Here is a 242,896-nt window from a genome sequence, read left to right on the forward strand (position 1 = left end):
TTCTTTATTAGCCTTTTGATTTGTAAGTCTGCAATAAAAGGGTTGGCTTTTCAAATACTTTCAAAGTATTTTTGTATTTAATACGGTAACGAAGCCATGTTATGTCTTTTTTGTTGAATATTCCTCTAGAACTTTTGCTGCGGAGAAAAATGTTTGAGAGAAATTGATACGCTGTTTGCTTGTATAAAAGGCCCATTAAAAAGGAACGTTTTTTTTTTGTTTTTATGTATACCATTATCATTTTACAAACTTGTACTAAAGAAAATTAAGTGAAACGTGATCGTTTACATATATTTAATTACCAATGAAAGTATAAAACAAAAGAAAAATATTGGCTTCGTTTTGATATTAATGAAATGACTTTCTACTTCGTTAATCAAGCAAACTTCGTGACAATACAGTTCAAACAAAACCAACAATACAATTGAACTATAAATGGCAGTTAAACAGAACCCGTATCTGCTACAGACAAAGCTTGAATTTAGAAGGCTTAGTTGCAAACTAAAGCGTGATTTAATTTTAAAGCCAAGTTCTCCCCGCCGGCATTTAGGAATAGCCTCTTAATAAATCTGCTACTTACCCGACGTCCGGAGTTCGATTCCCGACGGGGCTACGCCACGAATTAACTAGTTGGCCTTTCGAGTACTGACCAACGGAAGTTGAGCTAACTTTGTAATTGGCGGGAATTTATTACTGATATCTTGAGAATACCCTCATATTTTGACGGCGGAGTGGCTTTATTATTTTGAAAGGGATTTATGGCCTGAAAGGGAATCGTATATGTTATAAAGTTTAGTCTGGGGAGGATTCATATTGCAGCGAAGTAATTTTTTTACTCATTCATTTGATAGCATAAATGCGATTATAAGTATTTGCTTCTTCAATTTTCGATTGTTAAATGCTATTGAAATGATCGATTAAATCGGCGTGCGGCACCGTAGACAAATGTTAAAATAATAATTTACAGACATAATATTTGGCAAAGTTACAATAATTACTGTAAGTTATCGAAAAGCTGTTACACAAGACAGTCACGTCTGGTCCGCAGGTCGTCAAAGGGGAACTAATCCCAACTATGATTAATTGAATTTAGAAGTGGCTCGTGCAATACCAACATAACCAACTCGAATCTGTTACTTCAGTCAACGTCTGCGATACAGTTCGGTTGGTTCAGTTGTCTAACTTGGAAATCTGTTGGACTTCACATCACTACTTTGACAGGCCAAGAATTTGTACGTGCAGTACCGTACTGCAGGATTTCGAAGCTTAATTCTGGTACTCCGAAATTTGTTACTGTGTTTTCGCAGAAGTATCAACAACATGTTGTATTGTCTTTTGATTTCGATAAGATTTTGACATATTCAGTAAAATTAAATAAAGTTCTGAATAAAATGTAAAAGTTTTTCTTTACTTTCCCTATTTTGATGTCAGTTTTTCCCGATACGTTGTTATTTTTCATATTTACGTCATTAAAATAAATATGATGTAAAAACAAAGAGGAATAATTTATCAGTTTCGTTTCGCGTAACGTAACAAAAAAAGGGAAATGAATGAAAATTTGTTGATCATGATTATTTCGTTTATTCAAAATAAGATTTAACGAATGTATTGATTAATTTAATAAATTTCAATTTATAAAACTGTGTATTCACTGACGACTGTCTATTTATTTATCAAGTCATTACTTGTACATTTTTTAAGTTAAGAATATAATTATTGGGTGTCGATGAGATTGTATTACATCCAGTGGTTTCGGTTCATGAAACTTATATAATATACCAATTTATTATGAACATTAACGTACCTTAATAAGTTAACAAGTAAGGGTAAGTAAGTTTAGTTTAAACAACAGTTGGTCACACAAGTGGGAATAGTGTCGCAAGTTTTTGATAGTTTGTGCAGCTTCGGTATTTACTGGTTAAGTTTAGGGTCAGTCCGGTCAACTTGCGCCGATCTCAGGGGAACCGGCGTGTGTTTGACGGTCCACTTTTTCCTTTGTTTACTTAATCATTTGGTGATTTATTAAGCTGTTTGTTTCTAGTTACGTAAACTGTGAGAAATATGTTTGTATAATAATAAAGGTCACAACAAGAGTTTTGCTACGCTTCTCACATTTGTAGTGTTGAAGTGGTCGGCTTGTGAATAAACGGAAACAAAATTTAAACTTTTTTTTTGATCATGAAAATCCTCGACTCTATTTGCTATCTTATTGCGGTATGTTAAATATCATTAGAACTACTTATTCTGCAACGGCACTTACGTGGTTAGTTCGATATTTTTGATTGAGTTTACACTATAGGACTATTTATGGCTATTGTTTTAGATTTAATTCCACCCATACCCTTACCCAACCCAAGTTTACATAAAACAGAATATTTTCCAGTAGTAAACAGTAGCTGAGGTTGCTTTTAGGCACGTGCAGACAATCAGTCATTCGGTGCGCGTCTCGTCGCAGCATGCGGAGCGTTGCGGAGCGGAGCGAGGTCGAGCGGTGCCCGCCGGCTACCTCGCTGCATCCTAAATGAACGTACGATATTGTTTTCTGAATTCTGATATTGCAGTTTCGATAATCTTTGGTGACATGATGCATCGTTTGGTTTGTTCGTGAGAATTTTGACTTGTAAGACGTGCGCGAAATAAGATACTTTTCATATGACAACGGTGTGACGCAACTTTTCCTTTTCTTTTCTTCGTTTCTTTTCCGCTCAGCGAAACTGATTTTGAATAATCGTGATATTATTATAGAATATGAATTTATATTTTATCATCTCTAAAAATATTATAATAATATGTGAAATATGTGACAAAGAATTAATTATTAACATAGTTAAGAAACAACATTCAATACCCTAACCAATTTTCAGTTGCTTAGTCTGAAAAAATTCCTACGAGTAAGTCTCATCATAGTCCTGCAATTTACTGGGACCGCCGAAATCGGAACAATTCAGGCAAGTTGACGTGAAATTCGCATAAAGCGCGATTATTACAAATGACCGCTAATGCCCAAACAGCAAACAGTGATAGGCCACGCATGACGTGATACGATCCGATGTAATTGTTGAGGGCGGCGATCACGTGCGATCACGTGCGATCGTCGGACGGCGTCGGGAGTAATGACTGTTTGTTTAGGCCGTGTCCACGCTTCTAACAAACAATATGTTGACATGACGCGCTTCACCTAAAATCGACTAGCGCTTTGAATCCCAAGTTTTGCGTGTTTCGCGTTCAAATGCGTGTTTAGATATTGTCTCTGATGTAAATTACCAATTTATCGGTCACATTTGTTGTTTCAAGCCCCATGTTTAAAGTCAAACAATCATTACAATGTTTTGAGTTAGGCCCGTGGGAAATAGTTATCTAATTGATGACACATAATTAATAACGCTAAAAATATATTTGCATTTGGTAATTAGGTAAATAATTTAATTTTAATCAAAGCTTTATTTGTGCAAAGTATAACTACTTATATATAATATCATAATAAAAATAATTAATTTTGCCATTCAATTATATTTAATGGCAACATTGAGCTCTGTTAGATCAATAATGTATTTTTAAAATGTTAAACATAAAAAAATAATTATCACACACCAATTGCAAAAAAAATAAAATGTGGTCCTATTAAAATAAACATAGGCAGAGATTAACATCTCCTAAAATAATATCTTTATACGAATAAAATTATTACGTTGGAATTAATTGTCAAATAAAATATTATTTTAAATAAAAAGTATTTCAGCTTTTCGTTCTGTTTAAGCTTAGTCACGTACCGTACAGCCGTAGTGAAAAGTGTTACGAAGTTATGAAAATAAAATTCGTTTAAACGGTGAATATTTTTTTTAAACCTACACACCTTCAAATTTTTGCTCATATAATATCTTATTTTAAAAAAACTATATTAATATAATAAATACGTGGTACTATCTGTAGTCCTGTATCTTACCTTACTCAATTTAATAACAGGCACTACAACTGCGTTAAACGCCTGTATCGGTGCTATTCTTAGCTCCAAAGAGTGATATGAACTAGAAGCGCTGGCTCATTTTTCTTTACTATTTTCCGTAAACTTTTTGTACATACCTGTACAATCGCGAACACTGAGTCAGCGAGTGACCGGCAGTAACAAATTTAGTCAGTGGTCGCAAACGCATGTTGTTTTAGGCCGTAGTCAAACAAGGTGCAGCGTGACCGTTGCTAATACCGTGTTTGCGTTTAATATTTATGGTACTGCCGCCCGACGTGCTCACACGCCCGAATAATTAGCTCGTTATAAAATATATGATAAGTTATCTTGTTTGTGACGCCTGTGGACGTGACTGCTTCTTGCTGTTTCAAGATTTCAGCGCCTTTTTACGACTTGTTGAATTTGAGCTTGCATTTGGGATTATTATGAAAGCATCTTTTAGCAATTCAGCAGATCAGTAGCGCGATTCTCTACAGTCGGTACTGTCAAGTATCGGAAGTTTGACGTTTAAAATGTACTGCCAAAATAGTACCTACGACGCCCGTTAGAGGCGCTGATCAGACTTTCATAAAACATTTATCTATGGTTGCCGGTAGTCGATAAAGGTGGAGAATCGAGCTACTTATGAGTGAATGCAGCGGTTTGAGAGTGTGGTAGTTAACTTTCAAACGTTGCCTTTATGCTATTGACAAAACATTAATTGTTTAAAAAGACTAAAAGAGAGACTAACAAAAACATATCGCAGGAAAACGCAAAGTATAAAACAAAGTATTCGTAAGGATAAATTAAACAGATAATACTTTATTTGCGTCTACAGTTTCTTGTTCCCTATATTTCACAACTTCGCTTCCGTATAACTCGATATTGGTTAAAGTGGTAGCCGTATCGACGAGAACGTGACGGCGAGAGTCGATTAAACGTTATAACCGGATTATAGTGACCGCCGGCTAAGTGCCAGTCGGCCTGCCACTAAACTGGACACTCGCTAATCTACCGCATGCATATACAGACGGGATCACTGCACATTTCAATATATTAACTATATTTATGTACATTTAATATTCAGGGATAACATAAGTTTTAAGTTTGTTCTAAGTTGTGAACATAACTTTTTCATCCCCTTCTTATCAAGTATGTTTGCCTCTTAAATGTTGCTTTTATAATATAATATAAAAAAAGTTAAAATTGGAAACCAAAACGAACTCTATTTATAAAGAAAATTTGTTTTGTGTCATTTCATATTTAAATTGTGGGTGCATACATACGTAAAGTGCCATTGCTATATGAATAATATTACCAAACCACTTACGACACAACGTTACCATTCAAATAGCCGTCTGGAGGCATTAAATTTCATAGTCAATACCCACATAATCTGAGGGGCGCATATATTCGCAGTTCGTCTCTGTAACGGGCAGATGTAATTAACTAAGGGTTTAATGACCTCCCTTCTAATTGGAGCCTAAGATTTGAAAGCCATTGTCTTACATATTCATAGAGATGGCTGAGGTACCTCGGGGCAGGTGCTTCTAATTTATTCAAAGAGGCAACGGACATGCAAATTGGTAGCAGAATATCGGTCATGTTTACGTCAGATTTGAGTGAAAATTATTGCGGATTGGCTTCCTCGGGAATCCTGTTAGTGTGGCGTGCTTTGAATTATAACTGACTTGCTTCTATTAGAATACATTCCGACGTTCAATTTACAACATATTCGACTTTGATGTGTTTTCATAGACAAATGTAATATAGAAATACCGACGTCGGAGCTAATTCCTCCAATTAAAATTATTTCGATACTGTACTGTAAGTTCTTAAAACAAGAAGCGAAGAATTTAGGTGATCAAAACGCGGTAACGTCAGCACGGAAAATGTTACAGTGACGACGATACAACTTCAGCAAATCCCATGCAGAAAAAACATATTTTATACCTATATAGCAAGTGAGCTAATATTATATAATACGTAGGTACCTATTTTACAGTTTATTTTTTACTTTAACACATACGGTGTAAATGGTATCATAGTTTTATGTAGTGATTAATACAATCAAGAATATACGCATCGCAACACAAGTAATTCGTACCAAATAGTTATACGTACATTATCAACAAGGCACTAAACGCGAGAGATGTTAATCTACTGTTATCTTATGCCAAAGCAGATTCGCTTGAACAACAAACTACCCTTATCTGTAGGAGTTTCACGAAAGGGCAACATGGCTAGAGGGCTAGAGATCCCACTTAAGCAATTATCTGCAAGACAAGATTGTGACGTCATACCGACCGATACTGACAGAAGTCTGAAATTTTCTTAATGAGCTCTATTTTTTATTTTGTGATGTTACGTTTGCAATGCTTCACGTGTATACATATTCGAATCTACAGTAAATGAAATGGGTTTTCAAGTACCTTTTTACAATCTATATACAATTTCAGTGAGTGAACTAAGTACTATAGCTACTAATTAACTTTTTTTACGTTTACTACTAGAAGTTTGGTAACGAGTCAGTCAAATTATATTGTTAGTTTATGCGTACTGCAACTCGTTTTTTTATGTCTCAAATAGCAATATAATAAAATAGATAAAAAGTAATCAACAGCAATGTAAAAAGTGTTGTAAATCATTGCGCTATGTCCGCTAAAACTAAGCAATTAAAAGTATCTACCCAATTCAGTTCAATAAGTATATTTTAAGTTCTCCACATTTCCTAACCCGTCTCTAAAACAAAAGCCTTCAATGTGGTTTGAAACATTACCAAGTGCAATAGGCGATCCTCTAAACGGTCGGTATGGCACGCTTTGTACCGAGTTGAGTAAACTCTGGACAGGTGAACAAGAGCCACTCCACGCAGGAATGTGCGCTTCGACAGCGGATACTGGGCGCTGGTTTGTCTGTCAAAGGTTTAGTGGCTACCAGGAATTCTGTAAGATGTGTGTTGTGTACTTATTACTACGAATTGTATGTATTTGACCTCTAGTTTACCTGTGAGTAAAATTTTCTGGATATATCCTATCTTGCAACTATTTAAGTACTCAAAATAAAAGCAGTCGCGTATAAATTTCTGAACATTTTCGTCCAACAAACTTGAAATATCGTAAGCTATTTATATGAAAGTAAAGGGCCTCCGAAAGATTAAATACTTATTCTACCTGTAAGTTTTCAGATATACTTGAGGGCTGCTTAATAACAAAAAAAAAGAAAAACAAGACCTACCTAAATCCAGAAGTGCCTTAAAATATTAAAGCACTTTAAACAAAACTTTTGATACAACATTTCCTGATATTCTTATTTTCCAATTCCACAATTACGGGAACATTAATCGACACAAACGATTGTATCGCCGCCACTTGAAAGTTTTCCTTTGACGTGAGCCGTGGGCCCGCACTCCTCGGTACCTCGCGAATCTAAACAATTGCGGCGCAAAGTTACAGCTTCCTAACTTCCACAGACTTGTTCGGTTTCACTTGCACGATAAATATGTGCTGCAGATTGAAACTGATGTTATAAACTCCACTTACTGTGGAACTTTGATATTTTATTGAATTTTAAGTGATTTGGCGGCTCTTTTTGCTGTTATTTATTTTATTTTAAGTTTGCTTATTGGCTTTGTTGGTTTTAAATATTTTTATGGGACGTAAGAGGATCACGATTATTGTGTTGTTACTGGTTTTGTGGTTTGTCAGTTTTTTTTATTAAGTATGTTGACTGAAACTAACAGACAGACTAACTGAACAGCTCTTGAAATTATATAAAAAAACTTTTGACTGTAACCACCATCGACATGAAACACAAAACGAGCTCATAAACAGTAACATTAGTATCAACATCCCTATTAGCAGTACGTAATAAGCCTCAGTTGCATAAACCTTTCATCCGCACTAAAAAGTAATACGATATGCAGCATTGAGTTTACAAGTAGGAATCAACTCCACTAGACTCGAAGGGGCCGCAATTAATTCCTGATTGATTCACAAAGCTAGTTGGAATTTCACTAGTTCAACCCCCCTCACCCTCCTCTTCTGTGATCACCCCTCGCCCACCTGCCTCCACGTGAGGATCAGACAAAGATACGAAGTTAACGTCAGCTAAGGTTTGTTGTACAAAATTTATATCAAACTTTGCTTCCGAACTGTAAAGCGTGCGGGCTTAGTGTGGCGAATCTTGGTAACGTGAAAATATTACGGAGGTAAAGATAGAGGTGGGTTTAGTCACTTTAAATCTACTTTTCGGGATATAAACTGCTGAGATGTTGTGTTTAGTAAGTATTTTGTTACATAAACTTTTCTGAAAGATTTATGCAAGATGTATTTTGTCAAGTGTAGCTTTTAAAAATTGATTTCAAAAGATAACCAAACTTATTTAGTTTGCTTTTCCTTTTAAAGAAGAGCAATAATAACTACATAATAAGATTTTGTATAATACGTTTTTATTTAAAGCATGTAACTGTAATGTGGCATTGATTCGTTACCAAAATTACAAAGTTCATATTACCAAACCCGCAGTTGTCTTGGATTGACGTGATAGCAGAACAACTGCTAAGATATTCCGAGACGCAGAGTTCGCGGCCGCCGCTCCATTATGTACGAACCGCTCCCTTTTTGTTCCTGTATCCTTTTCTCACACCCTCTGACGTGTGCTCAAAGAGTAATTATCTCACAAAATTATTAATAAGTAACAAGACGTGTAAAGAAAGTGATAAGTTGTAGATGTATGCAATTTGAAAGTGATTGTGAAAGTTTAATGAGATGAAAACGTGGTAATTAACTTCCATTATCTTTGCATATTTGACGACTTTAGGAGGCAATATTTTAGGGTATTGTTTAAGCCCTTTACACGTGATTCAAATCGTTACAGGAAAATATGAAAAAATATAAAAGTCAAAAAATCTAAATAAATATCTTATGCTTATCTATATTTCTAAAAGAGCCGCAATCTGTCGGTATAACATGTAATACACATAATAGAGCAAGATAGGAATACAAAGTTACCCAATATTTTCTGCTCAAGTTAACCAGCCAGTACCTTCATAATCAAGTTGTGATTTCGGCATCAAAATTCGTTCACCGCCTCATAATCTAAGCTCATAACCTCATAGCGGTTGAACCCTTCACGGTTTAACTTTTGAGCGCCTTTTCACCCGGTCCACCAATATTTTATTAACGTAAACGTGTTAACTTCGTTACTTCGCCAGAGTCGTGCATGGCGGACTTTTTAATAACATCCAATTTTAATTATTACGTACATCGTTCCCTGTTTTACTTTACATTTTGGATAATTTTGCGGGAATTTTAAATTACTTTTTGTACAATCTTTAATGTACGAAGAGGTTAACTTTCTGCTAATTCGGAACGGCAGACTTATTATGGTAAAAACATATTTACAGCCTCGATTTTTATTCAAAGACATTAAAAATAAGAGTCAAAGTATTCACGCGACCGCTTAACAGCAAAAAGTCGACATCCGCTTCGTCATTCGTGTAACACAGGTGCTTGAAAAAGTCGAGTTTTGTGTAAATGAGCGGGAGGGTAGTACGACCACGCATATGGCGGGAGGAAGCGGCGGGCATAAATCTGTGCGACGGTGGCGCCGCGGCCGGAACAGGAAGCGCCGTCGTCGTTTGCCGCATTGTGATATGGGCCGGCGGGCCGCACGGACGTCTCTTTGTGAATGCCACTTTATGGAGGCTATTCGAGAGATACGCCGTCACCCTGGCGTGTTCTCAAACGCTATTGTCATGCCACCTTTATGGTGATAGCCTGCTTCAATACAAGTACTTTTGTGTTGATCGAAGAGGCACTTACATAAAATAGAATAAAGTATTCCAGAGATAAGGCATACTTTGCAATGTTTTGATCGAAAGAATGTACCTGCAATACTCGATTTTCAGTTGAAAACTTAATTTTTGATTGGGTTACTGTTAACTCACATTTAAAAATTGTAACAAACTATCTCTAAAGAACCGTGATTGTAAACATACGATTCTCAAGTAATTATTTACAATTAGAGTTGTAATGTCTAATTTAAAAAGGTCTTGTCAGTTAGACAAACTTAGTATTTAGTGGTTTTTTATTACTTCACAACCGAGGAGTTATATATCTTTCATGTCTTTGTACAATATTGCTTCTATCTTAACCATGGTCAGGAAAACTTTCGCTGCCTAATAGTTTTCCTCTAAAATAAACAACATCCAAACATATTAAAACAAACAATTCACTGTTATGAAGCACAGATAGAGAGCAAGGTCTAATCGCGCAACCATTTCGAAGGGAGCATCCGTTCGCCCGCAGTTATTGTGGTCGGCTGAATTTTAAAAAGGGAAATAAACGTTGCGTGTGCTCTGCGGCTGTCCAACCATTTTGTATATGTCCGAACAATATCTGGGATTTTGTGGAAATATTATTGGTTTCGAATACGATTGCGGTTAAGTAAAATTTTCAATTCCATTGAACTGAAGGAAATCCTGTCAATCTGATGACTGCAGATTGAACAGAATTACAGGCTTAATTGTTACTTTTAACGGTCTAGTGATGGAGCTAATTATTTCGCGACTCTACCAGCATACATACATAGATAGTGTTTACGGAACAACTATTTGTTTGAATAACAATAACAAATTATTGTTCCACCGTGTTGGTGGAACAATAACACATTATTGTTCCATCGTGCTCTCAGAATTCGTTTCATATGATAATATTTATCTTTACATAACTTAATTGTCTCACGTAATACCTAATTAAGTACCTAGTCAAGTTAATTATTCTTCTTTTGTCTGTGGCATAGTCTACAGACTTTTTAACAAAAGCAGTAGCGACAGCAGTTATGTTAATCACATTGTCCGGTACACAGACATCGTCCGCGAGGCGCATTTCCTGCTGATCAACCCGATAACTGAATATTTGTGGCCTTTAAACACGATTCTTCTATTTGCATGATTTTCTTGGAACAGTAGGTAGGTAGAGTATTAAATTAGAGACATTTTTTCAGAAAAGTTATCGCTTAAAGTGTATCTAATTAAGAGAGAATCGAAAATACACATTTAGATTTCTAAAGAGTTCATATTTTCTTATCACAATAGCCGTCAATTGAAAATCTAAATGGCTTTAAAAGAATGCAACAAAAACTTTCAAAATACAATAATACATTCTCACAAAGCTAAACCGTATCCAAATAAACCAGACAACAGAACTACGAAACGCTAGCAAAAGATTCTTGCAAAACTATTTCGCAGCGTGAGTTCTCTCAATATTTATGAAGCTAACTTCTCAGCCGTCATCAATCACAAAGTTATAAATAAAACAATAAAAGGTAAAAACTTACCGAGAGGGTCGGCCACTTCACTCCCGGGCGCAATATTGCCCGAGGAAAACCCACTTATTGGAATAATATGTAGATTACAATGATATTAGAAATATTGCGAGGGACCTGTCGATACTTTATTACGTGTTTTCGAACTCTTTCGGGTATTGTTGTTGAATGTTTATGATGCATATACAAACAAATGAATTCTTACCATGCAATTAGTAATAATAACTTTTTAAACAACAAAATACGTAAATCAAACTTGTCTTTTGTGCAACTGTAGTGTGTACAAAAATCTCATATCCGCCGTATATTAAACAGGGTGGCATCAACAATAGTTTTCCAAATGGAATCTGTATAACTTATTTATGATAAATCGTATAAATCATTTTCGCTAACGCGCCTCCAGTGTTCGCGATAAAAGCGAACGAATAAACTTGTGTGTGATTCGTAAACGTGATACTACTGCGGTGAACTTTGTTGCCAAAACTATACAGAAAGAATACAGTGGCTGTGTTTATTTTTTGAAACTGTAGGCCGGCAAATATCGGCTACAAAAATGAGACTCTATTTTTGTATAAAGCTTTTTAAAATCTAGGTTTAGTTCGAATGGAATGAATTTTAATCTAAGCATAAAAAAAAAACTTAACATATTATAGACACGATAGAGAAGTTTTATTTACGTAGACACCACCTGTAATATAATAATATCACTGTAGTAATTATTACACCTTTATTAAAGAATTATTACATGTACATACATGATTAATAAAATGGGAACACAATTTAACAAATTAAACTGCCTTAAAATATATATAGGAAACACAGCTCCATATTCAAAACTACTTCCAATAAAGTCAAAAACATAAAAACCTAATAATTCTAAAAAAATCTACTGAGAAAAGGGTAATTTTTTACCACAGCCAAATCCATACAAAACTCACATCAAAAAGCACAAATGAAAACGAACGTTTTTTCTTACCTCATCTTCCGGCCTATATGCCACTTGTAATGCGTTTAATATTTCATGATATCGCCGGCTCTATCTGTATCTTGCGCGCCATAAATAACGAACAAAAAGGCTGGGGGCGCCAAATCAAACCTATCAATATAATATTAGGTTTATACTGTCTCTGCTACCAGTCAAGTGTTGGAATGAAGTCAAAACTTGTTTAGATAAGTTTGGAGTGTTTGTTAGTTGGTGTTTTATGAGTGATATCGAAGTTTTGTTTTGAGATATGATGTCTTTTCCACTTATTTTACCGTGGTGGTGACGGACATGTTTTGATAACAATGGGTACATAATTTTGAATTAAAGTCGTATTCAATACCATACTGCCCTTGTAACCGTGTTAATTGAATTATAATTTCAGGTGCGAGGATAAATGCTCTTTACTTTGAAGGTTAACTTTTCTCCATAAAGAGTATTCTTATATAAATAAAACTTAGATAACTTAAGTTGCAGTAAAACTCATGTTTAGTGATACTAAGACTGATTTGCCCCCGGTTTCTGATGTACGTTTTTTATATGAGCTTTAAAACTATTGAATAGATAAACTACCGTTAAATGTACTCAGAAACCGGGGGTTAGACAAGTACTTCCAGCTTCGAATCGAGTCGAATAGCACACTACAAACAATACTTACAATTGGCTTTGGTAATTCAAATTCAAAAGGGCTAAATGGTAAATTTATCGCGTGTTTCCGATTTAAATCGGCGAATTAACGACATTGCAGTGCGACACGGGCGCCTATTTGGCGAAATTATTCGTGGGGAGCAAACACCGCGATCGCGACCGCTTGCAAATTATAACGCTTCGTTCTCACTGTTTAATGGCGGAGGAAAAGTTTTGTTTGAGTTTGTAATAAAGCTTTTTGAATTGTTACTATTAGTTTTAATGCACGTGGAAAACTGTATTAGTCATACGGCAAAATTGTACATGCATTTAATTGTGCAGGTTGTGGTGCAATTATTGAGCTTTTATTGTTGAGTCGGAAATCCAGAACAAATATTCGCGACAGTCGTTACAGGGTATGAGTTATTAGGAGTACGTGAATTTTTTGGTAGTAGTTATAGAGTTCCATGAGACAACATTGATTATTCATGTAGCAGAGTAGGCATAAAGTTACAAAAACTCTGCTATTAGAAATCCTATGCAGCTTTTTTTATTATCACACTCAACAAGCACATTAAAACATGGTACTTGGTAATGAAAGTTGTATAACTGCGTGTATTCACAATACGTTGAATTGCTGAAACGTTATCGCGCTTACACATTAGTAGTTCTGAATGGCGTATGCCGGCTGCGGAGCAAGTTTCACCGTGTTTTGTACTGAATTAAGCTGCTAATTAAACTTCATACTTGCTGATTACTATGTTCCGCAAGAAAACACTACTGCTGACGTGTAGTTTGTTAAGATTCATGCTACTTCTTTGCCTGGGAATTAAGTTAAAAGAATCTTTATGATATTTTTTTATTTTTCATTAAATTGAGTGGTGATTTTTCTGATTTAAGTAGTCCAAAAAGGTAGACCTATTTATCGAATTAAGTAATTAACGATGTACAAAACTGTCGTAAATAAATGAAAATATTATTTACCAAAAAATCGTCTAATTCCGTTTACATACTTCGGTATCCTGCTTTAAGGATTTAAGGATATCCCAAAAACAAAAAGTATCAGCTGTGTGGATGACAGCGTTCATCTCGATTTACGAGCACAAATCAAACATTTAGCCGGAGCGGTAAATCAGAATAGCGCTGGATTTATGGCGAGCCTCCACATCGGTGCTAAGCACGTGCCCTCGGAAAATATCCAGATAAACATACGATTCTCGTAATAAGCAATTGCTCTCAATTCATACCGTTTTTATTAATGAGCATTAACTTCTTGACTTCAGACATATTTTCTACATTGTAAGTTCGAAAATGTTTCAAGTAAGGATGACTGTGGCTTATTGACTCTTCGAATTCAGGGTCGTGGCAAAAATATTGTTCTTTGAATTCTGAGGACGGTCCGTTTCTTTTGGTGATTGAATTAATTTTTGACTAGAAGTTCATTATATAGCTCCCATGGAAACTGACCGACATTGTTGCCAAATGTCGACATGATTGATCCGAGGTATAGAAAAAGCTGTAATAATTGAATATTGGTACATGGTTTAGATATAGAATATAATTATAAGCTCAGCTGCAAGATAATTGAAACATGTGTATGTAAAAAACACGAGTCGTATAAAATTGAAACGTCTATCAAAATGTATGTCTATTTAACATTAGTACACATGCTAATTCAATTAGCTATTCAAACAGGCGAACATCTGAGCATACTAGCCCGCTACTGTTCATACCGTTTCTCTATACAAAAGCGTGCAGTTAATGGTTTTTTAAATATCGCCGAGTGCGGCGCGGCTTCCACACGTCGGTGAACAATGGCACGAAAAAGGGGGAAAATATAATTTATTTTGGAGTTAAATCTTTTGTGGAAATAATATGACATTTCTATTTGAAGTTGGCGTGTGATTTATCGGTTGCCTTGTTGCGGTCTCGCTTTTGAGCGGCCCGTTCAATGGAGGTGTGTCGGCCACAATCGGCTCGCCTGTTTCCATGTAAAGACCGATGGGGTTGAATTTAAACGGTTTTTATAACATTATTTAATTTTGTTACTGGTTAGAGGAATTTCATACAGAAATTGTTCAAAACGAATATGAGAGTATAACACTACCGGTGTAGTTTTCACCTAAATAATAAAAGTATTAGATTAAAAATATTTTCGAGAGTACACCGTCGAAGCGTAACATTTATTAAAAATTGTATCGCTGCATTCTAACTCCGCTCGGCTAAACAAAACAAATACGGCATAAACACGAGGAATGATTTCAAAACGAGTTTTTAAATTCAACTGTAACCATAGAGGACTTATTTTCAATACAAAAGCGGGTGGAGGAAAACTCCATCGAATGTTACGTACGTTAATTCAAAAAGTTTTCATTAGTCGAGTCGCGGCTGAGCGTGTGCGAACAACTCGCATAAAGCATCACGAGTGAGGGAAAGAATTTAAAGTATAGTAAAGCAAATAAAAGGGGAAGCGACAGTCGCGGGATAAAGCCAGCGGCAACAATTGCTACATTCCAGCGTCGAAACGGTTCGCGACGGCTCTGTCCTGCACTTGAGCTGGTGCTACAATCACCGCATTACTGACTATTTCCTCAAACATTGGTTTTATTAGCTGATACTTTTCTGAATAAGTATCAAATTTTTCGTGACACGCTTATTATATTAAGATAAATAACGCGTGATCATCTTGAATCGTTTATTTTATGACTTTCGCTGTAACTCTACCATTATACCCAAATTCCAATCTGGGCCTATATTACTAATTTCAACAGTTTAATCATAATAATCCTAGTACTAAATAAATAATTAAGTAAATTATTTTTGTATTCAATGTGGAACAATCCTTTTAGTTGGCAACGCTTTGGACAACTAACTCATAGTATTTCTTTTGTGAAACAAGTTCAGTCGCCCTAGAGCAGTGTCGACAAAAAATGAAACTTTGCAGGATTGTTACGATGCTAATATATTACACTATTGTCAACAGAAATGTTTTACTCGCAAAAATAAAATATGAATTCTCTTTTTGGTTGAAATCGCATTCAAAAGCATGCGTACACAGTCGTTTCAAACAAATGTTTCACAGACATTGTTTTGACAATAAAATAAAATATTAAAATCCGGTAAACATTTCATGGTATAAGCATGGAATATGAAAACATTTTTTCTCAAAGCGCCCCAAACAGTGCAAGCGGACAGTGGGCGAACCGTCACGCAGCCGTGCCGAAAATTAAAGGATTCCGTCCGTCCAAAACAAATACGAGAATATTTTTATATTTTATTTTTGTTTAAAATAAAAAAGCGGCGGCAAATGGTGAGTAGGACTCGCAGGTGGGAATTTAAATAATCTGACAGGGATTAAAAGGAGAAATATCAGCTTTTGACCGTCGCGTCGCCACGAGCCTCCGCCGGATTATCCACGTAATGTTATGTTGCATTTATATGTATTCCAGGATTTAAATGAGCGCCAGAGGGTGCTTAAATTTCTGGAACGCTTCTATTGTTTTTGTTGTTTCATGTGGTTTTTCTAAATGGCTACATTAAAATATGGAATTGTATACATATTTAAAATGTTAAACAAAACTCTTCCATCATTTCATATATGTAGATACTTACTATAGTTACAAAAGGACTTAAGCGGGCTTCAAGCAAGATAATGATAGTTGAATACGAATTTTAATTCACTGTTGCCACAAGAATCACAACCCCTTACCAATTTCTGTTTGCAATCAACATTTTAACGAACACGCCATAAGACCCGAGATCCTAGAGTGTAGACCTTTTGAAAACCAATGCATAAATTGCGAATACCACTGAGGTTAGTTACGTCGGGGATCTGGCTAAACGTCAACTTGATTAATCACTGTTTCCCCCATGTTATTAACATGGTAATGGTCCGCGAATCGCTTTCTTAGCGATACTTAATGATACGGGATTTGCGGGATGATTGCGCGCTATACTGGCAACTCTGACTAGTGGGAGAGCCCGCGGTTATCTTTTGACTACAGAAGGGTACAGGTGACGGGGTATTAGCTTAAGCTGTCCGGTTTTAGTGCGCCGCGGGTTCATGCAAAAAATTTCATGACTCGGATTTGGATGTACCTAATGCTGTTTAATCTGATGAGTATGCTATTCAAGTTAGTATTTTTATATAGACTTGAAAGAAATTTTAAGTTTTTATTCTAAAAAAATAGTTTTGTTTTATAACCTCTCATATTCCGTTCTGAAGTAGTCTTTCTGAACATCAATTTTATAGCCGTGATTGCTTGATGGTTCTCTAATTATGAATATAGATTTGATTGGTTTATTTACAGAGTCTTAGATTCCCTTAGTTCTGATTTTTACAGTAAATCGAACGTGAGAAATATGCCAATTCAACCACTATTTTAAATAAAATACGGGTACAATAGAGTCGTCATTCACAAACACACACCACAACGAATTGGCGTCACCCGCTATTCACTAAAAGGTACTCGACGAGTTAAAATATTTGTTCACCTATCCTCCGTCCCGAAGGACTGTTGTTTCTATGAATAAAATAACAATTATAAGTGATCCCAGTCCCCGCGGCGCGTGCTTAATTCCGTTTGAAATAATATTCATCTGGCTATTTACTCTACTGACACATTGTTAGTTTAAATGTCTAACTAAAACTGCGTTAAACTATATTTTTTGTTCGCTCTACTGTAATTGTATAGAAGCGTTGTGCAATGTGCATGTTTGTGTTTTTACTTTTATTATTGAGTTAAGTTCAAACACAGAAATCAGAATGTTTCTGACTTTATGGGTAGAAAATAACGTTGAAACTTGTTAAAATTTAATGTGGCTGATGTGGCTTTAATGAAATACTGAGTATAAACTAAATGTAAAAAGACATACTTAGGCATTCATTTAATATTACTAGTTATAATCCTTGGTTAAAATACTCTTGTACTAATCAACATATTCCTCTACAAAATGCCAACTTGTCAGCCGACATGTTGGCATTTAAAAACGACAGTATGTTTTAATAGTCTATGGGGATGTGTGAAGTTTGTTCTGTTCGTCATTCCTCCCATTATTTGATGTGGGATTGTGAGTCGTTGCCCAAATTTAGTTTTGATGACGCTCACGACTATAAGTGGCGGGTGTTGCCTAACACTTGGCTGGAAGCTTCAAATTAGTTATGCTTTTATGTTTTAAGTTGTGTAATTACGCGGTTTCTAATGCGTTAAATGGAATGTAATTTAATTTATGTAAATGTTATAGAATTGTTTTGGTATTGATCTGTTTTGGCTTGGTTATAGGTTTTTAGAAATGTCTGGTATCTACAACAACGGATAAGTCTTTGATAGTCCACTTTTCCGCAGCTTGCACTTAAATGAGATTTATTTTCTCTGAAAAGTATGATAAGTATTTTTATGCCTTATAATAAAGGCACACACAGTGCCTCAACCAGATATTATTTTATGTAACGTCTAATGCATTCACCATTAAGTTATCAAGGCTTAATACCATTACATTAAGTAGATACTTTGCTTTTATACCAATACACGACCAACCTCCATATTCCAAGTTTCAGTACTAATAAACCGAAGATGTTAGATAAAACAATTACGTTACTTATGATGATCGGTAATAGCAGTAAAAATAACCGCGCTACATAAAAGATCGCATAAAACGATGGTTGTAAAGTTGTTTTTACTTAAAGTTCCCTTTATAGGCGAATAACCATAAAGAACGAAGTTTCCCGAACGATAGCCGATATCTGTCGAACGATATGAACGTACACATCTGCCTTTATCTGCGAGGGAGTTAACTGCCAATCAACCGATGCCGACGGCAACGCAAAAATGTTACCAAAATGCTGTTAGAATTTTTAGTTCGATAAATTGTTGTCGTATTGGCTATTAAATGTAATTACTTTGTGTTTTCGTGTGGGATTAAATAATGGAAGGGAAATCTCTGTAAATAATAAAAAATGTCTAGCAATGAAAATAATGATTTTTAAATCGGGTTGTAATATATATATTAGACTTCAAGACTGTGCAAGAACTATGCAGTACACTTCTTCTGCAGCGCTAATTTCTAAAATACTTACTTATTGTACTAACGGTTTAATTCTCATAGAAAGATAGTCCCCAAAAAGTTATTATATTTATGTGAATGTATACCACCAAACATTAATGACCACGAGATTACACACATGATCATCAACAGAAAAATGAAAATCCGGCCGCAACACGACCTTATTCAATTCCCGCATTCCCATCATCGATAAGGGGGCTATCAAAAGGCTCGAATTCTTTTTTCTCGTCAGTCTCCCCTCGCAAATGATCGAGGCGCTTATTATTTGGCGTGTGCGCAAACATTTAGCGCCCTTATCGCGGCTATTAAAGATACGGCTTCATTACACGGAGAAGGTTGCTTTCGCTCCGCTATTGTGATGTTTTTCTTTTTATGCACTCGTTTTTCCTTGTTCTGTGTTGTGGTGTATAATTACGTTTAGTTAATTACGTTTCTTAGGTTTTGAAAGAACTTTTTTGATGAGTCTTTCGAAACCTCGAAAGTTTTGTTTTTCTTGTGTGGAAAATATATTACTAATTAATGTCCATTTAATTTTGAAATTGTTGCATGCCTTCTCCTTGGACGACTTTTCTTATTTTATATCTAACGTTTATTATTAGGAAATTATATCTAGTCCAGTCTTCTGTGGAATTGATTCATTATCGTGCTCCATATAATTTTATACGACTCCAAACATAACATTTTATTTCATTATTTATTGTTGAACGTTTTACGTCATTTTTACGTCCCCATACTATCATTTAGATAAAACAGCTGACTCTCATTTCCTAAACGAGGGCCGTCGGCGTTTTCATGCAAATGTTTGAATTTTCATAACACATTAAATATTTTACCTCAAAATTTGAACAAAAATATTCTACTTATGTAAGCGTTTTAAGTATATAGCATAATTTATGGAACACATAATATAGTAGCATGTGACGTCATGCGCGGGTCGAGGGAAATGAAGTGGAATCTTTCAGATAACGCACACATGTACACGTGTATGTACACACATATAACAGTCACACATGCATGGTCGTAAATAGCCGCGGTAGGGTTGAGTTCACAATGTAATGTAGGTGACATCGATAATTTGTTGTAATGTAAGTGTTAAATTGAATGAGCTGTAATACAAGTGAAGGCGTAATGAGATGCGATGTGGCCTAGAAATGCTTTAGTCTTATGTCGATATGAGTTGAGATGTTAGGAGCGAGTTTATTGGTATAAAATTTTATACATATGTATGTCGTTACCTGAGCTTTCTTTATCCCTGATATTGCACTTTTTATGTCATAATACTACTAAACAAAGTATAACTTAACGATTAACCCTATTTTTTGCATTACCATATATGCCCACATGAGGAAGAGTGTTAAGAGGAAGTTATGACTCTTTCGTTGAATATATAACTGATATCACGTATGCTCATAAAGATTTTTACTTTAGTCCTAAAGTCACAACCTAACCTAACTTAATTTTAAATGCAAACAATAATTATTGTTGTACTATTAGCTTGTTTCACATGTTAAAAATTTTACCCATATCTTTAAATGAAAATAGTAAGTTAGTACTCATAGTTTTTAAGCACTCAAAATATTTAGCGATTCATCCAGCGGTTTAGTTATAACTCCAGTCATCATTAACTCGTGGTAGGTAGGGTAGGTGTTCATTTTCCTGCTCGCACAATTGCGCGTCAAAGGAAGTGGCAGGAGATAAGGCCCACTGGCTCCCGTTGTTTTCCACTTGTAAACACATGACTGTGTGTATGTGGGCAGGAATTGATTTTAGGAGAATGACCTAGTATCAGTTTCATACGTTTTGGCTTATTAAAGAACTCTCTATTACGTGGTTTGTTAAGGGGAATTTTTACCATGTAAGTTATAAGACTTAATGGTAAATTAGAATTGAGCCTCCGATGTTTTAGTCGTTGAAAGACTCAAAGGTTAATCATTTACCTTGACTCATTCATCAATGCATGATAACTTTTTGAACATATTTAGAACACAATCAACAATCAGTGATTTTATAGTATGAGATCTTCTACGACGTAAAGTGCCTCGCGAATGTTTATTATACGCACAAACATATTATAGGCGATCCAATCGTCAAATCTTATACGGTTTTCTATATATTATAAGAGTGAATGAATCAAGAACAATCACGGTATCAACCTACTGATCAGTAAAGATTCGATCCATCAAGCATAACGTCAGTATTCCGTCGTCGCTATTATTTCTACTGAGTTCTACTGAAGATAAGCCTCGCGTTATGATAGGCTATCAATCTTACTAGCGCCGCTTTTATGAAAATATATTGGTCAATTCTAACTGGTTGGTGAACTGTGATATTAAATCATGGTACGTTATACGACAAGGTGGTAAGTTTTAATAAAGATTAATACCATTGTACTACTTTCAATACAATTAAGATTAAATCCTTTTTCATAATAAATAAAATAAACCCCTATTCGATATATGAGCATATTAATTTTGATGCAAAACCCATCTAGCACCAAAGTTTCAAGTTAATTTCAGTCTTTTACAATATATTCAATTTTAAATATATGAAGTTCTTTTCTCAAAGACGCTTGTAAAATTCTTTAGATACTTATCATTTTATATCACTCAGTAATATTTATCTACTGCAAACAAAAAGCATCTAGACAAAAAGAAATAAAAATTTATCTCAAGCAAAACACCCCATAAAACTGAATTGTCTCGAGAACTTTATAAACGCGATAACGACTAAAGTTGTTCGGAGCTTTGTTTCTCCGCTTACATAAACACGACCAGACAACCGAGGCCTGCCGTGACCCACACTGTGTTCAAAATGCACCAAGAAGAACCGCATTAGATGAAGTGTCAGGGGTCTCGTTAGATTGGACGTCGCTTGCCTAGATACCAAGCGAAGCTACAAAAAAGAGGATTTCAAGGAGTGTCCGTCTCAGGCTCCGCCCACACCACGGCACGCCCACAAAGATCCTCTCTTGAAAGGACCAGAGTGAGACATTTCTTCAGTTTCAGTATAACATAAATGAAGCTGTGAGTATACGCGTCGTATACGCCGGCGTGGCTGTGTGTGCCGGTGCTTATTATAAGTGGCCAGACAGGGACTATTCACACACACTACTACAAACTTCTACTGTAACATTTAGAAAGTTTTCAGCTTGCTTATGTATGTGTATATTTCTGTACACACACTTACTAAGGCTGCCATTTACTGGGTTATGTATACATAGAGGTAAATGAGAGATAAGCGTGGGAGGTAAAATCGTGCTCGCGATCAATAATGCGACCTCTGAAGGTAGGCGGTATGTTTGCTGAATATGTAATTTATACGACCAATATGTTTATAAGCTAGCGAGTAAATCATATAGATGAGGGTTTATAGATATTACTCGAGTTACGAGGTTTGCGCTAATGGACTTCATTATTATCTAAGAATATACCTGCATTACTATAATAGGTCTGATTTTAAGAATGGTTATCATTTGATTATAACTGAAAGAAGCCACTGGAAACCATATACCATCAACGTGTCCGGCGCTTTGAGAGATAGATTGAGAATTAGTAAGCCTACATTTTGTCAACTGCATCGAAGGTCATTGACGATAGTAGAAGTCAGGTTCAGTATAAGTTATCAACTCTATCAGCATATAATTTGGTACGTCATTTGCTTCTGCAATACACAATAACGAGTAACTCATGAACGCTAGAAAATTTTGAAACATAGAGTATTCACTATGATTCAAAATTTTCCGTTATTATGAAAATAGCTTTTACTAGAGTATTTAATTATATGCCAATTATGATTTATTTATCCATTTTATTATTGCATTTAATTACCATCGGGCATTAATAATCAAATTCCGTTATACGCTGCATATTTATGCGGCTCAATAAACTGACATTCCTCATATTACTATTAATTTGACTATAGGCACCACATTTTGTTAAAAATGATTTAATATTTTTTTATACCGGTCACTTGTACATAAACAGTTTTTAAAGAGCTATTTTTACTTACACAATGATTTCTCACCACTAGATACGGTTTTTTTCTCAAAATCTGAAGGAGGCTAAAATTCATAATGCTGCTGAGGCTTTCTGCATTAGGTATTACAAAAACTCTCAGGAAATCAATGATCATTAGCCTTAATCCATGATTGAAATCTAACGTTAATGTATAATATTGAATGACTTCTTAAGTACCATTCAATGAATGAAATGAACGTAAGAATTTACTGTTATTTCATTGTTTCCATTTAATGTCAACCAAGTTAAAACCTATAGAATGCTTTAACAGAAGCATAATATGTCACGTTTACATTCCTTGCACTAAACACTTTTGAAAGACTCGAAAGTAGAATAAATTTAAAGATTCATCTACCACAGCATAAAGATATTTTTATTTAAATCTAACGCAAACCAACAGTTTGTCATAACATTAAAAAAGCAAAGCAAACGTCACGATATCCGGAAACGGATCCTCGTTTAATTTTTAATTCGGTCGGCGGGCGACGCGGCGCTGTCGTCGGCGTCTTCCTGCCCGTCGGTTCCGGTTGCACTCCTTTTTTTAAAGGTTGTATTTCCGTTTTGGCGCAGAAGCCGATGTCACGCGGAATTGGACATGACTAGAACGAAACGCTTTTAATCTTCGTTGTTTTGAAAAATCCCCGAGGATTTATAGATAAACCGCCGGCAACTTGGCTTCCCGTGGATTTTGTACGAATATAGTTTAAAAATTCTACGGTCGTCATAGTTTGTAAATACTCACTCGGCATTCGGTCCCTGGAAAGTTTTAATAATTTTATCCTAGACCATTCACTCCTTGACAGATCCGACGTACGTTAACGTTTAATAAAATGCATGTATGTATATTACTCTACATACATACATTGGGGATGATTTTATTATTACGTTTTACAAAATATATACAAGTATTTATTTAAAATATCTTTCAAAAGATATGCACTGTTAATTTTTTTGTTATTCACTCTCAAACCGGCATCATAAATGAGTACGGACTTACGTTTATTTTTCCGGCAAGCGGATTTTTTTCTCATCGCATGAAAAATCCGCATCTGTCGGATATTATCATTAATTATGAATCAGGAGGTTTCACGGTAGTCAACGCTTTGACGTTTATAAATTGTGCGAGACAACTTTAGACCATCAGGGCTTTAATTTATGAATAGATTCTGTTAAAATATGCATGTCTTTGTCCTGTCAAGTCACTGTAGAAATAGTAAACTCTTTATTATCAGCTATTATACTATTCTATGATCATGATTTGATCATAGAATAGTGATGACAATCATAACAGGATGTTGTTATTTAATAAAAAAAATTTACTCATCTACATCTGAAGGAGAGGTTATCTTTACACCACTTCAAATAGTTTCTGTTTATACTTTAGAGAGCAAAAGGAAATAAATAACGAAAGCCCAAACATCTTATATCTGCCCTCAAGCGATTGATCTCTTTTGCGGCACGTAAATCAAAGTGGCAAAGACAAGGGCCGGCTAATGTCCGCCAAGGGCCAGTTGTTGGGCGGACGATGGATGGCCGGAGTCTCTGCGGCCGCGGGATATATGGGACTATCCCTCCGAGAGACTACACACCTGGTTGAACGCCGTAAATCTTCAGGTAACCTCTGTAAGGAGGCGAGGTTAATTACTATTGAATAGATTATGTTGTGCAAACGGTACAAGGAATTTGTATTGTTTATCACGAGAAGATTTTATTAGCGATTCTGGGATAGAAACATTTTTAGTTATAGGTAGATGGTATAAAAAAAAATGGATTATTTGTATTCTATGGATAATAATAACACGCGAGAATATTGTTATTTCAAATAGAAGCCTGTCGAAATAAGACTTACCATTTTCGAGTGAAAGATTTAGCTATATCGATTTAAAAAATGCGTATTTACTTAATTTTTAAACAGCTCAATATTTTAGTAGAATGTTTAGTAGACTCCATCTGTACTCGACTGTATTAAATCATCCATATCCAAACACTTTATCACTATTAAGTTATCGATAATAGTCACCATATAATTTATCCTTTGTGGAATGATTTAGTGCTAATCATCTTAATGAATCGTTTGCAGCTAATAATATATTATTATCTTAGTGATATTATACTAATACTATCAAGACTGTTCATGTGTAGGTATAAAGCCACTAAGACACGTATAAAATAGTCAGCTTGTTTAAATTTTTGTGATTACTAAAGTATAATTTTCTAAATATTATTACTTGAATAAATTAACCAATATTTCATGTACTGGTACAGATACTTACGAATCAAATACCTGTGCATCAAATTAAGTCGAAGCTAATCGGGTGAAAAGGTATGAAGAGCATGTTGTCCACCTATGCAGGTGTAGATATAGAGTAAAGTGTAGGCAAGAGTTTAAAACGTTCCTGCATTTGGTGTGAACGTTATTTTCTAACGATATTGTAATGAAACTTACATAGGTGAAAGAATACGAATGGTATTATTACAATACCAAAATCTTGCCTCAACCTATTTACATGTTTGTAACTGTAAATTAACTAATATGTAACATCTTAACTAAAGTTCCGTTGTCTGTACGAGATTGTCATCCCGGAGTAGGGTTGTGTCTCAAGTAGCGGGCATGATGTATGTGCGCTGTGGTCCCCCGGGCAACCTTCGTGTTTAGGCACGGATCTTCGCGATTTATGCACTTCAAACAAACACGCTGTTTAAACATAGAGTAGTTGCGATGGGAATAAGAATTTGTTTAGTTTAATAATCTTTATGGTATTTTAAAACTGAGGGGTCAGCACTTTTGTGGAGTAGTTTTACAAAGTTTTAGAGAAGTAAGCCTTACAAACTTGCAAAGTTTTAAGATATGGAAATTATTATTCAGTTAATAAGCTATATTTTATTAACTTTGTTCTTTTTTGTTCATGTTCATTCGCCGTCGGGCAAAATTTGCCAATATGTAAACATAACATCGTCACACTAAAATTACTCAATCCCTCAATTACTCGAAAAATATGTATGGTATGGCGATCTTAGTTTAACTAAAACGTCTTACTAACGCGATTATGATGTCTCACTAAAACAAATATACAACGTTTCACTTATAACTCATAATAACACTGCTCAAACAACATCCCATATATCTGAACAGAACTACGAACAAACACGAACGCTCAATGAGATGTGATCATTTATATCCGTGATCGCAGTCATTAGTTGCGCTGAGCGGCACAAAAGTTGTGATCGTATGAATCGCACCGACACCCGCTCGCTCCCATCGATATGATTAATATACCCTCGTGGACTATTCCTACTAATAGATTGGTTATCCTTCACTGTTTTGTGCAAGAAAGTCGTAAAGATACTTATTTTAACTCTGTCTTATGCTCTTCTTCCATTGGATTAATATTTTCTTACTGGATATATTGTATATCCGAAGTCATAACAGCGTAATTCACGCTATATTAATTTGGACCTTCTTATGCAAACAGGTACCAATCCACATTTGAAGTCATTGCGTTTTTACATAATGCATTCTGCATCATTTGAACGTACTCATATGTATGTAAAAACTCAATCTGCTCAGAAAAAAATCGACTCTATTTTTCTATTGCTAAACACACATTCAACATTGTAATTTGCGGAATCAGTACATTTTTGTCAATAAGTCTTGTTTTCTCGATTTGATGAGGGTTGGTTCTTCTTTACATAAGGTGGTCCATTTTATCTTCTGTCTTTTTTTTTCACTGAAAGCATACAATAATTTCAGTTTAATTATTTGGAACAGTATAATGGTATTCTTACGGTATCCTTGAGAAACGGATTTCTTAATCAAGGAAAAAGTATTAATAATTTGCTGAAAGAAAACAAGTTCAAAAATAGCCTTGACTTTGCAACTCGATGTTGTGACAAAACAATCCGGTGACTTCAAAAAGTTAAAAATGTACTGTTTACTCGTCTCGTACACGTGAGTAAGAACACGTGAATAGGCCGATGTTAAAAATAAATGATACGAAATTTTCTTTGACACAATCTCAAAAGTGATCATTTTCCTTATGAATGTGTACTGCTTATTGTTGTATAGATTTTTCGTCTCTTTATAATTAAAATATTTTTCGAATATCTCCATACTCAGTACTTGTGATTAATGATGATTTGTTTGATATCTAAATAAGAAATGGAAACTATACTTTGACAGTTCAGCTTAGTTCTGTCGTCATTAGATTTAAAGCGTCAACCAATTTCAATACACAAAGAGCAAGTACGTGTAAATTATCGCCACCATAATACCCAACACCATTAAATATAATTGTATAATAACTTGAATTAAATTCATAGTTAATTTAACGATGATTGTAATATAAGCACGTAAATGGTCCGTTGCGTTCCGGATACTGGTTCACCATAATGTATAGGGCTATAGGCGCATCGACATTATCGCTCAACAACCTATAAATAAATATGGCGGCAAAAATGGCGCCCGTTTATCAGCCACCGGAAGTGGACACTGGGGACCGGAAGCCGAGTAATAAATGTTATTAGATAGCCCCTGGGCTTAGTTGCTCCGGGATTATGTGTGTTTTTTTTCGTACTTCATTCGTCCGACGGTTTTTGTTAATGCGTCTGGCTTTAAAATAAATTGCCTTGGACAATTATGGAGTCGTTCAGAAATACAGGTAGAGAATTTCATGTTAATTTTTCCTTTGTTTGGATTTTGATTTAAATAAATTTGCGTCGCTTTGTAGAAAGTCTAGTTTAATGTGTGTTGAAGCTTCGAACATATGTACATAACATTAGGTAGCAAAACTTTACATTTAAGAAGTCGGCTTAGATGAAATCTTGTATATCAACTTCAAAAGTTTCCTATCATCGGTTCAAAAAGTTTAACTAGCCAATACAATCTCTGATACTTGATTCACTTATACCATTTTAATTCCCAGGTATGAGCGACGAAGCATAAATTGGCAATAATTCCAATAAATCACGTTCCACGAATAAAAAAAGAGGCGGGAATAAAAACAGTTCGCGTACAAATAGTGGATATTTGCGCAATACTTCTGGCTGTCAAAAGCATCGGCAAACGATGCGCGTCGGTTATTTACCTACGACATGCAGCCAGCTACAAATTGGCAGATGCTACCGTTACCGGGCCTATTTTTAGCTCCCTTTCAACTTTATTACAAGCGAATAAGGTTCAGTTTTCTACGTCAACACCGTGATTGAGTTGGATTAGGTCAAACGCTCGATTTGATTCGCCATGATCGGGTTATAACAGTTGCTTACACGACGTTTTATGGGATTTTGCTTGTGCAATACTGATTTTTTTGTGTTTCAAATTCGATTTGTGTATCGTTGTGATTTGGTTTTGAGCGAATGCTGGCATGTTCATCTGATTACTTTTAGTATTAGTACTTATTGCATTGGGTTTATGTGGTAGTGACATTGATTCAATAAGGTTCTAAAATCATCAAGTGCAGAATACTAGAATAGAGAAAAATACAGTTGGAGACGTAATAAAATCTTACAAATAAATACCTAGAGTTGACAAATTGTTAATTAACTACAGTCACAATAAAAAAACAAAACGGCACATAAAAATAAATACCTCATAATGATAAGTGATAACATAACAATAAACGCTACGTATAGATATTTGCTACGACACGTAGCAGTCGTAGCAGAGGCCCGTAGCACGCGCGATAGCCGATAGTGTCAATACTGGCAAGCCTCCAGCCATGAACTTGGTTATAGCCGCTATTTACATATGAACTCGCCATCTGATAGCCTATCATGAATAAAATAACGTAGTGATGTTTAAGAGGTAGGTAGTCGAAAACTATTATGTTTAAAGCAATATCAACTTTATATGTGTTCCTTTCCTTAGCATATTCTGTAATAATGTGCTGTAAATGTTGTGCAATAGTCTCAGCCTATTTCGTTGGTCAGTTTGAAGCCTCGCTAAGAGTGTTGTGCCCAGTTTATAATGATGTCCCCTCAGGTTAACTGCTCGTCGGCAAAAACTCAAGTCCAAAATCAAAAATTCACACTTCAGTAACCAAGACCCTAAGCTCGTTACGTCCGCCACTAATTACACCCACATTTCTGTAGCTTAAAATTTCAAATTGCAATCCTCTCATATGTTCCATCCCTTTCTAGCACGTTTAAAACAATGCCAACTGTTGCGAACGGGGGCTGGTGTGCGTGTGTGAGTGTGTGTGCGTGGGTAAACACCGGTTTAAGCCTAACTGGCCTTAATGAATCGTAATGGCCCCTATAATTCGCGGCGTAACTAACTGGCCATGTGGGGACGTCGTCCCCCGCCCGCCTCACTTCACCCCCTCGCACCCCGGTATTTGGAAGCGAGCCATATCGCGTCTATGACAGCAGCGATTCTCTTTTTAAAATTTTCAGGGCGGCCGGGTTTGGCGCTACAATTTGCGGTTACGTGTTTAGATTGCAACGCCAAAATATTGTTTGTCGCTAGGTAAACATGACGCGATATTTATTCCGATCGCATGGTCGCTCTTTTTTGTTTGAATAAACACGGAATTGCTCTGATAGTGTTATTAAAATATACGTGCATTTTTAAATAAATAGCGTGGCAATTATTTATGTCATAATCGTATTTTGCTGAGAAAAATAGGGTTGAGCAAATATTCAAGTAAAATGTCTGACCGCTCATACAATGAAGGTAATTGGTGTATTGCACCGTGTTCTACATGAGGCAGACAAATTAGCAACCACCGCGTGTCGCTAAACGCTCTCTGTGTGTTTCATTACCTGGAGCACCGCGTTACCGAGGATATATCCTAGAGCATTGCTAACTTCAATTAATGGCTTGTTTGTTCACGATACTAAAATATCGGTGAACTTTGTACGGATCTACTTTATTTTCAAGGAGAATGTATTGCTATTACAGATTTTTATTTGAGAATACCTTAGTCATAAATTAATCTTTATTTTACTTTTAAATACATGACTATGGAACATACTCTTTAACTTATTATGGTCATGTTAGAAGTTGCAGAATATCTTGACTCCTAAGAATTCATTTACAAAAATGGGACGTCAAAAATTATCACGTGATTTTTTCGCACGGGCAGTGTGTGTGACAAAAGTCGCACACATATAATTGAAATATCTTCAACATTAAAACATTAATGTAAGTAAGTAAGCAGAAAAACAAGACAATGGTGTTACTTCAAAACAAATGACAGCAGTTAGAATTGTTAACGATACAGTTCCGTCCACCCGGTTATCTGATGATGCATTATGAAATAAAATGTGAGTTAAGACTCAAGTTTGCACAATAAATAATTGTTTCCAGAGACGTAATTGCCGTAATTTCATGAATAATTACCGCCACAGAGCAATTAAATAAATTACAGAAGGAATAACGACCTCCTTCGGGCTTTAGTTTAAAGTTGGGGAGCGGATGTTGCACTTTACGTTTGTAACTCTTTCGCTAAATATTAAAATAAAATGCCAACAATAAATTTAGTTTGTAAACTAAATTAATTTTTTTACTTTAAATGGCCACGTTGATTTCTTTAAAAAATTAAAGCTCTTTTTATACTATCGCTTATTAGTATATCGCTAATAAAACTGGCGCTCTATTTAATGTTATGTTAATATTTGTCATTTTGTCTATAATTTGGTACATATCTAAAATGCAAGTAAAATTTCGGAATTTCCTTAACAAACTGTAGGAAAACAACGTCGTGTTTCATTCAGCGTGGTTCGACAGTGTCCATCGTGCATATTAATCACAGGAAGGCAACATCTGCCGCCGGCCTTACTGGACTCTGCTTAAATTAAAATATCCCGAGTCGCCTCTTCGGACCGACAAACACGTAACATTTGGTGCTAATAGACGTCCAGGATTCCTTGTGGTCGCTCTAATTTTCATATATATCTTAAATTTCATATTTGGGTTTATGTAGGGTTAGTAATTAATACAATTTAATATATTCCTTGCCATAACGTGTAGCAAAAGATATGTGGCTGGCTGATTTAAACAAAATATATTATTTTTTCTTTGTTGAGATTTACTGATAGGAGCTCGACAACTGATAGTTTTCTATGTATTGTTTGCAGTTGAGTCTATAGAACATAGCAAAGCGTTTCAAGATAAGGAGTTTAGTTAATTGAATAAGTACCGGCTGTATAATTTCAAAACAAGATTAACAAACACCTGACGCTAACAACTATTCCTACAAATTGGTATACGTTTACAAACACATAAAACTGTCAGACATAATCGATAGTACACACATAAATATTGACTAAAACTGGCTACCATGATAATAAAATTGTCGATACAGGCACGCAGCACCCGTATTGTTCAAACAAGAGGTACAAATGGATAGTAAGGCGAGCCGTCCAACCAACCTACGTGATAAATTCATTTTTGGGCGAAGCTGCGAAGGTTTAATTTGTTTGCCGCTCCGCTATTTGGAAAACGCCATTTCTCATTGAACAGATTACGGAGATTACGAATTCATTAGGGATGCTATATCTTTTGTTCGTGGTGTCGGGACCCGGCTAATTGATATTTTGCGCACACATGTAGTTCTGTGTAATAATTGGTTCGGCAATTAATTTTCAAAAGAGTCGGGTGTTCGAATAATTGCTATTTTGCGGAATTTAAACGATTCTAATCCGGGATGGCATTCATACAATAATTATAGCATTGATAGCATAACTTTGCATTTATAGGAATAGGTCAGTAAGCGTATTTAAATGTTACCAGTCATCAGTTGTAACATTTTCCTTATAACCAAGAAGTCAATGTAATATTGAATAAAAGTCTAGTAACGAAAAGTAGCGCAGTAACACTTTCGATAGAAAAAAGAGTGAAGATCATCTTCCGTTGAAATGATTTCTCAAGTAAGTCTTGATTAATTTCATATAAGATAAGATCAATAACAATCCTTTATCAATAAGACATAGCTAAGCAACATAACATATCTCGTGTCGTAGCCGGGCATTCCTGCCGGCGCCGGACAGCGCACACCGCAGCCGTCGCGCGACTCAATTAATTGCGGCGCGCGTCTGAGGTGCACCGTAATTATCGTGCCTGTGGACGCTTAGCCGATATTCATGTCCGCACCGTTATGCTCGCCAACTGATTTTGTAGTACCCTTTGATATAGACTGATATGAGTGTTACTATCAATAATAATCTTTGATATTTCATTGTTCACAGTTTCCTTGGAATATGAGAGCGGGAATTGAATGGTAGATAAATAGGGCTACCTGTTTCTAAAAATATGTTAGTTACACAATTTAGTTGCTTCGGTATTTCCTTAATAAATAATTAATTAATTATTACAACATAACATTTTGTACTTTGCTAGTCTGAGGTATCCGGGTAAATAAGTGAAAAGTCAGTTACAGAATTTATATTTTCCAACTTATGGAAACTTAGCACATATTTAGGATCTCGTGTCTAATTATTATAAATGTTTATCAAAAATAACCCAACTACAACATCCAATTATAATATTACCTTAAAGCTACATAATCTATTAATTATATCAAAGTAAGTCGTAACAAGATGCGTTGGGGCAAGTGCGACACGCGGCAAAGACAGGGGTCGTCGCGCGGGCATCGAACCGCAACCGACCTGCGCCCGACGCCGCGACGGAATTAATTGCTCAACCCAGTGCCGAGTACTTGCTTCACCTCGAATTACCGAGCAGGGAATTTCACTGTTGATATTGTAATTACGGGGAATTAAAGCAAAATTTTACGCAGGATAAAGAAATCTTCTCTGATTTCTTAATTAGCTTTAATTTAAGTTACGGAATGGATATTACATGGGTAATTATTATTTCTTAAGTTATTATTGATAATATATTTTACTTGCACTTGAAGTCTAGTTGTAAACAGCGCAGTTCCTAAAAGTGTTAGATTTCGACTTCCTAAATGCATTGTAATGTTTTACATTCCCATAGTTTGTGTGCTGTTCCCAATAAACAATATGCAAATCTAAAACCACAAGTATTCAATGCAGTATTTTAAAATAAAAATATTTCAACTTTAACTTACAGAATACCCTCTTACCTTATCGCTATTTTACAATCTTAAACAATATACCTTCAGAGTAACATTAATACACAATTTGGATATTTCTGCGCCTCACCTGAATACTTAATACGACACGAGACGATCAGTATTCGAAGGCTGTTCTTACTAGAGATAAGCCCGGGATCGCGTCGCCTCTGAATCCCGCGATACTTGTGACTAATCGCCGGGATTCACCTCGCCGTCTCACGATAATCCCGGACAAATTATAGGGGTGCTTATTACTGTGTGGGGTTTCAGGATCATTATTTAACAGTCAGTTGAGGTAAAGCCTTACTGCAGATAACAGTTGGGTTTATAGAAATATAAATAAGAATAAATGTTTGGATATATTTTGGATTTGTTACAATTTGTGCCTGCATACATATGCCTGGTGGCTTGTTTAAATTAATACACGGTGACTACTTATACCATAATAAGATTCTGTCATTGGTTTGTAGTCAAAATGGAGGAATTATATGATTTGTATCATGTATTAGGATAACTTAGTTACGCGAGAAAATGGCGTGTAAAATAATACAAAAGAATTTAAATTAAAAACAAAGGTAATACTGATTCCTGTGCTTCCTGAATAACAATGAGATAAATATAGTTCCGCGTATAAAAAAGCGAAACTACAAGTACTTTATTTACAGATACAGAATCCAAATAGCCAATGAAACCGGATCTATAAAATAAAAGACCGGCGACTCATAAATAAATACACTGAAAAATGCAAAGGGAAAAATAAAAAGAGGAATAATGGAGGGTATAAAAGAGGACAGTTTGCGTCACAAAGCCGCATGCGGGCTTCAGATATTGACAGTAAATTTCATTCATACGGCATTAGTGCCGCGCCATCAGATCCAGGGATATCTCCCGCAAACAATCCACCCACCAACGAATAGACAAGCTTTTACATCCACGGACACAATGTTGCTACTGTTTAAACTTTCCTTTTTTGTATAGTTAAATTTATGCAAAGTTTGTATAGTACAAAAATGTTATTTAATTGTTTCACGAAACAATACTATGATCGTAATAATAAAAAAGAATAAAATAAAAAAATACTGATACCACTTGTAAACTACATATAAATCTATGGAATATAAATAAATACAACACAACATTGTTGTGTTATTTTACAGTTATATGAGTTCTTGAAAATAATACTCTCTAAATATCGTTTTGACCAACTCCTAGTTTAATTTTGTTATTTAATAATTATAATTCCGTGCACTTTTTATCACAAAATACCATTTTCAGATTTTTTAAATATAAAAGTAACGAAATTCTGCCCTTAGTATGAATTTTGTAGCTCTACGTAAATGCTGTGGATGGCGTAGCGGTGTCTACGCCAAACCGCTACGCGGCCGTACACGCGCCGACCAATTTAGCGGAGAATTCTACAAAGAAAAAGAACTTTGTAAAATATTCATAAAACAAACATGAAAATCGACAGTAAAATATTTATTCTCATACAAATTGAATGTAGATTAGAGCCTACATTATGAGTGCACATCTATGTGTATATTATTATTTTAAATTTAGAAATATTTAGTATCAGATTTTTATTGCATCTAGTGTATGTGTGTGTTAATAAAATTTACTGTGGTATTTTATAAAGCTCAGTTATTTCGGTAATGTATTACAATACTCATAGTTATGTCCGTCCTCATTTTTTCCGCTCTTTAGCCACTTATCTCGATAACAACTTAAATATAAAAAGATAACATTTATATCGTTGTTTATCTGAGATCGCAAATAAAATGTAATTCGTATCAAATCCGGGTGTATGTAACATCCCATTCTTCAAGTTAAGCCAATATTTGGCGAGGCCGGGACAACTTCCGCGAATGTGACCGGGTAATTTATCGGCGGACAAAGTGAAGTTTATCGAAAGAACGAGAATAACTTTATTATATAGTGACCGGAAGTGGAGGGTGAACGTCCACCCGTCCCCGACGATACTGTACACTCCACTACACAACTCTTAATGGAAGCATAAAATATTTTCTTAAATTATTCTTACATTATTTACAATTGTAACGACCGAATAAATAAGATCTGTTTTTATTCATAGTTCGTTTAACTGATCCTGTATGTAATAGTATTTTTTAATGGAATCGCTTTTTCGTAATCGGCAGAAAAAAATCTATACCTTTGTTAATAATAAATCGTTATCCTAGTAAAATATTTCTCCAATCCTTCCAAAATGACTCACGGTTTCTACACTTGTTCGTACCTATTTTATGTACAGACTTGCGTATAACTTTTGTGATCGACTGTACAGTTTTACGTCGTTCCATTTTTATGAAGTAACTCGGCATTTCTTTGCAATAATGAAATATGTCGCGAGCGCCCAACGTCCAGCGTTCAACGTCCGTTCCTCATTGTAAACACATTTCGGAAATCGTCCTCATGTTCCTCATGTGGACGAACACGGAAATGGCTCACGTTTTACTCATTTTATTTGGTACGACTTGCATTCCCCTTTTGTCGTAAATATGTGACGTATGAAGGGAATGTACTGAGACTAATGTAGAGCTGAAATGTTAAATGTGTATTATGACGTCGAATATTTTTATTTTGTTTTTTAAAAATATTGCATTATTCAAAAATGTTGCCAATTGCTTAAATTGCAGCGATTTGTAGGCGTTGCAAATTATGCGGTCCGGGTTTCATTTAACAAGTTAACTTTTTTTATAATTAATTTTACTACACTTTCGGTTCATTGTTATAGTAGTAACGAGCCCGAAAATACAGATCTAGAAAATATCTCTAACACCAGAAAAGTAACTTAGCGAGCTACATATAAAATATTTGAAAGCGTTTGAAGAAAGAAAATTAAGTTACTTTTCGCAGCAAAAAATACTTTCGATATATAGCGATAACAATACACGAATATATCAATAGAGGCCTTTGTTACATTTCTCCCATACATACAATTTTGGAAAAGCTATCGAGATAAATGAAAAATGTCCAATAAAGTTTCATTTGGCGTCCAGTGGCTCGGCCAACATTCTACAGGGTGCTTCAGATATGATACTGTCAAGTTGTTTACGCTCCGTTACACTCATTCAGAGAAAACGTCTTCACTTATACTTGGCGGTTTAAGACGTAAATGCGCACGTTTTTAATAAAATATTTTTTTTACATTGTGAAATATAATATTACTTATGTTTTTTTTATGATAACATTAACAATTATTTAGACACACGTAGAAAAGAATTTTGGATTGTACGCATAATGTTTTATTCTTAAAATGAATATTAGTATCCGTCTTAAATTCATATACTAGAGGAACAATTAGATAAGTATAAAACCATTTTTATTTTAAAATGAAATCACCCTTTTCATTCCTCTTTATTTCAGTTTAACAAAACAATATTCAATAGTTATTATTATCATTTGTCAAGTTACATTCTAGTGTCGTACCCTTGTCCGGTGCGCAGTGAGTCTGAGTCCTGTTTCGATAAAGGTCCGTTTTACAAAGTAATCTGAAGCAGAGACGTGTCGCCCCGAGCGACGCTTTACCCCGCCTCTTATGAAAATTCAAACTAAACTCTTTGATATATTTATATGTCGTAATTGAAAAAGGACAGGTAGGTATCATGTAAATAGCTAGAGAAAATAATGTTAGAAGAATTTTACTTTTTATATATATAATATATTTTTATTTGTGTAGGTTTTACAATGGTTGTTAAGGCTTAAGGCTTGTTGAAATCTGAATAAAATACTTGGAAATAATATTGAAAGCAGAAATAAAAAGATATTGTTGAAAACAGCATTACGTTGCATAATTGATGATTGTACTGAATCTTTTCAAGAAATCTTTTTGTTTCCCTTCCTCGTATCGTCAATATATTGTTATGGTTAATACGCAGAATATTGTTTAACCATAATTATACGGTATAAATAATGAATACGAATGAACCAGTGATCAATAAAACAACGAAAACGTCAGATTACTTTGAAACATTACAAATACACCTTATTGGTAAAATAAATACAAATTCGTTTCTCAGGAACAAAAATATTTTAATTCTTAAAATCTTTTTCGTTACTACATAAATTTATCTGCTGGTAACAGATAGTCATTAATTAAGCCATTGTCGTCCAATCTGTAGAGGTCCATTTGTTTAGACTTTGTCCTGTGTTCCCGTGTGTGCTGTTCATAAGATATATAGCCACCAAAATATCTAGAGATCCGCACACAAGGCAGCAGATATCACAAGTTCTTGAAAAACAAACTTTTTGGTTTCTTGTGGTCAAGTCATAATGAAAAAAATATACCAAGTGAAGTTATTTAAACAGTGAAATATACGCAACCGATTATATCGAATGTAATCAGCATTTTGGATGAAGTAAGACATCGTACAGAATCGAAAGTTATTCGAATATGTCTCGAAAAGCCAAGCACATGCCGAAAAGATTATAAATCTAGGCTTATTAAAAAAATACGCACGAGCAATTACCGTACTGCGAAAAACTAAAATTTTCTTTACAACTTACACAAAGAAAAACAAGTCTTTCACGTCAAGCATAAAACGACAAGGTATTCCGGACAACTGAACGCACGGGAATAAATCCTTTAAAGTTGACCTCTTATCGTCTCTTTGCAATCAATAAAAGGCATTTTTCGCACGGAACCAACGACGGGAAACCATAAGTTTTTTTTCTTTTAACTCCCGTAAATACGTTTTGGCTCGTTTCCGAGCTCACCGGAAAATATTGGCTACCTTTTTTACTTTTTTTAATGATGACGGAGATTACATGGGAGGAATAAGAAAAAGGAGAGACATAAAACTATCACAGCATTCTCTTAGATTTTTCAGAAAATATTTATGGTTACGGGATTAATTAATCTCATTAATAGAATATTGGTTATATAGATTTTTTGTGCAATTTTAAATACATTATTAGTATTATTTGAAATAAATAAATAAAAAGATAAATATGTTACATTGAGTTTAACTTCCATTGTCGTATTTCATCAAAAGCAGTTTCATTCCTTCCAACATTTAAGAAAATGAGTTACGATCACCTTCGTAAGTTTTTCGCGCCATTTTTTCTTAGCCAATGATTTAGTTGTATGAGTTCCACAAACAATATAGAGCGAACACGTGTTAACAGCGCCATAACCGTGTGAGTTAACTGCCTAACTTAGGGCACTTTGTGAAATATGACGCAGTGCGAAACGGCCCTTATCGCCTTGTTGATTTTGTTTTATGTTGTACCGAAGTTTTAGTGATGATAGATCTTGTAAAACATGTAGTAAAGTCACCTATTTCCAGCACTTTTTACGTTTATATATATTTTGATTAATGTTTCGCTTTACCGAAGTGTTGTTTACTATAATGCTTTAATTAAAAGTATCATTCAAAGTACTATACTGTAATACTGTCAATACTGTCTATAAATTTTATTACTAATTTAATAACACGAGTTACAGGAACATTAAAATTTAGTATTTTATTTTTTGATGCCAAATATTTTTGTAAAGGAAAAAAAATATCTCAAATTTTTTCTTAGGTTTTTTTGTAAGTGCACCTATATTTTCCTATATTTTATAGCTACACAGGTGTTTCCAACTTTATCAGTTTATCATAGACTTTTATTGAAAAAGGGCTCGACAAGACGTTAAACTACGTTCGGCTATAACCATCGACAAAAAAGCGTTACCGTTCATATGCCAATAACATTAGATTGACTGCCTGATACGAGGGATGTTGAATTTTTTATTCAATCCATAATACGTTCGTATTCAGGCTATATTGGCACCTAATTGAATGAAACCATACGCCTCATTAATTACTTAATTTCCAACATCATTTATAAAATACACAAATAAACCAATTAAGTAATTTAATTGAGCAACTCAATTCCATCGAATCATTTTCAAACAATACCGCTTAAAAACAACTTTTTTATATTAAACATAGAACGTATTGAATTTCTGTTTGTTTTTTTTTCCACTTGCAGTAATTAGCCCTCGGCCACACCTGCGAGGCTTCTTTCGAACTCTGACCAGGGAATCCCAAGTAATGCTTATTGTGTAATGCGATCGTTTCTCCTTGCCTAGTTATCGTAAACAAGCCAACTATTTGTGAGAGGTTTCCTACGGCAAACAGATCGTTCAATAGTTTAATAATCTTAGCTTAAGGGGCGCAGTTGTGTTATGTACCGAACCAATAATAACTTTGTCGGCTCACATAAATCGCGGCATTAATTTTACAACTCAAATGTAACAATTTAGTTGTAGGCAAGTAAGCACTTAGTTATACGCCAGCGGCGCTGCCTCGCAACTTAAGCGGGCCTCCCTCACCGCTAAACAAATTTGACAGCTCCAAGTTAGCCTAAGTTTGGGTACACGTGTGCAAAGATACTTTTGCGAATCCGTGTAGACATCATGACTCTTATTACGGAAGTCATAAATTACAATTTCGCCTGGCATTTAGTTTTGTGTTAGTAAATGTTGTTGGTGTTTCGTTAAAGTTGCGTCTGACTAGTTAGCATTGTGCCCACGTTGAAACAAGTTGTCATGATTATTAAGGTGTTTAGCGCTGAGTTAGAGTTGGCGCATGATTACTTTGTGAACTTATCTGCATGGAACACGTACGCATAATTTTGTACTCATGCCTAACATTTACGGAACATTCAACACAATTATAGTTAACTAAACTGTTGTAAGTTATAATTGCGAATAATTCAATTCCATAATTACACTATATAGGTACTTGTTTATAAGTATATGACACTCTAAAATGTCCTATTTTATGATCATTTTAATTTGTTAAGCCCTATTAAGAATTAAATGATATGGCATGCGGCCCGCAGTCACGTTTGTTCTTTTCCCAAATCTCTCACTTGTACAAATTTCGTGCTTTATTACAACCTAATTAAATATGTATCTAAGCTTGTAAAAACGATAAAATATAATTTACAGAATAAATGGAGCGCAACCCCAGAGAACACATAATCGTATGCAGCTAAGTTGTAAAAGATTGTTGGAAAGTTTCGCGCACCGCTCCTCGCTCTCCGCGAAGCGAGAGTTAACTCTCAGTCTTACTGGCTGATGGTAATCGCCTTACGCTATGAACGTGCCAACTTTTACATACAGTTTTTATGGCCTGGAAGATATTTTGTTTAGGAGTTGTTAACTGTTTTGTTCCATTTTTTTATATTTCGACTATAGCACTGTAGCGTAGTGCTTATAGACACTAAGCTTAATAAAAGACCGTGAAATTGCAATGATCAAAAAAATAAACTATTTCTGTTTCAATCTAATCTGCAACCAACGCGCGCTCCTAAACACGAGGCGATGAGTGTTAGTTTCTCCGTACTCAGATCATTGCTGAAGCAGAAAAAAGTAATACCTGCATAAAAATTACCACCCATACGTATAAACCTCATCCATAAAACAATTACATTAGCAGAATCACGACTATTACATTCACTAACACACACACTCAAACATACTTTCAATCCAACACACACATTCACGTTTACATTAAACGCGTGCATCGCGCAGTCTAAAATGTATTCCAAATTGATTATTAAATAACGACCATTAAATTTTCGACAGGGGTGATCAAAAAACGCGGGATTAATTCAGATTTAAGCTCCACGAGTCGGAAGCTTTTAAATTCGCATAAATACAACATGTCATGGGCGGTGGCCGTCTGCCTTTATCAATTACAAAGAGGAGCCGCTTCAAAAAATGTAAAGCGAAAAACGTTATATGGACAACCATTTAATATTTAGTGAAGCATTTAACGGTGTAGAGGCTGTAAGTGCTTATGGAAAGTGCTCAATGGTTGATATTTTCCATAGCAACCAAATAAAATAGAATGAATTAAAGATGCATTGCAGACGTAACTAATGTTATCTAGTTTTAAAAAAACTACAGGTTTCTTCGCACTTCGCCGCAATAACGCTAAAGTAGCGCCACGTCTGATGGGTTCAAATCCCATAAGGAACAAATATTTGTACGATAAGTACGAGTATCTGTTCTGAGTCTAGTTGTTAATTTATCTATATAAGTATGTATTTAGAAGTATTTAAGTATGTTTTTAATTATTTGGTTACCATAATACAAGCTCTGTTTAGTTTCGATTCAAGTGTAAGTTGTTGAATTATATTTATTTGTTATCGATCTTATCATGAATTGATAGTCATCTAAATAACAGAGACTATTTAAAATGTTAAAAAAAGTTTTGAATACCTTGACATTTCATATCACCGGTTTTATATTTTTCTCAAATTTCTGCTAAATTCTTAAACAGTAAATACAAAGAGAGTTTTATTTACCATTTAATATGTTTGTGCGTGCATTTTTATTTGGCCACGATCAATACACAGTACAATTTAATACAAAGCGACGGATATACACATCAAATAGTGAGTTTCATTCGAAATAGTGAACGACACTTGAGCCCTGATGTTCACAAGTGGAAAAACAGTGTAGTGGCACACTTTATTAAATGTTTTACTGCACAGAGCTGCGACGCTTTGCTGAACAATTCCCCTTGCGAGTTGCGATACAAAATAAGTACGAGAATAACTTTGCTAGAGAATTTTTGGTTTTAGCTTACAAATATATTTTATTAATTTTACAAAGGTCGTTAATACGAGATTAGTTGACAACTTGGTTGGAAGTAGTTACCTAAACAATTGAGGCTATATAGGAACTATTCATAATCAGAGTAATAGTTACTTAGGCGCGATAAAAAACCTAAAATGACATGATGAATGTATAAGCTCCACGGCTGTTTTAGAAGTTTGTGCACACTTCTTTGTAACGCAATTGGATACATGTTATTAACATGTATGCCACTCAATAGTATGTAATTACAATTAATTACATGTTGTGTTACAATGACATTATGTAATACATATTACAAGCATGAGCTCAGTAAATATACCTACACGTTTCAGATATACTTGCACCAATATTTCCCCACCTGGTTCAGGTTATCTGCGTGATTACCTCGCTCGACGCGGTCGATAATCAAATACACCACACAAACACTACCAATAACTATTAATTAATAAAAGCAAAACTTTTACCGTTATTAAACAAACCGCTGTTTAATAAAATTTTTCATATATTAATTACAAGTGACTTAACAAACGAAAAATATTTGCTCATTTGCAAGCCAACATGATAAATTGTATATTACTTGGAAATGTGCGCTTTGGAGGGCCGACCGGCTTACATTTTAAAATGGTGAAACAACAGTGAAATGAAATTCACAGGCAAATAATGAGGGGCGAATTAAAAATGCAAAAATTGATTAATGGACCGTTGTTCGCCAAATATGTACTCACTAGGTACGTGTGAGTACTGGGTACACTCGTTACCTGCTGTGTTATATTTGCTGCCTCATTTTTATTCAAGTGAAAGTCACTAAATGACAAGCATTATGTTTTAAGATGTTTTTGTTATAGACTAATAACTAGGTAATTTTGTGGTGAAATGTCTGACTACGGTGTAATATACTTAGCTAAAATGGTTTACTCGTTTTTTTTAATGCTTAAAAGATACAAACACGTTAATACATTCAAAATCGTAGATCGCGCGTAGCTCTAATTCTACGCCGTAGACAAACACCTACGAATAACACAAAATTTACATTTTGGTTGCTCGGTTTCATGTCATAGAATTACCATTTAAATATTATTTGTGTTTCAAAACGTCCAATAATGCATTTTACAGTCCCACAACATATGTTCCCGCAAATATATTTATGTATTGTCGTAATTACAGTCAGCTTTTAATGAAATGTTTGTTATATTCGTCGGCCGCCTGCCCTACGGGAGTCTGGTGGACGAAATTAACAACTTTTGAATTGTCACGAACTGTAAACTAATTAACACTTGGTACATTTATTGCTTGTGGATACAGATTGCGGTGTAATTTACTACAGCCATCGTTTTACAAGCTTTAGTGCTTCTAGATTGTATTTCAGCTCGCGTGGATTTTGTTCAAATATGGCACGAAAACCCTATTTTGGAATTATATTCCTTCTACACTTTTAAAAGATGTTATAATTAGCACACTGCTGCATAGAAAAATGCGTTCAAGTGCAAGTTAGCAAAGTTCAAAATTGCATTTCAATAAATTGTTTGTTGAACTATGACTATTAGCGCAATAAAAACTCACTTTTCGGATTTTTAATGACGTGTATCGCCGTTCACTGTAAATTGCTGTCGATTCGGTTTGTTTGTGCGCATATCATTAGCAAACAATTATATTTTCGCCTGGAAATTCCCAATGTTTCGTGATCATAAACTTAATAGCCCCTTAACAAGCTGTTCGCCATAAAATTGTGAAAGCCTTAGTGTACTCGACACTAATAGTGTATGTTTTTATTATTATAAAGGTATTTTATGGACTTATTACACCAATATATGAATATGAAAATCTTACTTAACATATTAATCGTGCAGTGTTAAGTTTAACAACCTTTTTCATGTTGAATTTCGGTTATAATGTGACCTAAGTGACCTTAAAAATATTGAGATTGATTAAAACTTTTAACGTTACCGATGCAGTTTTTGTAAAGCGGTTTTGAATTACGTACATATGTACATTCTTATGTTTTTTTTTTTCATTCTGAGGCGTTCTGTGGCCTTCCACAGGATGTCGCTTGCTACGATCCCTACAAAATATCTTTAGCTTCAATCATATCCATAGATCTCGTCATACACGACCGATGGTTTATTTAATTTTGAATTTATTTAACATTTTTACTATCCGAAGCAGAAACCGTAACTAAACAATACTCTACAATTGAGATGTACTATCAGTTGATACAGAACAGTGAATAGAATAATTAGACTAACACCGTCCTACTTAACAAGTAAGTAAAACCCACAATAAAAAGCGTGCAATTGCTTACATTTTCCCTTAGATTAATAGCATCAATCGCAAATCGGCCATTCAACACGCTCAACCGTTTCAGCAGACCATTAAACAACGGTGAAGGGAACTGGATCGCGTGCTCAACGTATATTAGGTGTCATAACATTGTAGCCGGCTGCAACCTTCAACCTCACGCTTGGACTGTGATAAGCTGGATAAGACTTGGTGTTTGAGGTGTTCATGTTTATGATATCGATGGTACTGTTGACTGTTACTACTTTAGGGTACTGTACGGTATTGCTTGTATTTCTTCCTAATAGTGCCACATGCAATTTAGTAGTAAAACGTTGCACTAAGGTTTAACCTATGTCTAAAGTGAGTTAAATACAGATTGCCTCTTGCATGCGTAAATCATTCCCCTAAGTTTAGAATAGTTAAATGTTTTTGGAGATTGTTTTATATAGACGGGCTACTTAATTAAAACAAAGTTTTTAATATTTCAAGCTTACTCCGTATTCATTAATAGTTGTTAGAAACCACAACATATTGTAAAACATAGTCTGGTCACCCGTAAATAGTGCTTATCCTACATTTCCACATTCAAGTCGTAGATGCATTTTCCAGGGTGCCATTTCGCTGCGAGATCGCAACGATAACGCGCCGCCATGCAACAAAGCCTCACTAAACACCGTAAACTTGTGAATTATTAATCTCCTTATCGAGTACTAAACATGGCCAGCTTCATGAAAAATTTAATAAATCGCCCTTTAGATTTATTGCGGTACATTTCATGCAATAGCCGAGCTATGGGCTAATGTTGATAAAGCTCGAATGCGAATGCTTTACGTTCCTTTAATAGTTGATAAACGAACTTGACGGTAGTGATTAATTTTGGATTCGTCCGCTTTCGGTTTGTTGAGTGGTTAGTGTTTATAGTTTATTTTAGTTTATGATTGGGAGGATGATACTTTCAGTGAAAGTACACAGTGATGTGATCGGACCTGACTTTGTTTTGAATAGATTTGATTTTTATTGTTAAAGAATTTATAATTGAGTTGTACATAAAATAATTACACGCTTTAATCATTTTAGAAACTTGGATTTAAATGTATTTAGTTTCAGTTTTATTTATCCCTTTTTTAAAGAATAATACTCGTATAATAACACATTAAATACTCTTTTTCGTAAACCCCAAAAGTCTTTATTCAGTAAACAAATTAAAACTGACTGCATTTCCCGACATAAATCTTGGCAAAAAGTATTATCTGCAACCCTTTACCCGAAGCGAACAGCGCAAGGAGTGGAGTAGCGAACAAATTCGCTAATTTTATCTGAATAAAGATATATTAGTGGTCCGAACAAAGATAAAGGAATAAATTGTGGACGCGATAAATCAGTAAAGGATGGTTTTAATTACACGTCCGGCGGAACCACTCCGCGTTGAGCTCGTTACACAATGGAAGATTGTTCGCGCTGAAGTACGAGTTGGCGTTACACAATGGAATATTCATGATAGTTTTTAAACTGTGTAAGTTGGTATTTTATTCATTTGGAAATTATTTTCCGTGCACCTGAATGTCGTTTTGTTGAAACAAGAATTTTGTTTTCTTTCCTTCTCTCTGACAATTGTGTAGTTTGAATTTATTGACCGTACAACTACTGCACCTATTGTACTTTAAAGAGACTTAGAAAGCAACAAGGTATTTTAAATAGCGATTTTCGAAAAAAACTATTATGAAATTATTTTAAAAGTTTTTATGTGTTAGTAATGTGATCCAGTCCAAAAGCCTTTTCATTGATACCGATTGTATTAACTTTAACACTCTATTGTGGTTGTTATTTTTATTTTTTTCTTTCATACTGGTTGTGCCACCAGCTTTATGTGGGGCTGCAATCGCTAGAAGGCAAAATGTAAATAAAGTTAATTATTGCTAGTTAAGTGATTTCAAACTCACTTGAATACATTTTGGTTAAGACTTTATTTTATTTGTACGGATTACTTGAAAATTCAACGCCCATCGTGAATTCAAGAAAATGAAAAGGTTTACTACAGATATAAATGGTATTCTAATAAATTGTATTAATAGAAAAATAAGTAATAACAATTTGTGATGTCAAATACATATATATGTGCATACGTAGTTATTTAAATATGAAAAGCTCAGTCTATAAAAACGTAGGCAAAATGCGGGAGCATGCACCTACACTTAATTTTACTTAAAAGCTTAAAAAAAAGTCCAATGTAATTTTGAAAACCTTCAAAATATGTTTGTTCTTTGGGAATTTAAACAGCAAATATCAGTAGTATCGCCCAAGCATAGATACCGTAGATTAGTCCGAGCATCAGCGCGGCGTGTGTTAATTAGCATCCTCACATTACAGCACCACTTCCACTTTACAACGCGATTGTACGTCCGTTCTCATTAGATCGCGATTCGTTTCACCTCTGTGTAGATTTCGGTTGCCCTTTGGCATTTCATTTGAGCCGTTGATGGTCGGCGCAATTGTGGGATTGTTGTGTTCATCATCTGGCTAATGTGAAGCCTAATTGACGCTGTTACAGCCTCTGTGAAGGAAAGTTTTGCGAAACGAGAGTTGAAGTAAATGATCTATTACGCACAATGTTGAATTGACTGATATTTTACAAGATTACTGTAACAGTTTAATTAAACTGCGAGGTATAATAAAAGCATTCCAATTCTAATGTTTCTTATTTCTGTATCAAATATTCCTTCTCATTGTTACTGGTAACTGTGTACATAAAATTATTCATACATTTTTTGCATATCACCAACACGTTTTAACTTTACGTAGACACATATAGAGCTAATTAAAATGTGCAACTTTGTCTTAATTCTTCCAGCCAATAAAGAGAGCATAAAACCCCTACCGCAAAGCAAAGAAGACACGAGCGCACATAAAAAATCAACCACAAGGCGAAGTGGTCGCATTACACGCGTCGCCTGCTCGAAATCTCGCTTTGATTCGTTGAGAGACGAGTGTTATTTTAATTATAAACATTATTTACCTTAATTAGAGTTTTTGCGCACTCGGAGCTCAACCGGCGGCAAATTGGCGGCCCACTTTGAATGCGCCATAATTAGGATGCAGTTTTAGCACACAGGCTCTCGAGAGCTCACGTGTTTGCTAAACTGTATGTCGATGGGGCTGCAGCTGAAAGCCCTTGCTCTGGCAATTAATTCGTTGGGATATAAATGAAACTCACTGCGACTATGAATTGATGTCGAAAGTTTACGATTTGTGGGGACGATGTCTTTGTTTGTGCTTAGAGTTCGTTGATGAGTAAGCTAATATAAATGAATACTTAAAATTACGACCAATTAATTGACTCGAAGTAGAAAATATTTTAATAAAATTTCTTTATTTGTATTACTGTCTTAATTTAAAATGTCAATGTTTTATTATTGAGCGCATATGATTTTCCTTATGTCAATCAAGAATGATACCCTGATATCAATTTCTTATACAATCAGAATGCAATCTTCTAACAATACTCATCAGCCTCCAAACCAAATACATATTGTTATACCTATTACCTCACGTATCAGTAAACTTTAATGACCAAAGACAAACGCCCAATAAACCATTCGAAGCAAGAGTATCACGTACCTGGTGTTTACGATCCGTTCAATAATGATGTCGACGTGGACTCAGGCCGTCGGTATTTGTTGACTAATTAATTGGTGCCAAATTAGCGTTTTCAATGATGATTACATAGCGTCGGGCTGACCTCGATGGACTCAGGTTTACTCTGTACCTGAGCTCTATAAATCAACCCAACGTAGCTGTGATTACAGCGCGGCCTGCGGTGAATTACCTTCGATAATTCCGACGGGATATTCGATATCTGAGTGCCTGTACTGAAGCTGAAATTAGCTGGAACGTAATTGTGCTGTTTAACTGTTAATACGTGGAGTATTATGATCATAGGCTTTTATTGTTATTAATATGTATATAATATTTATAAGATGTTTTACATATGCATCTTGTCTCTTATTTTTACTGCCGCAACCAGTGTTGTGTTGATAAGTTTTAAAAGACAGAGTCTAGGTATTTTTACTCGACTGCGAAACACAAAGGAGGCATATGTGACTATTTTTTACTGCGTTTAGCAACTACTATAGACTTAAAAAAGAAAAAAATTACTAAATTTTTTGGTGACTTTGGCAAATTTTATATCAGAATAGTCTATCAAAGTCCTTATAAGCACAAACTACTTAAAATTATAATCATTTAGATACTTAGGAATACTTTTCACAAACTTAGTAAAAAGTTGTCAAATCAAACTGCCGGAGATAGGTTACATTGCAGCATTGGAAAGCTATGGGGGAGGCCTTTGCACAGCATGGGACAGTACAGGCTCGTAATAATAATAATAAAGTAAAAAGTTATGAATATAAAAATAAATCAATTGTCAATACTGTTGAGATAGGAAAGATAAACACAAATGTTGGAGTACAAAAGCCTTAAAGCGTACAAAAGCCGTGATCTTGTGAACAAGCGATCTTACTGCGATAACGATGAAGGAGATGGGTCCTGCCCGACCTTATATCGGCACCATTAACTCACCGGAACTACCCGTTTTACTGTTTATAGATTCAGGTTATCTCTAACCGATTGAACTGTTGATTTAGGATGTTTTTACAAAAAAATGCATGTGGTAATAACATATACTTTAACTTTTGCTTTGTTATTTGTTTTTTTTTTATTTATATTGATAGCATCGAAGAAAGAGAGTTCAATACGTATAATTCGGCGAGTCTCACCAATTCTGAATAAGTATAAGTTAGGTAAGCAAGTGGTATATTAACTGATTACACATTATCTGTCAAATACGCGGAAGAACAATTATCTATGAGTCGTTAAAGAAAGCCCTATTAAGTCCTGCTACATTAAAAAAATTACGTGCTGAGGTTTTTCAAATGTGTCTAAATAATAGCCCAGATTTTTTTCCAAGATCAACCAGCTTTAACAAAATCTGAATAATTAACATAAAAAATAACTCAAAACGAAGTCACATAATTATCCACATCAATTAACTGTAGTACATTTTAATTAAGGTGTTAAAAAAGGCCCATTATCTCGGTTTATTTGCGTACCGTCGACTTGGCTGGTATAAATCAAGCGCAGACAATGGTAATGCGGCGGAATTAAAAAATACTCGCCAGCAAGCCCGCACTGAAATAAAGGACTTAGCGCAATCTTTGCGAATGGTTAATGAATTACTTTTGCTAATTTCTCACAGGGGAACGCATTTAGTAAAGTTTTTTGTAAAGAATTTGACAATTTGGAGAAAAGAAGTTGTCTTTTGAGGACGTGAGAAGAATTTTAATAATAATAAGTCTCGTTTTTTTTAACTTTGCGTCTCTGGTGTGGACTAAATTTTTTCTACGTATATTTCTTTACGGTAATTTTATAAGTTAACATTGCTGCATAACTTATTATATAAGATAGCCTGATGATTTTTTCCTCTAAAGTTAGATTCAGTGTATCGGTTAATGTTCATTGGATCCCAATTTAAATTATTTTTCTACCTTCCTGGTTCTTTTCCTAATATTCGACTACATGCACTTGGGAATTGGTATAAGTAAAATAAAAATAATTTTGTGACTATGATATCAACAAAACAACCACCTTGACTTAATCCAGAAAGCCTTGTGTTTTTTTGTATACAAATCATGTTTACGAACTTAAGCCGAATATTAAATTTCTTGTTTCGTCTTTAAGTCCATCCCTGTATTAAAATAAAGTATCTAAGACAATATTATGATGTATACAGCGGCGGTGCGCCCTCTGCTGACATTTTAATTAATCATTGCAGATTAAACGTGAAATACGGGCCTGATAACCACTCGCAAAGAAATCGCGACCAACTGCATTAATAAGAGACATTCATTTTGTTTTAGACATGCTTTTTAAATGTTAATTAAAGTAGGTTTTGTCTTGTACTTAGAAAATTAATTATTTTTGCGAAAATTGTTTGAACTGTGATTTTAGTTGGTTGATTTAAAATGAAAATTATATTTTTACTAATTGGTAAAATCAAAAGTATAATTTAAAAACGCTGCACAAAACATTATGACAAATATAATGTATTATTAATTTAAAATGTGCTGGACTAAAATCTTTAATAAGTGTTTTAAATACCTACATTGTTGTGTCTCTATTTTCGTATGTGGCTAAGAGAGGCAAGTGATTCGTGATTGCCCATGCCATATGTTCATCAAATATAATCAATTATGTTTATAGCTATATACTTATATCTCTACATCCTAGGTTAATTACTACACATACTATGCGCTGTATTTAAGCGATCAAAGAAGACTGAAGCTGAAAATGTATACTACGAGACAGTGGTACTAAAGCGGCAGGTACGACCAGATACACAATAATTGTATAATATAACTTTAATATCAGTTAACTGTAAATACTAATTACCTAATTAATCATCAATACTATCTACAGCTTCTATTCGATATGACTATCGTGACAGCTGACTATCTATATGATAGTCGGTATTCTATGAACAAGTCCCCAGTTCTCAGAGACATGTCAGCCGTCAGCAGTATCATCGCGGACGACGCTTCGCTGGCAACTGAAGTGTCAGCCGGTGGGCGGGGCGCTCGAGTGGGCGTCCAACCGCCCACACAACGCCCCGCCCACCCGACGAACCGCCCCCAATGAACTAAAAACCGTGACAGGTGGGCGGGGTAAGCTAAAGTATCGTCGTTAAGGATACTTTATCAAGTAATTTGTTACTTTCGATGCGAATTTAAAATTTATTTGTCTAGGCTACCGTTTTTTGGGCGGATAAATTCTCGGGTTAATTCTACCGAGCCGAGTTTAATTTACACTTGTATATTTATTACTTTATACAAGCATTGGGCTGGGTTAATATAAATTTATTTTCAAGCTCCGATAAATCCATTTGGAATAATTCACAGCCAAAATAGTTATACTAAATCTCTTACAATCTTTCTCTACAGCATAGTGATACAAATAATTTAGGCATTTTAAGGTAAAATGCGTGTTCGCGTTAATTCCCGTCTTCTATTATACATTAAGCACTAAACTGTACATAGAGTATTGTAATAAAATACGGATCGAGTCATGTCTGTATTTTAGTGACTGTTCTAAGGTGCCGTAAACACTGGGACAAAGATATTCAAAATACCTTTTCCAAATATAATAAAAGTTTGTCGCAATAAAAGTTATGACGGTGTAGGAACGATATGTAGATAATAAATATTTGCTTTCAAACAAAAATCAAATAATGATTGACTTTTCATCCAAAATATTCGTGGCTCTAAATATAGCTGTTACACAATCCCTCCAATTTTCAACGGCTTCTGCTGTTACTCAGGGTAACAACGAAAATAGATTTGGTCTTACATATTTGCAATACTTTCTTTTTACTTTCATTTGAAGACGTTTTCGTCAGACCGCTTTATCGGCACATTCTAACTTACCTAAGACGTTTTATAGAGGTTGCATTTAAAACTGATTAATACCTATTCGTTTTGGTAAAGTTTAATGTTTTATTTTTATAGAAGAGCATAAAATAAAAACTTTAAAGTAGTAAAGAAACACATCTGATAGAAAAAATAATAGTTTGTAGAATTAAAACATTCAAGATAACTTAGGAATTTTATCATCTTAAATATTTAATGAAGACATTCGACTATAAACACAGGGAAAATACATAACAGGAAAACTCTCAACACCAGCTCAAAATTTCAAATTTTCAATCTTCAGCATTTACGAATTTGCTAAATATTTTCTTGCGAGAATTCTTTAAGCGCGCCAAAGAGATAATTTGCGAAATTTGTATTATCTTAAAGAGTTAACAAACCGTTACAGGCGATTATTTCAGGAATGTCTTTGTTGAACATTGACGTGCCAGTGCGAATAACTTCTTCACTATAATTCGAAAATTTTGAGAACGTCACCCTCTGACAAGCGTCGTGGAAATTTGGGGCATCTACCGCAAGAGATGCAAGCGTGTCTTATGTGATCAATTATGTTAGCGTCGTGTGCCTTTATTTACTTGATATATCTGTGAGCCGAACATTTAACCTCACTTTGGTATCGAGGTAGATAGCGCACCTAAAAAAAAAGAAAATCATTACATATGTGAGGATTTTGAATTTTGTGTGTAAATAAAAAATAATTAAAAAGGTCATCAGTCGTCAGTCATCGAGTGTATTGATATTTAGCTGCCAAAGCTAAATATCAATACACTCGATGACTGACGACTGATGACCTTTTTAATTATTTTTTATCATTAAAGACACTGCAAATGCTTTTATTAAATTAGGTTGATTGTTATACCGTGTTACGTCATACCATTATTAAATAATTACACTTACCTACGGTCTTAGGTATACAGTCATATAGTTTCATTCGTATTTTGTTTATGGAGACTGGACAACACCCAGTTGAACAACGAAATTAACCGACGCCGACGACTAGTTTATACACTCCAGTGAAAATATTCTATCATCAGAAAAAAATCTTCAATGTATAATTACGGAATTTCAAGTTATTTTCCATATCTTGTTGATAAAAAAACTGATTATTAATTGAAAACTCCGTTAAATGAGATATACAACCTAACAATGCTTTTATTTGAAATAACCAAAATACCCAAACTCAAGTACACACTCACTTGTTTAATTACATCCACTTACGACATTACTGGTGTCTGCTTCAACGACATTCCAACCCTTTGTAAGAACTACAGCCTCAACCCCTACATCTTTGATGTAGGTGATATCACGACAGATATTTGATAAGCTATGTTAATATATCCCCTTAACAATAATGTTTAACTAAGCAAGAATTAGGAATGCAAATGATGCTTAAGATGTACCTTCTAGGGAATTCTGCATTTTATTTTGGTGCAATAATAGTAGGTCGAGAAAATTAAATGTTATTACTGAAACAATATCTGTTTAAAGCTATAGTTAGTTCCATATACCAAGTGTAATTTTTTAGACATTTTGGGCTGTATTTAAAGAAAACAACCAAAACTAACGGACTGAAATTTCGATCTTAAGGCATTACAATTCAATTAGATTTGGCATTAGAATTTCTTAAAACTTAATACAATAGTAGAGTCGGCGGTTTCACACTGTTTTACAAAATGCATTCAATGTTCATTTAACTTTAACTATTATTCAATTATTAATTTTCTAGCTGGTGTTTTACTAGTCCACTATTTTTTGGGACAACAATAACCTTTTTTATTAATGGCTGGCCTAAAATTGAGCAACGGCCTTTCTCTCGTAGCGTGATTCTAACCACGACCGAAAATCAAAACACAACAGCGTCTAAATACATAACACAGTCCATACATGTCAATAATGAGGCTTAGGCCGTGAATACCGGCTATATTTTCTCCCAGTACTCGCAGGCCGTCGCAACAATTAGCTAAACTGACAGCGGCTGATATATGAGGCTGCATGGGCTTATCCTTGCACCTTTTCCTACCTCAGTCACGTTAGCATGCCTAATAAATAAATCTACTTTTAGATGAATAGACATGCTACGTAGTCGGTGAGTAACAGTACTTACAACTAACACGCACAAACCTAAGAGACTCAAATCTAACTATTTTTTTATTGCCCGTAATTATTCTGGCTTGAAGTTAATCTAGTGTCAAAGTTGACATGGCTTAACGACTGTTATCTAAACAGTCGTTAAGCCATTGACCAAGCCAATTGACAGCAACCGGGACTGACTTTTTACGTGCCGAGACGCTCAGTTAAAATACCACTATGCGGTCACCCATCTATAGAATAACCGCGCCAACAGTTGCTTAACCTACAGATGGTTTACCGACCGGTACAACTTGATATGAGCGCCTGACTTGAGATAAGATGAATCAATTGACCGAGCAATTTAAAATTATTTTTAATACATTCTTTTTTTATTCAATTCAAAGAACTCAGTTGAATCACATTACATTCTACATCCAATATCAATCCCACCTACGAAAAACTGTAAGTAAAGTAAGAAGTTGAAACAAAATCGTGTCTCATACTAGGTTACAAAACGATAGTTTCGCCTGCATTGTTAAGTTATTACAACGCACCGTGTCTATAGATAAAATATTTATAATTACCATCATCATCATCATTATATCAGCCAAAAGATGTCTGCTGCTGTATTTAATATGATTTTAATGCAAGTATTCGTGAAATTCAATAGTTAAGCTGCCTGCTGGTCAATGGATATGGAATTAATATGACGGGGTGAATTTAATCAAAATAATGTGCCGTAATTACCTTCAGTAGGTACGGTACGTTTAAAATACCTCGGAGGATATGCGTAGTTACGTTTAATTCAATTTAATTTATAGAATCGAATAGGAAACTAGCCTAATGTTATTCTTTTGCGTCTAATCCTACAAATATCGAGTAAGACCAAAACATTTTTCTTTTGACATTTTGTATGTATCATCAAGGTAATAAGCTACCTTATTATCATTTAGCTTAGTTATGAAACGGTCAAATGTACGAGGACTTAATTTCCAAAAATAGATCAATAGAGAGGTTCTTTAAATACCTGACATTAAGATTGAAGGCGCAAAATAAATACCAAAGATTTCTGTTAAGTAACTTCTGCAAGTAAACTCACGATTTTCAGCTTTGTTTCAAAATAATTAAATATTGTAAACAAACATAAGTACACTAATTCATACAATTGAAGAAGTGAGAGTGCTCGGCGACCCGTGTGACGACATTAGCTCTGCGCCGTGCGATAAACAAATTCAAACGGCTCTTCTCCAGCCGTAATCCATCTGTTGTCATGAAATTAATTAATGCCCATTTTGTACCGAACACAATACAGACGAGGATAATTATCCAACGCATTCATATAAATTCAATTTTACTGGCATATTTTGAGTACTACTGAAATATATTTTATTAAAGCAGCGCATGAAAACATGTGTAAAATTTATTAATTAACGAATCAAATTCTTTATTTCTTTGTTAAAAAGGTTTTTGGTGGATAAAGGAATATTTCACGAAACTTGTATTATGTACAGTAAATTTATTATCCACATTAAAAAGCGCTGAGTATTCTCAGAAAAAAACAGACACAATAAAGATCAATGTATTTACAAAGAATGTATAATTATTGTTTGCTTGAAATATAAATACATGAAATTCAGTTTTTCCTGTCAAAATTATGAAAATAACAACTTATGTTTGCACATTGCTAACATTTCGTACGTACATATTGCTGTTATACTGAAGAATCGCAATTATACAAAGGTGAAATTAGTTTATTTACATTTCTAACTACTTATAAACATACCTTTACCCTTAATAGAAAGTACACAAGCATCCAAAAAAATTGGCCACGTACAGTCGTACACTATTCAAAAGTATTAAGATAACACTAAATTAAGCAACGGCACATACTTACATATTTTAAATGCGAAAGTAACTCTGTCTGTTACTCAATCACGCCTAAACTACTGAACCAATTGCATGTTTGGTATGGAGATATTTTGACACTCGATAAAGGACATAGGTTACTCTTTACCCCGGGAAAATGACGCATACCCATTAAGTCTCGGGTATAAGCTAGTTTTACTTTAGTTAAGTATCATACATATTCATACAATACATAAGATTGTCCACTTTTATCTAGTCCACAAAGTAAAAAAATCCCTTATAAAGTAATCATAATACCTGCATATTTAATACTAAACTTCGACAGCGATACCTACTTAGTGCATCTCCAGTCATCTCTTAAGTCCCGCCAGCATCTGTTATCATTGATCAGTGGGCTAATTGTGCGTTAATCAGTCGTTAATGACCGGTTGTGTGGGCCGAGGTCATTATGCGACCACCGTCCGTGCAATCAATAATCTACTGTCATGTGCAACTTGATCTAATTTGTCGCACGTCTAATTACAAGTGATGTGCCGTTGTCTTTACTCGGACTTTAGTGGAATTGATTTAGTTCTATGCTGAAAGTAGTTTAGGTTCAGAAGGTAGACTTACCGTGTAACAGTTTTTAAGTTTATAAAGAACCGTAAATTCAAAACGAAACAAAAAATATAAACAATTAATGGCATACGTAGTTCAAAAGGATTTAGAAATATGTACTTTAAATATGTTTTAAAAAAGGGATAGCGAATAAAAATAAAATTTTCACTCTATTAATTTTTGTTGTTGACTTATCTTCAAAACCTCTGGCCATATTTTTGAATCATAACATAGAGGATTACTTCCTAGCGCATCTTAAGCTAGATTCAGCAGCTAGGCTGACTTATCCTTTCATTACAATTTTACTCCCAAACAGGCAGAACATTTAGCCTGTACCTCCAAACGCCAATGACTCGTCTCAAAAAAACAAATCAAATAAAGGTGTTATAATTTTACAGCAGTCATTCAGGTACATTTAAACAATAACACAAAGCCAGCCATTAAATCCGTTCGTTACAGTCCAGTTCGGTGTCCATGGCAATTCATTAGCGTTGCCCGTGTCACATCATCCGATATTCGTGTCATTGCCGCCACCCGTCATTTGACGTCAATCGCAGTCAATCGCGGTACACGCGGCCGTCAATCGCGCCTGATTACCGATGTGATTGCGCATTGATCGCTCGGTAACGACTGTTTGCATGTGAAATGCACAAGCAACAGTGTTACGGCCAGTTCTATTTGAGTTCTGTGTTGGTGAATTGAATATTGGTTGCACTAAGTAGACGTCTCTTATTAAGAATGCATAGACTGATTATGGAAGTACACGTGACATAAAATTCACGGTTAATGTACAGTCATAATCCTTTAAAATGGGCAGTTGTTTATTTTTACTTGGGTAAACAAACAGCGAAAAACGTAAAGCGCTTTAAGCCTGGCTATAGCGTATTAATCTCCACTTCTTTAATCCCTTAACACTACCGAAAATATGAACTAGTGGAGCTATAAAAAATTGTAATAAAGCCATAACGGAGCGAAACGTGCGAATAAACGGAGCTTTGGTCGTAAAACTGTCGAATTGAATGGACGATGCAGTTGGCCGCGCCGCGTTCACACGTGAAACAAACAAGACAACAGATTTTCTTTTCACTGTGATCAATTCGAACGTAAAATAAAGTACAAGTAGATGTACCATGCTGTCCGGTTGAAGGGGATGCGTATTTTTATAGGCTCCCAGTTCTATTCCTTTTATATGTAACGTACCATAAATAGAGAAAAATCTGATTTTTACGATTAATACTTTATTTTTTCTAAACCCTTTTCGAAATGTTAAATTTTCATGCCTTTTAATACCACTTTACCTGTCATTACCATTCTTTAGCTCAAACAGTTACCAATTAGGTCTTTATTAGACGATACCGTATGCTTTATTCAAATTAGGAGGCTGAAATACACGATTCGCTTTAACGATCACTCATAGAAGCCAAACATTCGCGATCACAGTCGATGTTATATGAACGCAGCGTAAAATCAGGTGCGGCCAGGGATCACGTTCGCATTAATAATGATAAATTCACGTCATTAATTCGGGAGGATTAGTCGCGGGGGGCGAGTGCGCGCCACCGATAACCAAATATTAACTCAATTAGTACGGAGACGCGGGCCGTGCATTCAAATGTCTGCTAATCCTACCCCTTTGATATCCTAGGACTGACGGTATTACGTGTGGACGGTCCGGAATGAAAGGCCTTTTGTAAATAGTCAGTTTGCTTTTAGTGCTCCGAACCAAAAGTGGAAGCGGAACACTTATCGAATCACAGTTCAGTCTGTTAGTGTGATACAATCATAGATTATGTTCTCGGTTTCCAATAGACTTTTAAAGTCGAGTGTCATTACTAGTTAACTTATTTATTTCATGCAGGCAGAATGGAAACTAAAGATAAGAATCCATTTATAAGTTTACTGTTACGTAGCGACAAGATGTTTATTTAAATACTAATCATATTAGTTACTTTTCCGAAAAAAAGAACATATCACAGGTACGTGATTTAGGTGTCAATCTCACTCCGGACCTCACGTTTCGTGAACATATTGTTACGGTTTGTAAAAAAGCGTATAGAAACCTTGGTTTTGTCCTTAGGCAGTCGCAAGGGTTCTCAAATATTACCACCGTTAGGGTGTTATATGATGCTTTGGTTAGAAGTCATTTGGAACACAGTGCTATCATATGGGCTCCTCATGAAACAAAGTATAGCGGCATGTTAGAGCGCATACAAAACAAGTTTACACGCCACTTGTATTTTAAACTATACGGAGTTTATCCATTCTACCCGTTAATGTATCCAACATTATTTGTACTAGGTATGGTTGGGTACAACGAGCTTAGGGTGCGAAGGGACTTTGTCCTTGCTATATACTTAGTAAAGTTATTGCGTGGGGTAGCGCATAACCCAGGAGTGCTCCAACACTTAAATCTGAGCGTACCAGACCGGTACGTGTGGAGGCGGCGCCGCCCGCCACTGCTTGCAGTACCGGTGGCCAGGACCAACTTGCTGGCAAAAGCGCCGCTCACGCGAACGATCCGAGTGCTCAATGAAGTCCATGAGCGACTTGACATTTTTTCGTCAGACTTGGGTGGACTCACTAAAGTTTTATTAAATATTGTTACATATTAAGTATAACTTTATAATAATTATAAGTATATAAGTAAGTATTGATATGTGTGTATAATATAGGTATAAGTGTTATAGTTATGTATTAGACGTGGTAGTCTAATTTAATTTATGTTAAAATATTTCAGTTTAGTATGGTAAGAACAGTCATATTAAAAAGTTAATTATATTATGTTAATTTAGACTAAGTTACATTATGAATATGCCACACTGTCGCATTGGGTACAAACCTGTAAAGATAGTTGTAAGGAAGATAAATAAATAAATAAATAAATAAATAACTTTAAAAAACACCAAATAATATTCTAGCCGATTCGAAATTAGTCACTTATGAATTTTAATTAGCAAGTGCATTTACCTGTTATACTATAGCACATACACGTGTGTTAATCGCATAATTACGTGTTGCGTATCATTTACATATCTCAGTAAGAGTGAAGGGCGAGCTAATGACGTTAATCCAATTAATGTTGCCCGATCGTAATGACAAATGCATGGTTAGCAATGACAGATTGCTAATACGCAGCTGACGATGCAGAGGCGAGCGATGTGACGTCACGACGCTGTGACGTGCCACATTCATCATGACACGTTTGGACACTATTTACATAGATACATGCGACGTCAGAGAAATTGTTGATAGGATATGTTTCATACCTTACAGCTTTGGCTCTATGGTTTTGCTTAAGTATTTTTCTTTTCTGACTGGTATTAACAAAGTAATGGTTATCGTTGATGATTCAAACAAAACTGCATTTTTTAGCTGAGCCCAATAAAAAAAAATATTACGCGTTTGGAAATGTCGGGAAAGTCTTGTGTGTTTGTAGGTACACCAGTTAATATTTCTGGAAGACTTTTTAAATTCGGCAAAAATGGGGTTGTGCAAACAACGCAAAATGATTTCCTAGCAACTTAGAATCCAAATAAATTTTGAATAAAACATAATTAATAATTAATAAATTTCGATTTTATTAATTATAACGGTCTATTTATAACTCGAAGATTTAACTCTTCAAACAAAACCAAATACCGCTTAATACAAATCAAATCGCGATTCGCAACAATCATTTCTTTGAACGTCCCCAGCTTTTCTTCTAAAGCAAACGTAGTGAGCCATGAGCAAACTTAATCCAATCCGCGTCTCAAACCGAGTAAGACGTCGGCTCAAACAAATTATTTGACATAATATCGTTAATTAGAAACCCTCCTTTGTAACCGAGGGTAGGGTAATTAGGTTCGGATGCTATGAATGGGCCCTTTTTCTGCTCGTTACGGCTGAAACAAAGGGGCCAAAGAAGTAAACAGACTGTATTCAGACGCGGATTTGCATTAGTACTGACAATGAAAGAGTTTGACTTTAATTCTGTTACAATGTTGGTTTTGGTTTGTCTACAGTTTTATTGTTAAACGTCTCGAGTATTGAGTACTTAGTATGTAAGTTGCTATTGTTTCCCACCATGGAGGTTTGGCGCAATTATTTGCTTTCACTAAAATCATGGCAGCTTATTGCGGAGTAATTAATAAAAAAAATAAAGGCAGTGTTATCTTACGACAGTCTCTTTGGTTAATAATGTTTATTTATTTATTTAAAGGAGAATGGGCAAAATAGTATGGAGCCTGGGCGATCCGCGGCCAAACTTGATTTTTTGGTTTTTTAATGTAGTTTAGTCCTATAATTACCGTGTAGAAGTTTTATTGCCGCGACGCACTTATATGACGAACAAAATACATTTTTGTTTTTGAGCACTTTTAATAGTATAAAAACATATTTTTGGCTTATATTTGGAGATTAAATAAAAAGTACTGTTTATATTATTGCATACAAATGTAGACATTATTAATATTCGAACAATCATAACATGTAAATATATAAATATCGTAACAAGTAAACATCTTGCTCTTCTATAATATATTCACTGAGACGACTTATCTGTCTTGAATGCTCAGCTTAAAAACGAGGCGTTCATAGCCAGTTGCGCTCACTGGTCGGTAAACGATCTGTTGGTTAAGCAACCGTTGGCGCGGTCATTCTATAGATGGGTGACCGCATTGTGGTATTTGAACTGAGCTTCTCCGTGCTTCCGAGGGCACGTAAAAAGTCGGTCCCGGTTGTTGTCAACTAAGATAACATTCGGGCGGCTTGAACAACTTTGAAACTAGGTCAACCATATGATAGATAGATACGAGTTACGATTATTGTTCATTTTGATGGCATTGCAATCGTTATAAGAAGATGTAACGTTATTACACAGCATTAAATGCATTACAGACACGAAATAATTGTATTTGTTCTATTAAATTCCATTATATTTACATGTCAATATATTGTTTCCTGAAAGGATTGCAGCGAAACGTTCTTAGTAAAAGTTGTTCCTAGTTATCATTACTTTAATTTGACACTACTTTCATTAATGGCCGCCGACCGCCCAGGAGTGCCCATTCTCCTTTAGTGTAGTAGTGGTACATAGGCGGACCATTGGATTAAATGAACAAGTTTGTGGTAGGTGTACTATAATTAATATTAGTTTATACTATCGAACCAAGAATTATGTAAAGAGACACTTTTCACATCAATGAAATTCTGACAGACGTGGATACTAGATCTTGGCTAACTCTATAAATGTATTTAAAAACTAAGAGGAAAATAAATCCTTATATAAAAAAACAAAATTTTAAAATCACTGCAGTTAGTTTTGTTTTTTCACCTATTTATAAGGTATTTTTTTTGTTGTTAATATAGCTCGTGGTGCACAGGCCACTCGGCTGTAAGACGTTTCCCCTCGCGGGTTTAATTGCGCCACCATTGTTCCGACTGATTTGATTCTGTATCTCTCTATAGGGCACAATCATAATAACGAGCTTAGCGGCCGCTACACACAATTTTTATACACTCGTAAATGCACATTTTTAGATGCTTTATTTACGGCTTTTTAAAATAATAATAAAATTTACTGACTATGCAGGCTTGCAATAAGATTTTTTCGCTGTAACATTTCGAAACATAAATTAAATGTTAATGAAGATAGAGAAAATGCCGGTTTAACTCTTTTACACTCAATGAATAAATTGTAGGAATCAACATTTATAAATTAAATAAATATTATTATAAGATACATCAAAAATATTTCATTCTTAACACAACGTAAACTAAATACTTACGAAACATCTGTCAATGCAGTAAATGTGTTTTCTATTACCAATATTGTGTAAATATCAGTAACGTATCTATGCAATTTGAGCCACGTGTCATGCACACTCTTTCCCTGACAATTTCAACAAACAACAACTTGCTCCTAATTGTGTTTGCGATTCCTTTAGAAAGCTCTTTTGATTCGCCTCCAATTGTGAAAACTCGTTTTGAAACGACGTTAAATACGACGGAATTTCAGATAATTAACTCAGATTACGGTCTTTGAGCAAATAATTCGCTTTTATTGTATTACATTTCAAGAAATATAAACGTCAGTTTCAAAATTGATTATATGTGTATAACTGCATGTACTTTTTTGCATGGAAGAAATGGTTTGACACGTCTAAACCCCTAATCTTTATATATGTTACTGTAAAAGCCCGAACTGTGGCAAATCCTAAGATTTTCCGGTAAAACCTAAGATTTACCAACTCTCAATGGTAAAAGTCCGAACAAACCAGAGTTTAAAAACTATGTTACGATATATAAAAAAATCCTCCTTCATAATTATGTTTATAACTATTTCACAGTATAATTATATACTGTGACATAGTTATAAAGAAGGAGTTTTGGGCAAAGCGACATGGGTAGGTTAGGTTAGAAGGCTAAGGTGGGAGCGAGCGAAGCGAAGCTCCCACCTTAGCCTTCGTGGTTATTTTTTTTTAACCACCCAGAAGGAGGAGCCCCGCGAAGCGGGGCTTCGGTGACAGCTCGACATCATCAAGTGAATATAGGTAAAAGTTCGAAATAAAATAATTGTTCGGACTTTTACCATTGCGAGTTGGTAAATCTTAGGTTACACCGGAAAATCTTAGGATTTACCACCGTTCGGGCTTTTACAGTAACATATATATAATTCTTCTGTTCTGTTCTGTTGACTGCCTCTGTGGCGCGGTCGGTAGTGTATGCGACTGCGGTGCGAGAGGTCTCAGGTTCGAATCCTGGGTCGGGCCAAAAAGTCTTTTCTGAGATTTTCTGTTAAGAATTTCTTAGAGATTGCCCGGAGTTAGGAAGTTGAGGTCGAAGACCTCCGTGCCTCGGAGAGCACGTAAAGCCGTCGGTCCTGCGCCTGACCTCTCACTGGTCGTGTCGGTTATCCGTCCCACCAAACTATGAGAGTGATGGAATAGAGAGTGTACCTGTGTATTGTGCACACACTTGGAACACTATAAACAAAGTCCTGCACAGATGGCCAGTTTCAATGAAACTGACCGCCGTAGCCGTATATCGGCTAGGAGGACTTATCTTATAATTCTTCTGTAAGTGTGTATGTCACTGAACTTCTCTTAAACGACTGAACCGATTTTGATTAAATTTTTTGTGTGTGTTCAAGGGGATCTGAGAATGGTTTAGATTCACAATTTTGTCCGCTGGACAATGTTTTTTAAATTAATTTTTAATTTATTAGTAACGTGTAGACAGGACAACGTCTGACGGGTCCGCTAGTACTTTATAAAAACTTGCTTACTAAATAATATAATAGTACTTTAATTGCATATTGTTACGTTAAAATGACCCGTGTTTTAGTAACACCGGACAAACCATGTCACCTAATTATATTTGGTTTCAAACAAACACAGAACCAATACAATAGTTCAACCGCGCCGTGAAAATATCGAATATCGAGTAACTTAAAACCCATGCAAATTCGGAAAAACCTATTATAATCTGCATCGCACACCGCTGGACGCTCTTTTCATTCGATACCTTTTGTTGGTGGATTCAATTAAGTTTACATCGGCACCGAGGTCAGTTAATAAAAACCGAAGCCTACAAAAATTGGCGCGTAAATCAAATTCAATAAAATGCAGTACAATAGAACGGGACGGGACATCGGAAAATGACGGCGTGGACAATGCCGGTCGCACTCACACTGGACCAATCAATTTATATTGTCAAGCACGCGAAACAGATACGCCACTATTATTAACGTTCACCGTTGCATGCCCTAGGAATAAAACAATGTCGTGTTCGTCACCACCGCTCTATTATATCTGCAATGACACTCGCAGTGTCGTTAGCGTTGTGGTCAAAACAGGTGGATGACTGAAGGACTCAAAGTTTGTCGAGTTGATTAGGTTTATTGGTGGCAATGTGTATTTTTTTTACAACCTTTTGGTATCATACTTTTGCGATTAAGTATTTATTGCAAAACGGAATCCTATTAACAAATATCAATCTCTATCTCATTTTGTATAAGTTAATACGTATTTTGAATTAGTAAGATACGACAGCTGCACTCAAAACAAAAGTTTCCAAATCTTCAAAATAATTTAAATACAAAAGGGTAACACTCCGTCAATTAGATGCACCGAGCGAGCACCTTCACCCTTCACATTACGAATTCGCGTCCACCTTTCCACGTTCCCGAATTAATCGCCCGAGAGCCTCTCTCTATTAAAGTTTCTTCACAAGTTGTTTAAGAGGCTCAAGTTCTTTAAAACTCCGCAGATAATGTTAAACATTCATTTAAGTGCGCGAAGAACGCCCAACTTCCGAATTGTCGTATAAATCTCCTAATTCTTGAACCGTTTAATATTCATATCACCGTTTGCAAGTCACAGTCGGTAAACCTTTGAAAACTTCGTCAGGCTACGATCGACGGTCGGACGATCGTCCATTGTAAGATATTATATTTTACTAGCAGACCCGCGCAACTTCGCTTGCGTCACATAAGAGAGAATGGGTAAAATTTTTCCCCGTTTTTGTAACATTTCTCGTTACTACTCCGCTCCTATCGGTTGTAGCGTGATGATATATAGCCTATAACCTTCCTCGATAAATGGGCTATCGAACACTGAAATAATTTTTCAAATCGGACCCGTAGTTCCTAAGATTAGCGCGTTCAAACAAACAAACAAACAAACAAACTCTTCAGCTTTATAATATTAAGTATAGATACTACTTTGTAAAATTATTGTACTTCGCAAGTAAGGAGTGATATCCGCTGTGTACAATCATATTATCTAAAAGGCTATTTGTATCAGTGAGGAGACCACACTATTCGATCATTTCGAGGTCTATTTTTATTCGTCTATAGTTAACAAAACAATTCATATTAACTTTTTTCTAAACATTGAATACTGGCAAACAAATTGTAAAAGGGTTCCGCGAAAAACTATGTTATTTAAAAATAAAACATTGATACTACCCGAACCAAACAATGAAACTGATACAGGTAAATTTTTATTCTCGTATAAAATTTATTTATTTTAGAACGTAACTTTTTTAATACCACCAAACGAGGAAGTGTAAAGCAATTGAGAGAAGCCGCCAAAACACGTAGCTCGTTCATTTAGACAGTTATAAAAAGACCAATATAAGTTGACACTGACTGTCTTTGCAGCTCGGTAACAATGAAGAACATGAAAGAGTTGACTAAGACATTAGAACGGGTCATCGTAAAATGGACTTGTAACAACAGTTTGAAAGTGCTATTGATGTGGCTGCATCAGCGGTTTGGATACGATATCTGCACAGTTAGACACAATGTCTATCCTCTAATCGTTAAAAGAAGGTATCAATTCTTACCTTCCTATATTTTACTTTTAACCAACAGAGAAAGATATCGTATTCATCAATAAATCAATGCTATTCCACAAAACTAACTTTCCTCTCTAAATGTTTTATACATTTATTCGATTTGAAATTAAACTGAAAAAGACGTACACAGCGCTCTCGTCGCTCCACGTAGCGCGGCGCCCGCCCAAGCCATGTTTCCGTCCACGGTATTTTAAATAAACTGCACCTTTTTATGTTCTTAGCATATTTTTCAAAAGTCGACGTCCCTCCAAGCGTATTAATACGCACTCTTAAACACCCCTAACATGAATAATTAGGTGTTCCACGGATTTATCCCTCAGCGTTATCTGTAAAACACGCGTTTTAAATTCGCGAAGTCATTCTTTTCGCTTTATTGGGGATAATACATCTTGACTCGGATGAGATTCTGATTAATGTCTTTAACTCGAGTCGGCGCAACTTTGTCAAAGATAGCGGAGAAAAATAAAGGGACGTGACTCGACTAATTCGATTTTTATGACAGAGAGAGTTAAAAATAATTAGAGCGTTTAGCAGAAAAATAAGGATCTGAATACGCACGCAGGTTTCATTCGTTAATTTTTATCTGGCAGTGTAATATTTCATTGAAAAGTAAATAATATATTCCTCTTTTGAATTCATGCTGTCAGAACAGCAATGTCTGTGACGGTAAAACGTCATTATAATTTAGTTTTCTTATAAATGTTTATGATTGTTTTCTACAAATATGAAAACTAAAATTCTAATTACATTATGTTTCGGTAATAATACACGATTTCATTGTTTAATTGTAAATGTTTTTATAAAATAGCTTGTTTCTAGGATTCAGCTAACCCTTTGATTATTTCCAGCATTATCGTTGTGTGTTGAAGTATACGCGGAGGGCGAACAGGAAGTGAAAAGAGGACTGTTCCCTTTTATGGTAAATATTCAAGTTTCGTTTATCGTCTTCAGTCGTGTCAAAATTATATTTCGTATATTCACCATCATCATAGCTCGAACTTTTTCGTCCCGTAGTTCTTGCCCGTGCCTCAATCCAGTGTATAAAATAATAAACAAATAAACTCAGCATAAAATATCTAGTCTGTACTTAATAAGATGTACTAAACTAGAAAATAATTAAAGATACAATAATTAAATATTCTAGATTTAAGAGTTTTAATTAGCACATCCAACTTAACTTTCCTTTTTGAGTGATGAATTACTGTATTATAAGTATGCACAGGTTTCCTTACAAAATGCAGCGCGCGACGCTACCTTGCTGACCAGGGGGGGATAATGACTTAACATCGAGAACTATAATGATTTGATTAATATGCTGACATAATTATTACTAGGCTTTCTTATACTACCCGGATGAGACAATTGTGGACGGTGCTGGTGCTCGGTTCCTTCGCGCTGCTGTGCTGATTCGTGCTGACTGGCTGGTCACCTCTGCCATCAGCCCTAGTGTCTCGGCGGATGGACCCAACGGCTTCCCACGTAAAACACTCCTAGCAAGAGCTGGTGCGGTTGTTATTGATAACAAATTCACACTGAATGAAGACGAAGATGAACAGGAGCGAGAGGTAACAAAATATTATTTTGTAATATTAAAAGTTCTGAGCCATTTCGTTAGAAACTCTTATAAGCCAGTTATACTCTTTTTATTTCTTGCTTCCCAGATTATTCAAATAGTCCGTCCCTACAACCACAGCGCCACACAATGGTGGCACACCGATATCTCCTTGATGAAGACTCTCTTGCCGTTCAATATGACGTCAGCTGTCGGCGTCATCCACCTGAATCCCAACCGCGAGTACGAAGTGAAAACTTGCACCATACTCATTTATACCGTAAGCGTCTATTTTATTGCCAACATTTTCATCTATATTTATTTCAGTAATAATAAGTATTTCATTATCTTTGTTTGACTATATTTCAATTGTTTCGATGATAGCTAACGTGAATGTTTATTTTTCAGAAATCTAGCAATTCATCCGATGAAAGAACCTTGATACAGCTGGGTGTGGAATTATTACCTCCGTCGGTCGAGAATTGCGGTAGTCACTTTGTCAGCAAAACGATGACATGTGCTTCTGACAGCGATGACAGCAAGCACGAGCTTGCTGATCCAAACTTCTGTCAAGTAAGATTCTGTTATTTATTACATCACACCAAAGCAGCCGTATTTTTTTATTATAATAACATCCCATTTATTTTTAATCAACTCAGGGCAACCGTGGTGGACCTTTAATATGTGAAGGAGAGGTGATGGCTCTTCAGACGTACATTGACAACGACTGCAAGCAGCCTCATTTGTATCAGCTATTGTCAGTTTGGGACAACTTCATAACTTGCGCCACTGAAAACACGTGTCGGGAAGAAAAGTGCACCAATATTTGTGATGTGACGAACAAAGATCCACCCGAAACGGATGCTGCCGAAGCATCGACTGATAAGGAAGTAATAGTGCAATCCACTGATTCTACCGTCACAGATGTCCAAGTTACTACTTATGCTACGTATGATACAACTGCTCAAGAAGTTGAAGGCGAGCAGACGCCATCTCCCACAGCTACGTCTGAAGAACTATCTACTGCAGATCAACTATCTACAGAAGCTACAACGTCCCAATCTTTAGCGAACCCCAGCTCGTCCGATAAAGAAGAAACCACGGAAACAGCAAATTGGCCGAAAGAAAAATACCCAGACGCTCGTAAATCAATGGATGACATTGACAGCTCAAATAGGAAACCAAGTGTGGAAGCTCAACAGCAAGTAAAGGCTAAAGTGCGCAGCGCTGGACAGACTATTGTATTAAACTATAGTATTTTCTTTGGATACTTCATTTTGGCATGTTTGATTTAATGTTCACTTAACGTCAACATTCTCTAAAACAATAAAGTCTTTCTTTTTTTCAATGGTGTTTTTGTTAAGATATATAAAAGACCGAGAAGATTATTAGATATTTGCTGCCACTCAATCATACATATTTTTCATATTCCCGGCCATATTTAAACTACGTTATGCCTGTAAAGTTTCACAGAAATAAGGCAGACTAATTCCAAAGGATGTACTAGCTCGACGATGACGATGGCAAAGTTTTCCGAATAAGTAGAATTAAGTAAGGTTGCAAGCTTAACGCCTCCGCAGCTTGCTCTAATAGCATTAACAAGTTTCCAGACCGTATTGAAGGAATTTATATAATGTGCACAATGCACATGAATATTTGATTATGAATGCCTCACTTTGTTTACTTTAAGGAAAATTAAGTTATGTTTCGATGTTGCCTATTAGTATACTAGCGGATCTCACGTACAGTTTTTCATACTAAGCTCATAATATCCCACTACAAAGTAGCCTATATAATTATGATACTAGTTGTTGGAGATCGAGTATATTCATGTAAAATTTCATTGCAATCGGTCCAAAATTCTATTTTAACAATATTAGTATCAAGATACTAGTTTTACTTAATCCTCATACCATCCTATCCTACCTATCCAACAAATCTGATTAGATTTGTTTCTTCTTTCACTACGGCTACGGTTTTGCAATAAAAATACATAACTGTAATATAAGAATATTACTTTAACAGTATATTTTCCACTAATTTACTTAACTATAACAACCCTAGAGCCAACTTTAGGTTAGTTAGGAATACGTTACGAGTACACATAAGTGTCACCTTAAACTAATTATCATATCGGGTAAGTCTTCGTCGCTAATTCCCTGGTCCCTTCGCGACTGGAGCTTCCTATTTGCATTTTCACAAGTCGTGGTTAAGTCCACTTAACTTCTAAGTCCACAACCCTTTTGCAATTTGTCTTTAATAAATTAAAGTATGGCTTACATAGTTTATAGTCTTAAATTTATTATTACCTATACCATGTGGCTTGTTATTTATTGGCTCTCTCACTGTCTGGTAGTCAAATACTTAATTTTAGTTTTCTATTTCACTGTGATCAATTCCGTTTTAAAAATGGTTGGCTTAATTATCGTTTGCTTATACTACTGATATTCTTTTATCGAAGTGATTATCACCACGTTGCAGAAAATTACCTACAATTATTGCATGCATTGCGGTTAAACATACCAATAAAGTTAGCAAAAACTTCAATTAATGTATACAGCGCAACTATAGTGCTTATAATTTCATAACACGTCTTAGAAATATGCAACAAAGAAACTAGTCCATAAAACATATCTGCTATCAAATACCAACCACCTTACAACTACGTGCTTACCAATAAAAAGTCGCAACTGCATCATCTTTAAACTGAATAGCATTTTCTTCCGAACTTCCCGAGTGCACTGAATCGAAATGTATCTTAATACGACTCGATGTGTTTAAATTCGAAAGGGGATCGCATCGGAAAACTGTTATGCATATTTTAAAGTTAAATTTACTTACATCGAACCCACGGCGCCGAATGAAGATTCCACTCCAATATCTCTTTGCGAACTTTAAAATGTTTTATGATATTCAGCGGACGTGATAACGGTAAATTTGTGAATAACCCACTCAATCGAAATGAATATAAAACATATTCATTTGAATTTATCGTCCGCGAAAGACGTGAACTTATTATAATACGTACTTTATGAGTCAAAGTTTAAATAACGTCGATTTTAATCTTACGAAACGCCTAAACGTTCTTCAATAGCAACCGTCTCGGCGAACAATGTTTGTGTAAAATGCATAATTACATTTTGCATATTAATTACAACAAAACAAACGCAACTTTTAGCATGGATAATACGAAGAGGGTAGTTAACAAACAAAAGGAATTAATTCAACAATCTCGTAAAAAGAAATAAGCAGTTCATAAAACTTTTAATAATTAAAACTCAAATAAAAATAGGAGCATCGGGGGCATAAAACGTCCATTTTATTTAGAGCTGCCCTGCCGCTCTCCTATTTACAACAAGGTGGAAAAATTGGCGTTTTTTAATTTCTGTCGAGGGGTCTTCCAAAATGGTTGTTGTGTAAGAACCATTTTCCTACATAAATCCCTAGCCGGAGGGTAAAAGAACTGACAACTGTCGTTAACTCATCCTGACCGGGCATTAAGGAGTGTAAACAGGGAATAGCTCATAAAAATAATAGCTTGCCTATTTATCATGATAAGACTAAAAATAGGGTAATTTTTCTTATATTCGCCCGACATAGTACGCAATGTAATGTAATTTTTAATTCTTACTTGGACTTATTTTACACATATAAATGGTCGTATTTTTATTTGTATTAAACGTTTGAATGAATTACCGTAATACTGAATCCTACAATGATCACCTTATCTAAACAATAGGAAGCCCTATTGTTTCCAATATAAGAACTCAAAATAGTTTGCTTACGCAAAGTTTGTATCAAGACAAGTGTCTGGATCACTTATGCCAACAACCTAATAAATCGTCCACCAGACTACTAATACCTCGCTCTAACGCTCCCTGTCCTTTAAAAAATACCTATTTTTATTCCCATAAATAACAAACGTCATTTTAAAATATATTTGCGATTCCTATCGTTAATTCAAATAAGAGGTTAATTTATTTTCCTTTGTAATTTCTAAAGATAAACGAGTTCATACGCTAGCTAGTCTTGTGGCACAATCATCAAATCAGGCAGCGTGCCCGTCGGCAATTTTCAATCTTTTTCCTATTTGTGACAGTAATAAAGCGGCCGGGAAAAGTCAACAATCAATTTTGTATTTCAATTTATTCCCAACCATCCTAGTTCGTGCGATGATAAGAAAAAGAAAACGCGTTCATTGAAAACGGAAATTATTGCAAGAAGCCATCAGTGGTGTGCGGCAGGCTTCCTACTCTGTTATACTGTGTTTTTATTTTCATTTTTCGCCAAACGGTTTCAGTTTTGATTTGTAGGCGCGTCGACCGGCGCCATTTTTCACGCACCTCATTGTGTCCTCGGCGCTCTAGGAAGCCGGCTGTGAAGGTTTGTTCGCCCGTGAGCAGTGTGACCACGTCACACCATACGCCTTTTTTGTAAACAAACTTTTCACTTTCGATTTATTGTCGTATCAATTCAAACATATCATTTTAAAAGGACTTGATAATTTTATAAAAGTTTGACAATCAAATTGCTCTTTAAACTTTTAAGCCTAATCCTCGCTACAACTTTTTAACAAACTTTTTCGCTAACTTGAAATGTAACGTAGGTAGATAGTTAAGGGATGCAGTATCGTGATTTGGTGGGTTGTTTACAGTGGTGAAATTAAAGATGGCATCGATAACAATTCTATCAGGGTTTGCTAGCCGACAATGAGGGCGGGGGTGTCGGGAAATTGGGGTGATTTTTCTTCTCTTTGCACGCTCACCGTTACGTACTGTCAGCAGAAAAATTGTTTGGTTGTTTATCAATGTTTTAACATTTTTACAGGTAACAGTTTTCTTTGTGAATTGTAGCGTGGTTTATTTAAAGCGCTACAATTTTTAGTTTTTATGTTAACAAATAACAAATTATTCTTGCGTTGCTTTGTTCGTTACTCACCACTTTTCAGCTACTTCTTAAGACCGCTTATTGTATCATTGTGTTCTCATTAAAGAAATTACAATCTTGTAATCTAAACTGGCCACAGTCTTTATGATATATAAATACAGCATTCGACAGATCACTTGATAGATTAAAGACTTTTGAGAATATCTTTTATATTTGTTGTTTCGTATAACTTTTTATTTGTAAATTTTACAATGTTAGAAGATTATATTATCTACTTGATTCAATCGATCATGGTTATTGACATGAATAAAGAATCAGAACAATTGATAGGCAAAAGTCTTGAAAATAACTACTACATTTTTTTTGCTATCGGTACAATCAATGTCGGTACTTCTCAGGTGTTATCAGTAAGTACTGGTGAACCACAATGACAGTACGGTCGACATTTTTACACCCCCGATATGAGACCGCTTTGCTCTCCATTCTCGCCCACTAAAAGACCACCTTACCTTCCGGAACCTCAACTGATAATATATTTTCTTTTTCATGGCTTGCTTTATTGTCCATTTGTTGGTGATCGACACAATGCGTAAATGTTTGTTAGTATTGATAGTTACTATAGCGAGAGGTCAAACTAATATCGTTTTGTAGTGATATAAATATAAAATGTACTTCTCTAAGTTGAAGCAAAAAAAACGTAATACCACTCATAATCAACATGTTCAAAGTTTATGACAAAATGAGTTTTGACTAAGTGATGGTTACTCTCGTAAGTTAAAAAGACATATTGACTCTTTCTCGCAAAAAGACACAATATATTGACCATGCAATAGGTAAATCTTATTTTAATCTAGGAAATTTATTTCAATTTTATTATTATCTATTAAAATTTTGAGTACCTGGGTATTTATTATTAGTCTTGTTTTAAAAATAGCATAGTAATAAAATAAAATAATATAAAAAATAAAATATAAAAAAAGATAATCCCGTTAGTAACGAATCATCTTTTACGTTAATCTTTTTTTCTTGGCGATTATAAAGGAGGCTTAAGTAATAAAAATAATAAGACAATGTTATTCTTGAACAAGGTTTTAATGAACTACATCTTTGGTCGTATCATTGGTTAAAAGAGAACCTGACACATTCGTATTTATACAAATGTCTACACAATTACGTGTCTCTTAACTAGAGGAATGCATGAGCTTGTACAGTCATCAACATAAACACTATATTGTTTACACATCAGAAAAGATTCGAAGTGATCGCAACTGTACTAGTTACAGCACGGGACAAAAACACTTGTTTTACAATAATTCATTAACATTGCACATGTACTTAAATGCTCGTAATATACGCATGATAAAGGCTATAATTTAAAATGTGAGACTGTACACAATTAAATGCAAACAGTTACAGAAATCATCCGCGGACGACACAAATATTCATTTAAATATCACTAAACAAACTAATTTGAACTATTCTGAATTATGTATTTCGAATCAACACATATATCCACATTTTACTAATTATTCAAATATTTTATATTTACCATTGTATAATAATAGATATACAATAATCTACTTACAGTAAGTGAGCTATTTACATAAATAATACAAACATCATAACAATGTCTATAGTAAACTTAACAGTTAATATACATACGTACAAAAGAAACAACAAATTATGTAGTCGAATTCAAGAGCCTATTATTATAAAATTTTACACAGCGGCTTAGCCAAATAAAAATAAAAAATACATCCAATTTATTAAGCATTTTGATCGTTCAATACAGGTAGCTAAGGAATTTGAGACTTGTTTGATTGTACTAAATACGTACATATAGAGATGATTATAATATTTACATTAACACTTATAATTTTATTCTACAATACGTTTCATCCCTCAAAGACGACAATTCGGCAGTCTTAAAACCCGCGCTCGTTAAGGTTTCAACTTTAGGCCGGTCGCACATTCAGCGGTTCAGCCGCGCATTAAACGCTTCAGCCATCGAGACTTCGAAACTTTTGTAGTAACACTTCCTGTGTGACTCACCTAATCCTAGTAACATAATATAGCTACTCTACACAGTCTGACTAGCAATTACGCCTGAACCGCTAAATATCCCGACTCTAAGATGAACCATTCGTACTCAACCCTCACAATATACGCTAAAGAGAAAAATACAGACATGATATATTGCAACTTTTAACAGTTTTATACAAAGAGGAGATTCAATGATCCTTTAATTCTATCCTAATTTAGCAAAACTGCGTCTGAGATCAAATTATGAGATTTTAACGAAATAAAACAATTCTCCTTTACACTTATTCTAATAACATAATATCATATTTTATTCGAGAAAAAATATGAAAACGAATATTTATTATGTGCCATATTATAAACAATTAGAAACTTTAACTAGAGTTTGGCATTTACTTTGCTTTTAGTTTTTACACTTAGTACGTCATGTCCAGTTAGAAGACAATAGATGTCTTTCCGTAAGCTGCGTTTAAACACTGAAAGTTTGTTAGAAACGTCAACCGCTCAATTTTGTTCAGTCCAGGTATAGCACGCGTATTCAATTTTGATACTTGGCGTAGGGGTGAGCCGCGTCTCACGCGCTATAATCTCAGCTGGACGCTGAAAGGCCCAGGGGCTTGAGGTGCGGTGGGGGAGCGAACGGCGCCGGCGACGAGCCCGACATGTTGTTGTTCAGATCACCGGAGCGGCTCGAGCCGTTCATCAAACTCATGGCGTTGCTTGTCTGTTGAACATTGATTTAATTAGGTTTCGAATACATCACACACACGAGATATTATACTAAACTTAAAATACATCTAATCTTGTTGTATACTTAAAGAAACCGTATATCTCCTTGATAGAGCTAATAAGTAGAGCCTATTATTTTATATAAAAAAATGCAAAATAAAACAACACTAATAAATAACGTGACGTAACTCATTAGAACCATGTTGCAATTTCCGCCGAGGCAATTGGAATGAAACGTTATAAATTTCTTTCTATAAGATCAAGCCATTACTTTATCATGTGGTATCTGAAGGGTTACTACGAACCTCCCACTATCCTGCCGCTATCGATTGCTGTTACATAAGCAACAAAGTTATTTACTTTTTTAATTCAAATGGTATCAAAATTTGGAGATAATTTCGTGCTATATAAATAAATATCAATTGTTTTAAAGAAGTATAGTTACCGGTGGGGGTGGCAGGTGAGTAGTCTGCCGCTTCAGGTGCGCAAGCGGCGGCGGGTTGTAAGCCATATTGGCGAACACCAGGCGCTCCTCGTAGTCATACTCGCACAGGATCTTGTTGTCGCACAAGTAGAAGCGATCGCCCACGCAGAACCTATGACAAAAAACATGCGGAATTATTACACGGTTTTTGTGATAATTATATATGACGGTTATTTCTTTCAATACTGCAGCCATTTCTTTGATCCTGACTGAAAGGATCAAAAAAATGTCTGCTTGTTCCTAGAAAGTACTATTGGAACAGGAGATTTTTCTAGGGTTCTGTAACTTTGATATAATCCCTAGTTCGAGTTTGTATCATACGTAGGTAGTTAGATATCTTAAAAATGCATCGCTAATAATTAACATCACTTACAAAATTCGACTTAAATGAATAAAAGCCTACATCAAACAACGGAAACAAACGTAGTTTAATCCAGTCATACTATTTCTATAAACGTTAGGACTATGAAATTGTTTCCATAAAATAATACACGTATTTCCGTTTAACATTAACGACTAACAGGAACCAGGCTTTAACAACAGGCCAACGTATGTTGATAAATAAACTTGGCGAATTCCGAGGAGAAAGATCCAATTAGTGCTGCTACCGGAACCTAGCGCTACCCACTGATGTTACTAAACCCGATCATAATTAGGGATACGCGGAACGAGCGATCGATGTGTATGTGCTACTGTTAGAATGCCTTTTAAAATAAATTACAAGAATAATATGAAATAATAACAAAATTAACATATGTACTTTGTTTTGATCTTGGAAGCCAAACGCAGAACCTAATATACATAATTAAATTTATTTTTAGTTAGAGATCTAATCGTAAAAATCGTTACTTTGATGAAAGGAAACCCGAAAGCAACCACCATAAAACGTCTAAGGAATAAAATTTACTATCATGAGTGGAAAGGTCAGCGCGAAGCAAGGAGGCGCGATAACGTCACGCAAGCGAGCATCCCTCAATGTGGCAAAACAAAAGGTATCGCCTTCGACTCGCCAGTGGCCGCCCGGAACCGCCGGTGATAACGCCGACCTTATCTCCCCTCGAGGCTCGCCCCCCGCGCGCCCGCGTCTCCGCCACCCTGCCAACTCTTTTGTTTCACTTGTCACAAAAATTAAGCGCAATAGCTCCGCTACAAATGTCTCTTTTTTAAGGGGCCAATTTCCACCGCAACTCAGTCGATTTCGCCGCTCTTAATTAACTTTATTTCCTGTTCTCTTCGTTCCCGACTTTTGTTTTGGGCTCGTCGTTTTTTATTTCGCTATTTTTTGTCTGCAGCTGCGTAATGGAAAAGATGGAAAACGAAATTTTAATGACTGTGTGCAAGTTAAGCTTTGTTCGACGCGCCATTGTGTCGCGACGGCATCCAAGCCAAGTTTGACGTTTTACGTTAAGCGGACGCGTTCAGTAGCTCCCCCACCAGAGAAACAATAGCGTCCAGGAGAATTCCAGATCGTACCAATCTAGCGATCTAAACGTCTCAACTGTCCGCTCCGGTAGCTATTTCTTACTCTCGCTAACTCTCAGATAAATAGAAACGCTTATTTTATTTTAACTTCATCTCTTAACCTGTAAAAGTAAGAGAGGAATACAAATATGTGTAGTCCTAAGTTCATAACAGCATGAAGATAGTTGAGTCACATGTGGCGGTGATGATAGGCGGGTCGGCGGCGACGGCGGCATGGAGCGTGCGATCCGCAGCACGCGGCTTCCGCCGCGGGCGCGCCACCGCCGCCGCTCGCCGCCAGATTGCTACTAAATTATTTAGCCGTTTAGCGATATTCGCCCGTGATATCTGCCGTCCGCTCCGATCGGACAGCCCGCAAATTGGATTCAGATTTCTGCCCGGCGTGGAAATTGATTTGTACGTGATATTTAATAGTTTGCACTACCCTACTCTTGTTGTTCAATGTTTATCAAGCTTAATAGGACTAATTAGTGAAATGCCTGCGTACGTTTTCACCGAGCATAGCTCATTAATGAATTACAGTGCAATGCGAGTTTACCGGCGCTACAGTATTTTCCAGATTTCGAGGCAAAACGCTTTTCATAATACGAAGCCAACTGTTGAATCTGAATTCTAAAAGCAGTCGAATGAATATATAATTCGTTGAGAATGTCGCGCGAGATCTACTAACACGGGAAAGGTTCACAAGTGACATATAAACCATTCAGAGCGGCTCCAATCTTCGCGACCTTTCTATTATTTAAACGGACGCAGTCCGGCGAAAATTGCCGTTTTCGCGCCTGCACCCCTACTCTGAACTTTACACGGTATTTTCGGGACTGAAAATAACAGTAGCGTGGGCTGATTTACATTTTTACCTTTATTTTATTATTTTTATTTTATAACAAGAAGCGACTCTAAAAAGAATCAACTAACGAGATAACTTGACACTAAACCGCAAGTTTACACTATCTTGAAATGTTTGTTGGAGCGAGACCAACAAAATAAATTCATCTCTTGGATTCCCGTAACGTGAGTGGATGTAGTGTAGTCGAGTCCAGAATACGGAGCGAGATATCTGAGGCGGCTGACAACATCGTGCACCGTACAATTGAATTGAATAAAACAGTCGAACAGTATTCATATGTTTTGATTAGTAAAGAAATCTCTTCGTTGGGACTAGATACGCTGCTTTGGAGAATTATTTAAGCGTCTCTTGTAATATATTCAAGTGCTGTGGGACGTTTCTAAGTTTGATCAAGTTAACTCTTTTACTTTACTGTTGTTTTGATATTTTTACTTTTAGGCTAGAGAGCTACCGTATTATTATTAGACGTTTATAAAACGATAATGTTTGGAATAATGATAATGTATTATTTCATATTTATATTTGCTGATATTTATTGTTGTAGTGGTTTCTAATAATACCACGAATTTTGTATATAAATAATTTGAACAACAGTTGTTGTTATCGTTCCAAAAATTTTAGATTCATTTTGCTATTAGAACGTACATCGTTATTGTGAACAATTACATGCATTTCAATAAATTTAACATGAAATCTGTTCGGTTAACAACTAAGCCTCAATTGAATCGAACCATTTCCAGTAATGAGGTACATAATAAACTAGTAGTTGTATTGTTACCATTTATTGCGGAGTTCAAGGGAATTCTAATGATTTTATGCGGTAACAATGCAAAATAATTATGTATTCCCTATTAATTTTAATAGATCAGTACGGCAGCAGTTAATGCAGCTAGGAATTTAGTTATTTGAAAATGTTTAGCTATTGAAAAAACAACTTTATTATAATCGGACTTCGCAATATGTATTTCCCGATCGTAGCCGGAAACGTAGACCTCAAACCGGGGAAACACTGATAATAAATGCGGATATCGTAATTAAATAATTACAATGGCTATGATATATATGTATGATAAGACTATTAAAATAAGTAACCAATAAACAAACTTCGTATTTACGATTCTGTCACCATAAAACAAGTCCAATCGATTGCATCAAATTCCCAACCTATTATTCTGCTCACACTGTAAAGTACGAAAGCGTGAAGATAAGTAAAATAAGCTTCGGAATTTATAGTCAGTAGATATTAAATGTTCACACAGGGGCGTATAGGATCGTTGTCTTTTTGCCTTTTGACTTTATTATGTAGCGGAAAATTTAATCGCGTTCTTTTCACGGTATCCGTGAGATGAATAAACAATCTAAACTGCTGTTACATTATATCTCTAGCCTGTTTATTCTTGCGAGTTAAAGGATTTTTGTCCTACTCGGAAATACGCGTAGTATGTGAGTCTGATCTTAGTTTTGTTTTGTTTATTTTCAAGTTGCTTTTACTCGCGACTCCGTCCGCATGGATAGATTTTTCGGAGTTAGAAACTTACTCCAAAATGTAAACTATCATTTTCATGTTACATATTATCATTATGCTAGAATGCATCAAACCCATTTAGAACTTTGCGTGAAAGAGTAACAAACATCCGTTCATCCATATTATTATTATTTCTGTAAAAGGAAAAGGAAGTAACTTTGATAGTAATTGAACATTACATAAAGAATAATTGAAATTGCGGGTGATAGGATTTGCAGTCGGTTTTAAAAAAAGTGTATTTGCTTTTTGTTGCATATAAAACTTGGTATCAGTAAACTACGTATATAAAAAGGGAAATGTTTCTGAGTATAGGTAAACCCAATTACCCACTAGAATGTCACCGGGATTACCAAGTGAGTATACCTGTAATGCTTTGCAGTGCATACTTTTCTCTGATAGTTTTTAAATAAATACGGATTGCATTTTGTTAATTTAATGTTCTCACTCATTTAACATTTTTAAACGTAACAACAAAATATTCGTGACTGATTTTCTATGCTTTATTATCTGGTTAAGATTGTATGATATTTTTTTATGATATAAAGTAGTTTTAGAAACTCCTACTACTCTTATAACTTTGAACCGCTATTTGACCTTTATTTTAGATTTGAGCATTATGGACCACATACTTTTGTAGAATCATCACTCTATTCTATCGTATGGTTAGTGGTCAACTTAGTGTCAAAGTCGTTCATGCCAATGTCAGAAGCCCGAAGCTTCTGACATGGCTTAACGACTGTTATCTTAACGTGACCTCTGAAGCACGGAGACGCTGAAATCAAATACCACTCTGCGGTCACCCATCTATAGAATTTCTGGGCCAATAGTTGCTTAACCCACCGATCGTGTACCAACCGGTGAACACAACTAGCTGTGAGCGTCATTGACTTAAAGACAGTATAACTACTGACCTATGATTGCACTGTTGACAAGCGAAGCACTCAAGATGGTAGACATTGCTGCGTGCGCGCATCACCATCTCAAACGCAGGGATCACCTTGTTGCAGGCGGCGCAGTAGCCCGTGTTGCCGAATAACCTGAGGTAAATATACTTAGTTAATATTTATACATCAAATATATGGGTAGGGGAATAAAAAAGATTTGTCTAAGGGTCTATTTAAACAATCTCTATTACAAAGGGGTAAGTAAACTTATTCTGCATATTATAATCTTTTCCCATAATAAAAAAATCTTTAGGGCATTATCAACGGTGACCAAGAAAGTAACACGGCAGCTGAACTATTGCTTGTAACTAATTTTAGAAAAAAATCTAGTAACCTGAGACCTCTTGTGTACAATGCATAATGGCTGTATAGGAAATTAAAGCAATTAAAGGTCTGCCTAGGCGTAAAGATACTTAAGACATGGTATTAATGTTATTAGCAGTACAAACCTCAAATAATCCCTCTTGCACAGAATTAGGTTGGCACGCGTGTACAGCGTGTGGCCGACCTCTCCGAGCCGGCAGTCACAGCATCCACACTTGAGACAATCCTCATGCCATAGCTGATCCAGAGCCTTCAGCAGGTACCGCTCTGTTATTACCTTGCTGCATCCAGCGCAAATCTGACAACAATAAGATAAGGTTAGAATCTTAGAATAATTTACTAATAGATTTTATTTATATTTTCTAACTTTCTTATGTAAGCTGAAAATTCAAGGAGGTTTCAATTCCCTTTCATTGCATGCAGAACGAGGAAAGTAATTAGAAAATTGTATATTATATGTATTACCTGTGGTTGTGGTGGTTGTTGCGCGGGCGCAGAAGCCGGTTGCTGCGCAGACGCAGGCAGCGGCGAGGCTCGCGCCTCCTTCGTGACATCCATGGCGAGCATGTGCGACCCCAGCGTGGGACTGCCGCCGCTCGCCTGTTGCGGCGTTCGCCTCTCGCACTACACGCAAACAAAAACAACATGAATTGTAACAACATAACTAATTTTACTATAGATCTAAGAGTAAATCATAACGTCCATCATATATCATGTGGAAAATAAAATAATAAATCCAGAACCAAACCCAAACACAAGAAAATAGTTTTCCTGTTTGAGTAATAGTCATAAGCTCCTTAGCAACAAATCAAGTTCGGTCAAATCGAAGTCCATTCACATTGAATCATAAGTCACGATACATAATCGACTCAGAGCTGGACAACTCATTCACCACATTTTATGTTACAGCATAAAGTCCAGAACCATGAAATTTATCGCCCGTAATATTTCTCGAAAAAATTAGCACAACTACTCAAGCGATTAATGAGAACGTGAAACACGACTCGACGTTTCTGAACTATAGCAAATTATGTGCCTTAAAATATCGAATAAATACAAATAAAAAAACTGTAATTGAGATCGTGTCGCCGAAAAAAGCGGCAATAAAGTCGGCGCACGGACCGCAGCGTCGTCACGGTTAATTAATATTTTAAATACAATTCAATTAAATTTGGCAACTGGTGCAGCCTCGCACTATTTTGTCGCGACAATCTCGCGCGGTTACGACTCTGCGACCTTTGTACTTTTTGTGGCCACGCACAAACTTGTTTTCTAGTACACTGAATTCGGGTATTATGAGCCAACGTGCCTGAAACAATGCTCGCTATTGTAAGGTCCGTGACGAATGGGCCGCGGCTCTTATTTTTGTGTGTTTTCGAGAGTGCGTCCGATCGCCAGCCATAAATAATAGTATTCGGATATCGACCGGAAGCATGCACACTACGACAAATAGTGTCAATGACTGTTTGTTTAATCTACAGAGGAAGTTAATCAACTTTGTTGTGAGTCGTTTGAACTTCGAGCACCGGTTAAATACGTATACCTAATCAAGTGTGTCGAATCGTTTAATTGCACATATATTATAACAATGGCTTATTGCTCTAGTGCCGATGCATTGAACATGAAATACGGCACCACTTATATTATGGCCACTTCAGCGCTCGAGTTTCATGCGCTGCGGTACACGTGCGAAACAACTAATTAGTGCTAATAACTATACTACCTACCCACTTGAAAAGAATGCAAACAAGTGCATTTCTCACTAATTACTGCCATTTATATTGTTTTTAGACAAAAACAAATAATTTTCCTGAGAAAGGATGGTTAACGAGCCATCGTAATAGCTAAAGCAATATTTACCGCCAATTAATTAATTGTTTCAACAGTAATTAAACGTAACACATTTTGATAAAGATTCGTTATATAATATAAAAATTAAGCGAGAGCTAAAAAAACACATATTTATTCGTCCTAGTTAACAGTGCACAATAATTCATTTAGTTTCACCTAGATATAAGTCAATCACCGCCTCCCAACAATAACACTCAAGTCAAATTCATTAAGCACGCTATAGTGGCGAAGTGTACAATAGAATGGTAATGCACGACCGAGGTATCGATGCGACATTTTTTGCCAAGTAGACAGGCCGTGAAGCGAGCCTTCGTGAATAATTACCGATCGGTGACAGCAACACGCTACGCCACTCGGAAAACAACCCGTGGCGAATGCAACCAGACGAGATTAGACGCAGCTGAAGCAAAAAAGCTCACGCCTTCCATTAACGGTGACTTTCGAAACGTCAATACGCACGGATTAGGATTTAACGAATGACAGCGTTGGAAAGGGAGGAAAAAACTATGCAAAAGTAAGTTCACCTGACAGTCAGCGGCTAATTGTTGAGTTATTAAAGGAAATAAAAGGTCGGTGCGTGACAGGAGCACGCTGGCCTGCAGCCGGGCAGAAATTGAAGGATGGCCGGCGCGGGCCGCGAGGGAGCCCGCATCCGGCGCACTGTACCGACGTTAATGATTAACACAGACGCGGTCCGAGACCAATTATGCGCTGCCACCACACTCCAAATTAGAAACTATTTTCGCCCATTAGTGGCCAACTTCATAATCAATTACACGTTAAAATTTCACAGCGCTGTTTCGGGAGCTCTCTGTTTGGATAATCGGAGTTTGTGGTCCCACGGCGAGCTATTACGTGGCTCTGTACGGGCCATAAAGGTTTTTGTTAGGCTTCCGGCGAATTTTAATGCACGTTTCGAATGCATTTCGGTCAGGTAACTGCATTAAGCTAAACAATTGTATCCCGCAATAATTCCCGGTGGTCCGCTGAATCATATTTTGCTACAGTCCGCTAAACGAATGTTTATTGTCGGTTTTAATTTTACCATTTGCAATATTAAATTTAAAAGACATAAGTTTAATTTTAGAAAAATGTCCAAAAAGGAACAAATCTTTCCAAAGATTATTCGAGACAGACAACACTAATAGGATTGAGTGCACTCCGCTAATCATAATTCATCAGCGAGATTAAAGAATAAGCGGCGCGATGAGGGGGATACAGGGCTACAGTAGTGGGCTCCCTCCTCCCCCGACACTCTGCCCGTCGTTCGGATGAGACGGAGAGACAATATGATTGCCACACCTGCGGAAACGACGCAAAGTAACGAGACGAGAAGCTAAATAATTCAACCAACTAGCACCGCTACGAACATTGCTCTACTCGTTTTTTTTCGTACACTAATGTGCGGAACATGAGTAATTTAATTGTTAATTAAGCCGAAATTATAAAAGAGATACAGGAACCGCGCGGTTTTATTTAAAAAAATAATTCCAAATGTAAATGTCATTTTCGTTCTGCTTTGATAATTTATGACGAGTAAAATATTAGAGCTAATTTTTAAACTTCATGAACTGTAGAAATTAAATAGACTGAAACTAACAAGATATTTTTAAAAAGAAAATATAGTATTTTGAACCAAAATTGCGAACAAAAAATTCTAAGTGGCTAACGTTACGAATTCGAAAAATGAAGTAGAGCATCCTTCGCTGCGTAGTAACAACTCTGGTACTTATTTAGCAGATTGCTTTCCTTTAAGTTGTTCTTTAATCTAGGTATGGCCGCTCGTCGGCCGCGGGAGCCGCGTCGCTTTACTTCACACCCTCCTACGTCACATCCGGTGATGGGTCTGCTCTACAAAGAGTATTCGCACGCACTTTGATATTAAACTCTTGCAACTGCAGGTGTCGTGTATTGCGCTAAGGATTCTTTTATCTCGCTTGAAAAACGTTAGCGAATTTAAGAAATAAGCAAAATCATCCTGTAATAAACAAATGAAGGTATACATACGATAGCTCTTAAAGCTTATGGTGAATCAGGACAATAAAGCGCATTAAAATAATCGGTACATTATTCCTTATCTTAGTAGCAATAAAAGACCGCGAACGAGGTGAACAGTAGACGATGGGCAATTAGAATGTGAATGTGAGGAGTATTATCAGTTGCGCGCCACAGAACGGTAACCGCGATCTCCACGCGGAATTTCGTTAATACCAACCCATATTGGATTAGCTGCGGCACCCGACCGCCGCAATAATATAACGAAATTCAAACATTAATAGGCTCAAACACAATCACGGATGGCCGCATAATCGAGTTAGCTGCTATTCGGTTAAACCCCTATCGCGTAATCTGCCCCATTGTCTGACAGTCGTTGTGCTGATCATGAGGGCCGATTATTGTGGCAATTTCGTGTTTATTGTTTTCAGGTGTCTCCTGTCACCTCAGCGTCCTACAGGAGGAGCACAATGCCGCCGAATTATCTCAATGGAGACAATCTCGTAAAATGTTACCGTGAGCGTCTGTAACATTTCCCAAACAAAGCGTCGTAATTGTTACTTGAACAAAATTACTTCAATATCTGCTCGTGACGCTATCTAATAACTGAATAGAGACGTTCCCGGAAAGCTAATCTGACCATCTAACAATAGAATAACAAAACGCAGTGGCGAATAATAAACAACGTCCCGTGGCAGTCGAAGTAAGTGATACTCAGGTGGAATATACGTCGGGGAAGTTAAAAGTTTCACCTCAGTTAGATGCAGCTGAAGGAACAAATAAGTAGATAGAAGCTGTGTCAAAACTGCCAAAAACAAAACTATAAAGTTTGCTTTATAACGGGTAGATATCGCTTTATCTATTTGAGATGTCGGACTCAATTTGGATCGGTGAACTTGTCTTTTATAACTTGCACTAGCTCCCACGCGATCTTTTGTTCATAACATCACATCTTATTACAGTTTCCGATTTCTAATCAGATCAAATTTGAATTTTAATGATTCTCTAATCGAGGCGATCGTATTAATTAAAAGCAAGTTAATAGATTAGCAATTACTTAAACATTCACTGACGTATTCATTGGAAGTTGTCTAATAGGTTTGACCAAGTTACAGTTTCAAATTAATGGTAAATAGATCGAGCGGAGCGGACCAGTTATGTCTACCTTGTATCCAGGTATTCGATGTTATAAAATTGAAAACATTTTATGAATACTTAAACGTACAAGGCGTGTAAAAGTAACTTTTGTAACGACGACGTTGTAACATCACCAATAGCAAATTCTGCTGATTTTTTATTAGATTATAAAACAAACGTCTCGTATTAATTATGAGTCGCGATGCAGTCACATCCTTATTGATCATAAAGAATCTTTGATGGCCGTTGTAAAATGTTCCAAATCGTTGTCATGATAATTTATGAAGCATGTTTATGGATGAATTTATGGCGATATCTGTCTGTTCGTCGTATACGTATTTAATACGGCGCATCCAATAGTATCCATCCCGTGATTAACGTCATGATTTCCAGCGCCGAAAATATATTTTTTCCGAGATGAGTTGTAAAGCTAAATTAGTAAACGACTCGCGCGACGAGGGGTAAAGTGAATTAAAGCAACTTGGAGCCTATTACGTGAAGTGAGTTATAAAATAAAGCCGCGGCGAGTAACTTCATACATTACAAGCCGATAACCAGACGAGACTTCTGAGACACAAACCAGTCCCTTTTAGTGAAATTGAAAACTTTTTCTGTTACTCATACCGCGGCCACGACACGGCTCCTTTTAAATCAATTGCCTTTTATAATTAACTTACTCCGTTATTGGAGTGCACTCGCTCGTTGACTCAATTAAAATTCAATCGAGATGTAAATCTATCTATTAAAGAACGAGTTTTTCTGGCAGATATAATTGAATAAAATTGTTTTCTAGATAAGTGTTGCTTACATACGGGCTTTAAGTGGAGATATCGCTTACTTAGCTATTCTTTATCTCGCCGATTAAATTATCAACACGTTCTGGTTCGCTTTATGACATCGCTGAGTTTCTTATCCTTATTTTCTACGAACACTAGGAGCATACAGCAAAAAATATTCATTATATTAGAGTAGTAGCCATTAATGAATATTAGTCGGACGACTATGCGACGGTGGGTGTTCAACAATAGAGTGTCAATTCTGACATTATGCAGCCCCCTCTAATGCAATGAAAATCCCCAATGCCTGCTAGGGAGTGCCACTTTTACCTAATTCTTATTAAACATTTATTAGATTAGACAAAAGCTATCGGAGGTAACGTTCTCGATGTTTTATTTATGATCTTTTATTCGATTGCTAGTTTCTCTCTGTTATGTTTTAAGCTGAGTGTCTGTGATATTATTGTCCGTGAGGAAATAGAACATTTCTCAGACAGAACATTTTCGCAGTTGTACACTTTTAGTTACAGCGCTCTGCATTTATAGCCTTAGATATACTCATTTCCTGTTATTTAGTGAGTTTTGTCGGCGTCGAATCGATTTAGATCAACAACTATTTTATTTATGACTGCCTTGGTTGATAATAAATATTGTTTAACTACAAGCAAATATTAAATGTACTGTTGATAAAAATTATAGATAAAAATCTTTATTTATTGAATCGAAGTCATTTATATTATTATCCAAAAACACTGCAATTTTATAAAACAATTTAAAGTTAGCAATAAGCGAAACTGATCGCATTTTCCCAACCCAGATATTATTTAATCAGAGTTATGCGACCCATTAATTAAATTACGTTAGCTAAGGGCTGGGCTGTAAGAAAATTGCTTTTATTTGTGGGGAGACATTCAATTAAACATTCATTCATTTGTGGCCATCGAGTGGCGTCCATTACCTTTAATTATAATTTGGACCGGCCGTTTAATAATTACTGGATGTGTTCCGTTCTGCGTATGCGCCGTTGCGTTCAACCGCTACTTACGAAACTATAAATGTGTGGAATTTCACTACTCATTATGATGGCTAAATTATGGTGTAGTAGGAATTGTTTCTTGCTATTATTGTTTAACCTTGCAGAATATTGATAGCATTTAATATGTTAAGGAGAGGCCTTTGAAGTCGCTTAAAAGAAACTTATTTCTATCGTTAAAGAAGTTTATAAATATCTAATACCTAAGTAAAAACAGGGCATTGTAAAAATACCAGTACCAATTTACAACTACACAGTAGTCCACGGTTGAGTTCCAAAATGTTCATTCTCGTATTATTTTCCATATAAGACAATGACGGTATCGAAGTTACAAAACTACAAGTTGACAAACATAACAAAAGAAAAGGTTTGTAGTTAGAAATAAAACAGTTTTCTATCGGCAACAAGTGGAGGATGTTGCTAATTGGAAATATAAGAACAACAGAACCTATTCTGTTATATTTCATAATTAACTAATTAAAGGTATATGCTTACATCTCTTTGCTCGTAAAATGTAGAGCTAGCTCATTAAAATAGTTTTACATCTAAATCATTGTCTATAGTAACAACATTTTTTTTAAAGTTTATCTGTGGTTGGAATTATATCGTTATTTAAATTATCTCAGTTTTTTCCCTACTGAATAGTTACCGTTCTTTTATCATGTACGCAACCGTCAATACAAATTCAACTCGCACTTGCCACTTTCGATGGCATTGCCTCTAATTTCGTAAATAAACAATTTATTACAATCCATTTCCCTTATTAACGTTTAAAAATTGCGTTTTCAAAGTAAGTATGACGTATAGTTGTGTATCCCCTTGTGATGTACACATAGGTTGTTATAATTAGTAGTAAATTCACTAAGTGAGTAGTCGACTACGCAACGTGGTGTGCGTAATTAAATCAGTCAATTAGGGTTATTAAAAAACTCAATCTAAATTAACTCACTTACAAACTAATTTAGTTTGCTTAATTAAATTATTATGTATTAATTTCAAGGAAGGCCACAATTTTCTTAATTTAATTTTATTAGTTTATGATTTTAATGAACGAATTACGCAGATACACCCATAAGGTGTAATTAATTGCAGAATACTCAAAAGAAATATTTTAACAAAGTTATTTTGATTAGAGATCTTGATTGGCTCTAAAGCCAGAATCGTTTGATAAATATTCTCTAATAAGAACATTTTATAAGAGCTAAGTAAAGTGAGGAGAACAAAATCTGATGGAAACTTCCAATAAGCTCCACATTAATTGGCATCAAAGCTTGTTGCAAGGAGCGTCTGCAGAACTTCACAACGCTCATTATACTTATTGCACTTAATTAAAAACTGTTGAGATGTTCCTAACATCGTAAACAATAGTACTTTCGTAACACCGCTAATAAACAGAATTCTGTAGCACTCACCGCACACCAAATCGTACTAATTAAAACACGAACATTCTTCACGTTGTAATTAGGGAGTAAGTAAGTTATAATATTAATGCGTTCATTATGATTAATGAGATGTTTTGGACGAAGCACGTGAGACCGAGTGAGACGGGACGCGTGTTTACAAAACGCATTCGTTTTTAAAACTGAATGAATGAGCGGCACTCTATCGGAGTGCTTCCTGCCGACTGTGATAACACCCCGCGCCGCTTAATGAGACGTCTGTTGCCTTTGTACACACTTTACCTAATTATTGCGAACATTTAATACCGACATAATAATATTGCGTATTTTAACAGCGGTATAGGTAAATGTTTCCGCCACACAACGTTAATTGCAAATAAAAAGTTCCGTTCCAAAAGTCTTGTAATTTTATATGCACTTTCACATAATTCGATCGCTCCGGAAATTATTTTGTGTCACATATTACATGTTAATGTCGTAAAACAAAAAACCCGGTTAAATATCACAAGTGGTGGGTTTTACATTAAGAATCAAATAACTGTGGTACATCGAAGTTGAAGAATCATAGTTTATTTTTGAGATTGCCCACGTGCAGTGGTAGAAAAAAGAGTAATATTATTTTTCAATTCCCATACAAAAGTGGTCGGTGCGCGGCGGCAAATTGGTTGTATTGTCAATTTGGGCAGTGCGTGCCGGGGCGCAGATGAAATGTTTATTTTCAATTTCCGCCATTTTCCCGCCGCGTCCGCCGCAGGATTAGGATGCGAAACAACTACACTATCAATGGATAACCTAGTTTTTTAAATATTTACACATACACACCTCGAATTACTTTCTATCGGAAAAATGTGCTATCAATAGAGCTTTTATGTTATATTAAATAGCTTACATAGTTAACTCGCTAGAATTTTAGTGTGGGTTGTTCATCGGCATTTTATAGCGTTTAGAAATAGAAAAACATAATAAAATACTGCAACAATATTGTTTTGAAATTAATTTGGGTAGTTATCATAATTTAGCTATTTATATGATAATTATATAAAAAAATAATAAGCTGCAAAATTTTAATGAAAAACATGAGTTAGTGCGGTTGTTAAATTATTTATAGTGCCTACTTATTTTGACTTTACATCTAAATAAATAGGCTTAATTTTATATTTTCAAAAAGATATTTAGAATATCCATCAGGATATTAGAGTGAGTTAAAGAGTGGTATATATGTAGTATATAAATAGCTCTACATAGAGACGCAAGGGACTGGTATACTAACGCGAGGCATGCATGTAAGTCTTTCAACACTTGTCTGTAGCTCGTCGTCAGTCTACGGCGGCTTTAACACGACCATTGATTCAACTATCTTGTAGAACGGTACCAACAGATTCCCGCACTAAAAATGAAAACTGTTACGGAAATACTTAGTACCAACTAATAAATTAATTTAACTAATTATCGTCCCACTGCTGGGCAAGAACTTCCTTCAGAAACAAAGCTATGCCTCAAGTACCAATAGATTATAAAAGAATCCATAATTTATTATATGAAAGTATAGACCTTGCTAGTAGTAGTATTAACAACATGATATAAAGTTGTATCACACACGACGACAACACAACCACTCACTTACGCAATATCAGAATTCCAAAGAAAAACAATGTTATTAAAACATTATCAAACATTTAATTAGTGTCACGTTGTCCCTTCGAAGTGAACGGATGTTTAGCTGAGGACAATTATGGGCTGATAATATGATATCATAATATTAGATCGTAGAGCATTGAATTTCCTACCCACTTGGGATGCTGTGTTGACATTCTTTGTAGCTGTATGTTGAATAAAGACAGTATATTATTTAACGTGTTTGATTTTAAATAAATAATAGACTCTACTCCTAAGTCTTCATTGTAAAGGTTTAAGAAGGCTTCATCGTAAAGTATAAGATTTATTAAATTACACCCTGGCATATTTTGTTAAACTATTTTTTTCCAACCTTTTTTAATTGCAAACAATAATCTATCTCTGTGGTGTAGCGCAATTCTGTACAGTCGATACTTCCGAGTATCGTGAGTTTGACATTTAAAATGTACTGCAAAAATTGTTTGCATGACGCCCGCTAGAGGCGCTGAACCGATTGTTAAACAACATTTTTCACTAGCTAGCCGATTTTCGGTAGCCGATAGTCGATTGTGGTATAAAATTGTGGTACAAATTGGTAGAGTTAAATCTGGATCAGGAAATTGCAGCAAAATTACAGTGAAATATGACTTCATCACTAGTTTTTGTACTTGAAATGAAGTTATAAAAGAAAATCGCTTATCGAATAGGCTAGGTAAAAACGCACAGCTATTAAAAAGTCGTGATGTTTATAATGAACTGTATCGATCTTCCAATAAATCACGACATAACAGTTCAGTTTGATAGCCATGAAATTCAAGTACAATTTATTCAACGATCAACAATATTTAAAGCTCAGTGTAAAGCATCGGTCGAGTCAACGGCAGTAGCGTGTAATTGTGAATGAGCGAGCGTGGAGCACGTTTCCAATAGTACATCTGACCTTTGTGAACTAAGAAGCCGATAATGTGCCGTTTTGTGAGAAAATCCTGAAAAACAAATAAAAAATCGTCTCTTACTCTCATATGAAAAGGATTAGCCAATTGAAAAGTGCTTCTTTTAAATATAATTTTCATATTTATACATATACAGCTAGCCACAAATTGTGTTTTAACATTTAACACAAACTATTACCTATGCACGAAACAGCAATATCAAAGAGTTTATCAAAGTACAATGTAATAACTAAGTCCACAATATGCATCGGAACCAAACTTAAATATTAGCACATTTTATTAGCCGACGTTTACTTAGAGCTTCCTTTGAGCTACTTTGACGTCGCCCGCGGCGTTTTCATAGATAAAGGGCATAAAGGGCTACCGGACGTCGCCACTAATATTGTACCTAAATGTGTACTTTACTTGTCTGTGATCTTTGCTTACACAGGACGTAGGGTTGTCGACAGTTAATACTCTTGTGTTCGTGCCTTTAAGTGACGGGTAATAGTGTTTTATATTTACTATTTGGTATATTTGAGAGTTAGTGCATTGTAATTATACTACGAAAACGAATTTCTTCAGCGTAATAAGAGAATTTGGAACAAGTTTGGTTTCAATATAAATATAATCTCAAAACTTAACACACATATTTTCATAGTAAAGTACTTATACCTATTAGTTAACATGTCTCACAAACAACTAGCACACGGAACATCCTTACCGTATAATGTGATGTTTACGTCGATTAAAGAGCAAAACTGTGTAATTTCCCCGACATTCAACATCAAAAGGGCTCCTAGACAATTGCATGTCATTTGTAGGAAAAGCCGCGGTCAATATTGCGCTGCTTACAATAACAACATGCAATTTGCTAAGCATAGTCAACCACGTACACACTGATTCACTATTAAACTATGATATCACATTATGACATGTGTTTTGCCTATTGTAGAGAAACAATGTTACTGTGTAATTTTCTTGCATTATCTAAGACTGGTTGAAGTACTGGTTTTAAAATAAACGGTTCTAATACTAATTTGTATGTTAAGTAACAATGACGTGAAACGCCTATTGGTATGTGCATTCAAGTAGCTGGTTGGCTTAGCAAAACACGTAAGTCTCTACATAAAATATTTTAATAATTTTGTCAACCCTACAACAATCACAAAAATAAAATGGTTGTATCATCATCCCTAAACGGCTACGTCATGATTTAACACTAGATTACAAAACATTTATCCTAACGTTTACCAGTCTTGCTAAAAATGAACATCTTTACTATTCAATTCAATGTATCCGAATTACCTTATCCAATAATTAGATATATCAATCGGTATGTCGCATGAAGAGGTGTGACATTTAGGCACACATAGTTGAAACAAATTGAATGTTGTAGGAGAGCGAGGACGTGTCGGTGAACATGCCGACGCGTTACAGGAATACCGACAGGATGGCCGCGGGCTTATTAACTCCCTCCATTAATTAAATTATTAGAAATCTCGAGCCGGACTAATTAATGAAGAATTCCAACATTTCGGTCCACCTATCGGGCTTTAATTAAAATTGACAAAGCCGCGGGCGAGCGCTCCCGCTCGCCAAATATCGCCTCTATTAATGAAATGATCACTCGAAACTAATTAAATTATGGAGGTAATGGTGCGTGCAAGTGATACCGGCCGCGGGACGACTCCGACAACTGGCTGTGTAATGTAACAACACCTCGCCGCGATACACCACTCCACTCACTACACTACACTCAGCTTTTAAACCCGATAAACTCCAATTATTGGATATGTAATTAAATTTTTTACTCAACTTTAATATTATAAAGGTTCACGTCAAAAACCACTTATTCGGCGAAAGCGTGACACGTGAAACGAACTCGATCAATATGTAGTAATTTTTTAACCGTTAACTTGATTGAGTTACCATTTTAGGTACCCGTATAATTTGAAGTGATTTCAATATCCTGTACCGAAATAAAATCATGGCGTAAGGGTACATTTAAGGTACTCGAGTATTTATTGTGAATATTAAAATAACATTTTATCAATACGGTGCCCAATTATTTTAAATCTACTTCACGTTGTAGCTAATGAGATGTCGAACAATAATAACGAGCAATTAAAACGAATCATACAAGAGAGTAATACGCACGCAGTACTACGAACTTTCGACCGTACAATAACAATTACCGTCCGTATATTATTAAACCTCTTAATGGATACCCGTTTTCCAATTAGCGTTTAATACTGTAATTGAGATCATTAATTGCTTTTAAAAGGTATTAGTTCTAGAATTTGAGTCTTGTAATGAACGAGTTACAAGAACGATTATAGGCCTCGTGTACACAGTTGATTTGAATGGAACTTTGTATGTGGCGGGCTCGGTCGTCGCCGGCGACGCGACGCTAGGCGCAGCGACATTAAAATGAGTAATTATAATAAAGCTGATATGTCCTCATAATTAACTAAGCCTGATGAAGAGTGCTTTGACGAGTGCCGCGACCGCTCAGCTGCTTAAGCGCTTTGTTTGTCTATTAAAATATTTATTTGCTCCAAAGGAAGTCGTTATATCTAAATGTAATGTAATTATTTTTACGGCTAACTGTGGCACTTAGTTGTAGATTGTTGATTGACTATAAGATAAAGTTTAATATAAAATGGATATGTAAAACTGAAAAAATACATATTTTTTTAGAAAGTTGGAGATACCTGCATTGGAAATAAAAAATTCTAAGTCAGTAACTCATTGATTAGGCGTACTAAAAATAACAATCATATTATAGACAAATAAAATACTGGCTACTGCACGATACATTCACCTTTCAGCAGGCCACGCGTTAACCGATTCCCACGCATGAAACCAGCAGCGCTTCACCGCTGAATCGCTTACAGCCGCACTAGCGCTAATTAGACGGAGTGACAACCCACTCCTGCCATAAAGCGCTGCAGATTTATCGCCACAGATTATTTATATTATGTTTATTAGGCCCCGCCCTCCGCGCCCTGCGCCCTGCTTTCCCGCTAATTGAATTGCCGGGATTTTTATACGTAACAACACCTGAGGAGTTTATTAAAGGTCATAACGTATGATGTAACCTTTAGAGTTAAGCACAGATTACACAAACTGCTTTTTTCCATCGAATAACGGTGTCGAATTAAACCTTATTTCATGAAGAAAATAAACATGTCGTTAGTATTTAAGCTGTCATGCGTCTATTTGCTGACTTGTTTAAAATTAATTAAAATCTATGTAATGAGTAGTTCGGAGAAGCAGTTAACAACACTAATTAAATCTGAGTGATAAATATCAATACCAATAGGAGTGACCTAAACACGACATAAGCAAGATCGTAATTAACATGAGACCATCATAAATCATCGTTCACAAGGAATACAAGTTATTTTGGCAATCGCACCAGTTATGATTAACAGCGTCTCCTCCCGCGCGGCACAATGATAAATTGACTACGAAAATAACTGTTATTTTATAACAGTTCCAATTCACATACTAGGCACATAAACATGACATTATTTTTTTATTTATCTGTCATGAAATTAACTTAGTTTATTAATTCGTTATTTGCTTGTTATGAGGCGTACTCAAACTGTAACGAACACTCAATAAACCATGACATAAATCTATGAGGACTAGATGTGTTAATTTTAACGCCTTGAGAAATAGCGAAGGATAAAAAATATTCCTTCTAGTTACAATAATATCCATGCGACAATTCGGAATTATTTTAACATGTGCATTGTTATCATACTACCTATTTTAGTTATTAATTAACTGAGTTATCTTGGACATAACAAACAGACAAAAACCTTGAACCGATCGCTATAATAAAGATTACAATTAACACAACATTAACTGCATATTTATATTAAAATAACGAATTGCTATTTTTGCACCTATTGTCAAGCTGTTGACCGGACAATAAAAATACACGATATAATTTTAGATGAAAAATATACACGTGGGCTTGAACTAATAAGAAGTGAAGTGAACCTTAAAATTAAGGTCTTATGGTATATTTTTGGATGATTTCTTTATTAGTAAGGTCCGCGTCCTTATCCATGAACACTGCTATCCGAAGTTGTATCTTTCGTTGATTTGTTGCTTTGGTCTGCACACAGTGTTCTGTACCTAATTAATTTTAATTGGACCGAATTGCAACACGTCTATTATATGCGACTTTTGGCCCCTTCGTTTCGTTTACATACGCTTCTTCATGTTGTTACAATCTGTGCCATTCATCTAGAAACATCTGCCAAAATCCGACACATAATTAAAAACAGTTGTTAATTAGGCGACAAATTACTTAGAGCCATTTAAATTTTATTGTATCTTTCACTGTGAAGTTCCCGCGTAACTTTAAAAAATATCCTTCGAAATAGTTTATTTTAGATGCATAAACTTTCAATGTAAACAATTGCCAGTTGAAAACTCAAGTAGGGTTAATAAATCAAGAGCTACAAAGCAATGAAATCAGTGTGTGTTCACAAAATAGTAATCCTCACATTGTTCGAAGGGCTACACACAATATTCTAACACTTGTAACAATCGCATTTAATTTTCCGCTCGTGCGCCTTTATTGGTAATCGCCTCTCTAAATTGAAACGTGAAGAAATCTCATTCGATCACGTTATGAATTAATTAGTGCATTTGTTCATTCGAAAGAAAGATTAAATAAACAGATGTACGAGATTGAAATTGCAACAAAGAACTAGACGTTATACTATTCCTAATTTATCGTCACTCACTTGCAGTTTCAACACAATGCATAGGCTGGCTATTCTATTAATACATTGTAATTATAATCCATGTCAGATTGGCATAATAGCACTGCTGCCAGCTACAAACATGGACTGACACTCGATCCCTTTACAGGAAGCCGATAATGCAAATACAGGCATGCGAAAAATCTATTATTGCTTAACCCACGCTTATTAAATCATTGTTCACATTAGTCATATGAACTGTTTACTCGTTACTCATGCTTGTCATATCTATCATAGTATTCAACAGAGCCAGCCATTTGCGTCTAACATGACAAGGGTACTGGGGGCGGTGCAAACCGGTTATAAAAAAAATCGAGCAAACACGCGCACTCTACTTGTTTAATCTCATGAGCAGGCTAATTGTCCACAGCAGTGACGATGACAGTTGGGGGTGGGGGGTGCGCGGGCGGCGGGGGCACGTGACCTGTCACTCGCAGGGAAATTAAAACATTCCGTTATTATTTTCATTTCGCGGGCTCCACGTAACGCATTGGACCCAACTGTGCGCGACTGTACTAAAAAATATTTGAACTAACAATAACAAATGTAGAGTCCATGATAGACCAACATTTTCTGTTTATTCATTGCTTGAAGCTTAACCGTTCAATTTGATTACTGATTGACTTTACCATCAGATTTTTTAATCGGAAAACAAAGCCAGTTTCCAATGAAAATTTGAATGCTGAAGTCTACTTTAATCTTTACGCAGATGAACTAACTAGTAAGAGTCCGTATCTCTGTATAATTGGAGAAGGTATTTAAAAAGTAGAGTTAATTTCCCAACTCAAACCAACGCAATTCGAAACACGATGCAAAAAAGCCACGCAACAATAATTGTTCGCAACTTGTATCCGTCTGTACTCCGCATCTCATTGAAAAAAGACGAGACTCGCAGTTATTTTGTTTTATGAGAATTTAATAAGAATCGTTTGTATTCACAATATAGGCTCGCGGCACACCGAAGGCGAAAGATGATAATAATAAAATTGTTAAACATTTTACGTACTTAAATAAACTTTTTTACTGCTGTTTGTACGGTCTTAACAACAAAGAAACAATCGAAATGCACAGTACTCTATTACAAATCAATTTTGTATCTATAGCAAAACATAACATTGGGCATATCAAATTACTTTTAACTACACGTTGCATGTTTTGTACATCTTTGACTCAGGTATAGAATATCAGACGCGTAGGTTGAGGATGCAATTAGTGCAAGTTAGTAATAAAACTTCAGAAATGCTACCTTAACGAGATCTGCACTGCTACACCTACTTGCTTGCACCCACACACTGTAATTATCTACAGTAAATACGCTATTCCTATAACAATGTTTCCTAATAACAGAGTACCAGCCAGCCACGTATTTCACAAATAAAATAAAGTAATTGATCAATCAGTGCGATGCATGCAAGTAATAGGCAGGACTACCTCGTCAGGGCCCATATCAAAGCAATATCGGCAGACGCCGGCGGCGTAGAATTTTAATAATTAAAAATCACCCCAACCATGAAGGGAGCCTACACACTGCACATTACACGTTATCATTTTTAATTAAAATTCTCGCGTCAACCACTAACTATAATGATGAAATATTTTAACATTGTTATCGCTATTTATGATTTATATTATCTACGCAATATAATTTTAATTTTAGACTGATATTGACAATACTATGCAAGTAATCGTTGTTATTTCGCGAAATTATTGTGTCAAAATATGTTTGTGAAAATATTAGCGCTCTGCAATAACAACGTAGTCAATTCATAACTTTTAACATTATCGGTACGTCAATTTTATAATCACAATCACTGTTAAAACAAATTTAATAATAAAAATATATACCAGAATAAAAAAGGATGATTAAATTGACTAAAGCACTTCAGTTGGTTTAGATAATGTCAGCTATTTCATAACTACTGCAAACAATTTTTAATTTCCATTCAGTTAAGCGCTCGTACATGCAATATAGAAAAAATAGCAAACATTCAGAGCGATTCCAATAGGCTAATCGTGAGTTATTAAACCCCTCGCGGCAACCCACCTGATCGCCTGCCAGCTATAATAGAAATACCAGGGACTTATTATTAAAATTGCTGCTAAATTGTTCCCCTCGCCCCTCGGATTTCGTGGCTCGAAGGTGACTTATTGACGTTATATTGTACTCGTAATAATATTAATTTGACATCGCACAACGCGTTACTAAAATTAATTTAATTAAATCCTATAATACGTACTATTTGTATGAGGGCCTGTATCGGAGAATGCACAAGATTAATCAATCAGCATTCGTGTGACCACAAATTTTGTAAAAGACCGGAACATTGTAAAATTATGGTATAAAAGCCAATGATGTGTAAATCCGGTTTCATTTTAATAAGCGAACGGAATAAAAGGAACAAACCGAAAACTCCACGCCAATTTTCGTTGTGAAGAAAGACTAATTAAATTGGACTAATGCCGCTCTACGGTTGAAATGTAAGCTTTGATTAGACTCCAAACGAAGCAAATTAAATTTGGTTCAGTGGAACTTTTTTTGTTGTCTACTTGATAGCACCCCTTCGAACACGTAAACACGAACGGGAAGCGAAGGAGGGTTCTTTAGTATTGCATTATTAAATATCGTCAATATGGTGATGTACTCTGGCGTAGCGGTGACACACATTGTGCGTCTCGATACAACAAAGTAGTTAGCTAATCAAAACGTATTGTGGTGGTATTAGAGCACATTGTTTATGTTAGGTAACTCAATCAGTGGCAGTTAGCGGTATTATAATAACAGGGGTATTGTTGGCTCGGTTCTGGGACATTAATTAGGTAAGTACGTGGAACACGTCAGTCTCTCGCTAATTAATTGAGCGTATTATTGGTGCAATGCCTAACCGATGCGGTTACAACGACTAGTGTTGTGCCGTAGATATCGGCGTGATTCATACCCGATACTAATTCATTTGCGTTTTCAATTATATTTTCCAATATTAGCGTGTTATTTCTTGGAATACGTTGTGTGAGTAATCGTTAAGTAGCTGGTGATTAAGATTGTTATGGCACCGAATTAATATTTTGTCGTTTAAAGCGCGATTCGTTTTAACTACTTCGTTCGTAGTAACCTAAATCGCCTTGTTTAAGTGTTTTTTTAAGAATGTATATTTTGTGCAATACAATATTCATCCTTATTTCCTTACTTGTAGTGCAATGAAATTAAATGAAGTTGTTAAATACAAATTGAATACTATTTAATTAAAAATCCAATTAGTTTGTAATAGGTATAACGCGTAGTAACCCGCTTACAATTTATAATCTTTGTTCTAAGAATAATAATTATTACGAAATTGCATTTCTAGAAGTAAATACTGAACTGCGAAGTTTGTTATGAAAATGACGTATAAGGAAAGCGAATCACGGACTTTCCATACAAGGTGTTAATTAAAGTAAATTTTACCTATAAGACATATTTCCTTAACGGGTTAATGAATGAGTTGTCATTCACGAAAACAAATTAATTTATTTATTGGAACATAAACAGAAAGTGTTGTGTCACCAATGCGCAATGGTGCAAAGTGCAGAAAAGTATTAAAGTATTTAAACCGTCAAAAAATTTATGCTTTCATATTTTTTAATGTTAAAGATCCTGGCAACTAAACTACTCAACTGATTGGGATGAAATTTTGAATTCTCTTAAAATATATCCCAATAGTACAATTTTACCGCCATTTATAACTTTTGATCGTCCAATTTGCAGACCCTCTGAGTGTCATGTATTTATAGGTAATATATTTTTGACAGCACTTTTAACGCATTGGTTGCTTATTGCAGAAAATACAAGCTAAAAGTTAGGTTGCTAACTAGCAAAAGTGCGCCGCATAAACTTTCTTCTTTGGTAATCAGGGTAAGATTAGCTTAACAAAAAGTAACTAATTCAATAAGTTTCGTTTTTCTAAACTGTAACTAGGAACGCATTTTTCTAAACTGTAAATAAGAATGCATTAAACAAACGTTTATAGTTCAAACAAATGATATCAATGCATAATCTGAGACTATCTGAGTAGGGGTTAATTCGTGTTGTGTACTAATTGAGTGCATAACACGCGTTACTGACACGGCTAATCAGTCAGTAATGCCAACCTACATACCTAATGTGACGCTTATTGATCGAACCGACTACATATTGTAAACTAACTCGCGACCGCGACTTCATTTGATAGTTCATTTATTGAAATTGATTGTAAATCTAGACTATGTTCAAAAATATAATGATTTGTAAAGTTTTGTATGTAAGAAAGGTAGCATTAGCCAATTTGTGTAATGGAAATAATGGAACAAGTTAAAGTTTACAAAAATATGTAACAGTTTGTTACCATAGATACAAATTTTTGATTAAACTTTCTCTTTACTTTTACAAATTACGAACATATCTATTCTATCTGATTCACAAACAAACAGATATGACTAAAGTTTGTTTCCTTCAAAGGTTTTTTTTTCAAAAGTTAAACATACAATCAAGTGCTATAAATACAGCGTTATTATAATGTCAGTAGTCAACATCAATATTATTTAAAGTAAACGTGACCTATAAATAATTAATAGATAAATATGTAAAGTCTATTTGTTGGGTTCTTAGAGGTTACTAGTGATTATACTGCGGTGACGAGTGGGTGACGTCAAATAATACATCTATTTATGTACTTAACATGAGTTTATGCACGAGGTTCCATAACACATGACTTCTACGCAAGACTATTTTTATAACTAGGAAACTGACGCAAAAACAATTTAACTGACTGAGAATTGAGCAAAATTCATTAGTGCTGGCACTTTTATTTTTTTATTTCCTTGACTTAAAATTAGAACGTTTTATTTTTAAAACAAATAATTAAATTCTATTTTCAACCAGCGTATTGTTCACTGCGAATAACATACACAACCTTTCTATAAAAATTCGATTCAGTGTCAAGAAAAATTAAGTAGTAAATATAATTACAAATATTTGACAGATTTGTTTTTATATGCTCCGTATTATCCGTGGGAGAAATATACTTAGTGCCTAAGAATAGAAAAAAAGACGTTCAGTAGCGCGATTCTGTGCAGTGGGTACCTACTACAAGTATGAGAGTTTGACATTTAAAATGTACTTCAAAATATTTTTAATGGCAACCGTTAGGGGCGCTGATCAGATAGATCTTCGTGCAAAATTCCTCGATAGCTAGCTGGTTGCCAATAATCGAAAGTGGTAGAGAATCGCATAGGATGGTTAAATAACTACTAAAAGAAAGTTATGGCTCTCGTACAGGCAATTAAGAGCCAAGAGACACGAGTGTTCCACCTCCGCCTAACCTTTCAAGGAAAGCTAAACTAACTAGTTGTATCATGACAATTGTTTACCAAAATCTTATACAAAAGAAAACAATATCAGCTAATTACATTTCCGTTAAGAAATGTCAAACTAATTAGCAAATGACATGTATAAATTAATTAGGGAGATGTATTAATAACGATACGTGTACATATGCTTCCAATAATTAATTTAATTATGTATTGGATGATAAACCGACGGTAATTATCGCTACATAGAGTGTGTAGACAGTGAAACGTGAGAAAACTCTGCTTTGCGTTTGTTTATAAAATTTTATTGGTTCCGAGAACTTGTTAAAGAAGACCTTTGTATTTTTAAATACTTAGGGTGTCTTTTAGATTATGCGTACCGCGTAAATTTTTATAATTGGCTTATTTATGCGAAAATTACTTTTTTCTATGATCGCTTCACAGAAAAAGTTCTTCATTGCAACTCTCTCATGAAACAGCGTTTATTTTTACCTATTTTATATTTTTTTCTTCGCCAAGTTATTAGTGATATTTTTTTAATACGATTTTATCACACCTATTTGTTTGCCAATGATCTCTTTTATTAGTCACTACCAACAATTCAATGAAAAACCCTCATTAAATCAAATAAACGTTCTATTGTAATACTGCCTATTATGTTTATTTTTTGCTAATAATACTCGTTCACGAGTATTCGATGTTTCACAGAAAATTGTAATGAAACCGCATACGTTTGTAATTAAATACATACAACACATCGCGGTAATATGTGCTTCATAGAATTATCCGGTCAATTATAATTAAAACACAATTTGCATCCGATATTGGACCAATGACGGACATTTGATTAAATCGATGCGTGCCGACTCACGAAGGTATGTTACTGCCCTGATTTGATCGCGCCAATTAGTTACTAAATTAATTTCATTTCCTATAATTAGTATACAGTTTCCGCGCATCGCTGTGCCGATACCGAATAACTGATAACCGCGCATATTTTATTTCGTAATTAGATTAATTTCGTTCTATGCTAGTTTGCTACAACCCAGTTATTTATAATTCTAAAGCTTCATAAATCATTGTATCCAATACATAATTAGTAATCATTAATAATAAAATCAATAACGCAATTTAGCTCTTCTATTACGCCTAATGACGAGCAAAAAATGTAAAGGCACCATCAATTCATCAGCGAGTATTCACCTAATTCGGAATTCTCAAAGATGAATGAACATAATCAGTTGATATTCAGGCGCGCCCCCAAACGGTTCGAACGCACTCAATACTCAAGTGTCGCAATAAAAAAATGGTCGTCGTATGTTTTTAATTAAACGCTTATTTTGAAGAGGGAATGACTCACACAATAGCTCATTGTGTGACAGTGCTATTGCATTATTGACATTTTATTATGTGAATGGTTCCGATCGGAGAGAACCACAATTACATTTTAAACCTTAGTACTATCCGAATACTGATCATGTTTCAACATTCCATGTTTCATTGTTCATACATATGAGAGAATTGCATTACAAAAGAAATTATGGCATAAAACGTAATGTGTGAATTGTTGAATAATATCGATTATATCGGAAGATCAAACCTCACAATTGATGTAAAGTAGAATCGATTGTTCAAGATCGACGACTCTAGAACTAAAATAAAACCATTGAATGAATATGAAATCGTGGTAAAAACGATGTATAAATGTATACGACATGACTGATTTGTCTACGTTAGTCGTGCTCATAACAAATGACATCATACCAATGTTATATTTACTCTACACTTATTTCGAGAAACCAACACAAAAAATGCGACTTCTTTGGAATAAGAAACTAGAGCATAGCGTTCAAAGAATTAATTAACAGCTTTACTTTATACTGTTAATCTTTATTCTTTTTCGTAAGTTGAAAGAAGCCAACCAAGGGAAGGGAAGTAACAGAGAAGTGAAGCAACTCAGGACCGAAGCACTGAGCAACTTGAGCATCCAGTTTCAAAGCGTCGACCCGCCGCGCGTGGGATCTTGCTAAGTGGATTAATTACGTGGATGATCTTCCACCTAAATTAGTCTAACAGCCGTATACCGTTACATGATCCCTCGCGAACTACGCTTTGTGTTCGTGTTGGAAAATGTATTCACGTGTTTTAGAATACAAGCACAACATTGCAAGCGTCGAGACAGTTTCAACCCTATTGCCGCCACGTTATGACGCACTCTTATTGAAATGGTTTAGTATGTTTCGTGGAATTTCAAGTATCGGAACACCTACCCTTCATTTAATAACCCCCTACAGCATCCAAGACGAGTAAGAAGAGTTTTAATAACACGAAAATCACACAAGTAAAGCCGGCGGCAAGAACTAATCAATTAAGTTCTTTTGTTTATAAATATGACGTAATTCGATATCCTTTAAATAACTTACTGCACGGGTACGTGGTCTAATTGACTGCTCAGTCGGGTAAATTACCTGAAACAAACATCAAAACATAAACATTAGCTATAATACACCTCTTCATTAATAAAGTAAATATTTTTATATCAAATACCCACATAATACCTTATCAAGCCAAGCGTAAATAATTTCTAACAAAACATTTTCCGAACCATCCCAAATTACATGAAAAAAGTTTTAAATACGCGCTATTAGATAAACGGACAAGCAAACATACAAGCAGCTGGCCAAACACCAGTGTACCCATCTGTACTTTTAATGTTCTAAGTAAATATTGAACGGCGGTACATTCGTGGTCAATTGGTCGGAAAACCACGAGGGTTATTGACTGACGAACTGGCAGTCGATCGAATATAACTGGTCTCCGATGAAAATAGGAAATTCTCACGAATATTTTACACGATGTTTAACCATGACACATCTTTCGTGCCACGCATGCCTGACAATTAGACGCATTTCTAGCGAAAACAATCGATTACTATCCACATACACGTTTATAAATTCATAGATTTATTTCGTTTCACTTAATTTATTACCATAGCAAAAAATCCACAAAAAATGAGCAAAACTGCATGTTTACATATTTGTTATTTGTCAAAAGAACATCAAATAGCTCGCATTTTGGTCTTACTATTTATACACATACGCGCCAAATATATTAGCAAAATATTTTACAATATTTTACGAATCGACAATATCACCGTATAAAAAATGTAAATGCTACTTACTAAGCTACTAACACAGTATTAATATTGCATTGTATTACAATCCCTATTTGCCTACTATAGAATTCCTGACCTATTCACTAAGACCACCGTACTAATACACTATACAAAATTCATTCTCCATATTAACATCATTCGCAAATCACAATACTAACACGATCTAAATTGGCTACTAAATATTCAAAACCAATAGTCCGTACGAAACATACACGGGTAATTCGACAATGGGCGGGTAATTCAATTTGAATCACACACAATATTCTATTAATCGTGACGGACAGGTGTAATCAATCCGTGTGCGAGCTCGGTCGCATTGTCCCTGGACTGCCAGTGATGCCCCACGCCGCGCAATGCCACTAACATACGCATTACGCATCATTATGCTGTTCAACATACAACCTGCCTTCTATATCAAAAACAGTCGCAAATACGGTACGGGATGACTTATCGACCGCTACAAGCTACTGACACATATCTTAATAAAGAGTCTATTCATAGACATGAAGAAGAAAAGACTTGATTACATTTTCCTTCGTTATTAAAGAATAAAGTCTGTTTACTTACATACATTTCAAAATGATATCAGAGAGATCTTTCTTAGGGAAACTGTTGAATCTACCACCTGTTGGGTTTAACGATTATACTACGGTATTTTATTCTTTTCATAATAAAAGAGAGAGAACACGAAAGTTTTGTATAGAAAACATAGACGTACAGAATAATTCTAATAGCCAATACGGATATTAGTGCATAATCCACAGTTTAGTTAAAATACACACGCTAATACAATCTGTCGTAATGGCGTCTGGCTCAGCAGCAGCTGTCACAAACACCACTAATGAATAAATAAACCAAACAAACAGATAACAAGAGATGCCAATTAAACAATACACTAATTAATTCCAAACATTGGTGTAGTGGACTTAATTAGAGTAGGCAACATTATCAAACGAGCAATACATACAGGTAGCTATATCTACATCGTGTAGAGATGAAACGCAATGTGAAAATTAATATTTGATCACTTATCGATCCAGTATCGTACCACATTTTTGACAGCTTGTTTCACCACTTCTAAATAAGTCATTATCTTAACGGGTGGGTCTTCGACAAATATTTTCATACATTTTTGGTGGCCTTATCTATATTTGTGTAGAATTATCTCTGGCATTCCTCCATAATTAGTGAAACACCCCTAAAACTAATAGCATAACTTCTCAAGATATTGACACACGCATTAGTTCTTAATAAGTCTATGTTATTACACTCAAGTTGATATGAACGAGAGAACAGCTCAAAGAGTCGTAATGTTATAAATGATAACACATATTAGGCGTAAGTCACACGAGCGCCCGCGAAACATAAACTACTTTACGACAATCTCATAAAAGAAGCCGCACAAAGTCGACAGTGGCTTTTTTAATATCGAAGGCGAGAGCTGGCCGCACTGTCCCACGAAACATTTTCCATTAATAAAACGCGAAAAAGGAATATTACATATGAAAAAGACATATATCCGTATCGCCGGACCCGCCGCTATCTCCTTGGAAGGTAATAACTTCTTTACAAGTCCAAAGTCCGAGGGATTGAAAAGCAATTTCAGCAGGACACCCCCGCCCTCACGCGGGGCCGGACTCGCCATATTTCTTTTTCGCCGCTACTGTAATTCGCCTTTGATTTAATCTAGAGAAACAAATCTTTGAATGTGAAAGTTTAGTGATAGGCATCAGTAGAACTAGTTTCGCTGATTGGATTCCATCCCCGGCTCGTGCGCGGAGCCCGATAGTTCCTACAATTTGAATTGGTCACTGCAGATATTCCGCTATTTGTCTGATTCTACTACAAGATTGCATTTCTTATTTTCTTAGCCGAATTTCGGTCGCCGTATTCGATTCTTTTTTACTATAACCGACTTTGTTTCAAACGAGTCGCGTTGAGAAATCCAAGTACAGAATCTATTAATACATGAGGCTTTTTATTCCACTCAACGTTATTAAAACACCATTTTAAATTTGCACTTATAGTTGCTTTATCTTAATAAAAAAAATGTTATTACGTAGCTTCTTGGTCAATTGACTTTGAAAAAGATGGTAATGATATGTATAAAGAAAAAGACGATACAATCTTCTAATTAATTACTGTATGTGTGTGATATGTGGTTATTAAGTAAATAAATAAATTGTGGTGTCATCGCATGGATTTGTAACGTATCACTGAACAGATGGAGTTGTAACGTGAACCAGTGTAGTGGTGGGCGGCGAGGCGTCTCGAGCTATCGACTTACCACCTCGTAGGCTAACCACATCGCAAAATATAACATTACAACCATCATAATCATATTTACAGAATTTATTTCTGTGTATCGAAAATGTTTCGAGTATATTTAGAAAACAATCTCTTTAGTGCTTCGTTCGAATCGAGAAAGAATTGGTATATTAATAGACTTACAAACTATTCTTAGCCGCTTCTGGTGGATGGAATGAAAGACTCAAAAAGTTTTGTTTTGATATTTTGATTGTATTTTTTTGGACTGTCTTAAAAAAAATATTCAATATCATTCTTTATGACAAAAGTAACATATTTAACTATCCTTTCAAAGTTTACGTAACATAATAAGATGAGTAAAGAAATCTACGTAAAACCCACTCAATTTGTGAGACGGTTTCGTCGAGGGCCGGCCGCAGATCGCTATCGGTCAAACTATTCCGACCGCCTTATTTATATAATCTAACTATTTGCAAGGGACAAACACCCCTTATGGTATTCCTTTAGGGTTAATTTTAACAAGTATTGTGAGTTTAAAGTGGTGAATTTCTTTAAGCTTTGTTTTTTGTTCGTGTAATAAAATTTGAAGAAAATAATAATACGTAACAGTGAAAAAAATCTTTCCAGAAAAATAACTTATTAAAAGGCATGTAAATATATTCTTTGATCAAAACCATAATCCTGTTACTCCCCCGATACACAAATCAAAATAGCAAACACAAAAAAAGTTATACAAACTCTACGTAATTATTTAGAGAGTAGCTTAGTTTTACGACATTGCTCACTTTGGGCATTTGTTTCAAGTGTATTACAGCTAATTCGTAAGCTGTTCTGTATCGCTAATATAATTCTGTGTAACGGAGGGTGCTCGGTAGGCACGAAGGGAGCCGACAGGGCCGCCACCACTCACGCGTCCCACAACCATTTTCTGCGCGAACGAAACTCTATATTGAATGCGATTCTAATAGAAAACACCTTCCACATTCTACACCTTGAACTTATAAATAAGTATCCGAAAGAAAAAGTAACTAATTCTGTCATTGTTTTATTTTTAGTAGATTTTATTTTTATGTTTTGACGTAGCAGTCGTTATTGGTATTGCGGGGTTTGATTCAATGTACTTTAAAATATAATGTTACATACATTATTTACATGTTTTTATTTTTACTTATTACTTTGAAATATAGTCATAGGAAAAAGTATAGCAGATAAAGAATGCTTTATACAGACGCTACTTTAAATTCAGTCATCAAGTTATCATTTTATGAGTCAATACTAAAAAATAAAAATATCGTAAAACTCGTCAGTTCATGATTTAATAAAATTTTCAATCAATTTTCAGAACCTCTTAATATTTTTCCTACTAAACAGTCTCTACCAACTGTGTTACGTGTTGACTAATTTCGGAGGATCCATTGGCGCTAGATTTATCACTTATGTAGTTACTATTGACCACATTAAATTAGTTATCAGCTTCATAAAAGTCAATTAATCGTTATTAGCGGAAATAATAAAGTAATATTGAATTAAATATTTAAATTACTGTAATTGATACACACTTTAGGAATATAATTATAAGTAAATAGTTCTGTTGGCTCTAACATAGGATACATTAATATCCAAACTTCATATTCTATCAAATCAGAACAAGCCCACGTTCTCACGATATCTAGTAGCTTTAGTGGGGCGAAGACAAGCAAACAGACAAACATGCACAGATTTGTTCAATTAAAAAAGAAATTGAATAAACACGGAGTGCGCCTATTGTGGAGCAGTGAGCGGGTCGCGATCGGGCCATTTGCTACAGTTTTCAATTTGTCCGTCGCCACCATACATCAGCCGCGGCACGCAGCGGTAACGGCCCCAACTTTAATACACTTACGCTTGACATTTTTCCGCCCATTATGCATTCTGCTATACCAATACTTTCTGTAAATACTTACCGGGAAATTCAATTTAGCAAACGTTATTCACAGTTTCTAAGAAATCCTTTCAAATTTGTTTTGTTTCATTTTTATGGAAACAAATCGTGACAATTTTAAATGTCAAACGTATTTCATAAACGTGGTTTCTGAGCTTTGAACTATAAAAAAGTAGTATCATTTGAAAAGTTTGATATATTTTTTTAATTGATACAGGAGGAAAGTTTGCTTTTTATTAATTTTATAGTATGTTCGATACCTGTATGCAGTAATAGGGCAGCACGTGGGTATTCGTCATAAAACCCATTTCGCAGCTGTCAGTTGATCCTCGCTAAAACGCCTGTAATTGATTCATGGAATTGTTACGCTTCTACGCAAACATGCAGTAGGATGTTTAAACTCAATTTGATGGGAGAATTCAGTCGAATGTTGTACATATGTATATGTAACAATTTTATAATAATTATTAACATCCATTGTGAGCCTTCGCAGAAGACTGACATTAATTTAATAATTTCATCATTTCTGAATGAATAGCTTTTCACTTTGTTACTCATTAATTCCTGCCTCAATAGTCCAAATGGTAGTACCGGTAGTATGTGACTGCAGATCACATGAATCGATTTAATGGTCGAACAAAGTCGTTGTATTTGCTAACTCTAAGATTAGAAGCCTCATCTCTACATTACACCTACCAGCCACCAAAGTGAAAACATGCGAATGTGTTGAAAACAACACTTATACATATATTCATAATCTCTATTTGCAGACATGAAATAATTAACTATCTAATAAATTCGATCAATCGAAAGATTGTTAATTCCACCCCACCAAAGCACGTGAAACGCCAACGCTAATATCTATCAAACAATTTCTACCCGTCAATGAGTGTATTAATAACTTGTATTTAATATGAATAACTTGAATTCTCGCTCGTTCAGACACTAATTAGGTACTTATTTTATATAATGTACATAAGTAGCTTACATTGCAATGTCGATAATAATAACGTACAGCGTGCATGTTAGAGAAATTCAGATGTACCCACGGTAAACTCAAGGGAATGAGCGTAGAGCTCGTATCAATAATAATTAGAGGTGCTTTTACTCGACGCAAGTTGGTAGTCAGCCACGCTCAGCTTAGCGTTCTAATTGGGCGCCCAGTCCACCTCCCGACGATGTTTGACGAATGGTCCAAACGTTGACAAACAACGTTCGTATTAGAGAACTCGGATATTACACGGAAACCAAGCTAGCTTCACTGGTGATTACTAACGTATTTGTGATACAAATAGAAGCTACCTTCAATATTCCAAGAAATAATTACGGTATGCACCACCTGAAAATACAGAATTGGTTCAAAGACAGTTTATATTGCACGGGATAGTACCGAGTTTGTTGTTTGTCACTGGAATAGAATTCCCAACATGTGTTGTTTATAAAATGTGCTGATTAAGTTGTGAGTAATAGGTACTTGTAGGGACGTATTTTCCGTGCAATCGGAGACTAATTAGTGCCAGCGAAAAGTTACGTTCACACGACAAAAATGTCGCGTCGATATGAAACATGTTAGGTGTCGTATGCACGTATGAATGATCACCTAGTCCCGTCTCTGCAGTTAGCAGTACACCAGTATTTGTGCTGTTATTAATTCCGCAAAATTGAAAGCCGATCCGAGTCGGCCGTTGCTGTCGCGTTGTTGACTCCGACGCCGATTTAGTCCAGTTTAAATTGCATACTGTGACGCTTTGAAATTCTACCACGTTAGGTAATAGATTCAACGCGTTTCTATATTGCGATTTTTATTGTTTTTTTAGTAAAGTTTGAGTGGAATATTCGAACTCTGTATGAGTAAAAAATGTTTTTAGGTGTGAAGTAATTTTCACCAAACCCAAATAAACAAACGTGCTTTACGAGCTTCGTACTTCGAACTGACCAATGGAAAATAAAAAGTCCTCTAAGGGATCTAAGTGACTTCTCCATGAATTGTTTAAATCTCAGTCTCTTAAATGGCGATGCTTCTTTTATAAAAAACCGACATTCTAATTAAATATGGTTGTACGTATCTCTTAAAAAAAAGTTTTTTTTACCGGGAATTCTAATTGAGACACTTAACGGTAACGCTATAACGACATTTCTTTTCTTAGAAGTTCGATTTCTATTACTCGAACCAATTTCGAAACCAAACATAGTACAATAAAAACTAACAGCCGTTACCTTTCACAATCAACAATGGCTTATTCAAATCATTTCCTGTGTAATCCTTAATCAAGTGGGCAATGAAAACAACTGGTGTAGGTACTAAGTATCGAGCTGTAGTCATTTCGAGGACTGTTGATATGCGCCGGCCCACTGAACGTTCAAATTGCCGTAGCGTGGTGCGCGTTCCTACCCGTTCGTTACCGCTTCGATGTTTGCTACTCCACGAATCAAGTGAACTACAACATCAGGAAATGAACGATTTCTATGAACGGCTGACGACTTTGTTGCATTACGTTTTACTACTGAGCACTGGTTCTGCACAATTGAGAATGATTTTCATTCGATTTCATGTTAAGTAGGCTAAGTACTACTTTTATTATTCTGATCAAGTTGCGTAATCTTCATTCTTTAGTAAGAAATTAAAGTAATTTGAATATTTAAATCGTAGTTGCTATTAGCATATGCCTTTTTCTTGAAAAGGATTTAAATGTGGTTAGTATGCAATATAACCATAAATGCAGTTGTTTTAGTCATTTACCATATAGGCAAAACCCCGATGAAGTCATAAATTTCGCCTGACGCAATTTATTTATAAAAGCCAAGCTGTCCTGCGTTCGGTCGACAAACAAAACGGCCTAATTGAGCACTTATGTCGTCACTACAACCATCGCACGACCAGCTAATGCTGACACCAGTTAGCAGCGGGAAACACTCTAATACTTGATGATTTTCATTCTAGCGAGGGGTCAACTAGACTGGTGATCTGCAGCTTTGAGACCTTTCGTGTTGATATATCCAGATGGATCGTGAAAGGGCCGTAATGGAACCTAAGCTGATGAAGTCGCTAATGATTGTTTACTTTTCGCCCACATGTAGCAAAATAGTGTGCTCTTAAAGCTCAAATTCTGTCAACCAGCAACTTTTTCGCTTACAACAGCGGACTTAAAAAAGAAGTAAAACGTGGACACAGTTTGTGACCCTACTTAATGTCATCATGCCCAAATTTGCATAAAATCTGTCGACCAAAGCCACAGTTACAAACTTTTGACTGTACTTAAAAAGCACTAAAATCGAAATGAGCTATAAACGGCCGACCCTTATTTTGGTACACTTGGCTTCCCGATCTTTACGTATAAATTAAGTTTTTTTTTACGAGTAAACGACGAAGTTCAATGCTTTTAAAGCTCAGCAATATTAAAACCTTTAATTTTTTACAAACGCTTGTCATCTCTTGTTCATTAAGGCAATACGGAGACATCCATTTATCTTTTAAGAGAATCAAAAAAGGTCAAACTTTTTTCATATCTGCGTTGGTACAAAAAGTCTGGAGAGTGCATTTCGAGGAGCACTTGAAAGTTGACATAGATGATTGGAATGTCATTGTAGGGGTTATCGTTGTGATTTATTTGGTTTTTACACCACTCACTTTACTCGTACTGTCATTATTACTTTCAATTTTATGACAAGAGTGCTTTTTATTTAGTTAAGTAGTTATAAGTATGAATATAAGCTGGACTTTTATTACCATTCTGCAATTTTTTGTATAGGTTTATTAATAGGTGAAAAGGCACTTCTTGCATATCTAAAGAGCAATTAAAAACAGATAAAAAATACAAAACGCATTAGTAAGCTTTTATTATTTCTACGTTCTATTCGTTATCTGCTAATAGAACGAATAAACAATGCGATTATATTTCCACAATATTTATATTTTACTTAAGTAAAATGCGTAAACATTATAATCAATTATTATTATAGTGAATGAACATTCGTTTCAATGATAACTAGAGATAATTAGAAACTACTTAAAGTGGCTGATAATTTTTTTACCCAAGTAGATCAAAGATTTGGGACTCAAATTCAATATGGTTGAGCTAAGTTTATCCTGAGGCCAGCCTTAAAACCGGCCGTTTCAACCATATTTTTAGCAGGAATGAAAGAACTGGAATTTAGCTTATATAATTCAACCTATGTACTAAAACAAGGGTTCATTACTGGTATAGTTGTTTAAAGTATCTTCTCAACACTAGTTTATTATTACTTAAGTTGATCTGTGCGAATCCGTCCGCGTGATATCGGAATAAAATAAGAAATGGTCTGATTTTTGAACAAAAATGTATGCTTTTTATGTGTTATTCTTATATCTAAAATGTACAACTGTAAAGACACACCTAACTCGTGAAAGAATAAAACATACAATTTACTTTTATAATATAAGTAAAATTGTACAGATTCGTTGAGAAGTTACTGTTATTGTAACTGATTACTACTAGTAAGTTGTATTCGCTTGTTCGATAATGACGCTTGTTGACGTCAACCAGCGTATTCTCAATTAACGATAACCCTCGGTCGCAACTTCCGATCGACTGTAGTCCGACAACTTAATAAAGAGCCTTGGCGAACATAATTTATATAGATTATAATTAAGAATTTAGTGTATTTTTAATATAAAATGACTGTATTAAAAAGGCCGCCGAGAGCTGCATATGCCTGCGGGTCACTTAGATTCTAAATTCTGATTTTTGTATAACTCAGCCTACCGCGGACTTTGCATCCAAGGCTCTCCACTAAGTTGCTGGGCTATAGTTGACTATTCTTCGCTTCATTCACGCGACGCTTTAACAAAAAGGTTTCGAGTCCCTAATGTTGACTAACCCTCAAGTGATAGAGATAACATAGTTATTTTTATCTAAGTGGCTGTTTGGTGTTTCATTTAGTGTATCATAGAGCTTCTTTTTATTCTTAGTCCAAATACCAACTTCAGTAATAAAAAACTAAATATGTTGGGAAGATACTTTAAACAACTATACCAATAATGAACACAAAGAACACGCGTTTTAAATTACGGGAATCGAACCCACGTCAGCTAACGACTAAAGACACGGCCAAAAGTAGATATGGGTATACGCAATAATTACCTGAACCATTGCGTTACAATAACGTGTTCTTTATAATTAAACTAATTTTACTGTTTATTTCCGCTAATGAATATAATTTTAAAAAGGGTTGAGCTTGGTTATATTTCACCTTCAGCTAATTCGACCTACATTTTTATAAAACGCCATTAACCTTATAAAATAAAATTATAACGAGCTCCATGTTTTTAAAAACACTTTTAAGATTAACAAAATATTTGTACGAAACAGCGTGACTACATAAAAAAAGTTTTTGTGCGTGTTAATATAATATACACATGTATTCTATGAAGTTTCTGACGTGAATAAATCTAATTGAGCTAATGAAGGAGGAATTTCTTAATTAGTAGTGTTTCGAACGAACCATAGGCACACGTAGTGTACCGAAACGGGTTAATTACGACCGATAACTCTTTAATTAACCTGCCTAATAACAGAGTATTTGCATTCGAGCCAATTAGGGAGTCGACAAGATCGATAGAAAATATAATTTAGTTGCGAACTCGCCGTTTGTTGAGAAACCAAAGAGTTTATGGTAACGTGTTCTAGAAACACTTGAGACGTTCAGTTTTTTACCGCGCATCTACTACCGATACTCGATTAATTCCATTGCACTACTTCTCCTTAGTGGAGGCCAACACCTACTTGAAGTATTCTAATGGAAATTCTGTACTCACTGAGCGTTAATTAAAGTGTCATTCAATGGGCAAAACATCCAATAAGTAGCAAGTATAATGAAACAGTTTCTATGCGATTCTGCTTATTAAAAACGAGTATAAAAATACTTCGTTGACTATACATGATTAGAAATAGTTTAACAACTTCTGTCTGTACTATTTGTATAATCAATTACATTTCTGAATAAAAGCCCATTGTAGTCAATTAACACGTGCAATTTTATAAAAAACTGAGCTATCTTGAGTCTTGGACAAAAAATCTTGCAGGAAAACCCGATAAGGGTGTTATTACAACCCACGCCATATTTAAGCAACTCTTTTCCGGCAAACAGAATTATAACGCAGACATCAAACATTTGCATTTGCTACCAATTAGGTCTCACCGATTATTTTTCAACTTGGAAACTGTAATTAAATAACCTATCAGCATGTATCTATCAAGAAATACAAATTAATTATATTAATTGCTAAGATAATACGGGAAAAATATTTGTAGTGTACAAATAGTATGTACGTAAGTAGAGTATGATGTTGTACGTCAAATGTTGGACATGCGTCACTCGTCACGCCACGCCGGGGTTATCTGGTGCCCACGGAGCTGCCTTAATGAGGGACAGGGGGTTAAGATGACTTTCTAATTACATACACACTTTATGAACATTCGTCTGTTAATGAGCGGACAACAACTGTATGATTGCTTGTTTCTATCTTTACAACTATGTAACGTATGAGTTATGCTCAATTTTGTTAGTTTCCTTAGTGTGTAGCCTTCTTGTCATATCCAGTAGTATTTGGTAATGAATTTCAGGTCCATAATTTTAGAGTAATGCCGATGATGTTTTGGAAATCATAACGTTTAGACCTAGCTAGTTTAGTAGATGTTTAAGCTTAAGTTACATGTGACTGCGAGTGTGTTAGTATAATGGAGCAAAGCTTTTTAACTGACTGCACATTTAATTGTCGCCTGTGAGTGGATGACACGACTATAATCCTTTAATGGAACAGAGTGCACCACGTGATTATTTTCATTTAGTTGGACTTTGATACAAGTTTAAAGCACGATAACAATATTAATGAACTTTGATCACTTCCTTATTCATAATAATATTTAGTCAATTTATCATATTAATTAAAGTTAGATTGGAATATGTATACAATAATACAAATATGACTGTTTAAAAAATAAGGCAATTAACTCAAGTACTTTAGCTGATATGAAAAGTTAAGAGGTAATTATAATGTAATCATGATACATAAAATGCCTACAGTTCAATTTGCATAATTGACAACAAGTAATAAATAAAAAAGTTGAAATGATATGCGAATAGCATAAATAAAATATCCATTTCGATTAACTAATGATAAATCTTTAAATTAATATTCAAAGTCGGTCTTTCTTTTTTATTCAACACCTAATTATATTCCAATGGATTCTATTAAGCTCTGTTTTGAGATAAGAAAAAATGTAGCTCGTTATAATATTATAATAACAAAACTTTTTTATGCAGTGAGAAAACAAGTTGAAATTAATATCATGCCTATATTTACCACCATGCTATAGCTGGTTGATCAGTGACAAAAATTGATTTAACCTTTGTCCTAAACAGGCCACACTCCCAAGTGAGAAGAATGAACTGAAGACACAAGACACACCCCGACAGATAACGGCAGGTCACATACCAATCATAAAGAACAAAATTTGTTTAAATTTACAGTCACCTCCCCGATTCTGTCGTAATGATCGATGGTAGTAGTGTAACGTAAGGAGCAACACTTAATGGTACATGGGGAACACGAGACAACAGTCGCAGCCCTAATTAAATAAGTAACAAGAGGAAGCACCGCCACCGTTGCTGAAAAACATAAGCCACACCAACAACCTAATTACTGGTGACCTTCCGATAGGGTTACCACCAACCATCCGTACAAAAACGTATCAATTTTTATACGATCGAAATAACATCATCAAAATTCAATAGATCTCACTGACAGGTACGTTATTGGATACAAATTGGATTTGCAAATTAAGCCGTACCGGTGAGTGAAACAGTTTAACGTTTTTTTGTCAATTACGTTATTGGTACGAGGCGTATTTTGTTGAGTGAGCCTCGTTCCGCGATTAGTTTTCCGGCTCAATAATCAATTTAATTATTTAATTCACCTGCAGTTACATCGATTCTCAAAACGAATGCATTTTTGTTTCAAATAAAATGATCGTGCAACCAATATCGAACATTCACGGATAGGCAATCAGTTCAATAACGTTTCGAGTATTGTTTTGTGATTTCTATTCTTTTTCCTCAACCTTCTAAACGATTCTTTGTTCTCTACAAAATTGCTAGTTCCCCTTTTATTCACTTTCTATTGACTAATATCTGTTAAAGAAGGGGGACTTAAAACTAGCCCACAATTATGAATTTATGCAGCACAATTTCATATTTTTTTACTTTTCGGTTTAGAAAACTCTTACTGATAATACAAAATATCAAATAAACAATCGTCATGTGAGGTAAAATATCTTGTCAGCACACGGAGACAGTTCTTCACAAAACTGTATCTGTCAGTGAAAGAGTGATGCAGAAAGAGGTAACCCTAGCACAGCGTCAACATCCGTTTCTCTAGCTAATTTGTTTGTAGTAGGGAGCGGAGGAGGCTGCAGCCAGACCAATTAGTGCGCGCGGTGACCCTGCGTCCCACGCCGAGGACCCGCTAATGACAGCCCCGACAACCCTAGCGCGAGGGTCACATGTCACTTTAATTATTTTTAATGAAACAAATAAAAAAATAAGTTACGAGCGTTATAAACGCGCGCTTTTAAAATATGTTTTTCGGTGCCATAACTAGTGGACTAATTAGTATTTAAAGCTGGGTTAACGCGAACGCGATTAGGTGCTTAAACTGAAATAAATAGGAGAGGCCAGTAGGGTGTAGCTCAAAATTTCAATTTTGATTTTACTGCGGCGCGGCGGTGTTATAAGACACAATGTATGCGCCTGAGTGTCTCATATTCTTAGTATTGTATTTTTCTTAGTTTTTTAGTAAAGTACGTCTCGTTTAGTCATTGCAATTTACCAGTGACAAAATCTGTTGTGATATCATTTTGTCTTAATGCATTATATTAAGTTTAATATGCAATTTCTATAATAATTGTGGGATTTAATATTCTTCTTAATGATAAAACGAAAAGAAAGCTTTAAAATGGACGTAGCTAATTTGTTGTAATTTAAATTCAATCAAAAGAGAAAATTTTACATAATAATGAAAATGTTGAGTAGCGTCCGTGCCGTTGATAGCATAGACCAATCAGCACTGATTAATTTATCCTAACACCCCCGTTAATTAAACCTGGTTTATTAATTAGCCAAAATTAATTAATGGATTGCACTATCCCATTGTGCTAAAATATAATTTTGACATAGCTAATTGAACATTAAAATGATTTTAATTTATTATGCGTCTCTCATTATATTAATTATTGTCGAAGCCAATTTAGTATTTTATAATGACGTAGCACGGTAATAACAGGCTTTTATTTTACTTTTTTCCTTTGAAAAGCCGCGGAACAATAGTTCATTATCTGTTAAACTAGTGCTCTCTATTACTCATTAACTCTGAAATTGTTTATAACAACGGACATTATCTTTCACGATCTTCGCGATTGATTTTAAAAGCTTAATACAATTAACAAAATCTTGCACACGTATTAACATTCAACTTAATTACACGTTATTAAGCTCACATTGCGGTTAATATACATTCCACATTATATTGCTAAAATATATTTTGAAAAATAACAAAAAAGCCGATAAACAAGTGGAGCGTCGTTAATCCATTTTATATAAACATTCATTATGGGTAAGATAAGCAATAAAATGTTGTCCATTAATTGTGCACGGTAATTATATGAACAGAAGGAGGCAGTGTTTATAATTAAAACGAATGAAGCATTGCTACACTGGCTGGTCTAGTGATGTAGCTCTAATGAGCAACTTGCTAATTAGAGAATAAACAAGCCGGATACGGGATTCTAATTGGCTTTTGGGACAAGCATGTCGCGCTCAGCGCCACAACCGCTCTGTCTTTTTATAGCAAAAAGATGCTTTCTTGTTTTTGGAGTTCCGTAACAAGGAATCTTTGTACTTGGGCCTGCGACAAGCTTCGGACTGCTTTGTTTTTATCGGTTCTAATTTACTTCGAATAATCGAGACCGGTAAAGTTCGAGATGTGTTGAAATGCGTTGGGAGAAATATGTTTCTTGCTTTCTTATTCTAAGTTGCGAAATATTTTCTTTTAGTACTATTTGTTAAAAGCTTTAGTGTTGCGACGTTACAATATGGTATAAGAATAATTAATATTATCAATTAATTATCCTAACGAAGATTTTCCTTGTTAATTGAGGACTAGTACTTTAACAGTAATTAGCTTTTGCGATAACGATGTTGCGCTGAAGGCTTTAGTCTTGTCGAGCTTTTTGTTTTGAAAGTATTTTATCTCTTAATACTTTGCGCGAGCAAGAATTTTATCCGATCGTTACTGGATTTATAAATCTGCAACCAATTAGCAGGTGCTTAAGAAGACATATTTTTATTTTATTTAGACTAAACTTATGAACTTCTAATATTCTTATTTTTGTATTAATTTGAATAACGTAATATAAAATTATGCAAATAAGTGCAAAAAAATAACATATCTTTTTTCGCAAAAATAAAAATCTTGTAATAATATTAAATGGCGCTTATCGATGTCATCTTTCCGTTCTCACAATTTTTGTTTTACTCCGCGTCCCTGTTTGTGTTTATTTTTTCCTCAAACTCAATTAGCTACCGGTTATCTTAATCAGAAAGTTTTATCGATTCGAATGCTTCTGTATATGTCAACTCGATTTATTCGAAACAAGTTAAATCATTTGATGTTGAATCCAATTAGTATCACTTTCAATCACAAATTAACTGATTGTGTCAGTTTCAATCGTTAAAAATAATTATCTAATTACGTATCTAACTGTATAGTTAACGAAAAACAGTTAATTATATAGGAAATAAATATATGTAAAAGTACCAATAAATACATATTATGGAAATAAATAAAGTTCATTTAATATTTCAGGGAATTAGTTATTAAGTAACTGAATTGACGCAATAACTTTGCGGAAAAAAAAATACATTTTCCTCAAATAACTTTAACTTTTTTGAATACTCAGAAAATTATGGGGTTATCTTTTTATGGAAATAATGACCTAGGCAACAGTTAGTCAATAGTTTTAAATATCTTCTATTGCTATTAAAACGTTTAAATAACTTTTTGCCGTTTTGTGACTCATAGAAAATACAATAAAGATGACTCTACATTGTTAACGTCAAAAATAATAAAATAATGTTATCTATTTCTCAATTTTAAGACCAATATCTTTATTTTATACTAAAAATATTAAAACATCCCTACATTTCTAAAAATACGTAGAGACACCCAAATATTAGAATCGTTGAATAAAGTTTCGGAGCACGGACTTACACCAGCTGTTATCTGTCTCTATTGACATTGCAGCCGACTCCGGAAGCGTAGAGTCGGTTACGAAATATGACAAGCGCGTTATCAAACCTCACTTAACTCTATGTGTATTGTATGTTATTATGTTTGGACATATTCATTGTTACTGTTAGATAGAGATGTCGATAACCTCAACAATGAAATAGTTAATACGAATAATAATTTGAAAAATAATTTTAAGTTAGAAATATGTTGTGTTTAAGTTTTTGTAAGACAGGTAATAAAAAATTACTTACATAATTATAATCTTGAATGGCTTTGTGTAAAGTTAAATAACTTTTTCTGAAAATAATATTTTCCTAAAAACATGGATCATACTTTTTCACTTAAAAAATTACTACACTAGGTGTTAAATTAAATTCTTAATATTAAATTTTGTCTCAAAAACATCGCAGAATTTAACGTTGCATTTTGATAAGCAGTTAAACTTTTATTCGTATAAAACTTTTAAAAACTTCATTACTTGCAAGTTATATTATTAATTGCACCTTACATTAAAAATAAAGAACAGCTCTATCAAGACTAATAATAGAAACATATGTGGAATTTATTAATTTTAAATTATTTTATAACTCACAGCGGAGGCAGTAAAGTTTAATACATTTAAAATTTAATTTCTATTGTTAAGCCAAAAGATGAATGATGATGATAAGCGTCGTAATCCATACAATAAACTAATTAGTAATTAGTTTAAAACGGTATAGTCGGTGCGTGCCGGCACTCTACTGACTTAATAGTTTTTCAAAGTGTACGAGTCCGGTGGTAGAGATCATTAAGCGACTCTTCAAACCTGTCGCCGCATTACACTAATTGACGCAATTAGAGGGATTGCCGAACGGAAATAAAAGTCGGCTCACCTTCATGAAACGCCGGCCCAGCCAATTAGCCTAGCAACTCGTAATTAGCCTCTTCAAAACACTCTTTCGCTCGATTAGTCTTTACACAGTTAGAAAAATTCACAACGCACAAATATCGTGTTCATTTTCGCGTGTTCGGAAAAAAATGTTTTTCACAGCACTGAAAAGTTTTCTCGCGAACGCGTGCGGTCGCTTTGACGGTGAGAACAACGACGTGCACTCTCGCCGGCCGTCACGGAGCGAATGCGCAGCTCGCCTCGTAGCGGGAGGAAGCCGCCACAGTCACACGTACAGCCAGTGCCGCCAGCCTGTGCGAGGCGGGGTGAGCTGCCCTTCCTTTTCCCGTACGAAAGCTCCGCACTTGTGGAGCTTTTCGCACAAAACTGGCGCGCCACTTGCGCCCTTTTACCTTTGGAACGACGCTTAACTCTGTAAGTGGGCAGATTTTGCGCGGTATCGCATTTAGGCCTAAATAAAAACGATACTGAATCAAATTACAATCGGTCCACTGCTCTACTATATCAAAAATAATATATTATGTTTAATAAAAATGTTTTTCATTCCCTAATTAGTCGATCACTAATTAGAGCGGCTTCTAAAAAATCCATTTCGTCATAATAAAAACATATTATGATCTATAAAAGATTAATAACAAGATTTTCCTTAATCTACATTGTGGGTTATTTGTTATTAATAAGAGTTATTACGTGTGTATTACTAGACTGCAAATTATTCATCGCAATAACAAGAACTGCAATGTAAGTGTTTACATTTACGTATAAATAAACGTAATTAGGCACAACTGGTTACGTGTTTTGTGTGAATTTCCTTAACATTGAACAAGCATTTCTAGTGAACTGACTAGCAATTATAGACTCAAAGGCTGAGGATGGTCATTCATCATTGATAAAACTGGTCGGTGACATCTCATTCATTGCATTGTGCAAGCCCTGTCCCCATCGCAAGACAACACAACCCTATATTTTAATCCGCTATTGAATAATGACTGCATTTGAAAGACTACTTTGAGTACCTTGTAATTAAATAAGTTTCATAAAAATACATGTTCTGTTTTGCTGAAAAATATATTTAGCTTCTAACGCTTGATCGCAGTAATTTAATTTATAAGCTTAACTTAGTCAATATTATTGTCATTAAATGATAAAAAATCTTATTGTTAATTTGCGCTCGATACCATAACAAATAGGTACCTACAGGGTTGCGGTTTTCCTCCTCAGGGTCAACTTATGATAACTGACTACATAATAAACATAATAATTATTATAATTTTGTTACATTTAAAAGGAATGCTCTACTAATTAAGAAATAATCAAGGCATTATGGCCTATTTCATTTAATTGCGGATTGATAGAAATGTAACTTGCATAAAGTATTATTTTAATATAACCTAGTAGTTGCATTCAAAAGATATTTGAATATGATAATTGCATCAAAGTTTATCACGAATTCTAAATACGCAATAAAATAAATCACGGTAACCTGACAATTAGAGCATATTCATGTTTTACTTGATCTAATCACGGGACAAAATAAATCGTTTGCACAAGTGGCGGTCCGGTCCGCACTAGATCCGATACAACACGGTCTCATGCGGTCTCACTAATAAATAATACAACGATGTACTCGATAAACGTGTGACTACGTATAAAAAGTAACATAAAATCAAAGCATTAACTTAGCTATTATAGACGGAGGCACGACCGTAAGCCGTAATATCACAAAAACGTTATAAATGCATTATTCTTCACTTAGACCGGTACCTAGCTTGTTATCATTTTATGGTGGCACTTCTCCATTGAATCAATTAAGCCAACGTAAAAGGGGTGCAATAAAGAATGATTTATAACGTAGGACCATAATAGTTTTTAATTATATTTCAAGAGGGTACATAAGTGTGTGGAAAAATGTTAATATCATGTCGTAAACATGCCTCAGAACAAACTCTTAGAAATATTAACTCAGCCGCGGTTTACCAAGATTTGTACTATTTTTACTCTAGTTGCTATTATCACAGCATGTGGTCAGTAAAGTAGGCAGTATTCATACCATCAAATGCTTGCTGTACGCGTGTTCAAACCCAGTAACAAGTTATGCTCAATAATAAGGCCTTAGAATTCGCAATTGATAATACAAGTTAACACTTAGGTGAATACGTTTAAATTGCGTACAAACAAATCAAAACGAACGCCTTGCGTTCTGTGTCAATTTGCGATCCATTCAGTGCACGTCCCGCAAAAATCAAGGGTGCGAAATGTAGCGACGGAACCCGTATCGATGTGCGCACCATTGTGTGGACGAATACAATTAACTTACGATGAATCCACTGATTTTGCATGTTGTCCATCCTTCATAAATATTGCATGCTGCTACTGCATCTGTTTTGTTTTAGATCTGTGTTTAGTCAGATTCACATGCCTAAAAGTATTTTCCATTTTATAAGAATAAATATTGTGCTAAAAGTCCATATTAATAATTATAGGCTGGAACTAAATTACACGAAAATGAGAAAGCTATTTTAATTTTCAACCATTAATTTAATTAGTTTTCTGGTGTAACTTTTTTTTATTTATCGCATCCATTAAAGAAATGTTTATAAACATGGTATTATGAAGAAATTTTAATTACGTACGTAGTTAACTTTTTATTTACGCTAACTGACGACGAAACGCATTTATCATTAGAGCTTAACAACGAACTACATGCGTACGTCAATTAAATCTTGTGAACGTCAAACTAACAAGTCGGAGAATATGAAACTTGTCTAATACAAAAGTCATCGATAAATCTTGCCAACATCACTACAAGCGACCCGAACAGGGTTGGGGGGAACGTATTGACGCATTCATTTTCTATACACATTTAATTTATTGCCGAGTAACTCGAGACATGTACGCTCACAAATCAACCGAGCTTTTACGCGTTTTCAGCGCCGTTTTGTGAGCCGCTCACTCGGAAGCACCCGCTCCACCAAGGAAGGGTTATTGTAAAGGACCTTTATGAATGAACAAAAAGTTAAATCTTGTATTGATGGTTCAAATCTCATAATGCCCTTTCATAAGGCCCAATTTCAATGACTTTTAGTTTCGACACGGCTTAGACGCCCCTATACCCAACCTGATTTGATGAATAGCGCGTAATTTTCATTTCTATTTAGTACCACTAGACAAAAGTAACCTGTTTCAGTGTGTGTTGTTTTTATTGTGCGCATTATTACATTTTATATGAAACAATAATTGTTTTGTTGAGGTCATCACATTAAAAGTAGAACGACGTAATCTACTTAGCGAACCTTACATTAATTGAAGCTAACATTATATATAAATGTGTAACAATTAATTGAATCGACTTCCTGATTTTTCTACGTCAAATACAAAACATTGAGACATATTACGTGCTAAAACTAAATTCCACGAGTGAAACAAACAATATTTCTTTCCAAATAGAATTATAACCTAAAGCTTAAGCTTATCCGGGGCACAAAAAACGTCGGTGTCGGCAGCTTTCATTGAATTCGACTTAAACCAATTAATCACTCTTATCAGGTTGTTTCCTTGGAGTTTTTCGACAAAGGGATCGACGGCTGACCATTGAGCTGTTGTTGGGGTAAACGGAGCTACCATTGTAGCGTTTTGTGAACCGATCTCGGCTATTGTTGTGAACTATTGTGATGGAAACTGATGACGCCTTCGACCGAGCCGTCTAAGATGACGATTAGTCTTCGGGCTTAAGAAGTTTAATGTTAGATAACGTGATATATCGCTTTTAATTTGCACTGCGCATTTGTCAAAGAATGTGTAACTAATATGTGACAACACAGAGCTACTGAATACTATGGTCTATTGACAGAAAGTTTTATGAAACATGATTTTATGTCCCCGCAACTCATTTGTTAAGCTATCCATAAATTCAAAACCAAACAGTTTCTCTCCTAAACATACTTATTTTGTACCATTATTAAAGTCTATAAGAACTCAACTGTTATAATTGCAGTCTAAATCACCATGGAAACAAGCATGGAGGCTTAAACACACACCGATCGCTTCTTAAGAGTTTAAGACAGAGACAAAAAGCTTTGCCTTCAAAAACATCACAAGCTTAGCAGTTTGGAAAGAAGCTCACATCCATTATGCGGCGCTTAGCGGGTCTTCGAGTCTTCGCTAAGAAAACAACGAAACTGGAATTTGCATAAATTAAACGAAAGCACCTTTCGCCAGTTTACTGAGTGCGCTAATGACTCGAGTCTCACGCGAACTGATTTCGTATCACGTGACGCGCTCTCGAATTAACTGTGACTGACACAATTGGTCTTTTTATTATTGTTTTAGAAGCCTATTTTATTATGTAAGAGGCTTAAGAAAAGTAATTTCGGTGTACGTGTAGTAATCAAGATAAGCCGGTAGAACGCAGCGGATAAGGCGACGGTCCCGCGGTTATTTATTACACGGAAGTTTATCTTCGTATACTTTATCAAATATAAGTCATAATACTTATCACTGACCTGCCTGTACAATATAAATCACGAGCGAATGAATGTTAATAAAAGATTAAAATATAATATAATAAGTTAAGCTAAGTTTAACGGTCTAATTCGTATACCTATTATTCCAGCACCGGTCAATCATGTGCGTCCTTGCTTCAAATATTGAATAAGAAACCTCCATGTTTTTTATATCTTTCATCATAATATAGTAGTAAACAAAAAATTGTTACAAAATTACGAAAAATACCAATTATCTACAAATTAAATTATCTATTGTGAAAGATAATCTAAAGAAACTACTGAGTCGCCGTGATCTCGATAGAGGCTGTAGTAAATATCTAATTACGTGTAAATAAAACAAAAAAAGCCGATGACAATTAAAAAATAAGGTCACTATGGACACAGATAACCTTAAGGTGATAAAACGGTGCATTTAAGTGTAAAATAAATGTTAATTTTTGTTAAGTGTTGCGGTAGTGGTACAAAAACAACAATGGCACGTCTAGTACGCGTGCAAGAGCCGTGAAGCTATGATTGTCAACAGCCTACTGATTACTGAAAAAAATAAAACGCTTACCGAATTAGGTACAGATATTTCGTTATAACCATTCTTACATACAATCTTATTGATAGTATTTGATAGATGAACGGTTGAACCGTTTCTATGTCGGTTTAAAAAAATGTTTTGAACATAAAGTGCACAGACACTGTATATTAAAGACTTTTTAACGTCTACTTACTCGTACTTACTTATACTAAAATACTTTTAATTTAAAATCTAGAAAAGTCAAAACGAAAGTTGAATCCTGTAATTATAAATTATCCCCTAGGCAAATTTTGGGGTTAACAATACAATTTCAAAAAATTGTACCACAAAAACTAAGTCTAAATGCATGAACAATAACGTTATGACAACCATTGATATAAAAGCAATAAAAAGTTTGAAAGCGTCCCTTAAAAATCGTGCGAATCGAATCTATGGTACCAACGTGACAAATCTAAAAATTATGTACGGGGATTTAAATAATGAGATCAATCTCGTAACCGGCGGGTGAGTCACGGATGCCATGGGAAATGTAAACAGTAGCGGGGGCTTACTTACGCTAATCCACAAATTACTTGATAAACAACCCACGTCGTTAAACTAAACCGCGATTATCAAGATTTAAGGCTAGATCTTACACTATTGAGTTGCTGTGATAAAGAACTACTGCCTCCGTTAACGGGATTTAAAGGATTTCTATTTATTACTTGTAAATATAAGAAGATTGAGAGGTGACGGGTATTACCCTGAACTATTGTTAAAAGGAAATATGTTATATAGAAAATTTTACAGTCACTGATTGGAAAAACCTGAATGAAGCCTTAATATATTGTATACAGACTAGATTACCCGGATAATGGAAGTGCCAAAAATCATTATTTTAAAATAACATAGACAAATCCAATAAACATTTAACATTAATCATACCTTTGTGCGGAAAATTACTGTTTACTTTTCAATGACAAACATTGTACCTATCAGTATCAATTTTCTAAACCGCAAACAATACACACCCATCAAAGCGTAATGAACTAAACAAATTCAATCAATATACTTACTGTGTAAATAAATAGAAAAACAGTTGGAAAAAAGAGCAAATGAAGTTGGTCCAGGGTCCGGCGTCACCGCTACCCAATCGTCCATTCAGCACGCGGCAAGGCCATAAAATTAAATAAATCCGTTATTTTTCAGAGTGAGAAATGTGCGGGTGGAGGCGCGCCGGTCAATCGGCCTGCACGATAACGGCCCACATTTGTAAAGATTTTGCCGGCCCACGCCGACCGACTATTCGCCGGAGTAGTGGCCATACGTTTACATAGAGCTATGCACGCGCGTAGATATGTAATTTAGTATTAAATCAGGTTAGTCTATTATATTCTTAAATATCGTTTTACTATTTTTTTAGAGAACTGTTTCCCGATATTTGGAGTAAATTATGTAAGAGTTTTAAAATTACATTATTAATTTAAGTTCAATCGTTCAGGATAGTAGTTTATAATGAAATTGCATCATTTACGAAACATACTAGTTCTGAGATTATTATGAATCATTCAAGGATTCCTTCCAAATATAAAGCAATGTTAAAACTATTATTAAGTGAGGAATAGCGGTATAATGATTGATTTCGTCACTGGTTTTTACCAGTCCATCAGTCGTATTATTAGTGTTTGTGTCATTGCGGTTGCAGATAACAACATTAATTAGTATGTTTTGTTTCATTCATAGTATAGACACTACATAGAGTAACAAGTATAATAGGTAAATATTTTAAATATTGGCTGCAGGTATTGGTAATATACCTACAAATAGCTGGCAGAATTTGAATTGTTTTAAAAACAATCTCTGGTTTTCAATGTTTCCTACTACTGAAACCTACTACAGCTTATACTAGCTACGCATACTAACAATGAAAGTTAATTTCTGATTCACATTTATAAAGTCAGACCAACCAAACTTGTTTTTTTAAATGCAAAGGGAAATATATGTATACGACGAGAAAAACTAACTTCCTTTATTAGTTCAATCGTCTAATATAAAGTTACGAACAACAAATAGCCCCCGGTTTCTGAGGTACATTTAACAGTAGTTTATCTATTCAATAGCGTCAAAACTTATACAAAAAACACTCTATTGAATAGATAAACTACCGCTAAATGTACTCAGAAACCGGGGGAAAGAAATGCAAACAACAAATACATGATATTTTATTTTGGTTTGTCTATGAGATACTCCGCTCTGTGTACATCATAAGGCGCACACCACGCTAGTGGAGCTAAGCTGCGAATAAATGAAAATTGATTTTAAGATTGCGCTGGTCCGCGTTGACAAATACACCGGCTTCGGCGGCCCACGTATTAGCTTAACTCCCTGTCGTATAACCGCACATTCCCACAAATGTAGTAATGTACTGCAAACATTCTATTACATTCGTTTGTTTAACATTTTAGTAAACGTCTGTTTTACTTTTCATTCTTTCTTTTATGTATTCTTAATATTTTAAAATAGTATGTAGACTAAGCTTTACTTTAATTTAGATTAAGATTTTAGATTTTCGTTTGTTCAGATTAATAATCTAATTGACATCTTATATGAACACTTAGGTGTATAGTTTCGTAAAGCGCGTTTTTTTTTCAGTAATTACTAGACGGATCTGCAGCTTTAATTCGCTAATACGTTTTCCATCCAGAATTTGTTTTATAGTATGACTGGTAGGTGTATGGGGACATAAAATAGATTTTTTATAATAATGTAAAGGTAAAAAATCGAAACATAGGTATAGTTGAATCGGAGCATTCAAAATCAGGAACCATCTTTAAATGTTTTAAAGAATGGGTAACAGAGAAGTGTTGAGCCTTTTCGCGACTGTCGTTTACTAAATAGCCCTTAGCTCGTAAGGAAATATAACACTTAGAACAACAGACAGAGAACACAGAACATGTGACGCCACTCATCTGCATCCAGCCGCCTCTGAAGGGAATTTAAATAGAGTTTAAAACACTTCTTTTTACGGACTTTTTCTCATTTGATATTTTCATAATTTTGTTTACAATAAGAATCTAAGTGGAATATTATGAGGAAGCTAGTATAAAAGCAATTAGTAAAATTATATATTGAATTAATAGAGTACAAGCATAGAAAAAGTCGTGACATCTAATTTTAAACTTTCAAAATTAATTTAAGAGAAGTTCATGAATTTATTTTCATTCTAAAATCATTGATAAGGCTTGATCAAATTGCCATAAATTGTGCAAAAACCATAACATTAAGATGATCATACTTGTCTACATAAAATTATCTGAAACACAAACAATGCTTTCCAAACACCCAATCAATGACGGTGCAATAATTTATTCGCAAAACATCTGTAGAACATGCTTAGAAAGCTGTCAATGAAAGATTTTACATTCCGTGAACCCCATTCATAATTCAGACGCACAGTGACTATTAAAATTATACCGAATTAAATGCACGTTTCTTTCATTGTATGCGTATTCATTTTAAAACCTTTGCGTAGAATTATGCAGCGTGATCGCATTACTTCACCGAACTAATTGTGACTATAATAAGGCGTATATGAAAAAAATCGTGGGAAATAGGCCGGTGTAATGAAACGAACAAAAAAACTGTCTGTTTCATATTGTAAAAGAGGGACGTGATTAAGTTTGGGGGTTTAATATCCGACGGGGATGCGCAAGACATAATGCACAAATAGACAAGGGTTGTCCTGTTCCGGCCTACTTTGAAACGCACTGTTTAGTTTTTTATAAGCTTTGGTTTAATTAATACTTTCTTAGAACGTTAATTTCAGGCTTATTGAATGCATTATACATATTGTTAAAATATTTTTTACAAGTTTTTATCTTCAAGTATCTTCGAGTATACAGACTATACAAGTCTGTATACTCGAAGATATTCGATATAGAGCTGTCTAGATTTTGATCAACAAATTATTTGTTGTATACAACTAAATACTAAATAGTATACAACTAAAAGTTACCTAAAAAATATAGCATAGATTTTCGATTAAGTTTAGAATCCAAACTGGCCTTCCTTAAAAGTAAGGAAGGTTTGGAAAGTATTAAACGGTTTACAATTTAATTTACTCCACTAATAACAAAACGAGGCAGCCCTACTAATTTGCCGTATCAACTGGCCAGTAGCGAATAGGACACGACCACCGAAACAGTAGGGACGCACGCCAGCTATTGAAACACTTATCATACTGTTTCACTTACAAATTGACACACAATTTTAAACCTTACCACACAGTAATAAGTATCTAAATAATATTTATTATAAATGGATACGAGAACATTTATTCTTGCGGCATTAGTTAGTAAGGGAGAGACGTGTGTATGACGTTATAAAATAAAATTGAAGCGGCAAGGGCACTCGACACGGATCTAATTAAATGATAAGTTCTAAGATATACATCATAATGTCCTTAAAGAGATCATGACTAAAATTCTTAATACACGGATGAATGCGAATCTAGGTCGAAATATCTTAATTAGATTTATTTGTCTAGATTCAGCTGCAATTTCAATGGAACTTTGAATAATAAACAAACTTTTAAATTATTTACCTATGTATTTTTTGACCTACTATTATGTACCAGTGCTGGACAAGGACATAATACTATTGCTACTCATATACCAGTGTCGCGAAGAATCCAATTTTTAGGTTCTTGATTGCTTGCTTTATGAAAATTGCTAACCACCTTTCCTTTTTACTTATACGTAGATATTTCTTTAATGCATTTTATTTTACCTTACTGTAAAGCCTTCATTCACTACTGGGTAGAAATCAGAAACAATAATGACCTGTTACGATGGTACTGTAGATGTAAAAAATAAATTAAACAATGGCTCTATTTTTCTGCAGACACACACCACAGAAAGGCTCGCTTTGAGGACTTCACTAGTAGGTATGTCACCTTTATAAAAATACACCGCCAACATGTATTGACAAAAACTGAAAACAAAGCTCTTTGATTCAACTCTCTACGTCAAAGCACAAAACCAAACATTTTTGTGTTTTACAAGGAATTTCGTTTCGGTACGAATATTTTGTTTGACTCGACTAACCTAACGTAAAGGAAATAATAATTATAGTTATCATTTGAAAGTTGTACAGCGAGTTTTGTGCAGAAGTTAAAGATATGATCTGTTATGCACCTGTTCAAGTTGTCATTTCAACAACAGCGTTCAAAAGTTGTCTAAACAAATTCGTAGACCATTTCCTTTACTTAAGCTGATTTGGCTACTTTATTTAGTTTTTTACTTGACAGAATTTTAAACTGACTTCAAAAAGAAGGAGGTTACCATTTTATGAATTTGAGTGTGTGCTTATTTTTGTATGTTTGTTACACAAATTCCGCGCCATTTCCGGAAGGTTTTTATATTATCTATCGTCATAGAAAGCTTGTACGTTTCCTGTAATACTATATAAATTTAATAAAGAGCACCTTTAAATAAAAAATACATACATTAGGAATTTCAATAATTATCATATTATTATTATATTTCCTAAAAAAATACTCTGCTCTCATACAATACTCGTAGTCGTCATCTTTACTAATCTTTACTAATCTTTACTAATCTTTACTAATCTTTACTAATCTTTACTAATATTATAAAGCTGAAGAGTTTGTTTGTTTGTTTGTTTGAACGCGCTAATCTCAGGAACTACTGGTCCGATTTGAAAAATTCTTTCAGTGTTAGATAGCCCATTTATCGAGGAAGGCTATAGGCTATATAACATCACGCTACAGTCATTAGGAGCGAAGTAGCAACGAAAAATGTTACAAAAACGGGGGAAAATTTGACTCATTCTCTTAGGTGACGCAAGCGAAGTTGCGCGGGTCAGCTAGTAAAAATATATAAACAACGGACATCCCCCTCACAATATAATTCGCACTGTTATTAAAAACCTTTCTCACGGCACTCATTCGACAGTTATATTAATCTTTATTTATTTAGCGACCGCGGACTCGAAGCCAAACTTAATGGTGTGTAATCCTGAACACATTAACACCAGAATAGAGATTAGGGGTCGATACGACCACGTCACGTATTAGTAACCACCATTAAATAAATCCCCAATACTCGCATTCGAAATCATCAGATTATATTTTAAATGATGCTATAAAACTTTATGCACTAAAAGTTGAAATGAGAATTTTATTATTAGACTTTAATGTATTTGATATTATTATGGAACAGATATCGCAAATAAATATAAACAGATGTAAGACTTTCAACTGGGACTTATAAAGAAAAAGTACTTAATAATATTACTGTTGAATTGAACCTGTCACTGTCCCACTGGGCAAGGATCTCCTGCCCGAATGAGGGATGGAAATGGGTCCACCGTGCTGGACATTTTCGGCATTGACTTTGCATTCCTTCAAGAACTCTTAGGCATGAGTATTTTCATCACGAGGTTTTCCTTTAGCATAGGAACGAGTGATGATTATTATTTTTAATACACAAATAACTTTGGAAGATCATTGGAGTGTTGCCTCAGGTTCGAACCATCGCCCTTTTACGGGGAAGGTGCAGGCTTAGTCTCAATTCAAAAATCAAATCAATTCAATTAGACATCAATGCATCAAAAGCATCTATTAGGCTGTACAGTACTTGTTTTCAAAAGCTGATGTCGCTCATGAGGTACATTATACGGGATTTGCGGCGGTTTGCGGCTGTTTGCGGCCCGATTGCGCCGCTGTGAGGCTGCGAGCTGTGCCCACAGATTGTAGATAACGCGACGCGTGCCAAATGATCGCGTTCCGACATTCGCGGCCACACCACTCATGACTATAGACCTATTGACACGTAGAATGTTCTAAATGTGTACGGCTGATACAGATGGTGTTAGAATATCAATGTAATATACTTGAAAGCTGGCTTTTGTGTTGCTCTTGGATCTCATGCACTACAAATTCATGATACTTATCACAATGTCAAATAAATGAAATTGTTAAGAATTCCTGTGAGTTGTTGTAAGTTTGATAAGGAAAGTAAAGTTTCATGTTTTATTTTTATTATAACAGATTTTTTCTTTATTTTACATAATATCATTAACTAGCTGACCCGCGCAACTTCGCTTGCGTCACATAAGGAGAATGGGTCTAAATTTTCCCCGTTTTTGTAACATTTTTCACTGGTACTCTGCTCCTATGAGTAGTAGCGTGATGATATATAGCCTATAACCTTCCTCGATAAATGGACTATCTAACACTTAAAGAATTTTTCAAATCGGACCAGTAGTTCCTGAGATTAGCGCGTTCAAACAAACAAACAAACAAACAATCAAACAAACAAACTCTTCAGCTTTATAATATTAGTATAGATAGATGAATTATCTTTGTTCCCAGTTTGCCATTATCCATAAGATTTTATAGATATAAACTCCAACCCTCGTTCAAGTTTATGAGAGACAATTCGTGTCCTCTTATTATTTTAAGACTTTATGCAGGTTATAATATAACGCTGTTTAACCTAAAATAAAATCATTTATTTTGATCTCATTCACAAAAACATATGTTTCAGTAATTTGTAGCACCTCTACGACCGAGTAAGTCTGTACTCTGTAACAAGTAGGAAATGGTCGCACGCGCCGCCACGCGACATCGAGATCATGGTTTATCTTCACTCCACGCGTGCGCATGACTCTTGCACTCACTCTTCAAGGGTCAGAATGACCCTGTTTCCTGTACGCAATTAATAGTAGACCATTATATATCAAAAAACTAACTAACAATAGGAGATAACAATGTAGGCTGCAAAGGGTCAGTCGTGAATGACTTGTCTCTGTCATCAAACTCAATGATTTTTTGCATTAATCAAAATTAAATAGAACTATCAAAACCCTTCTAACTATATGTCATTTGCATGAGATGAAATCTCTTCTGTACTAAGCTTTTGTAAAAAAAAACATCGAAGAATTTCCCAATCACAGTATGTAAAGTATGAGACTTTAACCTATTTTGTATCATAATATAACCATACTTCTGTTGGGTAACATTTTTAATGATATTCGACCTTCAACTATCTCCATGATAGATTTCATAAAAAGAAAACAAACAAGCTTACACGTTTATAAAATGAGTATGGAAGTATAAAATTTTAATATGAAACAATGAAGTACTTGAACAAGTACGAAGAGAAGAGAGACATCGTTACCGTCAGATCTCCAATAACCCGTACCGTAAATACCTGCATAGCTCGCGCGCCACACCGCTCATTTGTACAGCCGACATTTTAATAATCGCATATTTTTATACAAGCTGCAGGCAGTTGAATATATTCAGGATTTTTGACAAATTACTAAAGAAGCAAGTTTATGATACGACAAATTAACAAGTTATTTTCTTTTACTGACTAATATTGCCATAGCTGAATCGGAAGGTATTTAATTATGTTGACACGTGGTTTCGCATTTATCATTTAAAAGTTTTTTTTGTTGACAAAACGAGAAGCTAAAATACAGACGTTTATTTCATTATTAAATCTGTTTCTGCCTTCGTTCTAGAAAACAAATCAAATAATTTGCTTGCCCAAATATGGTGTGGTATTGATAGAAAACCAAGACCATACGCAATCTATATATATCTCTACCTATGCATTCATTATGACATCGACATCGTGCTCTCGTTCTTCGAACAAACTAAGAAAGTAATTGAATGACATACGGAAGTACTTATAATAAACTTGACTGACAGATATAATTGACTCTACGAATAAAATATTGTGTGAACCGGAAGTGTTAGTACATCTGTTCAGAAGTTTCAAGTAGGGATCAGACACTGATTTCACTTTTCAAAGTTACAAAGCAAATTACTAGGTAAATGAATACCGAAGTATCTATAACTTGATTTTCATATAAACACTCAAAAGAGGTTCAAGATCTTCATATGATTTTGTAACTTTTATTTTTGTGAGAGAAAATATTTTTTTCAAATCTTTCTTTACTAAGGACTTTTAAATCCATGAGCTTAAATCAGTTCCATAGTAATAAAACAAAATTATCTTCACAGTTACAGTTATTGTTTAAACTATGAGACACTTAACTTTATCTTTTGTGATTTACTTAGTCCCCAGTTTCTTAGTCTAAAATCAGGACATTTGCAAAATATCCTGTTTCCTACAGTTACTACAACGCACGTGTCGAGTCGCATCCCACGGGCCGTACGCTGTGTCTTTAGAATTTTAATTAAATTGTTCATTGGCTCAATTAAATCGATTATTAAAACTCGAGTCGAGGGGTGAATCGTAACGATTGTTACTCCATACTTGGGAAGCAACATGTCGTTGGCTACGGGAAATCTAATTGAATCTGTCGTTATTGTGCAAAGACTGGTTTATTAATTAACCATTGAAGTGAGTACAAAATGTTTGTGATGAATCCGTGGAATGAAGTAAATGGGAATGTGTTTGCGACGAGTTCACTTTAAATAATTAAGCTTATATTGTTGGTATAGAATAAAGTGATCTTGTCATTCTTGTTTAATGTAGTCTTTTAAAACTTAATTAAGATACATCCTTTTTAGTAACTTAGTGGGTATAGCAAGATGTTTTAGTACAAATTATGCAGTTCAGAAAACTTAGTGTTTAATGTAAACAATCTGGAGTAGATATTTTCTTAAGACAGACATTTCCATAGCTTTATCTTGGACCGGTTTATCAAAATTCTTTCAAAACTGACACGAGACGAATGGGATTACACATGGGCTTTTATGGAGTACAATAAATTAGTTCAACGTGTCATACAAACTAGTAACAGGAACTGTATGACAATTTAACTAGAATAAATTGCATTTGGCAGTGATTTGAAGCGCCTCCTCATAACGAAGTGGCAGAAATAGCGCAGAACTAAAGACGCTATGAGCTGACGTTGTGAGTATATCTGGCAACGAGCCTATTACTGGCATCCAATTATTTTACCGCATGCACCACTATTAATGGTTTGCTTAAAACAATTATAAATATATGACGCAATAGGATTTGGTCCTGTTACCCAAGCACGTTTACAGACATACAAGCATCGGACACAAAGTATAACCAGAATCTAGCTATCTCTGGAGTACACTCGAATAATTTATTGATCCGTGTGAGAATCTTACCTCCCGAAAATTTTGCATACAAATACACACTATGGTGGTACGGCTGTGGTAATTCTACATACGATTTTTCTATCATGAATCTTTATTTGACTAGCCAACTCGTACACTTCAGCTCACGAATTTTCTTCCATAAAAAAATTCTGCCTTTAAGATAATTTTACATAAACAATTAGTCGAATTGATTGCACTGTTCTTGAGTTTCGCGCTTAGCAACACATTTGACGATTAATTTATATAATAGCTACTATATCAACACGGAACATATACTCCAGTGGTATTATATAGGAAGTATAAATTGAGAACAATTAGTGTTGGCTATAAATTGCCTGTAACATCACCACTGGCTCCCGGGGGCGTCATCGACGTTTAATTTATTGTTTCTTCACATCAACTCATTTACTTCTATTACTCTTATTAAGATAATAAAACGTTTTATAACCATTTACTTTGGCAATTAAAAATATTTCCTATACTGTATTTTCTACAGTCGACATTATAGAATTTCGAGAATTTGCCATTTAAAATGTACTTATTCATGTGGTTTCTACGGTACCCGCCAGAAGCACTGATCAGGTTTTCATACCAAATCTGTCGATAGCTAGCCCGTTATCGGTTGTGGTAGATAATCGAGCAACTGATTATATACTACATGAACATCGATATTTGTTAAACTTTCTCGATAGTTTAATGGAGCAAACTACAGCAATTTGAACTATCCCTATAAAGAACGATATCCCAGTGAGACATCTTAAAATTTTCTACAAATCTGGTTTATAACAAACAACTTACACATCGTCGTTACAAATTATTAGGTGTGACTCCTTGATCAATCTCAATTAGCCTCATACCCAATATTACACATTACACAAACTATTGCTTTAGTTCGATTGATATTGCAATTGCTTCTCACCGAGGTTCGCAAATCCATTAAGATTGGACGTAGCTACAGCCAAAACAAGCAAACATGTAATGTTCGTGCACGTTACAACATAGCATCAATTTCACGTTTCCATATTATCAAATCACATTCAAATAAACGACAAATTAAACTCCCAAATCCGAATATATTAGCGTCGATATGTTGTCGAAACTTCAGTAACACATGTTCTTGAGCGTTTTGAAAGTTTAAGTATAGGAAAGGCGCGATCAATCACTAACAATGGTGGAAAGGAGGTGCACCCTCAAGGGAAAAAAACTTCAACGGGGTGTAGGTGATTTATCGGTGTAGTTAGAATTATAGCCATTTGCAATTGTTGGCGTGGCGGGCTTAGCAAACAACTTGAAGATAACGACTTGTGGGAAACGGGACTGCTCAACTTCACGCATTTTTTTACTAACATATATGTAGATCAAATGGTTTGATTAAACGCCATCCACATTCCACGCCAAAAAAAGGGCCATCAAAGGTGTTAGTAGGTACTTATTTAGTTTTTTTAAAGGAATAGTCATTATTGTTGTCGAATAATTCCGCAAGGAAAAATAATCAATTAATAAACGGATTTATTACCTGGAACCAAATCATCTTCTTAAAGCAGGATTTGAGAAATCATTTACGAGCAGGATTTCAAACAATAATAGATTTTTCTTACCTTTAAAATACTTCTTTGCTTTGCAGTTCTCCGCTTGGTTTGAGATCGTTCACTAAAGGAGTCGACAGACGACACCCACGGGACGCTTCGACGACTTCCCCCAAACTTTACTGAAATGTACGTCTACGAGACTTTTTCCAATCTTCTTAAACTTACTTAGGTACTATTTGACAGTTCTAGAGATGTGTAAATATTTGATTAAATAACAAAAGTAAGTTATCGCGTTCCTGTAACTAGAAAATATTTGGTTGAGGAAAACGTTCACTGAAAATCTAATGAGTTATTATACTAACTTCGTATATTCCAGTTCCTACTTACATATATAGGAAATGGAAGTGTTTCTAATACAAATAAGCTAAACTTGATCATAGATTTTTTTTTTGCCCAGCAGACAAGCTAAGTGTAAGGTGTATAAATTTTAATAGATGTTAATAATATAGATACTGTTACTTCGTAATACTGCAGTTCGCATATATAAAGCGTTGATTAGATGTGAGTGACGACCATGAGAGTCCTTTCGGCAATAGTAAATACCGCAATACTCCTCCCCACACTAGCATCCGCACTTAAATTCTATTCGTAATCGAAATACAACCCAATCCGGCGATAACCGAGCCAATCACGACCACGAATGACATTACAACAACCGTAATATAAGGCAAAACGTTAATGTGGTACACACGCAATCAGAAACAGTGTAGTGACAATAAATGCTCCTTACTGAGTTGTAATCACCGGTCTGCCGACCCTTAACCCTCGCTCAAGTTAACACCGACAGACGCGGGGGTCGTCAAGACCGAAAGACATTAAACTCAATGTAACGCCGCGGCGGACCCGTATGGCCGCTCAGCGATTATCTTAAAGTTAACCCTGTCGTTACGATCCTTATTTGCGGTTGCACCGAGCTGAGAACGCTCCCCGCCTGTTAAGTTAGGATCACATGAAATTATATTGGGAGGTAAATTCGACTTTAGAACACGTGGTAACTGCAGCTTTTCAATGAACCTTGTTTCACACCCGGTGATCCTTACTTGTAATTCGCATTTATTACTATCACTTTTTCTACAAAAGTTACCGCAGGATCCCCGTGATCCAACGTTCAGTAATGGATAATCATACCAAATTAATACATCAATAAGTCTCAGTAGTTAGAGAAACTAAATCGATGTTAGTATCTTTGATTTCCACAAGAGGCGCTGTGCAATCTTAGTTACAAAAAATGTTCGAGCTGTTGTTCATTAAAACTGATTTATTCGCTGAATTAAACAGCATGTAAGTATCCCACAAGTTCACAAGCATTATTCACAAGCTTATAACGTGCTAACAAGTATCCCTGTAACTATTAAATCATAAAATGAATACAGCAGCTTCTTGTTAACGTGTGAACTCATTACATTTTACATATCATTATTTTACCGTATTGATGATAGGCTATTAAAGTCTCGCTAGCTAATCAGTTCAGTTCATTAGACAGTTACTTGATGCAATGATTATACAGTACTATTGAATAAATTAATAAATTACTGGATACGAACATGATCTGCTACAATTAGAATATTAGTGCAAATCTAGCTCTATTAACTTTATGAAGAGGGGTACTAACGCCAGTCGTTAGAGCCAGCTCGCGACCAAGTCTCGTACCTATGCCAAAACGGCGAACATTAAACTGTAAAATGCGCATACACTTACTGTAATTCGCTGAGATCTAAAGATTTCTATACTTAGACAAAGTTCCGAAACTGACGGGTGATTTTCTATTGAATTTTGTACGAAAATCTCCTCCAAAACGCCTCTAGTGCCCACCAGAGGAACTATTTTTGGAGTTCGTTTAAAATGTCATACTCTCGATACTCAAAAGTACCGTCTGTACAGCTTCGGGCTACAGTTAAATAAATTATTTGCACCTGTGTTTTAAATACGTATTTCAAAATTAAATGCGAATGTCCATTGTGAACGCGGTCCAAGTAGTTCAGTAGTAAGAGGAACAAGTCGCCACAGCAGTTACAATGTTCACCGAATGAGATGCGACTCGGATGGCCGCTTTGCGTCTCCACCTAGCCATTTGTTCGATATTGGACCGTTACAACCGAACGATGCACACGTCAGCTTCGATTACCGCTCGCTATTCTTATAGCTTTGTTTTCAATGCCCTATAAAAGCGTATTTACCCAGCGATTACTGAGCACATTTTAACTGTACTTTACTACGAACAACACTGTTGGTTTTCGTGGATGTTTTAAATGTGAATAGAATCGTTTTATTATTACAAATAATGAAATAAGTACATTCGTAGGCATGAAAAAAATATCATTTCATTTTAAACAACAATCTTGGTAGGGTCAGAGACTTATGGCATGTGACCAACTCTACATTATCACCGCTTCGCATATTTGTAGATACGAACCACCCAGTTGGCCAGCTGAGGGTTGAAGGAAGGGAATGATTTTCAAAGATGAATAAATGAGTCAACAAATAAAATGTTACTATTTTTTTATTTTCTCTAAAATGGGACAAAACTGAATGAATTTAATATTTTTCCATCATTTCAATATACTTGACGTATTCCTCTCCCAGTCCCACATCTCGATTAATGAGGGGCACTGCGGTATTTAAAAGAAATGATTCAAAGTCACTTAGCTGAAAACTATGACATGCTTGCGTTATTCCGTACGGTCCAACTTTTGTTGCTCCAGAAAAAAATCTAGTTCCAAAGTTTGGGTTTGCAGTAAAACAGTTGACTATAACTTCTTGTCCACGAATTGCGTCTATCATTAAGTTGATGAATTCGTTAATAGCCCACGCCATAGCTAAAGTTGCGCACTCTTTGCCATGTTTTTGAAAGACGACTTCAGTCCCTGCTTTCCTCACGAGACGAGTCAAAGTATCTGCTTTATAAGGATCCACAACAGTTGCACACGGTGCCATGTTCGAGAACAAAGGTATAATTGTGTCATCGGAATGCCCTCCTATAACAGGCACGGTCAGGTCTAACGGATTTATCTGAAGGGCTCTCGCAGTAAGCATGCGAGCTCGTGCTGTGTCTATATGAGTTATGCCGAACATTTTGAAAGGATTGTAGCACCCATACTTATACATAAGAGCGCTAGCAAAAGGTACCACGGAATTTAAGGGATTCGTTGCGATGGCTAGAAATGCATTGGGGTTCTCGTTCGCTATGGCTCGGCAAAGTTTTTGCACAGCAGGTGCGTTAGCTGACAACATTTGTTCTCTAGTATAACCAGGCTTGCGAGGTACTCTATAAACCATGACAACCAGGTCAGAGTTGCGAATAGAGTTCTGTAAGGAACTGTCTCCGGCCCACGTGCGTACTTCTGGTCCGCCGGGAATGTGATTCAGTTCCATCCCTATTCCTTTAACCTTGCAATCGTCATCGTATAAATTCAGTTGATCGAACTTATTGCTTTGTTTCAGTAAGATTGCTAGATTTGATCCTACGTCGTTAGTTGTACCGACTAGAGATACCTGAATGTTTCGCTGCGGTGAATAGTTTGTACACACACAAGACTTTAGTGTGTAAGATAAAAGATTTTTTATTACTTTGCGGCCTAACATCTTCTTTTCCCGGTACTATTAATAGTTGAAATTATTGTATAGAATGTATTTTGATTACATTGTAAATAAATATTGTTGTAATGTGACTGGTTGTGACGGAGTTTGACACTGAAAGTAGCATAATGTATCATATAATTTTCTTGAAAAACCTTCTCAACAAAGAGAACGGTATGAATAAGAGGAGACGAACTTAGTAATGCTCCACACATTTATTTAACGGTATGAATATGTACAAATTGTCAACATCTCTACTGCCATGTAGTTGGCATGCAAGTAAGGTGCCCAATTTTTCATATTAAGCTTCATACTTAGATACCCTATAGAAAGACAGTGCATCTACAGGTTTTAACATTCTTTTTGCTAACCTATTTTGACAATACTGTATCAACGACAAAAGAATAACTGTGACTATAATAGACAAAATACAAAATAACTGTCACATGGAATTACAAAACACGTTTTCTGTCCCTTTGGTTTCGGCCTCAAATCTCAAAAATAATGCAAAATTCATCATAACAAACCGTAAACACATCCAACGCAATGTCCAGCAAAGCTTTATTAGTGAGAAAGATTGCCACACCTCTGTGTGCAAGTATCAGGCATCATCAGGTGACTGTGCTGGGAGCTGCGACCGACATCGGACAAACAATCTGTCTGCTGCTGCGCTCGCAGCCTAATATAACAAGACTGATAGCGCACGACTCACTAGTACAAACACAGGGCGTTACGCTGGACCTCTCGCACATTCCGACCAATGCTACTGTCAAAGGATACGTAGGAAATGACACCTTGGAAACAGCCATGAAAAATTCCCAAATTGTTATAGGAGCTGGTGGAACTACACGAAAACCTGGAATAACTGAAAAACTCTGGTTCGCTACGAACACAGAATTCATAAAGACGGCAGCCAGAGAAATATCTCGATTAAAACCCATGCCTTTTGTGGGAATAGTTACGGATCCGATAAACAGTCTTGTGCCAATGGCTGCCGAAGTAATAAGAAATCATGGTCATTTTAATCCCAAGAAATTATTCGGTATTACTAACATTGACGTGTTACGAGCACAATCATTGTATGCAGCCGACCACAATTTGAATCCTAGTCAAGTTTATGTGCCCGTTATCGGTGGACATTCAGAGAAGACGTCTATACCTCTACTATCACAGGCAAATCCATGTTCAAATCTCAAACTAGGTGTAGCAGAACAGTTTACTACAAGATTTCAGAAGTCCAGCGATAGCGTAACGAAAGCTAAAAGAGGGTTCGCACCGGCGCTGTCGATCGCATACAGTGCATTTTTGTTCACGCGCAGTATACTTGACGCTTTAGACGGTAAACCTGCCTCCGTGAACTCTTTCGTCGAGAATAACGACTTTGGCACTGAATATTTCTCTGGGCTGGTACATTTAAACCAAGGCGGTGTTAAAGAAATGCAAATATACACTAAATTATCACACTACGAATGTTATCTTTTAGAACATAGCATCAAACAGCTACGCAAAGATATATTAAAGGGAAAGAAAATACTGGAATACGCATAAGTTTATCCTCAAATTCGTCGCAGCTACTTATTTTACGAATAAATGAATTCTCACCCATTACATAATGTAACACTAAACTGTGTAAATTATAACCAAAAAAATTGAAAAATAATAAAACAATTGTTACCAATTTACGAATATTTATTTACATAAGATTCTTACAATCACGTTTTTACAATGTACTGCTCAACAACCTAAGGAAAAATAATCATATCACAGAGAATAATTAAGATACATTAAAGTTAAGGACAGCGTCCTTTCTTACATAAAAACGTTGTTTGGTTAATGCTAAATTGTTGTCTTCTCTTTTCAATATTTAAAAAATCCTGAATTAGAAAAGGACGGACAATAGATTCTCCGTAAAACAACTTGTTAACAACCCTTATATTTATGTTAGTCGGAACAAAATTCATTTTATTGACATTAACTACATCTAACCTATATTAGGAATCAAATACTGAACACTTCACTTTTGGCTAATCAGTTGATTTAATTTAATAGATTTGATTTAGGTACTCCATCTAAACAAATCAATGTAGAAACTTTTGCAATACAAATTTTCCATTAAAATGAACAAAAATATTACATTCGCAACATTTATTCAGAAATTAATTTTAACCGACCAATATTTCCTAAAATATACAACTTGATCAAGATAAACGACAAAACTAATAAATTTAGAATTCTTTTCGCTTTATCATCAAAAATATTCACTAAGACTAAATTTTGAGCTACTGAAACTTCACGTCGAAACTTTCAATCTATCAACCTATATCAACAATTCATAAATCACTTCACACCGACCACAAAATATGTAAAACATCAATGTACGCCATCACACGCTACCTGAAACAATAGAAAAGCTAGTTAGACCTAAATTATCTATTCTATGTCCTTCACAGTCCTTCCCTAATAATACAATCTCTAATTTTGTCAAAAGACATTTATAACTGATCACTACTGATCAGCTGCTTCGAAGTGAGAGAAGGACAAGTAAGTACAAGTAAAATCTATAATATCAGTATCTTTGAATTAAAATATGGCAAAGGCCCCTATTACATAGAACTAACATTTTTAATGGCGAAACGTGAGTGTTTTACACCATTGGCTACATCTTCCGGTTTAACAGGCGTGATATTAATATGATTGAACTTACCACCCTCATTCTTCATTACTTTTACTAATTTCGCTGCCAGACTCGCTAACAGAGGTCGATCTAATACTTATCGACGTCTCCTTGAACTGACTGATAAAGTCTAGAAGCTTTTGCAAATTTCTCTGCGTCTTTATCTGATCGGCCAATAGCTGTCGTTTTTCTGCATTGTGTTCGTCCAAGTTCTCCTTTAGCGTGGCCGCCCTTGCCTCCAGTTTACGCAGTTCCACACAAAGCTTTATGTTCTTTTCCTGAAGACTTTTTCTCTCGGCGAGCTTATCTGGAAACGTAAAAATATCTACGTAATAATATTTCTCCGTCTTTATAAGTTACACTTTCTTTAAGATACATTTAGGAGATGGTCAATTCACACATAAGGGGTCACTACAAACGGGTGCATCAATAAGTACAGAATAAAATATAACTTTTCTCAATCCCAGATAGCTTAGTACGTCGGTCATAGAATAGAGAATTTTAATCACAGGTTATATTGGAATCCCAATGGTGTTCCATTTCAGCAATATAAAATCCAGCCAATTAGGTGTCACCTTTTTCTTATGCACAAACGGGACACCGACACAGACACCTTTATACGGGAAAAAAATACTGCTTAATACTCTTACCACTATAAATTAAATGCCATTTTTTTTTCAGTTTATCAGAATGTGAATCCTGTCGTAATTTAAGTGTAAGCATAATTAGGGAGGTACCTCTAAACAGCAGCGCATGCTGTGCCCGGGCGGCGCGCTCGGGGTCGGGGTCGGGGTCGTGCGCCGGCTCGGGCAGCGCGGCGCGGCACGCAGCACAAGCCGCGCCCGCGCCGCAGCCCGTGTGCTGCCACACGCCGCACGACACGCACCACACCAGCAGCGACGTCACGTCTATACAAACATGTTATTTATCAAACACCTGCAGATTCAAAAGTTCTCAACAAGAAGCTTGTGAACACAATCTCATATCATTTCTTGAGAGTAAATCAAAGTAAACAACCCACTCAGCCAGTGTGGTTAGCTCGAGACCTTACCCTTCCCTCATTGTACCCTTTTTTTTCGTAGGGAAATGCCTTACCCATACCCTGCACCCTGGGTGGAGCCCAGGGTTATGTGGGACTCTCCCGCCAGAAGGGCGGTCATACCCACTAAAACCCCACGAGTGCCTGCCAATTCCGCGTATGTGACGTGCGACGGGATGACTGCTTGCGCGTAGAACCGCAAGTCGCACGCCACGCGGTTGCCCTTTCCACCCTCATTGTACCCTGCCTGCCCAGCAGATGGACAGTAACGGGGTAAAAAAACTCTCTATTTTCTATTTAGCTTGTAATCTGATATGTCTTGAACTGACTACCATCTGACGAGTTTAGATGTTTTTAGAATGGGCTTCAGCCTATCGACCCAGTTACGCTGTATCGTAACCTTTCTCGGTGATCATTCTGTCTTCTAATGCGACTCTTGGTCCTTGATTAGAGTTTGTCGCGAACTGCTCGAAAGAGGCGAGGTGCGCCTTTGTTCTATAAGTGGTTAAACAATATGTATTTTACAAAATATCACAGATATGCTTACCATTTCGTCCACACACGTGACACACTTTCTTGTGGTTGTGATTCGCGTAAACAGGCTCCACTGACAAACTAGCCGGAAGGGTAGCGGCCCACGCCGGTTTCCCATTCGTCCACCCTACTAAAAATAAACATGATAAGTACTAAATCCCAATATTTTATACATTTTAATCCCGTTTTGTAACATAAGTGGTCTTTAAACTTTAATGTACCTACATATTAATTTAAATCCACAAAGAAATCAGTAATGGGCAGGAATGTATACGAACCTCTGTTTTCTGTAGACGACCCAGAAGGTGAGCCTTCACGCGAAGTTTTACTCTGACTTTGAGATTGCTGCAAAAGAATATGCGTTTTTAAAATCGTATGTATCTTTTATATAAAATTAAATTAGAATTTTATGTGTACAATTATATTATCTAATATTGCATGGAGATTAACGTCATTTACCCAACGTGCATACTGAGGCAATACTTGGTTTCCCCTTTTTTTCTGTAGTGTTTTAACTAAAATAGGTTTATAGTGTGTTTATGAACAAGAGAGTAAGTATTCTATAGAAAATGAAGGAACATTTAAAGGCTTACTTACTACCTTTGGACCCTGTTCTCCTTGCTGCTTACGTAACTTAGCCGACCTAGTCTGAGGCGGATCATTGTGCGTTTGTAAATATGGAAAAGTGTTGTACTTTTTCTTTTTCTGAAATGAAAAAAAAAACAAATTATTTAATCTATATTTTGTAATAATAAAATGGTTATGATGATAGCTGCATATTTTTTTATGAATTATATATTTAAGTAGTACTTAAAGTGCTACAGAGTATACAAAAAATATAGTGGTTGGAGTAGTATCACTAGCTCATCATTACATCATCATAGCTCAGGCTATTTTTACAACAACTTCAAAAAAGAGGAGGAACTTCGAAAGATTGTTTATTTGAGTTTATTGATTACTAGTCTTTGGAAATATTTTTTTTTTGTTTGCTTCTGACTACTTTCTTTACTACTTACAGGCAACAATTCATAGCTTCCATACAAGAAATCATTTCTGTTTGTACTTGTTGTAGACCTTTTGCGTCGTTCACTTCTCTTCTTTTCAATCAATTCCTTTTGCAGTGGTGTTATCAAACCTATAAGTCTGAAAAATGGAATACTTATACAAATGCAAAACATCAAATACTCAATATTATTTTTCTAGGTTCTTCAAATACTCTTATTGCTAAAAGGCTATTCTCAACAACCTATTAGAATGGATAGTATTTTTTTATATACAAAAAGCCATAGTTACATTTCAATATTACACAATGATGACTATAAATGCTTTTCTTCATAAAAAAAAACACCTAATGAAGATGTCTTGTTCCTACAAGAGAAGTAAGGAGAGTCTAGAGAATGCCACTTGGCTACCACATCAAAAACTTGTTTTGCTTTATCTATATTTAAAATCACGAGTTCTGTGCTAGCTCAAAGATGTAGGGTGCAATAGAGAGAAAAATCTTCAAACATATTATCTCTATCTTACCTCAGAAATGTCTCCTTAGTTACTGGCTCGCCAGGCCCTGGTAGCGGCGGGGGTGAAGGCGTCGGCGACAATGCAGCCCGACCTGACGAGTCTGAATCAGACTTAGTCTCCTGCCACTCATTACTGTCTTGGTGCGCATGGGGCAGCTTATTTCCACTGTAACAATATGAGTAAAAATTAATACTGGCAACATGCCAAGGGCATGGCAAGGACTAAGTAGGGTGTATATATCAATAGTGACACAGCATTATCTTTTTTGATGCTTCTTTATTCAAATGGTTGAATGGTTGAGAATGTTGGTTTATAGATTAGTGAATGCTTACCTGAAAGCCTCCTTGACTTTGTTGAGGGCATTAACAAAATTACTTCTACTATCATTCACCATATGCTGTGAAAAACTTCTCTGATACTTTTCTTTATCCTCATTCTCGCTATGATTGGAGTTCTCCTTCTCATTCCCCGATTTAATATCATTTTCAGAATCAGATATATTCTCTTTTATATCATCACTATTATTTTCACTCTTAATGTGTATTTCATTCAGCACTGAAGGTTTCAACAGTGATACAGTTCTATTTCTACTACGATATTGTAATTGGTGGTCCCTTAATTGTTGTGCTACATATTTGTTGTCATTTTCAATGTTGATGTGTTTGTTTCGTTGCTTCAATCGCTGCTGGTATAGTTCAAGCTCCCTCCGCAGTCTCTCCACCACCAGTTTCTGTACATAGACCAAGAATAAACTTAGTATTATTTATTTAACTAATTATGGTTATGTAAATCTCAATGTTGTATATAAAATATTAAGAGATAGTAATTACAAAATTCTTCTATACACACACACATATACAATGGTAAATAATTTATACAATAATATAATTTATATAATAAATATTAAAAATGTATAAAATCTTCAAAACACAAAGGGCACATTCTTTTGTATGTTGTTTACCTACAAGTTAGTCCATTAATATAAGTGATAAAATTTAACCTGGATCTTATTTACATTAAATGTTTTGCAACATTTCCTATAATAGAAATGTAAGGCCAAGTATTATTAATTTAATAACACATTACATCATAACAATATGTAGATGTAATAAGGCACATCTCATTACCTAATTTCTTTAAAAAAACATGAGATTATATTAAATTATCTTACTTGAGTGTGTCCTATTGCAATAATTTCTTTTTCTGCTTCCATAACTTTCGACTTCAGATGAATGTTCTGTGGACAAAATACGAGATAAAAATATATTTTGAAATCTTTTTGCGATCTGAGCGAATATGTTTAACAAGTTTTGTTTCTTACATTTTCATCTTCCTGTAGGCGCGCAACCCAAACCTGGAAGAAATACAGTTTTTAATATTACCTTTGCAGTTGTTTCAAACTAGGATGAAAGTAAAAATAATTCACAGTCACAACACAATACCAACCTGATGGATTCGTATCGCATTTTTCAAGTCCGACTGCGTTTTACGTATATCTTCTTTTATCTCATTTGATACTTCCATTGTTTAACAACTACAAACTACGCTTTTACTAAAAAATAGTTAATGCCGCTATATCTACCTCAAACTCTAAATATATATAAACGAAAATAACGATATGTTCCCGAAGAAACAACTCTTGTTTCACAAACAGTAACAAGGAAACATAATTATTGTAATCTTTCAGAAACTTTACACGGTTTTCTTACGAATTATATAATCTAACAAAATATTCTACAACAAAGTAAAAATACTTCCATGTTTTAAAATTGGGTTAAAAGTATAGCACAATTTCAACTTTTATCTACGAAGTGAGTTCAATTCAATTGAAATAGTAGTACATACTGTACATGCATGTATATAGTGAAATACATAGAAGTTTTTATTACAACGTTCATTCACACACACACAAATTTAAACAACACATGGTAATATATTTAAAACCGCTTTATACACGTTATACTTTATATGATGCATTTTTATAGTATTGTTGAGACGAAAATATCTGCTGCTGTAGATCAATATAATGATATCATCTTTTAAGCAAAATTCTTGTTTTACTTTATCGCTAATTTTTGTTTATTCAGTTGATATTATAATATTATCTACCCTATTTAGTACTAGTTAAATAAAAATAAAAGCTTTGAATTACATATTCGAGTGACTTTTCACATCACTGTTCACGATAGTCATTCGGTCTTTGGTCTTTTCCTTGTGGTTCAGTTCCGAATCAAATCAAGTCAACAAAAATCATTCAATAGAATCGTTCAGCAAATGGATTCGCATGTCTTCGCGATTCTGTCGGTCAATGTGAAAACTGTTAATGTGTATCAAAATAATAAGGAGCAAATCACAACGAAACGATTGTAGCCTGAGCCAGGAAAGTTAATACTACAGCCGTTAACTTGATACAGGCAATAAATTGTCATGTACATGCTAAGGAATACATGGTGATTGGCGCCACGACCAAACTATTGTATACGATTAATTAAAAGAGAATTATAAACCATATAGCATGTCTATTAAACGCCCAGCATCTACCGATTTAAACCACGAAAATTGGGATCAAGATGATCCCGTCGAAGAAGATTCTTCGGGTCCTTTCAAAACTGCGACTCAGGATATTCTAGAGAAACGTGTTATCAGGACGGTAAAAAGACGTTCGCAAATCGGCAATGAGGTAATTTATAGTATTCATGTAATCAATATCAGATAGGTTCATGAGATAAATTAATCTTTTTCACAATGATTATATCAATAATTAGGTACCTGTTATTGTTTTAAGTGTTATATTGCAAGAGGATACCGTTCCTAGCGGTCCCACCCGGCTTCACACGGGTTTACCTGATTCGCCTATATATACTTAATATATTACAGTGTAATTTACTTTTGAAATGTTAAAGGTCAAATTTACAGATTTTACACATACAACATCCTAGAAGTGTCATTCTACTACACAGTAACAGAGTTTACAGTAAGATGTGTAATGTTTTGCTTTTTTTCATTTCAGCCGAAAAAGAGTGTCTTTGGTGGATTTGGAGCAGCTTATAAAACACAACCTGCATCATTTGACTTTTTGTCAAAACTGACCAATGGTAGTAATGACAACTCAACAAGTAAAGCTGATTCATCAGTAACATCCAGTCTATTCACTAGTAAACCCTCTGCAACTAGTCCTGGTACAGGCTTATTTTCTCTTCAGACTAGTACTGCTTCACCAGCCAAATCACCATTTGGTTCTCCATCTACCCTGACTGGATCAAGTTCACTGTTTGGTGTTTCTTCAACAAATACTACAACTTCATCAAACATGTTTATGACATCTAAACCTGACTCAACAGTTGGTGACTCTCCTTTCAAAATCCAGACTGTTACAAGCTCCACTGATAACAAGACGGATTCTACTAAATCAACTACCACATTGGCTTCTTCTAATAAGTTTGCAATAGTAACTTCTAATCCATCACCATTCAAAACACAACCAGTGACAAACACAGTCCAAAGTAACTTTGGTATGATTACAAAATCAAATACAACAGAAGCTGAAAAATCTGATGATACAAGTGAGTCGAAAATGAAATATTATTCCAAACTGAAAGGCTTAAATGAGTCAGTTTGCAACTGGATAAAAAAACATGTAGAACAAACTCCCCTTTGCATACTTACACCAATATTTAATGACTATGAGAAGTACCTAAAAGAAATACAAGATGAGTTACAAGGCTCCAGCACAGATGAGAGTAACAAGACAAATGATAAAACTACTTTGTCTGTACCTAAAACAGACTCAGGTACTATCCCAGCTACTACTACCAATACTAGTACTGTTGGATCCTCTTTATTCAATACATCTCCCAGTTCAAAGTCTTTATTTGCACCTCAAAACAGCAGTACTGCAACACCAGAAAAACCAACATTTTCTTTTGGAATTAATGCGAATGCTAGTACTATAGGTACAACTGCATCAAGCCCGCCTAAAGGATTCACTTTTGGTACCACAACTTCATCAAGTCAACCAAGTTTAACAGCATCAAGCCCTCCTGCTCAGGGATTTACTTTTGGTACAGCAACCACAACAAGTCAATCAAGTACAACAACAACATCTCCATTCTCTCTTGCTGCTACATCTTCTTCCCCATTCTCCCTGGCTACTAACACAAGCACAACTACTAATGGGTCTGCAGGAACATTCTCATTTGGTATGAGAAAACCTTTCAGCTTCAGTTCTAACATACAACAAAATACCGAAAAATCTGAAGATACTACTAATAAAGAAGATGATGAAGATGCACCTCCAAAGGTGGAATACACACCAGTTGTTGAAGAAAACAGTGTCTTTGATAAGAAATGCAAGATATTTGTAAAGAAAGATGGCAATTTTGTTGACAAAGGTGTAGGAACACTTTACATTAAGAAAGTTGAAGAGAGTGGTAAGCATCAACTGTTAGTTCGAGCCAACACAAATTTGGGCACTGTTTTAGTGAATTTAATATTGGTGTCAGCTATACCTACACAAAGGATGGGTAAAAATAATGTGATGATGGTTTGCATTCCAACACCTGATTCTAAACCACCACCAACTCCAATATTGATTAGAGTGAAGACATCAGAAGAAGCAGATGAATTACTAGCCACATTAGATAAATATAAAACATGAGAGTAATGTTTGCGGAAAGTAGTTGCTGTATTTTACATTAACTGTTTTTAATCTGAATTAAATTTACCTTAGACAAATAAATTGAAATCAATAATGCTATCTACTAGGTGTAGTTTCTTTGAAATAAACTTCATCTATTATCTTTTGGTATGTATTATTATTATTACCCCAATACTTACATTAACTAGATAGAGATATAAGTGCAAACTTAGTAAAGTAAATTCCTCATAAATACCTACATGAATATTTTTCAGGAGATAGGATTCTCTCACGTAGACTTTAAATTGAAAAGCATTGTTACCTTGACATTATAAGCTCATAATCTCCATGAGAGAACGTGCAAAGTACTATGCATACAATATAAAAATATACCACATTCAGAAATAGTAAGTAGAATGCTACTAGGTTCTTCCAGAATAAAAAAACTAATATGATTTTCTGTATTTTCGCGCATAACCCAAACAGAGTTATCAACAGCTATAAGCTGGGAGGACCTACGACGTAGGTTATCATATCAAGGACTAAATCTCCTTTAACAGTCTTCAGCAGCTGCTATCATTAAGTAAAATTGATCTTATAAAAACAGCTGAAAGCCTACGATGCGATAGGTAGGTAAGTATGCATCATGCTATCGTGTCAAATAGAAATGCAATGATGATGAGTAAATGTAGTGATGAGGTAAATAAAATAAAAACAATAAGATTACACTTTTATTTTTATTTCTAAGCTATTATACATTTAAATACAAGAAGTATTTTATATTCATGGCACTGAGCAATATTGTAAGCTCACATAACCAATTTATAATAAATTACATTTCTAAGTAAGCTTCTCTCCTTACAAAACGATTTTTCTATAGTGTCCCCATTACAACTAAAATTTTGTTAATAATTATTATATGCACCATGTAGTTGTGTGGCCCTTGATAGACAAAACATTTTAATAATTAAAAATAGTTTTGCATCTAGCAATCATTAATTTCATAAATTAGTAAAATATATTATGTATTGCACACTATGTACCAGTAACAAAACTGTTAGGTGTCATTTGACCCAAACCCATTTGAATTCTGTGCATATGAATCTCTATATTATTTTGGAATATTTTTTGGTGTTGTGGCTCCAATTTCATTTTAATTTGTTCCATAGTGCCTTGTAAAACTGTCAATTCATATGCATTCTGATCAGAATCTGACAAGCTTTTCACTTGTAACATTAATGCAATTAAATCTGTAATAAGATCAATTAATTGTGGGTCTTTGACTGATCCGTTATTGTTCTTTTCTACTAATAAAGTGGCTTTTTCATGACAAATTTCTCGTAAATGAGAAGGAACCAACATAGCTGCTAAACTAGGCTCTGGAGCAATCTGTTGACAGTACTGTTGAACTTCATTTATATATTCTTGTAAGTCCATGTTCATTCTCTCAAGGTCAATAACAACAGCAGCATATTTTCTTTCAAAATCTTCAGGCATCTTTTGGCCAAATGATTTTCTTTTCTCTGCATCACAATTATACTCTTTTAACAAGTTTATTTTGTCTCTTTTGGCATTTAATATTCTTCTTAATTTGACAATCAATTCCAAAAGGGCAAATGGGTAGCTACCAATAGCATCCATGTGTTTAGCAATGTCTGAACAACCAATTAGAGGATCACCAGAAGCATTATTGTTTGTAGGTTCATACAAACTGAATATATCTTGCAGAACATATCTAGGTCTGAATTTCTTTGCAATGCTTGATAAACTGATAGTATCTGGTGGTTCATTAGATAATACCTCATAATCTGGTACAGAATGAGTGCCCAATTTAGGTCGTTCAAAAGTTATCCTGTATGTATTATTAGATGTATCAACTGCATCAATACATCCTGTAAATAAACCATCTTGTGGTTTACGTAATCTAGCTGTTACCTTAGTACCCACTACTAATTGCATTGGTATTTCATTTGGCAAGTCTTTGACACTTATATCAGCAGCTTTTCTTTGTTGTATAAATCTAATAAGTTTACGTTTTCTTTCCAACTCTCTTCTCTCCTCATCAAAAAATGCTTGAGAACATCTCCTAGGTTTACCCATCATTCGTCTGATCTTAGACCACTGTACTTGTGTCAATTTGCGATTAGTAAGTTGGGGAAATGATTCTCTTAAACATATCATGAAGTCATTTTCCCCGTCAAATAAAACTTTATCAATGTTGCTGTAGAAATATTCAAAACATACCCATTTATGAGCTTTTGGTAATTTCAATAAATTTCTTAGTCTCATACCTATTCTATGACCAGATTTTGTATCTGGTGATTGAGCACCGATAGGTTCAGATTTATCATCATATTTATCATTTGTCCTTTGAACTTTAGTTGGTGACTTCTGCTTTTTAGCACTTGGTTGCTTGTTAGGAGTTTTTGCAACAATCTTTGTATTACGTTTTGGTGATTGCCGCGGTGGTGAAGTATTTACGAAGTCGTCAACAAATATAAATCTGTTCTTTTTTCTTATACGTGCTGGCATGCCTCGAGCATTTAGCTTTTGAACTGGTTCACTTGGCGCAGGTTTTGGCGGCAATTTAGTACCAACTCTGTGAAGGCCAAGCGCTGCTGGTCCAAATGCTGGCGGTTCTTCCTCCTCTTCGGGAAAATCCATGTCCATAGGTTCCTCCTTGACACGATAATGGGATCTCGGTGAATAATCTTCACCATCTTGGTCTCCTGAACGAAAATAATAACCATTATTTATGTAACTTGCTGACCAAAAATGTTAGTCACGAATTTGGGTAGTATTTATATCTATACACATCTCTTCAATAGAATCGAACAAACAATCGTCTACATAATTTCAATTTCGACAATAAACTGACTGACATTTCGGCTGAAAATTTGAATTTTTTCAAATTTTGAATCTTGCGAACTACAATTCAATTTATTCTTGTGGAGAAAACTGTAGAGCTTTCGTTGAGGTATCGGTAAGTAATGAAATAAAAAAACATTTGATTTTAAGTAACAACAAAGCTGGTATTTACTATTATAAATAAGATAATGACAATATAAACAAAACTTACTTTCTGATTTATCCGCCATGTTGATGTACATTTGATTGAATTTGAAGATGTGAGCGCCAAGAACAAATTCGTTCGGATATCAACTAGAGGGCAGAGGACCGATTTTAGTTAGTTTAAAAATGACTTGTTGCTGATGACATTTAATTTGTTACATTCATTAATATTTTTTAGATTAATTCGATAAAAGTGTGTTTTTTGTCATACAATCATTAATATCAATTAATATTTTTGGTCGAGGACATGTACACGAACTTTTTTTATAACTGCTTTTGAACTACGTTTAACAATAAATTTAATTTATCTTTACAGGGAATAACGCCTAGCAACATTAACAATGCCGTTAATGGTCATCATATTTGTTAATTTGCTTAAAATCATATTTCTCGGAGAATCTGCTGAGATCACAACTTGTTATGATAATTGTTCATCCCTATATTCCACATTGGATTATAACAGGCCCCGAGTTGTAGAAGTTCTGAATGGTTCAACTGTACATTTATTGTGTCGTTATTGGTAAGTTAAATTTTATGATTAAGAGCACAATTTTTAATTTTATTTTTAATTATTGAACCATTAGCCTGTTATTGATTTCTAGCAACGCTGAAGAAGACTATAATCCAAAGCTGTGGTTTTACCGACCAAGAGGAAAACGCTTTGGGAACATAACAGTAAAAGAAATTCAACCAAATTCTAATAATATAGATAAAGTATGTATCAGCCTGTCACACACTTTAACATTGCATGACTTTAATTCATGCATTTCTGGGATATACATTTGTAGAAGCTACGAGAAAAAAAAAGAAGATATTATATTTACTTATGTACTTGATGGTAAGTAAAATATTGTAAGAAACCGGTGATACCTATCATGATTCTGTGAGCCTCAGACACTAAACCGTCAGCGTCCTCTAAAATAAAAATCACATTTGTTAAAATCACTAAAATTAGACATGGCCGCTTTTTTTTTAAATTTGTAACCTTTTCATCAATTTGATTTACCGTAAAACGGGGTGAATAGAATTCGCGGGGTGAATAGAAAAAAAATCAGGAAAGTTTTCAAGGCCAATATTTGAGTACTCCTCGTTGAAGAATTTAGTTCAAATTTGAAATGATTACACGTCGATATTACTTCTCTGCGGTGTCATAATTGTTTAAATGTTTAAAATGATATTTATACCCAAAAAAATGCTTCAAAGACAACCGTCCTCGAATGCCTTAATATCGACCTCCAAAACTTTGGATTTAAAGTGGGATTTCTTTTCTAATGAGTTGTTTGAAGTGTTTATCTCTTTAAGTGTATATTAATCTATAAAGATACAATATTGTTAATTGAAAAAACGTTTTTAAACCTAAAAAATATGTTTAAATCACAGAAATAGTCATTTTTTTGTATAAACGGGGTGAATAGAATCGTTTGAAGGGTGAATAGAACTACAGTATGGGGTAAATGGAAACATAGCAGGGTTCAATAGAAACGCGTAAGGGGTGAATAGAAACGAGTGAGGGGTCAATAGAGATTAATAAATAGGGTTGTCAAAAACTGTAAACAAAATTAACATAAACAATGAAAAATTAATAGTTATTAATGTTCTGAAATTCACAATTATCATTGTATCAAAGTTATAACGGCAAACTACTGCATATAGTATGAAAGTTAGTTAGGTTATCTTGTTTTATTTTTTGAGTTAATCTATACGAATCTATACTAATATTATAAAGCTGAAGAGTTTGTTTGTTTGTTTGTTTGAACGCGCTAATCTCAGGAACTACTGGTCCGGGTTGAAAAATTCTTTCAGTGTTAGATAGTCCATTTATCGAGGAAGGTTATAGGCTATATATCATCACGCTACTACCAATAGGAGCAGAGTACGGGTGAAAAATGTTACAAAAACGGGGACAATTTTGACCCATTCTCTCTTATGTGACGCAAGCGAAGTTGCGCGGGTCAGCTTGTGTAATTATCAACGGTTATTTCAATTTTTAAACACACAACCTCCCTTTTCAGCATGTTGGATAAGTCGTCTTTGGCAGCCCTAACAGTTTTTCCATTCACCCCTTTGGTCGTTTCGATTTACCCCTATCGCTGGGTGAATAGAAATTGACCATTTTTTTAAGGAAATATCGTAAAATGATGCATATTTTTCGACAAATATGGTTTTAGCTCTTTCTTCATGGCGCCGGACATGATATAGAATAACCCAACAATAAAAATAACAAGTTATTCGCAACAAATTTTTAGGACAAAGTTGAAAATTGTTTCTATTCACCCCGTTTTACGGTACCGTGCGTCTGTCATTGTCAACGTTTCCATGCATTTTAAATGTACGAGGATGGACCAATCTTACTATACCAGGTAGGTACTTGGACCCAGAAAGAAATGTAAAGGATTAGTTTCTGAAAAAAAAGGTTAATCACAGAAATTTGTATAGGGTGCATCAGATATCTCTATAATTTTTTTATGCGCATTATTTATATTGTATGATTCTTAGACTATCCGCTTTGTTTAGGAATTATTTATGTAAATGACATTCCGAAAGTTGGAATGATTAGGCAATGGCAAGAGTTTAAAAGAACTTATATTGATTCTATCAATAAAAAATTCAATGCTTCAGACGAAGAACCTTATAATCGTTTTAAAAAAACGTATAATATTATTCTTAATGTATACACGGTTTGGGAAAATTGGAGCGACTGTAGAGAAATCGATGGCCATCAAAAAGGTATTCGTAAGAAGCTTGGCAGATGTCGGATTGGATCTGTAACTAGTGTTTCAGAGGTTTGTAATTGCTTAAATATTTGGTTATTATAGTTTTGAAACTCCAACGAGTATTTGACAAATTACTTATTTTTAGATCACTAAACACAATTCATCTAATACTGTTATTTCATATTTCACGGATGGTTATGATGTTCCCTGTCGTTCCGAAAAACTAGCCGAGCTAATACCAGCTATAAGTAAAGTAATTAGGAATATCCCTGTATTTGAACTCAAGGAAGTCTGCATAATTTCCCAAAAACCTGGTAGGTATTTCTTTAGAGTTATTTGTAACTTGCATTTTATTTTACTTCAGTCGAATTCAAAAGTATTCTGGGTAGGTAGGTACCTGCTTACCTAGTTTTTAACTTTAATAAATTAGCGATTGCAAAAAAAAATTATACCCATTACGGGCGAAAATTTTCGTTATCAGGGTTATGTTATTTTATTTCAACTTGGCAAAGTTTTATGCTCGCATTAGCACAGTTGGAAAAAAATGCTGGTAGGTAGGTACCTACTTTACTTTATTATCTATTTGATTAAACAAGTTTTATTATTTTGTACATTGAGTAACTAGGTACCTATATCTTTTTTTTAGGAAAGCATAGGCAAACCTTGCAGAAAAATAATAAGCTTAAAATCACGCAGCAAGTCATGGAGAATAGTCATGTGATACTTAAATGCAATGAAGTGCTTCCTAATTCTGATTTGAAGTGGTTCAAAGACAAAACATTATTAAGATCTTTGTATAGGTATACAAGTAAACTGGTGAATATTTTTTTCATTATTTTTTTAGCTTAGTACGTAAGAGCGCTTTATTTACTGCCCACAGAAATATTTTAAATAAAAGAGAAGATGAACCACACATATCTATAGACGCTAATAATTCGTTACATATATTGCACATAACTAAAAACGAAGAAGGTAATTACACATGTTCCATGAACGGGAAACAAATCAAACAAATTGAAGTCAGAGTAGTATCTAAATCAAAATTGCTGAATCAAGGTATACTGACACTACTAGTTTCTACCATTATATTTATATTTGGGTAAATAATACCTATACTTATCTAATAAAACTTTGTTTCAGAATTTATTCGTTATTCGATTTATTTAGGTTTTGTTTTATCCATAACAATGACTTGCTATTGTGCTGGATTATGCGTGGCTTGGCACCGAAGAGCATCATTTGCAGATCCGTTGAATCTCTATAAAAGGAATTGTAATTCATTAAAATGTGAACAAGAAAAGTTATTAAATAATCCCAAATAGGTTACCAGATTAATCTATTGTGTATTTGAAACGTGTAAGCACCATTATGTGTATACAGCAGTTTTTGACCTGTAACCTAATGATAGAGTTCAAATTTTTTTATCACATTATATATTCATGGAAGTAATAATACTAATTATTATTACTTCCATGATTACCTATATTATAAACATAGAGCTGGCAATGTGAAATATTTTTTTTTACGGGCAACACAGAGACTACGTGCAAAAATCTACTACTATGTGTGTGTGTGTGTGTTTCATTCTATGTCGCTACCATTTTTGTTGGTGTGCAGTGGTATTCTATTCTGTGATTGGTTAGGCAGTTTGACAACTAATTCACACAAATCACAGATGATTGTTTCTTGGTCGTGTTGTACTTTTTCTTTCACCATACATTGTTACTTGTTACCAGCTGTCAATTGTCACAAATACTAGTACTCGAGTCAAACGCGATGAATGAATAAAATGAAAAGTTTTAAAATTTGATTTTTTCCTTGTTTATATTATTGTGGTTCAAATAAATAAACAAAATGAATTGTAATTTAATAGTTTTATGTTCAATATTGTCATTTCTCGCTATACAGGAAGTTCAAAGTAAGTTTTCACTATTCTTTTGACACGACTTTATTTATCAAGGTAAAGTGAGAGTTGGAATGTACAACAAAGTTACCTGACTAGTGTTGTTATAACTTATGCCATATTAAGCAAAAGTTTTCATAACAGTGTATGCGTGTTTATTACTGTTAGTCACTAATGTTATATCCTGGTTCAGAAAGTAGGTTGGATATTTTTGTAAAACTTTTTGTATCGTTTTATTTCAGGTTTACATAAACGATGCATTAGATGTAGATCTCGAGGAGAACTTGGCACCTGTGGAGATCCTTTCCCTTTCAATGTCACGGAGACTGATGTAGAAGCAGGCCTTCATGTTGTAGCCTGTCCCTCAGGCTGGTGCGGTAAACTCCTTGAAGGCACTGTAGGCGCATTTAGACAAGATGGTGAGAAAACTTTAGATTTTTATTAGATATAATATATTTTTTTATTAATTTACATACCTAATTGACATTCAAAGCTTTTCAAACTGCACCTGTCAGTGTCTTAAAGTTTTATTCGTTTATAAAATTTAGGTACCCATGGGTATTTTTATAAACAAATAAAACTACTTAACTAAATAATATTGGGTCTGCTAAAAAAAAACAATTTCATATTGAGAATATAGTAATCAGTTTGATATTACATAATTTAAAATTGATGTTATTTACTCTGTATGTTTAAAGATGGTAACTTTAATTTTCAGACTATGGAACTGCAACTGAAAGGATGTGTTTGCAGCGAGCACCAAGTGACTATGAAGAAAGGTGTGCATACACAATGTGGAATCGAAAGAAGGTTTATATGTGTTTCTGTAATGGGGATCTTTGCAATGCAGCTAGTGGAATAACATCACATTCTTTCATACTAAGCTTAGCAGTCCTTGTACCTTTATACAATTATATTTTTTGAATTTTATACATCTGAAAGAATTTAAAAGAATTGTGATATGTAAGATAAGGCGGTCCTGTATTTTTTATAAATTTATTGTATGAATTCTTAAAAGACTGTTGATCTAGGAGCAGATTTAATTTTCATGACAGCTTAGTCACTCAAAAAAGTATTGTTTTGTAGTATAGAGATTTATATTTTTCTTTTTTTACAGTCAGTTTTACAGGGTTCTTTCTCACTTTAGTTTCCAGGTTTTATAATTAAAAGTATCAAACTGTTATTATTCATCCTATAAATTTTAAAAGAGTTTTACATTATACATATATACAATTTATCAAAAGTCTATTAGTTTATACTATGTTACCATTAATGGAAGTATTTAAAAATACATTAAAAGATAATTTATCTGTAAATTACAAGACCATTAAATAAGAAAACAGGAAAATTTATACATTCCAATTGAATATTAGGTACTTATTATGCCTATGTTTTATAAATATATGAAAAGGTCTATGCCTCCCTGCAGACAGTAGAATAGAGTATTGTAGGTCATTCTCAGCTCCAAGACTCATATTTTAAATGAATCTCAATATGTACTTAATATTAATGAATACTCAATAATAAATCAATCACTGCCAGTTTTTGATCTGTATTCTATGTTGTAAGGTTACCTACTTTTATGTACTTTGATTATGTCTATGGTATCTTTCTAATTAGGTTCAATACCTGAAATGATTCCATATTTGTTTTTCTAATGAATTCCGTCCTTTAGCATAGTATTTGGTTCTTAAAAGGTGTAAACTTGAATGGTTACGTCTTTTATCTACCTACCACCTATAGTAATTAATTAATGTTGATAACTACAGAAAAAACAACCAGGGTTTGTAGTTTTTGATACTTGTTAACTGAACTTAGTGTTCAAACTATGTATGTACTTAACTATATAAAGGTATAGTTATCTCGGTCTTGGCATGTACCTATAAACTATTTTTTATAAACATTTGTAAATGAAAACACTAGGTATAGTTGTGAATAATATTAATGACTTTTATTGAGTATTTTTACAGCTGTATACAAATATATAATTGCAATTTTGTATCGATTGTTTTATTCGTCGGTCGGTGGAGCGCTAAGGTCGGTTGTATGGCCACGTGTGACGTATGCTGGCGATTCGATGAGGCTTCAAATTGTTCTTGACCCTGAGTTCTTGGTTTGCCAGTAATGATTCGATGTGGGGAATATCGTGGAAGTAGAGAAGGCCGTGACCACTCGCCCTTTTAACCGCCGCTACTGCTTCAGATCCCTCTAGTAAGTATGGGTCCAGGGATTGGGCTTCTGTAAAGATAAATTGGTTTTATACAGGGTGTCCCAAAACTCAACGATAATCCGAGACAGGATGAAAGGCCAAGTCATACCGGCTATAGGAAAAATAAAAAAAAAATTCCATATCACTTAGTTCAGCAATAATAGACACTTTTCAAAAAAGTTGAAATTCCACACCCTTGGTCGCATTTTCAAGTCCTGTGATCACCAATGTCACAATTTCGCTGTGCTTTTTTTAATTTCGTGATCGTAATTAAATATGCTATTAATCGTATAACAAATTAATGCACAAAACATTGTTAATTTAATAAAAAAAGTTAAGTTTTAGTGAGTCATCTTTCTCAAAAATATCTTTAGTCAACTTTAACGCTTCATACTGAAAAAAAAATGTACTACACTACCCTTGGCAAGTTATTTCAAAAGTTGGCGCATTTAATCAAGATTTCAAAATAGTATAACACTTGCCACTTTTCTTGCCATTAAAAATGTTATTTTTATTTGAACGAAGAGTATCCTCGCAAATGGATCGGACGCAGTTGTACAATTTTATGGCCTCCTCGTTCTCGCGATCTAAATACAGTAGATATTTTTTACTGGGAATGCATAAAAGAAAAAGTTTATTCGAAATCAATACAAAATCTGTCAGAACTTAGCCAGAAAATTGACACAGCGTCAGAGGAAATAAATGCAAGGAATTTTGATTGACTGGTGCAAAGGTCTTTTGTAAGGCGTTGCAGAGCCTGAATTCATGCTAGAGGAAAACAATTCGGAATTATTTTAGTTTAAGGAGAATAATTAAATAAGATCGCTGGTTCGTTCATTGTTTTTTTTTATTATTATAACCTATTATGTTTATTACATTAAATATTTGTTATGGACTGACTCAATTACCTCTTTACTAACAATAATTGCTTTCCTCTGGCACGAATACAGGCTCTGCAACGGCGTACAAAAGATTTTTTCACCAGTCAAGCAAAATTCCTTGCATTTATTTCTTCTGACGCTGTGTCAATTTTCTGGCGAAGTACTGATAGATTTTGTATTGATTTTGAATAAACTTTTTCTTTTATGCATTCCCAGTAAAAAATATCTACTAGACTTAGATCGGCGGAACGAGGATGCCATAAAATTGTACCACTGCGTCCGATCCATCTGCGAGGATACTCTTCGTTCAAATAAAAATAACATTTTTAATGGCAAGAAAAGTGGCAAGTGTTATACCATTTTTAAATCTTGATTAAATGCGCCAACTTTTGAAATAACTTGCCAAGGGTAGAGTAGTACATTTTTTTTTCAGTATGAAGCGTCAAAGTTGACTAACGATATTTTTGAGAAAGATGACTCACTAAAACTTAACTTTTTTTATTAAATTAACAATGTTTTGTGCATTAATTTGTTATACGATTAATAGCATATTTAATTAAGATCACGAAATTAAAAAAAGCACAGCGAAATTGTGACATTGGTGATCACAGGACTGGAAAATGCGACCAAGGGTGTGGAATTTCAACTTTTTTGAAAAGTGTCTATTATTGCTGAACTAAGTGATATGGAATTTTTTTTTTATTTTTCCTATAGCCGGTATGTCTTGGCCTTTCATCCTGTCTCGGATTATCGTTGAGTTTTGGGACACCCTGTATATTTCTGGGCTTAGTGCGATAAAGAAAAGTAAAGGTCAGTATATGGAAATCGATATTAGTTATGATTATTGTTATTGGCATATAATAGGTTCTAAGGCGTTTCAGAATTGGCCATAGTTAAACGGAAAGGATCCAACCCACACTATTAAAACACTCCTTGAGGTTAAAATTTTAATATCACGAAAACAATCCAAGTAAAATTCAAACCCGCCATGAAGTTATAGTCCTGAGTTAGTCCCCAAAATTAAAGTGGAGAATCAATGACGGAATACGATCTGAACTTTAAAGTTAAATATCTCGAAACTACGTCTGTGTGGGTTGGATCGTTTCCGTTTAACTATGGCCAATTATGAGTCGATTAATTTAGATTTCAGAGTTACATATGGGGAGTTATTAAACCGATTCATTCCGAGTTTAAGTGTAAAGGTTTATTGATCATGATATGTAACTAAATTATGATTAATAATGATGAAATTACGTGGTATATGATTTAATCCTGCTTGATTCATAATAAGGTTTACCTGACAATACCTCACTGCGACGGTGGCCGGTAGCTGCGAATTGTGGAGCGTTGAATGACGGTAACAGGAGACCTTCGGGCCACAGGGATTCAGGATCTGGCGAGTCTACCTTGTAAGGTGATGGCGGCAACAATGGTATAGCAACATCTGTAAATGAAGATTTGTTAACGGTACTTATGTTTTGTATTACGCAACAAGTTGACATGACATGACTTGCGAAGAAGTTAACATTTGTCAGTAATTTACTAGAGCAGTTAGGGAGCTTGAGTGGATTAAATAGGTACGTCCACTTATCCAGAGCATTTGTACTAGCAAATCGAAATGTCCCGTAAGCAAATCGAACTCTCCCCATCTAGCCGCAGTGGTAACAAACGTGTAGTTAACTGGTCATTTGTTTTATAGGTTTGTGCAATGCCAGTTTGCTTACCCATATAATTGTTGTACTGCCACGGTGCCACATTTAGCGTGTTGTCTCGAGAGCCGACGTCTTCGTTAGTGAATGGGATAGCTGGTTTGACTCGCGGGTATCCTCGACCTTGCGGTGGAACTGCAATAAAAGGATGGTTTTCAATTTCAGTTTTAGTTTCGCTAAGTTTTAAGCGTTCACTCTGTATCCACACGTTTCGGTCAATCACGAAGTACCTGCCAGTTATCAGCTGTTTAGTTTTCCCAAAACAGTGAATAAGTATATATTTTACCTAGGTACTTACTATTAGTCACTATAAAATAAAGTTCGTGGTAGGCTTATCCTGTAATTGCAAGATTTATTTATTTTTGCTACCTACTTAGCAATGAGATAGAGATGTGTAGAAAAATACTTTATTTATACTATATTAATACTCACTAGGTAAACTTCTAAAAGAAGACTGTCGATTGTAGTTTCTTGAGTTCAGCAATGGCAGCGGGTCACCGACCCCGTGCGTGAAGCTACGCGCCGGTGTATTAATGCTGACGTGAGATGCGAACTGTGTCCCGGCATACACTTGCGTCGCCAACTGCATCACGAACAGCAACAAGCTGACTGCACTCTTCAATGTCTTGGTTGCGACCATCTGAAATCATTTTCTTTTTCTTAACGTACTGTGTTGTTTTATTTTTTGTCGCGTGCAATATTAAAGGTTTTGTTAGGGGCAGCTGAAAATCAGTGCTGCCCTTTGTTGCACATAAATGTACTGATTAGTTATTAAGTTCTGTATTTGTGATGTTTCTTTATGTGTAATAAAAATAAATGGTTAAAATATGGTTTTAAAGAAGTAGGCTTTATTAACGTGTTCATGTGTTCATTTGTCTTCTCACCATTCTTGTAGGAAATTAATTATGTCTATGGTGTTGTTCTCGATTCTGTCTATCTAAAAATCATAATCTGGACATAAATATAAAAAGGTACATTGGAATACCTGTGTTCGCGTATTCTATTATGTACCTAATAATCATGCAGCGCGAGTGTCTAAAAGTAATGATACGTACCAACAACCTGAGTTATAACTTTCCATAGCTCTACATTATGAAAATGAAACTGTATCCGCGTATCACTGGACTTATTGTCTTATGAAGGAAGGTATATCCAAATCACAGTAATTATTTACTTAGGTACAGTGTTGCTTGAAGGTACTAAAAATAACTTTTAAAGGAAAAATACTTGTTACGGATTACTTGTAAAAATACGATAAGGTCGAACAATTTTATGCTCGAAGAAAAGGTTACGAATGTGGTAGCCAGAAAATCGAAGTTATGTAAACCCTTTCATGGGTTATTAACGTTATATCCGTTTAATTATATACTACCATGCCACGGACACCTGCTTATATGCATTATTTTTATATAGGTATTAACATCAACCTTCCCATACATACTGATCCTGAAGGACTCTACGTTGGCATTTTGGCGTTGCTTTGACTTACTCCGCGGCACAATGGTTTAGATGGTCGGCTCGGTACTACCAGTGCAGGGAGGTCGTGGGTTCAATTCCCACATTAAATATATATTTGTGCGATACACAAACAGTTTTTTCGGGTCTGGTTATACTTTGTGTCCGTTGTTTGTATGTTTGTAAAAAGGCGTTCGTAGGTAAACTTAGTACCTAAGATGTAACTAAGTAATTGGATAAATTATAACTTAATATGCAGAATGACATGATCAAATCAGATAAGTGGCAGCCTACTACCTAGGCGTTAAATTACAATTCTCATTTAATATACAAATAACCAGACATTGAAATGCAAATTAGATACTTAAATGTCTAATGTTCAATTTACGTTAAGACTACATAGGTATTTCATTTTATTCCTATGTATTTTATGTCAATTAATGAAGATTGATCACTTGAAATAAGTATCTGAGATAAATAAGGCTTTCAAAAAGCTAGATAAATAAAAATGCACGACACAATTGTGACAATTCTTAAAGTTTAAGTTTTGGTTAAACCCAAAATCGCACTGTGTGTTATAGGTTCACAATCTGTAATAGGTTTTAGAAAAACTCTTAATTAATTTATTTTGTGGTGCTGTTTAGGACTCGTAGGATTATTAGATTTATTTTACCAACCAATGTAGATAAGTCTAGCTATAGATATAACACATTTAATTTTAAATGGTTATTAGAATTTCATCTGAAGGGACTAATAGTAATTTCGATTAAGTATATTAACTTACGCATTCAGTAGTAAACCGAACCATTAAAGATTCCAGTAAACTTTATGCTCAAGTTATTTTTAGGTCGTCATTTGATATCTAATGTTTGCTGTCTTTACCCTTGATTACATCACACATCTCACAAGTGTTGTGCTATGACATAATGTTCGTAGCTATTGCAAGTAAATGAACTGTATTTACATATTCCTATAAAGACGACGTTTACTGTAGAACGAAACTACCTAAGTACTTACTTACCGTCCTGTTTGAGAATACTACCATTTAGTACTACTTAACTGTCTAACTAATAAACGTCGTGTAAGTTCTGATTAAGTTTTATAGTGTTTTAGTCACATCGTCAATTTTGAAACTGTTAATGAGTTTAAAAGACGAAAAACTGTACAACTAATGACAAGTTACACGACGACTAGTATAACATAAGTAAGTACCTAGTTCGCTAGAAATTCAGATAAAGAAATGTACTTAGATACAATCTACCTAATCGTCGATTGTTTGAACTTTGCGTTATCAGATTTTTCTCATCATAGTAATTAGGTAACTATGTTTTCTAAAGGAAACTCAGGAATTTAAAGAGATTTTTATTAAACCGAACCTCCGTATCTTTCCTACTTTTACAGTCTTCTGGAGGGCAATGCAGGAATTTGAATAATAGCTGGCAGTATATTGAACAGTACGGTCATTCGCAATTTTTTTGGTAAAATAAGTTTATCAGGCTTATTCATTAGTAGTTACACTTGACTTGTTACGTATATAAACATATATGTTCCTACCTAACCATTATGAATTAACTCATATTTTTTCTACAATTAATTAAACTCAGTAAGAACATGACTTGCGTCACGACGTCCCAAAGGTAACATTTTTTATCTACCACCATAAGAAAACCAAAAAAATATTTTAATAGATGGCTGCTTACGTTAATGTATAGTTTTGTTGTGATGAGTGCCAACAATGGTATATAGTAAAATTTAGATTACCGTCGGTCCATTTAGACGTACAGCGGCGTGAGAGCACGCGGGCGCTGTTGCGACACAATCATTGTCGTCTGAATTGGACCTGCTGCATTGCGGTGGCGAAATTACTCTCGCGAACATTTCATCTGCTTTGGGAATCTGCTTGGTCTAGGTTATCAGGTGTAGTTCGTTTCTAATACGATGAATCTGTCAAGGTTTGGTATTTGTTGTTTACGGCAAAACTTGTTGGAGAGAGTACTAACAGTTATGGAGACGAAATGTCTACAATTTTCGAGCTGACTCGCTGATCGCGCATCAATAACTTTATTGCGAACAATGTTCCAATTTTTACGAATACAATAGCATGTATTATGTCGAAACTGGCTTATTATCGGCCGTGACCTTACGTGATAACAAATAGATCTGTCTACGATGCAGACGAACCGACTAATCGAGTCATATGATGAGAGCATTAGTACAAGGTGAGACGGAATCATTATTACGAGTATTGTAAAACAAAACGTAACGCGGATGTCGGATACACACAATTTTATAATGAAAAAAAGTTATTGGGTACTACTTATCTAATTAAGGATGTGTTCTTGTCAATCAAAAGCTCTTTTAATAAACAGCTAGTAAAAACTACGTCCTCTTTTAGATCCGTCAAAAAAAGATTCTAATTCGATGATTGCTGTAAATAAAAAATGGTTGAAATGTTATTTCTTCCACTGTTTATTTTGGTTTTTTGATAATAAATTGATGTCATCTGGTTTTTAAAAGCTCTCAATCTTAATTGCAACCAAGGTTGTGTTATTTTTATATAAATATTTGTGTCAATACATTTTGTGTACAAAGTATCATTATATTTAAACAGGGTTTTTGTAAACAAATACTTAATTATTGGTTATAAAAGCATTGTTCAATTCGAAGATTAGCTTCGGTGTAACGAACAATCAATCTATCAGTTGTCAAAGGTAGCTCGAAGAACCGATTTTAAAACGTGACTTTAGACAAAGCGGGTCCTAATTATCGATTCAGCGGTCCATTTACTATCGAGTTACAAAATTTCGTACTCGATAGTGAGAACTAATAAAGTATCATCTCGGTATTAAGTCGCTTGGTTTATGTTCAATGTGGAGCGGGTACCTACCAAGAATTTGTCACGAGCTTTACATCTGTATACTGGAGAACAATCACGAAATCGAATCACGTGGCTTTTCTAGTATAATAAATTCTAAACCTTTGTTAAGGTTGTTGCATTTCGTTGGGTATAGTATTCTTCGTTTTTAGGCTATTGATCCAAAGGTTAAAAACTGGACCCTATTACTGAAAGTTCGCTGTCTGTCTGTTGGTCTGTCACAAGGCTGTATCTCATGAACTGTGATAGTTAGACGGTTGAAATTTTCACAGATTATGTATTCGTGTGTGTTTTTACGAGTCTCGTATTGTTTCATTTTTACACTTAAATACCTATATAAACATTGTGTGTCAATTTTGTACTAAGATCAAGTCAATCATGAAAACTACTAATACGAAACACCAATTTAAACCATAATTTGAATTAAAATTCTCTCCATGTGGGAGTCAAACCTACGGCAGTACATGCAATGGTAATAGCAATAGAACCATAGCACGTGTTGACAATTTATATCTGATTTGTTTAAAGTTTTATAGGCTAAAATGCCCATATATGGGCAAGTCACGTAATTTTGTAGATCATCACTTTACCTGCGCAGACGCAACTATCTGTAATCTTGTACTTTTTGTATAACGTATGTAGTGGTACGTATGTAGTCATATTGTCTGTGCAAATTATGAGAGGAAGGTGACTCATGCTTGTGTTATGATTAATGCGAAAATGTGTGAAGATTTTTTCAAGGGCATGCGTAAATTATTGAAATAAGAAAAATCGGTTTGTAAATTGACTATTGAGTCATAGTTTTGTGGAAATTCGAGAACGGAATCAATTTTATAGTTATTATTTTTTTAAGATAGTTTAGTGAGTCTCTGACTGGCTGGACACAAATAAAAAAAAAAAAATCGTGTACATCATTACTTTGTGGAAATTTTAAAACAAATATACATCGATAAATCTTTACGAACCTCTTTTTGTTTAACAGTAGTCGGATTAGTAGGATCACTCTACGTTTAACGTTTAGGCAATGAGTTATTGCCGCATAAACTAGAATACTTCCTAGAAAGGGTATTATGATGAAATGTTTTAACTCAGTGTTTACCTATTACCCATGTTTTCAATCATTTCTAACAAGCCTTACATCGGTAACTCTACTATTTCCTAATAACTTAGTTATGAATTATACTATATAAATTTATCTAACTTTTATTGACGAAATATTAAGTATTTAACTATTTTATTTTGTTTATACTTGTATCTTATGGGGATTGCACGAAGATAGTGGAAAAAAATTGTATCAGTTGAATTTTATGTCGCGGAAAAAAAACCTAACGCGTTTATGTCTTTTGGCGGAAATAACCTGACAAAGATTTTTCAGTATATCTGACAACTGTACCATAAAAACTGACACGTAAATGTCTCTATTGCTATTTTTGTACAGTAAAGATTAGTAACGTCTAAACTGCGGTCATGACTACAATGTTTTTTGTGCACAATACAAGCGTGAACTTGACATACCGTGATTTTAACATTCTATACGGGTATCTTTTATCTCAACAATATACTTATTTTTTGTTTTGACTGAGGAATTGTACCAATTTGCTTTGAATGCAAAATAAACTAGAATACCATTGCAGAAATAGGTAGCCAATATTTCTAGGTAAGACCCGAAATTCAATCCGACTTGGTTAGATTTACTTCCAACAGTTTTAGTAAACTCTGAACCATGCAGTTGAAATAGGATAATAAAATAAAACAAAAAATCTTTAAGAATTTTTCTTCTACATGAAAATGGTAAAACTTTACTTATGACTTGTGGGCAAAAGGTTCAATAAAATCCTACTTAAAAAGAACATATTTAGGTTAACACGCAAAACATGTTTATCCACTGTTTTCTCACAAACTTGTGAATGCAAGCGGCTACAGTATTATACAAGTTAACAATGTGTGGACGAATGCAGCCCATAGAAGGGATAGAGAGAGTGGCAAATTGCTTTTGAATGGCTGAACCAAGATGATGATCTAATAGATGCGACCAGTTTATTAGTAAGACAAACATGTATTTGTACGAAGAATTTATTGGTTAATGAGCACGGTGGTAGGCTTTTGTCAGGCTTTATACGGCAGGTGTTTACGTTTCCGTATTTTATCGAGCTTCCTGTTCCAGTTTTGTATGCATGAAATAGTTTAGTTAACGAAGAAATTTGTATCAGATTACGGATGACCTTTTCTATTGGTAAGTCTTTGGAAACAAAAAAAATACTTTGAACGTTTAAACAAATGTTATTTCTTCCTTTAATAAATCTCAGCTTTATTTCTCAAATAGGTATATTTAATTATCAATCAATTGTATTGAAATCAATTATATTATGGTATTAATGGATGACTAATAAACGAATAGGCAAATGAGTACCTATGCTAATTAATTTTCCACATCATTTCAAATATTCATTATAAGTTTGTTAAATTTCCCAAAGTTTCCCATTTTAATATTTTACTAAGAAAGCATATTCCCAAAATTACTTTTACATTAAAATCTCATTTGTTCCTAAATGTTTAACCTATTAAATTGCTATTTATTTCAAAGAAAGATGTTAACCTCACAACAGGTTGGCAGACAGATGGCGGCTTTTGTCAAAAATCGACCTGTTCAAGACAAGCTGATTCTTTTATGGACTGCCTTTATTGTATGCTATTCAGTTTATTTCAGTTAAAGCACAACGTTACCATATTTGGATGTAAATACAATGTTAGTGTCGAGAAAAAATTGTGTTACAATTGAATTTTTTGTAAGTCAGTTAATATAAAGCTTAAATATATTTATATTTAAGCTTTATATAAGATATAGAATCATCGATGTATTTGATTTAATGAATTGGCCTTAGCTGGGAACGCCATTTCTGAATACAGTACGTATTCAGAAAACATTGTCTTGGTCTGCTGCAGTCTTAAACCCGAAACTATACCAAAATCACATGAGGAGGCTGATTGGCCTTCAAGTCTGGTTCTGCTTTGCATCCCTTATTTGTATATTGGTTCTAACTTCCGTTACACAAAATTCACTTTGAATATAAGGGTAAGTCATCAATGTCTGTGAGGAAATACAATTATCTAGCCACCCCTCAGCATACCTAATCAACATATCTCCCTAAATGTTGTGTCAGTGAAATAAAATAAAAGTAAAGGTACTTACTAAATGCACTAAGATGATAATTTCGTCTTTGCACATAACTTCTTTTGTAATCCTAACTCCGCGGTTTATCTCAATAACTTGCTTATCGAGTTCCTAACTGTGACCCTGCTGACATCCTGTCAATCAGTGGATTCCTAACAAGATATTATATTTTATGGAGGTGTCCTAAGTTTTGATGACTAACAAATAAGTATCGTAACGACCCATGGTTATAATACAGGCACTTATACGCCAAAATAAATTTATTGCACACTTAAATAATATCTTAACTTTTCATATTAATGCAAAGGTATTCTTTCTAAAAAATAAATAAAAAGACAATCAAATATTCTGAATCTTCCGAAAGATTTTTCTTATGTAATCAAAAAGCTGTCGTGATTAGGATCCAATAACTTCAAATATATGTAATTACGATCTAATAACATATATTGCTAGTCGTAAAGCATTAATGATTTGTAAATACTACATAATATTTATCAAAACGTGAGTCTTTGATTAACAAAAATAGTTCTGTGATCTGGAAATCATCCTCACGTCTGACCTTCGCGTAATAGGAGCTCGAATTTACAAGACCTTACCAAGGTGAAGGTTTCGCCCGCAATAAAATCTCTCATGTCATTCCAACGTCATATTTGGTATCAAAAACCATCATCGTCCACTTATTAGCTGTTAATTAAACAGTTATTTAAAGAATATTTCACATGTAATGATATCTTACACAAAGAGTTCCGATTTGTAATTAACCAAGTAAAAAATACCGCCAAAGATGATCAATAACCCGTAATTACTCTGAACATAAATAGTTGCTCCAACTATAATTATTTGAGAATTCTAATTATGGAGCGTTGTAATTGTTCTAATTACCCTTGAAAATAAACTAGTGTCGAAGTCAATGTTATATTCCTTCTTCATCTTTTTAGACGTCTACCCACACACTACCATAGACGATTTTAGACATTTACTTAGTTATAGTCGCTAATAGTGTTAAACAATAGTTCCTTCCAGTGAAGGAATACAGATCCTAGTTAGAACACGTATAATAAATTTTACAGATACAATATTGGTACTGGGTAAACACAAGTAAAGCATACGAGTACATTTATCGTGAAAAGCTAATTTATTGATAGGCACGTGAGGACTAAATTGGGATTTTATAGACTGAATTTGTGTTAGATTCTGTATAGATGAAAGGAAAACCTTGGAAACAATTAAATAATAGAGTATTGCTTAGATAGTCTTGTGTCCATTTGTCTATTTGCCTTTCCCATTAGCATCGTCTAGTATAGTCTCAGCAGTGCATTACTGCAATCTTACTGTGGCACAAAAAAATAATAAACCAATTGGCTAACAAGTGGATAAGCTTTGAGCCGTGGATGAAATGCGCTTATTTAAGGCATTGGAATGGAGAGCTGTAGCGAAATTTTACAGGCGGTACTTACTAACGAGTATCAAGAGCTTAGCTTTGAAAATGTACTAAAATTCGTTCTTAAGGTATCCGCTAGGGGCGCTGATCAGGTTTTCATACAAGATTTGTCTATAACTATTCGGTTGTTGATAGTTGATTGTAGTAGAGAATCGCGCTAAAGCTAAATATTTTACGTATAAAATAAACTGAACTGCATTATAGAAAACCCTGGATTAATAGATTTGTTATTGACAGTACACGTTTCAAATGTAATCATAATCATGCTTCCATGGACACGCTTACCGTCACGACTTGATATCTGATACACTTAGTTTCATTAGGAAATAGCTTCTTATACTAGTTACAATTCGAACGTATGCAATGATATTGAACTTAGCCCACATTTACGTTTTTATGTACCTACTCTTGACTTATAGTGACGGTAGGCACAATATTCCCTAGAAATCTTGGGTACGGAGACGAAATTAAAATCAAAATTTAGATACCTTCTATTTCCTGCCAGTTAACGGATATTCACGTAAATATAATGTAATCATAGTACTTATGCACTTAAGCCTATGTTTATGCATAGTGCGTGGCACATTTAGTTCCTTATGGACTACTTCTTCTACTCTGCTCTACCTTCTTTGAATCTTAAACAGTATAAAAAACTAAACATCTTGGAAAATACGAGTATATCGATTAATGAATAAGTGCTTCATCGCTATTTACGTATCAACAAGTTATTGTAAGTGTACTTTACCTATTATTGTAAAATGTAACATACCTATCTTGAAACTTTAATTAGATTTTTTTTTATATATAACTTGGCGTGCCTACTTCATTTATCTAACTTGACAAATAATATTAAGTTATTGTTCTGTTATTGGGTTTCCAATACACCTTCACTTCCTATTATTAGATACATTTCTCAAGTTTTCATGCCGTTAAACAAGAAACCTAAGGCTCTACTTATTTTCGAACGACGCTCGCAGTAGCTATTTAGCCGCAGGCTGCTCACGAATGCGAATGCATATTCATTGCTCATAAATATAGGATGTTACGAGCAATGAACATGCATTCCGAAGCAATACTTTAATTTTGATGATGACAACTTAGCGGTTATCTTTGAATTGCAATGGAATGTAGAGCTTAACTCAAGGACTTAGATTTCTTAATTACTGAAGTACCTACTTAATAACAATAGTTACTCGCTTTAATGACAAATGAGAATTTAGTCAGGGACCCTCAACATTGTAATACAAACTATATATCTAGTTAGAAGAGAATATTAACATCGCATATTTTTCTTTTGTTATTTTAGGTGATAATCTGGGCAAAAAGTTACACTAAGCCTTAAATGTATGACCATTACTAGCAAAAACCCACTTATGATCAAAATAAAGGTCAACATTCATATCAAAGAAACTTATGAGACTGCGGGTCGACGATAAAAAACGAAGTTTATTCACAAAACGATACGAACGAATGTTTATACTTTTACAGTTTGGAAAGATGGTATTAAACGAAGTGACTCAACTGAAATAAGAAAGACGATTATTATACTTTCACTGGCGGTAAAATTGAAGCATTTGTATACAATATACATATAACCGACTCAACACAAGTAGGTAACGTGACATACATTATGTACAAGTGTTTACTTTAGCATTCATTCCTAGAATTATAGTAAAATTGGAAATGATGCTGCACTTACATAAGTTCCGCATCTAATAACCAGTAATTTGCTTAAAATTTCTATTTTTATTCATGCTATAACGTAAACAATTGATTACAGCAATATTGTTTGTGTCTATTCATGATAAAATATCTCCGTTATATTGCTTATTAATGGGAATTAAAAAGCAATACCATCTCACGTAAATGAAGATCTAAATAATAGTTACGCTAATCCTGTCTTTGTAGGAAGTAAGCTCTGTGGCAATTTATGAATGAAGGTGCTTCACTCTTGAAACAACATTTGAATACAATCGACCGTTGCATACTTTGGCTCCAATAGAACTTATAGAACATTGTAGATTCATTCATAACCTGTGACAGTACAGGCTTAGGCTGACCGCAGGTGGGTAAAAATAAAAACAACGGATATTGTTCCGCATCATTATCAATTCACCATGTATACGTGCATAGAAGGCGAAAGTTACTTTTTATAATCACACACTATCGAGACGTGTACAAAATAAATAGAGAGGACCCCTTACCATTGAGCAAACAATACTATGTAAACATACTTGCATGTCTGCTTTTATAATTGAATAATAAAATAATTGAACATTTTGTACGTTAACAGGATCAGAGTCGTGCCTTACAAATATCATTAGTTTTATCATTTCTGAAAGATCGACGTTTATATTCTAACTAGGTTCACAAGTTCTCAACGTTTGTGAGAAAACTGGGTCTTAAGGCTGAGGGATTACATTAAATACGAAATGGTATAACTAACGCCTACGTAGTAAGTACTCGAAATAAATACACTTCCATTGTCGGCGTCAATGATTGTGTTGAATGAATGCTAACATGCTTTAGTTTTAAAAGCTAATGCCTACAGTACTTAAGAAGATTAAAAAATAGTTGCATCAGTTACGCGTCATTGCATTGATAAACGGCAGACGCCTTCACCTAGTTGTGGGTGTAGGATTAAATTAAGCCTGTAACCAAAGAGAAGGTCTCGCCTTTATTGCAGTAAAAGGGACCTCGTAGAATCGTCTGTAAAACTTAGTGGCTAACATACCCGAGGAAGTGGAGCAATAGCAATCGTGATCCACGTCACAGATCCACAATGGGAACTATATTGCCAGATGCGGTTCGATTTATTGCGCAAACCGACCTTCAAACAGACGTCTGATCCTGTTCTATATTGTATGTACGTTTTGAATGAAACATGCATCGGTGCAACGCCATAATTGATAGCTTACATATTCGTTTTTCATGCCCATTGATATTGATGTTATTATAGAATTATGAACCTAGCAGAGGAAATCACGATCCTCGTATAAACATACATGATTGGACACGATTAAAATTGCAGAAGCTACATTTTTTATTAAATCATCAGATCAAAGATGACGGTTTGGTTAATCGCTTAATTAGGAAGATTCATGACTCGTTGAATATTAATTAACGCATGCGCAGCATTTAATACCCATATCGAGATCTTCTAGATCAATAAAAAATAATGGGAGTGACAAGGTTGATTGAGATGAGATATGGCTTCAAGGATGATCACGTTGTGCGTGCCGGTGGAATTCGGCAGTCATTTGTTATTATATCAATAATTGCAGTTGTTACATTTATGATCTTACCAGTCCATGGTCAGATCACGATGTGCCGAGACGAATTGGAGTCATCAGACTATTTTATGGTATATGATATTATGAGGATGTAGTTTTTGTTAATGGCCACATGTAGCATCAAACTCTTATTAAAATTTTACGATTGGGCAATTAGATCTACTCTATTAGTTTAAAACCGATACTTATGATTTTTAATAGGCATACACACATAAAAACACAAGGTGAGCTATTAAGTTGTGAAAAATTCTAGTGCGTAATACTATAATATGCATTTTTGAAAAAAAACTGATATTGGATAGTTTTTTATAGCATATAGCTATTAACAAATGTATTTTACATATAAGTATACAACACAGAAATGAAGTCATGTGATTCGCATACGTAATATACATTTATTCGAATCCAGGAACCACCGCACTTATTTGACCAGTTTATATTAGAAGGTAATACGCAAATAGATATTGGTTAAGAATGATGCGTAATCGGATTAGGCTCGCTTCTCCAATATGATAGCATTAAAAAGAATTTGTACACTCGCTCACCAATTTTAATTTCATGCTCCATTCAATTGAAACATTCATAAACATAAGATCACTACTAAAATTATCCTTTGCTGAGACGTATATTATCAGAACAATTTATTTTCTAGTTTTGTACAGAGTGAACGTATTTGAGTCTTGCTACACCGAGTATATGGGGCGTTGTTGATATTGGATATGAGCTTTATTAAATTAATACATTTCTGCGGACGAGATTTATGGACTCAAATTAAATAGACTTTGTTATAGATAAGAACTCTGCAATTGAATATTTGAAAAGTAAACACAGAGTCGGTTGAAAATAATTAGTTGTTATTCCTTTGAGTAGATATCTGAATGCTTAGTATTCTCATAGTGATGTCTTTCTTCAAATTGTATGTGTCTACCATTCGGTGGAGAGGACGCTAAGTTAGTATACTACTAACCCCTGGTTTCTAAGTACCTTTAGCGGCAGTTTATCTATTCAGTAGCGTTTTTTTTTATACGAGTTTAAACGCTATTTAATAGATAGACTACTGCTAAAAATGTATCTCAGAAACCGGGGGTAAGTGATATTACTAAGCTTAGTTCGACAATATTGTCAATGGGCATGCTTCAGTGTAACACTAAAAAAAGTTGCTTTAAAAATCTTTTACTTTTAACTTTTAAAGCTTTAGAGCCGGAATTCAATAAACACTTTTATATTTACACAACTCGTACAAAAACATTTTCCGCAAAGTTATTTTACAATCATAATAACATGTGTTACTGAATGTGACAACTGCCTACACTCTCAATAAACGATGTACGCAGATACAGAGAAAGGATTATGCACTCTTGTGTATGATGTCACGAGCACGTGATAGTAGAGCGCTGAGAAAATGCCTGCTACGGTAGGCTACATCAAATGATGTGTCATGATTGTGTATATTTATACCGTCTTACGTCGTAACAACATTTTTTATGCTCGGGACAATCAAATACATATTACAGAAATTCTTTAAGAATGCTTTTTAGTTAAGATGAGTTTAGTCTGCTTTTATGATCTAGAAAAAAAAAGTTCGATTACTATTTTTGTACAAGCCTTTTAGACTCCAAGGAGTAGAAAAGTGTATTAAAATACAGATAATCCCAAGTTTTACGTAGCTATTGGAGACCCTGGTTTGGAATACGAGATCGCCGATATCCGTACTTTGCTATTTTTCGAAAACCCAATGGTAGAGCTAATTGGAAATCAAATCCGAAACCTTGTTATCAGAAGTAACATACACCACTGTTATTCGTAATCTATCCTTAAGTACGATTAGACCGCTAACTAGTTTCTCTATGTAAAATGATTTTTGTAATGAATGGGTTCACGACTATGCCCGTAGGTAAATTTATTTCGAAAGCCCCAAAAGCACTTCCTGACCTTAGAATCATACGACAATGAACATCGTGTGATGCGAAGACCCATTATCTAATTCTTGAGAAACTTTTATTGTTTGTACATTAAAACGTAAGCTGTAATTTAGGTACAAAGTACAAGTCACACCACGCGGGTCAGATAATATCACATGGACTTTGGAACCATTCTAAGCCATCTTAAATGTTTTGTCGCACATCGAAAGTTTTTTGTATGGAAGCATTATATTAAAGCATATTTTTTCCTCCTTTCAACAACAGAACAATGCTAGTGAACTTATTTAGGTAGTTGAGGTTAAGTACGACTTACCCCCGGTTTTTTAATAGCGTTTAAACTTATATAAAAAAACACTATTGATTAGATAAACTACTGCTAAATTTACTCAGAAAACTGGGGTTAAACAGCTACCCGTTGACTAATCTAAATACATAATATTGGTAGGTGTAAATTCATTCATTCGTGCTCATTAAACAAAATATTGTCATTGACACGCCTATTACTAATCGTTTTAATAGCATTTCTATGTTTTATTTGCCAGAGGTTTGATTTGAACGCGCACCATGTTTGCGATCCAATTAGCAATATTTTGATGTTTCGGTAATCGCTGTAATAGTTACGTGAGCTACCAATTTGTTTGTTTTCTTCGTATTAGCCAATCGATAAAAGTATTTGGTCAATAAAAACTATTTAAATCTTTCCTTGTTTCATATACCAAGATGATGACACATGACGTTGCTTTAACGAGATAATACATTTGCACTCAGTAATTAGTTCAGTCTAGTTTTAATCATATTTATGAAACTGAACTAATTCAAGAAGTCGCTGAAATTATGATTTATATATTTATTGATAAAGCCTGATACAGAGACGAAGACGGTAGTTATTGACATTAGGTTTATTTCCTAAAATTACAATAGATATTAGAAACATAAATCGGCATTCTATTACAGTAAACACGATGTCTCATAACATTCTCCTGCTTCATAAACATGAACAGACAGACATTGATCGGTATTTGTTACTAAGCTTACATCGATGACCATTTATCAAAAGTCGTCTTCAGCAAATTGTCTATTAAGAATAACTGGTTATTTGAGCAATCTGTGACTTGTGACTAGACTGTACATGATATTGTAATGTGAAGAAACAATGCACAACTGATACTTTGTAGTTAATTTATGTTGGTTGCTTGTTTTAAAAGTAATGTACGATATATTATGTAATTAATCAGAGCTGTAACGTATATGACAGCAGATCACGATGGTTCTTGGTCAGGCTATCAGTTTTTACAAGGGAGGCACATTATAAACGACGAAAATTGTTTTATTTCAAAACTAAAAAACTTTTAGAGTACTTAAACTTTCGGTTAAATAGACGTGTTAAATGCGAATCAAAGTTTTAACAAAAAGAAAATACAATAAGTAACTCGACATTAAGTTTGAGTGGTTTTATTAGTTACCAAAGCTTTAAAATAAAGAGCATATGTGAACAAAGATACAATTAAAGTTTAAGAAATATTGGTAATTCGTCTTCCCATTTAATGACTGCATAGGCTATTAGAACTATTAGCTTAATACTGAAAGCACGGTAATATGTACCCTGTCTGCAATGCACTCACGAAGATTGCGTTGTTTTCTTCGATTTACGAGAGACACCTTAATGATGAACATTAGATCAACTTAAGAGGTTCGGATAGCTGGGTCAAGGGCCTGATGCAGAGAACTCCTCGACACAGCATCGTATTGTAAGAAGGTTCTTTCTTTTTTAAACCCTAATGGCTGGTAGCCCGGACCTGACACGAACTACCAGATGGCCAGAGGTACATATTTCATGTTTGGTTCATATCATTGTCTGTTAAACACAAAGATGTCTGAAACGGCTACTTCACGCGGTTTATATTTGTGTTTCTAGGTTCCTTCTATGCTTTAGTGTAATGTATAGAGCACGTTAGGAATTAGATAGCGCCTTGATTAGCGATTAGATTGACTGAAAAATTTAAGTGCGGTCCGCCGTCCTGGCCGATAAACCAAACTTTATTAAGTTTGGTTGATACATACATTGGGATTAGCAGTAGCATACACTTAACACTATCACTCGGACACAGGGAGCCTTTTAAATCATGCTACTCTTAAATTTCTTCTTTATGAAACTAAGACTATGATAGTATTAGATAAGCATAAAGGTACGTATTCACGTTTGTATCCTAAGTTCAAGTTATAGGTACATATGCGTGTGAAACTTGTTCGGAAGCGCCAAGAAACCTGCACCATAGCTTATCGAATTATTTTCTATCACATGACTTGTAGTTCTCGCTTTCACGAGCTTTTTCAAACAGTCAATTGAGGAAAAGGTCTCTACCGTAACAACACTATGACCGCAAGATAATAAAAAGCGCTCTGATCTTAATGTGCTTTTAAATCAGGATCATTCTGATAGCAGATTAAAATTAATGACTCTATGATATTATGACTATCACTATGCTCTACTTAAGTCTTTATTTATTTATTTTGGTTGCGATTCTGGATTTATAGCTAAATCCACCGATAACACAGTAGGGTATTATAAAAATACATAAAAATATATTTGAAAGTCGCTTTTTTTCGACTGCTAAGCAATTATGTTGAAATAAAAGCCCCTTCATACAGCTACGACAGCTATTGTTTTTTTAAATTTAGAGCAATCATAGTTTGGTTCAGAATTATCCGGATATGAGGGAAGTGTTAAATATTGCAACCCAGTGAATGCTTGATATTAATGGGATGCAATATTTAAGGGTTGCAATTTTGACTATAATAATAATATTGTGTGTGATTATTACTTATATTTTTTATTTGCTATTGGTTTATTGTAAATCAATATGGCTTCATAATATTTATTGCGTGACTATTATCTGTACTTGCTGCGAACGATAGTACATTAGATGATTAATATTATTATTATAATGTACCTACCTAAGTATATATCGAGTCATAAAAATAGTTGTAAAAGAGACAAGTAGATACTTAGGTACTGAATCATAAATGTTAACCGCATTTTCTCATAATAATATAATTACAGCATTTCCTAATCCTTTGTGTAGTGTCTGTGTACTCCGATGATATAGATTTTATTAAATTATTTCGTTGTCAAGTTGATAGTTTTATTTTTTGTATAGTAATGTAAGAATTATTTAATTTAGTAATAAGCTTTTTAAAAAGTAGGACATTAATTGCTATTGGATATTGTACGTAAATAAAAATATTTGCAAAAACATAAACATAACTCTAAAATTAACTATTTGGAATTTTGCGAAATTTCCTATTTACAAAAACTTACCATGATAAAAGATGAGGATGAATAAGAAATTATTCAGAATGCTTCAGTTTAACAAAAAAAAGCACTTGCACTATTTAAAATTAAAAAAATAATAATTTTCGTTTGTTTCCCGCCAAATTTGATCGGCGAGGTACGCATGCGCGACGTTACCACGCGTCGGAACTTCTGCTCACGTTCGGCGCTTACAACCGCTCACCCACCAAACGTTTCTCCCGGGAGAATCAAGGCACGTAATGCGCCTTATGAAAGTGATGGCCGTGGAAGGTTAGGATTTTGTACCGGCAGCCATTTACTAGACTTTTACTGACCGTTGAACTGTCTCTTAATCTACCTTGCTACGTGGAGTGAAAGACGCGATGCAGGCCATGCTTGGCTGGTCTAGTTTATCGCAGAAAGTGCATTAGACCGCGTGACTTGAGTGGAGATGGGTGCGGAAAACTTTACTTGTACTTGATATCTACTGGAATTGTTATGTAGTAAGTAGATCTGGTTTATCTATATACCCAAATACCTACCAAGTCAAGTGCGAGTGGATTAAGGCATTTATCCCTACACTTCTATCTAACACTGTTGGTATTTTCATGTAGCCGCATTTAATCAGTTAATAATGTTTAAATTCAGTAGCTTCCACAGCCAAGCTTATTTCAATTTATTGGAAGTACCTATATAAAACATAGTTTTAGTAATCTGAACGAAAAGAGCTGACGTCACGTCCCTAACACGGAGTTTTTTAAACATGGTGTCCCACAGTAAACCTAAACCCATGCCATGGTAAATAGTTTTTAAAGCAATATTTTAAAGTTTTGATCTAAGTATAAAAAGTTTGCCCTTTGTAACTTTATAATATTTTGTCATTGCGTGCTAGAAACTAACCGCATACATTTTACAGCAGATACAAATGTTTTTGCGCCACACACGATTGATATAAAAAGCACAATAAAACGGCGAATGAACTCGTGTTTATCAAACTGCATCAGTCTGTTACTACTTACTAGAACCTATTCTTATGTTAACATATAGGTACAAACGGTTTTTACTGCTGTGGCAAGCAATATCTAACATCTGCAACTTGAACCGGCTTAGTATCAGGTGTAGCCTTAACCCTGGCGCTCTAAGAGAAAAGATTTATTTGCATTCCTCTCTATACCAAGTAGAGATTGTTTATCTTTAAGCGGCACAGTGTCACGGTAGTGAACAAACAATATTCGTACTTTTTTCAGGAAAACTTATGAACCTATACGGTGTTAGAAATAATGACAAAACACGAAACCATGATGACAAAACTGCGTTGACGGATTGTATAAGTGTAATGATTTTATAAATTTTATAAATGTTTGCTTTATTAAGTGACCATGTTAAAAATAATCTTTTTGAGGAGTTTGTAGACATTTTAGATTTGATTTCTTTAGAAAGCCTCAGCTTATATGACAAAATAACAGATAACTTGATTACTATACTCCGAACAAAATTTAATAGGCCTCGATGTGAAGATAATTTTACAGTTTAATTTTAAAATAGATCGGGTATACCAACAGTAAATAACAACCATGGCAGACGAAGTGCCTCCAGGTACAGAAACTGAGACAACTGAAGGTGATAATGTTCCTGAAGCGGGGGATGCTGATGAATCAAAAACAGCTGAAGATACAAAGGAAGGAACAGAAGTGGGTGAAGGAGAGAAAGTAGAAGGTGAAGGAGTTGAAGGTGAGCATGTGGAAGGTGAACATGTCGGAGGTGAACAAACTGAGGGGGAGCAAACAGAAACCGAGGGCGAAGAAAGGGTTATGGGGGAAGGAGAAGAACTTATGGGTGAGGGTCTCGAAGGCGAAGAGCAAGAACAAAAGAAGGAAGAAGCACCCGTGGAAGAAGTAGTTGAAGAAGAAGAGGGCTATGTTGAAGAACCGCCACCAGATCCAGCCGCTCCTTTTGATTTCTCTGACTCCAAAGAACTTTTGCGAGAGCCCTTCGAGCTACGACCAGACCAAGTAGCTGAAGTAGAACAGCTTTGGGAACTATATCAAACTTATACGCCTGCTTATACAGAAATAGATGGTTATATTACGCAAAAAGAATTGATTTATATGCTAAAATGTCTCCTTCTCATGACTTACACACCTGAGCAACTTGAGGAATTGATTGCATTCGTTGTCAGGCCACCCCATCCAAAAGGACATATCACATATGAACAGTTTCTGAAAATGGTTACGCTTAGGCAAAGAGATTTTAACGTTGAAGAAGAACTTCGTCAAGCTCTGCAACTGTTGGACCCGGATAAAACAGGATCTATGGATCGTGAATACTTTAGAGAAGTAGTAGGCAAAATGGGTAACAAAATGCCACAGAAACAGTTAGACTACCTCATTAAAGAAGTGGACATCAGTAATGACGGCACTATCGGAATAGATGACGTAGTAGGAACGATGGGCATCGACTTGAACATGGATGACATAATAATGTTGAGAAATGCCATTAATCCTCCCGAAATTGTGCCTCAAGATGATGATGTATGAGATGTTTCCTGAATTATACCTACTGTTATTAATCTTAATAATCCGATCTTAATTATTATCTACGTGCACAACAAGTGAAGAGAATCACTTAAAAGTAAATCAAATTTTGTTGTTAAACAGTTATAATAATGATGCAATAAACATAAATGATTGAATGTACTAAGAAACATTTTTTATTTAGATGGAATGTATCTGAGTAATTCGAACAACTTCGATCAACATTGAACAAAATTTGTAGCTCTCTATAGAGTAAGGAAATGTTATCGTTAGGAGGGATCTACGTTTTCCACTCCGAAAACCTAAGACAACTAAATATACCTACCTATATCTAAAACTATTTGCCTGTAACGTTCAGAAAATTCCATACAAACGTATTGCTGAATATGTAGGTATATAATATGCCAATTCGTTTTATGGACGTACATAATAATAAGTAGATAATAATAACAATGGATTGGATAAAGACGTAGGATAGCTACGAAGTCCGGCATGGCACACCATGGCAACATTGCGTGATTGTTGACAAAGCTCCAATGTCAGTTTGACATTTTGTACTTGTCAGTATTGCCAACAGCCATACAAAATACACTTTTTGGCCGATTTTATAATCCTGGGTAGGTATACTCGATGCAATGGTCAAAAATATATTCTTGTAAATAATGAATAATAAAAGGTATAAAATGGTAAACAAAAGTTAGTTGTTGATGACAATATTTAACAATAATAACACTAGTACATATAGGCTTTAATATAACTACGTAGAAATTTAGTATGTTTTTATACGTTTATCATTATATATCATTTGTAAATTATACGCTGTCTTATTCTTTAGGATTTTAGCTGGTTCCGTTTTATAGGAAAGTCCGGCAAATTTAAAATAATGAAATAGGTAACTTTTACTGTTTTGGTATAATCTCTAAAAAATATAGTTGGCGAGTGGCAACACAAGTAATCGGCGTTCGCCCCGGGTTCATTGACGATCTGATTTCATCCCGATTGTTTCATCTCATCTATTCGGGAACGAGGAAGTTTACGTGGAAGTGTTGACGTGGCCGATTCCAACGGGTACGTATTTGACTCGTACGAATGGAGTGAGCTTTAATTAATGCCAATATTTAATTGAAAGCGGATACCTAGTGACTTCATTCTGTATTTCTGAGGACGCCGGTTTTACGACGCGATATTGTTATTTTAGATCAAAATGCTGAGGTCGTTGTTCGTGGCTTTAGCCATTTCGGCTGTATTTGCTGGAGTTCCGACGCCTGATGAGACGAGGCGGCTTATGGACAGACTTTCTGAGGCTGAGCATTTCAAAAATGAACATCATAATAAGCAGTATGATCACGATGCGTTTTTAGGGGAGGATCAGGCAAAAACATTCGATCAACTGCCCCCTGAAGAAAGTAAGAGGAGACTAGGGTAAGTTATAGAAATTTTATTATTTATACTGTAACTTTTAGTAGATTATATAAAATATATTAATTTTATTTATCATATGATCATGTAGACCTCAAAAGTTCTAAAGTAATCAGCCAAAAGACCTTTACTTGTATTAGAGCAGTATGCAGATGCCCTAAATTCTCTTTTTTAACTGTTCCCATCAAATAACTATGTTGTAGTACATAATCATTTTAATTTACAATATGACTAAATGTAATTTTTACTACTTCATGCTGGACTTGCTGCAAAATAATTAACTTTTTTATGATGCCATAATAAATTTCTATGTAAAGTTGTAATTGAGTATGACTTAATAGTAATTAATATAAAAATAAACATTACTAATAAGATTAGCATTAGCTAATTGTTGCTTTTCAATCTTCATGTAGATACAATACTTTTAGGTAATTGCCTCAGCTTTAGTAAAATAGTTTTTTAAACAGACAGGTATAAATGCATTTGTGGTTTGCATAGTCCTAAGGTTCTTATGGTGCATAGGTGTTCAAACTTTTATGGAATACTGCCCCTTTTTTAAAAGTCATAATAAATTCCAGCACCACTTTCACAGAATAGTTTACCAACTTTACTTTATCCTCCTGCCTACATCTGTACTACAAACAGGACATAAGACCGGATAAATTTCAAAAAAATATTTTGCCGCTTTTTAAACTGGTAGTCCCAAAAGATTTAGATGGTGACATCTATCGAATATCTAGGTTACTAAATATAGGTAAATGTCAATTGCTGTGTGGTTCCCTTTTTGCGTAATGGCGACGGAAGATGGACGTGTGTCGGTGGGTACCCACAGTGGTACGTTAATCGATTTGAATCTTACTGAAATGTTGGTTCTTATTGGATTTTATGCGATAATTAATTAATTAAAACTATACAATGATGAAGTGCACTGGTAGTTTGATATAATTTTATAAAATATTCAATACACCATGATTTTTTGTTTTATGTCCTTTGCAGAGGACAAATGTAGACAATAAAAGTTTTAGTAGTAAGACTTCTGATGTACTTTATGAAGTACATAAGTACATATTTCAACATATTTGTGGCTATATCAGACAATGCCATAGCTTTTTGACCTTGCCGTGGTAAATGCATGGCTGCATTATCGCATTGTTCAGGTTGAAAAGGGTGCGGATTAGAGAAATGTCATTCAGCTGAGCTAATATAAGTTGGATTTAGCTTATTTCGGATAATGAAGTAAGAGATGACGACTATGAGGATGACGATGAGTACGAGGAAATGGAGTCTAAACACAAGAGGGAGAGAGAAAGCCGTACAAAAGCTGCTGCATATTTTTTTCATGGAGAAAAACAGTCGTGATGTAGAAAGAGTGGATGTCATAAAAAAAAAAACACTTTCTTTTGCAAAAAAATGTGCGGATATTTTTGTTTCACGCCAAACAAGAATAGTTTTTTCGATTTCCACCAAAACATAGAGTAGTATATTGGTAAAGGTATTAATGAAACTTGATTGATCCGTTAATTATGTTCCTAATTAACGACTAATAAGATATTAAGAATTGTTGAAGATGAGAAAAGTTTAATTCTGATAGTTTTGTTTGAAATAAGTTTTCCTTTGTTTTATTTTCAACTTTGTGAGACGGACATACAATTCTGACTATTAAAAACATGTTTAATTTGTGTTATATTCCTATCCAAAACCCATTGTTTACCTTAAAACTAGTCTATGTCCTACATAAATCACATAGTAATATAGTCACTTTGTCCTACATAAAGGACATAGGGAAAAACCGATTTTCCCCATGAAGGAATTTTTTTACTATTTTTCCTGTATATTATATCCTATTGTCAACGTTATACTAAAATTTCAACAGCATACTCCAAAAAAAGGTACCCTGGTAGGCAGGAGGATAAATTTATACGTAATAGTTATAAAATAGGAACCAATTTTAATTCCTTATTTACTATTTGTCGTTACCGCCCCTCATAAAAAGCTTCAGAGCCACCTACTTGAAATTTATTTTATTTGCTTAGATTAGACTTTATGTATTTATTTATTGAATGGATGGTAAAACTAGTTTCATAGTTGTTCAACTCAATTAAGCGTCTATGTTAAGCTTTGATAAAGCCTGATTTGTAAGTTAAATTCTTCATAACTATATTCAAGTAGGTCATATAAAGTAATAAAACTCTTTATATCAAACTTCTAGAACATGTTAACTTCCAATTTCCCTCATAAGATAATCTTGTGTCAATGATCTCACCCACACTCTATGTGGGTTAGTTTAACTAGCAGATAACATCTGTGTACACAGTCATGTGTTATACTGTGACGTTTTGCTTACTGTTTAATGATAATGGAATTTGATTATGTGAACAATTTTAATGAACATGGTATTGGTAATTGAAATGTGTATAAAAATTCTGAAAACATATTTGCCTCTTATTGCATCCTTAAAAAAAATGTGTTGTACTGTTGACTTAAGTTGAGTTTTGACTATTGGATGTTCATTATTCTTGAGATATAATATTTGAATTACGTTTTATATTTGTTCTAATTAATGATTTCAATAATTTTCTTTTCATAAGAAGCATTATTTTTAATTTCGATGTAAACAGACAGGAACAATTTTATCAATGCTGTAAATAAGATCCTTTCACAATTAGGTACTCCCGATCGGAATGCTTGTTCTAAAGAGGCAATTTCCCAAAGATTTGGGTTATTTATGGGTTGATTAATCTTAGAAAATGTAACAGTAAAGTGAATTGTGACTTTGTTTTGCTGCAAAACTCTTGACTTTGAATTGCATGTTTTACAAACAATGGCCTGTAATTAAAGTGACATTACCACCAAGCAAATGTTGCCTTCAGTTAATATTTACTTTTTATGTATAACTCTTAATTGAAGTATTATGTTATGTTACTATTTTATTATTAAAAAAAAAGTGATTATCTCAAATTATTATCTATGTGAATAAAAATAGAACAGATACATTATCATAGAGTAGAATTTCAGTTACTGATATGTACTGGGCACTGGGCAGTCTATCCAATAGATAAATTGACAGATGTCCAATGATAACAATCTTCCAGTTTAACTTTCGTAAAATGTTTCAAACATTTATAGATTAATAAAAATATATATATAAATAAAAGTCTTTGCATTGTTTGTATTATTGTACCAGGAGTTCATGAAACCAAATCCCTACAGAGTTGGTTTGTCTGTTCCGATGTACATACTTAAAAACTACTACACCTATAATATATTGGAGTTTTAGTCATATAGTGTTATAATTACGTTAAGAATTATGTAGATTATTTAAACTCTTATTTTATTGTTGAAGATGTTAAAAAACTGCAATTAGGTTTCGAGTTCAGGCAGAATAATGTCTGCCGGGTTCGCTAGTTCATATATTTTATCGTACAGTGTACGAAAAAGCGGTGATTAAACTGCATTCACAAACATACTCAATATTAATCAACCGTTCATAAAAACCTCGTATCACAGTTCAGTGACCCCATTATCTCGTGCTGTAACAGTTATTCAATGGATGTTTCTAGAATCATTGTGGACAAGATTGATGGTGACAAGGATGGGTTTGTGTCGCTCGTGGAACTGAAAGACTGGATCAAGTACACACAAAAGCGGTATATCACTGAAGATGTTGAGAGACATTGGAAGCAGCACAATCCTAATAATGATGAACTTATTCCTTGGGAGGTAAGCTCTTCACATTATGTTTTCAACATGGAAGTTTGAGTTCTCGGTTGGGCGAAATTGTGGATTTTTCTATAGTGTTCAAACAATGACGATTAAATATAATTTTGCGGATATTTATGATATTTTTATATGTCGTCTTATCAATTGCGATTGCTTGACCTCAAATTCAATTCAGGGTTCAAAGTTTTCATTCAATGATTTAAGATCTTGTTTCATATTTTTACAAATAGACAAAGTGTGGCCCTGCTCATCAGTCTTGAAGAAATTCCTCCTCTTTTTATTAGTATAGAATACACATACAGTAATAAAATATATGAAACCTAGCCAAGTTTGCAAGTTTTATGTCAAACGCCTAAAAGTCTAGAAGTTTCAGTAACGACGTCGTATGTCGGTCACTGATCTAACTGTTGACCTCTAAAACATATGCAAGGTAGTCGCGAATGTTCCCCACTGGACCACCTGACCTATATCCCAGTGAATGATGTCACATGTTATCAATAATTCACGAATATCAAACCATATGACCATTCTCATTATCATTTATGAGTATTCCATATCGCGCGGTTAAATATTAATAAGCGCTACAGACGAATAATGATTGAAAATGTTGGTTTAAAAGATGTCATTGAATTATAAGCTCGTGATTTATGAATTTTATGAAACATAGGGCCTGTACTACGATCTTCATTTTGTTGCTGCGGTCTATTGTAATTCAGATAGGATAGTTCGCAATCCTGTAAATCTCAAATACTGGAAATATAAACATTATTATTACAGTAACTGGAAACTTAAAAATACTTCAAGGAAAAGTTTCTGTGAAATAAAAGAAATACATAAATAAAATTGTTTTCAAGATTTCCGTAATTAATTGTAATACTTGTTTCTTCTACAGACATACAGAAAGAATGTGTACGGATTCATGGATGAGATGGACCCTAAAGAGCTGAAAACGCCCAACAGCGAAGGCTTCACTTACACCAGCCTCTTGAAGAGAGACAGAAGGAGGTGGATGTATGCTGGTAAGTAACTAAAGGAATTATCCTATTTATAGAGTATTTCTAGCTTATCCTTTAAGCAGGATTTTTAAACCATATATTTTTGCAAAATCTCTTTTATTGATTTTTATCTATCGTGAATTCTCTTATACGCGATTTATGCGTAAAGGTTTACAGTACCTTTTTTTCTTTATCTTTGTCTATGGCTAGAGTAGTGTTTTGAAAATGAAATTTTAAGTAGAACACTTTTTGAAACTTTCTCCACTTGAGTTTGTACTGATCGTATATTTTCCTCATAAGTAGAAAATGATCAAACTCTACATTTTATCCTTACCAATGGATTACAGATTTTTATACTTTTGAAATGTCTTTGCAGATGCTGACCAGAACGACTCATTGAACAGGACTGAGTTCGCCGCTTTCCTTCACCCTGAAGATCACTCCGACATGAGAGACGTCGTCGTTCTGGAGACCATGGAGGATATTGATCAGGATCAGGTAGCATTTTACTTATTCTTTAAATCAGACATGCAGGTCCATATTGTTATAAATACAATATTATATTCTATACATTAATAAAATACTATAAACAATAAACACTATATTCAAAATGACACATAATCTAGGTGTCGTCTGACGCGTGGTGTCGGATAGCCATCCTCTGTACCGTCGGAACTCAACACCTCTTGGCCCAAATCTATGCTATCATCGCACATATTTATTTATACACACGCTCTCTTCACTGGTGTATCTATGTTGCGTTTTTTAACAACGCTCGAGGTGTAAATTCTTCTACCCAAACATTTAGATAGTTTTGTTTTTATGCAACTTACCTAGAGAACGTTGAAACTTAACTTATACTTAAGTTATAAATATCTGGTGCCCTCAATGTTTTATTTTTTTTCGAAAATGACACCGACTTTTGTTGCCACTAGTTAAGATTAAATATCAGTTTTCTCGTAGATGATAATAATCGTAGGAAATGGACCATTGTGGCCAGTATGCGTAGGCGTTAATATCCTGAGAGTTTGATTACGCTCGGCTATTTGTGCATTGTTTTAGTTAGATACAGTTGTTGGCACTGCTTCCGAGAATAGATCTATGAAACATTTAAAAATCAGGATACTTAAAGGGAACTTGCAGGTTCCTTTATTGGTTTATTAAAGATTTCATGTTAACAAAGATCATCACTGCCTAATAATGCATGCTTTTTACTAAATATATACAATTTATTATTTGCTCGTTTCTTACACAAAAATCCACATTACAAGACTCCATCCTTGGTCACATAGTCACACCGTAAGCTTATGACAACCCGCGGTAGTACTGACACCTGCCACTAGATGGCAGTATACGCAGTTCTAATGATTCTGCACACCCCGGATCCGGTTAGCGCCACATGTAAATCTTCTTAGAAAATTGTACGCTATCTTTGAAAATAAATATAATAATAATGTACCATTTGCAGGACGGCAAGGTGTCAATAGACGAGTACATCGGAGACATGTACAAGCCCGAAGATGGTGAGGACGAAGAGGAGCCCGACTGGGTCAAACAAGAGCGTGAACAGTTCGCCGGTTACAGGTGAATACTAATATTCATTTAGGTTTGTCTATGAACCACATAATGTTTTTGGTCACTCTTTATCCCCCTACCTCCTTCCTAGTGTCCTATATGTAGTGAAGTCTTAGACTAAGCAACTCGTCCTCATTACAAAATCAAGTGTATATTTTGGTACACCAATAAATAAAAAAAATCTTACATAATTTTCATTGACAACATAATTTTTACAGTATACGTATGGATTTTCAGTTTGAAGTGTCGTATAATTATTCAGTCAAAAAAACAAACTCACGCCCGTCCCCTATTTTATCCTCACGTGGTTTATTAAGGGACTCTTACAGAAACGGGAATCAGGTATACTTATTTTGGTTTGAGACATGTCATGAAACAAATCATGGCAATTGTAATTCATGGGTAGCAACAGTATTTAGTTCATCGCCCAATTGCTATTCTATTGAATACACCTTTGCCCTGTTTATTGTTGTTCCAATAAACGAGTAAGGTGCGTGCGTAAATAAAGTTGTTCCAGTTTAAATGACATTGAGACACTGTTTGGATACTATTGCGGCACCGTACTAAAAGGACATTGACACTATTAAATCAATAAAGATAGTCGAGTCTTTGGCGGTTCAGACAAAGTTTGATAACTAACTTTGCGCAATTTTTTATGCTTCGGATACTAAACATTTTCGTCCCTAAATTTAATTCTGTTACATTTTTGTCTGCTGTACTAAATATATAGTAGAAGCGCATTAGAACTTGTTTTTCGAGGGCCGAAACCACATCATTTATGTATATAATCATTTGCAGAGACACAAACAAAGACGGCTTCATGGACGCCGACGAAGTAAAAGACTGGATTGCACCACCAGAGTTTGACCACGCTGAAGCAGAGGCCCGACATTTAGTGTTCGAGGCCGACACTGACGCCGACGAAAAACTTACTAAAGCAGAAATTCTAGACAAATATGACCTATTCGTAGGTTCCCAAGCGACTGACTTTGGTGAAGCGCTAGCACGCCACGATGAGTTTTAAAAATAGGCCTACATTTTTCAGGAACATTGTTTGTATTAGATAGACTTTTGTACCCAAAATCAATTTCCTTTCTCTTTGTAACAATATATTTTCTATGGAAAAAAAGTCCACTATATTATTGTTATATGCAGTTTGCATACTATTGCGATGATGCAGCTAGAAATATTATAAATAAAATCATTAGCACTAAGTACATTTGAATCATTCTTTTCAATGCTGCATAAATAAAATATACACTAGGACCAGCTATCATTCCTTTTACTATATTAGAGACAATAAGAGAACTTATGATGACTTAAGCTATAGGAAGTTGTGTAAGTCATAATAATTGTTATTTGAATTAATACACACATCCAGTAAGAGTACTAAGCAAGTAAACATTCATTGTGTATCATGTAAAAAGTTCATTATACGTAGCATTAAGCAGCTAGTATTTTAAGAAATCCATCAAACAGTGTTTTTGAGTAATAAATAATTAAGTACATTAGATGTGATAAAATTGTTTTGAGGCTGGCAACATCTCCAGCACAGATTAACAAGATTAATTAATTAATTATTTTAATATTTTTGATCTGTTAAAATGCATTTTTACGCTCAGTATATTTTCTTAAAAGTGTTTTTTAGCCATAATAGAATCTCGTGGCATTATCTGAAATATTTTTTAACTTAGTGTTAAGTTTCTTAGTTTCTAACAAACAGACCAAAGTTTTCAATTTAATAATAACGCAATTGTATTGCTTTATATGGTTTTTGGAATAAACATGAGTTTCATTGGATGAGAAATTTTATATTAAATATATTATATATTTGCATTTATTGTATAAGACTTATATGATTTATATTTTTAGGAAAAAGAGTAAAGGAAGGTTTCTTTTGTTCATGTGACTTTGATGACGCAAATAGAAAAAATATAGCCAGCTAAAACGTACCACATAGCAAATGGCTATTGCAGCATTATGTTCTGAATTATACCAGATCATATTAATTGTACGTGAACATTTTGGAGTAACGCTTCCTTTACTGTGCAAGCAATTGGTACTTACAAAAAGTGATAGAACATTGTAATTCGCTAGTGTCATTATAGCAATAATTGAAGAAATTCTAACAAAATTGTGTTCATTCTTCAACTAGCTCGCAATTAAGTACAATAATCTAATAACAATGTTATAATATCGCTTTATTTGAATCAAAATAAAATAATTTTTCAATTTATTTTTGACTTTGATTCTGTATTGATATTCCAGGACCGCGTTTCTCTACCACTATCGACTACCAACAACCGATCGATGAAGTCAACAATGTACTCATCAGAGAAGCGTCAATGCTATTCATCGACTAAGTATTAAGTGCGTGTGTTAAATGCTTACGCCACGAACGTCATAGGATCGCGCAGCAAAAAAAAGTTTCGAGTCCCACAAAACAAATGTCCCTATAAACCATGATTTAGCAACTTCATCAGCACAGAATGTGAGTTAAATGGTTATAATGAAAAGTTCACTTGAAACAATAATTATACTTCAGTCTACATGTTTTAAATCGAATTATCGTTCAGTACCAACAGAGCGTTAATAACATGTCGGAATTTAATCATCCGTTCAGGAACAAGCCGAAACTTGTAACGAAAATTTCCATACATTAATGAGAAAATACTAAAATGCTCATTGGATTGCTTGTTTAAAGTTGTCGAGGATTCCATCAGGCGTGCGTTATGCCGTAGGCGGGTAATTAATTGATCGGTATGACGAAACCAGTCAGGCGAACTCCCGATTATTTTATTTGCAGCATTTAATTTTCCTAGTTTAAACATCTTCTCAATAAAAACGCTGTTTTAGCAGTACAAGGTATAACAATGTTCACAAATACAAACAAAAAAGATAATATACTTATCTTTTCTCATACGGATCTACAATAATTCATTTCTTTAAACTATTGTCGTAGTTCCAACATGTAAGTATTTCTTTCCCCGCTACACGTAATTAGGTTGTTTGAGGGGAGCGAATGTGATGATGAGTTAGCCTTAACATAATGTGTTATTTTTTCCTATAGAATAACTTTTTGATTTGAATATTAATGAGCAGCTTAATAAAATATTGCCTAAGATTTTGCGACTCGGTTTTACCATTTAGTGCAACACAAATTAAAACTGAATCTGAAGTAATTTAAATGTTACTATGTTTATAGCAAAATTAGCTACCTATGTACTGCCGTCGTAAATGTAAACACAGTAACTTAAGTTACTGTGTTTATAGTTTGTTTAGTTCTTTGGAATCAGGAGACCGCGGGCTATTTGAGAAAGTTTTCGGTTTGTTTGTACGATGGATAGTTACCGAAATACATTAAATAAAAACACAGTATTTTTACAAAAAAAACATTTTTTTTAATAAAAAATACAGTATCTGTGTTATTTTAAATTAAATAACAGTATTTCACTACTAACTGTGTTTTTTTAACGTGAATAGATTTTAATTTTTCTTTTTTTGCTTGATTATAACACGGCTTCTTCAGTTACTGTGATTGCGTATAAAATATTGTTCAAAGATAAACAACAAATACTTGAATAAATCACAGTATCTCATTTACTGTATTACTGATTTTATACGTTTTTCTAAGAAACATAGTTATAACACAGTATGTACATACTTACTGTGTCGTAATTCCCCTAATGTTAATATCTTTACAAAGTTACAACACAGTAATAGGTAAAACTTGGTTACAACACAGTAACCGTTGAGTTACCGTGTTGTAACTTAAAAAAGAAAAAAATATTATATTATTACCCTAGCTTAAAACACATTATCTAATTTTATTATTTATACAATAATAATATACTAGATATATATATACAGAATCAAAGATTTAACTATATACTAACATTAAAAGTTGCATGAAATAATATACAATAATTAGTATCTTCATGAGAGCAAAAATTAACCATTAAACTTCAACCGCGTTTTTCTCAAAACGCATATTTTGAAGTTACTGTGTTTAGATTTACGACGGCAGTGTAAGTATTTCACGTTATAAAAACACGAGAGCCCGTCCTAATTAACAATAATAATATTAGAAGATATTCAATCAATCAATATAAATTAGCCGCATTATTTCATCAGCTTATTTGTCAATTACGCAAATGAACTGAACCAATTTGCGTTTAATTTTGCAGCCTGATACTGGAAGCTTGTCATAATAATGAAGATATTATATTATTTATTTTTCGTTGATATGTGTCCAAATGTACCTACGCGTTACGTCCGATTCGGTAATTGAGCCTTACCTCGTAATCAGTAGTCATCAGGTGAACTAGATACTGTTAGGACATAATGAAGTATGAAGTACTTCCGTCGCCCACAGGAGAGGTGAGGTTCCCAAGATAGGTGATGGGCGGGTGGTGTCACGTCCATCGTCTATGGTGTTTGATGCCGTCACTATCCACCCAGGCGGCATCACCCAGGGTAGGGCCCCCCTACAGGGGGCGAGCCGCGCATGGCGTGCGTCTTGCGGTACTAGCTTATTGCGGTTATCCCGGCGCACGTCTTTGCGGAAGCGGTTGGACACTCGTCAGGTTTTTAGTGGGCTCTACGGCGGACCACATACCCCGCTTGCGCAGTCCCAGTGCGACGGGGACCTAGCCGGTGGGTCGACTTACAGCGACCCCGATTGGTTTCCCTGACGAAAAAAAAAAGGACATAATGAAGTAAAAAAAGGAAGCAGGCTAACAGTAGGTAGGTACTGTAAAAGTCGTAAAATTAACCTAAAAACTATCTTTAGATATTATTTCAGAACTTCAGGTTGTAAGGAACAAAAAGCAAAGCCGACATTTACCCAATTTCCATACATATCAGATTCAAAATGAATTCGCAACAAAACGTCAAAACACCAGAGACGTCGAAGCAAAGACGTACCACAATTATTTACTTTGCAGATGCAAATTACAAGTACTGAAAATTTACGCTTACGAATACGTAGCCAATATTCCGTCGCGTATTTTCGCTACGCCGTAAAACCAACCGCGTTCTCCTTACATATTTTTGCATACTTATATTGTGACAGTAATATCTTGGTTCATATAAGATGGCGAATTTGTATGATAATTTTCATTTTGCATTCACTCCAGTTATTCTTCTTCGCGGTATGTTTTGGATGGCGCTCCAGGGAAATTCAGCGGTTTTGTCGCGGCCGCTTACCACAGATACAATATGTTTACTAGAAAGTAGGCTCCGTTAATGTCGTTACACGCTATATAATCCTGGATAACTGCGAATGTGGTCCGCTAAACTGCTATTTTCATCCCACAAATGAGTGTTGGTCAAACCTCTAAATAACTTTTTAGCACCTGAAACCGTTTTACGCGTGACCGAGTGATTTAAGCTTGCCCTTCGTAATCTACCCTCTAAACGAGTTTCTAACCAAAACTCGGTAATTGTTTCCGGGAACTGCGTCGCGATAAATCAACTCTGTATAAAAAAATGACTTTCCTTTTTCCCCACAGTCAAACAAAATAGGTAACCATAGCTCCATCTTTTATTTGTAATTCGAGTACCTACTTATGTTGTAAATTATAAGTAACCAGGTAATAAAAAACGGATTTGTAAATATTACACGGCTTCTACTAATATGTCTTCTTATGCAAATATATGAATCTACAATACTAAACGCAAGCTAAGAGACTCGAGAAGACTGCTCGGCTTTTCAGTTGAATGTCTTATTGTCAATGCTATTAAAAATGAATCGGCTTTTTTTTTGTTCCATTTCTGTAACGTTATAAGTAATTATGTAATGTCGTATCTAGTAAGATTCAACGTTGCCATCATACTGGGTAATTGTCATCTCGGCGGGCTGTTCGTCGTATCAATATCAGTAAATATGTGAGGCTTAACTAGACAAGCCTGTCGAAGATGCCCTGAGAGGGTATGAGGGAATACGTTTCCCGGTAAAGTATTATTATTATTATGTAAGTCTTTACCACATCTCGGGACTATGGAGTCCCGGATTTTTGGAAGGCGTGCGTGGGGCCGAAGCCAACACGTAGAGGCCCTTTTCGACTGCTTTAATATTTTAAAAATGTATGATGTCACAATCCGGTGATTATCCCTGTTTACACTATGAAATGCACCCAAGGACAATCACCGGATTGAGTGGAACTATGGCAAAACTAAGGGGATATACTACTTGGGCTATTGGGATGGGGTGCTTATGGACTGGGAAACTAGGAAATTACGGGAACTATGGCGCCTGCCTATAACAATGTAAATAACACGTAAAAGTGGCAGGCGGAGACTTGCCAACTCACAAACTGGGCCCCCTAAACTAGTCGCTCAAAATGCAACAAGGGGGCAACAGGGACGTGAGCAGCTGAAGGACGGAGAGGCCTCGCTGGACGTTAAACTCAGCTCACGCGCCTTTGCTAGGCTCAGGCATCACTGGCCCACTAGCCATCTTACGCTCAGCATCCGTCCTCCGAACAGAGTGGGAGCTCTGCTCTTGCGACTCCACTCTGGACGGCCAATGAAGGCAAGCCAGAGGCGGGGGACCGCTTCCTCGTCAGTTTTCACTCCGACCAGCCAACTAAGGCAAGCCGGAGATGAGGAAGGGTGACTTCCCCCTGGAGCACTCAGGTACCGCGGGGTCGCTACTCCCCGTCACCTCGCCTCAAGGTGCCCTGCGGGCGTATTATTATTATTAGTATTAGTATTATTATTATTATTAGTAAGTTGTTTTTACGCAACAATGCGTCAAAGATGCGCTTCTCTGGTGCGCAGGGTGCGGGCCAGCTCCAACAGCATCCTGAGAATGATTGCTGGTAGGCTGGATTGCATGTACGTGAACCGCTGCAGTGCCGTATCCCACGGGATGAGGCGGTAGCGGGCCGCGCATGCATCCAAAGCTACAAATAATATGTAACACTAACATAGGTTTTTAAGTTTTTAATTACTAACAAAAATGAGTCTCTGGTCACTTGAATAAATAAATATTATTATTATTATTATTATTATTATTTGTACTGGGATCCACGGCATTTGGGACAATATTTCGTCTCACTGAAATAGTTTCTTTTCGTATTGTTTGCTCAGTTTGTGTCATATCATTCTTTCACCTGTTTCCCAAGTGAGCAGTGATCGGGTCGTAAAAAGCAATAGATTCGAATATACCGACACATCTAGAGGTTTTATGAGCGTATTACTTTATTAAGATTTTCACAAATTTCAAGTTTACGTGCGGTTTTTCATTAAAATTGATTGATTAACCGAGTTCAGCAACTTAATTAGAAAGTTTGATGTATGTACATAACTATAGATATTGATGTGAAAGTTTGATACTTTATCGAGGATTGGGTAATGCAGTTTCGAGGTTGGTTTACTCTGGTAAATATTGAAAATGTAACGTGTTTGTTTTTCTAGAAAATCATACGTTGCTAATGTACCTAATAAATAGGTAATTTTGCTGAAGGTTGTAGTGAAATCTACAGGAATATCTACGAAAATACATCCATGTTAAATGAATACCAACGTAATAAGTTAATGTAATTTTGGCATATTGTATACTTATTCGTTTCTTAGTTTCAAGAATTTTTAAATAATTTAAATTACTATCACCAAGATCAGAACATTTATCGATTCATGTATTGACACAGCTTGTGTCGTATTCATCCATTTCTTACATTTGAATAAAATGCTTTGTTTCGTTTAATATTGAAAATGTTTCCAACATAAATAAAGTTAGCATTTATTTAGCCGTAAGGAAAAGACAAAACCACGTTTATCTATAAATTGTAAAAAGCGTCGCGTGAGCTAACGAAATCACTTGAGCGAACACAACTTTGGTGTAAGTTTTAATTCCACCGAGCATACTTAAGTAAACAGCTGTAGAAAGTACGTGAAACTTGTCGGGGGCAAGGACGGCCTCGTATTATGTATGTCAAACAACATCCGCCACGGGACCGGGAGGACGCTCAAGTTTTTCACAATTTTTGGCCTTAATCTCACAAAGAGGGAAAGTTTGGAACTCATTAGAGCGAGAGGAGGGTGCGGAACACCTCACGCGACAAATTAAATTTAATTCGACCGTAATCAAGACGTTTTTCTATGATCCCGAGATGGCGGATCCCTGATTTGGGATTCCACGGGTTCTCTGTTTGTCGGGTGGTCAAGTGCTGCCAATTAGACTTCGTTCGTTAACAAGTTTGTTCAAATTAGTGATTGAATTACTTTCACTTGATTTTAAAGTTTTCTTGTATTAGATTATATTGGCGCCATGCTCTGATTTAGAGGCAAGATGTTTAAAGTAAACTGAAGAGTTAAATGCTTCCCCTAAAACAAGATTGCGATGCTTTTGTATTAGTTTAAATTCAGTAAAGCTTAAACGCAGACAACGAAATAATGAAATTCTGGCAACATAAATTACGAAAACAAAAAAGTTTTCGTAAAATTTTAACTGAGCGTTTTTAAAATACCCTGAAAATAGTGATAGTTCGCAATGATCATGCTAGTATTTGAGGTTTTCAAACAAACCAGTTCATAAAACCATCCAATTTGATAGATTGGAGTATTTTAACAATGGAGTATCTAAACCGGCGTTTGTTTGTCTTTGTGAAACAAATGGAGTCATAGTCGCTTAACGACATGTTGTTAACGTTCGTGTATTATTCAGGAGTGACTGCACGCAGTTACGTGCTGTGTGCTTTTAACTGTGAATTTTGTGTACAAAAGTGCAATTTGGATTGATTTTTCTGTTTTTTACAGGACAAGAATGAGTTTTTAAAAGACATCTAGACAAGACATTAATATATTTTTTGTAGTCCAATATCATGAGATTTCATGACTTTGCACTTTCGTCGTTCTCAAAGAAAGGGTTGGAGAACCGGAAAGTAAAGCCCAGACGAACTAACTACCGATGACGTACAAAATCAGACAAATCCAAAGATTATAGCAAAAAACATTTTGCAAAAGGCCAGCTGAGAATCGAAAGTATCCAAAATTCGGAAAATGCTGCACGAATTTAATCTACTGACTTATTCCTCGCTGTTATATCGACGCATACAATATTTTTTCGCGCGTGAGTTTTGAAACGCGTAGGTTAATTATTCAATCTGTTGGACCGTACTGCGAGTGCACCTGGCTGGCTCCAGTATAAACACATCTGGATATTTTATAGGATATTTTATATTGTGGTGCGCGATGCGATATTCATTTCCACAACGGCGGCGATAACATAGCAATTTAGGCAACCGTTGAATTTTTATTGTCAATACCGATTGATGTTAACAATAGCAACCGAGAGGTCTTCGGGAAAGGTGTTCCGTAACTAGTGGGACGACAATGATGCTGGCTAAGCACAAAAACAGAAACAATAAGACGATGACATAAAATTCTCAATTCACATAGGTACGTTTGTCAAGAACTCAGCCGATTAACTAGCTAGATGTTACTATGGCAAAAAAGTATTACGTGGGCTTTCTTAAAAACTAAATTTAATATAATTTTATTATGAACCGGTGACAAAGAACACTCTACCTTTAGAAATAATGAAGAAGATGTTATTATTATTATCGTATAGCAGAAAGAAATTAATGAGATTTCCAGTATAGAATAGTATAAAGTAAAACGAGTACGTCTATTTCCTTTGTACCCAGTCACTGGAATATAACACTACATACATACTTACAGCTTTTACGTACGAGTAGCACGTGAGACTTTCCAATTGTGAAGTGTTTATTATGAAGAGTTGTGCACCGTTTGCTTTCGTATATCGCATTTGAAAAATCGTGACAGTAGTTACGAATCCCTGCTGTAGATGAAAAGCAATTTTTACGCGAGAACTTGTTTAAAAAAAATTGTAACCTGGGTACACATAACGCGAAAGGTCTAATAGGTCGTTGGTATTTGCGTAAAACAATCTTCAAAGTGATTTTAACAAACTGTTACCAAATTTAGAACAATCTATGCACCAGTGTCAACAAGAGTACAAGACTTTACACACAATAGTTACATGTCACAAAATAATTTCCGCTCCAAATACTCTCAGGAACGTAACACATTCTTTCAAGTCAGCTCTCAGCTCAACATCTATAAAAGCAAAAAGTACAAAGCTCAGGAAGCTACCTTCCATCCACTTAAGCAGATTCTCTTAGCACTCGGGAGTTACAAAACTAAACAGCATGTCTTGTGAAACGACGCCCTAAGTAGGTTTTGTCTGCGAAGTTAGCCGGCGAACAAATTAAGATACTTCCTGAACTCAAACTGTCGATTATAGTGTTTAGCGATGTCGCTTTTTAGGTTATTGGGCCCTATTAAACAGTTAATATGCATTGTTTTATTATTTTGTACATATTTGTCAAACATGGGCAGAAGTTTGAGTTTGTAGCTCCATTTTCCAAACCACATTTTCCCCATAACCATCTCATATTCTGAAAGTTCAGTTTACACTAGTTAAATCTAGTTATTGGTTTCATCGTTTAACTTGTTAAATTTATTTTTATTGAAACGAATCCTTTGTTCTATTACTTACGGTCAGTGAGTACAAACTTGTATTCGTGCAAGCCGTTTACAATATAGAACCTTTTTACCCTTACCCTCTTTGACGTCAAAAATCTTTAATTTCGCATCTTATTTTATTAGTTTTCGTACCTTGAGAAGTTTGGCCAATTTCTTTAAAGTGTTCGGCGGTTATTCGTGTGGAATGAATTCTCCAACATAATGTAGGGTTCCCATGAGCCGGTGTCGGCCAATTCTGCGGCACTACAAAGGGAGGCGCGGATGGAATTTAGATTAAAAATGATTCTAACATTTGTGCAATGTTTCGTGAAATGTTACGTGCATCGATTTAATTTATTCGCCCCCGTGTAGATACTGGTGAAAGCTTTTATTAATACACTACTGGTATTTCTCGGAAGGATTTTTTGCTGAGTTCATCTTCATTCGTATAAAAATATTTGAATATTGATGATAGTTTCCCGGTATCAGTTTTATAGTAGAAGTAATAACTACGGTTTACATGAAATCTGACGAGCGAGAAATTTCGAATGTTTCTCGGAAGACCGCTTATTCTCTGGAATGGCGTATGGTATCTTGATTGCTTTTGTAGGTTATTAATCTATAAAGTAAGAGGGCACCACCATCCACTTAATATGAAGATAATTCCCAACTTCTTCAACTCGTAGACAGACAAACAAATCGCATTCTTCTCAACAGCACTTCAATTCATTTGCAGACGCATCACCTTCGCGCTAGCACCTGTGTTGTTGAGGGAAACTTTCTCACGAACTTTGACGGCTCCACATATTGCATAGTTAAGAGTCCCCGTATTCCCCTTTGTACGTCGCTTTTGTACCGCATTTAATTAAGCCAGAAGTATGGAAACGTTCGTCGTTCAGTAGATTTTGCATTAAAATTTAGAGACAAACAAATCATTTAAAACTTGGTGATATGAGAGTGTCGGGAATTTGCTGCACTACTCCCGCTATTAAGAGAAAAGTTTATGAACGTGATAATTGGTTCGTTCTCACATTATTTCTTGAGAATTTTAGTTTGGTTACTATTTAATTAATACTGTTAAGACACATGGGAGGTTATTATTTTATGTTTATTGTTTAGAAACAGGGGATGAGGCACTTAGAGCAGGCAGTTGGACTAAAAATAAAAATGGTGGTGGATACTGAACTCGCAAGTGCCTGACAAGCTAATTAGTATTTTCTTAGCTAAACAAATATAATGATTCCTAAATCTTGACTTTATTTTAAGTATAAGAATCATACGGAATAATATAAGAAACAGCTTATAATTGAGCGGTTTCTTGAAATAAAATCGTATTTGCCAGTCTCTTTGATATGACCCCTCATCGTCAAATCATTTACATTACCCGTATTATATAAATTCGTTACTTAAATACCGAAGACATTTTAAAGTAAATGTTATTAAATAAACAAACCACCGTTGAAATTCCACACCCACCTTTTCACCTCGCGCAAACTACGAACGCTCTGTAGAGCAATTAGTTAATCATTTATATTAATTAATGAGGATAACGTTAAGTGGTTGAAGCAATCGTGTAATGGAGTTTCGTTGTAGCTTTCTGTACGGGATAGTAGCTTGAGAGAATATACCTTCTCGTACATAATAGAAAATAAATATATGAGATTTTGTTTCATATTGGAGCAAGAGTAACCTAGCATTAAAATCTATACTAATATTATAAAGCTAAAGAGTTTGTTTGTTTGTTTGTTTGAACGCGCTCATCTAACTACTGGTCCGATTTGAAAAATTCTTTGAATGTTAGATAGCCCATTTATCGAGGAAGGCTATATGCTACATATCATCACGCTACGACCAATAGGAGCAGAGTACCAGTAAAAAAATGTTACAAAAACGGGTAAAATTATGACCCATTCTCTCTTATATGACGCAAGCGAAGTTGCGCGGGCCAGCTGGATTGCTTATATTGGGATTAATCGACTTTTTATTTATTGCAATTATTTAAATATGTGTCTAGTTACTTTTTGTCAAAAGAAGAAAAGTCTTTATCAAGACTCTTTGTGTAGATTTGAGACGTGTTTTGTACCTTAGAGATAAACAAAGGATTATGAATCCCTTTTTAAGATTTTCAAGGTGTTTGTTCAATAGTTTTAAGATTCTCTATGTTACATTGGGTATTGTTAATTGGTTTTTATGCAAATGATTTGTCTTATTCACCAATTATTTCGGCCATTGTATAACATGTAAAAGTAATTTATTTGTTTGCAAAACTTTATACATAATAATGTGATGACGCACTCGGATTTGTCCCAAAGTCCGTGGAAAATTTATATTTAATAACAGCTGAAATTATCGGCTTTTCTATTCGCAACATATGGAGGTTCAAGTAATATTTTTGCATATATTATTTTATATTCATAGCATGTAAGGTATAACAAAAGACCAGTATAAACAATATTCATAATATTCTATTACCTTGCGTTATTAAAGCAACATGTTTTAGCTTGAAGGTAAGGTGGTCTAACATATTCTAGCGGGCTCCATACAATGAAGCGGATTATGAAGGGCGAGACAAATTATTATGCTTTGTTTGGACAGAAATTGAACTGACACTGAGAACTTTACGTTACTGGATGTTATGTTAAAGTTACACGTGAAATTATTTTACCTTTTTTACCAGATAAGAAGCTTTCACTAAAATGAGACTAGAATTCTCAGGGTATTTACATTTAACAACCAACCTGGTACAAATGGCTAAATCTACTTTCTCGTATACTATATTGATGAGTAGAGATGAAAATACTGTTTTCAGGGACCTTATCAATTGGCGCAAATGGCCATAGGCTCAGGAAAAAATAAAGGTTCTACTTGTCTATTGTCCAACTAAAATGCGTATAAACCAAGTGCATCAAAACCACAGTGCGGTCTAGGCTTAGTTTAACCGTCAAAGTAAAAGCGAATCACGGTTTCACGTTTCCCAACAAAAGGAAAATACAGTTTTGCACCTCACTGTATGTTTTACAACCAGCGAAAATAGTGTAACGGTGGCGGCACAAATTCTCATAGTACGAAGCGGACCCTAAAATATTTTCACACTTTATTTACAATTTGGCTGCAAGGGGCCCGGGTTCTGAGAAGGGAGCGTCTACTAAATGTATTAAATATAGTTGAATTTCGTTCCCGAAAGGTGTTGGGATATTGTTTTATACTATACAGCTTTATAAACAGAACATTATAGTAAATTTTGGAGCTTACCGATGCACTCGCGACAAATACCTTAGGTATATAAGATAGTCCGACAGTTTTGTAAAGAGCCTTTACATGCACGAATTAATAATATTGTAATTAATAATTCTGTGTATTTCCAAAATAAAGTAGGTAGTTGTATTAAACAAACCATCGTTTGCTGTAAAAGTCTGCAGGTCACTGATATTCTAGATTCTGAATGTTGTATTCATAATTCAGTCGCGAATTTTGCTCACAAGGCTATCTACTTAGTAGTTGGGCTATAGTCTAAAGAGAATTTGTACAATAATGTTCTAACTAACCATTGCCTTAACAATAATGTAAGCCAAAATCCTCAACTAGCAAAACATTTCCATGAAACTATCTGTAATTCTACGCTTAATAAGCAGTTAATATACCTAATAACGCTCAGCATAAACTAAGCTATGTATCGCGCAAGTTAGTAAAACCCAATCAAAGTAGAACTACGAAGTTGCGATGCGATTAGAATATAGTAATCGAGATAGTTTGTATGGGCAATTAGGATAACGATATTGCTAGTTAGCTGTGTAACAAAATACAGATTGGCTTGTTCAGAAGTTTTCGTAGCATATGATTTTAACAAGCTTTTATCATATGAGTTAGTATAGTTCGGTGACGTTTTGAAGTTATCTGTTAGTAAACGAATTTTGAGGGTGATAGTAGAACGATTATGTCAATTGCCTAAAGATTATTAAAATAGATTTGAAGGAGTAGACCTTAGATTACCTAGTGGTGTTATGTGAATTATAATCAAGCCCTTCTATATTTATGTAAATCTGACCCGTTATTATAAACATGTAAAATCTTAGTACTAAAACCATACAGTACCTAATTATTCCTGTACACGATGAACGTAAAACGAATTCATCCAATTGTGGTTTCATTTAACCTGAAAAAAATAAAATGCAGATGTTAGTTGGAATATAAGTTTTTCGTCCAAACAGCTCGGTAATGTAGGTCGTGGGCTGCACAAACAGACATAAATTACAAAATATTGCCGTTTCGACATCTGCCACTGACGTAACGGGAATAATATTATTTTTTAAATATTTTATTTACCTGCTGACTCGATTCCTTTCTGATTTTATTTTCGTAGGCAAGTTTCGAAATATTTAAAGCGAGAAAGTTTTTCTACGTTTTGTGTAAATATTTTTTAACAACATTGGCTGGCCAGATACAAATGTGAATTTGTATAATACCGTTAACCCAGCAAAGAAGACAGTCAATAGGTGTTATAACAAGTAATATACCGAAGATGATTTAAAGTATTTAAGTGTAAAATAGTTCTAATTTGATATCTCTGCCATATAATGGTAGGTACCTTCCCTATTGATAAAGAAACATACTCAGGCAGACGTAGACGTTGTTATAAAAATACGTATTTCCTTTGCTGACAGAACATTACCAATTCAATACGAGTCAAACATTTGAATAAAACTGTATCAGTCCTCGGGGATTATCATCCAAAAATTTTAATAAGAAAATCGGAATTCTCTATACGAAATCGCGCTGTTATATCGAGGGGCAATCAAATACTAATTTCGCTCAAACAATGACGGAAAATTAGAAATGAATTCGTGCGTTAAATGTCAGCCATTTTCAATGAGTTTTGGAGAGGATCGATGGTAATAAAACTAAATGGCTTGATAATCGCTTGCGGGGCCAAGGGGAAAGATTTTTGCGAGGTTTTATCTCTTTGATTCGGCTTTCGGCTTTTTGATATAAAATCGACATTGCTGAGTTTCAGGAAAGCTATTTCGAAACGTGATTGGTTATTGGCTATATTGAGTTTGGTGTAACAACGAATTGGGTATTGGAGGAGATTATGTTTACTTATACGTATAAAATAATTTTCGATGAGTATTTTGATCGTTGAACGTTTCTTCAACTTTGGTGTTTATTTATGTGTAAAATGATTCGTACGGAGCAAGTTTGGAGAGGAAACGTTTTAAGCTTTCGACTGCAATGAGTTGGAAATTGTCACTCTGAAGTAAAACTTTACTCACGAAACTCCTACATTTAGTATAAAAGTTTCACTTAGGAGTGACAGTCACTAAATACAGTCGCTTTCGTTTCGGTACCTCTTATAGCATTTTGTTAGGTTAGTCTTTTTTTTCCTCTTCTGGCCTTTCTCCATCAGAGACAATATTTTAAAAGCGATATGATTTTTTGTGTAATGCCCATCTTTCTAATTCAAAAGACTTTCATTTACATGTAGAAAATTTCAGCAATAACCCTCGCAGATTGCAGGCAGATACACAACTGCAGCTAGATTACTATTCATATACAATACACAAAAATCTGTATAAAAAGTCAGGCAGGTGTGTTAAAAATATTCTGTTGTTTTGCAAAACTACAAGAAACATTTCATCAACGTTCATACAGCCGTGCAAAACTTCATTAAAGCATTACAGCTATGCAAATCTGTTTGGACACTAAAATACTTTTTATACTTTTTATTTTCTAACAGTTAGGAGTTCATTTTAGTGCTTGCGCTTACGGGGAAAGTTTTTTACTGGACTCATTTCGTAAAAAAAATATTGCTGTCATTTTCAGTAGCATTAATTTCTTCAAGGGCAGTTTGTTCGTGAATTACAGAATAAAATTTGTTGCAGGTTTAATCGTCTTAAAGCTGAAGAGGCTATCACGTCTGCGGATCAAATGTTACAGGCTAGTTGTGATGATATTATTCATTCCTATTATAGGATACGCTTCTTAATCAAATGCACTTTCTAGGGCTTATTACGAATTCATATCCAACAACTAGATCACTTTCCTGATACACAAATACAGTGGAATAATTTATAATTTATCGACAATACGGTCAAGCTAAGTGGTTCAAAGTCTTTGTGAATAGCTAATAAGTGTTTGTCGTTTGCGCTTCTTGTTGGTTCGTTAATTCATTAGGAGCCTATCAAAGCTGGTCAAAGGAATATGGAAGGGTTTATTGACAAGCTTGGGTGGCTAATAGCTGACGTGTTTGGTCCAGAAAGACAAATAGATTGCAAGACTATCTGGACTAGCTTATATTGGTCTGTTGAAGTTTTGTATGAGGTATTTAATTGATTATTTGAATACTATTAAGATGCAGTAGACTGAGTTTACTAATATAGCTTAAAAAAAGAAAAAATATTTTACAAAAAACATTTTCTCTCTTAGCTTATTTTTTTACGCTCAATGAAACTTGCTCAAACTATGTTTGTTTTCATAACTTGACTTTTATAATGTCTTGTATAACAATAATATAATGAATGTAAAGTTGTGTACTTATGACATTAACGGGCGTGTCCAGACGAGTTTTCAACAATTTATGAGTTAGTTATCCTCTGATATCTGAATAAGTAAACAACTTTCTAACTTGTATAACACTGCAACTTTGAGACGACTTTCATATCTTGCGGGGGATTTTAAATTATACAGTATCTTCATCTGTACCCACACAAAATACAGCTATAACTATTTATCTTAGAAACTTCTGCTCACGACTTTGACTGTCTGTTTTTTTCTCGAACAAACATACCCTATGCTTCTCAGCAATAACGGACCCAATCGAAGAAATCATAATTAAAAACTTGGTATAAGATTCTTGACATTTTGGCCTGCAACCAAGCACACTAGTTGATTTAATTATTAATTGACAAACTTATTTTCGAACTGGGTGATCTCTAAAGTGCAACACAATACAATTGATCAAAATAACGAGATTGTCGTCAACGGTTTAAACTCACTTACGCACTATAACAGTGGAAACATAACACAGAATGTTACCGTCTTACCGTATCATTAACATAAAGGAGAAGACCTGTTTACATAGCGAGCTTGCTACCAAGCTATGTAGGTAGCTGAACGTAAGTAACATTTGCTTGTCGGGCCTGATTAAACTTTATTGAGCAACGTTCTACCAGTGACAACCCTTTGTTCTAATTCCGGACATCAGCACCAACATATACTTGCAATTACAATCAACCTTATCACTTCTACGTAAGGTTGAATTTACCCAAAAATAAAGGTAAAGATAAGTTGGTAACAAGCGTTCGTTCGCTTCAAACAATTACCAGGAACGCTCTAATTTTACTATCTGACGCCCTGCCCGGTCCAATCTGAAAAATTTGCTCTTGGAAAAACTGTAATTCGATTTGGAGAAATGACCCTTTCGAATCTGCCTTTGTTACTTATGTGTTCGGTGTTGTCAGCATGAACTCTGATTGTTTCCCGACACTAAAATCGTGATGAGGTTTACTTTAAACGACGAGGATTGCGTATTGTGGACAGTTCCGATTGTTTGTTTAGAAGTTGAATGTCTCTTTTGGACTTTCAGATCCTAGTCGAATTGATCCAATCGATTATTTTAGTTGGAAAAACGCCTTGCGTTAGATTTGTAGGTTACCTACTGTAAAGTATTCTTCGTAGAAAATCACGACATCGCATTCAGAACCAGGCTTAACTGTTAGTAATGGCGACACAAGAGTGTTAATAACATTGTCGTATTCAAACTCTTTTTTGTTCAAAGCAAAATTTGTATTCAAATAAAATAAGTACTTATGATTTCTTTGGTATCTCCCGCAAAAAAATGCTTGTATTACACGTATAAATTCCAAACAAAATGTCAACTTACATACCGCTGCGACCACAACAAGATTATCTCTTAATATAAATAGCAAAACTCGTAAAGTAGATCCATAACTATAGAGAATAATGCGTGTCCCTGGATGGCAAGTTTCATAGACCGTCACATAAGTATGGAGGATAATAGGCTACGTCTTAACTCTTCAGATAAAAACCTTTCTCCTACGCTTGTCTTAGGGTGCTGTTCTACCGGAATAGTATATACCGTGAAATGTGAATACGGTTGTAAAATGTGCCCTAATGTTATGTATTGTATTCCTATAATAATACCAACATATTATTATGAAGAGTATCGACATGTTTTTTAAATCTAGTAGTTCCTAATAAAAGTGCTAAGAACTATTTGTACTTAACTTATATGATTATAGGTATGATTTTTCTGCGTCCAAAATCCTAAGGGTGCAAAAAAAATGATTTTGAGAATCGACTAATCATTTTTTTTTATTGATATCATGCTAGTTCAAAAAGGAAATCTATCTATTTACTGTATCATTTTAAAAGTGGTCGTCTAATCTGATTATTTATAAAGTAAATAATATAAAGTGCCTAGACTTGTGTGCCAATGGAATGGCAGCCTTATCACTACGTTATATTGTAGGAAGTATGTGTGGTTGTGTTATTTTACTAGTAGGATAATAGCGCACGAGTTATTCGCTTATGTGTGTCTCAACTCCATTGCCGTGGAACTTTATGTTAAGTTTCAAGGACTCGTTTCATATGTTGTTGTTAAACGGTTGACGATAAGACGACTATTATGACAAGTATCAAGACTTCTTAAATACGACTTGGGCGGATTAGACTGTGGAACCGATTTTCCGAACTAACTTTTAAAACAGCTGGGTAAACAGAAATCAAATCGAGAGGTAATGCTTCTAAGAATTAGATCGGCGTTGGATATCAGATATCTGAGAGTTTGTATGAAATTGATAGGTTTAAAGTTTCGCGCCGAGCAAAGTTTTGTTCATTTGTTTTACGGGAATTCCATAACTTATTTGAGGCTTCAACTGAGTCCGATCGAGTCTTAGAATAGTAGATATCAGAATACAACCAACTAAAACAACATTTCATCTACCATACAAAGTCTGTGCCCTATAGTTATTTTAGTTGTTGGATATTCAATAGGCGCCGTAGCTTCGTAGCAGAATTCGTAGCTTTCATCTACGGCTATTCCTTTACTCATGTTACACGGGCATAAACGAAATGGCATAAAGTCTTTGAATACTCCCCACAGACAAACAAAACAGGCTCTTGTGCATTTAGGTTTATCTAAACGCTTATAATTTCACCGAAAACTTTTCCAATAGAAGCGCCTACACCGCTCATCACGGTGCTTAAAAACGTAACATTATTCTCAATCCCCGTCTCGGGTAAAATACAACCAGTAAGTTAAGCCTGCAATCGCGAAAAAGACACTTTGATGGTCCAAAGCTCACAATATTACCAAGTTTTCTCATACTTTAGTAATGGGAACGCTATGGCAGTTGTTCAATTAGTTCCCCAGCGTTTCCCGGTCTCGATAGGACATTCAAACACTGGATAAAAGCGATAAACTTCTCACGATCCCCCATTATAAAGTCTTTAAGAAAAGGAGATAAAATTAAATTTCAATATCTTAACTGACATTACTTAGATTTACTTGACGATCGAATGCGATATCCATGATGCAAATTGTGGATTAATATGCCTCATCAATCTCGTTTAAGATATCCCGCTTAAAATATTTTAATAGACCTTTTTCGTACCAAAATTATAGGGCAATTACCTACACAGTGAGGCGGAGGTTTTAATGTAAACCTTTATGCAGTTGTTATATAAGCTGTATGTTAAGTTTCAATAAAGTAGAAATCTAATTTCTAACCTTTCCTTTTTGATCCATCAAATATTGTTTCTGTTGGAAAAATTCGGACGCAAATGGAATTTATTTTCTTATTTGTTTGTATGAACCAACTATCAGACTACAGAAAAGTTAGACATAGGAGAAGTACTTGTACCATAATATATATGTACATTGTACATACATTTTAACATGACAGGTATTCATAAGCATACGAAGAAATTAGGTTATTTTATCATATTCAATTAACAATCCCATTCAGTTTCCCAATATTATTATTTTAGCTTGAAGATAAAGACGTAACAAAGTCTCTCCAAAAATTCAATTTCCAACTTTAAATAAACTACCCACGAACTGTCAACAAATCACGGAGCATTAAAACACAAATTTCCTCTAAAAAATCTTGTTGGAACTTCGGAAAAGAATAAACAAGGCGGCACGCGAGACGTCAGGATTGAAATTATCAAGTAATTTAATAAAGCTTGCGATAAGTTGGGCCCTCGCCGGCCACTCGCAGATAAAAGGGAATAAGTTTAAACGAGAAAAGTTGAAGATAGCGCTGTGGACAGGCAAGTGAGGCAAGCCACCGGGGCCCTTGGAGGAACACTTTAATTTCGACAATTGTTCGCTGGGCTGACATGCCGATTGTGCGCTAAGTTGGCAATCATAAGTTTGCTCTTTGAGGTGCTAAAACATACAAGTACATCCAGTTTGTGGTAGAAAACCCATGAATAAATATAAAACCAAAAATAAAGCTTTGTATTTTAGCGTTTTGACATATCCGCTTGGTAACTGATTTTAGAATTCGGATTTATTGTGTAAACAGTATCATGTATATTTTACATAAACCATAAGATGTTACTGATGTAGGCTATAAAATAACTTGATTACTATCAAGATTTTCTCGGATTAAAAGCAAAACACACTTACAATTAACCAAAATTTTAAATAAAAACTCTACTTGTGAACTCTCGAGTTTATAGTTTAAATGAAAACCTGAGAATTCCAATATGAATATTAGCAGCTCTTCATAAAACTACATCTTACGCTCCAGCGATGTTTGAAGGCAGTTTAATGAAAATGAACTCACTCGATTCTCGACACTCGAGTGGTAATTAAGTGCGTGAAGTCGAACCATCGAGACGTTCGTCTAGGGACCGACTAAATAGAGTGTTTAGTGAACTTGTCGATAAACTTGTCCATGAGAGAGGAATGTGTGTGATGAGATCATAAGTATGTCTGCGTTTAAATTGATGTTGTATCTGCAAAAATGTTAAAAATATTTCTGTACTTACGCATAGATAGTCCTGAGATTCAACACGTTTGTTGTTTCAGTTTTGGTTGTGGTATATAAATATTATAATTAAGAGTTTAATAATATACGTACAAAACAAACAAACACATTGTCTGTCGCGCGAAAACAATCCTTTCTATTTATCACAAGTTGATTCGTTCCTTTATTTGCAGAGCTCGCGAGTTTTCTTTGACAAATCTTATGCGATGGCTCGACAAACACGCTCGTATGAAAGGGTTCCGCACTTGCCGAGTTTGTTCAACAACGTGGACCTCTCTGGCTTAGTGCGTGAAACAACCGACATTCTGAACCCCTAATGGAACAAAGCAGTTCTTTATTATTTAGCTTCCGAAATTATGTTTGCTTATTTAACTTTTGAAGCCTGTTGCTTAACTTTGAATCTTCTTGAGTTGAGATAGAGTTGGTAATTCTCTGTGTGTATTGTTTGTTTATTTTGTGAGGCAGTGATGTGCCTATTTTAGAAGTTGAGTGGGTATAAATCTTGCAATTTTGCGTCCAGTTCTGTCTCCTAAATAAGTATTTCTGCGAATACATCTTGTATTCAGAATAAAAAATACACCCTTTGTTTTTTTTGTAGAGCAATTGCCTCAGCATTTGTATAAAAATGTAGAACAAATGGTAAGATATCAAAATGGTATATTTTTATAACCATTTGTTCTGACAACAGACCTTGACCTAACCAGAAAGGCTTGTGATATTAATGAGACCAATTTAAACGTGTGCATAAACTGTATTCTTATAATTAAGTGAGACATAATTTAAGAAACACATTTACACCCACATTAAGAAAATACAAATTATTTTATACATTTAAAAAGCAAAACACCGACTGAAACATCCCTTTTTGATAATACATTGTGAATAAAGGCAACATAAAGTTCCTTGTTGGCATAATATGACGGTATTACACATGAACGCCTTGTAATTAGCGGTGTCCAAAGCGAAAGCAATAATCGTGTATACACTCCCCTATCTATGTGTTTAAAACAGCTAATTTATGTAATTGAAAATTCGTTTTACACGTGCTCCTAAGCCAAATGGTTTAGCGAATTTAACCCTTACAGCTGTAGCAGATAGAGCATGTTTTAGAATGATTTTAAACCAATGTTAGGTTTTTGTTTTGTAAAATAGTTTAAAATGACGAAAGTCCACAGACTTGTTTTTAGAACATACTCTTGATAGTTGTTTTTTAATCACATTACCTACTTGATTGAAGTCTTGATATATATTAGTATATTGAAGTCTTTTTGCAATATGTTATTTGTATCCTGTAACAATGTCAAGAAAGTATTTATAACGTTATTTTCCTCGATTTTAATATTTTTGAAATCATTAATCGTTAGAAATAATAAGAATTGAATTGACGATCCGTGGTAATCATTTAAAGAGTATTTTCCTAAACAACCAAAACAAAAAATACACAATCACTTAATCTATCAGTAATACTGCGAAAGAAAGTATTACCTACCGAGAATCCAAGAAAAATGTTCACGAAGAACTAAGTAATAGAGTATCCCGACGTCTTCATTACAAGTTTACCGAGAATTACTGGGAAGTCGGTAAATCGTGGAATATTGCTGTAATATATTGCATATGGCCAAGTCTTTCCCCTTTCCTATTAACTATGCAACTAGAACTGAAGTTATGGGCTTGAATTGTTAGTGGAATCCTAAAGTTATTGGTCTAGGCTGGGTTTAGGCTAAGTGCTGCAAGTAATGACGATAATATTCTAAAACAGGATCAATATATCCTTTTTTACTTTAAATAGAGAATGATCAACTATTTCATCTTTTGTAGTTAGGATAATCTCTGTGAGTTTCTCAAAATACATTTTTGGATCAACTTTTTGGCGTAAGACGTCTTTCCAAAACACTTACTCATTGTCAACGCAATCAATAGAAAACATATCGAGGAAATTGAAAGATATTGTGAAGGTCATCTTACTATGCGAATAGAATTAAGCATTTACATACAGCTGGTGTTTGTTATCACAGGTGCGATTGTAACAATGCGAAACACGAATGAATGCAGGTTGTTAGACTGTGTTCCACTTAGATAATTTTTTTTTTTGTCAGCACAGTCCGTCCTTATTTGGCAGGTAAACAATAATATACGCATTGGGTACAAAAGCAAGAATAAAATTTGAATAGCGAATTCGTTCTCTTTATTGTAATGATTTAAACAAAAAAGAACTCATCCACTGATAGTTTATACGTACAAAGTTGCTTAACCATATTGTACCGCGAGGTTATGGAGACCAGACGTTTTTATTATACAATCTATATTGAATATTTTTCTAATCTGACAATTAAGATATAATATTTACATAAAGTGTTATATAAACTAGTACTTTTCTTGGTGTATAATTTCTTAGAGTGTGTGCGTACGACTTGGCTTGTGAACATCAAGTGCCTTCCGAAGACAGGGTACAGCAATTATTTTTTAGGATCTGCTTACTAAATGGAGGGTCGCGAGGAAGTGATAGGAAAATCAATGAATAAATTGCCCGTTGAAATACAATTACGCGACGATAATCGAAACTTAAATAGCAAAATAGAAGACGGACAAAAATCTGTAGTTTCTGATGTGAAATTGGAGAATGTGCCAGTGGGAAGTAGTGATGGATTGGAGAATGTACTGCGTGAATTTAAATTAAATGGGCGTTATCACTTGAAGTTCTTTGTCCTTATAGGCTTTTTAACGTTTCTTAATATTCCACACAGTATTAATTACATATTTGCAGTTGAAAGCGTTGGCTATGCGTGAGTATTGTTTTTTGTTGTATTGACAATTTCATTTTGTATTTTTATTAGCAGTTTGTATTTATTGGCAATATTTCGATACTTATCTAACTACTTTAATGTTAAGTCAAAAAATTGTAAACAGTGGGATGATTTCAAACACAAATAATTTACTTTTTTAGTTGTAAACAAACATCGTGTACAAACACGGCACTATTAAAACTAGACCAGAATACAACTTTTGATTACAAGTGTCAAAGGTACGACTTGCTTGATCTCAATGGAACTTGTACAGAAGACAACTTTGTCATGTCTACCGCTACTGAATGCACCGAGTGGGTTTATGATAAGCCTGACAGCTTCGTTGCTGAGGTAGATACTTTATTTATAAATATACTATGAACATTTTAGTTTAAGTGCTGTTTAGCGATTTTTGTTAACAAATGAATGAAGGAAGACAAGTTACAAACAATAAAAGTTTTTAAACCGTCGCTGTTTGCACTCACAATATAAAAATGACTAAATGAGTCATCTCGATGAGATTTTTTGGGTTTCTATACCTTATTTGTTATTCGAAGTTTTGTATAACATCTTCAAAGATCTATTTTAACTTAATCTTGGTATACTGTTTCTAGCAGAATTTTGATCCATAATTTGTTGGATTAACATCTTGATTTCTTAAGGAATATTTGTGTCTAGACCGCAATTTTCATAAATCGATTTATTGTACTAAAAGGCGATTTTAATTCTTTGACAGTTTGACCTCGGATGCGAAGACTGGAAACGAACTTTAGTGGGCACGTCTCATAGCATTGGATACATGATCGGTTTACCTTTCCTAGGAACTTTATCAGACAAGTATGTATGATAGATCAATCAGGTGATATATCCAAACATGTAATTGAAACATCTTATATGTATATTGATTGATGGAATTTTCAGATATGGAAGAAAAAAGTTAATTATAATTACCTCAATAGCTGGTGCTACTATTGGCATATGGAAGAGTTTGGTCTCTTCGTATTGGCTGTATCTAGCACTTGAAATGTTGGAGCCCATGATAGGAGATGGTTGTTCTACTATCTTTATAACAGGTAGATTCTACACCATACACTCTCTATCTCTTCTTCAGCCTTTATAGTAATTGTTCCTTATCCTAGTATGCTGTATCTTAATAGTTTTTTAAATCGTTTTTTTGGTAATAAACACGATGAATTTCTTATATATTCTTTACTTAAATGCTTAAATTACAATTAAATCCTTTTGTTTCCAGCCATGGAAATGATAACGAAGGAGCAACGTCCAATAATGATGGTTTTTAAAACATCAGTTACTATTGTAACATACATTTTAATGGCAGTATTAGCTTATCTTGTACAAAACTGGAGATCTTTCTTACTGTATTTGTACATACCGCCGTTAATCATAATTTTCTATATGTTTTGGATGGACGAGAGCCTAAGATGGCTCTTGAGCAAGGGAAAGAAAGAAGAAGCTAAGAAAATAATTCTTGAAGCGGCAAAGTTGAATAAGATAACGATAGATGAAAAGAAACTCGCAAATTTGAAATGCGAAGAAAACATTACGACAGCAAGTTTTGGAAGTACGATCAAATTGACAGTATCTTCTAAGAAATTGATGTTACGAACCCTTATATGCTTTTGCATATGGTTTACTTCATTGTTCAACGATTACTCACTGATTATAAACTCTGTGTCATTGCACGGAAACAAATACATCAATTTTGGTCTGATGGGTGTGTCTCGGATTTTTACTGCTATCGTCATGTTTTATGTTCTAACGAAGTTACAACGGAAGGCACCATTGATACTTGCTATGACATTAACTGGAGTCCTCTGCATATCACAAGCTTTTGTTTCTAAAGGTAATTATATCGTCAATTAATTCCTGCTGAAATTACACTCGTCAAAGGGATTTTTATTGAATATACACATTCCTAAACTTTGTGTTGCTTTAACAAAATATTTCTTTGAGCAGGGCGACCTAATCTAACGTATTTCGTTCACCAGATTTTTTTAAGCAGCGTTTTTACGGTGTGTAATTTAACTAATCGGTTTATATGTTTGTCACAGATTATCCTCTGCTGTCTACTTTGCTCTACATGAGCGGGAGAGCGAGTGCTAGCTTTTGCGTTTCAATAACGTACTTGTACACGACGGAATTATTCCCTACTTACACGAGAAACACAATACTCGCACTATGCTCTTCAGTAGGACGGACAGCTATTATCATGGCTCCTCAAACTCCTCTCCTGGTATGTATTAAATCAATACTAACGTTATTAATGCAGGCTAACCCGGAGAATTGACAATCACTATAATTGGTATCGGGTATCGGTTCCGTTAGCATAATTACTTTTTTGACCAAACTGCACGCGTGTGAAGTTTTGTATTTTTATGTTAAAAATTAGACTTACCTATTTATGTGACTACCTACGAAATTCGTAACTATAATGATTCATATTTCAATATAACTCATTATTCTTAAAGTTTTGTACAACATTCTAAAGGGATGACCGTTTTGTAAAAGACGAAACTTACATACATTGGAAAATTACGGGACTTTGTTAATTTTATTTACAGTTAAAATATTGGACGGGTCTACCATCACTCATAATAGGGATCCTGTCACTAATGACCGCGTCCGTGGTGACCTTGATGCCAGATACTTCAGACACAGTACTTCCAAACAACGTGGAACAAGCCGAAGCCGTGGGAAAGAAGAAAACTAAAGATATGAGTTCTGCATTCTAGTAGTGTTGTATAAAGTTATATTTTGTTCTTATCTTTTATATTTGTTTTCTTTTACTTTCACTACTTTGAAACTAGCCAGACAGATGAGACATCAGACGAAACATATCTTCGTCATCTTCATAACGTCGCGACGCCGGCTGACGGAAATTAACAGGGAATTATAGTCCGTGAACAAAAATTATACACAGACTTTAAAATGTTTAAAAAATCTGACAAAATGACGATCAAAAAAATATCTTTCGTTACGTGTTAATAATAATATAATGAATGCGAAAAATTAATGATTTACGCCTATTGTAAAGACAATACAGATTTAATGGAACAATCTCAAAGATATTGTTTTTGAACATAATTTTCACGCGGTACACGTGTGGTTAATGTATAAAAACATTGCACATGTAATATAAGGTCTTAAAACAATAGAATATTTTTATACAGCGTGAAGAAACATGTGATGTTTGTAACTGGAAAGAATGGCCATGTCTTTGTAACCGTCAATGAGCAAGACACAGCAGATCATCAAGGTGCTTTCATATCTCATTCCGATAGCAATACAACTGAACAACGAACAACTTTGTACATTGTACAAGACGGTATACAAATGCCAAATATCATGTAGAGATAACAGATCCTACTTATATTGCCTATTTGAAAGTTTGTGAAATAAGGATGTACGAATGAATGTTTGTTGTTGTCATACAGGAACTGCTAATAAAGATAGTTTTTAACCTGGCAAATCCTTTCACGCTAACAAAGCTATTATGCTACATTTAAGTTAAGGTTTCTGTTCTATGTTCACCAGAAGCTGAATTTCTGAAATTATGTAGTAGCGATAATTGCGTTAATGAATATATGCATATGCTATAGATCACAAACTTTGATAGTTTGTGATTCCTTCCGCGCTTTTACATGAACTGTTGCCAAAACATTGGTGAATGGATGTAGCTTATAGCTTCATTTATCTATCAAGAATGGCATGTAAACAGCGAACCATAACTTCATTTGGCGCAGTCGGCTCGACGAGCCTTGATTAAAATTTATCGACCTAAATTCTCATTTGTTGTGCCCTTTGTTCGCTCGTCCATACTCTATGGTGACGTGGACGAAATATGCTTTGTTGAGACATGGTTATTACAGGTATTATTTCTGTAATTAAGTTTGTACAAGCTCCGTCGGTCCTGTTAGTCCCGCTTCACCTTAAAATAAGCGTTTCAAGCGCGATCTATCAGTCTGATTAAGTTTGAACTCAGAAATTATTGTTTTATTCGAATTTATTTTACTAAAGAACTGTTAAAAAAACAGACATACTTGTTTTTTTTCATGGTCTTTTCCTTAATCATCATTCCAATAAATCATTTTTAACACTCGTTTATTCACTCGAACTTGACTTTTACGTCAGGTTACCGTGCACATTATGCATTCAAATAAAACCAAAAGTTCTTACGTGGAACTAGTTCAACCGGTTTTTAGGATTGTTTACTATTAAGGCTTTGGATTGATTTGTTCAACGAAGGTAGACATACTAATATGTAGTATAAAATGGCAGTCTTAGATTAAAAATCCTGGTAGACGAATTATGACTTAAAATATACGAATAAACAACTGTGTTTGCGCATACGAATAGTTTTAGCATGACATTCTTAAGAACAAGTTAAACGAGGCTTGAACTCAATTATACTTAGTGCACTTTATTGCCTGCTTTAAAGACGTTAAATAAATTGTTGTATAATGCTTAGTTTGCCCTACTTATACTCACTGTCATACTGTAATTTTTTTATGCAGTCTTTGTACGTAAACTACTAAGTATCATCTTCAGTAGCTCGATTCTCTACCACTATTGACTACCGACTACCGGCTAGCTATCAAGAATGTTTTGTATGGAAATCTAATCAGCACCTCTAACGCATGTCGTTGGAACTATTTTGGCAGTGCGTTTTAAATGTCAAACACTCGATACTCGACAGTACCGACTGTAGAAAAATGCGGTACAGTACATATTACGTAACGAAAACGAGGTAGCTCATACCTATTAGGTACATAAAAATCGATTGATATTTCTCGCATTAGCGCCTACAATATTACCTACGTAGTCCACCTTCTTACCAACAAACCTACTTTTACATTAGTATTCGTTATATAGATTTGAACAATCGGATTTAATCGGTGTCAAGTTTGTTAATCGGTAAAGATTTAAGTGCTCGTTATATAGAAATTCAGCTAGATAATGCGAGATGAAATACGTCCCGGCTTAATGAATATGACCACAATACAATAACATTCTTGGTACAATCGATGAGCTCGTCTGTTACATTCGGCACCGAGTATTGTATGGTCCGCTGCACTTTGTGTTTACACGGAATAGTGAGGGGATAGTTCACCGCAAGTACGGTATTAAGGATCTGTTTATTTTTGAAGATCATTTCTGTGTACTGTTGAGCATAGTATATTTTATTTAAACTAGACATAGATTAAAAGTTGTTGTATATAAAACACTATTAGATTAATATTTTGTGTTAAGAAATCAAATGGCTGCAAGAAAGTCAACTTGGAAAACTAGGTGGTACAGTGCCTTCATTAGTAAAGCAATAAAAATGTCTTAAACGCATGAAATAATTCGATAATTAAGAATGAAGGATAGAAAAAATTATCAAACATAAAATCTAATTCAAACAGCGATGCAAACTAAACACGGAACAACTATTATAGTTCTAAGTTTCAATTTCCGCGCACCGCAATCGATAACTGTCATACCATTCGCAAATAACAGTTTGGAAACAAAGCATCCCATCACTATTCCATAAACAGAGCACGCGTGTCGCAGGTCCATTCGACGAGTAGAATCGAATCGGCACACTACATTTGGCAAACATTGAATTAGCATATTGTATCCACTCGGCGTGCGTTCCACCCGGTTATATTATCCGTTTCCCGATTATAACCAGATAGATTGAATGTTCGATTACTGTTTGACAAACTGTGTTTGTTTGATCGTATTTGAATCGTTTCACATTTTGTTGATGGACTCGTGGATCTGTGATTTTGTAACTACAAATTAAGAGTAGGTATTCCAAAAATATACTTTTTGACGAGACAGTACTATGAAGGTATGATACTAGAATTATATATTTTTGTTGCTAAATTCTTAATTCATTGTAATAATTAAGTAATATTGGTCTGGAAAAGGTATTCAACAACCAGGAAAGATAATGAATTGGAACAAAAATATAATTAACACTAGTTAAAGATACTACTATATGTGTATATCAAATTTTATAAAACAACATGGTACGTGGAGTATATGCAGCAGATTTAAATATTACTATTTACTAGTATCAAGTAGGATCTCTATGCGAAAGTAATAATAATAATCCTTATTTTATATTCCCAGAAAGTTTTATCTCAGGCTGTTCCTAAAAGAATACAAAATAAATGTCTAGATCATGATGCTTAATATGGTACGTTAAAACTTTTTGGCAATTTTCTGTTAGGTTTTACTCTTTTTAAGTCACATTTCCCGGATACCTTACGTAGGTACATTTTGGTAATTTAACTAAAATGTAAAGTGAAAGTGCTTGTCGTTTTCTAGGAACATCCGCTAAAAGTCCTTTAGAAGACTTAAAGATTCTGTGAATTATTGCAAAAAGGCCCAAAAATCGTAAGGATATCTTTTTGTCTTTTTGATTCAAACTGTATTCGGCCATCATGAAGTATACTGTTAATTTTTTGAAAAGTACATCAACTTTTTTATACTGTTTGGAAAATCCTGGGAAAGTTGTTGTTGTTGATATATTTTTCTATGGTGTGGACAAGCGCTCCCTATAAATTCCAGTGCATCGCGGCACCCCGCTGGTACTCGGTAATGGCGCGTACACCGCCCTAGCTTCATCGACTAACCTCATTTGCACGAGTGCTACTAAATATCATTACTACTGACTCTCGATCAGGTTTCACTGAGATCTGTGTTTGTTTGCGTGCGTTTTTACCGAGTGGGAAAGATGTGAGTTTACAGCATTTTTATGTAACTTTAGAACTAATTATAGTGGAGTATACTACAAAAAGCAATGAATTAAAATTGTACTGTATCTTGAATATGATGCTTGGCTATTTACGTTAACATTTACTATAACAATTAAAAAAGACTACCCAAATCATTTTCGTTAAAAATGAATGGGTCTTACGTTATTTTTATCTTGTTTTAATCAAAGATATTATTATTGCACGCATTTTCTTTATATTTTTTCAATTAGATATTAATTGAAAAAATATTGAATGATAAATACCTACTACAGTAAAGCCACCATTACCGTAAGTCTTTTTTAAACGAGAACCAGTAGTAAATCCCCTAGCCCTTCCCACTGCCGGTAACACACTCAGCCAATTTATATCGCGAGAGGGCAATTACCGACGCTTTCCGTCGTTTTCGACGCCTAAACATCATTTGGTGAAATTATTTCGTCGACGGTCGAATCGCCTCGGGCCAACTGGTAAACACTAGGGATAGAAGAGTAATTCGAGAATTTGATTCGATGCAATTGGTAGGGGACCCTAGTTGATTTTTCTTTTACGTTGTATTGATAGATTTCTAGTATCAATGCTTGATTTTTCGATTGTCGTTTGTGAAATTATTTTATAAACCAATCCATTACATAACTATAACGAAACTTTTTTTTTAAATATAAAGAGCGCTGGACGTCTCAAGCTTTCGCAGCAGCAGTCATGTTCGACTTATAATCGACTTTCAAACCGCAAGTAAACACTTGTTAGGCAGTAATTTAGATGTTCAAACTTTGACTGCCTAACTGATGAAATCATCCACTTTGGTAGGTAGTGTAAAGTAAATTAGATTAGAACTGCTGCTTGTTGAGAGAGGCCACAATCATAGAGTGAATCCATACTATGACTATTAATTACTATTCGATAAATACGAATAATATTTATTGCAATGGATAAAATGTGAGAATTTGTAGTAGATAAAAGTGGGAAGACTTTTTAATCTGTATTAGGGTGCAACATCTTTCTATACTTTACCCACAAAACTTTTACGGTCATTCATTCTCGCCAGTTACGAAGACTAAGCACAACACGGTCCGTATTGTATGATTCGTTGAATTTAGCTGAAATTTTAACAATTTCAGTGTCATCAACTCTTATAGTGTAATATATCATTATGTTTAAATCTGTGTAATGGATATTAACTATACAAGGCTGTTTGTTATTCATAAAGGCGTGCGCACACCTGCGATCCGCAAATTAGCTGATCAATTAGTCGCGACGCGTACCTCGCGCGGTACAGATTCTATTTGCTTGGGGTAACGACTAGTTAGTTAATGTTATTTGTACTTACTGATTATAAGTTATGTATGGGTAATATGTTTCGAGAGGTTTTGTGTTTAGCACGTAGCAAATGGAGGTTGATTTTCTAGGCTTATAGACAATACAGAAACCACTGATTGCTATCCATAGATTTTGTGGTAAAGCCGTAGTCCGCGCAACTTTTTTTAGTCAGCTTTTGGGATCTTGCGAACCGCAGATGCGGTAAGTAGATAATATTAATTTATCAAATTTTATACATAATATTAAAAAAAAAAACTTATCAAAAATATCCTGTCGCTAAGTACAACTGTAAAGTAAAGCAGTTTGATTTAAATTTTCTTGATAGTTTAGTTAAGAAACATAGGTCACTCACTATAAATACTACAAAATGGGATCTGCAGGTATTTGACCTCAAATGAATACAAACTTATATTGGACAATAGAACAAATACTAAATCGTATTAACAGTTCATTTACGTCCACAAAAACTTAATTAACTCATCAAATATTATAAGATCATTGTCTGTCCTCAACGGCACTAAATAAAAATATAAGCGATAGTAAACACACGCTTCATTAAAATGTATTGCTGAACAAACTAAAAATAAGTCTGTGTTAAGTAATGATAAGTTTGGCTGAGAAAATAGACACAGAATAAGTTTATACAGAAGGTAAAAGATTCAGCAATGATAAAAATGGACGATTTGAGCAAGAGAGTTGAAATTTAGTCAGTGGCATCATTTTGTCTTATAGCAACTTGGCAGGACGACCATAACGTGCTGTATTACCGTTTAAATATACGTTTAACTATGGTATCAATAATTTGTTTTATAATTCTGTAAGTAGGAAAAGTAGTCAAAAATTGATGCGATGACAGCTAATATTATGTTAGCATTATGAATATTAACAGTATATTTACAGTTATTCCAATAAAAATACCATCAAAAACTGTATTGTAGATAAGAGTAGTTCTCAAGTAAAACGAATAAATAAGGAGGTCCGACGTTCTGCATTTATTTATTCTGTGTCTTTATTGTAAGAAGCAATAAAATTAGCATAATCTAAAGCTGAATGCACAAAACTAGAGGAATAATACTTTTAAATAGATGTTATATTTTTGTTGACGCGTCCTTTTATTTTGTTTACGAAACTCAAAGCTTATGTTCTTTTCGTACATAATGAGATGTTTGTTCAGTTGGCTAGTGCTTTGCTACAAGAATATTTTAAGCAAATAAATACAAGAAAATTTTACAGAAATTTAGGAATTATATTTTATTTGTTGTAGTTTGGCAAAATGATATTCCACCAGACAGCATAATCGGGTCAATAAATAATAAGATTAGAAGCTTAAAAACAATGCTTCTCGCATCGCAACTTACTAAATAGTGTTTGGGAACAGAACAGAGGCCTTAAGATTATATTAAAAAAAATATTTACTGACTTCATTTAAAACAAGTTTAATACAGCACTTTAATCAACATACAAGTGAAAATGTGAAAACAGACAAGGAACAGACACGTTCATCAAACGAAAAAAGTACTTTAAAACGTCATAGAGCGTAAAAGATTCATATTCCTTTGATTGCAGTCACAAGCAAGACACCGTGTAAAGGCATTTTGTAGCTAATTCATCCACAATGCGCTTTGAAGGCTCTCTCATATGCAGCAACAGCTGCCGCCAGTGTTTGATGGAGCGACAACAAGCTGCTTAGCGCGTATCACTTACTATACAGTTTTCCACTAGCTTGCTAACTTTACAGCTACTCTATTCTGAGCTACTTACCAAAGTATGTGTTGTGTTAAACTATCTATTACGTAAGTGAACTGTTATTTAAGTGCATCGTGTCTTTAGTTGTATGAGTTTGTTTAATAAATTATAACGTACAACTTTGGTACTTTAACTATAACATTTTAGGTATTTCTAGGAAAAAAATATTGTATTACCTTACTCTTAAAAATAATTATTGATATACATATATATAACTCAAAAAGAAATAATATTCCATGCTTCTAAATGAACATACTCTTATTTGAATTCATGAAAAATAAATAGGCTCCAGTCTACACGAATGTTTGACATGAACTTCACATGGATTTATCATAAATTTAAGTTTAGTAATAGAACAGTAGCATTGTGTTTCTAACAAATTAGCTTACCCTTATCTCAGAGAACTAATATACGAGAAACTACCTCCAATCTCAATTTACAATATGAACCACACACGAAGACCTAATTTCATCTTGACATCAGCTTTATTGTAACCATTAGTCATATCTAGGTTCGTGCTTGGCCATTCATTTGGGCGAAGGGCCGAGGGCCAATAACAGTATATCATGGCCCTCTTGCGGTCGCACTTGTATCTTAGCGGAGAGAAGGCGTATATCAAGAGAGGTGAACACTGAATCACTGTTGATGACTACTCATTTATTGTGTGGTTTGTGTGTTCAAATTTTGGATTGGTTTAGGAAATGTATGTTTCAAGTTTGCCTAGTAACTCTAGTTCTCAGAGAAAGAGGCGATAAAATTATAAATTGTGTCTTTAGTTGTATACAGATTCTATTTTACTTAAGCCAGTGTATTCGACTCGATGTCAACAATCATGTTGATCTTCAGGCTGGTCTTATTTGAAATGACTAAAAATCCTGTTAACTTTGTTCACGCTTTATTTTCAGATTTTGTTAAGTCATATTGCTTTCATAACATTTGGAATGATATTCATTTATTCTATCCTCTCATCGAAGATTTATTTGAAAACTGTTTTAAAACCTGAGCCTGGTAACAAAATAATACTAAAGTTTCCTAAAACCACGGCACCAAAAACTACGTCAATTTAAAAGTAATAACTCTAACTTAAAGTCCCACAAATACAAGTGACTCACGCTAGTTAATGGGTGGCGTGCTAATTATTTCATTACATTCAAAAGCTTGTAATTATGAACATCAGATAAGTGTAAAATCAACGTTGATAAGCGTTGCACTGTGATTAGACACACGAAACCTTTGGTTTGACGAGTAAAATGTGTGTTTAGAATTACTATTGGCTTTAAATCTACAATACGACTATAAAATAAGGTATTTTATCAAACATTTTATATGATTTAGGGTTCCATGTCAATATTTTTTGTTTAAATATTAACATGTCAAAGTGAATGCGGCTCGATTGGTAAGTACAACTAACTTTTATTTCCAAAATAATGTATGTTACTGCAAAATTCTAACAATGAGCAGCAATTTATAAAATGTTGCCATGATTGGAATCACTGGTGTATGTAATGAAGATTCGAGATTAAAAAAATGCTATGAACAAAGTAAAAATAGTAGCATCTATTGTATAGTTTATGCTGTCATTGTCTACGACTACAAAATTTCACGTCATTACTCCCTATCTGTCCTCTCCGTATGTCCATTACCACGTATTAGAATCATGTTCATCACACCTCGGTCCTTTGAAACCTCATCCAGTGAAGTGGGACCCTTCAGTTCCAGACATCGACTCGTAGCACCTCTCCAGATCTCGTAACCTTTGAGTTAGGTGACTGGCTACGGTGTTTGCTACGCCGTAGACGAATAGGAGCTCGAAATACTCCTTTGTCTGTACACGATGAAATGTTAGTTGGGATGATAGAAATTGCGTGTCTGTTAACTACTACGTTGAATACTACTTTGGCTGCCTTGCATTCCTGGTTTTTTCTTGCACCTGATTGATGTAGTCATTCAAATAGCGAAATGTATATTTCTTTACATGAATTTATTGGTATATTAAAAAGAGAGAAAGGTGAAAGAAAATACACATTTTGTATTCACATATATATCAAATAATTTCAAACTGGAATAAAAAAATAGAGTTTTATATAAGGAAGGTTCCCAATAAGTTTATTGGGAACCTCCCTTATATAAAACTTAAATAAAACATTTGTTTTTATTTATGTTGATAACAAGAAAATAGTCGTTAAGCCATGTCAAAGGCCTTTTGGGCAGCTTGAATGGACAAACTGCTGTGATCTTATAGAAAGGCATGTTTCGTTCATGTCGTCTTATAAACAGTGCAATATAATTAAAACATTGTTCTAAAGCTTACTAATAAACTCAGTACTAAACCTTTCAATTAGTTTAAAGATTAGACTAGAACGACTTCGTTCAGCTCTCTACAATACTTTGCTTGAAGATTAGCTGGTAATGCCTTTTTATAGCCAGTCTGCAGTTTCATTTAATTGATATTGCTTCTTTAATAGATGTAGAGGACACAAAGACATCTGTTTTATTCAGTTTGATAGATTTACTCTCTCCTAAGACAGGATTTTACTTAAAATAAGTAAGTGGCAAAATGTTTGGTTTATAATAATATCTTACAATACTCAGGGCAATTGTGATTGGGCTAGGTATTTCCATTGGGATAAATAAATTCAATAATCCTTCCTCTATGACACTTGATATCCTATTAATAGCGAATTTATGAACTTACTAAATACATTTTTGTGTAAATATTGCCTTCACACATGTTACATAGTAGTTAAAAATAAGGTACCTGGGTCAAATATGGCCAGCCAAAGATTATGGCCACATACCATTATAGTAGGCGACTAGCAAGGCGCGTGAAGGGTTGATAGGTACGTTATTCAGATACTAGCGACAATTTATGATTGCGTTACAATATTTCGTGTTGGGAATAAAGTTATGTAACCATATTTTTCGGCTGGCCATATTTGACCCAGGTACCTCACTATATCATAATGTTGTCATAGGTAGAGTCTCGACATTCGAGTTCAAAGTTGATTCGGACGACTCGACTTGGCTCGAAGTAAATAATTTATGCTCGAGATTTTTTAGTATCGAGGTACAATAGTAAGGTGTGTAATACATGCTGAGTCATCAGTACAAATATGTACGACCGCCATGTAAATATACACTCAACGGGGAACGAACACAGCACTTTTATTACCCGCAATCATGCGACGACATTTAATCCTGACTTTTGAACAAACATTTGTTAAAAGCGCTAAATACGGTTTATAGAGATTATCCTCTCAAGCGCCCGGCCACCGTGTCACGGTTGAATGTTCTACCCCCGTCAAGCGCCCCGCCACCGTGGTACGGCAAAACGATCTTGCATTTAAAAAACGTAAAAAAGAAATGCTAAAACTATGTTTATCCCTTTCAAACATATTTGACATTAAAGCTGATGAAATGAGACGACGATCTAATGCACACACTTGAATAAGTGGTTGATATAGGCCAGAGAGCACCTTAAACAACATCTGACCCAACGACATGTTCCTTTATGACCAATATTGTAAATCCTTTTTTTAACTAATTTTAAAGATTTGAGTATATTTTACAGTTGGATTTTAATGTCATTATTCATTAACTACACGATAAGACCTTTCGTCATATTATTTTGTTTGCCTAAAAATATTTTTTAGACTTTCTTCAAACACATGCCTAAAGCACAAAATATTCAGATTAAACCGACTATTGTACTACCACTATCAAATATTATTTGTGGTTTATTTTTTTAATCTATAGCAAATTTAATGTAGATTTCAAATATATAAGGTATGACTAGGGTGTTAGTATTAAAATATGACGGAATCGGCGCTTAAACGCCAACCGCCCTTTCAATTTCGCGCGCCATTTTTGGCCTGGACGCTTAACGGTATATTTGAATTTTGACGTTGGGGCGCTCGAGAGGTTATAAAGATCGATTTTAGTAGTAATTTAAGGGATTCTGAATATAATCAACTGTTTGTCACGTCATACCGAACATTACCGTAGTTAGCCATAGCAAGAATATTCGTGTTACTAACCAATGAAGTTTTCGCGGTAGGTGATGTAACGGGAAAGTAAAAGTCTATAACAATGTACTCGAACGAAATTAATTGCGTTCATCATAGTACCAAAACAGTTTTGGAATTCGAGTTTGAGAATATTTTTTTAGACGATGATTTGAGACGTATGTAGGTATATGTAACACAGTTACACATAAATTACGAGTAAACAACAAGAATAAATCACAAACAAACACATCTCTATGGGAGTCATAGAGCGTAATCTTTATTAGAAGAAACTTTTCACTCGCTATGAGTCCCGCGGCACCCGTTCTCTTTACAAATTGTTTTACTGCATACGAACGCCATATAAAGAACGAAACGAATTGCTAGTGGCCAGGTTTTGGTACTAACTACAACAATATACAGAGCTTGGAATATCGAACAAATAAAGCTTAAACTTTACAAAAGATAAAGTGAAATTAAGACAGAATCACCAATTGTAAGTACAACTTGAAACCTATAGTTTTCTTGTTCTTACTAACCATGAGGTCTTAGGTTATAGCCCCGGGTCCATGTTTTCAAGCATTAATTAGACAATGTGCCAAAATGTTGGAATAGATTAAATCGCTTAAAAGAACCTCAAAGTAATTTGTGAGCTAACATAATACAATAGTTACGTAATTACTGAGAATTTCAATTTACATACAAAACTTGCATTCAGGAAGCTCCAACAAAATTAATTAAATTGCCGAAGAAAATTCTCGCAATTATCACCGAAAAATTCGGCACGTGCCCTTGTAATATTACGAAAAACATTTTAATTTACAAAACACAGTGCAAAATTGTTGTTTAGACAAAAAATGCTATAACGCACAGAATTTAGACGCACAACATCGTAATACTCATATTGTAGGTGGCGCCACGCGAGCTCAGAATATTTTGCATCGTTGAAAATATTAAACGTTCTTTGTATTCAATTAAAATTTTATGTTACCTTCATGTTCAGCTTTATATGTTGTGTGTTATTTTTAGTGCTTTGTTGGACATTCAAAATAATTTGAAAGTTCTTCGTAATACGACTTTGGCTAGTATAGAGTCATTAGAATAACGTATGTTTCGTTTATCTTTATTTTTTAGTATACACAGACCAAGCAATAAGGTAATGTATTAATCATTTTTAGAATCTATTTTTTACATAGGCACACTGTTCATAATTTGGCCATAGCTAAACGGAAACGATCCAACCCACACAGACGTAGTTTCGAGATATTTAACTTTTAAGTTCAGATCACTAACTTTGGGGACTAACTCAGGACTATAACTTCATGGTGGGTTTGAATTTTACTTGGATTGTTTTCGTGATATTAAAATTTTAACTTCAAGGAGTGTTTTGGTATACATAACTCATTTTACCCATAGTGTGGGTTGGATCCTTTCCGTTTAACTATGGCCATTTAATATTACAAATAATATTTTTAGGCCACAAAAATCTATCCATGAGACCAAAGGCAGGGAAACAACTAGTATCCCTGTTAGTGGAATTTGTCAACTGTATCCTATTCCTAACTAGATTGTGAGACAAAGATAACAAGCCACGCGTAGGGTTTTGGAGCACCAATATTCACACTTTTGATTAAAGTTACCAATACAATAGTTACATTCGAGCCGTCGAATATGTCAAACCGATAAACACGGAGTCGTGACACGAGACAATGGAAAATGCCGGCTCACTGTGTCCGACATTGTCCGACAGTGTCCGACATTGTTAGCGAGTGTCCGATGGCATGCATATTTCATTGACACGTTCACACTGTTGGGCTTTCAATAATACTTGACAAAATAATGAATCAGGTACTAAAATCTGTTTAACCTAGTATCATTTCCATATGTAAATGCATTTCGGTATATCGTTCGAAACGTATTTCGGTGTGTAAACGATGTAGATGAACCGTATTTTCTGATATTATCGTGATACGTTATGCGACAATTTGGATGATTGCATGAGGTTTCCATCACAAGTTTTTGATACCCTATCTTTGACGTACAGACTCCCCTTCCATTTAACAAGATTGGTGAGAAAATAACAATCGAAAAAGTACATAAAATTTATAAATTCATTTTAAGTTATTTTTTATGATATAAAGGTAAAATATGGATAGTAAAGTTTCCATCTACGCAATGGCGTTAGTTTTTCAAATGTATTCTATATTTTAATACGAAATACATTTTAAATCTCGCAGTAAAGTTTTTATTGTTGTCGGAAGAGCGAAGTGAAAATGTGATTGCTTTATTTAAGGTTCGTAGAATCCTTCTCAAGGTTTGTTTTAAGTTCAAAGGTACGTGAAAAAGTAAATATACCCTTTTTTGAGTATGACTATTCTGCTGCTGGGCAAAAGTCTTCTCCAGAATGAGGGAGAGAACATGAATATAAGTAAAGTCAAAATATAAAATGAAATAAAGACTTTGTACAAGAATATAATGCTTATAAATTAGTTGTTACGAAAACAAATCATAATTAGTTCTTTCTTCGTCTTAATTCTTGTTAAGTTTTAATATTCACGACACTCGTGTGTACCATTATTTGCGGTTATTAATTGGTGTAAAGTTCAACCAGTAAACTAGTTAGACAGGTTATGCAGAAGTTTAATTACTATTAAGTACTCTTAGAAGGAAAAACCATGCTTATTTTGTATTTGCGTCTCTTAAGTTAAAGTTAAGATGGATATAAAACATATTATTGATGAAAAATGTGTTTTAACATGAAGCAATTTATTTCTTTAGCAAAGTTTAACATAAAAGTAACCTTATATTCGGTTTGTAAGCATTTATTTATTGAACTTATTTCTTCACAGCGTGTGTGTGAAACAATAATAACGTTTCATTAAAGAAATGTATTCCTACCAAGAATAGTCACATATTTTCAGTAGAAAAAGCGTTTTATCTAGTCAGTCTATAAGCAGTGCGCACTTAACCAACAGTGGACCATTTCGCCATCGCACGCCACTGCGTCCTACTTCTTTTCCGTTACAGTTACAATCGGTTCAGTGGTTTTATAGTCCAGTTCTTTAGGACACAATAGTGCATTGTACTATCTCTACATTCTGGGAGGCACTTTACGAGCTCTTAAGCCTTCGTATGCATTTTGGCGCACTATTTTCGCTGTGTGTAAGCTGTAGATTAGGAATGTTTCTTTTTTCGATGCAACACTTCTACCACTATCCGATATACGGGTTGCTCCTAGCCAAATCTAGTGGCTATGGAACATTTCACAGGGAAACTTGTTCAGCGCCCTTGGCGTGTTTGAAAAAAACTACTATATCAAGTTTTTTTTAATTTACTACTTGAAAAATCGTGTCACAGATTATTTTCCAGATTTTTGAACGAGGTAATATTAGCCTGCAGTCCACTGACAATAGATTAATATTGTTTTTTTTTATTATTGATGTACTTGTTTACATAAATATAGAGTGACATCGTAAACTTGTACTGCTGTTCCTTACCTGCATCGTATCGTATCCCTAAGTGCAGCGTGTAATATAACATTACACCCGACACAAGTTAGTTACATAAATTAATTAATTGTACGTGCGGTTGCATAATTAAAGTTTACTCTATTTATTTCGGATCGTACATTGTATTTATCTTTTACTGTAATTTGTATTGTAGCTCTACTGTGGGTATGTAATTAGTTTATTTTTGAGGGAATGGGATTGTATTTTTTTATTCCATTTGCTCTAGTTATCTATGCAGTACGACTATATCGTTCAATAGACGGAGGAAACCAAAATTATTGATTCATTGTCGCGTTACATGTTGATGAGTAAACTCGAGAAAAGCTTTTCTTTGATCAAAATACATATAATTATATAGGAATTGATTTGTCCTTATTCCACTATTTTTAATGATACTAATGGTAGTGTAGTGTGTAGCGAGCTATATTTTGTAACGTAACAACGTTATGTAATTTGCATGCATAGTCATAGATATTTATGTTTGCATTATGCATATGTTTACAATCTCGGTGTATGTTTAACCTAAGCTTAGATAATATAATATATCACGAAGTTTATTAATTTAACTGTATGCTACGACAGTGCGACAAAACAACATAATATTTGCATCGAAATCACCTTCAATGTTTTAACTTCACATAGAAACCCTACTAATTTGTAAAGGTTGGTACACGTTCCACCATTAACGTGTAGCAAATCTAAATAATCGTACATGCGCCATTCTTTCACCAGACATACATACATGAAATTAAGCATTTTTTCTCACACGGTTAGGTAGATACCGAACGAAGAACGTCTTTTGGTACCACCCTACAAAGTTTCCTTGCCTTATTCACAACCATACATCTTGTCGTACATGACCTTCGGTTACGAGTACTACACACCTGACGATTATTATATCCAAATACTAAGCAGTATATAATTTTACTTTGAAATAGTTGGAGAGACTCACGACTTTGGTCAATCACGAGTTACCAGGGAAACAATTTCCCAAAAATACATTTAATTTGCGGTCGCCATAAGCAGTATATAGCCATACTCTTAAAATGAGTTATGAAACCGACGTGTATTTGCCTTTAAACAGATGCAAAGTGAATCGCCGAAAAACACTGGCAAATGTAACATATAGAGCAGTTACGTTTAAAATTTTGTTCAGGACTGTACATCGGTGAACAGTTGTTGCATCCCAACGGGTGTTGTTCCTTGTTATTCGTAAAATTAGTGCACTGTGTACAGTCGAGCACAAGAGTGTTTGCAACGTTTTGTTTTTGTTAGTATCATGTAATGACTGAAGTTTTTAAAGTTTATTTTTATTGGTTTGTTTTTTGTACTTTTTATAAATTTTAAAGCAGCTTTAGTAAATTAAAAGGTTTAAATGATTCGTTGTTAGTATATTAATGAACAAGTTGTAATGCAATAAGATCATGAATATTTGAGTAATTTCATTAGTTTTTCTAGATCAGATTAGATTAATGTACAAACATTTACTTACTGCAAAATACTTCACAAAAGCAACCGAAGAAAAACATTACAAAAACGTATAAATGCGACATACTTACAAACATATTTGTAAGACAAATACTTCCATATATTTTAACCATGTCATCCCTATCAGCTTGAAAACACACGTAAACACACAAACTCACATACACACAAACACACAACACCCCACACAACAAAATCATCGGAATATTAATACACACACGCATAACACATATAGACGGGATCGGCAGCTAACCCTGCGCATGCCATGTCCGTACGTCAGTGTAATCTGTATTTAGTGTCGCACCACTAATCCACTCGTATCGAATTATCTCTTATCTCCATCCACACTAAGCTTGCCATGCGAATAACGTGAGCTTGCGGGGGTTAATTTCACGCACACCAGCTTGCCTATTGTGTGTGTGGTGAATAGGGATTGAATTGATTTAGTAAGTTTGGGTATAAACGCGTAGTCATATTTTTTTGTTACGTTAAACCACTGCATTCCAAAAAATAATAATACCCCTTGGTAGATTTTTGTATGTTCAATGGAAGTTTAAAAAGAAAAAACAAACTGGGTCACAAAGATTTAGTCAACTCTTATCCAACAGGAATAAGGCAGACGATGTGAAATGAAAATATGAGCATTTAAAAAAAATCTTATTGTTTCAAATACAAATTAAAAGTCACAATGAATTCAACAATCAGAAGCCTAATTGAAGTTCATCAAAAGCTTTACAGACAAAAGATCTTCATAATTATTTGTTTTCTTTTTTTTAATAATATTATATTTGGTATTGTATTTCATAAACAATAACGCCCAGACACTATTGTCGTAGCAACATTGTACTATCTATTATTAGTCAGTAATTAGTCTGGCCAGTTTCTCCGATACTAAGTGAAACTGAATGTAGCTGTCAATTTGGAACACATCTATTATATAGGCTTTAGCTTGTGTTACGCACTGAAATACTAAAACCCGTGGTAGCCGGTTCAGTATATAATGCTGGCCGATGATATTATGACAGTGAAGAAAATAAACTTTAATCATGGGAAGGGCAGTAATAGCGAGTACTTCTATTTTAAAAGTCAAATGCTATTCTACTTTTTCGGATCTCTTTATAAACAAAGTCCTTTTCTAGTATTCGCGGATTTTTCTATATGAAATGTCTTCTGATAATAAGGACTAAGTAAGTAATCGGCTCAATGCATGTTATAGAACGTATAATATACCCGTGGTGTTAGGGATATAACCATGACAAGCAGTCCAATCCCTTGCGGGTATCGTGCACTTAGCTAATAGCAATGCATTGCGGAGATAACACTATACCTAACGGAAAGGACAAATGTACCTTCACATAAAATTTTAAGTCACCCAAAATTCTTCTACATTTTTACTGCCGTGAAACAGCGAAAGAAATAACGCGTAAGCAGATTTTTACCCAGATATGCCATTTTAATTTCGGCGCAGTCGGATCGCGGTGCCTCTAACAAAATACGAGCAAAACCGGGGCGTAATAAAAGTAAATATGCCGAGTGCCGAGGGATCGCTATAACAACGATCGTAAAAGCGAACGGAACCGCGTGCGCCGACCGCTCGCATTCGCATTCCGAATGTTAGGAATAAACAACGCGCTTTTTATTGTCGTGACGCGCTTGCGAAGAAAAAACGCACTTACCTTTGTATCTCTTATGTAAATTCATTGTGAAAAAACTAAAATTCTGTTTGAAATGTAAATATTTAAAAAATATGACAAATGTGGTTTTTAGTAACCGAAAGTATTTAAAAGCGAAATATATGCCCGAAAATTTAATGTAACTCGAAAAAAATAACACTAAAAAGCTGAGCTCTAAAAACTTTCAAACGTTGTTAAGTAACCACGCTATGGTTGGACTATTACGTAGGTAAATGAACAAATCTAAAAGAATTTTGCCTATCGTACCATGTCATGCATTAAATATAATAATACGCTATGCTTCTAACAAATTCAAACTGATATGGTAAGCTGTTTGTAATCAAAAGCAGCTATCTAAGCCTCAACTCCTAACATTGCCTTCACAAATAATCCCATACTCAAAATAAACGGTACTAGAATATAATGCGGCGTAATTCCCCTAAAACCTAATGTTCGGTACCAAGAAGCGACGTCGACGGAATTAAACCTAGCGCGGGGAGGTGTGACAATAGATATGTCACGCGAGAATGGTTTCTAGGAATTGTTATAATAGATGTTGGAATACAAACGGTTATAATTATAATTTTGGATTTTTTTAGAAATAAACAAATATATATAGCTTTTATTGGTGGTACATAATTTAAAATACGTTTATTTAATTGAATTTATCTCAATTCCTTTGCAAGATTCACTTTCCATGATCAGATTAGAGTTGGACATACTAGGTGTATTTAAAAGATCCCAAAAATATAATATTATTTTAAGTGAATCTAAGATGTTTCCTTTTTTCCGGCAATTGTGTATCATCTATGCTATCTCAAACATTAATATTACTGTATTTTAAATCACCATTTCCTTAATTTTTCATTAAAATATTTGAATTGAATACGAAAATCATATTTATTAACAAATAATTGCAACTGTTCTATCTCACAGCGAAAATAATGCATAAAACCCGTGCTAACCCCAAGGCTTTATCGCTACTTGTTTATGCTAATACTAAGATTGGAATACTTGGACTGAAATATACGCGACATATTAATTGTCGCGTGATAATATCGTTTATTTGTCTCTTTATGTTATTCGGACTAAATATTTCGCTTTGCTTTATATTTTATCGTTATGTTCAGTTAAACTATTATACTTAAGTGTATGGAGATTATCGCAGTTAATTTTAAAGTCTAGTTAGTTAGTTTAGTTATTGTGTCAAATGTTGTTTGAGTATGGTTCAATACGTACATAAATTATGCGTTTTTCCCATAGGTGTCGAATGCTACTAAAGAACGCCATTTTCTAGGCAATGGGTGCTAAGTTATGGTAATCCCCTAAAAAGTTAGGTAAGTACTAGCAGAATTCGGCAATCTTAAAAATACGAGTAGTTTTACTAAAAGTTGTTTTTTTTTTAAAGTTGTTTTAGTCTTAACTGAATCAGTTTATCTTGTCTTCAAAATCAAAATTCGTAGTTTTAGTAAAAACCACAATATGCGCGTACAGCTAAATAATAAAATTTTAATGCAAATTTCGAGCTTAAAATATAATTTCTCATAGGTACATCTACTTAATTACAAAGTATTTTAAACAAAGTCGTAGGTGGCAGATAGTATTTCGTTAATGAAATGCAACAACTTGTGTAGTAAATCAAAGTTCTGGGAACTTCTCACAAAGGTGCTTGGAAATTGGCCTCAAACTGTAGTGTGTACTGAAATTAATTAACGAGATACATAATATATTATACTGACATTTATAGAAACGCTAATAGTTCGAAGAAATAATTTACGACGAGTGTTAATGTGGCAGGCAATATTATTATTATGCAGGTCAACAGTATAATTACGTAATTATTTTTTATGGAATTAAGATGAATGTGGGGGACACCTTTAAAAGAGACACATGTTCTAGTTGGGCCAATCATTGATAAGTAGAAAATTATGTTGTGTAATAAATAAAATGGTCTATAATTACCAAATAGTCTATAAATATGTTATGTTTATATGATTATTATTTTAACCACTTTTTAATTTAATTAAATGTATTTAATTTTTCTTTACATTTTTTTCGCCATTTTACTTTCTATTCCCTAACCGTAGCACCATTGATCAGGGGCGTCGCACCTCGTTGCTAACTGCAGGTGTAGCTGACAGCAACGCTATAAACAATTCGCAGCCCTAAAAATTAACCCTCCCATACGAATGGTATTTAGGGGTTTCTAATTATTGGGGGAATTAGTTAATTGATTTAATTTTAAATGATAAAAAGGCACGACTTCTGAAGGACTTTGCTCAATAATTTGAAAATCAGTTTTGTTAAACTTATAAGCAATTAAAAAAAATATAAAAAATCCTTTTTTGTTTTATGATTTTTTTTTCACGGGGATATATAGAAAGCAAATAACGCGTCTTGCTACGATCTTTTCACTGTAACAATGTCGAATACTCAAAAAAACTCGAAAGATTTTCAATATCTACGTAAGTCGATTCTACTTGCGGATGAGTTTAGATATACAAGAACGACGATTTAATGCTCTTGATCTTATTTATTCTACTCAAACAAAATTAACTAGTACGTGTAAAAATATATTTCCTATACATAAAGTTCCTATACCCTGCGACTGTTAAATTTCAATGTTTGCTTCTACCCATCTGTTTAAGACCGATAAACGCATGGTATAAACTGATAACAGCCTTGCAAGTTGTAAAATTTATACCGAGGGTACGTTTATTACGGCAAGGCAGTTGCATTTACATGCCGGCTGATGGAGAACAAATGGGTGGTAAAAACTTCTTCGTTTATGTAGATAATGAATTTAAATGAAGTGTTGATTAATTGGTATTTGATTTTGAGTGTAGCGAAGGCATTTTTGTTTCAAAGTTTAGCATATTTTCTTTAGTGTTTTACTAGCAAACGTCTGAAAAAAAAAACATTTTAATTGCGTTAATAATTTCACCTAGATTTTATGACCAAAGATATTATTATACACAGAGATATATTATATCAAAATACACTGTCATTGTGCTGTTTATAAATTGGATAAGATACAAATAAAGTAAATAAAAATTAAATTATATATAATTTTTTATTGTAAATTGCGGTTTAATTAAAGTTATGGTTGCGACTCGGTTTTAGAGGAAACCTTTGTCATAGATTCATAAAATATAGGTTATTATTTTTTATGAACTGATAGTACCTACCTAAAGGATAACATTCTTAAAATATTTGAAATAACATCCTTTATTAAATTTATTACACCAATTTCTATTTGTTTGTTAAGTGTCAGTAAAACAACAACCGGTTTCAAGATTGTGATCAACTCACGATATTTGTTTAGCAATGCCTTCAGTGGCAACACAATATTATTTATAGCTCTCAAAATTTTCCATTATTACCAGAAGTTATGGGAAATGTATCGCGAACTGTCAAATTAGAGAACTTTTGAATACCGTCGAAGAATTAATTGCTAATCAAAAGTAAACCTTAGTGTCTTGGTCATAAGAATTTATTGTTGTGTTAGGGTGTGTAAGATTCTTGATGGGTGAATAGAAATCGGCTGTGGAGTAAGTTGAAACAATAGCATCAAGTTTCAAAGCAACAGATGTTAAGGGTACCGACTAATGAAATAAGGAAAGATCTGACTGACCTCGTTGTTAGACGGCCTTTGAAAAAATAATGATAGGAAAAAGGATTTTCGTTTCTCGTCACTTTGATGATTACGTATTTTCTTCAGAGATTTTACTTTACCATGTATTCATTACCAAAAGATTTTTGTAGTCTGTGAAGACTTGAGAATCAATTTGCTCATGATAATTTTGTTTTTCATATTGCAACCCGGCGATATAGTTTTTAAAATCGGTTTTAAAATTATGATTAGTTAGTTACCTACAGAAAAACAAAATTATACGTCGGTATTTTTATTAATGTGTTATTCGAAGGAATAAAGACAAATACATGGTATTTGTAAAAAAAAAACAGTTCACTCAATACAACATAAGTTACTAGTATCTCAATAATCAGTATATATCGGTATGATTATACGAGTACTCGTGGTGCATAATACAAAACACATCAATTGCTCATTTACCACAGTTTATTTTCATCATAAAATTAACTGAGTTCAAACTAATTTACACTAGCCATAAGTTTTATGTTTATTTAGGACACAGCCTGAATAAACAACAATACCTGAAAAGCGTGGGTCGTGCCCGTAGGACGTGGGCGGAGGCTATATTTAATACTGGTTTATACAACACTGTTTTGTAATGAGTTTGAAATATTACACTGGACGTTCAACCGATAATCTTATTTCACCGCGGTATATATTTTTAGATAGGAATTATGTAAAGGCAGCATGTTATTTATGCCTGTAGCCGTCAGGGTCTTATATTGACGAAATAGCTTCTTAGGTCGGAAAAATAGATAAGCTTTATGAAAATCATAATATAAATAAGGTCATCTTTATTAGATGCTACAAAAACGGGTGCCTTTATAACCTCATCCCATATTTTCAGCTGAAGCGTGTTTATTTCTGAAGCCGAAAATCATATCTAAAATAAACTAGTCCTAAAGTTATCCCAGATATAACATGTATCCACTAAAGTTTGAAAAGCAAAGTATCCCAGCCATAACAACGCAAGCGTACTATCCCACGAAAACTCATATTTTGTATAAACCAAACAGAAAGATTTTATCGCGAAAAGCCTAAACTTGTTCAGTCGTACCCACCGTTTGTAAATTCGGGTCGTCTACAGTTAGGACCAAGTTGTAGAGCCTACAGCTCATTGGAAAATCATCTTTATCATTTAAAGCATAAGGTTGTGTTTGGTTGTATAATATAAGTTGGTGGTTATCTAAGTAAACATCGAGTGTGGCCCCAAATTGTTGCGGTTTCCGACGCTCGGTCCATGTGTTTGTTTGTATGTTTGTAGTGTAAACATAACACACGATTGTCGTTGATTTGTTTGTTCGTCTATAGTTGTGGTAATTGTTTTGACCCCTCCATAGACTAATATTGAGGTAATTATGTAGTATGTTATAGCTTCTTTATATTATAAACTGGATAAAATTTAGTTAAGTAGGCCGTGAAAATGTTCTTTGGTGCTACCGCATACGGCGTACCAACTTATGTTTCGATTTTGCTCACTGCGTTTAAGTGGACTTTTGTTTTCGTCAGTTTCACAAGTCCCATACTAATAAGACATATTCTACAGTTGGAAAATGCAGAGTAGTAGATGCTACATTTTCACAACTCTTGAAAATGTTGAAATGACAAATTGAAGCAATCATTTATTTGGCGTAGAGGTTTTTATTATTATTAGTTATAAACAGCATGGCCTTCGTGGTTCAGTGGTTAAGGTGGTCGCCACTAGTGCATCGAGAAGTTGTGCGCTCGATTCCCACACGGAACAAATATTTGTGTATCCACAAATAGTTGTTTCGGGTCTGGTTCTACTTTGTATCCGTTGTTTGCATGTTTGTAAAAAGCCCCCGCGACACAAGAGCAACTCTTAGTGCGGGAGTTGCCTTAAAAAAAAAGAAACAGTCATATTACGGAAGTTTTTAAGGATCATACTAAGTGGCCTTCTTTGGTTTCTGCCTACCTCTCTGGAAATAAGACGTGATTTTATGTATGTACAATAATTTTATTAAGTTGTCAACTAACAATTCTTCGATTCTTCTTCTTTGTTCGTTGGCATAGTATCGATCTATTTGCTCCGGTAAAGACGATGTGTCGATCGTCGTGTTAGTATTAACACCTTAGAGAATCCTGGCCACCAACCTCTACTAACACAACATTCAATTCGTCTCGTGTTTGTATTACTATACGTATTTCTAATACCTACCTACTACGGAATCTCGAAACATGAGATGTTGGTGATAGGCGTTTGATACTGAGTAGAGTGGTCACTTCTAATACTTGGTTTAGTTCGCATTATTTGCTGACGTAGGGTAAATTTTTAATCGATTTAAATATAAGGCTATTAATTTGATTGTTTGTTACTCGTATCTACAGATGGACCTTTTTGATATTACTAATGGTTACTGGCCATAAATTCAGTAAAATCTATGTCATTTTTAGCCACAGCTTAAAATAATGGACTTAATATTTTTTTGTTATTGTGTTACCATAAATCTTACCATAATATTTTTTATTTCATTGAATTGTTATGAATGATACTTTTAAAAAGATCATGTATTCCAGCTACTGGAAGCTACAGATAGCTTTCAAAGGTTTGTACAGGTGCTTTGTAAATCCTAGATGAAACCGTTATGCCTCAGGCCGTATTGAGTGCTTCCACGAATATTTAGCTATGTCTAGGTTCAACATGGTTTTGAAATTTAATGCACTAGTAAATTTCCACCAAAATGACCAACGGATTTACTAAGTTTACAATATTTTATAACTTTAAAAAAAATAAACTCTACTTTCAATCTCGTTCAGTGCTAAGTACAGTTAAAAAAAAACATGGAAAGGTTTACTATTATGGTATCATTTGTAAATTTTGTTAAGATTCATGTGTTCGCTATTCCATACGTTTTCAGTTTTGTCAATTTACTTAATACATAAACAATGAAACCACAAAATACACTACCTATTCGAATTCATCAATACAATCAAATGGACAAAACTCGTTAGAAATCCGAAACCCGACGAACATCACTTCAACAAATGACCGAAAACAAAACTGAACCGTTTGTTCGCGGAAAATTTAAATTTGGAAAT

General features: G+C 34.7%; 12 protein-coding genes and 1 pseudogene across 21 annotated transcripts; 8 read left to right on the forward strand and 5 right to left on the reverse strand.

Annotated features, from left to right (window-relative positions):
• The first annotated feature begins 65,060 nt into the window (after positions 1-65,060).
• Positions 65,061-68,094, forward strand: LOC142974202 (uncharacterized). The gene is made up of 6 exons (XM_076116366.1): positions 65,061-65,118; positions 66,096-66,166; positions 66,582-66,812; positions 66,909-67,079; positions 67,208-67,372; positions 67,459-68,094. The coding sequence occupies exons 1-6, from the start codon at positions 65,061-65,063 to the stop codon at positions 68,092-68,094; spliced, it is 1,332 nt and encodes a 443-aa protein (XP_075972481.1).
• Positions 68,095-72,759: 4,665 nt separating this feature from the next.
• Bx (LIM domain-containing protein Beadex) lies at positions 72,760-120,748 on the reverse strand. The gene is made up of 6 exons (XM_076115977.1): positions 120,474-120,748; positions 80,527-80,685; positions 80,187-80,359; positions 79,705-79,830; positions 74,901-75,051; positions 72,760-74,450 (listed from the first exon to the last, which is right to left on the reverse strand). The coding sequence occupies exons 1-6, from the start codon at positions 120,477-120,479 to the stop codon at positions 74,316-74,318; spliced, it is 750 nt and encodes a 249-aa protein (XP_075972092.1). The 5' UTR covers positions 120,480-120,748; the 3' UTR covers positions 72,760-74,315.
• Positions 120,749-139,759: 19,011 nt separating this feature from the next.
• LOC142974085 (malate dehydrogenase, mitochondrial-like) lies at positions 139,760-140,888 on the reverse strand. The gene has a single exon (XM_076116236.1). The coding sequence runs from the start codon at positions 140,804-140,806 to the stop codon at positions 139,760-139,762; it is 1,047 nt and encodes a 348-aa protein (XP_075972351.1). The 5' UTR covers positions 140,807-140,888.
• A 347-nt stretch (positions 140,889-141,235) lies between these two features.
• Positions 141,236-142,478, forward strand: LOC142973952 (malate dehydrogenase, mitochondrial pseudogene; annotated as a pseudogene).
• A 452-nt stretch (positions 142,479-142,930) lies between these two features.
• LOC142973950 (uncharacterized) lies at positions 142,931-148,473 on the reverse strand. Of its 6 annotated transcripts, none has more exons than XM_076115979.1 (12): positions 148,012-148,473; positions 147,887-147,919; positions 147,737-147,802; positions 146,898-147,295; positions 146,575-146,730; positions 146,064-146,190; positions 145,645-145,752; positions 145,326-145,392; positions 145,061-145,177; positions 144,212-144,382; positions 143,505-143,799; positions 142,931-143,211 (listed from the first exon to the last, which is right to left on the reverse strand). In XM_076115979.1, exons 1-11 carry the CDS (start codon positions 148,087-148,089, stop codon positions 143,510-143,512), a joined length of 1,611 nt encoding a protein of 536 aa, XP_075972094.1. In that variant the 5' UTR covers positions 148,090-148,473; the 3' UTR covers positions 142,931-143,211; positions 143,505-143,509. The 6 variants fall into 6 exon arrangements, with proteins under 6 accessions (XP_075972094.1, XP_075972097.1, XP_075972095.1 ...); XM_076115982.1 differs by having other exon boundaries at positions 142,931-143,194; positions 145,061-145,174; positions 145,648-145,752; positions 148,012-148,472; XM_076115980.1 differs by having other exon boundaries at positions 142,931-143,194; positions 145,648-145,752; positions 148,012-148,472.
• Positions 148,474-148,799: 326 nt separating this feature from the next.
• Nup50 (nuclear pore complex protein Nup50) lies at positions 148,800-151,364 on the forward strand. The gene is made up of 2 exons (XM_076115985.1): positions 148,800-149,245; positions 149,576-151,364. The coding sequence occupies exons 1-2, from the start codon at positions 149,081-149,083 to the stop codon at positions 151,220-151,222; spliced, it is 1,812 nt and encodes a 603-aa protein (XP_075972100.1). The 5' UTR covers positions 148,800-149,080; the 3' UTR covers positions 151,223-151,364.
• A 555-nt stretch (positions 151,365-151,919) lies between these two features.
• LOC142973954 (protein lin-9 homolog) lies at positions 151,920-154,359 on the reverse strand. Its single transcript, XM_076115986.1, has 2 exons — positions 154,281-154,359; positions 151,920-153,930 (listed from the first exon to the last, which is right to left on the reverse strand). The coding sequence occupies exons 1-2, from the start codon at positions 154,309-154,311 to the stop codon at positions 152,237-152,239; spliced, it is 1,725 nt and encodes a 574-aa protein (XP_075972101.1). The 5' UTR covers positions 154,312-154,359; the 3' UTR covers positions 151,920-152,236.
• A 236-nt stretch (positions 154,360-154,595) lies between these two features.
• On the forward strand, positions 154,596-158,487 carry LOC142973955 (uncharacterized). 3 transcript variants are annotated; one of them, XM_076115987.1, is made up of 7 exons: positions 154,596-154,793; positions 154,876-155,111; positions 156,788-157,056; positions 157,133-157,301; positions 157,634-157,787; positions 157,868-158,043; positions 158,128-158,487. In XM_076115987.1, exons 1-7 carry the CDS (start codon positions 154,615-154,617, stop codon positions 158,307-158,309), a joined length of 1,365 nt encoding a protein of 454 aa, XP_075972102.1. In that variant the 5' UTR covers positions 154,596-154,614; the 3' UTR covers positions 158,310-158,487. The 3 variants fall into 3 exon arrangements, with proteins under 3 accessions (XP_075972102.1, XP_075972103.1, XP_075972104.1); XM_076115988.1 differs by having other exon boundaries at positions 156,893-157,056; XM_076115989.1 differs by having other exon boundaries at positions 154,661-154,793; positions 154,887-155,111.
• A 213-nt stretch (positions 158,488-158,700) lies between these two features.
• rtv (QVR superfamily protein rtv) lies at positions 158,701-160,889 on the forward strand. The gene is made up of 3 exons (XM_076115993.1): positions 158,701-158,905; positions 159,133-159,309; positions 159,609-160,889. Exons 1-3 carry the CDS (start codon positions 158,842-158,844, stop codon positions 159,812-159,814), a joined length of 447 nt encoding a protein of 148 aa, XP_075972108.1. The 5' UTR covers positions 158,701-158,841; the 3' UTR covers positions 159,815-160,889.
• LOC142973958 (uncharacterized) lies at positions 160,815-181,507 on the reverse strand. 2 transcript variants are annotated; one of them, XM_076115991.1, is made up of 5 exons: positions 181,167-181,505; positions 164,122-164,329; positions 163,705-163,824; positions 163,278-163,424; positions 160,815-161,128 (listed from the first exon to the last, which is right to left on the reverse strand). In XM_076115991.1, exons 1-5 carry the CDS (start codon positions 181,167-181,169, stop codon positions 160,923-160,925), a joined length of 684 nt encoding a protein of 227 aa, XP_075972106.1. In that variant the 5' UTR covers positions 181,170-181,505; the 3' UTR covers positions 160,815-160,922. The 2 variants fall into 2 exon arrangements, with proteins under 2 accessions (XP_075972106.1, XP_075972107.1); XM_076115992.1 differs by having other exon boundaries at positions 160,962-161,128; positions 163,288-163,424; positions 181,167-181,507.
• Positions 181,508-182,436: 929 nt separating this feature from the next.
• On the forward strand, positions 182,437-183,817 carry LOC142974153 (uncharacterized). The gene has a single exon (XM_076116316.1). It carries the CDS (start codon positions 182,714-182,716, stop codon positions 183,674-183,676), a length of 963 nt encoding a protein of 320 aa, XP_075972431.1. The 5' UTR covers positions 182,437-182,713; the 3' UTR covers positions 183,677-183,817.
• Positions 183,818-184,605: 788 nt separating this feature from the next.
• scf (Calumenin B scf) lies at positions 184,606-193,618 on the forward strand. The gene is made up of 7 exons (XM_076115990.1): positions 184,606-184,741; positions 184,872-185,095; positions 188,653-188,812; positions 189,705-189,831; positions 190,184-190,305; positions 191,276-191,391; positions 192,181-193,618. Exons 2-7 carry the CDS (start codon positions 184,878-184,880, stop codon positions 192,404-192,406), a joined length of 969 nt encoding a protein of 322 aa, XP_075972105.1. The 5' UTR covers positions 184,606-184,741; positions 184,872-184,877; the 3' UTR covers positions 192,407-193,618.
• A 21,543-nt stretch (positions 193,619-215,161) lies between these two features.
• LOC142973960 (organic cation transporter protein-like) lies at positions 215,162-218,466 on the forward strand. 2 transcript variants are annotated; one of them, XM_076115995.1, is made up of 7 exons: positions 215,162-215,677; positions 215,839-216,028; positions 216,414-216,514; positions 216,599-216,750; positions 216,930-217,541; positions 217,750-217,931; positions 218,260-218,466. In XM_076115995.1, the coding sequence occupies exons 1-7, from the start codon at positions 215,376-215,378 to the stop codon at positions 218,428-218,430; spliced, it is 1,710 nt and encodes a 569-aa protein (XP_075972110.1). In that variant the 5' UTR covers positions 215,162-215,375; the 3' UTR covers positions 218,431-218,466. The 2 variants fall into 2 exon arrangements, with proteins under 2 accessions (XP_075972110.1, XP_075972111.1); XM_076115996.1 differs by having other exon boundaries at positions 215,162-215,341.
• Positions 218,467-242,896: the final 24,430 nt, after the last annotated feature.

This window comes from Anticarsia gemmatalis, chromosome 7 (assembly GCF_050436995.1).
Source record: "Anticarsia gemmatalis isolate Benzon Research Colony breed Stoneville strain chromosome 7, ilAntGemm2 primary, whole genome shotgun sequence".
NCBI lineage: Eukaryota > Metazoa > Arthropoda > Insecta > Lepidoptera > Erebidae > Anticarsia > Anticarsia gemmatalis.

What these genes read in the sequence shown, in the direction of transcription:
- LOC142974202 (XM_076116366.1), top strand. Translation starts at nt 65,061, where the DNA reads ATGAAGAACATGAAAGAGTTGACTAAGACATTAGAACGGGTCATCGTA. An exon ending in GGTCATCGTAAAATGGACTT is followed by an intron (nt 65,119 to 66,095) that starts GTAACAACAGTT and finishes GATTATTTCCAG; the next exon opens with CATTATCGTTGTGTGTTGAA. An exon ending in CTGATCCAAACTTCTGTCAA is followed by an intron (nt 67,373 to 67,458) that starts GTAAGATTCTGT and finishes TAATCAACTCAG; the next exon opens with GGCAACCGTGGTGGACCTTT.
- Bx (XM_076115977.1), bottom strand. An exon ending in AACAACCACCACAACCACAG is followed by an intron (nt 80,360 to 80,526) that starts GTAATACATATA and finishes TATTGTTGTCAG; the next exon opens with ATTTGCGCTGGATGCAGCAA. An exon ending in TGCAAGAGGGATTATTTGAG is followed by an intron (nt 79,831 to 80,186) that starts GTTTGTACTGCT and finishes TATTTACCTCAG; the next exon opens with GTTATTCGGCAACACGGGCT.
- LOC142974085 (XM_076116236.1), bottom strand. Translation starts at nt 140,806, where the DNA reads ATGTTAGGCCGCAAAGTAATAAAAAATCTTTTATCTTACACACTAAAG.
- LOC142973950 (XM_076115979.1), bottom strand. Translation starts at nt 148,089, where the DNA reads ATGGAAGTATCAAATGAGATAAAAGAAGATATACGTAAAACGCAGTCG. An exon ending in GCCTACAGGAAGATGAAAAT is followed by an intron (nt 147,803 to 147,886) that starts GTAAGAAACAAA and finishes TTTTGTCCACAG; the next exon opens with AACATTCATCTGAAGTCGAA. An exon ending in GCATGCGCTGCTGTTTAGAG is followed by an intron (nt 143,800 to 144,211) that starts GTACCTCCCTAA and finishes ATTATTACGTAG; the next exon opens with ATATTTTTACGTTTCCAGAT.
- Nup50 (XM_076115985.1), top strand. Translation starts at nt 149,081, where the DNA reads ATGTCTATTAAACGCCCAGCATCTACCGATTTAAACCACGAAAATTGG. An exon ending in GTTCGCAAATCGGCAATGAG is followed by an intron (nt 149,246 to 149,575) that starts GTAATTTATAGT and finishes TTTTCATTTCAG; the next exon opens with CCGAAAAAGAGTGTCTTTGG.
- LOC142973954 (XM_076115986.1), bottom strand. Translation starts at nt 154,311, where the DNA reads ATGTACATCAACATGGCGGATAAATCAGAAA. An exon ending in CATGGCGGATAAATCAGAAA is followed by an intron (nt 153,931 to 154,280) that starts GTAAGTTTTGTT and finishes ATTTTCGTTCAG; the next exon opens with GAGACCAAGATGGTGAAGAT.
- LOC142973955 (XM_076115987.1), top strand. Translation starts at nt 154,615, where the DNA reads ATGCCGTTAATGGTCATCATATTTGTTAATTTGCTTAAAATCATATTT. An exon ending in CTGTAACTAGTGTTTCAGAG is followed by an intron (nt 157,057 to 157,132) that starts GTTTGTAATTGC and finishes ACTTATTTTTAG; the next exon opens with ATCACTAAACACAATTCATC. An exon ending in ATCAAAATTGCTGAATCAAG is followed by an intron (nt 158,044 to 158,127) that starts GTATACTGACAC and finishes ACTTTGTTTCAG; the next exon opens with AATTTATTCGTTATTCGATT.
- rtv (XM_076115993.1), top strand. Translation starts at nt 158,842, where the DNA reads ATGAATTGTAATTTAATAGTTTTATGTTCAATATTGTCATTTCTCGCT. An exon ending in CGCTATACAGGAAGTTCAAA is followed by an intron (nt 158,906 to 159,132) that starts GTAAGTTTTCAC and finishes GTTTTATTTCAG; the next exon opens with GTTTACATAAACGATGCATT. An exon ending in AGGCGCATTTAGACAAGATG is followed by an intron (nt 159,310 to 159,608) that starts GTGAGAAAACTT and finishes TTTAATTTTCAG; the next exon opens with ACTATGGAACTGCAACTGAA.
- LOC142973958 (XM_076115991.1), bottom strand. An exon ending in GCAGTACAACAATTATATGG is followed by an intron (nt 163,425 to 163,704) that starts GTAAGCAAACTG and finishes CTTCATTTACAG; the next exon opens with ATGTTGCTATACCATTGTTG. An exon ending in TCGCAGTGAGGTATTGTCAG is followed by an intron (nt 161,129 to 163,277) that starts GTAAACCTTATT and finishes TTATCTTTACAG; the next exon opens with AAGCCCAATCCCTGGACCCA.
- LOC142974153 (XM_076116316.1), top strand. Translation starts at nt 182,714, where the DNA reads ATGGCAGACGAAGTGCCTCCAGGTACAGAAACTGAGACAACTGAAGGT.
- scf (XM_076115990.1), top strand. Translation starts at nt 184,878, where the DNA reads ATGCTGAGGTCGTTGTTCGTGGCTTTAGCCATTTCGGCTGTATTTGCT. An exon ending in GAAAGTAAGAGGAGACTAGG is followed by an intron (nt 185,096 to 188,652) that starts GTAAGTTATAGA and finishes GGATGTTTCTAG; the next exon opens with AATCATTGTGGACAAGATTG. An exon ending in GAACAGTTCGCCGGTTACAG is followed by an intron (nt 191,392 to 192,180) that starts GTGAATACTAAT and finishes AATCATTTGCAG; the next exon opens with AGACACAAACAAAGACGGCT.
- LOC142973960 (XM_076115995.1), top strand. Translation starts at nt 215,376, where the DNA reads ATGGAGGGTCGCGAGGAAGTGATAGGAAAATCAATGAATAAATTGCCC. An exon ending in CTGACAGCTTCGTTGCTGAG is followed by an intron (nt 216,029 to 216,413) that starts GTAGATACTTTA and finishes ATTCTTTGACAG; the next exon opens with TTTGACCTCGGATGCGAAGA. An exon ending in CTCCTCAAACTCCTCTCCTG is followed by an intron (nt 217,932 to 218,259) that starts GTATGTATTAAA and finishes TTTTATTTACAG; the next exon opens with TTAAAATATTGGACGGGTCT.